General features: G+C 49.2%; 14 protein-coding genes and 3 long non-coding RNA genes across 32 annotated transcripts; 11 read left to right on the forward strand and 6 right to left on the reverse strand.

Moving 5' to 3' along the window:
- The first annotated feature begins 13,553 nt into the window (after positions 1-13,553).
- On the forward strand, positions 13,554-16,567 carry R3HDML (R3H domain containing like). The gene is made up of 5 exons (XM_052684054.1): positions 13,554-13,847; positions 14,876-14,994; positions 15,096-15,228; positions 16,079-16,194; positions 16,272-16,567. The coding sequence occupies exons 1-5, from the start codon at positions 13,587-13,589 to the stop codon at positions 16,402-16,404; spliced, it is 762 nt and encodes a 253-aa protein (XP_052540014.1). The 5' UTR covers positions 13,554-13,586; the 3' UTR covers positions 16,405-16,567.
- A 1,603-nt stretch (positions 16,568-18,170) lies between these two features.
- HNF4A (hepatocyte nuclear factor 4 alpha) lies at positions 18,171-47,602 on the forward strand. Of its 3 annotated transcripts, none has more exons than XM_052684034.1 (10): positions 18,171-18,325; positions 34,738-34,912; positions 36,240-36,334; positions 38,329-38,435; positions 40,024-40,179; positions 43,147-43,234; positions 43,744-43,899; positions 44,184-44,420; positions 44,800-44,922; positions 45,561-47,602. In XM_052684034.1, the coding sequence occupies exons 1-10, from the start codon at positions 18,277-18,279 to the stop codon at positions 45,701-45,703; spliced, it is 1,329 nt and encodes a 442-aa protein (XP_052539994.1). In that variant the 5' UTR covers positions 18,171-18,276; the 3' UTR covers positions 45,704-47,602. The 3 variants fall into 3 exon arrangements, with proteins under 3 accessions (XP_052539994.1, XP_052539992.1, XP_052539993.1); XM_052684032.1 differs by lacking the exon at positions 18,171-18,325 and adding an exon at positions 31,181-31,442 and having other exon boundaries at positions 34,735-34,912; XM_052684033.1 differs by lacking the exon at positions 18,171-18,325 and adding an exon at positions 31,183-31,442.
- Positions 21,828-28,353, reverse strand: LOC128081109 (uncharacterized). Its single transcript, XR_008207000.1, has 3 exons — positions 28,121-28,353; positions 25,049-25,621; positions 21,828-23,337 (listed from the first exon to the last, which is right to left on the reverse strand). It is a non-coding gene; the product is annotated as an uncharacterized LOC128081109 (long non-coding RNA).
- A 5,103-nt stretch (positions 47,603-52,705) lies between the features above and the next one.
- Positions 52,706-60,983, forward strand: TTPAL (alpha tocopherol transfer protein like). Of its 4 annotated transcripts, none has more exons than XM_052684038.1 (5): positions 52,706-52,812; positions 53,798-54,250; positions 54,939-55,132; positions 56,534-56,644; positions 57,284-60,983. In XM_052684038.1, exons 2-5 carry the CDS (start codon positions 53,812-53,814, stop codon positions 57,557-57,559), a joined length of 1,020 nt encoding a protein of 339 aa, XP_052539998.1. In that variant the 5' UTR covers positions 52,706-52,812; positions 53,798-53,811; the 3' UTR covers positions 57,560-60,983. The 4 variants fall into 4 exon arrangements, with proteins under 4 accessions (XP_052539998.1, XP_052539996.1, XP_052539997.1 ...); XM_052684036.1 differs by lacking the exon at positions 52,706-52,812 and adding an exon at positions 53,035-53,114; XM_052684037.1 differs by lacking the exon at positions 52,706-52,812 and adding an exon at positions 53,347-53,464.
- A 394-nt stretch (positions 60,984-61,377) lies between these two features.
- On the reverse strand, positions 61,378-69,016 carry SERINC3 (serine incorporator 3). The gene is made up of 10 exons (XM_052684030.1): positions 68,888-69,016; positions 68,304-68,465; positions 67,691-67,884; positions 66,875-66,954; positions 66,081-66,218; positions 65,099-65,268; positions 64,309-64,399; positions 63,740-63,917; positions 63,084-63,311; positions 61,378-62,300 (listed from the first exon to the last, which is right to left on the reverse strand). Exons 1-10 carry the CDS (start codon positions 68,924-68,926, stop codon positions 62,162-62,164), a joined length of 1,419 nt encoding a protein of 472 aa, XP_052539990.1. The 5' UTR covers positions 68,927-69,016; the 3' UTR covers positions 61,378-62,161.
- A 47-nt stretch (positions 69,017-69,063) lies between these two features.
- Positions 69,064-76,484, forward strand: LOC128081111 (uncharacterized). 2 transcript variants are annotated; one of them, XR_008207003.1, is made up of 4 exons: positions 69,064-69,380; positions 70,027-70,104; positions 70,819-70,893; positions 75,594-76,484. It is a non-coding gene; the product is annotated as an uncharacterized LOC128081111 (long non-coding RNA). The 2 variants fall into 2 exon arrangements; XR_008207002.1 differs by lacking the exon at positions 75,594-76,484 and adding an exon at positions 72,713-73,182 and having other exon boundaries at positions 69,066-69,380.
- Positions 76,485-81,408: 4,924 nt separating this feature from the next.
- Positions 81,409-95,244, forward strand: PKIG (cAMP-dependent protein kinase inhibitor gamma). Of its 4 annotated transcripts, none has more exons than XM_052683720.1 (4): positions 81,467-81,606; positions 86,617-86,684; positions 93,421-93,596; positions 94,358-95,244. In XM_052683720.1, the coding sequence occupies exons 3-4, from the start codon at positions 93,446-93,448 to the stop codon at positions 94,435-94,437; spliced, it is 231 nt and encodes a 76-aa protein (XP_052539680.1). In that variant the 5' UTR covers positions 81,467-81,606; positions 86,617-86,684; positions 93,421-93,445; the 3' UTR covers positions 94,438-95,244. The 4 variants fall into 4 exon arrangements, with proteins under 4 accessions (XP_052539677.1, XP_052539680.1, XP_052539679.1 ...); XM_052683718.1 differs by lacking the exon at positions 81,467-81,606 and adding an exon at positions 81,625-81,831; XM_052683717.1 differs by lacking the exon at positions 86,617-86,684 and having other exon boundaries at positions 81,409-81,606.
- Positions 95,245-95,954: 710 nt separating this feature from the next.
- Positions 95,955-108,450, reverse strand: ADA (adenosine deaminase). The gene is made up of 11 exons (XM_052683715.1): positions 108,321-108,450; positions 104,209-104,270; positions 102,632-102,754; positions 102,409-102,552; positions 101,154-101,269; positions 99,588-99,706; positions 99,118-99,189; positions 98,904-99,005; positions 98,688-98,755; positions 98,447-98,576; positions 95,955-97,444 (listed from the first exon to the last, which is right to left on the reverse strand). Exons 1-11 carry the CDS (start codon positions 108,354-108,356, stop codon positions 97,343-97,345), a joined length of 1,074 nt encoding a protein of 357 aa, XP_052539675.1. The 5' UTR covers positions 108,357-108,450; the 3' UTR covers positions 95,955-97,342.
- Positions 108,451-114,435: 5,985 nt separating this feature from the next.
- LOC128081045 (uncharacterized) lies at positions 114,436-120,396 on the reverse strand. Its single transcript, XR_008206957.1, has 3 exons — positions 120,263-120,396; positions 116,490-116,618; positions 114,436-115,370 (listed from the first exon to the last, which is right to left on the reverse strand). It is a non-coding gene; the product is annotated as an uncharacterized LOC128081045 (long non-coding RNA).
- Positions 117,414-122,038, forward strand: CCN5 (cellular communication network factor 5). 2 transcript variants are annotated; one of them, XM_052683939.1, is made up of 5 exons: positions 117,414-117,547; positions 119,220-119,427; positions 119,878-120,120; positions 120,246-120,424; positions 120,575-122,038. In XM_052683939.1, the coding sequence occupies exons 1-5, from the start codon at positions 117,488-117,490 to the stop codon at positions 120,581-120,583; spliced, it is 699 nt and encodes a 232-aa protein (XP_052539899.1). In that variant the 5' UTR covers positions 117,414-117,487; the 3' UTR covers positions 120,584-122,038. The 2 variants fall into 2 exon arrangements, with proteins under 2 accessions (XP_052539899.1, XP_052539898.1); XM_052683938.1 differs by having other exon boundaries at positions 120,246-122,038.
- Positions 122,039-122,333: 295 nt separating this feature from the next.
- Positions 122,334-126,225, forward strand: LOC128081043 (P2Y purinoceptor 1-like). Its single transcript, XM_052683937.1, has 2 exons — positions 122,334-124,458; positions 125,185-126,225. Exon 1 carries the CDS (start codon positions 123,351-123,353, stop codon positions 124,386-124,388), a length of 1,038 nt encoding a protein of 345 aa, XP_052539897.1. The 5' UTR covers positions 122,334-123,350; the 3' UTR covers positions 124,389-124,458; positions 125,185-126,225.
- A 2,881-nt stretch (positions 126,226-129,106) lies between these two features.
- KCNK15 (potassium two pore domain channel subfamily K member 15) lies at positions 129,107-133,517 on the forward strand. The gene is made up of 2 exons (XM_052683919.1): positions 129,107-129,443; positions 131,783-133,517. Exons 1-2 carry the CDS (start codon positions 129,161-129,163, stop codon positions 132,694-132,696), a joined length of 1,197 nt encoding a protein of 398 aa, XP_052539879.1. The 5' UTR covers positions 129,107-129,160; the 3' UTR covers positions 132,697-133,517.
- A 3,538-nt stretch (positions 133,518-137,055) lies between these two features.
- RIMS4 (regulating synaptic membrane exocytosis 4) lies at positions 137,056-186,905 on the reverse strand. Of its 2 annotated transcripts, XM_052683921.1 has the most exons (7): positions 186,713-186,905; positions 186,176-186,333; positions 156,400-156,541; positions 145,458-145,570; positions 144,716-144,817; positions 144,318-144,457; positions 137,056-141,812 (listed from the first exon to the last, which is right to left on the reverse strand). In XM_052683921.1, the coding sequence occupies exons 3-7, from the start codon at positions 156,474-156,476 to the stop codon at positions 141,594-141,596; spliced, it is 651 nt and encodes a 216-aa protein (XP_052539881.1). In that variant the 5' UTR covers positions 156,477-156,541; positions 186,176-186,333; positions 186,713-186,905; the 3' UTR covers positions 137,056-141,593. The 2 variants fall into 2 exon arrangements, with proteins under 2 accessions (XP_052539881.1, XP_052539880.1); XM_052683920.1 differs by lacking the exons at positions 186,176-186,333; positions 186,713-186,905 and adding an exon at positions 184,838-185,149.
- A 19,712-nt stretch (positions 186,906-206,617) lies between these two features.
- Positions 206,618-219,518, forward strand: YWHAB (tyrosine 3-monooxygenase/tryptophan 5-monooxygenase activation protein beta). The gene is made up of 6 exons (XM_052683757.1): positions 206,618-206,746; positions 213,293-213,593; positions 214,582-214,705; positions 215,625-215,788; positions 217,070-217,165; positions 217,630-219,518. The coding sequence occupies exons 2-6, from the start codon at positions 213,300-213,302 to the stop codon at positions 217,684-217,686; spliced, it is 735 nt and encodes a 244-aa protein (XP_052539717.1). The 5' UTR covers positions 206,618-206,746; positions 213,293-213,299; the 3' UTR covers positions 217,687-219,518.
- A 1,505-nt stretch (positions 219,519-221,023) lies between these two features.
- Positions 221,024-230,131, forward strand: PABPC1L (poly(A) binding protein cytoplasmic 1 like). Of its 3 annotated transcripts, XM_052683985.1 has the most exons (15): positions 221,024-221,108; positions 221,777-221,988; positions 222,560-222,753; positions 223,125-223,240; positions 223,864-224,003; positions 224,711-224,805; positions 225,086-225,223; positions 225,621-225,716; positions 226,316-226,582; positions 227,050-227,140; positions 227,411-227,536; positions 227,650-227,783; positions 228,068-228,161; positions 228,597-228,727; positions 229,462-230,131. In XM_052683985.1, exons 2-15 carry the CDS (start codon positions 221,796-221,798, stop codon positions 229,543-229,545), a joined length of 1,899 nt encoding a protein of 632 aa, XP_052539945.1. In that variant the 5' UTR covers positions 221,024-221,108; positions 221,777-221,795; the 3' UTR covers positions 229,546-230,131. The 3 variants fall into 3 exon arrangements, 2 of the variants coding, with proteins under 2 accessions (XP_052539945.1, XP_052539946.1); XR_008206970.1 differs by lacking the exons at positions 227,050-227,140; positions 228,068-228,161; positions 228,597-228,727; positions 229,462-230,131 and having other exon boundaries at positions 227,650-227,772; XM_052683986.1 differs by lacking the exons at positions 227,050-227,140; positions 227,411-227,536; positions 227,650-227,783; ... (1 more) ...; positions 228,597-228,727; positions 229,462-230,131 and having other exon boundaries at positions 226,374-226,508.
- Positions 230,132-232,900: 2,769 nt separating this feature from the next.
- TOMM34 (translocase of outer mitochondrial membrane 34) lies at positions 232,901-236,921 on the reverse strand. Its single transcript, XM_052684155.1, has 7 exons — positions 236,779-236,921; positions 236,601-236,700; positions 236,119-236,271; positions 235,184-235,344; positions 234,819-234,963; positions 234,112-234,238; positions 232,901-233,907 (listed from the first exon to the last, which is right to left on the reverse strand). Exons 1-7 carry the CDS (start codon positions 236,888-236,890, stop codon positions 233,809-233,811), a joined length of 897 nt encoding a protein of 298 aa, XP_052540115.1. The 5' UTR covers positions 236,891-236,921; the 3' UTR covers positions 232,901-233,808.
- A 2-nt stretch (positions 236,922-236,923) lies between these two features.
- STK4 (serine/threonine kinase 4) lies at positions 236,924-275,717 on the forward strand. Of its 3 annotated transcripts, XM_052684139.1 has the most exons (13): positions 236,924-237,036; positions 238,602-238,682; positions 239,350-239,478; positions 239,588-239,657; positions 241,249-241,363; positions 241,920-242,084; positions 242,467-242,634; positions 243,183-243,320; positions 243,995-244,123; positions 244,551-244,604; positions 246,301-246,487; positions 257,709-257,866; positions 274,331-275,717. In XM_052684139.1, exons 5-13 carry the CDS (start codon positions 241,307-241,309, stop codon positions 274,487-274,489), a joined length of 1,215 nt encoding a protein of 404 aa, XP_052540099.1. In that variant the 5' UTR covers positions 236,924-237,036; positions 238,602-238,682; positions 239,350-239,478; positions 239,588-239,657; positions 241,249-241,306; the 3' UTR covers positions 274,490-275,717. The 3 variants fall into 3 exon arrangements, with proteins under 3 accessions (XP_052540099.1, XP_052540096.1, XP_052540098.1); XM_052684136.1 differs by lacking the exon at positions 239,588-239,657 and having other exon boundaries at positions 236,930-237,036; XM_052684138.1 differs by lacking the exons at positions 239,588-239,657; positions 244,551-244,604 and having other exon boundaries at positions 236,930-237,036.
- The last annotated feature ends 1,009 nt before the right edge of the window (positions 275,718-276,726 follow it).

The following is a 276,726-nucleotide window of genomic DNA, read 5'->3' on the forward strand; positions in this document are numbered from 1 at the left end:
TGCCACCCGTGTTTGCAGCTGAGAGCAGTGGTGCCCAGGCAGTTCTGCTGTCATTACAGTGTTTGAGACTTACTTTGTTGAACTGCTGCTGCTGTCATTTCAACTTAAAATGCGAAAAATAAACAATCAGAAGAGAAATTGCTAAATGAACAAGGCCCCTTTGTTCATCTGAATGATCTCAGTAGTAAAAATGTTCTGGGGGGGGCGGGAAACCAGACCCCATCTGAGACAGGATTGGAAAGTATTTCTTGCCAGAGAGCGTTTGAAAGTTCTGTGTTTTTGCTTTTCTTTTTTTTCTTTATTTTTTTTTTTCAGTCATCATCAGCAAATCTATGACAACATCTGGGCTGAAAGAGCAAAAGGATACATCAGAGTCGACTGATGCACAAGCAACTTTAGTATGTACGGATAGTTTCAGCTAAGGGAGTTATCCAGGGTAAATGGCATTTGGTGATTTATTATATGCTGTTTTTAATAGGACTGCCATGACCATGCCTAACACTTCTAGCCACAGCATTGTACCCTGAATTAGAGATGACAGGCAGCTGCGTTCACTCAAATGAGTGAGTATAACAGGGTGTGAGAGCAGGTTTTACATTGTCCAGCATTGTCTGCCTAAATCCCCTCCTGGGGGAGTCCAGCTGCTTTTGAAACTTTTCCTTCTTTGCTTCCCAGGTTTGAGTCTCTGATCTCCAGATTGTTTTCAATGCCTGTGAGCTGGAGATGGCAAGTTGCTTGGTTGGTTGCTAATGAAGCATACCGTGGTGTCTACCACATTGCAGGAAGATTTTGTAAGCTTGGCACCTGTTCCAGATGAAGGGAATTGATGGCATGGGCTGGAAATTTGTCTGTCTTCGGCTCAGCTTGAAATGTCTGAGGATTATCTCTATAAATCATGTATTCCAGCAAATGCAGTGAGCAAAGCTCAACTGGGTTCCAGGTGTCCTGCAGATTTAGAGTGAATCTGTAGTTTCATGCCATGTATTTGCTGCCACATGCACCAGTCCTTTTGAGGAGCCAATTTGTAGCTCCCTACACAGAGAAGAAGGATTTAGGCATTTTAAAACTGTAGAAAATGCTTTTACACGTAACCAAGGAAGAGGATTTATTCTAGATGGATTGTAGAAGGTTCCCAAAGAGTCCTCACAGACAACATGTCAATCTGTGTCAGGTATAAAAACACTAAATGGAGTTGTTTAGGTACAGCAGATCTGGCTGTACTTCTCTTCCTTCTTTTCCTTAAGCTTACCAAATGCCAGACTCAAGCTGAAGACTTCCAGCCCATTCAATGAAGATTAAATGGTGGTTTTTTTTGTTATTGCTGTTGTTATTTTCTAGTTGAACAGAAGTTTAATTTGAACCAAAGCTCCAAACAATTTTGTTTTCACTGAAAAATTACATTCTGCTCTAGGGTGGTTGATAAGCATGGTGACTGCATGCCCAGTCACCCAAAGCTTAGGGCTTACTGGGACATGCAACATAGACATCACAGCAAGCTGAGCAGAGGTTTGAAGTGAATTTCAAAATGCCTTGGAAGAACATCTTCACTCCTGAGCTGTGGAAACTCTGGGAAGGAATCTTTCCTGGTCATAAAGTTCCATGATTTATCCAGTGTTTCAGTATTAATCAGAGCAAGAACACAAAACTGTTCTCTTACTAGTTTAAACAATTTATTAGTTAAAAAAATTCAATTCCAGCAATTCTGTTAATCATTATTTCGCTTGACTGCAAGCAAATCTTTCTTGCTGATGCAAGAGTACAGCATGGGTACCTTCTGCAGAGTTGAGAACTCTCCTCTGGAAACACACCCTAACCTCAGTAAGCCGTCAGTGGAAAGAGATTGTAACCTATAGCAGCTCTTGCCAGGAGCCTAAGGCACATATATGCCTAATTCAAGCACTTAAAATAAGATTTGGAGAAATTCAGACCTTCCTGCAAGTCAGTGATGTTTTGCTCAGACTCTTGCTATAGCATTGCCATCTGCTGTCAGCTAGATGCTGAGTAAGTGGATCTCAGTATGTCACACGCAGCCTCACAGATACATGCATGAGGCCCCATTCACAAGCATTTCCTTCTCACGTTGGGTTTGCATGTTACAAGAAGGCAAGAAGTTAATTATGCCTTCAAGCCCACCATGGAGCAAATTAATAGGGTTTAGTCTTCCAGCCATTTGATAAAGCCCAGTGGGAGCTTCAGCTGTCACAAATGTCCTAGTGCTTCCAACTGAGCTGTTCAACACCGAGGAATAAACTGTTACAGGTTTGGCAGTTTGATGTGGAGAAATACCAAAAAGACTGAACAAACTTCTCAAAAACAGCTCAATCAGTTTAAGTCTCTTGAATTTGATAAGTAGGACCTCTAGGCACCTTTCTGTGGCAGCAACTCTTTAGCAAAGAGCCCCTCAGAGCACACTGCCAGCGCTCACACACTTGGGGCTGAGTTTCCCCTCTAGCAATCCCTCATTTGGACCCGGGAGACCTCTCTTTCCAGCCTGCCCTGCTATGTCAGAGCAATACCTACAGCACGATGCTTTCTGCCTCCATCCCCACACCACTTTGGGCTCACACAAATGCAAACCATTTGGAAGCCATGTGCTTTCAGTGGCTGTGCCACTCATTCTTTCCAAGCCTTGCTTGCTCTGTTTTCCTTGGTGAACGCTGCTCACATCTCCATGATTGATTGTGTTTGAGTTTGATTGTTAAGTGTGCTGGGATGTTTGCATGAGAGCTGCTACATAAGCATAATTTGTGCTGTATTTTCTTTGCCTAATAGAAGATTAAGCTTGAAGTTGAAGATAGTTTTGGCCCTTCACTGAGACACCATCCTTCAACTCCAGTGCTTTGAACTCTTCAGCCTCCTCTATTCACTGTCAGCTTAAAGTATGCTTTGTTCCCTTGTGTGTCAGTGATGCCTTTGAAAGACAGCCAGCACAGAGCTGCAGCAGCCTTCCCATCATAATGACCTGCATCCTGCCTGCCTCTGGTGGCAAGGGATGCTCTTCATACGAGAGCATCTCATCACTGTTCTGCAGAACCAAGGGCTTCTCACCTGTGAGCAGGTGCTGCTTTATTTACTGCAGAAAAGCTAAATTAAGGAAAAGTTGAATCAAGAAACAGAAGAGAGAAAATGCTAATTCACAACCTGTGCGGCTGCTCAAATAAATGGGAAAGGTCTTCCCCAGTCTTGAAACCCCAGACATTTTGGAAAAAATTATGGAAATCAGCCCCAGGTAATTTCCATACAGACTTCACTACCTCCAGAGCCAGCATTAAAGCTTCCACAGGTCCCTTCAAACTCTGTTCAGATGAATAGAAAGGGAATGATCTTAGCTGAAGGGAATTTTCAGCATAGTTGGTGGTTATATCCAAAGATCAAAATATTTGGGGATACGGGGCAAAGTGTAATAAAGAACCAATTCAGTTTTCAGTGGCACAAACTCGACTAGTGCTACAAATTAATACCTACTGCTAGAAATATTTATATTTCTTTCTCTGCACAGACGGATTTCAACAGAGCAGACTAATGACAGGTTTGAATTTATGGAAGAGAATGGTCTGGTGACCATGGCCCGAGCAAGGATTCAGAGAATCTGGTTTTAATTTGTGGCTCTGACAACCCCCTCCACAGCCACGGCAAGTTCCTTAACCTCTATATTTCCAATTCCTGTGTAGGAAATGGAAGCAGATATGTTTTCCTGCTTCCTGAATTTCTTTCAGAGATGTTATAGAAAGGGACAACAACTGTCTGAAGAGCTCAAAAATAAGCAGAGCTGACAAAGGCGTGAAGTATTCTTTCTGCAGTGAGAATTCAGCAGCCCCTTCATAGACAAATGGAGATGAGATTGCATCTGAACTGTGTGTGTGTGATTAACTACACGTGCATTCGTGCAGAAAGTGCTCCTTGTCATTCTGATCTTACCTGACCTCGTGGTGCAGGGGTGATACTTGACCCAGGCTGCGCTCACGTTTTGCACAGCACACGATGCTCGCCTTTTGCGTTTGCCAAAGCAAATCTTTGCTCCCAGACACCTGCACACACGAGTTAATTTGTTCTGTGTCAGCTTTTGGTGGTAGATGCTGTGCATTTTTATTTTTTTTTAATCCCTGCACATTTGATGGATGGCACCCAAAGAAACAGTTACTGGTAAGCAACTCCTGTCCAGTCAGGTGAATATTTCTGGTTGTCACATGGGAGAAGCATTATTTATCGTTTCCCTGTATTTGCTTTCTGTAATTATCAATCACAGATTAAACATCATGGAAAACTCACATGTTTCATGAAGTCCTTTGAGGGTGGCCCTTTGAGCAAGGCCAGCTGCATTTTATTATTGCTTTTTTAAAGGAAGAAGCTACAGTTTACTGGAACTGGTCAAACACAGGAAGAAAATGGCCTATACTTATTCAAATTCACAAATGTGAACTTCTCAAACTTCACTAGTGCTTTTTTAGCTCGTATATTTACAGTCAGATGTAAAATTTAGAGCTGACTTTGTGTTGATTAACTGCAGGGACCACAGCTCCCAGTTCCACTTTCTGGACTGGATAACTGGCACAACAAACCACATAACATGAGCTGTGGCTATTTTAGTCAGACAGATAATTACAGATATTAAATGCAAAGCTAAAAAATATACATACATAATATTTAATCTGTGCTTTACTGGTTTGGTTAATTATATAAGTGTCAGCTGGAAACGTGCCCTGAAAATTTCAATTCACCCTGAAAATAATCCCTACAGTTGTGTCCTGTAGATAAAGATACTAATTACAAAAAAATAATCAAAGTGTATGTTGACAAGTCAGGGGACTGAGGGTTGTCATAATCTCAGTTGTTTACGTTAATATGTATACATATAGCAAATTATTTGTTTGGTTCCTTACCTATTCCCTATGCTAAGCAAACAGCACCTCCTCATCTCACTCTTGCTCTTCCACAGTGGGCTGTCCCACATCCCAGCCTTCATCAGAAGGGGAATTGAATTTGCCCCAAAGCTGCAGGGTCTGTGTGACAAGCAGGCACAGATGCTGTCCAGAAGACAGGCGAGCAGAAGGACAGTAAGCATTAGCATGAAGCACTGAGTAAGCCTTGGGGTTGGGACAGTGGTAACATCACACAGAATGCACTTGCCTGCTGGAGAAGCCAGAGCCATACCAGCATCCAGAGTCCAAGTTCTGATTTCCCACTGGCTTTCCCAACCACGGCTCTTCCCTTCAGCATCTGCTGGAGCTTTCAAGTGCTTGCCTGTCTGCGGTGTGCAGCTCAGCCTTGCGGTGGTTGGCGTGATCCTCGCAGCTTCCTTAATGCTGCAGTGATGGCATCCTACTATCAGGCACGAGATGTCAGCAGAGCAATCGCTGACTCGCTCAGCCCAGTTTCCTGATACAAGTGACAGAAACTGGCTGCTCTCACTGAAGGCGCCCATCCCAGTCCACCAAACACAGAGCGCCTCCCAGAACACTGGGGCCCAGTCTGCTCCTCACCAGGGTGGGGTGAAGGTGTGGAAGGTGCTCAGTCCCACTGAGAGACGTCTCCTGCATGCAGGGAGGCAGCTGGTGGGTCTCAGAATAAACAGCTTTCCAGCATGTTTTTCCTCCTAGCTTTAATATCTGTAAAGAATAAGATTAGAGCCAAATCCTGGTACTTTAAATCCAAGCATTTACCAGCTTCGCTTAAAGCAGTAGGATTCTTTGCAGAAGTGTTTGTTTGTGCAGTTCAAAGAAGCTACACTTCTTAAACATGAACCCAGCACAGAAGTACAACTCAACCCAATCTCTGTTGACACAATTCAGAACTAGGAATAAACACACAAGAAGTGCATCCTGCTTTAAAAACGTGTCCACTGGCCACTCCTTTAACACAGGTTCCAAAGAACTGGCGTAACCATTCTCACCTTGGTGCTGAGAAGGAAGCAGGACCCAGGCAGAGGAGCTGGCACTGCGCCGGTGCCATGAGCAGCGCGGGTCCTGTCCTGCAGCAGCATTTCCTTATGCCCATCCCCAGGGACACCAACATCACTGCGGCTTTGAGTTCTGCTTCAAAGCTGTGGCTGGAACGAGGTTTCTGTAAACTTAGGAAAACAGGTAAATATTTGTCAGGTTCCTCATCACCTCAACAGTCATCTGTGTGGGATGGCCAGAGCAGCCAGCAGGCACGGAGCCTCAGTGGTTTGCTGAGCCACTTCAGGAGGTGGACAGACACAAAGCACCATGGCCAGGAGGCTTTGCCCTGTGCACACACTAAATCCACACAGACATCTCCTTCAGCTGCTGGATGGGGCAGAGAGAGGTCCTGTCCTTGCTCATACAGCAGAGAAGAAGAGCAGCCCTGCTCCTAGTGCTGATGGTGCTGTTTGTATCCTCTTAGCCTGGTTACTCCCGATTAGCATCAGCTGCTCTTCACAGAGGCTGAGAGCACATCATGTTTCCCACCTGTCACTGCAAGTTTGGGTGGTGGGCTCTGCAAGCCCTCGGTGTCATAAGACAGAAAATCATATAAAACTTGATTGAATTGGTAATGCTCTACTTTCTGATGTCTTGAGGTGTCTGGTTTGGAAACAGGGCTCTGCTGTGAGCACCCCACAGATGCTCCCAAGCTTCCCCTCTCTGATCAGTACAGCATTAAAATGCCAGCTTAAATAAGAACAAAGAGAAAGGGAAAACAAAAATGAGAGGAGTGGCAGATAATAAAGCTGCAGAGGTGTGCAGTGAGGCTCCTTCCTGCAGCCCAAACCCAGCTACTGGTGACTGAGCCCCATGCTCTGCCACAGACCTGGGGCAATGCCACACTTCTGTCCTTTAGTCACGTGAAGACAAACTGGAGACAAGCAGAGGCTCTAGGCAAACAGAAGAAGAAGCTCTGGGACTGTAATGGAGACAAGGTGGGAGCCCCAGGGTGCTTTACCTTGGCTTCATTCCCAGCTGCACTGCCACCCTTGTATTTGTCCCAGGTTGGAGAGAAGCACAAACTCCTGCATGAGGACACGCTTGGCTCTGAGCTCTGTGCCTTATATGACAAGGAGCCAGCTCAGCAGTACCACTTTAGCAGCAGAGCTGGCTGTGCCATGGTCACTTGCATGTGGTTTTGTTCAAGAGGGAGGACAAAGTTGCATAGAGTCCAGGACCCAGCAGCCTCCCTGGCTCCTGTCACAGACAAGGCCACACAGCATGGGTGCATTGGCATAAGCCACAGACCTTTGTTCCACAGCCTGAGTGACACCCAGAGCAGCTGATGAACTGCAGGAATCTGCCCATGTGCAGCCTTTTGTACTTCAAAGCCTGATACTGGGAGTGGGGGGCTCAACGCAGCTGCCAATGCCCAGGGCATCCCATGCAAGGTATTTATCCTCAGTACCGGGGCTTTCTGGGATTTTCATGTCCACACGTCCCCTGATCAGAGCATAGAGACCCCAAGGAGGACAGATCCATGCTTGGAGAGACATGGAATGCATCCTTCCCACTTTGGATGTGTTTAGTTAAAGCTCTTGTCAGTTAGAGCTCCTGTCTCTGCATCTCCCCACAAATGCTTTGGATGAGAGCTCTGATTTCCATTCCTGTATACCTCACGTATGTGCTTGGCTCAGCCTTGGGTTATTAGACAGCAATCCAAAAAGCAGGAGGTTGCTTTTTGGCCAGCCAAGCGCACACGAGCCCCCAGTGTGCACGTTTTGTTAATACACTGAAGACCAAGGGAGAGGAGGAGCAGCTGATGCCTGGGCTGCCCCATCACTGCCATCACAGCCCTGGCTGCCAGGGCAGAAGCTGCCCAAGCTGTATTTGCAGGACAACATGGCAGTGTCAGGCAGTGAGGACTAAGGAAATAAAGCAGAAAGGATCACTTCCTCCTTCATTTTCTGCTTTCTCAACCATTGTCCTGCTTTGAGCAAAATGGTCCTTGTGAACATCTACGCCACTGCAGTTGAACCTGAGAAATCTCTTGTCTAGGCAGGCAGAAATCTGATGGCTCAGCTCCAACCATCTGGACGTGGGAAAGCTTGGAAGCCCCATGAGAAAAGGGAGATTTCTTGGCAAAGATTCACAGTCAATCTTTATGGGAGAGTGGAGGGCTGGCAATAGCAGGTGGCCGTCATGCTGCACCCATCCTGCTGGCACAAGCCAGGGAGCCTCTAGGTGCTCAGGTACAGTAAAAGTGAGCAAAAATAGCTGGGAGGGGGTTCACCTTCAGTGCCAGAAGCAGGCAGGTACCACAGCAATCCCACTGCCCTGGTAGCAGCTTGGTCTCAGTGTATGGGCAGGGGCGGTGGGTGCAGGGGCCACCAGGGCACAGGGACAACACAGCAGAGGAGCAACAGGAACAGATTTCCCTGTGCAGTCCCATGAAATGCGCCTGTGAGTCAGTGCCAGGTGCTCCATTTCTATCTTAATTTTGGTCTTGGAAAGAAAAAATTGCACAAGCTGAGTACACAGGGGCTTCAATCAAGCTGTGGCATACACCTGTCCAAGCAAGAAAATTACACAGTGAGGCTGCCAGGGTGTCCTGAATTCACCGGGTGTGGGCCTTGGGGGCTGTGTCGCTGTAGCCCCCAACAGCAGCATTGCTGGCACTAGGAGCTGCTGCTCAACCCATGCTTCCATGCCCAGCATTGGTGCAGCAGCTGCAGGCAGTGGGCTGGGGATGCACACCGTGCTGTGGCATGGCCACCAGATACTGAGGGGAAAACAGCAGAAAATGGTCATGCTGTGGAGGTCCAATGTTGGCAAGAGATGGGGAGCTCCCACCAGGACTCTTGACCAGCATCATGGGACGGAGGCTGAATATTGTGGCTACACCAAAGGACCGATGTGTTTCCTACCACTGAGCCCAACAGCTGAGCACGCAGACACCAGGCAACAGGCGCAGTGAAACGTTGCACAGAAATACCGCCTGTTGTGTTTGCAAGACTGATGGCATCCACAGCAAATTAACTATCTTTTGAGTGGTGCTGAGAGCAGCGTCCACACGGTCTGGTGAGTGGATTTCTAAACTTAGCCCAGTTACAGTAAACTACACCTTTGCAAGAAACTACCGTCCACAGTGTTCAACTTCAGAGACATTTATTTCTAGAGCCTGCGGAAACATTTCTCACCTTTCAAAGGGCCCAATTATTCCCTGGGGCTGGCAGAGCTCCCCAGCTCCATCCTCGTGGCATAGGGGGACCTTGGCTCCAGGCACACTGGGAGAGGTGGTTTCTGTAACCTCCCTATTTAGGGAAGAGATCACTTCAGATCCTGTTAGCCTAAGGGTGTGCGCTTTGATGGAGGGCACTGGGACACCTCCAGTCATGGTGACTCCACCACCTCCCTGGGCAGCTGTGCCACTGCATCACCACTCTTCCTGAGAAGTTTTTCCCAATTCCCAACCTCAGCCTTCCCTGGCACAACTTAAAGCCATCACCTCTCCTTCTGTTGCTGTTACCTGGGAGCAGAGGCCGACCCCCACCTCACACAACCTCCTTCAGGGAGCTGCAGACAGCAGTAAGGTCTCCCCTGAGCCTCCTTTTCTCCAGACTGAACCATCCCAGTTCCCTCAGCTGCTCCCCATAAGTCCCCACTGTGCTCAGACCCCTCACAGCCCCGTTGCCCCTCTCTGGACGCGCTCCAGGCCCCGATGTCTGTGTGGCAGTGAGGGCCCACAGCTGAGCACAGCACTCGAGGTGCGGCCCCACCAGAGCTGAGCACAGCGATGATCACCTCCCTGTCCTGCTGGCTGCGCTCTGATGCACACCGGGATGCTGTTGGTCTTCTTGGCCACCCTGGCACACTGCTGGCTCACGTTCAGCTGAGCGTCGACCAACACCCCCAGCTCCATTTCTTCCACACAGTTTTCCAGCCACCCTGCCCCAAGGCTGTAGCAACGTGTGGGGTTGTTGTGACCAAAGCGCAGGACGCAACGCTTGGTCTTGTTGAACTTCATCCCATTGCCTCAGCCAGGTGAGCAGCCTGCCCAGGTCCCTCTGTGGGGCCTTCAGGTGGATCAACGCTTCCCCCTCTCAGTGCCATCTGCACCTCTTTACTGAAGGTACACTCAATTCCCTCACCCAGATCATCAATAGAGATATTAAACAGGGCCGGTTCCTTGGGGAACACCACTGGTGACCAGTCACCTGTTGGATTTAACTCCATTCACCACCACTCTCTGCGCTCATTCCTCCGGCCAGTTTTCTACCCAGCAAAGAATGTATCTGTGCCAGGCATGGGCTGCCAGCTTCCCCAGGAGAATGCTGTGGGAGACTATCAAAAATTTGCTGAAGTCCAGGTAGAGTACATGAACAGCCTTTCCCTCACCTGCCAGGGGGAAGCCCATCCCAGTGTGATGTGCCTGTGTTCTGGCCATGAAGGGCAGCTGGGAATTCACTCCACAGGTGGATTGTTGCCTCCTGCATCTCTAATTCAGGGTTCAGCCCGGTTCAAAAGGACCCAACATTCCAAGGGGATGCTCCTAGTTAACCATAAGGACAGTTTTGAAGTCCTAAGGCTTTGGGATCTGTCTCTGTCTTGGGTGGGGGGCACACTGACCAATTCAGTGTGAAATCTTGGCTTCATGAAAGCCTGGAGCTGAGGAGCATGGTCTGGGCATTACCAGAATGCTGACACCTCCCTGCCAGAGGAAATGACAATAGGAATGCTTTGGAGGAGTCATTTTTAAAATGTCAGTCCTGAAGAAAACACTTAGGTGACAGTTTAGCTGTGTGTTCCCTTCTAAAGTTCGCAAATAAAAGTGTGAGAAGTCAGCTTGGGTTTTCTTATCATGTAAAATATGAAGATCAAATCTTCCGACCTCTAAGTCAGAAGGAAAACCCCCTTCCACGATCCAGGAGGAAGAAGCTGGCTACTGATGTGTTTGACCACTGCGTGGCTCTGAAAATGCACAAAGCTGTCAAAATCCTCCTTCCTGTCCTGCCACGGTCAGCACCAGGGCAGCCTTGCTTTGCTGCACCTGGTGAAGAGCAGAACCACTTCCCTGCATTGTCCTTCTCTTAACCCAGGGGTGCCAGGCAGGTCTCAGCCCCAGCCTCACCCCACTCCATCCTGCATGAAGATGGCCCCACTGCTACCTTTACATGTGGCTGCTGGAGGATTCCCAGAGCCACAGCCCTCGGACACACGGACGTGCCTGAGGAGCCCTGCTATGCGCATCAGCCCTAAAATCGCCGCTGCGCATCCTTGCCGAGACAGCAAACCCAGTGATTTATCTCTTTTCTTTCCCTTGATGCACATTAAAACGAGTTCGCCGGCACTGCTGCTGCCTCCAGCTGAATGCGTGTGCTTCTTGGCTCCCCGCACACTGCTCTCCACAGATGCCGTGTGCTTTGGCAGCCAGGCCAGTCTGGGCTGCAGGATATTACGCCTGGCAGGGACACAAACCCCTCCAGTTCCTGGAATTCGGATTGTCTCGCAGAGTGCTGATTAAGCAGCACTTTCTCTCTGCTCTCAGGGCAAACCCCCTGTTGTCCCCAAGCAGGGCTGCTTGCAGTTCAGCTCCTGCACAACAGCAGGAGCACAGCAGGTCCACCTCCCCAGGCCATCGCACCAATGCACATCAAATCAGGGAAACAAGAGCTGTTTCCTCAAATGCACAGCTTTGCAGCCCATGGCACTGGAGGAGCATTCACTATGCAGGGCTCTGTCTTTTGTAAAGTAATAAATCACTGTGAAAGCCGCCCCATAAAGCAGTCCTGATGCCCTTCTTGGGCTGGCTGCTGTCAGATGCAGAGGTTGGCTCCACAGGGTGCAGGTTGGAACATCCCTCCAGCACATATCACCCTACAGGAGAGCAAATTCCACAAAAGCTTGAGCACGGGCAAAATTGTGCGCAGGAAAATATTCCAGCAGAGTCCCAGAGCAAGGAGAAGCTGCACTGGTATGCACACCTCTGCACTGGGGTGCTATTCCCACTCCACATGTGGCTGTGGTGCTCCTCCAGCCCCCGTGTCCCTAGGGTCACAGTGTGGTTGCTGGGGATGCTCAGCCTGTACCAGGCTTCTTGCCTTCCTGCTCTGCCACTGTGGTTATGGGCGGTGTGCATCTGTGTTGGGAAGGCTTAGAGCATCCCCCATTGCAGGGATCCAGTGTTGCTGTGAACAAGCACAGCAGCCACCAAACTATGGTCCCTGCAAGCACCTTTTTCTTACCCATTTCTCCTGCCTGAGCAGCAGCTTCCTCCCAGTACACAGTGGTCTCAGTGCCGCCGGTGGCTGCAGCAGCCTCAGGGTCACTTCCACCCAGCATTGGGGTGAGGAGTCACTTTGGGAACCAGTGATCACTCCGTCAGCCTTTGGGAACAATGCTCAGGATGCTATAGGAAAACACACCTGCTGCTGCAGGATGGTCGGTGCAGGACAGCTGCCAGCAGAGACACACGCACTGCAGTGACAGGGTGAGCAGCATCCCACCCCAGGAAGGCACACTTCTGCCATCAGCTTGCACAACACCAGGGTCCCTCCTGATCCCCTCATTGCTCTGCCGGGGCAGAACCCCTCTGTGCCTGCGGGGTTTCCTGTCCATCGTTCCCCATCCAGACCCAATGGGGGCTGAGAACGAGGGGGCACATCGCAGGAAATCTTTCCTTGTAGATATCTCATAACAAGCAACAACGACAACAAACATCACTGAAACAAGCAGCTTTCCTGCCTGCCGGAGCACCGCGCAGAGCTGTGCTGGCTTCTCCCTCCAGCAGCGCGTGGGGCTCAGCAGCGGCTGCGTGTGCAAGAGGCGTGCACCGAGAGCCGGCTATAAACCGCCCGGCAGAGCTCTCCCCAAACCTCAGCACGTTCCCGGGGGGACGAGTTAGGATGCAGTTTCTGCGTCACGCTGCCGTGGGCTGCCCGCCTCGCCTGGGTTAAATCTCTGGCACACGTGTCCGGTGCAGGTTGTTTGCAAAGGTTGGCCCCGCGCGGTGCCGGGCTCGGCTGCGCTCGGCTCATTGCTTCAGGTATGCGGGGTGAGAGCGGGAGCGCTCGGGGATGCGGTGGCTGAAGGACGAGGAGATTCCAGCGTTTCCCTTTTTATTTTTTATCCTGGTTTTGTGGTGGTTTATTTCTCTTTCCCCAAGAGAGGGACTCAGTAGGATTTCTTTCTGTTTTAAAACTTGCTAAGTGTTTTTGTTGTTGTTGCTGCTGCTGTTTTTTTGTATCTGTGCTGTCCGTTTTGTTCTGGGGGTTTTCTCACCATCCAAATGTTGCGGGGGACGGGACAGGCTCTCACTGTGCCCCTCGGGAGCCCTGTGTGGCAGGTAGGTGGGATAGATGAAAACTGGGACAGATCCTGCACTGATGTCTCTTAAAAGAAACAAGAGAAGGAATTCCGCAGACATCTCCCTGCTGCTCACAGTGTTACTGTGCCAAGCCAACGGGAGCTGCAGGTTATCAGAGCTTCATTTAAAACACTTATTTTGAAAAGGACAAAGGAAGCTATAGGAGTTGGGCTTGATGATCCTTCTGGGTCCTTTCCAACTTGGAATATTCTACAGTTCTATCAGTTCTTATTTGGAGCAATGGGACTTGCATGAGCGATGCAAAGCGAAGCAGTGCAGGTCATGTTTTCTCTTCCAGCGCCACGCTCCAGGAGAAGGGAGGGGAGATCCACGCTGCAATGCCACTGCTGCACTTGCACCTCTGCTTCACCAGCATGCTCTGCTGGCTGGCCCATGAGTCCAGCTCCTTGGTGCTGCCCAATGCCACTGAGCTCCTGTCCCCTCCTAGCAGCACAAGGACGGGTCCAGCTGCAGGTGCAGGGATGCCCCGGAGCCGCCGCCGCCGGTACCTGTCCCCCCGTGACATGAATGCCATCCTGGACTACCACAACCAGGTGCGGGCACAGGTGTCCCCCCCTGCTGCCAATATGGAGTACATGGTGAGTGTGCATCGCCCGTGCCGTTGTGCTGAGGCTCAGTGCCTGTCCTGGAGATATTATGCACTGCAGGTGTGGGGCAGAGCACTGCATGCCCAGAGCTTTCCCCCAGGGGAGAGGTGGCAGTGGACGCTGGGTGTGACCACTGCATGCCATGTTAAAGCTGGGGCAGATGTGGGTCCCTTATCTCCCTGCCCTAGTTTTAGAAGTGGGGTTTTTCCACTGTCCCAGCAGTGCAGGGAGCTACTGGCCTCACTCGTGTCTGCAGGTGTCCTGGGAGGCCCTGCAGCAGAGAGCAGAGCTGCTGACATCATTGCAGTGCCCTCGGGCACGTGGGTGGGTCTGGACCAGCTCCTAGCAGCCTGAAGCACCCCAGCGTGCCCACCCTTCCTCTAGTATGGGCCGTGAGGGGCCAGGAGTTCCTGAGATCTCCTGGAGCTTCCATGCCTCCGGGATGTGCTTCAGGTGCCCCTGACCTACAGAGCTGGCACAGCTGCTGGTCCAGGGACACATACACTCCAGTGACAGGGTCACCAACATCCTATTCCAGAAAGGGACACCTACACCATCAGCTTGTCCTCCTTCATCTCCTCACTGTGCTGCTGTGGCAAAACCCTTCTGTGCCTTAAGGATTTGCTGCCCACAGCTTAACATCCAGACCTTTTGAGAGATATGAGCAGGACACATCCCTGTGAATCTTTCCTCGTAGCATCTCATTAAAAACAAAGCAAAACAAAAATAACAACCAGCAGCCACAGAGAGGCATTCCTGCCTGCAAGCTCTGTGCCAGACACCCAGAGCATCCTAAATGCCTGCCTGCCAAATAACTCTCCCGGGCATGGCTGAGGCTCATTCCCCACGTACTTCAGGATGGGTGAGGAAGCTTTAAATAATGCATGAAGGAAGCAGCTGTCCCAGCAGCAGAACAGGAGCGGCTCCTTGGTGTCCCTCTGAACACAAGGAGCGGATTTCTCCTCTTGCCTCCCCCCAGAAGGCCAAACCTCCCCCGCCCTTCCCCTTTCCCCTGCCAGGTGTGGGATGAGCGGCTGGCCAGGGCAGCAGAGGCATGGGCTGCACGGTGCGTGTGGGAGCACGGCCCCCCCCAGCTGATGAAATATGTGGGGCAGAACCTCTCCATCCACTCGGGCAGGTAAGAGAGGGGAGCCGGGTCCCCTCAAGTTCAGCTTTTAGACTCGGGCACAGTGTTCATGCAATGGGATGCCTGGTGACACCACAGCCTTCCCATGGCAGGTACCGCTCCGTGGTGGACATGGTGAGGTCGTGGCACCACGAGCAGCAGCACTACTCCTTCCCGCATCCCCGCGAGTGCAACCCCCGCTGTCCCTCCAAGTGCAGCGGCTCTGTCTGCAGCCACTACACTCAGGTGAGAGCCCTAGCTCCCCGCTAAGCAGGGGGTCTGAGTCCCTGATTAGAGTGGGTGGGCATCTGCACTGCAGTCCTGTGGAAGAGGATGGGATTCCCCAGGGCAAACGCACCCCGGGGACCTCATGGCACTTGGGGCTGCAGCTCTGCTCCCTGCACACACTCAGGGCTGGGATCTTGCTTCCCTTTGGATTGATCCCGGCACATTGGTCCAAGAGCATTTTTCCCTCTGTTTCTCCTCATTATCCCACTAACACCTCAGAGGCTGTGAAGAGAAAAAAAACAAACAGCCCCTTCCCGCCTTGGCTGGCCATGAATCATCTCCTGCATCACAGAGTGGCTTTTTAGCACTGCCCGGCCCCATGAATGCCCCCCTTCATCCCACAGCACCTCCAGCCAGAGCTGGAAGCCTCCCGCTGCCCCCCTGCCTCGGGCCGACCCCTCTGGTGTTTGCCCGAGTGTCTGGAGCACAGCTGTGCCCGGGGCTGTCTGGGCCACGAATGTGCAAAATGCATGTTTGTAGGGAGAAACTCAGCTTCCAGCGGCTTTAGGAGGGGCCTTTCTCCTTCGGGTCTCCTCGGGAGGGGTTTCACCTCCCTGTGTCCAGGCTGGCAGTGCTTCAGGGACAGCTCTGGGGATGCAACTCGGTGAACTGGAGACATGACCCAGACCCGGCTGCTCCTTTAACTCAGGCAGTGCATCACAGCACGCTGCAGGCACAGAAAAGGGACATCGAAAAGCGGGTGTTTGAGCAGCGCTGGGGTGGGCATGGCACCACACCTGGGCGGTTTGGGCCTGGTTGAATTTGCCACTCATACCCAGCGGGGCTGACGGTGCTGTGTCGCACACAGATGGTGTGGGCCTCCTCCAACAGGCTGGGCTGCGCCCTGCAGGCCTGCAGCAACATGCATGTTTGGGGCAGCACGTGGCGCCGCGCCGTCCTGCTCGTCTGCAACTACGCCATCAAGTAAGTGGGTGCGGGCAGCCGGCCGTGCCTGGTGCTGTGCGAGGGGTGATGCTCATCCTCCTCTCCTCTCTTCCCAGGGGCAACTGGATCGGGGAAGCGCCGTACAAGATAGGGAGGCCGTGCTCTGCCTGCCCACCCACCTACGGGGGGGTCTGCTCTAACAACATGTGCTTCACAGGACTCAAATCCAACCAAGTGAGCTGGTTTTAGGACGGCGGCACTGCTCCACTCCCTGCTGCACCCCATGGGGACAGGGGCAGCAGGATTATTTATGGCACCACAATGCTTTTGTCCTCCCCAGCCCAGCCCTCCCTGTGCTGCTTTAGCCTTTAGGCAGGACACAGAGCCTGCTTTGGCCCCAGTGCTGCCACTCTGGGGGTTCTTTTTGGACACCCCCTGAGACCATTACCATCTGCAGCTGCTTCACACCTGGGGGGCACTGGGGTGCTGAGAACACATGGGGCTGGCAAGGCCCTGCTGTGCAGGGCTGGGTGGGAGCCATGCAGTGACCAAACTGTCCCTTTGGGACAAGCGACTGGAACCCAGTGTGCCACCCCTGCAAGTGCCCCCCCAGATCTGCCCCCCACCTAATAAAGCAGTCTGGAGACCCAAATGCTCATGTCTGTCCTTCCTTGCTAAGCCCTTGTGACATGGAGCCATGTGTTTTGGGGTAACCCCAAAGAGCAGAAACGTGCAGGAGCCCTCAGCAGGGCTGCAAGCGTGTGAGATGTTGAGCATTTTGCTCCATCGTGTGGGAGAAGCCAGCAATGCTGGGACACCGGGCACTGCGGGGACACTGGTGCTAAAATGCCAGAGGGTTATGGCTCAGAACTGTGCCCTATCCACAGTGCTGAGACTGGCAAGAGATGGGCCAGGAAGGGAGACCCAAGGTGCCACCACTTATCCCCATCTGCCAGTGGCTTGGATTTCTTCCAGACTTGTCTTTCCCACACTGCTGTGAAGGGTTTTAGTCTGGTATAGAGGAAACAATGGGGCTCAGACACAGCCTGGGCTGCTAGGAGGCAGGGCACTGTCTCCAGACTGGCAGGGACAGCTCAGGATGGGTGTGCTGGTGAGCTCAGACAGCCCTGCTCCTGCAATGTGCATCTCAGGAGGAAAGACAACAAGCAGCGTGCTCCCCCATGGAAGCCCCTCAAACCTCTCTGCAGGGCTCTGCCCTAAGATGGGGTCTGCATCTACACACCTGGTGAGCAGGAGGTCATCAGGCATCCTCCTGGTTGTGCAGTCCAGCAGGGAACACAGATATCCATGGGTCACCGCAGGCCATTGCAGGTCCCCCCCACAAGCCCCACAAATGCAGCCAGCTTGCGCCGCGGCTCCCTGAGCACAAACAGATCATGCAAAAACACCATCAGAAACAGAGTGCAGGGGGAAGAGTTCAGGGAGTGGAGATGGGGAGGGAGCTGCAAATGTCCCACACCAGGCTTGTGCTCTGAGTACGACCCTGCATCCCACTGCTCCCCATCCCTAAGTGACCCCCTGGTTTTGCACGGAGAGGACAAGCCCTGTACCTTGCCTGGGCTGTACCCCAGCACGCACCAGACCAGCTCAGCTCATCCCCAGCCTGGGGCCACGTGGTTTCACCCTTGCCTGCCTTTCTTCTCCATCGCATTCAGTGACCACAAACCTCTCTGTGTCCAGGCTCGGCAATGCCACAGCTCATCCCGTCCTCCCCGCAGCAAACCTCAGCCTCTGCTGCCCCAGCCTTGGCAGCGGCTGGAAGCAGGAGCCCAGAAAGAGTACAGTAAAAGCCATGTTTGAGTTTCTAGCTTGGCAGCAGTTACTATAGCTACAGCGACAGCACCTTGCAGATTGGTTTCCATAAGAGCTTGGTTACTATTTAACATCTCCACCCACATTAGCCCTGATTAAGCGAATCAATAAGATAACAAGAGAGGCAGGTTTTCTCGCCCTGCCTCTCCGCACTCTCTCCTGCCTTCACCTAGTTCCTTAGAAATACATTTTCATTTATTTATTTTACTTTTTTTTTTTTTTTTTTTTTTTTTTTTTACACTTCCTCTGCTTTTTGCCCCGAGTCCCCATAGCGGTACCCGGCGAGACATGGTCAATGTAAGCACCCAGCTAAGCGCTAAGATGGAGGCTCCATATGGTGAGTACAGCGATCCCACCGCCCGCGCTGCCGCCCGGCTGCTCACGGGGAGCGGGGCTGCCAGGGGACGGCGGCACCCGGCGCCACTGCCCCACCACCCACTGCTCCGCCACGTGCAAAGTCTGAGACGGAGGCAGAAAAAGGGTCCTTTTTTCTTGTTTGTATGTATAGATAGAGGTATATATATGTTTTTTCTTCCACTCTGCTGGGCTTGAAGAAGAAGGAAGGTGCTGGAGGGAGCAGAGCAAGACTGACTTGCTTGCAGAGGGACTGCTTGCCTTGGATAGGGAGAGGGTTCTGGCACAAGTCATGCAATCTGCAAGCAGTTGATGTGCTGCCCCAGGTCACAAAGCCAGCCTGGAAGAAAGGCTGTGTGTTCTGCGGTGTGCTCTGGCTGTGGGAGCAGGGACGGTGCCCACCAGTGCTACTGGCCGGTGCAAGGGGATGGGATGGGGTGATGCTGAGGACGGCTCCCAGAGGGGATTTTAGTGCCTGAGCAAATGGCAGCCTAGAGGCTCTGTGGTGCAAGGCACCAGGCAGCACGCTCTGCCCCAGGTGCCAGGGCAGCCCCAGGCTGCTGCTCTCAATTGCTGGGCTGGATGCCAACTGCCAACAAATGCACGTGGACACCAGGAGAAAGAACCCCCTGCCAAGGTTGTCATCACCCTGCTGTTACCCACTGCATTCAAAAGCACCTGTGCTTTGGCTTCTCTGGGAGCTTAGGGGCCAGGGCTGGTACAGACCTGCGTGACCTGGGGATCCCAAGTCCCAGGGTGCAGAGCAAGGGCCCAGCACATGAGGTCTCATAGTTACAGTCACATCTCCAGTGTTCTCTTATCACATCTCTGTGGCTCTCTTAGCACTTTCTTGTGGCTCTCTACCACATCCCCGCAGCTTTCCATCACATCTCTATACCTCTCCATCACACCACCTTGCCTCTCCTTGGTCTAATTTGGCATTCTGCTCCTCTTCTCCCTTGCCCCATGCCCTTCCCAAGCACACAGCCCCACCAGCCTGTGCTCCAGCTGCCTGATGCACTGCAGCAGAAGCTCAGAAGGCCTTGCAGTTATTCAGGCCACTCCAGTTGCTCATGGCCAAGTTTTGGGTGCTGGTGCCTCTGGTTCCAGGCCTGAGAATGCTTAGTCTCGCTTTCTGCATCTTCAAAGGGAAGACTGGGGGTATCCCTGCTTTGAGGGGGAGGGGAGGAGTGTTTCATTCAGGACATTCCATACTGCTTTGTTTCTTGGCTCAGAATGCTGCCATCTTGACGCACAGCTCCACGGTGGCACGTTGCTCATCAGCAGTTCAGTGGTCCATGACCCGTCTCAATGGAATTGCACAGGATATGCAATAGCATCCCTAGGTTGAACTGGGCTGATCATGGTATGGAGAGCTGCAGAGAACAAGAGAAATGTAACAGCTGTGAAGCCCTTTGCTTTACTCATTTTTGCCATGTTGCTCATTTCTTTGTAAATCCTCAGCACGCAGGAGCTCTGGGGCTGCTGTCATCCTATAGGAGCCAGCAGCAGGCTGGGAGTTCTCACATAGAAGCAGGCTCAGAAAAACACTCAGCTTTCTGTCTGGTTGGTGCAGCTGGTGATGATATGTCCAGCTGGTGCTGCTTTGGCAGTGTGTGAGGAGACATGCAATGAAGGCTGTGAGTGAGAGAAACAAAGACTGGGTGCCCATGGGAGAGGAAGGGGCTCTGCCCCTGGGGTCACAGTGGAATGGGATGCTGATGCTCATTTCAACAGAAAGGGAGGCACAAAGGACACGGATGTCACAGCCGTGGGATGTGACAGCACAGTGTGAGGTGGCAGGTCTGAGTGTCCCCAAACCGGATTGTCACCTGCCCTGCAGAACACAGCCATCACATTTCTGCAGGGAGAGATGGCCCCTTCAGGCTGCTGATCCTCAAAAGCTGAACAAGCTGTTGGATTACAACACTTACAATTAAGTTGTGACATCCGTTTGCTTCTGGCTCTGGGTGAGCAGCTGTTTGCCAGCCCTGGTACGTTGGTGATCTCAAGCATGTGCTGGGGACCGGACTGAGGGATGGCCATGGGGTGAGCCGGGCGCTGCAGGGCAGCTTGGGGAGGATGGCTGCACATCCCACCTGCACCCCTGTCCCCATGTGCACAAACAAAGGCGCGCTCCATGCAGGCTCAGCTCACACGTCTGTCCTGGGGCCGGGCTGCCGAGCTGGGGCCTCGCGAGGGGGAGGTAGAAAAATAGTTATAAAAGAGAAAGACAGGCCTCCCAGGCTGCAGCAAGAGGAGACTCAGACTGTTGGCAGAAGGAGGGGAGTCCTCATAAACTAAACGGGTGAAAAAGTCATCCAAATAGAGGTGGAGGAAGGGCTGGCGGGGCTGGGGCATGTTCAGCATCCTCACTAGCACCCGCCAGGGGCTGCAGGACAGAGAGAGGGGTGTGGGCGTGCTCAGTGTGCAGCTTCTCTTCTCTCTGCTTTTATCCTCCTCCTGATGAGACTGCAGCAACCAGGGCAATTGCCCTGAACCCCAGCACGGCCAGCACCGCTCCAACGTACTTTGGGAGCAGCTGGCAGCACCAGGGATGCCCTGCCCTGGTGGTTTCAGCAGGCAGCAGCGCATAATTGGGGCGAGCTCAGCAAAGCAGCTTTGGAAACCAGCTGAAAAATGCGAGACGTCAGAGCTGCTCAGGCATTTCGGTCAGATGTGGTGAATAATTTCTGCTGAAGAACAGAAAAGCAGGCAGAATTTCTAAATATTTTTGCTTTTCCCTGTGAAGTAACTACTTTTCACTGCAAAATGGATTTCATTTTTCATAAGCTTCCATTAGATACAACTCAAACTTAGCGTTGTTCCCCTTGAACTCACATCAGCTACTTCTTAATACCTCTGTTTATTCCTTGGCCATTGCATGAGGATTGCAGGGTCTGCTGGGTGCTGGGACTGCTTTTGGCTTGTGGTGGCCGTAATGTCAGTGCTGGGGGGGCATTTACAGGGACCAGAAGCAGCTGAGCAGGATCTCGCAGCAAGCACTGGATGGAAGCAAAAGGAATGATCAATTAGCTGCACTGGTTGGATCTGGAGGGCTGTTTGCTGGAGCCTGGTGGAGGTTTCTCTGGGCACAGCAGAGCTGGGGACGCTCCCAGCACACCGAGAAGTGCCACTTCCTCTGCTCCAGGGCAGCAGCACACCTTGTCCTCAGCTTTGCTTGAGAACATGACAGTATTTTCTATGAGGCAAAGAGAACAGAAGCACTACTGTGCAGTGTTATTTGCAGCAGGAGCAGGGCCAGAAGTGCTGGGGTAGTTCATAGGGCAGAGGGGGTTTGTGGAGCACAGTGAGAGTCTGGAAGTGTCAGGGTTAGAACATAGCAAAATGCTGCAAAAAAAACCATCGACAACTGTTTGGGCTCCTTCTCTGTTTGCTTTCCTCAAATATTCAAGCAAACAAGTTTCCTGGCAGAAATATTTGTGGAAATAACAAATGTAGCAGGATTTTCATAGAAGGCAAACTTCAAGGCAGTGGCTGTATTGTGAACCCAAATCTGATGACTCAGCTCACCGGTATCGGGTAGAGGCACCACATTCCCTCCGGGGCTCCTGAGCTCAGCCAGGAGCAATCACTGCCAGGAATGGCTCATGTCCAACTCCAGCCTGAGCATCAACAGAAATCACCCAGGAAATCCCCTCAGGATAAGTAAGCCTGAAAATAATAATGATGTGCTCGAGAAGATGCCCCAGTGCTTCACAAGAAGCAGCTTCCTGCAGAGCTGTGTCTATGGAGAGGCACCAGCTGAGGAGTGGAACCTCCAAAAAGCCGTGACCAGAGTTCCCATCCCAAATGCTGCAGCCACTAGAGGGACTCCAGCTGCAGCCTGTGGGGCCAGGAGCCCCAGTAGCAGGGTGGGTGGGGACCATTGCCATGGACCCTCAGAGCCCCCAGCATGGGCACAGCCAGTGCTAGCAACTCCAGTGGGATGAGGAGCAGAGGTGGGGAATGTGTGAAAGCTCAGGTCACCACGCATAGGACATCTCCAAGACAGTGGTCTGGGAGCTCCAACACTTCCTCCAGACGTCCAAGCCGTTTTTCATATCAGCTGTCATCACAAGCCTGTGAGGTCTCTCCCCTCACCTTGCTCATCCCATCCCAGCTGGCCAGGAAGCAGCTCTCCCAGCACCTTCCTCACAGCTTTGACCACATATATATACCCCAAAACTCACCTGTAGACTGTGTGGCTTGGCGCCCAGCACTGGGCACAGGCACCCAAACCCCCCAGCACAGGACAAGTGGGTACCTTTCACCTGGCTCTGAACAGCAAAGCTGTCCCAGCATGGGTGTGTGCGAGATTTTATAGGTGATAACCCCTGGGAAAGTGGGAAACGCGGGGAGAGCTGTACACTCAGCTTCCTGGCATGGCTCAACGTTCTGCTTAAGAGAGCCAATGTCAACAGATAGCCCTGAAGGAAGGAGCAAAACCAAATACATGGGCACTTCTCAGAACAAGAGCTGTAAAACCTGCGCAAACCTGAACAAGTGGCACGACGCTCTTTTTATGTGGTCAGAATCAATAGTCGAGCCCACTCAACATGTTTGCTGACACACACAGCAGCATTTATGGCCCAGCACCGTAACGGAGCCTGCAGGGCTCAGCTCCATGTGCCACGCTCGGCCATCTCGTTCCCTTTCGCTCTGATGGGATGCTTGGAATTCTGCTGCACGGCACAGCCTCGTGCCCTGCGGCAGAACGTGTGTCCCAGCGGTGCTCAGGGGTGGAGGCTTTGCCACACAAGGGCATCCTGGTGGAAGCTGAGGTGGGTGCTGCCGCAGGTTTGTGTCGGCGTCTGCCACCGGCTGGGAGAAACCACTGTGTACAGGGTGTGTCCCTGTTCCAGGCGTGGAAACCGATGGGTGAAGGGAGGTGTCACGGGGTTACGGGCAGTTCAGCCCCAGCCCTGCCTCCAGGCAGCGTCTGTGGCTGCTCCGGGCCCATGTCTGTCACTGTGGGGCAGGGTATCTGCAGGGCTGGGGTCATAGAATCGTAGAGGTTAGAAAAGATCATGAAGATCCCCAAGTCCAACCCCAACCCAGGCCATCATGCCCTCTAACCCAGGTCCATCAGTGCCACATCTTCATGGTTCCTGAACACCTCCAGGGACGGTGACTCCCGCAACTTCCTGGGCAGCTGTGGCACTGCATCACTGCTCTTTCTGAAAATACATTTACCCAAATCTCCAACCTCACCGCTCCCCTGGAGGGGCTCTGGCCACCCCTCCCGGTCCCACATCTCCTACCAAGTGCCCTCCTGAAACCTCAAAGTCAAACTGAATCTTCCTCCCATCTCCAGACAGTGCCTTCTTTCGAAGCAAAGTGTCACTCCTGATCCACAACTCACCAGGAGCCTTCTGGCAGCTCTTGGCAGCTGTGTGTGCTCCCAATGGACTCAGATGAGCCCCAGGCAACCCTGGATGGGAGCAGAGACTCACAGAGGTGGGACAGGGACAATCCAGTAAGGATTTTTTGCCATCTTGGACTTGTACCTTCAAGATGGCACTGAGAGGGGCTAGAGATTAGGTTTTATGTCTTTTGGCAGTTGGAAAATTCCTTCTTTCCTGGTGGGCTCAGCCATGGCACAAGGCACGAGCAGGGATCTCGCTCGCTGAAAGCTCAGGTTGTCTGGGACACGCAGTCCCTCGTTCCCATCAAGGGGATCCAATCTGCAGAGCTTCTCACCAAACATCAGCCCCCAGAGCTTTCCAGGTCCCAGTTCTTTAGGAGAGGACTGGGGCAGCACAGGGCAGCAGAGCTCCTGCAGTGCTGACACCAGGGGTAGCTTGAACCTTAGGATTCAATGCCCTACAAGCACAGAGCTGAAGGCTGCCCAGAGATGGGGCACCCCACGAGCAGCACCCACCTGCCGGCCCGTGTAACGCCGTGCCCGTGTGGCTGGGAGCTGACACAGAGGTTGTTTCTCAAGGATATCGGGTTATGGGTATTTATATAGAAACATTTTAAAGTGAAAGCTCCCAGCCTCTCCCACAAGGCCAGACCCGCTCCTGTTGTTAAACGCGCTCAGGCACATTTTCCATCCAGCCTCCAAAGCTGCACGCAGGATCAGGCAGCCCTGCACGCAGAGACACTGCAGCAGGCCAGAGCTCAGGCGAGGGCAGCTCTGCAAGGTGGCCCGGGGAGCCCCGAGCACTGCTGTGGGCACCGGGAACGGGGCACAGACCCAGAGCCACCTTATAATTCCCTCCGGGCAGCTTCCAGAACCCTTTAAAACCTGCAGCTCTGCGGCACAAACTCCTGCTCCCCATCAAATCTCATTGTGACCAGCATTAAAGGATTAGCCGATCCCACACCAGCTCCCACTTGGGCATGGCTCTCTCCCCGCAGCCCGCCGGGGGGTCTCCAGCTGCACGGCCCTGCGCAAGGCTGAGACTCTCTAGCTCTGCCCATGGAGCAGAGCGGTGGAAGATGAATGGCAGCAGATGTCACCCACTCCGGGCAACACCAGGTACCCACTCGCACGCTGGCCTTGTGCTTCCCCCCATCCAGGGGGACATCGGTGCTGAGGAGTGGGGGGAGAGGCTGCCTGCAGCTTATTGTGGGGTGCTGTTATTTGGGCAATTCTTGCAAGCAGGGTTTGTGCTCATAAGAGCTGCATGTTCTGAGCCACGAGATGGGCTCCCTGTGCTGGGGGAGGCACGCGGTGGGAGCTGCTCCGGGCACATACCTGTACCCTGCATCAGCTGGTGATTGATTTAGAAAAGCTTATGGCTTTGGCATTCATGATACGTTTACTAGAAATGGTTCGTTTCCTCAAATGATGTCGTTTATGGTCATACTATATTTTAATTTCTTTATGGCTGAAGAGGCCAATGGCACTGAGCCATGCAGCAGTGCTAAGGGACAAATAATAACGTTATTCTCTCTTGGAGACATAGGTCAAAAACTTAAAGCGGAATTAGCAGTTTGTCATGCTGCTTTTTAGCAGTGGGTGCTGCAGTGTCCTGGCAGAGTGGCTTTGGGGACTGTTGAGATGAGTGGTCCCCTCCCCTGGGCTGCCCAGGGAGTGCACAACTTGCACGCTGAGCATTCAGACACGGCCACACCTTGCGTGCTGCTGCAGCCTTTCAGTTCCGTGACAGTAAGCAGGAGTGCTGCAGAGGTGTCTGCCGTGGTGTCCGTGGGCTGCAGGTGCCACCAGTGAGCTCCTGGTGGTGGTTCCTCCTGTTTGCTCCTCTGGCCGTTGTTCTGTCAGAAGATTGAGGACATCAGGGACAGCCCAGGTTATTCAGTCACACTCCTGTAGAGAGAAAAGCCATTTTCAGAAACTAGTCCAGAAACTAGAAGCTCTCAAATTTTAACTCTCCACGACCTATACCTTTTCTAGGATCCAACCAGCTCCCACCTCTGGCAGCCCTTGTCCTTCCAGCACTGCCTCCCTTCACACACATGTGGCCCTTTCCTCACATGTTCCCCTAGAAGGAAGGCAGCTCGAGCACTCAGGTCCACCGGGTTCAGCACGATGCTTCTCACCCTGAGGAACTCTGAGCTGGGATGCCCGTCCTCTGAGGACGCGGCGTCAGAGCTCCCCTGCACTGCCCTGCTGCTGCCTGCAGCTCTCCAGTCAGTCCCAGAGCAGTTCTGCAGCTGCTTGCCCTAATTCCATGAGCTAAAAAGGGCCGATCCTGTGAGCCCCAGCAGTGAATGGAGGTCACCAGCAGGTGCTGATGAAATTCCCTTCGCTAAAAGATAAAAAAATTCCAAAAAATAGAAGAGAAAAAAAAGGTAAAACTTGCTGTGTAACCTTTGTTGATTTTGGCTGTTCTCCTCACTCTATTTCTCCACCAGCTGGAATGACCCCAAGCCGTTGCACGTGTATAAAGAACATCAGGTATCAAGTCAATGAAACAGAGGGCCATGGCTGCCCGTTGCTCCTTGCAGAGCACAGAGCCCTGCAGGAAACCTAGCAGCAAGCTTGCTCTCTAGCACCACTGTTTCTTCTCCACGCCTTCTGTTCCCCTACAGACTGGAGCTGAAACTGCTAGATCTGAGCTGAGCACCTGCTGACACACAGCAAATCCGAAACACCACAGAGCAGCTCCGTTCTGGAGCTTCTCTTGACTTCCTCCCAGATGGGCAGCAGCCTCCTGGGAAAGCTTCTGGGTTTCCGTTCGGTTGTGTTTGGGATTCAGTGCAGTGCTCCCAGCTGACAGGGCTTCAGGTGGGACAGCAGGGATCAGAGGTGAAAGCTGTGACTTGGGCTGAGCTGCAGTCTGCAGTGTGATGGGATGGGATGAATGCAATAGTCCCTCTTACTTGCTTGTTCTCATGGTCTGATTTTGCATAAAAACACAGCAGTCAGATTTTCAGAGCACACACCAGCATGCCAATACTGTTCTTAAGGGCTGCAGTGCAGCCAGAGCGATTGCAAATACAAACCAGCTGGGCAAATGCTCCGATGTTTCTGAGAGCAGCTGCCATCCTGAGAGCAGCTCAAACTTTCTTTGTTTCTACTGTCCTTGCAGAACAACAGCTCCTAGGAGCAACAACTATTACTTCCTCAAGTTCAGACCTTTGTTAGTCAGCACAATAAACCCTTTTCTGCTCCTGGGATGAAAGTAGCACAGTGTTATCGCTGAAGCAGTGTATGCTGAAATGCTCTGTCTGTCCCCGTGTTCATAGCAGCTATTTATTTCAGCTTCATTAATGGCCTCCAGCTCCAACATCCATCCCAGCTTCAGCTGAAGCACGTATTGCTCTGGGAGAGGATTTGAGTGGAGCCATCTACCTCCTTTGAGGTGTTTGTTACACATGTCCAAACGTTGCCTCAATTCACTGTGAGATGACCATAGAATCATAGAATAGCTTGGGTTGGAAGGGACCTCAGGGATCATCAAGTTGCAATTCCCTGCCCCTGGTGATTTTATGGCGTGGGTTATTCTGGTTGGTTTGGGGGCTTCCAATTTCGGCACTGGTGAGGAATGTCCTGAGCTCGTCTCCATCCAACTCCATCAGTGCAGTGCTGATCTTCACCCAGCACCTGTCCCAGCCACAGCCACTGCAGCTTCAGCGATGGGGAAAATAAAGCACCATGAGTCATGTGCTGTAGAGCAGGGAGATAAAGTGCTGCAGCCCCCTGCATGCTCCGTGGAGCTGCTTGTGAACACACCAACACTGCTCCGCGAGTCACAGCGCTCCGAGGCAGAAAGCAAAGGGGTTTGGCAGTGTGGCCTAAGTAGCCCTGTTTACAGAAAGTCTGACAAAACACGAGCCCTTGGCTTTATCTTTCCCATTTGGAAATAGCCACAGAGCAAATATACCTAAGGCATGAAGGGAGGGGGATTCGTATTGACTTTAGAAAAAGCTGTTCTTTAAAAACAGGAACAAACTCTCATCCCCGAGGTGTGTGCATGGGTGCTGGATCCAAAAGTGCTGTGCGGGGTTACAGCCTGCCTGCTAACCTGTGTCACTTCTGTGTGAACAAGTCATGCAGTAAACTGCTCTCTGTTAATTTTTTAATGCAGAATAAACAGGTCAAGAAATGATTAGCATGAGAATAAGTTGAGCTTAATCAGGAGAATCGGAAAAGATGAGAGGGAAGAGGCAAACCGGAGTTATCAGTTAACCATATGGAGAGGTTCTGCCTCCAAGAGTGTCCTCCTTCTGAAGCTGCCTACCTTTCCCTTCTCTAATTTCAATGATGAGCTAAAATTGCTGGTATAAGCACAATGGAAGCCCTTGTTTCACCTTCTTGTTTTCTATGGCTGCCCAAATGGATTGCAGGTGATAAGGCTCCTACCTGGTCGCTACAGATGGCCGTCTCCATTCCGCCTTCAGGAAGGAAGCTGCTGAAGTGAGGGCTGAAAGGCACAAAATCCACGTTCAGCACATTGGAGTGCTCTGCTCTGGTGCAAAAGTGGTGGCGCGATCCTGGCAGAGCAGAGACACGCGTGGGCAAGGGGAAACGCAGCCCTCGGGACTGCTTGGAGTTTGGTCAGTGGCTGCAGATCTATATTCTCAGATAGGCAGGACTTTGTCCACAAACTGGAATTTGAAATTTCAAAGGGGAGTTAAAAAAAAAACAACAGAAGGGACCTTTGCATGTGTGGGGATGACTGCGCCGTGACGTTCTCTGGGACTGTTGTTTCATGTCTGGTTCCTCAGTTCTGTGCTTCCCCACCTGCTTGCTTGGTGGAACAGCAGTGGCCTCAAAGGGCTGCCTGAAAAGCCCTGGCCTTGTTCACAGCTTTCCTGCACTAGGGATGCTCGAGATCCAATGAGACAAAACCCTGAGCAGCCCATGATGCTCTCAGCAGGCCCTGTGTGGTACGTGAGACTCCTGAGGTCCCCTTCAACCTGAATTGTCCTTCGGTCCTACAGCACTCCATTGTGGAGGAGCCCTGTGAGAGGCTCACCCACCTGAAACCAGGAGCTAGCAAGCATGGTATACCGAATGGAATCACCATAAACACTCCATTAAATAATCTATTCCTGATCCTCATCTACTGATAAGCACAGATCTTATTTTCAGGGAATTCCCTTTTGCTTGGGATTAATTTGCCAAATATATAAAGTGGAATTAGTGTCATGAGGTGCTGCAGTGGAAAAAGACAGGAGGATTTATTGCTCAGCTGACAAAAATCAAATATTCACTTAGCACAGAAGGCTGCACGTCCTGGGGCTGTAATGGCTCCTCTACAGCCATCTCCTGGCATAGCTGGAGGGTACAAAAAAACCCATCTCCATCCCAAAGCAACTGCGGCACATCGTGGTCCTATTAACTACTGCAGGGCATGGTGACATTGGCAAGCTGTCCCCAAAAGCTACTGTGTGGGGATGTGGGACAGAGATGAGGGCTCCCAGCATCCCAGTTTGCAGGCAGGGTCTCTATACCATGAGCCCATCCCCAGGGCAAAGGAAGTGCACAATGTCCTTCACCCCAGTGCTGAGACAAGGGTTTTGTGAGGGGGCACCAGTAGCAACAAAATGACAGCCCACACAAATATGCAGATGGAAAGCCCTGCCCCGTGAGCCACCTAATGCTCCCCAAACTTCCCTGCTCCTTATCTGCCTCTCCTGCACACAGTGCCTCTCCGTCTTCTGTTCCTGGCCCTCTTAATCCTTCCTGCCCTAGGAGCAAATGGCCTTATTTTGTCAGCAGGCTATTGAAGCAAAAGGGTTGTTTTGCTGAATGGAGCAAAACGGGCCATGCTTTTATGGTATTTTACTAGACACTGTGGCAAATCCTGCACATATTTGACCAAGTGTCTGTAGCATTTATCTAATCAAAGGGATCACCGTGGCCTGAGCAGGGCTGGGACGGAGGTCCCTGGGATGAGGCCACCGCGGGGCTGTGCTCTGCCTCAGCACCTCCACCCTGGCGCACATCATTACAACAGTTTTGGCTGAGGGCTGTTGATGCCAAAGGGAAGAACCACTGACCACAGAAGTGTAGAGACTATTTTCCCTGAAGAAAAGGATCACCTACTGTCAGCCCTAAATAAGAAATCAGGAGCTTTCCCTTGCTCTCTGCTTTGCTCCTGCAGATCTGTAGCCTTAAGATAAAAGTACCCCTTGGTACATGATGCTTTTGGGAGACAAGGACTGCTTGAACAATCCTCAGTGCTTTTAAATGTGATAAGCAAATCATTGCACCAACAGTACGTATCGCTGCGGGGCCAGGGACCTCAGGGCCACACCATGGCTAGGAGGGCTTGGGAAGCTAGGGCTGTACTGGCGCACTAAGAAGCACAAACACAAGCAAGTTTGGAGCCCAAATTGGCAGCGTGTGGCCTCGGTCACCTGGTACTGATTGTGAAATCAAGGGGAGGTTTTCAATGCAGAGCAAGCTGATGCTGAATCATTAATTGCTTGTTTTCCTGTGCCATCCAGACGACGCCATTGGGTAATCAATTAAATCTTGCATTGTCATGTGGTGCAAATTGCACTGAAACTTGTCAGCCCTGTAGAGGGCAAGCAGGGGGCCCAGAGAGCTCCTGGGTGGGCAGGAGGGAAGCAGGAGCCCTGCTGCTTGCTGCTGCTCAGTGGGGTTCTGACACAAGGCCATGGTGATGCCAGCAGGCTTGATGCAGCAGAGAGCTCTGCTTGGCTGAATTCATAGAAGGAAAAGTCATGCTGCAGAGTCAAGCCCTGCTGTGCCATAAAACACCCAATGAAACTTTTAAGAGGCCAAAGCCAGGCCAGGGTGTGCCCAACAGCGGGCAGCCCATTGCCAGCACAGCGCAGCCCAGCTGTGCCCAGTGCACCCTGCCAGCCCCGCTCGTCCCTGCACTGTCCCCTCCATTGCGTGCCTGGCACTCAGGAAAACGCTCACCCCAAAGGTTGTTTAGGCACAGCTCAGGAGCGGGACCTGTTTATAGGGCATTCAGCCCCTGTAAAACTGGGTTTATAGGGAAGTAAAATGAGTCCTACGTTGTTACTTTGCATAGCAACGTGTAAATCGCAGTGCGGGCGCTGACCTTCCCTGGGAGGGAAAGGGAGAGGAAGGAAAATGCTTTGGGAGGGAGGGAGGGAGCGAAGGCAAAGAGGGGAATGCAGAGGTAGAAGTGGGGCACAAACTTGTTCCCCAGGCAGGGATTTTTCCAGCCTTCCCCCCACTGGCGCAGCCCAGCACCAAGGTCGACAGCCCCGCAAAGGTGTTCCCTGAGCGGTGAGTGCTTCTGCCCATGGGTTCCTGGGAGCTGGGATCAGCACAGCGCCTCGAGATGCAATCATAAACAGTCAACAAGAATCACTGCTGCTCCACCAAAAAAAAAAAAACAACCAACAGCCATGCAGCGTTAGCAGTGGGTGAGATGATTAAAGATTAACCCCTGCCTCCACCCCTCTGAGGAGTATAGGCCTTGAGGCTCAGCAAATCCTTTCAGAGAAATATTTGAAATAAAAGACAACAGATAGGGGACGCAGTGAAGGCAGAGAGAGGCAGTAGGGCCAATAGCCTCGGACAAGGGAATCGGCACGATCTGGCCCGTGTTTGCCGATGATAATGCGCCTTTCCAAAGCCCTGATAGACATGGAGATGGCCGATTATAGCGCGGCGCTGGACCCGGCGTACACCACCCTGGAGTTTGAGAACATGCAGGTGCTGGCCATGGGCAGCGGTAAGTCCCCTCCGGCGGTGATGGGGCGAGTGGGGCTGCAGGGGGACACGTCCCCAGGGCAGTCAGCGAATGGCTTGGGGAGGGCGGGGGGCACGGCGGGGGTCCTGCTGCCCCCAGAGGGAAAGAGAGGTGGCTGAGGGGTGCCCTGGCGCCTAGGGGATGGGATCTGTGGTCCTCAGCAGCCTTCAGCCTGAGCTGAGGGCAGATGGGTCTTGCCACTCCCAGGCTCCCACGGAAAGGAAAAAAAGAACCATTTTGCCAACAGAATGCTACCCGTGGCTCAGCAGAAAGCCAGCTCCGAGGCAGAAAGCCAGCCCTGTCCATGTAGGAGCAGCTGTAGCTGGATCTTCCCAACAGCAGAAAGCTGCTTGCTGCCTGGCCAGGGTGCAAATCATCCCAAAATGCCACCCAAGGGCTGCCCCAGGGCTGCTCTGAGACCACGACCCTGCAGTGCTGCTGTGCAGGGGGAGCATGGGGCCACAGTGCTGCAGTGCTGGAGGTGGCCCAGGCTGGAAGGGGGACAGCAGCCCTGGCTAGGGAGAGATGGGCCCCCTCAGCAAGGTGGCATCACATTGAACTCACTAGGATTTGCAACAGTGGCCCATCCATTTGAGAACCAAGGATTCTGCTTGATCAGATGCCCAGTGATAACAGGAGATTCCTCTCCAAGTCCCCCCTAAAGTCTCTCTAAATACACAGTTAATGACTAAACTAAGCATACTGCAGAAAGTGACCCACAGGCCCTTTTTCCCCTCTCTCCATGCCACCCCTTTCCCACAGGGCAGTACCTGCAGCACAGCTTTCTGCAGGATGGAACTCCACTCCCCTTGGAGCTGCACATTCCCCTGCCCAGGCCTGGCCCTACCCACCCCAAAGCCACCCCTCAGCCCCACCAGCGAGCAGCAGGACCTTTAGGATAAGGCACAGCTCCGCTCCCAGGAGTGAGAAGCCAGGGGAGCTGCCCCGCACAGGGGCTGTGAGCTGGGCTCCGCTAGGTCGGGGATTCTACAGGTCTAGCTCAGGCACAGTGCCACATCCCACAGCCTATGGGCAGATGAGCCAGCTGGGTTATGGGGCACTGGCTCTGCTCTGCATGTGCCCAGCTCCTGGCAGGGGGCAGGTCCCACACAAATTAACTGTAACTCCAAATGAATGGCTATTAAACTCACTTCACCACAGCAGCCGGGAGCCCACGTTTCTGTCATTATAAAAGCAAGCTTAATTGGAAAGTTATCCATTAAGAAATAATTCCATTTTTGGTCAGCTCTTAGACCAAGAGGGTGTGATTTCTTTGGTAACTTCTTTACCCATTTGCAGCATGAAACACAAGCTGCTAGGAGGGATTTATGTGAACTATCACAGACAGATGAGCAGAGTGACTGGATATGGATTGGCTCTGTTTTCCTCCCTGTTGCAAAGTTCTATGTCTAGATGAAACCGAAAATTTAACTTTCTTCCCGGAAGAAGCGTCATCCAGCTGAGCCCTCTGGGTGCAATCAGAGGAGGGATCTGGGAGGAAAGCTGCTTGCTCTGCCCTGCAGAAGCGAGGGACACATGGGCCTGGCGCTGAGGAGCAGAGGAAAGAGCGTCCTGAGCTGGCACAGGAACACAGCACCTCAGCCCTGCGGTACAGCAGGGTGTGCCAGGCCCAGAGGGAACAAACTGTGACTCAGGAGAGCAATAGAAGAGGGATGTGAGGAATTAGAAAGAAAGCAGGCAGGGAAATGAGAGCTGCCACCAGAGCTGGAGGAGATGCCCTGCATAAGCTCACTGCTAGGATCACAGCATGCACTTCAGGTCACTTGTACCCACACATCTGCATCAAGGGACAGCATGAGAAGGCTGCATACCTCCTGCTGCAGAGTCCACTACAACCCCTTTCCTGCTAAGCAGAAACTAAAGTTGAAGTCCTACGACTGATGTACCACCTTAGCCCTCTCCAACACACAGACCCCAGCCAGCAAAGACAATCCCCCCATCCTGAGACTAGCCCTCTCAGGGCATTTATCCTTCTGCAGCCACTCTCTGATGGGAGCCAGGTGGGAGCAGCTGCAGCCCTTTTGGGTAAGCGTTAACTGCATCTCTGCCAAACCCAAGGGGGGTGTGGGGAGGGAGAAGGTGAGAGGGGAGATGAGGAGCACTGAGCTGTTCCCTATAACCCTGGGGAGGTCAGTGCTCACCCCTCAAAGTGGCTGCCAGATCCTCAGAAATGCAAGGTGAACAATCTCTGGGAGCCCCATTGGTTGTGCAATGCCCACCTCTGTGCTATGGGATGCAGGCTGGGTAACGAGCAGTGCCTTAAAGGTCCTCTTTGTGATTCTGTCATGCTCTTAGCCTCTGTTGGCTTGCTGATCTCCACTACTGTCCTTTGAGGGGGCTGTTGGGATCACTGTACTTCAGTATTGAAATCTCAGAAGGTTTCTATGGCTTTGTAGATCCTAGGTATCATTTGCAAATGGGACTTTCTCTGAGTCCCATGCTGATACAAGAAAATGTGCCTGGGAGGGGACAATTAGATCACCTGAATAATGAGCTGATCCCTTCAGCCTTGAGGTTTGTTTGGCTTGCTGGAGGGATTTTAGTGTAGGGTTGTATGGTTTTGCTTTCAGCCTTTCAGGTGTCCTCTCCTACCCGGGCTGCTCCCATTCCCCATCCTCCCAAAAACACAGTATACATGCCAGCCCCCTTACAGCTTGTAAGGACTGCAGGGTGCATCTCATGTCCCATACTCTGGAAGATACCCAGCATACAGCCTTTTCCATGTTATAGTGCTGTCCTTTCTGGGTTGGCTCCATCAGTCCTTCTTTGCACGGTTAGTGTTGTGCCCACAAGTTCTCCAGCTGAAGCCTTATGCAATTATTATGCACTGATAGCCTCTTTCACTTGAAGCCTCTTTCAGGGCCGTAACACCATCACCTCACTATCAAACCAGCAGCTCATCCCAAGCTGTAAAACCTCAGCTCTAACTGCACCAACTCATTCTCTGGCCAAGCTGTAGATGCCAAAAGCATCTGCAAATCCCCCAGGAATTTTGGCTGTGCTTTGTGACAGCTGCAAACAGGTTTCTGCATAGCCTGAAGGCATTGCTGGTGTCGAGCTTTGGGAAGAGCTGCTTGCCCTGGCACACCAGCGGCATTAGCACATTCTAGATGCAATGACTTAGGATACCCAGAGCACCCATCACTGCTTGTGAACTGCTGCAGGTGCCCAGTTCTTCAGAAAATCACTGGAAAAGGAGTTAGGAGATGTTAGCTGTCTGTCTCACTGTGTTCTTGCTGTGTCCTTTCCCAAGCAGACACATCTCCATCAGAAGCAGCCAACCTCAACACCTCCAACAGCATTGGGGTGAGTGCACTGTGTGCCATCTGCGGGGACCGTGCCACAGGGAAGCACTACGGGGCTTCCAGCTGCGATGGCTGCAAAGGCTTCTTCAGGAGGAGTGTGCGGAAGAACCACATGTACTCCTGCAGGTAAGGACAGAGGGGGACAAGGCATCCCCCAGCAGCTGTGCAGCAAAGCTGAGTTCTGCAGCTTTGCAGAAGAGTGCAAAGAATGCCCTTCATTCTCTCCATATTCTCCAGTGTCTTCCTTGACCTCTGGCTGGAAAGAGTCAGGTGCACGGAAGAGCTCTTGCTCTGACACTTCTCTGGCAACATGCTGGTAATGCAGCATGCCCATCTCTGCGTGTCCCGTGACAGGATAGGACAAGCATGTTGCTCGTACCACTCACACACTGTACCTTGTGCTGCTAGTACAAGGCCCTCAGCTCCGCTGTGACATGCTGCTTGCTGCTCTGAGCAGCTGAGACTGAGAGGTTTGCAGTGGAAATCAAGAATCCTCAGCTTAGAGTGTCAGAATCACTCTGATTTTTTGTGTGATCCACTCCTGACAGCCACTTGATGAGTGTGAGCAGCAAGATCACTCTAAAAATTTGAGCAATAAGCTCTGGACTTAGCAGTGTACGTGAAGCACACGGTTGCTTGCAACCCAGGGCTGTTTAGGATGTCTGCCCAGGAAGCCCCCTCTCCACAGCTCCAGTGGGAAAAGCCAAGGCTCCCAGTTCTCTTGACACCAGATCTTTTATGGCAGTGCTTAAAGATCTGCTTTCTGGCATCTATTTGAGCAAATCTTAACTTAGGGTTTTCAAAAGCGTGTTACAAACAAGCCTTTTCAGAGCTACAGAACTCTGCATGGCTGGAAGCCCTTCCAGAGATCTTTATGCCTTTGTCTTTGCAAGCTTGATCAATCAGCAGCAAATTAGAGCATATCTGCAAGTGAAATTCACGCTGGAAATGGCTACCAGGCTTATGCTGCATACAGAAGATCGGTGTAATGCACCGTCATCTGCAATCAATGTGGTGATACAAGTGGGTAGGAAGGAGCTGGGTGCTTGCCATCTCCTCTCTGAAGCACGGGCAGCTCAGAGCTGTTTGTGTGCCAGTGATGCCGTCCAGAGGTCAGCAGGAACCTCCTGGAGCCAACAATGCCTTGGAGAGATGTGGGGACTTCTGCCTCTCCTCTCCTCTCCTCTCCTCTCCTCTCCTCTCCTCTCCTCTCCTCTCCTCTCCTCTCCTCTCCTCTCCTCTCCTCTCCTCTCCTCTCCTCTCCTCTCCTCTCCTCTCCTCTCCTCTCCTCTCCTCTCCTCTCCTCTCCTCTCCTCTCCTCTCCTCTCCTCTCCTCTCCTCTCCTCTCCTCTCCTCTCCTCTCCTCTCCTCTCCTCTCCTCTCCTCTCCTCTCCTCTCCTCTCCTCTCCACAGGCTCAATCCCACTGCTCCTCACACCTCTGTTTCTCCGCAGGTTTAACAGGCAGTGTGTGGTAGACAAAGACAAAAGAAACCAGTGCCGATACTGCAGGCTTAAGAAGTGCTTCCGAGCAGGGATGAAGAAGGAAGGTGGGTGCCTTCCCCTCCCTGCCCTCAGCACAGACCAGCCCTCCCTCATGGCAGGCAGGGAGATATTGGCTGTTGCCATGAGCCCTGTGAAGGCCCAGCTGCCCACTTCAAGCCGCACAGAACCCTTGCACTCGGTTAAGGTTCCCAGCAAAGCATGCAGGCTTTGTGTGCTCTCAAACTCATTCCAGGGGGCCTATTTAGATGCCAGCAAAGACAAAGCCAGGAGAGAGTCACAGGGCCATGCCCCATCTTGTACCTACAAGTCACATCCACAGCTTTCAGCTTGCTCACACTGAGATGCTTGAAGCTCAGAAGAGGTCTGAGTCATTCAGAAGCACTTTGGGAAAATTGCTGTGTCACCTACAAATCTGTGTCAGGACTGCAGAAAAGCATGCAGCAACCCTTTTGCCCCTCAGCTTGCTCACGTGGAGGTAGGTTCTTGTGGGCCCTATGCAGAGAGCTGAGTTGTGTCTGATACATCAGCCACAACAGAAAAGACCCAGGGCAAGGTGGAGCATTTCAGTTATAATTCTACCCGGGCTTGCATGGCCCAGGTGACCCCACTAACCTCCCTGCATCTCTGCCTCTGCAGCCTTCCAGGTCCCCACAAGCCAGATACAGTGGAGATAAATTCAGTCCCTGCTCAGCTCGCAGCAGCGCTCAGCATAGCAGGGACAACTGGGGCTGCCACTGGCCCTGTCAGCTGGTGGCCCCACTGGTGGCTCTGCTGGAGGAGAGACAAAAGCTGTGCCCCAAGGATGCCGGCCTGTGGGAAGGCCTCTGAGCAGGAACCCTTCTCCCTTATTACAGTAGATGAGGTGTTGAGAGGAACTGGGCTTGACTTTCTTGTAGAACACAGGAATCCTCCTCTCCCCGCAAAGCCCGCTCATCCCATGCCCAGAGCTTTGCTGCTGTCTGTTAATATTCAATAGAAGTTACATTAGGTGCATGACCAGCTAATACTGAGCAAACATTTGGAAAACATCATGGCGTGACTGAACTCGGGGGCCTGCTACTGATAACAAGCAGCATAACCTTGAGAGCTCCTATTTACAGCCGCTGACTGCAGGGCTTTGCTTCTGGCCCAGCCTCATTATTGCTTTTTATCAGGCAGATTTATACATTGAGAACGTATCAATCCAGAGAGCCGCCGGCCTAAGGAAGAGACTGTTCTCTTTCCCTTGCCATCGATCAATACCTTGTTTGAGCAGATGGCTTTGGGTGACTGCCTTGGCCGTGGTGAGTTACGGCCAGCCCACAGCCCCGTGGCACAGAGAGGCAAACTCTGCACTTCAGCATTGCTGCTGCTTCAGACTCATGGCCCAGGCCCTTCTCTAGAGCACACCAAGCAGGGAGGCATGCTGGGCTCATATCTGCCTGGGACTCTCTACATTAAGGTATAAAGGCTCTCTGTGGCTCTGCATAGATGCATAGGAGCTATTCTGCATTTCCTCCCTTACTGAAGCTGAGAGAGATGTTTGCAGCTGCACCTACGCAGCACAAGAGCTTCTCAAATGCAGCTCACAGATGTTGCACGGACAGATAAAATAGCCATGCAGATACCTGGCTACTTGACTTCACACATAAGCTTTGGGCTACCTGCGTGAGCATGGCCACACTCTCAAGCATTCCCCTAAGAAACAGATCCTATACCTTGAAATCAAAATACTGAGAAACAGATTCCTTGAGATGTAACTCCCCCATTGAACTTTGAAGGTTTTGAGTCAAGCACTGGGGTTCTGAAACACCCCAGTCCCCACAAAGCCAAGTATAGACAATGTGAAAAAGAATGAGCAAATGTAGTCAGCTCCTGCAGGCATCACGTCACAAACCAGACACAGCTGCACCTCTGCCTTGGCAGGCAGGGAAGCTAGGAAACTGCAGCTCAGGAAGTGGTCCAAAGCCTTGCGAAAGAGAACGCTACAAGAATCTGATAGCTTTTGCTGTGTGTTTCCATGAACAACCTGCATCTGTGCCAAAATCCTCTCTTGCAGCTGTACAAAATGAACGGGACCGAATCAGCACCCGAAGATCAAGTTATGAAGATGGCAGCTTGCCCTCCATCAACGTCTTACTGCAGGCAGAAGTCCTGGCACAACAGGTAGCTCTTCTTTCCTCTTCGGCTGATATAGGCACTAGGGCTGCTGAGTAGTTAACAGCTGAGTCTTCAAATTACCACCTCCTTTCTAAGTAACTTATCTGCCAATTCAACTCTGGTTTTTCAAAAGCATTTGTTACGTGAAACCAGCCCTTCAATGCTCCTTAAATTGTGCTGCAATAATAGCCAATGGTCTGTTCTGCACTGGGGAGTCTGCTGGAAGAGAAGTGGGCAGTGATTGCAATCCAAGGAGCTGTGACCTTGCACAGGCAGCCTCCCTTCTCCAGTGCCTGTCAGGAACTCCTGGTTTTTGGTTACCTGCACAGTTCCACAAGGAATCGGTTTCATGCTTCTTTTTTTTTAATGTAGATATTCTTTCCAGCGTTTTCTTGAAATTCCTGACTTCCACAAACATAGTGCCAAAGCTTACTTCCTAGAGCATTCACTGAATGGAAAACAGCTATTTAAAAATCCATCCCCTTGTCCTCATGGAAACAAAGACGGGTTCAAGCTGGAGCGGCAGTCCATGTTCATGTGGCCCTGCAGACGGCCCCCAGGACAGGAATCCATTCTAGGGATGGCTGGAAGGACACCCCCTTCAAGGGGGGATATGCCAGAAGGGCTGCAGGCCAAGCCTCTACAGCGGTGGCACGTCCAAGCTCATCCCGTGTCTCACTTCATCCTACACAGGTCCTAATGTATTTACATGCCCTCTGAAAATAACATTGGTGCTGCTCCCAGAGAGGTGAGATCATGGGGTCTTGAGACCTACAAGGGACGGGCATTCCTGGGGCCCTGAGTCCTGTAGTGGACACGAGGTGGAGGGTTCAAGTGGGGTCTGCTGATAAAACTACAGCTACTGACAAATGTAGGGGAGCTGTCACTCTCCCATAGAGCACAGACACATTCATTAAACAAGGCAGACTCCTGCATACTACACTACATACTAACTTTTATATGCCTGGCTAATTAGAACAAGATACTGCTGAGGAGCTGTTTTCTCTAAGATCAGGGTTTTATTTGCTAAGCCTTCCGGGGCTCTCTGATTAGGGTAATACATGGTGAGATTGTTACAATCTTATTTATTCAATAATATCTCTAGAGCTGGAGAGCTTCCAGGTAATGCAACCTGAAAAAAACCTCGGGTGGTATTTGGACTCCATTTCCTTAGGGAGGTGGCAGGGTCTGAGCTGGCAGGAACAGGACAGGAAGAGCTGATGTTGTACATGAGCAGAGAGGGCAGGCGGAGGGCAGTGATGGGGTTGAGTTAATTGCTTACAGAAGCATGAGGATAAAGTGGTGACGAAGGGCAAATTGTCAGATGAGCTGAGTGATCAGCTATGCATGGGAACGGGGCAGGAAGCTGATGCTTGGGTTTGAGATGTTCTTCCTTGGAGTGATGGTACTTGCAGAGCTCTTAGGTTTGTCCTTAGTATGTGAAATGTCCCCATCTGCCTCTGCGATCACAAATAATTCTCAGTGCAAAAACATAGTAATCTCACTGCCGGGGCCTGCTAAACACAGCACCCAAACCTTCCCAAGCCTGGGATTTGTCTGTTCTCCTGCTGAGGGATCCTTTCTCTCTTCCCAGATATCATCCCCAGTCCTTGTGATGAACGGAGACATCCGAGGGAAGAAGATCGCCAACATCGCCGATGTGTGCGAGTCCATGAAGCAGCAGCTGCTGGTGCTGGTGGAGTGGGCCAAGTACATCCCTGCGTTCTGCGAGCTGCCCCTGGACGACCAGGTGAGCAGACCTGTCCCCCCGCCTCACTCTGCCCCGGTGATGGCATCGGGAAGCCAAACGAGGGCTGAGACCTTCAAAGAAAATGAGCATTGTTTGCTCCGCTGTCGTGACTGCCGGCCTGATTGGGAGCAGCATCCATACAATGCCACCGCAGGCCGTTTGATGTGCGATAATCAGCCGATGAGCGCAGCGGTGATAACAGCGAGCTCAAGTTAGGTACACAATCAGGTGTGCGTTCTGTGTGTATCTGCCAGTCAATTGTTTATTAATTATGGCTTGTGCAGCGCTTTGAAAACCTAAGGCGCTATACAGAATGATTAGAGTAGTCAGACTTAGCAGGAATTCTCACCTAAGGTCTGCTCAACGCTTAAAATCAAACTATTTGTCTATCATTCTTTCTGTTTCTTGCCAGGGATGTGTTTCTACCCATCCTCCTACTGTGGAAATACTGAAACTAAACACAATTTTGTTCCCAAATAAGAAAATCTCTCTTCTGAGTTAAAAAGCAAGAATATATTTAACACGAATTTCACTGCATTTAACACGAATGATCAATTGACATTTGCTAGTTTCCTAACCAGGGTAAGCACCGTGGGTTTGAATTGCTCTGTAAAGTAACTCTGCAAGACCTGAGGCAGCCTCAAAGAGATACAGGGAGGTTTTTGCTGCTAAACCCAAATGTCAGAGATCTGCAGCAGATTTTACAGGACATGGCTGTGCCCTGGCATTTGAGGGGGATGGGCAGGAACATCACTTCTGGAGGCAGCCAGCATGGTTTGTGTCCCACGTAGGAAGGGATTCAGGGATTCCCATTTAGCCATTGTGCAGTCAAAAAAATCAGCCTGGATCAATCTCCAGTCCTGTTACAGAAAGTGAGAGGATCCAGCTGGTCACAAAATCCCAGGCTGAGATCTTCAGTAATCACCCAGCAGCTCTTTCAATGACTTTTTACAGCACTTGCTTCCCTTTTTTCTTTTTTTTTTTTTTCCTCCATTCTGTGGAAGTGTTCCATTATTCAAAGCAACAGCTAGTCCACTAAACTCCTATGGCAAATGCAACTCAAATTTTATGAAAAACAAAATGGAGCCCAATGGCGAGTGACATTTGCACAGCAAAGAGGCTGCAGCCTCACAGAGACCTGGGGCAGCACTGCATAACCTCCTGCATCCTTCTGCCATTTGGAACAGAGGCAGTAAAGCTGGTTAACAGCTCTGCAAACGACAGCAATTTCCACATGAGCTCATTTTACAATTGCGGGGCTGTCAGACTTTTCAACAGAAGGAAAGTTTGGCAGCCCTGCCATTGCAAAATCAAAACCTAAGGAGGCCGTCGGAGCCCTTCCCACAGGGGAGGAGGCGCTTCAAACTGGAGGAGGTCTTCTGCTGTGGTCATCCTGCGCTGTTCTCCTACAACAGGCAGCTCCCAAAGGGCAAAGACGACCTGCATCAAAAGGAATTAATGACATCCATGCTTTCGAGGGACACAGTGTGAGAACAGGGACAGCAAATACCCAGAGGAATGCGGGGAGGACAGAAATGGCAGAGACAGAAATGGCAGGAGTGAACAAAAATGCACAAGCCCAGTGCCCAAGGGGCATGAGAGCTGGTCAAGACATGTCTGGTGGGAACACTGAATGTTGGAAACGCTGGTACATTGCCACTGCAATACTGCCTGAGAATGAGTCATCTCTGCCAGCGCTTACATACAAAAGGTCACACCCAACTCATTTTTCCTCTGCAGCAAAATGTCAAAGCGCTGGGCTTGGTGGGGCAAAGCCATTTCATTTCAAAGTTAAAGTTCTACTTTGTTGTGTTACAACTTTTATATTTATCGTTAAAGTTCTACTTTGATGTGTTACAACTTCTGTGTTTACCCTGGCTGAGAACAGGCCGATGTACCTCAGGCTGATCACCAAAAGAACAAATATCACTTAAGAGGGTTTTGCCACATTGAAGTAAACTACGTGAACTCTGCTCAAACAAAAAAAGACCACAGATTTTATGCAAACAAAGCGGTGTTTCTGTTTCCTGAGCTTTTCTTGAATTTGTAACAGGCAGAAGAGCTCTCCATGAGGCTCCATTGCCCACTGGGAAGTGAAGTCTTTTCAACCTTCTCAAATTTTTGGCAGATGGGGAAGCTCAGTTTTGTGCAGCTCTGCTAATTACGAGCAGCTCAGCGAACACATCCACCCATGTTTGGACAGCGATAGAGAGAAGCTAGATTTTGGCATACAGATAAAGGCTCCCCAGCATCGTGCATGCATAGTCTTTTTGCAAGGACCTTCACTCTGTTTATTTTGCATAACTCTTTTACACCCTCTGAAAAAAACAAGCCCTCTCTCAGACATCAGCATCTTTTCTAATCAGTGCTTTCTTCCCCAGGTGACACACACTCCGGACATTTCGGGCAGGGTAGGGCTTTGCTTGGCTTTGTCAGATGCTCAGAGATAACATACTGAGAAAGGGAACCATTCCCAACAGGACACACTTTTCAGAATCTCTCCTTTAATGTTTAATGGTTGTTTTCTTCAGCAGAGGATCCTGGCTGGACATTAAGAGGCCTCTGCGTCAGGCTGTCCAATTGTTAACTTCTGTTTCTGCCTAAATCTCTGAAATTTTTAACTGAAGGAGAGCGAAAGATTCAGAACATTCTCAGGAGCCACTGGAGGGTATAAAATGAAACACTTCAATCATTAACACTGGGGCAGAAAAACATCCCCTTGGCTTCCCTGGCCCAAACGCCCGTTGCTGCAGAAGGAGCAAGGTGACCAGAGGGTGACCCCAGCAGCCAGCAGACGTGGATCTCGAGTGGGATTTCAGCAGGATGTGGGCACCGCTCAGAGATAAAGCAAAACATCATCTCCCCTCACACAGGCACTTGGGGAAGAATCATTCCTGGGCCACTGAACACAGCTCAGCCTTGTGTCTGTCTCTGCATCACACAAGTAACGCATCCCTACTCTTACAGGTGGCACTGCTGCGGGCACATGCAGGTGAACATCTGTTACTGGGAGTTGCCAAGAGGTCCATGGTGTTCAAGGATGTCTTGCTGCTAGGTAAAGAGTGCACTTCTGCTCCCTACCAACTGCTTCTGCTAAGCTTTCCTGCCAGGCTAAAGGGGTGGGTGGCTCAGTGTCTGCAGGCATCCCTTCTGCAGAGTGGTGGATTGAGCCCTTCTCTGTTTTAGGGAGCCAAACACAAGCTTTAGGTGTAGCTAGGCCTGGCTCACACTCACATCATTGACACACTCCTGTGGCAAACATGGAGGACAGTGAACATCCACATCACTGCTCTGGCTCAGCATGAGCAGGCAGTGGCATGGCTGAGAAAACAGCTCTTTTTCTTCAGGCATCTTCTTGCTTGAGTAATTCCCAATAGGTTGCTCTGGCAACTCAGATCATCATTTCTGGTGGGCCACAATAGGGATGGGACTGAAACAGAAACTTCTTAAGGCTTCCATTGTAAAATTATCTCAACATTAGTCCCCTGGATTTTGAACTCCTTGCTACCCTTATGAAGGCTTGGGCAATGTCAAGGTGATGGTCTGTGTCCTGCTTGTCCAAAGGGAATGACCACATCATCCCGCGGAACTGCCCTGAGCTGGTAGAGGTGAACCGTGTGGCCATCCGCATCCTAGATGAGCTGGTCCTCCCCTTCCAGGAGCTGCAGATAGACGACAATGAATACGCCTGCTTGAAAGCCATCATCTTCTTCGACCCAGGTATGAGCCAGCTTACAGCAGGCAAGTGTCACCAGCACAGGGAACAAGTCTGTTATGCCCACTGATACTAGTTGGAAGTTGTGGAAATGCTGCCTGATCTCCTCTCAGGCCCAAACTGTTCTTAAAAGGAGGGGTGAGGTCAGCCCAAGAGGAAAAACACCTGCTGCTATTGACAGTAGAGTATCAGACAGCTCACCTCAGCCTGTGCCCAGAGCTCATGCTATCACTAAAGGACAGTTACTAGGGGAGCAGCCTAGATGGCTTTGCTCTGTGTGTTGTTTCAGATGCCAAAGGACTGAGCGATCCCTCCAAGATCAAGCGGATGCGGTACCAGGTGCAGGTCAGCCTGGAGGACTACATCAATGACAGGCAATACGACTCACGGGGCCGCTTTGGGGAGCTGCTGCTGCTGCTGCCCGTGCTGCAGAGCATCACCTGGCAGATGATAGAGCAGATCCAGTTTGTCAAGCTCTTTGGCATGGCTAAGATTGACAACTTGCTGCAGGAGATGCTGCTGGGAGGTGAGTATGTGAGGGTCCTGCAAGAGCACTCTTGGTGCTCCCTAATCACCATTCCATTGGGAACTACATAGCCATTGTTCACCTGAAAAAGGTGGAGACTCGGCCTTCACCTCCAGGTCAGCACCTTGACTTGCATGAAAATATCTCACCTGTCAATTGCTGTGATAACACAGACTACTCCATTTCTATTCCCCTGAAGAGCTGCTTTACTTTGCAACCCCCAAACTCTTGCCAGCCAGCTTTTTCTCTAGTCCTCCCCTGTCAGAAGGGAACCAGCAAAACCAAAGGGTCTGAAAGATCAGCTTGACAGTGTGTCCCTGCCCTCCTGAGCTGTCTCTGTCTGCCACTGTGGCAACAAAAGTGATATGCACATTTTTAGGTTCATCAAGTGAAACGCCACATGCTCACCACCCCTTGCATCCTCATCTGATCCAGGAGAACCTGGGAACAAACGTCATTGTGGCCAACACAATGCCTCCTCAGATGCACAATGGGCAGATGTGTGAGTATCACCAGGGAGATGGGAGCTTTCCAGCGTGGGTGGAGGTAGTTTCTACCTTGCAAGGAAACTTCAATGCAAGATAGAGCCTCTGATCAAGTGTGTGAGAAACTCCTATGCAGAAAGGAGGGAAAGACAAACAGAGAAGTGGGTTAGATTAGATTAGACTAGATTAACTGATTCAACAAGATGTTCCGTGTCAGACTGCCACTTTTACATAGCCCTTAAATTCAGGGATGAATGATCCCATCCAGTGCCTAATGAAATCAAAGGAAAGACTTCCCTTCCCCTGAATGCCTCAAACACACACTACTTCCTCTGCAAAAACGTAGGAGAATTTTGTTCACTCAGGGCCACCACATGGGAATTTGGACTGAGATGAGCTCAGCTGACCAAAAAGTGTGGTCAGCACAGATTAAAAGGCAGCAGCTCTCTTCATCCACTGCTCATTATTATGCCTCTTCCAGGACACTTGGGTCTGCGTGTCAGGACTGCCATGCAGCCAACATGCAAGCCATTGGGAGCTAGGGTTTAGCTACAGAGCCTCTTTCTTGCTTACACCTGAACCTCACACATACAAGACAAATCCCAGCGCCATCAGGTCTATTGACCCTCTTCTAATTTTGCTTTTCTCTCTGTAGCTACTCCAGAAACACCTCAGCCATCTCCGCCTGCGGGTTCAGGGCCAGAGCAGTACAAGCTGCTGCCCGGAGCCATTGCAACTGTGGCAAAACAGCCCACCTCCATCCCACAGCCTGCCATCACAAAGCAGGAGGTCATCTAGCAGCCTGCAGAGCAGCTGGCCACATTTAGAAGACCGTGTGGGAGAAAAGCCTGAGCAGACTCCGTCACTGTGAAAAAAGCCATCCTGAGGACCTCGGGCACGAGCACACGGACTTGCTTATCGGACTAGGCCACCACTACCAAAAGCTGTCTTCCTGCAGCTACAGACAGCACATGCCACGGAGAGCCTCGAGTCACAGAGCTAAGACTGAAGCCTTACTGAAACCCACGTTCGTTGCAAGAAGGGCCAGACTGCTGCCTTTCCCAGTCGGGAGGCTGCAGTCCTGGTTGGGGACACTGCAGCTAGCTGTTCCGCCATTGCTACCTCTCAGCATCCATTCAGTGTACACCAGACCCTGTGAACAAGTGATCCTCCAAACCAGGAGGCTGTGCTGGGTGAAAGGAAAGGCTTCATCCTCACAGCTGTGCCGGTTCCCCAGGCAGCCCCTGGGGCAGCCAAGCTTCACTGAGGTGGGAGCTGCCCCAGGAGCACTGCTGCATCAAAGCGTGCTGGGGTTTGCCTGGCAGCACTGTCAGAACTGCTCCTCAGCCCATCCCAGATCTTTCCTCAGTCACTCTCCAACAAACCAAGCCCTCGGCCAGGTCTAACAAACCTTTCCAGCTGATGCAGGGGCAAAGTCTGTCCCACCAAGATTCTCCACTGTTGAGACCCTTCTGCTTTTGGATGGGTTTTTCTGTTTCCTCACCTGGGGCTGCCCACACCAGGCCTCAGAAGCAGCCACTGCCAAACCTTTCACACTGCTGCCTTCTCACCACCCATACAGAGCAGCTGCAGCCTGTGGGTTCAGGAAATGTCACCCAGCGGGATGGGGCCAGCCCTGCACAGGCTGGCTGTGGGCAGCACTGCTTGAAATACCAGCAGGCCCAGTGCTGCTTCTGAGCAGCCAGAGGACCCCGTGGTGCTGGTTCAGAAGAAGCAGGGGCAGGACATGTGAAAGGGAAAGAGCCTCACACATGGGCTGCCTCATGCCAGGGGATTTGTGACCCAGTAGTTCAGTTCAGAGCCAGCCTAATTCTGAGGTATGTGTCCAGCTCAGTGCCACTCCCTTTGCATTGAGTGAGTGGCTGATAACAGATTTACAGGGCTTCGTAACAGGATAAGAATTGAATTCCTTGTGGCTCCTCCAGATCTCAGAGGGTTTGGGAACAGTCACCTCATAGCAGAACACTTCAAGTCCTGCTGTGAGGATTGACAGAGATCAGGGTCAGATCCCTGCAGCCTGCACCAGCAGCACTGCCCTGGCTGTGCCCTCGTCTCCAGTCTGCCCCGTGCTTTTGTCTAAGGCCTGCCAGGGCTGCAGCCACACCAATACGACCTTTGGTTTACAGCCGAAATCAGCCAGCAGCCTTCCTGGAGCTCACACAGCAACTTCAGGCTTCCCTTCTCACTCATTGCTGGCAGCACCGAGGCAGAGGTGCCAAGAAAACCTGGAATGAACTGAATGAATGAATGGCACTTTTCATCAGAAGAGACTCGGCAGCAGATGCCCCGCATCTGTGCTCTGGAAAATCCAGCATGGAAGAAAACAATCCTGGTTATCGCTGGGGCAGCAGCAGATGTAACCATCCACAGACCGTGTTCCTGACGGTCCATGCCCCGTGGTGGGCGCCCACAGCTGCCAAGGGGCCCGGAGAGGTCCCTGGGATGGACCTGAGCTGGGCCAGAGGAGCTGCAGATCCCTCCCTCGATCGCCAATGCAAAAAGGAACCGCCTCGCCTTGCGCTGGTGGCATCCCGAGTGTTGTATCATCTCTCAGAGCTGGTGGCATTATACCCAGTAATTTATTGCAATGATGAAGCCAATCATTTTCTGTAAATTATTTTGTAAATCACATTGATTATTTATAATTGGGAAATTAAATGCAAAAAAACTTCACAAGCAGGCTGTCTTTTCCAACCTCAGCAACCCCTTTTCCTGTATGCAGAGATACTCTGTGGGGATCCCTTTTGGTCCATTTGCACCAGGCATTCCTCGATGCTGTACATCTATTTGTGCTGCTTACTGCCTTCCAGTGGAAACAGAGGAATATTTCTTCACTAGAGTTGTATTCATTAAAAAAGAAGAAGAAGAAGAAGAAGAAGAAGAAGAAGAAGAAGAAGAAGAAGAAAGAATAAATCACAAAATATTTTCTAACTTTTCCCAGACAGATGGACTTCTTTCTTCTGGGAGGACTTATTTTAAATCATGCTACTCATCTCCCTGCCTATACAAGCACAAAGTGTGTGTGCATTGAGGAAAAAAGCCCAAACAAGTGTTTGATGCTGCTGCCAGCTGCCACTGCTTTATGTTAATCTTAATGTTAGCTGGTGGCTGAGGCCTTGAGGCCATGTGTGCTGGAACCATAAGACTGAATGGCAAACTCAGTTTTCATTAAAAAAAAAAAAAAAAACCAAACACATGAAGAATAAATATTTACCTTCTATGATTCCAGAGAGCTTAAAAAATTAACCACACTCTGAGTGTCAAGTAATGGAAGCCAAACTACGTTATTAGCATTCTGAACCCATGCATTTTGAAGTCCTCATTGTATTTTAAAGGCCATTTTGGAGCAGTCTGGGTGATGCTTCTGCTTTGGCTCACACACAGCCAACTACTGCAGGCAGCAGGTGCAGCCAAAGACAGACTGAGGCTACAGGGCACAATGAGACAATAAAGTGAAAGTCAGCTTGTCTCCAGTCATAAAGGTGAAGAAATACACTGACAATCAGAGAAGGCTCTTAATGACCTGCTCTCCTGATCACAGGAGCCTGTTCTCAGCTGCAGTATGCCCAGGAAGATAACGGGAAGAGGGCAGAGAGGATCACAGTGCTGCACATTAGGTCAGGGGCAGGACCACCATCCGGCTCTGACCCCCAGGAGATGCCCTACACATCCCCCACCTGCTCCCCCAATGCAAAATGAGGGCAGTCCTGCCCTGGGGGGAGCTGCAGCCATGCACTGACCTTCAGTGACAGCTGTGTCCGTGAATGCTGCCAGCAGGTATGAGACGCAAAGCTATGCTTGAGGACTGAGTAGAGACAACACTTCATGTACACCTCCACTCCGAGGCCCCAGAGTAGGGTAGGCCTTGACTAACACTCCCTCAATATGTGCATTCCCTTCCTTGGCTGAGCAGCAGAGCCCCAGTGCCATGGCTGAACAGGTGGCATTGCAGCAAACACAGTGACTGAGTGGCTGCGCCAGGCAGAAGAAGGAAGAGATGTTAGTTCCTCACCATGAATGTGAAATTAAACCCAGGGCTCCCCTGCCTGCCACAGGAACCCTGTGAACCACAGTTGGGTTTATGCCCTAATAACACCATATAAGCAATATCAAATCTTTGAAGCAATAAATTCTCCTGGATCCCTTCTTGTGAATTACTCTATCAAGGTTGCCCTTTACCCGGTTAATCTTAAATCAGTGCAGTCCCTACAGAAGGTTTCTCACTGCTAGTTTCAACTCACTTGAAAATAAACCCACAATATGCCCCAGAGGCAACCTCGTCCTTACGTGGCATCCTCAGCCAGAGCCCTCACCCCACCTGTCCCTCCGGCCCAGAATCACAACATGGCACTGGCCTTGCCACACATTGGCTGTGTTTTATCCTCCGCAAAGGCAATGTCCCATGTCACAGGAGATGTCCTCCATGAGGACAGCTGCACTGGCCTTTTAGACAACTATTTGGCATCGTTGGGGAGGAGAGTTTTCTACTGTCCTCTTCAGTGCTGCTGTGTGAACTAAGGACATTATCCTGGGGATCAGAATCTCCAGCTGCAAGACATTTTCACGATGTCCAAGCAAAGATCTGCAGAAGTGGTATTTTTAGGTACCCTGGCCACTAAGAAATGCATTCTTTTCATATTCCTTATATAACCCTCATCTGAAACAGCCAACAGGCTTTGGAGCCTTTTCCGCAGCTTTCGTATCTCGGTGGAAAGAAACAAACAACAGAATAAATAAATAAATAAATAAATAAGGCAAATGAGTTTTATCTCTGACAAAAGCAACTATTGCTGCTATTAAACTCACAAGCGCACACAGAGACACAGATAGCCCTGAAAAACAAGAGGCGGGAGGGACAGCTCAGCAACGTGGCACTGCTGAGCCAGGCAATTCTGTGTGCCAGGCTGTGCTTCCTTCAAGGCTGAGCGCAACAAACACCAACAGCTTGGGGATGCGGGCCAGGCACCGCACATCCCCCTTCCACACCAAGAGGCCGGAGGAGGAAGGGTAAGCTGTGGGTACGTTTAAAATCCCTCTCCCCATTCCTAATGAAGGTGTGACCCTGACAGCCATAAACACACCTAGCACCTGAAAAATTGCCAGCCAGGCCAATAAACACAGCAATATAGTGTCAGCTTCGTTACGTGCGGAACGAGCAGCACAGCTCAGCACAAACAAGAACGCAGACACTTCCTTCAGCTCACTGTGTAAGGGGCTGTTGGGGTGAATGGTGTGCTCTGCACTGAAGAGGTGAACAGCACTGAATGAGCTTGGGAAGAAGAGCAGTTTGGGAATTTTATTTCTGATGTTAGATATTAGGGAAAATTTCTTCTCCAAAAGAGTGGTGATGCAATGGCACAGCTGCCCAGGGAGTGCTGGGATCACCATCCCTAGAGGTGTTCAGGAACCGTAGGGTTGTGGCACTAGGGGACATCAAGGCTAGGGGGTACAGTGGGGCGGCAGGGGGTTGGACTTGGTGGTCTTGTTTTTCCTAATCCTAATGATTCTATGATGGCAAGGCTTCCTCTGGCTTTGGACCCGGAGCACTGCCAGGCGTGCTGTGACTGCTGTCAGCTCTGAGGACTGAGACCAGCGGTGCTGCAGGACATCAGCTGTGGGAGAAGACACAGGTACACAAACTGCTTCCCACTGACATAAGGGCTTGTGATGACTACGTGGCTGAAACAGCAAAGCACTGCTCCAATCCAGTGAGAAGCAGTGCTTCCTTCATCTGGCTCCACCATTTTCAGCCTGGATTTTGCAGGATGAAACCCACGTGCTTGCTCCTGCTACTCTCACCTGTGCAGCACGGGTCCTTGAGCAGCACTCACAGCCCCACAAGCACCATCCTGCCAGGCACACATCCTCATGTAGAGACAGCTGCTGCCCTTCCAGCGTGCAAAGGCACTGGGAAACACAACAGAAGATCAGGCAAATGCTGTCTCAGTTCAGAATAAATTTAAACTACAGAAATCCCACAATATTTAAAACACTCCGAGGCCCCACCAAGCACATTCCTCACCAAGGCTTTGCAAAACCATTGCTAGTCTCAAAGCTAGAAAAGCCAAAGAGGAAAGCAGCCTTCTCAAACCCCGGGTAAGGCTGCGTGCCTGTGTCACGCTGTGTGTCTGACCACCACGTGTTCCCATGACTTCTGGGCGCAAGGTGTCTGCCTGCACACAGCTGCTCCCATGGCAGGTGTGACAGGTTTGCATACATTTGCATAGTGCAGCCTGTTTCCAGTGCTTTGCATGCACCTCTGGCCTGTCGCTCGCGTGGGCAGAGCATGTGCAGAGCAGGGGCAGAGCTCTGCAGGCGGTGCTGCTGCAATAGCAGGCAGTGCCTGAAGCCCAGGGATCAGAGCCCCTCTTGGCCCGAACTGCTCACAGATTATCTTTATTACCGGACTGTTATGTTTGCTCAGTTTAGAGATTTAATATCAGTTTAAAGCCTTCTCTGCTAGCAATGCTGTTTGAAGTCATGCTCACTTTTGGGTCTCAGCTTGCCAAGACTGTAAAATGTTTATTGCTAATGGTGGAAAAGCTTAAAGAAGCCAAGATAACTTTCCCAGGCTGGGCATTAAGACTGTTTGGATAAGTAAATGAGTGAAGAGTACTACACGGACTTCATTAAATATCAACCAACACCAACAGCCACCCATTTATAACACAACGGCAGGGCAGGAGCACCCAGCAGCAGCAGAGCTGAGAAAGGCACCAACCAGGCAACAGCAGAGGAAGGCCGGGTTCCCCACAGGCCCAGGCATGGCTCCAAGGTCAGGCAGTGCTGAACTGCTGGCTGAAGCTCCTGCAAAGTGTGGCAGAATCAGAGCCAACGAGGCAGGAGCCCCTTGTCAGCTGGGGAGGAGTGCATGCACACAGTGCAGAGCATCCTGCCTCCTGCAGGATAAGGACAGGACTCCCCAAGTAGAGGAGGGCTGCCTGGATGCCTGCTTCCATTTTTTAGCTCTCACTTCCTTATAGACGTGTTTTGCATTTACTGGTTTCTAATCGCAGGACACCACAGCACTCAGAGTAAATTACAGAAACTCTCACCACCACTCCTGTGGTATCACAGCCAGAATCTTCAGAACTCCCCCAAGACCTGGCTCCGGGCTCAGATCCTCCCTTCCTCCCCTTCACCACCTGCTGCTCTGGGAGTTCAATGCTCTCCACCTGAGGAGATCTCAGACAGGAGTTGCTGTGTTTGGGGACTGACCCCAAATTACGTTCCATCTCCAGTCCTTCACTACACTGTTCTCATTTCTGCTTTCCTTCCTTATTCTCTTTGTCTTATGCCAGCCTGTCTCCCATCCCGTCAGCTACCCACACCTACTCCCTGCTACAGCAGCAATTAACCAGCTCCATTTTTACCGACCGATCTCCTTTCTTTAGGATGCAAATTCCACCCCACTCTGCACCCTACAGCACAAACCCCAGCTCGCAACTCCGGCATTCTCCATTTGGTGTTTTAAAGCCCCTCCTCAGCCCAGCCCGACCTGCTTCTGATCACAGCACGAAACCGGGATCCAACACAGCTGGGGACATCCCTCATCCCGCTGCCTACAGGAAGCCGCACAACGCCACCAACACACGGCCCTAAATGACAGTACCTCGCGCTCCCTTCTCTTGGCATTCTTTAAAAAATGAAATGAAATGAAATAAAATAAAAAATAAAACACAGCGCGATCTCAGGCGCTACGGAGGCAGAACGGCTCCGGCTCCGCTCCCAGGCTCCCTCTCCCGGCTGAACGAAAAGCGGGCAGCGCCTGCAGCGACCTTCGTGTTACGGGAGCGATGGATCGGGGAGCGCCCGAAGGAGAGCTGCGGAGCCGGGGAAGGTGCTGAGCGCCCCGGTGTGCTCGGCGCAGAGCAGGGCAGGCGGAGGTGCGGCCTCGTGGCGGCTGCAGCTCCTCGCTGACAGCTCCGCTCTCTGGGCACGGCGGCGCGGAGGGGAACGCTCTGCCCCGGAGGGCGGCGGGGGCGACCCCGAGCTGCCGGAGCCCAGCACGCGGCTCCCACACGCGGGGCTGCGGGCCGGGGTACCGCGCAGCGCCGGTGTGCGCGGTGCGTGCTGTGCGCGCTGCGTGCTGTGCGCGGTGTGCGCGGCGGGGCGGCGCTTCCTGGCGGCAGCTCTGGTTCCGGGGCGCCGCTGCCTGGAGACGGCGCTGCCGCGCGGGGCCGCTCCGGTACGGCCGGGACTGGGGCCGCGGCGATGCCGCTGGGCGGGGGCTGCGGGTCGGAGGGGAGCGAGGCGGGGGAGCGGGGCCGGGCGGGCCGCAGAGCCGCCTGAGTGCGGGCGGGGGCCAGGCCCCGAGCCGGCAGGTGAGCGCTCCGGAGGCCTGTGCCCGCCGCTCGGACGGGTGCCGGCCCTGAGCGAACGGCGCTCGGGGATGGAACCGCCTTGTTCCGCTCCCCGCCCGGGCGGCAGGAGGCGCGCCGCGCTCCGCACTTTCTCATCTCGCCCTCCTCCCCTCGTTGCTGGGTTTAGGAGCATCCCGTTCGTTTGGCTGTGGTTTCCAGTTGGACGCTGTCGGAAGTACGTGTTAAGACAAGCCCTGCGCCGTGCAGCAAAGCCGTGTAAATCTCGTGCAACTTGTATTCTTGTTTAACTCCTGTGTTTGGCTGGGTGGCACCCAGGGGCGCTCCGTACCTGCTGTGCGGGATAAGGAGATCAGAGCCACTGCGCTTCCAAACGCCAGGAACAGAATGGCAGTGCCCGAACTGCTCTGGGCTCTAGAGCCGGTTCCTCGGCAGGGACACGGCACATCCCAAATGCATACGTGACAAAGGTCTCCTCCGACTCAAACAGTTCTTTACGCAGTAGCGGTCTGTCAGATTGCTTGTCACTTGTGAGCTTGCTTTTTCACAGATTGCTGCCACGTGATGTCAGGGGACAGCGACTGCACGAGGACGAGTCCATCCGCAGGGTCTCTGTCAGACACCGAGTTGCTGCCGGATCGGCCGAAGTATGTTTGCTCGCTGTCTCCTGATCTCGTTACCAAAGCCCGGGAGGAGCTCCAAGAGAAACCCGAATGGCGGCTCCGAGACGTGCAGGCGCTCCGAGACATGGTGTGCAAAGACTACCCCTCCCTGGGGACCTGCCTGGAAGATGCCTTTTTGCTCAGGTTCCTCAGAGCCAGGAAATTCGATTACGACCGAGCGCTCCAGCTCCTGGTGAATTACCACAGCTGTCGGAGGAGCTGGCCTGAGGTCTTCAACAACTTGAAGCCTTCTGCAATAAAGCCTGTCCTGGAGTCTGGTTTTGTCACTGTGCTGCCCCACCGGGACCCAGAGGGACGCCACGTTGTCTGCATCCGTCCAGGTACTGACATGCATGAGTAGCTTCTCTAACCCCGAGGCGTTTCTGGGCCCAAAATCCGTGTCCTGCTTTCCTGTGAGCACTGGCTAATTAGGCAGTGTGTAGGTGCTCTCTGAAATTGGAACAGCCAGCTTGTGCAGGAACTTTTGTCATTAGCCAATGTTATACCGGTTCCTTTTCCTGTCTCAGCAAAAACTGCAGTTGAGTAAAAACCAAAACGCAGTGCGGTGGGCTGATGAAACATTAGGTGATGCCAGAAGAATTACTGGCTAGTAACTCAGAATAAGACAGAGCTGCTGGCTTGCAGTGAGAAGCTTGTAATTTGCTGTGATAATAAGTGGAGAGGAGCCTGTGACTTTGACAAGCAGAGGTTTCGATGTGCTTTTGGCACTGCCAGGCTTGCTGTAAGTTTGACTTCGTTCTCCTCTTTTCCATTTACCTACTTTCTTTCTGAGCTGAAGCTGCTTCAGTCAGCTGTGCAGGGTGGAGATCGGGGTTCCTATAACCACTGCTTTGCTCCTTGCAGTGACACGAGTTGCCATTGATCTCTTGCTTAAGAAAAGCGGCTCTGAACTAGCACTGTGCTATTAAAGACTTGTAAAGTCCAGAAAAATAGAAAATCAGTTTTTGGAATGTGTATTGTTAGCTTATATTTACTTTTTGACTTACCATCCATGTCTTGTAACCTCAGACAGATGGACACCCAGTAATTATCCGATTACTGAGAACATTCGTGCCATATACTTAACGTTAGAAAAACTCATTCAGTCCGAAGAGACCCAGGTGAATGGAATTGTAATCCTGGCAGACTACAAAGGAGTCAGCTTATCTAAGGCGTCTCATTTTGGTCCTTTTGTAGCCAAAAAAGTGATTGGAATTCTTCAGGTAAGACTTGAACCGGTGGGAAAGTAAGTTTGCTCATTGTAAATGAAAGCTTCTGTGTCTAAAAGAGTTCTTGACTGTGTTACCAGAAACTTTAGCACCTTGGATTTTACTGGGAGAGTTAAGGCATGGCCCTGCCCCAGCAGTTTCTTAGAGCTTTCCAGCTTCCCTTCATGTTTTGACTTCTGCATCCCTAAAATTAATTTGCATTAGAGTTGGAACAGAAGAGGGCAGTGCTGCATGCTAGCAATGAGGAACAGAGCCACTCAGTTTGGCCTAGCAGAGGAAAGCCTTTTGCCTGAATGCTGAGGAACAGCTGTTGGTGTGCAGGTGATTTGTGCTTAAAGATGGCTCTTCCAGCCACAGTGGAGCACGACACTCAGTGCTGGGTGAGTGCGTGCCCAAAACCTGCTGCAGAGGGGATATTTGACGGAGCGTGATTTGAGGAGGATTTCCATCCAGTCCCTGGCAGAGGAAAGGCTTCTTCAGCACAGAGGGTGGCAGGAGAGACTGCAATAAAAAGATCTCAACTGCACGTTTGGAAGGAAAGCAACAGAGAGCAATTTAGAGCAAGAGTGTGAGCCCAGGGAGAGTTGTACCAAATAGGAAGGTGAAAGCATCAAGGTGGTAGGAAGTTCTGACGAGTTTTGTTCACATTCAGCTCTGTTAGCTGAAGGACTGAGATAAGGAAAACTAGAAAGGGTTTGGGTCCTCATTGCTTTTACTCTGGTCTGAGCTGGTTCTGTTCTTTGCTGCATCTGTAAGGGAATAAGGAAGGACAGGGGGAAATAGGAGTTTATGGAGATGAAACTAGCAAGGCTTTGAATGTCGTTATAAGAAGTCACGTAGTCCTTTAATTAAGATCTAAATTATCATTAAACTGAGCCCACATTTAATTTGCACAGATAGAGCGGTGGGTGTCCCCTTATTTTAGAGGAAGAGCAGAGGCGAAGGCCAGAAGCTATGGCCTGAATAAACACATTGCATCAGCCTTGCTGTGCAGCATCTCCAGAAGGAGCCAATTCACTGCTCCCTCCTGAGGAGTTGGGATCGTTGCTCTGTAACTGCATCCTCAGCAGGGCTGGGAACACCCCAAGGACAGTGACTACCCAGGCTTATTTTCCAGGGGAGATGAACAGCGTAGGGGATGAAGATCCACTGGCAGCTGTAAATTTCCCAGTGCAGGGGCACTGTGCAGTTTTCTCATCCCTTGGCTTCATGCCCACAGCTCTCGTTCTGCTCCCTGTGAGAAGGTGCATTTCTGTTTCCACGTTTATGTTTTTATCTCATGGGAGTTTGGAAACCGGGGGGTTGTGCTGGCAGGCAGCCTCAGGACATTTAAAAAAAGAGGAAAATAACAAATGTTTTTTAAACTGCGCTATAAAAATCTTCTTTACCCTTCAGGATGGATTTCCCATTCGAATAAAAGCTGTTAACATAATTAATGAACCTCGTATATTCAAAGGCATTTTTGCCATCATCAAGCCTTTTCTGAAGGAAAAGATAGCAAACCGGGTAAGGATTTGTGTCATTTTAACATTAATGCTGATGTTTGTAAGTTCCTTGCTCAGCCCCTGCAAGTAAAACCTGTTGAAGAACGTTGGTGCCATTTACTTGATTGAACTGGCTTTGAAGAATTTGATACTGGTCTAAGAATAAGGATGCTTTGTGTATGTTCAGGACATTGACTCCATCCCTGGGGTTGCATTATCCTGGCGAATAATGCTGTGTGTTTATAAGGTGGTGTCACAGGGAGGTGTTGTCCTCCCCTTGCTTTTCTCCCTTACCCAAGTGTCCAGCACAGCCCTGGGTGGGTGCTGTACGACTGGATGTAGCAAAGGATGATGCCCTCTCCGTGAAGGAAAAATACTGTCAGACCCACCAATGAACTTGAGGATTAGTTGAACCTGGAATGTCTGCAGAGACTGACACGTCTCAAGCCTTTCTTGCTGGGCTTTATGCTGCACTGGACTTGGTTTATTCTCACAAGTGTGTCTAACAGCACCTGCCCACTGCTGTATGCTGACACTTGCACATAAAGCCACCCCTTCTAAAATTTGCTCTTTAATTCAAAGCAAGCTCTTTAACTGATAGTAAGATGCCACAAAGTATTTGATATGCATTAATAAAATCATTTTTGGCTTTCTTTTTTAGTTTTTTCTTCATGGCTCTGACCTGAATTCTCTTCATCAAAACATTCCTCCAGTGATTCTCCCTGAAGAATACGGGGGTACTGCAGGGAAGCTGGACATCTCAGCATGGAACGAGCTGCTGCTGGCCTCCGAAGAGGATTTCCTGCATGACTTCTCACAGCTGGTTCTCCCGTGTGACAGCTCCCCCCATGACATGCTAGTGAGCGGGGATGCTGATGAAAAGCAATGTGATGATTCCTTGCGAGGCGTGAAACCCCAGCTCTATTACTGCTACTAAGAGGTGAAGGGAAGCTTTATAGCAGTACAGACCTCTTCTGTTCTCGTAGGTGATGTTGTGAACTCTGCCTTACTCCTAAACCTGCAGTTTAGGAACAGACTGCTGAGGCACTTTACACTGTAGAACCAAAGGAAGCTGAAGAAGGCACAGTGGGGGCAGGGCAGAGTTTGCAGAGGATAATGGGAAAGAGCATACAGTTACCAAGTTATATAGAATTCCTACAGCTAGTCAGCCTCTGGGGAAGGTGCAAACTTGCCAGTGTCTTCTAATTATCAAAACAGAAATGCAGGATGGTAAGTTTTGATAGTTTCTTCTCCCCACCCCAGTTAAAAGTGGCCATTTGCTAGCTTTATGGTTGTCCATTCCCTTCTCCTTCTGAAAGCACCCATAATCCAAGAAAAACAGCTGTCAGTTGCTTCTGAACCCTGTGAAATGTAGTTCTGTCAGTGGAGATTGCTTAAAACCATAAGCGTTTGACTTGGCCTGTCCCCTATCATTGGGTGCAGATTGTGAGCTGGCATTTCTGGAATATCTGAATGAATATTTGGCTCAAATTAACACAGAAAGCTTTCTTATCTATGAATAGCAGTATGGGAATTCTCTGAAACTTTCTCACAGAAAGAAGTTAACTATTAAGACAGCAAATATAACAGGATGAACAGAAGCAATCTTCATTTTCAGAAGACAGTGAATTTCTCAGATCAGGTAATGAGACTTTTGATTAAATACAAGTTCAGATACTGAGGTTTGGGAACCCAATGCGAGAAACTGTCACCCACCTTTCCACGTTGTCAGTTGTTCTTTTCTGCAGCTGGTTGCAATGAGAAAGTTGGTAAGTAACTCGCACAGAATTTGTGAGGCAGCTTTGTAGCAGCTGGCATGATGTAAGGAGCCAACATTCCCATAGGAAAGCAAGGTGCTTCTTAAGCTTGCTGTATTGGACAGGATTTGAATTTAACTCTGTGAAACCAAACGCAGACAGGCTATTTGAAAGCACATTCTTAAATTTTCTGGTATTGTAGCATTTCCTTATTTTATTTTTTTTACTGTGCCTGTCTGCACTTTTGTGAAATGTTACAACTCCGGTTTCTGCTTTGTTGATCTCTTCTGTCTTCAGTTGTCATGTTCTTGTATGAAGATAGACTTGAATCTCATCTCTGTAATGTTTACCCATAACTTGTATGCCTGTGCTTAAAGGTCCTCGTCTAGAAACAGAGCTAAGACTCCAGTGTCACATCAGGGTAAAGTATCCTACATTTTAATCACCTGTTCCCACTCCCTAAGTTCCATCTGTGTAAGTGGTCTAGAATTAGAGCTTAACTGCCAGCACACTCTTTGCACACGTTCTTCTGCACTGCAGAGGTGTAGAGATGGTAACCTCACTACAAGCAAGAAAGCACACCCAATTATTTCAAGGTGAAATATTTCACTGCTTGGTGAAAAAGAACATCCCTTCTACCAGGGGACTTATCTGTAGAGCACTTCCTCTGGCTGAAATCCTTATGCAGTGCCAAGTGTGACCTAAGCACCAACTGCGTTTCTGTGAATGTAAAAAAAACCTGCTATCTTGAGAATTTCAGACATTCGTTTTTCAAAGTGCCAAATTCTGTCCTCTTCCCTCTCAGACCCCCCTGCAGCATGACTGCATTTCCAGAAACCTCCTGTGCCACGCAGTCATGGCTTGCTGACCTGGCAAGAGATGTCATCCAGAATCTTGGGGGTGCCAAATGCCAGACCTCTCATCTAAGCACTATAAAAGCAGATCAGGTTTTGAGAAGGGGTGAGCAATGAGGCTTATTCCTCAGTGGCAGTCCAGAATTTCAGTGTAAGGAACTCATCACTCGACCTGCTTTAGAAGATCTAAAGAAATTCATTTTCCTCATTTATAGCATTTTTTCCCCACCTTTATAGTCTTACTCCTCTTTGAGGGTTGTGACCTTAAGCATAGGTTTAAAAAAAACCAAACGCTTCCTGCTACATAAAGTAAAGAAGTACTGCTAGGAACTTTCTCTTCACTTTTGACCAAAATGAGGTGCGTGTTTTGCAGAGATTTGATTTGATTTAGACCTTAGTATGCAGGCCATGACTTCAAAAACTAAGTGGCTGCCCACACTGTTTACCTGACAGAACACAGAGGCCGGTCTGGTCTTTATAGCCTTTGAATGCCTCTTAATTCCACCACAATATACAGCCAAATAAAAACAAACTGTTTTGACAGCTCTGTTAGAAAAGCTATTTTGATCCACTTATTTAAATACCGGAGAAGGAAGCTGAATATTCAGAATTCAGTGTAATAGCCATCACATGAAAAAAGGGGCAGTCAGCAGAAGGCTGCACCTGAGGAACCTTTAAAGGAACCAATCCCTTTTCAGGCTCATATATTCTCTTGCATGGTCAGTAAAACAAACCCATCTCACCTACTCCTTCTCTCCTGTGCTTACAGAAAAACTAAACCGTTTCTTTTAATCTTTAACCTAATAGAAAATGATAGGTTATCCAAGCTGAAAACAGCTTGTGTTACACCTCCAAAACGTCTTAAAGCTGCACCCTCTATGTCACGATACATCACTTCAACCACACTTACCTGTACCAAGCCTTTCACTATTCCTTCTAGATCTGTTCTTCCTTGGCTTTAGAACTTACTTAAGCTGTCTCTCTACCCCTTTCTAGGTTTGAAGCCAGTGCTCAGGGAGCACAGCTGTTTTATGTGCACCTGACTACAAAGCTGAGAGCATTCTTCAGGCTTTAGCACTTGCCAGCAAACAAAAAGGTTCTGTTCTCAATATTTATCGTGTCAGAGTTGGAAAATAATCACTTGCTTTAACTGTATAGTCTCCTTATCTGCAGGTTAAGAGAACAGGTAGGAAAAGCTGTTCAATTTAGAGGGTTTGATTCCTCTTCCCCCTGCCCACTTCACAGCACTAGAACTGATCTGACATCTTATTCTCCTTGACAGAACCTTGTTTTCAGAGGTTACATGCCTCTGGAAAGCCATCCCTGCCAGCCCAACACGTGACAAATTCAAACTGTACTCAAACTGTATGGGGTAGCCATGGCTTTCAGCATGATGTAGGACAAGAGTTAGCTCCATACTGTACATAAAGATACTTGAATTTATACTCTTGCAATGGGTATTAGAAACCCTGAGGTATTTTCAGGACAGGGGTTGATGTTTTGGTTGTTCTTGTTTTTGTTAAATGTCATTTTGGCATGAATTAATCACGGTGTTATTCCAACTGGTAATTTTGCCTTTTGTTGTATGTGGGCCTAGAGGTGGTGGATGGTTAAGTGTACACATTATTTTGACAAAATCTTATTTTTATATTGCATTTTATAAAAATGGAGTGGTCAAAATATGTAATTTTATGATGCATGACTGGGTGATTAAATACATTACTGTAACAGCTGCTAATTTGGTATTTTCCATACAGTTGCCTTGTGTCATTCTGGGGTATTTTACTGCAAGAGGGAGTTAAGTGTACATTGCCATTCCACACTAAAACATGGCTGCAACCAAGCATAACTGCAGGACTATTATATTGCAAGAGGAGTTGCTTTTTACTGCAGAACTAAATTTTTGCTTGAATGATAACTGAGCAATTTCAAGGAACAGGATGTGACGTTCAGGAAAGTTGCAGGGAAGATGCAGGCTGTTTCAAAAGAAATACATTGTGATTTACTGCTTACATGGAGAAAGTGTCCAGTCACATCCCCATGGTGACTGCAGCAGCCAATTAACATTTTAATCATGTAAATAACACTTTGCCTTAGAGAATAACTGCCTCAATCCTTAACACTTCTCAACAGAGCTGGGCAAGTTCCAGTAGTTAGTCCATTTTATTCAAACGAGTTTACAGTGCAAATACCATAGTGCCAATAATAATCATTTCATAGACACTTTTAAAAGCATATTAGAGAAGTGAAAATTAATTAGAAGCTCTGTTTTTCCACCATATAAGCTGGTCTTACACTTACTGCTTAATATTTGGCAAACATACTACCAAAGAAGTTACCATAGAAATTGCCTCTTAGAAGGGGCAAGCTTGTGCTTAAAGGAATTAGAGTTAACAGCTTTCCAGCCTGAAAGGTTGGTTGTTTTGGTGGGGAATGAGGGGTTTCTGCCACACCATAGGAAGGTAAGTATCATTTGAAAAAGCTGCTTTAGATAAACGTGTGTAGTGGAATGTAGAAATTAAACGGTGTGGCTCACACTTCAAGGAAGAAGCGTTAGCAGCAGTGCACTATTGTGAACATAGTTTGTTCTTTAAAATATATTACTTCATATTTAGATAAATTGTATTTTGTTTAATACTAAGGTTGGGGCTACTGGACATAAGTTTTCTTTTGTGCCTTGACAGCACAGCAGTAGTGAGCTTCATAAATGCAGTAATAAGATAACTATGACTTAAGGTTAACATAGAGGGGTAACTGAGAATTTTGATCCTGCAACAAGCATTGTGCAATACTTAACTGTGCATCCACCCACATGTTAATATTGACATAAGAAGACAGTATTTGCCTTAATAACTAAAGCAATACATGAACATTTTGGCTTTAAGCAAAGAATTCCCCACTCCCGTAGGCCCAGACAGATGCAGCTATTTAACTGAAGTTCCTGTTAGTAAGGACAAGGGGAGCCACCAGGGTCCAAAGGTAGAGAAGGAGGCAAACCCAGCTGGAGGTTATCTTCACCCACACGGCTGGCCACTTACTTGTCATTGTTTTAAAATCCGCATCAGGGCTGAAAAGCAAAGAAATAAGCGATGAGATTTAGAAGATGCTTTCCTCTATTCCTTCTACTTCTCAAATCAAGTTGAAATTCAGAGGACTCCTGGACACTCCAGTACCAGGGCCTTTGTGCCAGACTGGTGGGACAACCAGCAGTTTCCCCATGGCTCCTCGGGCCTTTTGCTCTCTATTCCACTTCCAAACAAGATCAACCTGCACACGTTAATGTGCTGTTCTTAAAAGAAGTCTTCCAGAGAGCTGCGCAATAGACTCCTGCTAGCTGCTGCTCCACAAGCATATTTGTTAATTTACACACTGTTGCAGTTGTGGGAAAAGCTATTGTAAGCTGCAAAAGCTGAGGGGATGTGCAAGCATTCCCAGCAGATCTGGGAAACACCTCTTTAAGCAGCGTGTCCCTGCACAGCTTTCCCAGGCTGGCAGAGCCAGTAGGTTTGGCTTATAGCTGGTCTGAGACAGGCATCCCAGGAGACCCCTTTTCTTATATGCAGATTATTTTATATGGATCCTTCCTGCTGCCTGCACTGCAGCTTGGTAAGCACACTTAACACCTTTGCAGAAGAGGCACCCCTCTAGGAGTGCAGTGATTTTTTGTCTTTACGCAGGTATTTTTACATCCTTAATTCAGCAACTCAAAAATGACAAGCCACAACTAATGCAACTGGCGTAGGGACAGCAGCTTCAACAGCCTGTCAGGAGTAGCCTGAGCAGGAGCTCCCCATCCTCCTAGAAATGCTGGCACTGGCACGCAGCTTATCAATTTCAGTCTTGCTCTTACCTGTACCAGTTTGTGAGCGTCATCATGATGTACAGAGAGGCAAGAAAGAGCATGAAGTGAAAGAAGGCATAGTTGTACTGAACACCATCTTTTTCATTATCCACGACACGGCGCACTTCTCCCTCCTCTGCAGCCCCGCTGCCTGTTCCCCCAGCCTCCTCCAGAATGGCACTGTCACTTGCAGACAGGGTCAGTTTGTTCACTTGGCTGTTACTTGAAGAGCGAATACTGCAGTGTGACCCAAAGAAAAACATGGTCAACAACTCCCTTTTCAAGTAGCTACGTTTGCTCATGAAACAAGAAGAGGATCACAGTGAAAGTCAGAACTAGCAAATGACATTGGTGAAGTCCATCTGAAAACCACAAAGATGCTCCTTACATCTGAGCTTTTGTTAACAAAAAAACAAAAAAAACCCACAACAAAACACAACCATACAGCAGTTCTAGCCCAGGCCTTGCATACATTTTGCTGTGTTACTGGAGTTGGGCTAACAAAGCTTATGGTCAGCCACAAAACAGAATGCAGTTTTACTAGTTGTATTTGGCCTGAGACCACAGCATATGAACAAAAGCAGGTATTTTTGCTGGGCCACTGTCAAATGAGAAAGACAGACAAACCCCAATTGTTTACTATTTGATAGCAGTGCAGATCCTACCTGGAATACAGGAGGCAGAAGACAAATATGACCAATCCAACAATACTCTGGGCATCCCACCACTGCAGGGACTTGGGTGGAGCTGGAGTAGCAGGTATGACAGTGGTGTTTGCTGGAGCAATTGTAGGTGTAGCTATCTGAGTAATGATGTTCAGCAGACTTGGGTTACAGTTCCGTTCTGAAAGGAATTTTGAGGCAAATTAAGACTAGATGAGCTTCAACAGCTTCAGTGAAGGCAGAAGGTTATAAGTCACCACCATCCCCTTTAACTGCTCATCTCTGATTCCCCTTAGGTAACATCAGCACGCGATGTTTTCTCCTTCTTGTGAGTTAAGCAATGCATTGTTATTTAAATAAATCAGCATGTCCAATTTATTTCCTTTCTCTTCACAAAAACACCAGTTTAGTTCCAGAAAGAGATAAGCTGACATTTTCATAGGTAAGGTAGCTTTACTTTTTCATTAGATTTTATCTAGGCAGAAGATCAGCAGTCCTCATGCAGTGACCTGCACTGAGTCACACCAATGATTTCACACCCATATGTTACTCAGAACAAATCCATTGCTTACCAGGCTCGTTGGACATGGCTGACCAAGTGAGATACATGGTGTAAAAGGTAATAATAGAGGACTGGAGGAGGCCAGATCGAGGGTGATATTCCTGTTGAAAGACAAGCCAACGTGAAAAGGGCAGCTGCCACTGTAGGTAAATGAATGCCTATGAATTTCAGTTTTCAGAAATGCATTGGGCTTCATACTGTTTAAAAAACAGGAGTAATAAAACTTACAATAGTATAATTCACACAGCAAGCAACTCAAACACAGCAGGACTAAAGAAACCGAACCCAGATCTTCTGTGCTCAAGACTCAGCTACAGATTTTTCCTGAGTTAACCCCAACTTGCTTAACAGTTTTGTGGATATGAATCTAGTATGCAATTTGGAGCTGCCAGTTCAGAATCAAGTAACATGAAAGCTTCCTACTGATATTAAACTCTCACACGATTATGAAGCTGGAGCATTACAGTAATAAATTCCATTCTTATGTTACTTTTTCCATTATGGGCTCTTTGTTCTGCCAGAACCTTCACCACCAGAGCCATGCCAGCAGTGACACCCACGGAAACCTCAAAACAATGTTAGCAAAAAAAAAAACCAAAAAAAGCCTATCTTCAGGAAATGCATCACTACAGAATGCATCTGTCTCAGAGCTTTTCTTTTTTTTAATCTTTATTCCTTAAATATCCCCAGCTAGCATTGTTATGGCAGCCAAGCATTACAATTCTGCCTGGCTGCCTTGGTATGACACCCTTCTTACTTTCTTGCATTGCATACCAGAATAAAATAAAGAAAAACAGTACCTGAACTTTTGGAAGGATGGAAACAATAGATACAGCAATGCACAGGATCATATTGAAGCTTATGAAGAATTTGTTCTCAGTGCAATCCTCAGGTGTTGTATAGAAAACATAAAAGAGCACAACGAAAACCACTGACAAGCCATAGAACAAGCTTGTACAGGACAGCAGAGCTGAAGGGGGAAAAATAACTATTAGAATAAGGACATAAAGCTTTAACAGAGCAACTAGGGCGATTTAAAGGTTAACAACCAGTGTAAAGGGACCATTCCCCTTCCTCACTTCCAAACCTGATCAAGAAAGCTAGACTAGCAGAAGGCACTTTTATTAAACGTGGCCAGATGCCTGCTTTGGTTCTCTGGGCAGTGTGGCTCAGAGAAAAGCCAATGCTTTCATCAGGGGAACAAGATCTGTTTTCCAGATGCAATTCAGCTGGTCACAAGCCAGAGCACCCAAAAGGACAGCACTTTCTGCACACTTTCCATGGGCTGAAGGCCACTGTTTACATTTTCATTCTTGTGTATTTTTGAGATGAAGCTAGAAAATGCTTTTACAGCATTGACATCTATGAACAAAGAACCACAACTATTAGCATTAATTTCAGTAGAGAAGTTAGCAACATGCCAAGGCACACTGCTGTACTGCAGCCACTATCACTGACATAACTGGCCTTCTGAGTCAACAAGGTGATAAAACAAAGTTAGAACTGAAGAGAACCAGGCTGCTCGCTCTGCACTCACACTGCAGACTGGACAAGTTAAGCACTGTTTATTATGGCTGTCAGAGCTGCTAGTCACAAGCCTAGAATATTTTGCATTTTATTTAATGAGAAAAAGGCCACTCTGGTTATTAGTTCCAAATGTTTACAGTAGTGACTCATGAAGGCTGTACAGTATCATACTGGGATACGTTTGCAAGGTAGTTCGTGATATTCTGCAGACTTCTGGCCAGCCAAAACAAATCCCCGCCAGTTTAAGATTCCTACCTGCATACCAACACTTAGAATTTCCCTCCTCCATCCTCCCAACCCAGCTCTCATTCCAGGAGTGAGCAAAGTCCACAAGAAACACCAACTGGATCAGAATGAAGCAGAAGGCTCCACAAACACCAATAGCAAACCAGGCTAGAAAAAAGGAGTAACAAAACAAGCTTCATTGTCATTATTTACATGCTAAGCCAGGAAAAGTGATAAAAGCTACTTCTACTCCAGACAATTAACAAAAAACCCCAAAACTATATACTAACTGTTATTCACAGTTCAGAAGCACGCAAGGAGATTGCTATTTCATGCATGACTCCAGTAGCTGATGAGCATGGAAACGTTTAGCCCAAGGCGTTGAATGAATTTAAGATCTAACACGAGACCTGTTTGTGTACACTGTAAAGCCACATTTATCTGAGGCTCAGCAACCCTCTTGAGGTTCCCATAACGTGGCCAGACAGTAAAAATATCCTGCAGAGATTATTCAGAGACTCTGGGGCATTATTTTGCATTAATCACAGTCAGCATTCTGAGATGCCTCCTATCAGAACCGCATCAGAAGTCTCTCCCAGAAGCTGACATAACAGAGTATTGAATTAGTGATACATAGCACCTATGCACTTGGAAGAGATTGTTTCTTACCATTAATTCAGTTGATCACCATAACATTATTAAGAAGTAGGATAGAATCTGTGTTTTCTACAAGGTAACTTCCACTATCACAACTAGAGCCCAGGAAGTCTGTGACAAAGTTTGGGTTTACTAAACAGAATTTTATGATTTTGATTTCACTGTACCTCTTGTGAAAGGCCCTTCAGGAATGTAAAATGCTCCGACCATGATGCCCACAATGGCAGCTATTTTGAAGAACCAGAACCTTTAGAAGAAGAAAGTTGAAAGCATGGGTATTACTCTGCATACGACATTCAAGTTTTACAAGATCTGCAAGCAGCCCACTGTGCACAGATGAATGCCTAAGAAATAAAGCAAGAAATTCTGTGTAGTGGGATTAGAAGTTCACTAAATTGGGAAAAAAAAGGGTAAAGGCAGCCGTTGCACCTAGGGCAACAGGAATGGCTGGGAGCCCTCAGGCCAGCCAGAAGTCTGCATAGCAGCTCCTGCTCCAAGCAAATAGACATGAGTCAGCAGCACATCCTCAATGGGAGGAAGGCTAACTCTGTACCATTAAATTTGGAGAAGGGAAAAGCAAGATCTAATTATTGCGTTCAACAGTCTAAAGAATGGTGTTAAGGCTTTGCACTGCATGCAGACTGATTGAGTCAGACTGGCCCAGAGAACGACCCAACAAATGCCAGACAGCACAAGGAAGGGGATACATAATAAACAGCATCCAGCATCTCTGCTGAAGCACAGAGAAGATGATCACCTCCTTTTCGTGTTAGCAGTGATGTTTAGCTTCCCATTACACTGATTAAGTTACACAAACAGGAAGCCTTTTAAAAGACTTAAGTATTACTCTTAATTCAGTTCCAAGGAAACTTCAAACCACTAACATATACTGAAACAATTTCTTTGTTGAGCACAATGGCAAAATTGAGAAGAGAAGTAGAGGAAAGAAGTGGGAAGACCAGATGGCCAGCTTACAGACATACCCATTGTGCACTGCAGCTCTTGGATCATTACTTGTTTTCACAGCTATCATGAGCAGAGAGAAGACAAAGAAAAACACCGCCATGGCAAAGCTGATTCGGTAGACAGCTCTGTATCCAACAAACACATCACAGCTGACAAAGCCATTCAGATGTGGGATCCGAGTGTGAAGCCCCTCATCACAAAATCCAGGTACCTGAGGAAATGAGCAAAGACAAATTTAGCTGTGAACTCACTTCTGTATTTGCAATCACATTCTTTAAGCATTCTAACAACTATGGTTCCCAGTCAGCTCTCCTCTAGAAAATCTGTTAACAAAAAACCTTCTGCTCAGCCAGCCTGCACAGACCTTATGGCCATTTTTCTTTCTCTCCAGGTCACCACTGCAAGCATTCAAAACATTCAGAAAGATTAAGGTGGAAAGCTACAGATGTTGGCAGTAATGTCTGAGAAGCGTCAGGCCTGGTTGAGTTTCAGTTTCATAAATCAAGGGACTCTCCCAGATCATCTGGGTGCTGTGCCTCCTTTGTGCTCCACTCCAAGTAAAACCAATCAACAGCCATTTGCACAAGCTCCAGATACGCAACAGTAAACAAGAGATTTTCTCCTCCATACCTTTTTCAGCTGTTCCTCCATCCCTGGTGCCAGCATAATGCAGGCAACAGCCGTGCTAAGGAGGAGGAGAAGGGCATAGATGAGGCGCGTCACGGTGGAGTTCTTGCTGTTGGGACAGCATCGGCACAGCAGGCAGGAGGCACCGCCGCACAGACAGGGAATCTGAAGAAACACAAAGCTCTCTCTGAAGCTGAAAGCGCTGCCTGTGGGCTGAGGTCAGCTGCGCAACCACAAGCGGACGGGAACAGCCCAGCTGCGGGCTCGGAGCTGCTCTCAGTCAGCGCCACTCGCAATTGGGTCACGCTCGGTCCGCAGTTCTGAGCGACCCCGTGTTTGGCACGGCCCCACACGACACGACCCGGGCTCCCTCTGCCCCACAGCCCTGCGGTTCGCTACCTCCCGGCATCCGCTCCACCCCAGGGAGCAAAATCCTGACCGCGGTCCCTGACAAGGCCGGACCTCCACCCACCAAACCCGCCCCGCAAATCCTCTTCACCTCGAGGCCCCCGCCGCCATAGCGTGTAGGTGAGGGGAGGAAAACCGATCGGAATGAAGCGGGGTTGAGCAGCCCCACCGCCACTCACCCAGCTGGCCAAGGAGCAAACCCCCAGCACCGCCCCCATGGCGCCGCCGCCGCCACCGGGCCCGCCGGCCACTTCCTGCTTCCGCCCTCAACCCCGGGCGTCAGGTGACCGTCCCCTGCTCCCCCGCCTCCGCTCACTGGCTACGCTCTCTATGCCGCCCGCCAATACGAAGGCAGGATGGAACCGCGAACGGAAGGATCGGAACGGAAGCAAGGCGCTGACTGGTTGAAAAGCTTAAGCAGTGAGTGGGTCTGTTAACAAAATAACCAATGAGAGAGACTGATCGCTGTGAGGGCGGTGATTGGCATTTCTCGTAGCCATTCAGTTCCTCTCTCTCCCTGAGGCCCACAGGGGGCGCTCCGGCTCGCCGTGGTTACCATGGCAGCCACCATGGCGGCGGGCCTGCGGCTGTGCCCCCCCTTTGGGCGCTGGGTCTGGGCTGGGTCCTCTGGGAAAAACAGCCTGGCGTGGGAGCAAACCGCATGGCTGAGAGGTGGCTGTGAGGGCGTAACAGCGGGAGGGTGACAAAAGTTGACTCTCAAGCTTAGGAAGGCGCTCAGGAAGTCCTTAATCAGCGTCAGCGTTGCGAAATGGCGGAGGTCGGGGTTGGGAGCAAGCAGCCGGGATGCAGCCGGGCTGCAGGATGTGTGTGATCCCAGCTGCTGCACATCGCTAAGCCTGCTTCCATCTCCGTGACAAAGAGTTAGGATGACAGCTTCATTGCCACCCGAAATGCCAAGGCAGAAAGCAGGCAGTAAAACTGACGCTTGCTTTCCACAGCGGCTCTAAGGCTTGGAGCGTCGTGTTAGCAGAACCATCCTCCTGTCAGCCTCGCTCATGAAAGGGCACAGGCTTCTTTCAGAAAGAGATCACGCCGTAAATCACTGTAATTGTGCTTCCTTCAGATCATACCGAGCCTTTTGGTTAACACATCGTCCCTTCTGGGTGCAGCAGCTGGATGTGTAAGAAGGCTTTTACCACATCCCTGGTATTTCACTGTCTGTGCACATGAATGTATGCATAATAAAGGCCAAAATTCTGTGTTCCCAGCAATCTTGGATAGATCGCTTCATAAGTGCATTACCAGGACAGGGATGAAGCTTGGCTAAATCCTGAGGCTTATACTGTTTTCTTTACAGGAAATACGTGTCCAGCAGAGTTGTTAAGTGCAGTGAGATCTTCCACTGGATTGTGCAAAGAAAAGGCAAAGAGCACAGGTAGAAGGCTTTCTCCTTGGGCTGTCAGCGTAACGTTTCCAAGTGCTCATTTCGCCTCCCCACATAAATACTCCTCTGATTCTGTGTAACATCATCTCAAAGCACACACTTCTAACAGGCGATAAGGATGAAGTCAGCCTGGTTGCTGTCAGCTATGGGAACGAGACGGGACATGGCAGGAGGTTATCCTCATTTTACAAAAATACCCCGCTCTGCTGCATTAATCACTTCTGACAGCAGAATAAACAATAAGAATTAGAATTCCTTACATGTGTTATATCTCATTAATACCTATATATTTGTTGTTTGAAGTACCTAGAATTTTTTTTTTCCTCCAAATTAGGTGGTATTTAAAGCTACTGTGTCAGATAGAATCATTTGAAAATACTTCCCTGCAGTTCTTTGTGCAGCTGAGCTAATAGGAGAATGTCACTCGAGCTTGTGCGTTAGTGCTATTCTTGTTAATCTCAAGGGTCTCCCTTTCATGATAACAAAAATTCCGAACTTTCCCTGGTGCTCCTAGGAGTATTCAAGGGTTCCTGCTCTTCATGGGATGTGTTTTTGCAAGCAACAGATCCAGCTTATAATTAAATGATCCTTTGAATGTTCAGAATCTGTCAGGCAGTGTTTAACTAAGTGAACTGAAATTAGAATGTCTGGGTCAAATCATCTGTATGATTTTAAAAGAGATGTGTGCAATCTGTGTTTTTGCAGTAGTGGTGCTTTGACCTGGATAGAGGCTCAAATGTCTTCCTGCATACTGGACTGCATAAACTTCAGAGTTTTAAGGTATTGGTGTCAGCTTTCTAATAAAACCTACCTAACTTTTGCACTTCTGTGAAGTGTTTAGCTTTAAACAGTGCTTTTAATTGTGCTTTTAACTGTGACTGGATCTTCAGGGCACGAAGGGTTTCAGATTTATTTTTTTTGTGTGGGGAACTGTTTTTGCCGCTCTTTAGTTCAGACTTTGGGTTGAACTATATTCCACAGCACAGACCTTAAACTGCACTTTCGAAGTAGCCATCAAAGTCCCTCATCTCTGAGAAAGTCAGCGTTTAGACAACAGTGCAGCACTGTCATGGCTGAAACCACTTGCAGTTGTCAGTCTTTACTTGGATGGAGTTAATAGTTCTACAAAGTCATTACATTCTAGCAGGGTAGAAAGTCCTCCCAATATTATGAAGTTTATGGAGCTCTGAGACCACTTTCGATGGGGCATGCTCTTATCACACACCACTGATGCAGGTACGCATTCATCACTAACACACAAAGGCCATCAAGTGTTACTTGCTGCAGTTGCCCCTGCAGTGGGAGACCAGCAAATTCAACCCAGTCCACCCTATTGAGCTTTCAAATATGCAGGCTTCTTTTCTCCTCAGTCATTTGCTCACGATTTTATAGTTTTCATCTTCTCTTGACTGAATGCACTGTGACTGCATTAACACCTGCCTCTGCTCTTCTTAGACTATTTTCCTATCATGTCACGGACACATGAGTCATCTTATTTGTGATCCGCCGAGCTGAGTGAGAGCCATAGTAACGCTGTGTGCTTCAAGGCCATTAGTAACGCTGCTAAAACTTGCATAATATCTTCTTCTGTGTCTAAATCCCTAAGAGATTGAGTAACTGTTTTCTTTTTCACCCCAACTGACTATGCGACTGTATGAGTCATTCCCGTTACGATAGAGGAATTGTAATCTCTGTGCCTTTCCAGTTTTCTTTGGCCAGCAATTTATTTTATAGGACACCTCTGTTCAATCTCTCTGTTCCAAACCCCCATATGTCCCCAGAAATATTTTCACTGACTTTGGTTCTTTTCAGATCATGTGCTTTGGTTTGGAAACTGCTGTAAGTTATTGGTAAAACAGATGGAGAAATGTTCATCTTTATCCAGTGATATTACTGAGCTATTTCATTACTTGTGGAAGCATTAGTGAAACTTAAATATATTGAGAAGCATTTAAATGACAGCAACAATAAAAAAAAGAAAGGTTATAGTAATTATTAAACATATATATATGCATGCTGGAGGGAATATTTTGTACAAAAGATCTGCAGCGACAGCTGTGAATGAACCATGAGAAGAACTAGCAACAGATGGCTGGTAAAAAGGAGGACGGAGTGAAAGGTGTCCTTTTGTAATGAATGAACATGATATCCCTGCAAGCAGCACGGGATGTTGCCCTTTGGGGAACAGGATCTTGCACAGAAGGGCCGTTGCAGCTTTGCAAGCCCTCTGGGGCAGCTAGAGCCCTGCTCTGACACTGCTGCTAGCAGCTGTCCCAGGAGGAGCCTTGCAGCAGAGAGCAGCTGCTGGAGCTGGGCTCGTGTCCCATCCCTGCAAGTGACACTGTGTTAGCACAGAGCCAGGTGTCAGCTCCCTGCTCCTAGCAGGGCTGAGCTGGGCTTGGTTTTGCTGGTAGAGCACCTCGAGCTGTGCAGGGCATCAAAGGTCCTGCTTTTAAGTAGCCACTTCAAAAGTGGATGGACACGAAACAAGTTGATCTCCTACTTGAGCACTGTGCACACGGGCTTACCAACATTGCCTGACCTATTGCTTCAAATATTTTTTTTTATTTTTCCTCTCCTGATATATATTTTTCATTAGACCAAGACTTCCCTCTCTCTGTGATCCCATCTCCCACATGAAGCCCACACTGAAGTCCAGCTGGGCAGCCCTATTGGGTCAGCGATCACCGTGGCACAACATCCATTGAAACAGCAGGGGCAGGAAAAGTCAGGAATCACAAAAAACAGCGATGAGCTGTGCAGCTTCAGGAGAGCCACAGGACCATGCGAGGCAGTAAGTGAGAAAGAGGCAAATCCCAGCACCATGCCTGCTCATTTTCCAGGGAGGGAATGCAGAGCCCAAATGAGCGGCTGCTGCTGGGACATTACCTGGGGCACAGCCTCACAGTGTGAGCAGCTGCGCAGCGGGGCTGGGAGGCAGCAGCATGCAGAAGCCTGACCAGGGCTGTCCCAGGTCTGAACTGACTTAACCACCCGAGTGTTGCCTTTAAAGTCGGATGAGTGCCTGACCCAGTCTCTTCTCACAATAAAGAGCAGTGTGGGATCGTGCTGGCCACAGATACTTCTTTTAGCTGGTGTTTGCCTTCCTTCTCCACTGTTTCCCACACCAGTGATTCTGCTTTTCAAGATGAAGTTCTGAAACCGGCGAGATGTTGCTTTATCATCATCTTCCACATCATGTGAATCCTCCCAGAATACCAGCTGACATTTCAGAGGTTGCATTTTTGCATTTGAGCCAGGACGCAGTTAGCACGTAACAGTGGCTTCTTATGTTGGTGTTGTACTTTTAATTTTTTTTTTAAGAAGAGAAAAAAGTTCCTTCCTCTTGAGTCTCCAGCAGAGACCGTTTCTCCTTGGGGAAGGAGTTCACATGATCATATAGATGCGTCAGATAAAATCCCTTCCCACGTTTGATATTTGCTAAGTTGAATGATTGTTATTCCAAGCCAATAGCTGGAATGGCTGTGATTTAACATCCAAAGCTTTTCTTTTTTTTCCTTTGGTTCACAAGCATTAAAGAAATGAAGTGCAAAAATGAAATCCTTCAGCTTGGACTCATTAAGCAAACACCACTCTAGCTACGTAAATATTTCTCCCTGTTTGTTTGTTTAAAGCTGGCCAAGAGTCAGGCTGTGAGTTCCAGAAATACTTTCAAGATAACAGAAACGGGCATCCGAATCTAAAAGGAATCCTGTATTTAGAAATTCTGGAATACTACAAGGGGGTGGCTGTGCTGTTAACGATTTTCTGATTGCTCTGAATCTCCGTGGCTTTGGAAAGTGAGTCATGACATCCTTCTTTATATAAATGTTTTTCCCATCGTAGATGATTTTACAAAATATATACCCTAAGGGGATCTAATAACACAATACCCATCTCTAGTCACGTTGTTGCTTTCAATAGGGCTTTGCTTGAGAGAGGCTAAATCAAGCCATTTCCCACGGGCAGCACTGGGCACGAGCTGTCAAGGCTCAGCACTCATGGAGCCCACGTGCACTCGGTGCAGAAGCAGCACCCAGCCTAATGCATGGCACAGCAGGAACCGAGTGGTGTACGTTGGTTTATCAAGGCAGCCCTGGCCTCCTGCTGCAGAGCATGCTTGGGAACACCAGGCCTTCACTAGAAGTTCACATCAGTTCCAGCTCACAGGGTGAGTTACTGCAGCATTCAGTGGACATAGAAAGCAAGAGCAAGGCACCTTGCAGGTCTTGGTTTCCACTGGCATTTCAGTGTCAGAATGGTGTTCCTCTGATATAAGTAGTAGCTCAGTTCCAAATTTACTGTTCTTGAGAGGTAATGGGAGAAGATTTTTTTTTTTGTCAGACTCCAATGAATTGCTTAAAATGTTTGGTAATACAACTCTATTTATTACCATGCTTTTAGGGACTCGTGGAAAGTCCTGTGCCTTGACAGCCAGCAATGCAGCTCTCCACAGCTGTTTGTCCAAAGATGTACTTGAGATTGGTTTAATTCTTAACTTCATGCAGCAGCCATCAAAGCGAAACAGAAGTGGATGTGCTGCTGTCAGTGTGGATGTGGAGTTCTCTGTGGTTGTGGTGATCTCTGCTCATTATCTGCAGGGACTGAAATTTGGTTTCTTTTTTATGCTTAGGAGCCAGAGAAAGCTAAGATATTGCTTAACTGAAGAGCCATTGTTTACTGTTAATAAAATTGACACATTCCTTATGGCACAGACATGCTATCTTGGCACCAGTAACAGGAGGAATTATTCTGCCTGGCTTACAGTCTTTATCGTAAAAAGACAGTAATTAGCCAGCTTGGAACTAAATGAACCCAACTGAAAAAGCTGATTGATGAGGAATGACTCCTGACTGCTTCCTAAACACATGTGGTTTGGATGCCATCACTGACAGCGCTGATGCCAGCACCAGGTCGTGGCTCCTGCTGGGCAGTACCCAAAGCTAGGAGTGTTCAATGGCTTGATCTCTGGTGGAGTCCCAGCTTGAAGGAGTGATGAACAAACAGTGATAAGCACACTGTAAACCCTGCCAAAGTGACCCATTTACATGACAAAGTTGGTATGTTGCAAATTATGATAAATCTAGAGCATGCAAGCCACTTCACTTTAATTCTTGGGGTAAAGATTGTGCAGTGGCTTACTTCCGATTAGGAATTACTTTGCATGAGGTTCCTCCATACAGCGTGGCTATCAGTCAGTGTGTGATAACTCCCTTTATAGCCCCCATACACCAAATTCTCTACATATGCATGTCTTTGGGCCAGGCTGTCATCGTGCAGCCAAGCTGTCATTCCCAGGGCCAGAAAGATCACATACAGCTTCCTGCAGCTTTTCCATATCAAGTTCATGAAGTCTCTAATCTTGTATTTTAAATTTATCTAGTAAACCGCAAATTGTTGGTTCTGTTGTTTTGTTGTTATTTTGTCCCTTTCTGCAAGTGAAGCATGGGATCTGTTATTCCATTCACCTTTTTTCTCAGCACTGCACAATTTTTCATTAGCCAGTGATGGAACAGTTTGCAAACTTGCTTGTGGCCTTCTGCATCCAGATCAGGAGCAGTGCGTGCAGAGCTGCTGCACAGCTGAGGATGAACTTCCCATGGTGATGAAGAGGCACAAAGGAATGTTTCTGAGTGCCCAGCTGCCTGCATTCTTGTTCAGCTCATTCCTTAAAGACTGCTGAGATGTGGTTGTATTAGTAATGATATGTTACAGTGCCTTGAGACCTGGATAAACAACTAATGAGGCATCTTAGTCAAAATAAAAAAGATTTTCCCTCCTGGTTCCTCTGTTTGAACACTCATTTCTGCAGGAAGGCATGCAGTGCCACTGGAAAGCACACACCTCCTGTCCAAACACCACGATGCCTGCAGGTTGCCATAGCAATGAGAAGAGCTGAGGCCATTTGGGGCTGTAATTCTGCAATGCACACAGCAGTGAGGTGCCACATCCCCGTGCTCAGCAAAGTCAGGCTCCAGCAGCCACATGCAGCCTGGGAAGGGTGTTTCACAGACATTGAGCCTGTTGTGCAGGCTGCATCCCTGAATGTGCCTTCACAGCATGGCCAAATAGTTCCCAGATAACACCATGGCTGTCACACCTGTGGACTGCAACATACCTGGCAGTCACAAATGGAGATATGGCTTGAGAAAGCTGGTGTCTATTTAAACATCGTTGCTAGACTATACTTGCAATGGACAGTCTAAATAAAGATACTGAATGCCTTATCAGGCCAAGTTTTACAAAGCAGAAAACCACTACTTGAGAGTTGGCACAAAAGGAAATGATTTAATCCCCAGAAGCGAGTGACAGCTGGGAACTGCATGAAAACAGCAAATGCTGTGCCCAGAAAGCTGTAGTCCTGCATAAAAGTGAAGACTTCACCCCATTGGAAGAAAAAAAAACCAACCAAACAAACAGCCCAACTCTGGGAGAGGGAAAGGATCTGAAACAGATACAGCAAATATACCCAGAGCTGATGGTAAGGAACCAGAAGATGCATTTTCTCCTAAAAGTGCAGCATCCTTGTAAGACTAGAAGAAATACCTGTGCATCATATTTAGTTACAACATTAAGACAGTAACAATGTTTAGAATTTTTCCTCTCTCTCTTCATACCACATGTTTAAAAGATGACATAGCACAGACAGAATATTTTGTTCCCTGTCCAGAACGTGGAGCCCTCTTGGAGCAAATCGCAGGGACGCTGCGCCTGCTGCTCTCAGCCCTGGCGGCCTCCAAAGGAGCTAATCCCACCCTGCCCGAGGGCAGGGGCTGCTCAGGACACCGGAATGGCTTTGCTGAGCTCACCCTGCCAGCTGCACCAGCTGCTGCTCAACAAGAAAGCATCCAGCCCCTGCACCACTTCTCCATTGGACAGAATGCAGGGACCTGCAGCAGCAGGGCAGGAGGCTGAAAGGGGCGATGTGGGTGCACAGGGCAAAGCCTGAGGTCTGCAGCCCTTTGCCTCACAACCGGACCAGCCAGCACCCTGAGCCCTGCAACAAAACCACGTGAAAGCACAAGTAAGGATCAAAACATTTACAGGCCTTCTGCACATCTGAAGCAGGAATCCTCGTCTGGCTGCCTAACACCACAAAATGATGTGATGGTTGGGCACCTTTAGCAAGTCTTGTTCAGAGCTGGCAGAGATGACTTCTCCCCTATTAGCACCCTCCTTTCTCCAGAAGCTAGAAGTGCAGGTGCCAACCCAGCCTGCTGCCTGTGCTCATCCAGCTGTCCCATGCAGCAGGAACAGAGGGACAAAAGGAAGGGACACCTGCTTCCCATGCAGTAACACCTGGGCCAGATACAACGGTTGTTTTCAGCCCTTTTTGTGTACCCACACAAAATGAGCCCTATTTAATACTTGCATGTTTCCCTCTCCTTTCACTGCTATCCACTCCAATCACAAACAAGAAGGCTTTGGCCAGGGGGATGACTTTCTGGTGAAGCATGTGCTGGATGCATGACCTTTGTGGGTTTATACTGAAGAAGGTTCTGGATACTTTTAGACAAACAAATCCCTTAGCAAGCAGGATTGATGCTTGTTTTGTAGTCTGCTACAGCTGCCATGGTTTCTCCTGCTAGTAACAGGTAAAGTGCTTCTTCTATCGAGCATGTGGGGGAGACTGCAATGGGCTGTGGGAACCTCGTGGGTAAAACATGGTATGGTGCTATTACTGCATGGTCTGACTTTGAGACTTACTTGTATTTGTTGCTGCTGCAAAGAGGTTACCAGCCAGTGACTTATTTTGCAAGAGCCTTTGGTTGGAAGGAATTCTGCAGAAATGAGTGGTTCAAGGCTCCCAGCCAAGATTTGCTTTCTGCAAAGGCTTTTAAACAAACTTTAGAGACTAGGGGGGGAAAAAAAAAAAAAAAAGTTTTTTTTTTCACTTTCCAAACAGAATGCATTCCCTGGGGGGAAAAAAGTAATCTGGGGCTGTGGGTCCAATCTGTCCCATTGGGGTGAGCCCTCAGAGGAGCCTGGCTCAGCGGGCAGAGATAACATTCTGCAGTGGCTGGGAAGGCTGAGAGCAGCTCATGAAGTGAAATTGCCCAGAAGCACTGCACAGCCTCTCACTTTGCACTGCAAAGCTTTATCATCTCTGCACAGATTACTGGAGCCAAAAATAGCTGCAGCTCAAAGAAAACAGTTTTTGAGCACGCTTCGCCCTGCTGGCACGGCAGCCCCCCGTCCAGCCACGCTGCCCAGCACCGGCCTGAGCTCCAGGTCCTGGGGGAGCTGCGCTAATGAGCTTGGCCTCGTTAAGGCTTTTCTGAGTCCCACTTCTTGATGATGAACCTTTCTGGGTTAACAACTTCTATAACAACAAAATTGGTCTGAACGTGGATAACTTACTGAGACACAGCAACACCCAGTCGCCTTAATCTACTGCAAAGTGTCCTTTCTGTGGCAGTGAAAAGAGAGCTTGGCACTGATTCTCATGTCTCTTCTTCTCATGACTCTAAGTGCAAGATGTCACTGGATGGCTTGAAACATCTGCACTTGCCTGAGGGAGCCCAGCAGACCGTTGGAATACGCCTTGCATTTTTCAGTCCAATGTTTATTTACAGCGTTTGTTTTTGGGGGTGGAAGTCTTGAAAAAATCAGTGCACATTTTTTCCATGTCTAACTTGTGCCATTCCGCATTTCCTGGCGATCTCAATGACATCAAGTGACACAGACAGCTCAGCACCTGGGAAACGCCACGGAAAGCTGTGCTTGCACAAGGAGGCTCAGCCATGCAAGAGGAGGGCGGCAGCAACACTGCCTGAGGAGGGACACCAGGCTCAGGCTGCAAAATGGTCAGGTGAGAAGCAGGTCAGAGCCTCCTGCAATGACAGCTTGGTGCATGTGTCTGCAACTCCCTGGGCAGACTTTGTGTTGATGGCTTTCCTCACTGGGACATGCAGAGCGTGACCAGCACCGCATTGCTATTCTAGGATTGTTTTTTTCTATGTAAGAATCCTCAGGTATGCTCTCAGTTCATCCTGGACCTGCCCTATGGGATTTCTCTTTGTCCCATCCTGGCAGCTGTCCCATGGACAATTGCTTGCTCCTCACTGCAGTGCAGTGGACAGGTACCCACATGGCATCACAGTCCCATCCCTTCTTAGTGCCATCTCCATCCCACCCCAGTGCAGAGTCTCAAAGAGCCAAAAATATAAAATTACTGCAATCCTGCACAGGCCAGCAGCACCAGTACAACAGAGCAAAGCCAAACACTCCCCTGTGCAAAGGCAATGCCATTAATGCCAGCCCAGGACCATGCAGAGTGGCACAGCATAAAGCAGCTGGATGCAGCAAGAAGCTCAGCCAAGATGAGCAGGTAAATCAGCTGGAGTAAAAGCCATAGGAAAGTACAGAAAGCCACAAAAGGCTGGTTGAGCCTTCAGGTGGGTCTGCTCAACCCTATAGTGCAGTCTGCCATCCAGAGCGGGCCGTGCCAGGCAGCTCTTACTGCAGTGGGCATCCCAGGGTGTCTGATGCCAAAGTCTCTGGTATCTTGTACGAAGGACAAGAGATGGGAGACCTTCAGCCAGGAGCTGGAGTAGATTTTCAGATAAAAACAACAACTCTCATTTAAAAAGAGCCTGAACAAATACATCAAAAACAATGTATTTTTATCCTAATATGTTAAGATTTCAGGCAAAACTGCAAAATTGTTGGCGTCTCATGGCGTATTTTTCCCCTATGGAAAAAAAAATAAAAAATTCTCTGTAGAAAACGCAGTTTAATCCCCAAATGCATTTTCCTGCTTCCAGTGGAAAACATTCAGAAACATTCAAAACACTGAGTCCTTGTGGGGGTGGTCCTGGAGGAGGAGAGGCCAGGCAGTGGGGGGTGGGGGGTGGGGGGTGGGAGGGGAAGGGGAAGGGGCTCCTGACGGTTGCTCTGAGATTATCCCCAGGGCCAGGCACAGGGCTGGGAGCTTTGAATAGGACAAATAGTAGATAGCTCATCTATAAAGTGCACATACTGCTCTCCTGAATTTCCAAAGTGCTTTGCTGTTAGCTGCACACTGCATGCGTGGCAATGCAATCACCAAGAAAAGGCAGCCTGCACCATTGCTGGCATGGTGGCATTTGTATTTCACAAGATCTGGCCTCCAGAGCCTGTGGTCCAAGAGTCATCCTGGATCACATTCAGGTATGAGCTGGAGGGAGCACAGAACTCGTCAGCTCCTGAGGCAGCTGAGCTGTCCCCCAGGCTGCAGCCACCCCATCTCCTGTGTCCGGAGAGGACCAGCAGCAAGATCCCAGCCATCACCATCGAGTGAGTAATAATGCATGACCCAAAGGGGCTGCAGAGAGATTAGTTTCCGTCAAATGATACTCCTCTGGAAATCAAACTGGCTTCCTGGTGCTGACTGCGAAATAAAATAGAGCAGGATCGAGAGGTGGAGCTATAGGTCAGCGCGGCTGCACGGACTGCGAGGGGATTTTGCCTCTTTGAGGTCCTTTCCCTTTCGTCAGTGCCTCCTTGGAGGCGTCAGGGCGTTTCCTGCACAGCTGACTGCTTTTGTTGGTATTTTTATCTCTTCCTGCACGCGATGGCAGGGTGTGGGTATCTGCCACCAGCGGCAGCTTGCAGGCACACGGCACCGGGCCAAGAGGAGAGGGCTGATGGCAGACAGCAGCAGAAGGGCTCCTGAAGGACCTGCCTGGTGCCCTGCAAGGTGTCAGGCTGTGTGCTCAGCCTACAATCAGACCTCTCCTGGCTCCGGCCAAGTTTATGCATAGTACTTCTTCCATTTACAAGGCTCATAGCATCCTTACAGCAAAAAAAAAGACACATCCTTCATTCTGCTGGCAAAGTAATTAGTCCTAACGAGCCCTGGTTCCAGGTTGGGCCAGCAAAGCAGGAGGAAGCATCTGCCCCATTTGGGTGCTTGCAGCTGTCCATTATCAGGAGGGCTGTGCTGGAAGAGGACAGGGGACACGGCACTGCCATCAGCTGTGCCTAACTCTGTCACCTGCTGCCATCCCCAAGGCAGCTGGGACACAGAGAGGTGACACCACTCAAGGAGACACTCCTGGACAGAAATTCCTCTCCCCCTTGCTGAAAGCCCGGCCAGCAGGGTGGGCACAGAGGCAGTTTCTCGGCATGCCGGGCTGCCTTGCCTCAAACACCTTCCCCTTACATTAAGGTACTGTCATCAGCTCTGAATTTCACCCGGCACCGGGCACGCTTTTCCAGTGCAAAAAGCACACCACAAAGACGCGTACACAGCTCCCTGCGAGACGGTTCGCGTGCAGTGGAGCCCACGGCCCCGACAGAGGCTCAGGGCGGCGGGGCGGTGCGGGGCGGTGCGGGGCGGGCCGGCACTGCCGGACAGCTGGCGCACGGCGTGGAAGCGCCCGGCAGCCGGAGCCGGGCACCGAAGGAAGGATGTTGGGACGTACGCAGCTGCCGGGAGATGAGGTTACAATGCGCAGCTAAACAAAGATCCCCGCGAGGAGGAAACGGATCCCTCCCGCCGCCCGTAAGGTAGGAGCCGAGTGGCGGCCGCTTGACATCATCGGGCCGAGCATTGGATTACAGCAGGCAGGGACTCACCCGGCGGGGAGCAGAACACGCCCCTCGGCCCCACAAGTGCAACTTCATTTAGCGGCTCTCGGCGCGAGGAAGCCGCGAGCGTGGAGCTGCCCGCAGCCGCCTCTGCCGCCCCGCAGCGCCGCTTCCAGCCCCGCTCCTCCGGAGACAGCGGGACCCGTAAGTGCGGCGCCGGGAGCGGGGTGCGAGGGCAGGCGCTCGGCCGGGGGATGCCGGTGGGTGGTTTCTGCGGACGTAACTTGGGCTGCTCGCGGCGGAGCTTTGCTTTGCTCCGTGGAGCCAGGGGCTGAGCGGCGGGGCTGCGTTTCGCTTTGGAAGTCGCCTGCTCCTGGTTTGCTGCGCGGGGAGAGCGGCTTTCGCGATCACAAAGGAATGCTCGGCGGCACGGCGACCCTCACGGGGACTTCCAGCATCCTTTCTGCCCTTCGCCCGTTTATTTTAAGAAACCGGTCAGACCTTACGATCTCTTACGACATAGCGGCTCGCTGTGTCCGTCCGGGAGCCGCTGGGCTCTGTGCCTGTGGCCACTCGGGGCTGCCCCGAGCCCTGGCACGGCCGAGAGCCTCACAAACGCGATGTACGCAGGCTTGGGGACTCGCTGGCATCCAGCTTTCCTAGCAAGTGTTTTAAGAGCGGGATAAAAAAAGAACTGCTGTGTGGTGGTATTCTCAGGAGGCTCTGAAAATTCCTCCGGCTCGGTTCTGCGTGTCGCTCTACTCTCTCCGGTTTCCCGCAGGCAGCTGGGAGGGAGCGCAACGCCTCGCTCCTGGAGGGACGGCTGGGAAACGTTCCCGTTGTGTCAGAGGGGGCAAACGCACACACAGAATGAGAGCCACACATGGCTGAGTTCTTTGGGGGAATGTCCGTGGTGGCTGGGATGAGTGGACAAACAAAGAGGTGATGCACCAGTGTCAGGTGGGGCTCTGGGAGAGACATAGAAGCAGAAAGGACGGCTCTCAGACTCTGGGCTTTGCTCGCCCACGGTCAGCACAGCCCTCGGGGTGGCTCTGAGCGTGCTTTGGCTGTTGAGGCTTTTAGGAGGTCCCCTGCGAGCAAGGTGGGCCCTTCCAGCTGTCTGAGAAGTTGTTATATGCCTGCTGTAATGAGGAACAGTGTTTGGGGAAGAAGGGTGCACCAGGGATCCCCAACGGCTGAATTCATCTGTAGCACAGATACAGACTAAATGGCCACTTACAAACATGGCTCTGCCAGTAAAGCTTAAAGTATCTTGAGCACAGGACAGGGCCCTGGGCTCCAAGTCCTCCGCTGCATGGACACCTTCCAGAGGGTGAGAGCTCCGATCCCTCAAAGAACAGGATCTCATTGCAGTAAAGCACATAGGCTGGCAGCAGCATAGCAGAAACACTAAAACCCAAAGACGTAGATCCACATCTTCCAACAACTTATTTCTGTATGCACAGTGGTTGATTCTGACCAGGTGTAAAGGCTAAGAGGAGCTAGCAAGCACTGTTTTGCTTCCCCTTTGCCTTGCTCTCCTCTACCAAAGAAAAACTAATATACTTTTGAGCCTCCTTGAAGGCATGCATGCACACACACACAACCCTGCCATCCAAAAGACAGCTGTGAAAAACATTTTCCAGGTTGTTACCATCTTCTGGGACTCCCATCTTTCAGGACCAATTATCACAGCACTGATCCCTCCAACCAAATGCTAAGCATTACCCCTATCATACAGGGGCCAGGCACAAATCAGGTAGTTCTCCTGGGTTCATACAGGTCTGTACAGAAACAAGGGATCAATCTGCAAGTTGATAAGAAACAGCAGAAGCTGTACCACAGCTTTTTATTTGCCCTTTCTGTGCCACTCTGTTTTGATCTTCATTTTCACATTCAAAGCCTGAACATGGTTGTTGCTCCACAAGCATAAACTACTCTTCAATCAAAGCCATACACACAGACCAATCCAGACAAGTTTTCCAGCACAGTATCCATTCCTTAAAGAGGATGAGAGAAGGAAATAACGACCAACATGCTTCCAGCCAACTCATAAAGGGAGGTTGCTCCCCCAGGCTTACCAGTGCCAGCCGGTGCAGTGGGGACAGTGAGCTGCTGCACGCACTTTGTCCCCAGCTCCTCCCAACGGCAGTGACAGAGAGGCACAGACATCACTGCAGGGCCCAGCCCAGGACCTGAGCAAGAAGAGCAGTGTTGGACTATGAACCATTTATTCCTCCATTTCAAAACCTGCACTCCCTGTCAAGCCTTTGCAGCGCTCATTCTTGGTTTGCTCTGCATGTTCCTCAATGCCTTCTTTCCCAGCATGGCCCTGAGAGGTGCAGTGCTCTGCTTGGCTCCTCCATGCCTGCACGTTGCTGGCCACAACCCGCTGCCATAGGAGCAGGCCAGCACTGAAATGCCAACAGTTGTTGATGTTTGCAGTGATGTAATAAGCCAAATATCCCCACCGGAGAGTCATCAGCTTTACTGCTATTACTCTTTCCACAAAGTGTAATTAGTCTGCAGTGCTCATTGCCTCTAGATATCACTGGCAGTAGGAGTTCAGAAGGCATTTTATTGGATAACAGATCATTATGTAGCTAGCTAAACTACTCTGCTTGTAATTATGAGGATATTGCATTTTAAGAATTATACAACCTCCTGGTTTAGGGCAATTAGTAACTAATGAAAAATATTTCATCATAATTACAAGTTTTCTTGCACCTCGGAGCCAAGGATACCAGCTGTATTTGGAGACAGGATACCAAATGAGATGGTCTTTCAGTCTGCCCAGGGAGGAGCCCCCAGGCTAATCAGTGATGCATTTGGATTGATGTTTACCGGTGAGTCAAGGTAACAATCTTCTGTCTGCTGCCATCACCTTGGGCAAAATCAAAAAGGACTTCCTCTCTGGATCAAAAGCAGCACCATAACATCTGCTGTAGAGAACACCGAATTCTGCCAAAAAGCACTCTGAGCTTCTTGGAGCATGTATTCATTTTGAAGCAATGTGGTGAGAACTGCATTTGTTTGGTGTGTATATACACGTTCCTTTAGGGTAACAGCTGAAAAAAGGCAGAGGCAATCTGGATCTCAAACTGTGTGCACCATGCTGACGGCAACGCCTTTGCAATTCACTCCTGAAGAGCAGCTATCCATTGGACATTTCCACATAGGTCCCTATAATCCATAGTGCCTAATCTGGTCCTGTAATGCATCAAAGAAACATGAATCATTCTTGACAAGTTACACCCACCCCACTTTAGTCCCACTGCAGCAGCTAGCCTCAGCATCAGCCTTAAGCCCCCACACTCTCTGCTTAAGGGAGTCTGCCCACGCTGGGTCCTTGCAGCTCTGCCCATCACCCAGGGCTGGGTGGATGGAATATGGAGCAGAAGATGAGCAGGGCATTCCACTTCCAAAATCCTCAACTAGGGCTGTGAGGCCCTACATGGAGGTGAGGCTGGGGCTGCAGGGGCGGAGAAGAGTAGCTGCAAAAGGGTTCCTCTCTCCAAAATCAGCTGTTTAGAGAGAATAGGGGGCTTCCCCAACAGCCCATCAGGAACAGGATTGCTTAGTGATGGCTTTTCTAGTTCAGAGCATCCTCATTCCAATTTGCTTTAAGCCATCTCCTGGCACAGGTCTGTGGGTTTTGAGATGTTTTGCAACTCATCTGGAATGCCAGAGCTTTAAGTGTATGGGCTGTGTGACACAGGAGCCAGAGTGAGGCAGGAAGACAAAGGAGGGAAACAAAGGATCAAAGATTTTCAAAGCTGGTTTTCCTCCTTCCTGCTTTTGTTTTTCCTGATCAGTACCCCAAAGGGTAATGCATATTCCCAGAGTTGTGGGAATGCTGTTTCTTTTCCTGTCCAGCATTTTCAACAAGCACTTCCCTGTCAGTGGAATAAACAATAACAAAAGCATGTTGTCAAATCCTTGCGTCTTTGATTGGATACTGTCATGATCATCATTAGGATTTTCCACTTCTGTAAGCCGATTTCAAAGTCTTGCAGATATGTGAAACATCCAGTGAGGAAGGCGAGTATTAATAGTTCCACTTAACAGATGGGCAAAGTGACAAATAAAAGCAGCAAGTGCCCTGTCCTTGAAGCAGGGATGGAGCCAGTGAGCAATGTTTGGCTCCAACTATGAGTAAGTTTTAGAAGTGGGCCAAAGAATAAAGAAGGCGGCTGTAGATTTGACCTGGTTTGGAAAGTGATGAATTATTGCAGCCACAGTGATCCACAGCTCAGAGTAGGCAGAACTGCTGAATGAGCTACTGCTTGCATTCTTAAATGGTTAATTTCTTGCTTTTTGGTCTGCTAATATTTGTCCCTGGAAGCAAGAAATAAAAAACAACCAGCAGTCCGTGATGTTCCAAAATGTCCTAAAGCTGAAACAGCTGCTAAAATAAGAAGTGTCTTGTTGGCTGGGCCCTGCAGGTCAGGAGATTGCAAGTCACCCACAGATGTTAAGGCCACAGAGGAAATGTCTGAGAGGGGCCTGGGGACCAAGGGAGAAGGCACAGCTGTGCGCAGAGCAACACAAGGCAAACCAAAGCAGCTGCCAGCACCAGGCAAGCTTCCCCTTCTGCCTCAAAGCAGTTGACGTGGAAGTTTCACTTCTTTAAATGGCAGGGGGGCTTGCAAATGAACATTTGTTTGTACTCGCACTGCCAGCACTGAACCCCTCAAACCTTCCTGTGGTGCCAGTCAGGTGCTTGTGTGCCGCAGTGCGCACACATCAAGATGTTGAAAGAAGTAAAACCAAAAGGCAACTCCCCGTTAGGCCAGGCCACTGGGCAGGTTTTGCTCTTAGACCCAGCAGAGCAAATCACTTAGTGCAACCCCTAAAAGCCTTTCACTCTTGATACTCACTACCCCCAGATCCCTCCCATTAGTCACCGGTGGTGGGAAGAGCCGCTGAGCTTTATGCATCCTGACACCAGCACAGACACTGTTTCTTATGTTTGTTGTCCTTCCCCAGAAGCCGCTGCCCTGCTGTGTATGGAGCCTGTCTGAAATCATGCCCAAAAGGAAAGTCAACTAAACCAGGTAGGGATTCCACTACAGACTGATAACATTTTCCTTCATAGAAAAAATTTAATATAAGAAGGAAAAGGGGATTTTCTCCTTCCTGTTTTGCAAAAAGTCATTTGACCACCTCTGTATTCTGCACTACCAGTTGCTAGAAAGTTGCTAAGAGGGAACAAGCGCCTGTGGTTTTGCTGTAATGACTTTCCTGCTGTGTCTTCCATACCTCCCAGCCATGCACAAGCTGTGTCACAGCACCAGCTCTAATCCACCCTGGCTGGGGACAGCCCAGCATCCTGCTCTCTCTGCTGCCTGCTCTGCACAGAGGGTCAGCCCATCAAAATGCAGGAGCTCCCAAAGCAGAGCTTCTTTTTACACTGGTGTTGAGAGTGAGCCTGCCAGCTCACACAGTCCTTCTGTGCTCACAGCCTTTCAGTCACCTTGCTGCTTTCTTGTCACTCACAATCTGGCTGGACTGAGCTGGTGTTTGCAGATCTGGCAGTGACAGAACTCTGGACTCACTGCTGCACAGACATTCACCCTGCAGGTCTCAGAGCAGCCCACCTCCTGCATCCAGCATCTTCCCACGCATGCTGGAGACCTCCCATGTCTGTCCATGCCCAGGCAGCATCTCAGTGGACCATAAAACACTTGGTAATCTGTTTAATTACAAGCTTTCCCTTCTGCAAGCATCTTTGTACCTCCTCCACTGTTTCAGAGACATCTTGATAACCACTTCAGCTCATACCTGAGATCCCACATCCCTCATGAGCAGCATGCAGGGGATTTGCCTTGCTCACAGCAGGGCTCAGCAGCTGCTCCCATCTAATGCAGTGCCCCAACATCTTCCCCCCCCACCACAGCAATGTTGTGAGGTATGCGCACAAGGACAGGTGAAGCTCTGTTCAGGTGGGAGCTAAGCAAGGCAGCACAGCACCAGGACTGCTGCTTTGGGTGAGGGGAGATGTGGAACCATGTGGAAGGGCTCAGCTCTCCCTGCAAACTCGTTTGGAACTCCTGCACATCCCACTTGAACTGTCAGCAAGCAGTATGCCAACCCTGTGAGCTACACAAGTGATTTTCCTCCAAGCAGCAGCACAGGTCAAACACACCCCAGGGAGCAGAGCTGAGCCCATTTTTCTAATTAGCCCACCTCATTCCAGTGTAAGACTGTCCTGGTTTATTGCTAGGGAAGCAGACAGGGCCCTTTCCCTAAGGAGGCTGTGGAGCCTGTCATACTGGCTCATGGAGGTGGGCATGAGGCGCAGCGTGAGCATAACATCCTGTGGGCTGCACAGGTAGATCAGGCAGGACCAGGGCAGAGCTGGGCTTGGGCCTCCCTGCCAGCACCATCATACCATAAAAACCACCAGCCCTACATACCTCCATGTTCATAGAAAGGCCCCACCCAGCAGCAATGACCTCCTCCAAAACAGAGTTTTATCTCTCCAGCAGCTGCTTTCTCTCCAGCTCCCTTTATACACAAGGGCAGCCCTGCAGGCTCTAGATGCATCTCATCTCTCCCAGGCTCACCTGTATTTTCTCACCTGGGCAGCCCGCAGGGTGCTGGGCACATCCCAGACACAGCCTGGGAGGTGGTGGCACCTGGTGGAATCCGAAGAGCTGTGGGACTGTTGGGTACTTTCCAGCCTTTGCTAGAAAGGTGAAGTGAAAGCAGGGACTTTTTTTTTTCCCTGGGAGAGGAGACTGGGGGGATCCAAATGGCCCAGCCATGCTGGAGGGGGCAGAGGGGGGTTTCTGTGCCCATTACAGGTGGGAACAATGCACAGGTTTTTCTAGAGGTGGCTACAGCAGCAGCTGTGACACTGCTACAGCTGAAGAGTTTAAAGTGCCTGCTATTACTCTGTTTTGAAATTTCACTCCTTAGCAGATCTTCCGCACAGCGATGGTTTTGCTCGCGTAAAAGCAATTTCACATATAAAGGCAGTTAGACAAGAGGTTGGGAGAAAGTGAGAATAAAAATAGTGGTGGGGTGGAGCTAGCACTTGCAGCACTGAAGAGTGCCAAGGGTAAAAGTGCATGGGTGGGCTCTGGGCTGCTTTATGCAGAGCCATGTCCTCCCACATCAGGATGAGCTTTGGGAGGGGAAAATGGGAATGGAAGGCACCAGCTCACATAGCCTAGGACAGGCTCTGTACCTGCCCCAAATCTGGCTCAGCTCCCTTTGCTGGAAAGGCACTTTTAGGGTACTCCAGCTCTGCCCCAACAGAGATGCTGAAAGTCACTAACCCTGCACATTTGGGGTCTGTCCAGGCTCTGTCTCCCTGCACCCTGTGGCTGCCCACCATGGGGACACCATGAAGCTGTGGGATGTGGAAAATAAGCTCGACCTGGGAACCAAACACAAATACAATTGCTGTCACTGCAACTGTCTCCAGATGCACGGAGAGACCAGTTATTTCCATTAATCAACATGGTGAGAAGCTGCAGAAGAGGCTCATAATGCAGATGAGGTTTGGATGCTGAGGGGAGGGAGGAGCCCTGGAAAAGCTCAGTTGTCAAGGAACACTGTGATGTTTCCCATAGTGGAGGATAACAACTGGCATCCTTGTGCAGCCAACGTGAGGCTGGAGCGTGAGCCAGGCCAGCACTGAGTGACGCTAATGAAGCGGTGTCAGTGTGTGCTGGGGGGAGCTGAGTAGTGTTCCCTGCTCCCCTGGGACTGCTGCAGCATGTCAGCCTGCCCTGGGTCCTAGGGGTTGTCTGACACTGTGAAACCCTGCCAGGGCATCTCCTGTGTCTGCTGGGAGCCAGGTGATGAACAGGGGGGCTGGAGCTGCAGAGGTGCTGTGGGACAGCAGGGACAGGGGTGTGGGTCCCTGTGGCCAGGACGTACTGAAGGGCAGAAAGGAGGGAGAAGCTAAACACAAGGTGTGTCAGGTCCTAATCCCTACAGGAGCCCAAGCCAAACATTAAATCATAGGCTAAGTAGTGAGTTACCAGTGCTCAAATGATCTTCATACTGCAAAATAAGGCCAAAGTAAACTTTGGATCTGCTTTACACACCAAGCCTCCATCTCCCTGCTGTAAATCCTCCCCTGCTATGTGAATGACATTTTTCCACCAAGTTCTGGAGAACCCTAAAAGTTCTGTTCTTGAATTCTTGCAGTGCATGGAGATGCTGTGATGTCAAACAGCATCACCCAGTTTCTGGCACTAACCTAAGCTCAAGTGCATGGGAGGGTCTTGGGCCATGAAGAGGTCTGGTAGGCACTGGCACAGGTCTAAAAATACTCCCTAATCCTGATAACCCAGCCATGGAGCCCTCCTGCTTTGATGTGCAACTTCTCATGCATGTTCCCAGACCAGAGGCCATGGAAAATTCACTGAAATTCCATCTGGAAGCTGTCAGACAGTTGGTGGAAACCCCCTGACCTCAAGTGCTGACTTCTGCTCTGTGGGATTTTTTCCCTCTCAGCTGGATGAGGATCTCACAGCAGGGAACCTCGCAGCAGACCGCAGGGAGCACAGAGATCCTGGTGCTGCTGCCTCTGTGCTCTACCAGGCTCCCTCCACAGCGAACTGTCTTATGCTGTAAATATTTTACAAGCCCAGCAGGGATACTGGGTGTGTTTTGCTGTTGTTATGGATCTGTCCCTAGCAGGACTGTGCTAATAATAGCCCAGGTACCCAGGAATGAAAGGGGGAGAGACCCAGCATGGAGAGCTTGAAGGCACCGAAATGCTCTGTGCCCTTGTCCATGCAGGTCTGCAGTACAGGGAGATGCGGGATGTGATGCTTAAACAGAAGAAAAGGGTCAAACCCCTCTTCCCCTGCTGATCTTTGGTAAAAGGTGGAAATTTCAACCCAGAAACACAGCCAGGTTTAGATTGGCTTTGGGGGCTTTATGCTTCCCAGGGGCAAAAGGCAGCAGTTTGATCCTTGGCTTGGACACCAAGAGAGCAGGAGCTGGCCTTGTGGGTCAGAGATCCTATTCCAGCCAGAACCCGGCCATGGGCACAGAGCTGTTGGCCCCACAACAGGCAGCAGCAGCAGCAGCAGAGATGTAAGTGTGGGGCTCCAGTCCCTCAGGACTTGGGCTTAACATCCCTCTGCCAGCCCTTGCTGGCTGTGGTCATTGGGATGATCCTCAGGTGCCACAGGAATGGAGACATCTTTGTGTGGCTCCAGAATCAGTGGTAGGCACAGGCTGCTCCGTGCTGCCCATCGCCTGGGTGTTTAGGAAGAAAGATACGGCCCCATTCCCCACTCTGTAAAGGGAAACAAGGAGGGCTCAGGTGGTTCTTGGGGCCAAGCGATGCCAAGAAGCCACTGCTGTGTTGAACCTTCCCACCTCCTCCCTTACAGCCCCTGCTGTGCTGTGCTGGCTGCCCTAGGGGTGAGGATATCCAAGCAGAACTTGAAGGCACCCTTTACCATGTCGTGCCACCTGTGCCACAGAGAGCTGAACAGAGTTTCCTCTGACACAAAAGTCTTCTGCAGTTTGTGCAAAGCCAGGTTAGAAGCAGAGCAAAATTCTGAGGAAAGCCTGAGGTAAGAAGAAAAAACTTCCAGTTTAACCTAGGCAAGGGGCGGATACAGCATCATGTGAAGGGCTTCCTTGAAACTGGAGTCCAGGGCTGGGTGTGCCTGCAGAGTCCATCCGAGCCCTCTGACTCAGGTGTGGGCCACATTTACTCCATGGGTGCATGGCTCTGTGTCGAGTTTAACCCTCCCATGGTAATTCCAGGCCATTGTCCACTTGAAAGAGGCACTGAGTCACCTCAAAAGTGTCCTTCTTTCACGAGAAGGTATCCTGGGGATGGACTCACTGCAGCCCAGGGCTGGCAGCAGAATCTCTGTAGTTAACTGAATGGGCTGTGGCATTCTCCAGGGTGCACAGGGGCCCCTTGGCCCCTGGGAAACCATGGCAACCAATGTCTTGAAGATAAGAGAGAAGAACAGGTTAGACCCAATAAGGAGGAAACAAGACATGCCACATGTCCATTGGTCAGAGAGAACGGTAATAGCCCTAAGGCATGGGGAAAGTTTTAGGCAGGATGTGCTCCTTGCAATTAACGCCATTTTGCCGCTCACCATATTGGTGTCGTGAAAAGCATGCGAAACTGACCGGGGCTGTCGGAACACTTTCACAAGGGGACTTCAATCAGGGTCGCCGAAACAAAGGCGACAAATCTCATCCTTGTGCCACACCTGTGCCTGCGGAACTCACACTGCTGCAGGCCCATACTTCCTGCTTCATTCCCGTCCTCACAAGATATTATGGAAAAATAAGCTGAGGCCAATCAGCAGGTTTGGCAGAAAGAGCTTATCTCAGCACGGTGAGTGAGCTTGAAACTGCGGGGTGTGGGGAGCTGCCACACAATGACATCCACAGTGACACTGCTCCAAATGAGCTGCACAGGCAGGGAGCCCCTCTTGTCCATGGCAGATGCTAACAGTTCCCCCATTTAAACCCTACCGATACGTTTTGCATCTTCCTGGAACCGTGAAAACGCTCCTTGAAAAAATCAGGTTTCCCCCCGAAAATGGTGGCGACGATTCCATCACCCCTCCGGGCGGCAGCAAAGCGAGGGGAAGCGAAAGGCAGCGCCCGGAGAGCCGCGCACCGGGAGCCGGCGGGGCCGCCCCGTGAGCACCGGGCACTGCAGCGGAGCTCCGGCGCCATCTCCCGGTGGCTTCTGCGGGAGCACTCGGTCCGTGCGTCGTTCATTGCGTTCAGACGGCTTCCCCGGTAGGGAGATGAGTGTTGAGCAGCTTTTGTGCAGGAGCTGAACAAATGTCTCAGTGGGACAGCAGCGCCGTGACACAAAAGCAAGTGGATGCAAGATGTTATGCTTTTTTCATTAGCCAGCAGTGTTTCTGATCGGCTCCTCCTCCAAGTACTGACAAAACCAGTAGGGCAGTGGGCAGAACAAGTGGGCCGCTGATCTCCAACTTCCACACAGAAAAGCAAGCCGGGAGCCAGGCTGAGTGAACAGGAGAAGGAAGCAGGAGCACTGGATTCCCAGCACGGAGGCAGCACGTGACCTGCTGGCACCCAGGCACTGGGATGCTTGCAGTGTGTTCCCAAAGCTGCCCAGCTCCCCGCACCGCATGCTGCCAAACCAAACCCTCAGCTAAATGAAGCCCTGAACACCCATCAGGCTGTACCAGGAGCTGGCTGGTGGCTTGTGCTCATTGTGAGCCTTTCTTAGCACTCTGTGCTTGGCACAGGGGGGAGCAAAGGGATCCAAAACTCTTGCAGTAAGGTTGATTTTCACAGGGTAAAGTGTTGCTTTTCTCAAAGCTGTCTCACTTGACACATGAATGTGACAAACACAGCAGCACTGATGCAACCCCAGTGCCTGCAAAGCTCACGAGCTCCTGGACTGTTTGGGTGAGTGCATGCTAGAGCCCTATTCCTGATTACAGATTCTGGTCAGTTCACCCCTTCCCACCGCAGAGCCAAATTCAGCCTCCATTCAAAGCTCCCAGGGCAATTTGAGGAGGAAGGAGGGCTTAGGCCAAGCTGACATCAAGCTGAAATGCAGAGCTTTGAACCTAAGGCAGCCCCCTTTCCCCAGAGCAGCAGGCACATGGTGACAAAGCTGATGACAGCAGAGCCAGCAGCAGCTCGTTTCCTGAGAGTTCAAAAGCTGCTCTGACAGGGCGCGGAGTTACAGGGACTATTTTTTCATGCTGTAATTTAACTCCGTGCAGTAACCTAACCCAGATAGAGCCATGGCTCAAGGCTGGCCGAGCACCCTCAGGCTCAAAGCTGTTCTCTCTGCAGGATTTTGAAGGAGCATAGAGATGCGATGGAGGTGGAGTCCAGCACGTACACAGACTTCATTTCCTGCGACAGGGCTGGCCGGAGGAATGCTGTCCATGACATCCAGCGGGATGCAAACACCATCAGCATGCGCAAGCTGACCAAGGACATCGGCGAGCTCGGCGTCGAAGGGGCAGGTGAGGGGCTGCAGGCACTGGGGTGGCTCAGGACACCCTGCTTGGGTGGGCACAGCCTGAAACTACAGCAAAGCAAAGTCCCTGGGAGCCAAGTGTGGTGGGGGACACCTGGAGGGATCTTCTGCAACCAGCGCCATGGTCCCAGTGCATAGCCACCAAATCCAGAGCCTGTCTTTGGTTGCTTTGTAGGGGTACTGGTGTTTTAACAAAGCAAGCACTGAGAAACAGACTTCTCAGGGCCTCGTACACATTAGATGCACCTTTGGCTTCATAAAAATCAAGTGTGTATGTGAGGGGGTGTGGTGTAACCCCAGCTGTAACTCCTAAAACGATGTCTGGGCATATGTTTACAATAAGCACTAACTGGATCTCAGCTGGCAGCAAGCAAGCTGGGTACCTGCCAGGCTGCCCATGTGCAGCTTGCCCTTTACAGGTTAAACACAGAGAACACACTCCTGCTTTGAAAGGGACTCTTGGTTTAGAGCTGTTCTATTGATGCACCCTGAAATAAAGTCCTGACGCTTTCTTTTGAGCACTGAGGTTCCCTCTCAGCATTGCCAGACACTCTGTTTTGAGAAGGGCTTGTGCTCTGAGAGCATGATGAGATAACCCAATACATTTAAGCTGAATATCTGGCTCCATGTGGGCTGCAACAGGGCTTCAGCTGGCAAGCTGAATAAAACCAGCTGTGGTTGATGCCTGATCACTCACGTCCTCAGCAGACTGTAACTGTGCTTTCCTCCCACTCCTCCCTTCTGCAGAGAGCGAAGAAGCCAGCACCTCTTCTGAGAGAGACCCTGCAGCAAGACCAAAGGAGCAAGAGAGCAAATCCTCCCCATGAGAGCGCACAGGGGGTGGGATGGGGCTGCAGGAGGGGCTTGCTTTGAACGTTAAGCAAGAATTTGTTATTGAATCTGTGGACAAAAGCCAACCAGGACCAGCAAGATGTCTGTCACATGCCTCTGCTGCAACCTTTTTGTTTCAAGAACTGCAAGATACTGCACAAGGACTGGCACCTCCAAAAGACTTCTGCTCCCATCCCTGATGACTTAGAGCAACACTGCAGTGTTTGTAGTGATATGAGCCATTCTCAAGATGCCTTAGCTGCAATTTTCCCCTATGGGAAAAAAATATTTCAGTAATAATATACACTTTCCTGTCCGAGGTACCTTCCCCCTTTGCAAATTTAGACTATTATTTATTCTGTTTCTGTAGGTTAGAGGTTTAGATGATTGTTTTCTCCACGTACTGCCCTCATCCTGCATCTCACCCCTGAGCTGGCCTCTGGACCGGGGCGGGCAGCAGCAGGCACCTGCCAGCCCTGCACCTCTGGCCAGACCCATGCAGCCCTGGGAAGGACCAAAGCACAGCCCCACGTGGATGAGCTCCACTGACAGACCCAGCAGCATCAGCATCTTTTCCTTTGGGTTTTAGCGTTTTAAGGTATTGTTAAGGGGGGGAGGAGGGAGGGAGAAACATTTTGCTGTTTTGACTGTTGAAATTCAGGCTTAACTTTGCAAGCTGTTAGCTGAGATTATCTCCGGTAGGATCTCACACCATTCTTTTAGGAGACATGTTTTGTGTTAAAGATGGTTTGATAAAACTATATAAGCTGTTGGAATAAACAACACAGCCTTTAAGTACTGAAGGTGTTCTTCTGCCTGGATGTTTCTTCTTCCTTGGTTTTGCCTTGTGACAGATCAGGCTGCAGAAGGTAACACTAGCCCCTCATGGGCAGATTGGAATCCATATTACAAGCAAGGACATCCACTGCCTGCATTTCCCCACCCAGGGGCCTGGCAAAGCACTGGAACAGCTGCAGCCCCACAGGCATTGCTGGGTCCTGAGCAGGGCAGGGGCTGATGTGAGGAAAGCTCCAGTGGTGACACAAGCATCTCCTCCACAACCTTGGAAAGAACTGAACACACGTTTGGGATCTGTCAGAGCAAACAACCCCATAAATAAGCAGAGAAGTTGCTGCCAGACAGAGGGCGAATTGCCCCCGGGTCTCCAAGAAGCAGTGGCCACAGGGTCAGGACAGAAATGGATGAGACAGCGACCTACACAGGAACAAGGACTTGGCAGCCTGGCGGAGGCTTCATCTGCTTCCTTGGCACCAAGGAAGCTGCCAGGATACTATTACAGCTCTGTTCCCAGGCGGTGCCAAGAGCCTACCCCCTTCTACCCTTGGGGCAAACCAGCAGGTAGCTCCTGTCTTGGCTGACGGTATAATTTGGGCTTTAAGCTCCATTTATAGCTCTCCTTGCTTGGTCCAAAAAAAGCTTGGTTCTAACAGCAACATTCTTAAATATAATGATTTATCATTTTCTTTATAAAAGTAAGAAATCCACTCTCTCCTATTTGTAGATATGCACCATGTATTTCAGAGATGAGTACTTCACTGAGAAGACAAATATGAAAGCCTAGAAAGAATGGAAACATTCCCAGCACTCAGGTGCTGCTGGCTGAGAGCGAGGCAGATGCTATACATGACCACCACAGCCCTCTGCCAAAGGCAACTTTTTGGTGTAGTATCTTTGGAGCACGCATCTTTATAGCCACCTAAATCATGCCACACATCACACTCCCTCCTCAGGTGCATCAAGATGCTGACTGTTGGAAAATTATGGTCTCTCCTCTGGACGCATGGCTCCATTGCATATTAGCCAAGAATACTGTAATGTAATGTAAAATGGCTTAGGAATTTTGGTGCATATTTCCTCATAAATTCTCCACCAAAATGAAGATCTGATTTCTAGCCAGTGCTGTGGTGAAGTGAGAGAAGCAATTCAGATAGAACCTGAGACAGTATTTGATATTGGGCCCAAGCTTATCCATTTACTCATTGAGTTTTAACAGTGCCTAAAGATTACGGCAAGTCAGAAAGAGCACAGAATGGCTAAAGCAGGCAATCAAGCACAATTTTTGTAAGGTTCTAAACAAAGATACAAGAAGAGCAAAATGTAGTTCACAGGAATTCCCCAGGGTGAGTACACAACTGGGGAAAATCCCAGAAGGCAGATTTTGGCCCAAAATGGTAAAAGTGTTCCAACTTCCTATGCAAGTATGAGCACAGCTGGAGCACAGGGTGTGCGCTTCTGTGGCAGACACTGTAAGGCCTGAGACACAGAACTCCTTGGCTGAGGGAGGATGACAAAAAGGCTTTCTTAAACAACAACAACAAAAAAAACCACCAGAAAACCTTCAGACTTGTGCACCAGTTCCCAGCTTGTTCTTGTCCTATTCTTGTTAGCACAAGCCTAACCACAGGTAAACCTCGCTGTAGCCAAACCTCCCTATCTGCATGAGTGGGAAGAAATCCTCTGCTTCCAAAGTGCTCGCATGCTTCCTCTGTGGCACACCTTTTCCCAAGAAAGGTGAAGATTAATCCTGGCCACAGTCACAGGCAGGAGTGGTTATTCCTGTACTGCAGAAAAGGGTTAAGGCATGGCAGGGGACCTCCTTCTGCTCTCATTGACGGGGCAGAAGCAGCAGAGGAAGGGAGGAGTTTGAGTCTGCGTGCTCAACGGCAAGAGGAAGCTGGATGTCCATTTGGGAGACAGTTCATGGAGGTGATAAGTGGTGTGTATGATAGGAGCCTGATTGTGCTTGGCGCGGTAAGGGTTAACACTGGGTGCCAATAGAGGACACTGACCCCTGGCACCTCCTCCTGCTGCTCCCCAGCAGAGCAGAGCCAAGCACACACGAGGAAGGGGCCAGTGCTCCACGCTGGCTCTCAGGAGGCATCACGAGGTGGCAGGCACCATCCCATAGGCTTCATACAGCGTATTAAGAAGCTCCTGCTTTTCTTTCTCAGGTAAGAAGCTGGACTGAGCTGCATTGATGTTCTGGGAAGGCAGATGGAGAACAGAAGGGAGATGTTAAGACACACCAGAGATGTGGTTGTACATATCCTAATATCTCCAACCAGGCTGAGGGAAGGTGAAGCTTCTACTCCAAGATGCATTTCCACAGACTCATTTCCCAGGGCAGCTGCTCTGTCTCTCCCACTAGCAGCAATCCCAAAAGGAATGCAGCAGGCACAAGGAGGGGGTCCTTAAATACTCTGGAGTTTGTAGGAACAGGTCTAAAGAGCATATCCTACACTACGGCTTCTCTTTGTGCCAGCCCAGCTGGTGGTGGCAGCTTGATGCATGCTGTGTGACAGCCTGGCTGCACAATGTCACCTGCTGGCCGGCCTCATGCAGGGATATTTCTTTTGTTTGGCTTCTGCAAGGGCAGGAAAGGACAGCTGGCATCCAGGGATCCCAGCTCCAAGCTGTCCTTCAGTGCACCCTGGATTTCCTGCTTCCAAGCAAATATCCTTGCAGACAGGAGGTGGGAGTCATGAGCATAGCTCCCTTTGATATGCAGATAAGCCAGACTCCCAACACCTACCTGTCTTTCTACCTCGGGGAAGTAATTGGAAAAAAATCAATGAAAAAAAACCAGTTTTCTGGTTATAAGACACAAGTGACCGCACACCAAACCAGGAGTCATTTTGTTTTCTGTTTAGTTTGCAAGTGCAAAAACTGCAAGCACTTTTGTAGATGCTGAATCTTAGTAACTTTTAGGGCAGGCTTTGAAATAACCTCCCTACAATTCCAAACTGATGTAAAAAAGCAAAAGGTCCCTTCCTTCCTACTGCTCAGATCTGCTTGGCAGACCTTCCTGGACTATTGCCACCAAACACAGCCCAAGGCATCATCCATGCGATGCCTCCAGCTTCCATGCTGCATGTAGCCCTGCAGGATTTTCCATTGAAAACTCTTGGTTTATGAAGAAAAAAAAAGCTGATGTCTCTGGGCTTCACCAGGACTCCTGCAGAGCATCAGTCGAGGTCAACTCACCACTCTCTTGAAATCCTCCTCAGTGAAGTCCATGTACTCCTTCATTATGCTGTAATCCTTGTCAATGGTGGAATTGAAGATGAGGGGGTCATCGGTGTTGATAGAATAATTAGCTTGATCCTTCTTAAACCTGTAAGGGAATTGGTTCAGAACAGCAGGAAGAGCCTTGCTGCAGTGCAGCACTCGAAGCAGTCACAGCTGGGTGGGGACTTTAAGATTACGCATTATTTGTAAGCCTTACTGTACTACTGGGTGTTTCCTGAAGTCCGGAAGACATGCTCCAGTCAGATAGCTGGACCAGGGGCAGACCTGGTTGTGGGCGTTCAAGACAATAAAGCAGGATCAGCCATGCAGACCTGAACCGCAACTGCGCGGGCAGATAGCTGCGTGCAGGCAAAGCAGCGCAGGGCCTTGCCCAGGCACTCCCACCTCCCACTCTGCAGCGCCGAGGCCTCACCTCAAAGTGCATTCTGGTTCTCAGCAGCTCCCTGTACAGCTCGGGGTCCTCCAGCACGTGGTAGCCGTGGCCGATGCGCTCAGCCTTCAGGAGGTACACGGCCTGGGGAGCAGGGAGAGCAGCTGCAGCCCGCGAGCACGGCAACGCCGACATGGAAACCACTTGGGCTTCCTATGGGGCCAGCCATGGGGCTTCCACCCCGCACCCCTCCTACCTCCTTGATCATGGCAGCCGGCCCGGCTTCCCCAGCGTGGACGGTGCGATGGATGCCGCATCGCTCTGCTTCCTGCAAGGCGAGGGAGGCAACGCTTGGGTCTGACCCTGAGGGAAGGTCCCATGTGCACAGCCCCGAGGCTGGTAACCACAGGCTCACAGAATGTCAGTGGTAACACCACCAGCAGCAGGATTTTTCATCCCATGGGCACTTAAAGCTTCGGGGCAGGGGCAGGCAGTGATGGCAGCCCAGCTGTTTCACTGAGCTCCAGCCCCCCATCTGCTGAGAACCACTGGGATATAAACATGGGAACAGTGCCACTGTTAAACAAAATATTTTTAACAGCTGCAATTAATTTTTAAGCTCTCCCAGTTGTTTGTGGTCTGAATAAAGTGCTGCATGTCCGTCAGCCAGGAATAACCCTGTGGGTGTTTTCTTATCGTTGTTTTAAAGAAGCTTATTCCACAAACCTCGTAAGCCTTCTTATGATCAGAAGAAGCCTTCAGCATCTCATCCCCAGCCAGGTCTATGGCCACCACGGAGTTGTTTTGATACTTCTTGCACAGCTCTACCACCTCTGGAGACCAACCTGGACAAGGCAGTACCAGTATTCAGGAGAAAGTTTTTGTATGAATCGCACCTTGAGCGTTTTCTAACCATGGGACATGTGGTGTCATGGGATAGTTCAGGTTGGGCTGCACCTCTGCACAGCAGCAATCCTGCCCCGCTGCACAGCTCCTCCAGACATGATGATGGAAAGCAGCTGCAAAGCCTCCTGGCAAACCAACCTTTGGCAGTTTTATCTTTTTGGTATCAGTGGGAAACAGCAACAAATGGCCAACGTGTCCTCGAGAGTTATCTCTGACCAAGACACGGTATACTCTCTTGAAAAGGAAATTCATCTATTAGCTGATACTGCACCTACCCTTAACAAGAGGGCCAAGAAACAAGAGATAAACTCCAGTGTTAATTATTAATAGGCACCTGCTGTGCACCTACAGTCCTGAAGTCACATCAACACATAAGAAAATTGGTGCAAATTCATCATCTTTTATCACTGCTTTCAAACTCATCAGGTTTGAGCCGTTATTTTATTAACAACTTCAGTATGCACTATCTCTAGCTGACATTTCTGCCTCTCCCAGCAATTCCTAAGTCCCAAGGGGCTTCAAAGGGAAAACATTGTGCCCTGACACCACCCTTTCAGGTAGCGCATGCATTAAAATGCAGACTCAGCTGTTTCCAAGAGGAACTCTTGCTGCTATGCATACACATGATGCATGTGCTGCCCTCACCCTGCAGTACTGCAGCTGCAGACACCTTGCACACAGCTTACAGCTTCCCGTTTTAGCAGCCTTTCTTCCTAGAAATCAGAAGCCCAATGGTTTCAGTTTCAAATTTTTGCTTTGGGTTCATTGAGCAAAGAGAAAAAAGCCACCCTCAAATCTTCCCTTTTCCAGGAATTTAATTTTCCATATTTTCAGGCACAAATTAGCCATATTTTTGTTAGCAAAAATGTTCATCCTATTAAACCTGATGAAAAATGTAGTAAGGATCTGAAGACTTTCACAGCAAAGTTTCAGTGTCAGACAGCTATGGCCATGCAACTTGCTCCAGCTGCACTTCTCCCATGGTGAAGATGTTCATGGAACTCAGCAGCCCAACAAAACTCTACTACTGAATAAGGTTACAACTGCCAATTTTGGGAAAAACCCTCAGTGTTTGGAGCTTAAGTCTGTTCTACATGTCGTTCCATTTAAAACCAGCAGCAAGTTAGCGGCCTGCAGGTCCTGTTGTTGGCTTTTGGCCCCCAGAAGACTTCAGCTAGGTCTCCTGATCTGCTCCATTTTCACAATCAGCAGAGCCTTTACAGGAGCAGAGGGCCCTGACAGAGGGAAAACAGCTCATTCTCAGCACGTGTAGTCCCACATCACACCTAGGGCCACATTTCTGCAGGGACCTGAACCCAGGGGATGTGTGCCGCGCCACGCGTCAGGGGAGGGGAGCAGAGCAGCGGGTGAGCTGCAATACATTACTTGGCATATGGCGCATGCAGCATAGAATAGACCTGGCTTTGATGTGGAAATCCCTTTCTCCATCCTGCAGTCCCTGATTTACGAGGTTAACAACTTCCTCCGGAGTGAGGTCTCCCCTGTGGGGAAGAAGAGATGGTGAGAGGCTGGGGAGTGCTGCGGGTGGGCAGGAGCTGCAGAGACCCACAGTGAGCAGAGCAAGGCCTCCCAGATCCTGCTCGTAGCAACATCCAACAGCACAAAACAGATCCCCCAAGCAAACAAGCACATTTACACCCACACCACACCCTCATTTACAAGATGTCAGGCATAAAACCGTAGAGACATCTAATACAATTTAGCAAAGTGACAAGGAACAGGATTGCCAATCCCACTGGGGCACTTTTGCAGCACTAGGTGCCTTAATACCCCTGTACAACAGGCCCGCGGGGTCCCTCCTACCCAGCTGAGCTGCATTTTGGCCAGTGATCTGTACAAGGGTAAAGCCAGACTTCAGTCAGCACCTTTTTTGTCCCAGAAAAAGCCACTGCAACATGTTCCGCAAGGGGCCACCAAGCCCTGATTTCTTTAGACATGTATTAGAGCACATGTGACACTGAGACAAGGGACCAGGAGATCACCAGCCCTGGCAATGCTGCCTCTCCCAGCTCCAATTTACACTTTGCAAGCAGGCAGCCCCTTCATGAGCCCTGCTTCCCCTCACGTGGAGAACAGCTTCAGCCAAAAGCTCAAGCACAACTGCTTCACACATGCAGAACTAAGTGCCTGCAGCAAGGCACACTCAAGCATGACAGCACGCCGAGGTATGAAAAGAGGAAAAACACCATGAATGGTGCTAGGAGGAGTGCCAGAGCCGGTTGCACTGGAGGAACGGGAGGACTCGGGTGACAGATGCACTGCCCAACCTGCATGGATGCTGGCTCCTTGGTGCTGGGAGCTGAGCTGTGCCAGCCAGGGAGCACAGTGGGAGCATTTACAATTAAAAATGCAATTACATTAAAAGTCATGATGAAATCTTACTAATTAACTTGCTGCAGCAGGTTCTGAAAAAAAAATAATCATTAGTCTTCGCATCCCCCTGAGTTGCAACACTCTGCCTAAGGAGAAAGGAGCATGGGGTAGGTAAGGTGAGCTGTCTGCAACCAAACACTCCTGTCTGGGCTCCAGCCCTGTGGGATGGGATGGGATGGGATGGGATGGGATGGGATGGGATGGGATGGGATGGGATGGGATGGGATGGGATGGAGGAGTCACTCACTCGGCCTGTCCCCAGGGGATGGGCTCCACGCGGCAGTTGGCCAGCAGGTGAGGGCTGTACCGCACCTCCACGTAGATGACGCCTTCCTTCGCCTTCGTCTCCACCAGCTCATATGCGATCCTCCGCACTGCCTCGCGGTCCCCCCTGCAAGGACAGCAACGGGATCCATCACCCCTACCACCACGAGGGAGCCCAGAGGGATCCCACCAAAGTGGGTACTCACGCAATGGCGGGCATGTAGTGTTTAAATTTCTCTAGAAATAGTTTAAGCGATAGCGGTGCTTTGTAGCTGACGTGCTTCATGAGGTCATCAACGGTGCTGCCAGGGAGAGGAACCCCTCTTTTCCTGGAAATGAAGCCACATTTTACTGATGGGGAAGGTTATCACATTTTCAATCAGCCTGTTCTGTACAGCAAGCACGTCTCGAGCTGGCAGAGCTAGCCGCTGTTTCTTCCCAGAAGAGATACGGCACACACTGTCCTTCCAAAGCAGATGTGGCCCTAGACCTCTGAAAGGAGCATGGCAACCCAAGGCATGAGAAAACACAGGCACTTGGAGTTACAAGCCCACAGCAATCCTCTGGAAGCAGAGCCAGGGCACAGCGCAGGCTTCCGTGTCAGCTCAACTGAAGGAGCTTGGGATTATTTTTTGGCACCTCCCAGTTCCAGAAGCAGAATTACCAAACTTCCTTAGAAAAGTCATTTCTCACAGAGACTCCAAAGCCTGAGCAATCAGGGAGGATCACAAGGCTTGGGACCACACCAAACACACAGGCTCTGCTGTGAGTGAGCCCATTCCTCAGCCCCATATCACAGCACCCACAGGACACCCCACGCAGGAGCACGAGGTGGCGCCGGCAGCTCTCACCCCCCCAGCTCCCCTAAGCAGACGAGGTGCCCATGCCTGTCCTCCTCCAGCACCACACAGGGACAGGTCCCCAGGTGCCAGCACGCCAAGAGCCGGGGACACCGCACGCCTCCAGGCAGGATTCCCCATCCACGCACTGTCACCTACCCACAAATGCCAGCCTAAGTCAAGAATAATAACCAGACATTTGTATTTAATCCTCTTTCCTTCCCAGCACTGTCAGGATGAATTACAGCAGACTGACGGACGTTTCTCTGCTAATAGAGACAAGGCAGCGGTGACAGCTCTAGCAGCCTGCTGCCAGCAGCCACCCCACAGGAAAGCAGCCCCACCGGCACTGCTGCAGGGCCGAGCACACGCTGCTCACTTCCCCACTGAGGCAGGCAGGAAACCAGCCCCACGCTCAGCCTTCAGATGCAGTCGACGCAGATTAAGCTGCTGGCACTCAGCGGGGACGGGACGCTCATCGCCGCCAAGGCATCGGCTTTCCTCCCCGCAGTGCCCTTTCCACACTGCTGGCAGCTCTGGCTCAGCTCCTCCCTGCCTGCCCTGGGAGTTCTCCCTGCACAGCCCTGAGCAAGGCTGTCCCGCTCCAGCGATGGCACCTGGGGACGCTCCGTAGCACAAGGCTGCTGGCGCCAGCCCTCTGGCTTTGGAACCGATGTTAAGCCAAATTTCTGAAAAACTACTTCCTCCCCAAATTAATGGAGCTGTGCTTAAGAGCTGCTTCCTGAAATCTTTCAGCTTGCCACATCCTTAATCTGTGATTATCTGCTCATGTTTGTTCACGCTGTCAGTGATCATAGCTGGAGGAAGTCTTCAGTTCCTTCTGCCTACAGCTGCAGAGCCAGGTCCTCACCCCAATTATTCAAAGCCCACCAGCTTCCCAAAGCCAAGCCATCACCTGGAGCCTTCCTCCCCCAGATACTCACTTGCCAAAGTGTAAGATTGTTTCTGGCCGAATGGCTCCATCCAGATGGATGTGAAGCTCTACCTGCAGTAACACAAAGAGACATCAGGGAGCTACTCCTGGAGCTGCAGTAAGGCCTTAAGATGGGCATGCAGTGCTAACATGGGTATGAATGCTGCTGATACAGGGACCAAGTCACAAAAACCAAATGCAAAAAAACATTTGAAGAACATCACTGTTAAGAAGTTCAGTTTTGATAGCCAAAGTATTGTCCAAGTATTTTCTTATTCCTGATGCACATCCAGATTTAATAGATTTGGCACTCATCAATGTTAGATTAAGCAACAGCAATTTAGAAACTTGTTGTGTTTTTCAGTAACGTAAAGCATTTTTTCAGGAACTGCCTTATCTGTACTTAGCTTGTGTGGCTTGGAAGGTTGAAAAAACAACCCTCAAACAAGCATCAGTCAACTTGATACAAGAGTCATAACCCAAGAAGTTGGACTCTGCTTCCAAGAAACTGCTCCAGATACGATCTTAATTATTTGGCGTTACCAAAGCATGTAGGCTTTGTAAAGCTACACACGGAGTCCCAAAGCAGAAGGTGCTGCACAAAGAAGTACAAGAGCTGCCGCATAGCGCTCGCAAGCTGACTTCAAAATAAGATGATTCATTTAAACTCAAAAGAAATGGGACAGTAACTCAGGTCCCTGTGAGATCATGTTTTGGAAGAAGACTCACAGAGAAGGGAAAATGAGCTTTTCCAGATAGGCAGCTGGAGCTTTGGAGGAACACAGTGAATGCAATTTGGAAGTTGAGCTGAGAAGGAAAATGTTAGCTGTAAAATTGTTCAGCTAGATCATGGTGTTTCTAGAACTGTTTGTTTTTAAGCAACAGAATAGCCATATAACAAATATTTGTGTACCAAAGGAAGACTCCAAAGCACAAAGCAGCTGTTGGGAAGGAGAGCCTCCAGACCAGCTTTGCTCACTTCAGGTCTTTCCAATGTGGATGATGTGAGACACCACATATACTAAAACACCCAGGGAGAGACTGTCTCACCTATGCCAGCCAGGTGTGGGCCACAAACATCTGGTAAACATCTGCTTAACCAGTGGGGGGTGATCCTGCACTGCAGCCAGCCAGGGGTCACAGCCCCACCAACAGAGATATGGCTGTTACCTCTCCTACCTGACATGAGCCCTACGGAGATGGAGATTTCCAAAGGGCACAATCTGATCTTTCCCCCTGCCCTGAGTTTCGCAATGCTGTTTGCAAGGACTAATCCTGGAAAGCATCAGATAAAGGAATGCATGATGGACATGATCTGCATCACCAGATGTGGACAGCTGGCACGTTTTCCACTCCTGAGCTCTGAATGCAATTTCAACACCACGTGAGCTCCATTCTTTGAGGTTTTCAACAGCCCCCATGACCTCCTGGTAGAGTTGCAGCCTGGGACTTGCTCACCCTGACCCAGCAAGCTGAACCTACCCCACACATCCCTCAGATGCTCCCCGCCATCCCAACACCACATTTCCATTCAACTGAAAGCACCCTCAGCACTGTGCATGCAATCCTCCTGCTGCTGATGCAGGCAGCTCAAACAGCACAGCATGAGGCTTCTCACATCATGCATCTCCGCTGCCTCCTTCACCAACCCTGCAGTTTGCAGGTCTGTAGGAGGCTGCAGAGCTCCACTGCAGCTCCTTTCTTCTGTGTTTGTTTTGGGCAAACAAAGCCTAAGGCTTTCCCAGATAGAAGTGGGTAACGTGACCTTGCTTTAAGTCAAGGAAAGTACCCAGATAAAGATGAAAGAGTTCGCGTGAGGTTGCAAGCAAGCAGCAGCCCTGACACAGATCCACGTGTGTGGATCCCACCTCAGTGAATCCCAGCTTTGTTTGGAAGAACCTGGGCTTACTGACCAACCATGCTCAGCCCAGGACTACAGCAACTTAACAACCCCCAAGTTTGGCAGCAGAGTGACCCAAAGCCCAGATAAGCTCCAGGAACATGAGATGCCCCAATCCACGGGTGCCCCCAGAACAGAGGCTGTTAGAGCACTGTTTGCTGTTTCTATGCAAAAATAAGAAAAAATTAGATCAACAACAGCACATAATGTGCTAGAGCAGAGGGCAGCAAGATGGTTCAGCTTTAAGCTAAACAAAGAGAAGTGTTAAGGGCTCTGGTTTGGCCTCTCCCTTTGAAAACACTGCAGTATTTTCTTTGAAACTTGGTGAGATTTGAAAATAAACTCCAATGCAAACTGCAAACAAATCTGTTCCAAGTCTGATTATTTACACTTTCGTGATGAGAGGAGGAAGAGGCTCACGAGTCACTCAGTGCTTTTGGCTGCAGACACACAACAGTGCCTAGCGGGCCGTGACAGATCTACTGGCTGCTCTGCGGCATAAAGGCAACGTCCACACGAGTGCACTTGAGGGAGCTTACATCTGAGGTGCCCATCCTTTCCTTATGATGACTGTTACTGATCCACCAAGCAGTCAGCAACAGGAGTTCAGTGCTGGAGCTGCACAGCCCTGAGGCTACAGTAGAAGGACCACTAAGCTTACCTTTCCCATTTCTAGCAGACATTTATAGATTATCTAAGCACAAGTTGCAACGTTTTAAAACCTCAACAGTGACTGCCCAGGGTTATTTATCAACACATTAAAAGATGATAATCTGAGGCCCACTTCATTGATTTCAATAACTGCATAAGCACAGCCATAACAGGTCAAAGCATAAGGCAGAAAAATGCTGAGATCACCATTCCTCAGGAGATAAGGTGAATGCCAGCCTCTGCAAAAAGAACAGGCCGTGCTTCCCTGCTTCCCCAGCACTGGATTTATGACAGCGTGCTGCCATGAGCTGAGCCACACGTGTCACTGTGTGCCCACACAGCTCCTGTCAGGAGCACCAGCTGAGGCTGCTCAAGGGATGCAAGGCACCTGGGATGCAGCCTTGCCCTCACACCCCATGAAACCCAGAGGTGCCGTTGGCAGACAGATCTGCCACCACCTTAAGATGTCGGTTTGAGTCTCCAAATGAGAAACGCAGTGGACTTAGACCCAGGTGACAGGCTGCAAGAAATACCCATGCTTCCCATTCCATGCAAGCCTTTACTGCTCTTTATGGCCCACAGTAAGCAGGGGGCAAAGCTCAGCCCCACAGCGGCCAGCAGTCAGCACAGTCCAGAGAAGCACGTGGTCTGGCTCAAAGCTGCTCTGGGTGCCAGAAACGTCCCTAAAGCACAAAAGTGACAGTTCCCAATGGCATAGGGTCCTGAGGGATGAATAGAGGTGAGCAGGGCCCATTGACTGCCTTTAGACCTCACGTGAGCAGGTTGGCGGGGCTGAAAGAGACTGCCTGACTCATGAAATCCCACTGACATCCACACAACAAAGCTGATTCTCTGCACACACGGTGCAGGGCCTCTCTGCTCCCTCTCTTCTGCATCCCACTGCCTGTATGGAGCAAGCAGGGAGAAACACAACTGAAAGGAGAACTTAACTTGCTTCTTTCAGCCAAAACCGTGAAATCACTGGGGTTAGCTAATAGTTTTTGCCTTTAGTGGAGTTGATGAAGTGCCAACACCTCCTAGAACTGGAGCAGCCTTAACGAGGCTTTAGCCACTACCAGCTGTCAGCATTTCCGACAGCCCATGAGCAAATTCCCTGCAGAGAAAGCACTCAGGAGGTGGTTACTGCTGAGCACACCTGCCTTATCCTCTTCCCTCTCACCTCCAACAGGTATGTTACTCAATGAGCCTATCTGCAACGCATTTACACGGCAAACAAGGAGAACAAAACAGCGGAGCAGCCTTCGATCCTAGTCACTAAGACATCATCTCACGTAAAAAGACATATTTCAGAGAGAAAAGAAGGAAATACAAGCAGAGCTCCTGCACAGGCCTCCCACCTCCCGGGCCGTACCTCCCCGGGCTGCCAGCACGTCGCTGCCCAGAGGAGCGGCTCTGCAGGGGAACGGCGGGGCAGCCGCAGGTCGTGCCTTGAGGTGCTCCGGGGCCGCCTGACCCCGCACGGCACAGCGCCCGTCTCCCAGCGCAACGCACGGCGCACAAAGCCGGCGGACACGCGGCACAGCCCGGCTCGCAGCCCGGCACCGCCTCACCTTGGGCTCCCCGAAGACTCGCACTCCCCGCTCCATTCCGCTCCCGCAGCCCCAACCGTTCCTGCAGCCGCCGCTCGCCTCCACGCCGCTCCGCTCCGCTCCGCCCCGTCCCGCCCCGCCCCGCCGGCAGGGAGGGCGCAGCCGGGGGCTGCTTCGTTACTTTTAGCCGCGCTTCGCGCTTTGCCTCCTGCCTTCCCCTCCGCGAGGTGACGCACGCAGCACTCGAGGCACACGGAGGAGAAATCCACGCTCCCCCCGCCTCCAGCACCGTACGGTAGAATGGTTTGGGTCGGGAGGCCGAGCAGGCAGCCACCGCAGCACCCCTTGGCTGCAGCCACTGAGCTAACAGCGCACCTGCGAGGTGGCGCCGCTCCCTGCTGTGATGTGCCCTGGTACCGGTGCAGGCATGGTGATGCAGGGTCTCCTAAATCGAGTGCCACGGATCCACTCTGCACCCCCTCTCCACACCCCAGACCTCAAGGGACCTCAAACAAAACCGTTGTATCAGTGTAAAACATCCCTATTGCCTGTATTGGGGTGTAAGCAGAGAGAGCACCTAGGGCTGCAGGTGTAAGTGCTACCACAAGTGGACGAAAACGGACTTCTCTCGCACTGCCCAACTGTATTTGCACCAGGGTCAGTGCCTGGGGGAAGGCACAGAGCTCAGCGCTGCTCCGACTGTCTGCAACAGCCTGATCCAGCTGGAAGCCTGCAGACACAGCTGGGATGTACAGACTGGCAGCGGGGGGTGAAATGGCACTGTCCTGCTGAGCTCCCATGGGCAACTTCACCTCTGTACTACTGTTGTGGGTTTGGGTTTTTTTGTTTTGTGTTTTTAAATATCTTGTGCGTTTGGAGCATTGCATGCTCAGAGGTCTGATTTCTGTTCCAAAAGCATCTGCAGCACAGATGGTCCCCAAGCAAAGCACAGTGCTCTCTCATGGCCTCCTGAAGGCACAACCTTGCTCACCGTCACCACAGCCTCTGCTGAGCTTAAGAGAAATTACAAGGCAGAAGAGGCCAGGAGAAAAGCTGTTAGCCAAGGTCAAGGAGGCGAACAGAGCTGAAGCACGGAGTGCTGCAGGAGGTGTGGGTTTCACCCCGCTGATTAATGCCTGCCTCTGCTGACTCAGCTCTTTCCAGGAGAGCCACCAGCAGCTGCTGTCAGCAGCACCCGGCTGTGTGAGAGCCCTCCACACGAGGTGTGAGCTGAGTGACTGACCTCACCCTGACCCCCTTTATCCATCCTCACTGCTGCGCAGCCAGGCAAATCTGTATAGTTGATACGAAATAAATGTTTCCCTATTGATGTCCTCACAGCAGTTTCCCACCTGGGAAATGGGAGAGACACAGACAGGGACCTGGGAGATCCCCATCAATGACTACTCGGGGCCTCAGACCTCATTGGCTCTGCCATACTGCAACACACACTGGTGCTGGGCTTAGATTTTCCAAAACAAAACCAAACCCTACATTTTCACACTTGCGTGAATAATACGCATCACACTGCAGCCCATTGCAAGCAGCCAAAGGAGGAAAAGTGTGTAAATTGTGTCAGTGAAGGACTAGCAATGCTGATTCAGGAAAACCCCTGCCCCAGGGTGAGCCCACCCCAGCCCCCCTGCTGGAATCCCTTCTTTGTTTCCCAGTAGTGGCTCTGGGGTGCAGACGATGCTGTCCTCGAGCAGGTTGCAGCTTCCCATAGCAGAAACAGGGGACACCCGATGCATGCCCAGCTGAGTGACAGCAAGGCCAGCGCAGCACAGGGCACACAGTCACGTCCTGGGCTGCAGCCTCCTGCAGAGCTGCGTGGGCTGCTGCAAGCTCATCCCCTAATGGGATTAGGGACAGTAAAACCAAACCAGCTTGTACTGAGCATCAGGCCACCCTGAGGTACTGCAACCTGCTACGGGCATTTGGAGCAGAAAGGCCACCCCAGGATGGCAGTAATGCAAAGAAAAGGTAGAGAAGCAGAGCCAGTGTTTTGTGCTGGGGAGAAGAGCAGCAGTTTGGAACTGGCAGTGCTTCAACCCAAGAAACGCCTACAGAACCCACCCCGTCGGCACTGAGCCCCTGGCAGAGAGCAGAGCCCCTTCCCACCCGCAGCTTTGGGATGATGAGAGGTCACCATGCACCAGGGCCAGAAATCTCGGGTGGGTGCTGGGCTGCCTCCTCCACGTGGAGCAGAACCCAGAACGGTGGTGCCCGCACCAGGAGGAGCCCGATTCAGACACACACCGCTCCCTTCCTGCCCCGACTGTCACAAGAGAAGCGGGACGCGGCCAGGAGCGCTCACACAGCCGGCATCGCCCGCAGCACAGCTCTGCTCGGGCCGGAAGGGACCCGCACGTGTCGCCCCGAGCTGCCCTCCCAGCCCCGGTAAGTGGATTGCAGCGCTCGGCCGGACGCTGCCCCGGGCTGCGAGAGAGCAGAATTAACCCGAGCACAGCTCCTCTCGGCAAGGCTGCAAGGTCAGCGCCGCGCATCTCCTCCCTCGCTGCAACAGCCAAAAAAGTGAAAAAGGAGAAAAAAAAAACTGCTCTTGTTGAATGCAACCTTCCCAGAGCCCCTTTGCCTGGGACTGAGCGGAGCACAGCGGCCGAACATTGCCCTCTTCCGACGCTCCTCAGTACCGCAGCTCAGCGGGACGCAGTCCCAGCACGGAGCCCTGCCGCTGCCCTTCCAACCCCTCCCCAGGTGCCCAGGGAGAGCCTTCTGGGGGCTGACCTCCCCTCACACACACACCTGGGTCAGCTTTTGTACGGGCTGTAACTGACCTCTCAGTCCTACATCGCAGCGTTATTTGGGACAAGGCGCTGCCTCGGGGGTCCTGCAGCACAGAAGAGGTGAGCACCATTGTACCTGAACCACATCGCGGGCAGTGCTGCCTTATCCCCTTAGCACAGGCTCCGACCCAGCCCTCTGCCTTAGGCACTGGTAATGCCAGAACTGAAGGGACTCCCAGTTCCTCCCAGCACACCTATACCTAATCTCAGTTCACACAGCTGCCTCCATGCCCCAACCCAGAGATGGCAGCTGGATTCAAGCAAGATCATAAGGCTGTACTACTGTGATAGGTCCCTCTTTGCACCAGGAGCTCAGCCTGCAGGGCTATAGTGAGGGGCAGGATGGTACCATACCTGGAAGGCAGCAGACAGGGTCTGGCTCAAGGTCCCTCTCAAGGTCCCCCTGGCCAGGTATAGCCTAGCTGGAGTTTTGCACTCCCTAATGCAGCCCAAAAGGTGCCTGAGCTTCTGGGCTGTGCTTAAATAGAGCTCCTGGGCCAGGTGTGTGGGCAGGTAATTAGTTCTTTCTGGAATTAGTAATAATTCCAGCCATTCCCCAGGTGGGGCTGGTAATTAGTGTCCTCTGAGCTCTCACACTTGTAGCACTGTGTCCTTCTGAGCAAACCTGGGGTTGCATGGATTCTTCCACCATCCTGATGCTGTCAGCCCCAGAAGCCAGCTGGGTTGGGTGTCCATGGGGCTGGGGGTCCCCAGTCAATGTGCTCTGCTGTGCCAGGAGCTTCCCCAGAGAATGTTGGAGATGTGGAGATCATCTCTTCTACTCTAAGGACTATTGCACAGTGAAGGAGAAATAGCAGGAATGGAGAGAAAGGCAGAAGGGTGGAGGGGAGAAGCAGTAGTGAAGCAGCCAGGTGTTCCCATTACCCCATAGCCAGGTCAAGATGGGAACAGTGCTGGGGGGCACCGGGGGCTGCCTGGCTGCTGCCCCACACAGACGGGCACGGCCTCCTGCCGCAGCAAGGAATGTCTGAGAGAAACCAATCCTTGCTGTGCGGAGCTGGAAACTGCTGGAGACGCTTTAATCCACCTAATCCAGGGCTCTGGCCCAATTAATATTCTATAGGATCTCCTGGAGCTCTTGTTTTGTTCTGTTCTTGGCTCGAAGGGCTGCCCAAGAAATTGAAAACAGATTATTGGGAAGAAAACAGCTTCAATTTGTAGACAGCTGTCTCTACCAAAGCTGGCTTCGATTCCAGCCATTCCCCGGGCGTGATGCATGCCTGGCTAGAAGAAGTTTCTCCCCAGTGGCAGCAGAAGGGCTTTTCTTAGGAGAAAAGATGAACGCCCGGCAGCGCGCTGGGCGAGCGGGGCAAGCTGCGTCCCCGCGTGTCCCGGCTCCGAACCCGCCGGCACCGCGCCGCGTCCCCGGCCCGGCGCCGCCGCCAGGGGGAGGCAGAGGCCGCGCGGTGCGGGGTCACCGCTGCGATCTGAGGGGTGCCGGGTCGGGCTGCGGCCGTGCGGAGGTTGGGGCTGGGGGCTCCTCCAGAAGGTAGCACCGCGGGGGGTGCAGGTCGGCGGGACGGGATCCTGTGCCTCTGCGAGTTCGGGGCTTGAGCAGACCGCAGAAGTATGGCCAGAGCCCTCTGTGAGACCCCAGGAAAGCATCTGCTGGGGGAAGGGTGCTTGGGGAAACTGCTTGGTGGGGGACAGCTGGCAAAACCACGTTGTGTCAGGTTAAAGTGTGGGTCTGCAGGAGAACTGGCTCTGTGACACAAAAGTGGCCCAGACTGTGACTCATAACAGCCCAGTGGTATTTTAAACACCGTATTGCTGACTCAGAGCTCTGGGAAGAACAACAAGGGCTGTCACTGCATGGCAATGCCAGCCTTTGCAGTATGGCAGTTTCAGGGTCTGCCATATGGTGATGTCTGCTTCTCCTGTATGGTGATGTTGACCTCTGCTTTATGGCAATGCCAACTTCTGCCAGCACAGTGCCAACAATGCTCCCACCCACTGCTCATCTGCCTCACGCCAACCCCAATGGCATTTGGGAACGGAGTGAGGAGGGCAGAGGAATGCACACAGGGCTGACACAGTCCTTCATCCCCCGCTCTCGGCTGCAGTGCATTCCAGGCAGCCCTCCTACAACACCACACTTTCTTCACCACAGTCCATCCCTGCACATGCTCACTTATCCTCTGCCAGGCCTCTCCCAAGGCACCTGGAGCAGCACCTGCCATAAATCAGGCAGAGCTCCCACCAGGACACGCACACCTCGTTCTGCCATGCTGAAAAATGAGCACACAGCTTCTCATCTCAGCACCTGCAGCAGCAGGAGCCTGCTCCCATGGCTGTTCCTTGAGCTCAGGGTGTCCCAGCGCAGCCCAAGCGAGCTCAGACCCATTGGGCTGTGTGCATTTGGTGGTGCTGAACGTGGCCGCCTGCTTTGGCTTTGCATGCTGCTGAGATTGTCTCTGCTGGGTTTATTTTCACACAGCTCCTCAGAACGCAGAAAGTGAGAGCTCAAAGCAAACAGGAAAAAGGCAGGTTCTCTGGGCGGCTATTTTTAACCACTGCAAACAGCATCAGTGTCATTATATTTAGAAAAAAAATGCAGAGCGTTTCCTGCCTCCCCTCTCAATACCTTCAGCTATTTCCTTGCAGATGTTGCCAGGAGCAGCACGCAGACGGGCCGTGCTCCGGGACGGGAGGGCTGTAGCTGGGGAATGCGGCTCAGAGCAGGTGCCCCTGGCTCTTGAGGATGAGCGGGCAGTGAGGGCTTGGCCACGTCCAAGTGCCACCTCAAAGGTGCCCCAAGGGTGAGCACGATGACAACGCAGCATCACTGTCACCTCCTCCTGCCACGGGATGGGGACTGCAGGTGACACCAGGAGGTCTCAGCTCTGCGTGGGCGAGGGCAGGTGGCTCAGGACCTGCTCCTGCCGCTCAGAGAGCTTCCCCTTGGCTTTGGCTGTGCTGGGCTCCTCGCCTTGTGCTCAAGGGCTGCGGTCGGTGAAGCGTTTGTGTTTCATTCCCAGCATTTGTGTTTCGCTCTGGGTGGCAGCAGCGTGGCAGACCGCAGCTCAGCAGGGCCACGTGCAGCATCGCTGGGAAACAGGCTCTCCTAACCCCAACCACACTGTGCTGGTTGTGCTTTCCAGCAAAACCCCAGCACGGGGAGAACGGGATTTCTCCATGTGGATAGGGAAGCTCTGTGCCCAAGGGAGGTGACAGAGAAACTGTTGGAAATGTGGTACAGATGGCACAAACTGCAGCCAAAATCAGCTTAAACAGCCTGCAGCCAGGTGGTGGGTGATGGCAAGAGTACACAACACTGCTCTCAGTGGTATCCGTGGGAGATGTCCCTCTCTGGGCTCAGCAAAAGCAGCTGTGTGCCCCTGCTGTGTTGGACTGTGCTCCTTTTTGGGCTCTGGCTCCCAAGAACTGCCTTCTGAGATGCTTCTCTGGGGCTCTGGTTGCTTGAAACAGAAGCAGAAGCCCTGGCCAGAAGCAGGCTGCACAAAGCTGTGGGTCTGGCTGCTGTCACCAACCCTGCATGACGCATGCAGACCCAGCGGCCAAACACTCCCTTTCTGCACACCCCTCCCCAAAGACCCTCTCACCCAGTGCACCGTGCCCAGCTGTGCTGGGTGCCCACCCAAACCCCATCCTACAGGAGCTGTCGTGGCTCTCCTGCTGTGATCAGAGCATGCGTTCCATCCAGCCCAGCTGCTGCATGTTCTTAATGAACACTGAGACCCGTGTGGGATGACCTCCTCTCCTACCTTGCAGGAGATGCTCGCTGGGGGCTGTGGGTTTGCAGCCTCCCCATCGGGTCCCTGCCCCACAGGCAGCCTGACAGCAGCAGCCCAGAGCCAAACATCTTTTACAAATCACGGCGCATAGCTCGCATTCTCGGCTGGTTTATGAGTGTTTCATCTCCTCGTATTGATCAGGGCTGGAGCCGAAGTAATTACGTTCATCAGAAATAATTTCCCCTGATTTTGAGTCATATTTGAGCGGGTGCCCACCTCCCCCGCTCACCCCTTTCGGCACTGCAGCTCTCTGCTCCCTGGTACATACTTTCCGGGCGACATCGCTGCTTTCATAACCATGGTGAGACCTGGAGGCTTGTTTTTCTCAGCTGGATCCCACACATACACTAAAGGTATCAGCTGTGCCGTTATGGACTTGGCTGGGGATGTGGTCAGGAGGAGCTGGTTGATGGGAAGTGCATGCCTGGGAAGTCCAGCACTGGGAAGGGAGCTGGGACCCTCTGCAGCACACCCCACCTAGACAAGGACTGGAGAACAAAGCTTATTTCAGCCTTAAACCACAAGAAAAACAGGGATAGACAAAAAGAATGAGCAACGTGATCAGGAAACACGAGTTAGCCCCATGGAAAATACCGAGGGTCTGGACCCATGAGGTCAGGGTCTGGGTTTATGTCTTGTCTGGGAGACAAAACTTCCACTGAGATTGTAAAAGAAGCTCATGTTTGGAGATGCTTTATACCAAAAATAATCTCTCCGAGGCTCACAACACTCGATACGTGATGATTCCTGACACTATTTTCCAAATAATAATGGGAAGATTCATCTGCCCGAGGCTTCCAGGCTTCATCTTACAAAATTCTTACTCTTTGGGTTATCTGAATGTTTAACTTATGGGGACAGATGGCTCTCATCTGGGCTTCAGCAGGGAGTCACTCTGAATTGCTGCCCAGGTTTTGCGATACCCATTAAGCAGCAGCGCTGGCCCTTCACAACGCAGCTGGATGTTGCAGTGATAAGCCCCTCAAGTCTGAATTATGACATTCTCCACGATTTTGGCTAACAGAGCCCTTTCTCAGTCGCCACAGCCCATCGACTCCCCAGTGCAACCTCAGCTCCTTCTTCTCTGCAGGCACAGGGGCTGTGAGTGGGACGGCCACCACCACAGAGCCCCACTCGCGGGGTCCCCTGCGCTCAGCCCCGGCCCCCCATGGCAGCCCACAGGGGTCAGCGGTCCCAGCTGGAGCCGAGGGTTTCTGGTGCCGCTGCCTGACTGTCAGGAGCTGGACGGCAGCCCGGAATTCTTTTCTCACAAGTCACTTGGATGGCCACCAGATGGTAAATACTTTTCGTCTCTCCTCGCCTGGGCTTGGGGTGGATGTGGTGATCTCAAGGTAGAGGACTGCATGGCTGCCCCTCACCGTGGCTGGTGGTCCCCCAGTTGATGGAAGTGGCCACAGAGGGATGGAAGCAGCCATAAGCAGCCCTTTTAACTTCAGGGCTCCTGGCTGTCCTGAGCTGTCAGTAAGGAAAGGAAGAGGCTTAAGCAAAGGGAAGGGATGGAGGGAGAGCAAGGTGTGCAGCCATTGCAGAGGGATGTGAGTACAGATGACTGGAGCAAAAAATTAGAGATTGGCGGTGCTGCTCACCATGGTGTGTTCAATGGCACAGCATGGAGAAACACGGCTGTCTAAAGAAGTCAATTTGCTGAGTGGGTGCCTTCATTTCTATAGAAACAGTAGAGCTTCCCAGGAGATGTATTTAGATCCATGCATCAACTGACCACAAAAAAAGAAACAAAAAACCTGACAGTAATGCCATAGGAACCGCAGAGCACAACTTGGGGGATGAATCCCCAGCCATGAAATGACACGTGTGGTGCAAAACACAGATGGGGTATGTGCTCCAGAGGAGAAGGGTTGTAACAGTGTCTACACGATGAGCTGCTCAAGTACTGCTCCGTGCTCCTGCAGAAGGCAGAACCTGCGTGATGTGGTGAGTCCAAATCCACACCATGTGCATCCAACCCCATGTGCTGTCCCACTGGGGGCTGCACCTCACTTTCCTGCTCTTGCTGTGCCATAGGAGCCAAGGAAAGAAGAGCCCTTTCAGCACCTGTAGAGCTCACCTGGCCATTCCTGCACACTGTGAATCCCACACAGCAGAGGGGCAGCACTCTGCCCTCAGCTTTGGGATTCCATGCAGTGTGGGTGACATATCCCTGTCCCAAAGCCATGCCCTGGGGCAGAGTTACTTATGGGGCTGGGTTCCCAGCCCTGCTCAGGCTTGGCAATGTCCCAGGCTGGATGTCAGGGGAACATGTCAGGCCATCCCTGCCCGTTCACAGCCCAGCAGAGAGGTGCTGGCACTGTCTGACAGCCCAGGCTCGGCAGCCCCCTCTGCCATGTCCTTGCCATTGGGGACGTGTCCCTTGTCCCTTCCCCTCTCTTGCTCTCCCAGCAGACAGCATGCTCTCACCTTGAGGGGAGTGGAAATGTCAGCTGGAATGTGGGCTGGAAAAAAAAGAAAGCAAATCTTGAGGCTCGTCCAAACCTACTCCTGTTTATATTGGAGCCTGGGAGTGACATCAGAGCGAGGAGAGTATAAACACCAGCAGGACCCACTCAGGGCTTTAAAGCCTGCAAACATGAGGCTCCGGCTGGAGAAGCAGCTCCTCATCCTCTCCCTGCTCTGCATCCTCTCCAAGGTAAGGAGTCGGGCGTGGGATGTCCTCAGGATCACTCAGGGCAGCACCAGGATTCCCAGTATGGGACTGTAGGGAGAATGCAGTGCTGCTGTAGCCCTGAAAGCTGGCAGGCAGCTGTATGTCTGCAGAGCTCTGCCTGGGAGAGAATTCCAATGAAGCAGCATAGTCTTAACTCTCATGGACCAAATGCCTCTGTGCTGCAGCAATGTGCTCTGTTTGCTCACCTGCCCCTGCAGCCATCCTGCAGCTCCTGCAGGCTCTGTGCAGTGAGCACCAGCCCCAGGGCTGCTCAGCTCTCCCCCATTCCAGGACGCTCATGCAAACCATCCAATAGATTGGGATTGTTCCAGGGGTTTGATTTTTTTTCTCTCTTGGATTCTGCATGACACAGCTCCCTGTGCAGAGTTCTGAAAAATGTTGGGGTATGTCAGTTCCAAATTCTTGTAATTGGTGCTCGAATCCCAAGCCAGACTGCAAGCAGGGACATCAGAACAGCCTCGTGCCTGTTTGACTGCTTTCCTGGGCACTTAAGATCTCCAACAGGAGACACATTGCCATCTAATGACAAGTTAATTGCAGGGAGCATGGGGAAACGGATTAATAGCCATCTAATAGATTGCTGGATGGGCAAATCCTTCTAAAACATCAGTCTGTAATAGAAACCTGAAAGATGAAAAATGCACTTGGCTCCTGGGTGAGTTATGACTGATGAGCAGCTCCTGGCCAGGAGACCTCAGTGAGCTCTGGAGAGCCACCAGCTGTCCTCTGCCCCCAGTCCAAACATGGCAAACACCACCAGTGCCCTGGTCTCTAATGGTCCCCCTGCCTTCTGCAACAGCAGCAGTGCTGCTCATTGAGAGGACCAGAACAAGGCAGAGACTGCCCAGCCCATTTTGGATAGATTTCACCTCTCACATCCTGGCAGGGTTGCACGCATACCCGCATTGTGCAGGGCAGCACAGGCAAACTGCAGATCCAAAACGTTTGGCTTCCGATCCAACATGCAGCAGCCCCAGCAGCCGCCCTTGTCAGATGTGCCAGGGTAATGGTGTGTGCAGAACAGCCACAGACACACTGCTGCCCACCAGGGGGAACTCCTGCAGGCACAGCACACTGCCTTGGGGTACGGGTTGGCAGGGGCTGCTGCAGGCAGGGTAGGGGAGGAGGCAGCCGCAGCACAGAGAACAGCAGTGAGCCTCATCAGGCTTCAGTTCTCCCCTGCAAATGTGTTGTCCCATTTCTTGGCACAAATGAGATGTGCTCACAGCGAGGGGCTGGGGAGGAGCAATGCCCTCACTATGTGTACGTAGGTCCTGGGAAGCTGCATCCCCAACTGTGCACCAACTGCCATGGGGGCTGCAAACAGCACCTGATGAGCCTCAGTGTGTGGATGCTCACTTCCCAGCCCTACCTCCTCCTGCACTCGCAGCAGTGGTGCATGTCAGCCCCCATCTTGCAGGGTATTCCTGGTTCTCCTGGTTTCCATGGGAGCCCATCGTGCTGTGCAGTCACTCCCTAAGAAGACGGCAGCTTTCCCAGCAGCACTGCCGTGTCCCCATGGATGGGCAGAGCCAACATCTATCTCCACCCAACCAAGGATGACTTCCAGAGGCCATCCCAGTGCAACCAAAGCCATCAGCTGTGTCAAACCCGCGATGCTTTGTACCCCCAGGTGTGCTGCCAGCTGTGCCGACGGCCGTGCTACTGCTCCCACGTGCTGCCCCGCTGCCCACGCGGGTCCCCCCTGGTCCTGGATGGCTGTGGCTGCTGCAGGATCTGCGCTCGGCGCCTGGGAGAGCCCTGCGACTTCCTGCATGTCTGCGACCGCAGCCAGGGGCTCATCTGTGACTACAGCTCGGGGACAGGAGGCACCTGCAACTGTGAGCACCACAGCTGGACGTGGCTCTGAGAGCTGCTCTGCCGAGGAAGATGCACACAGATGGCTGCAGGGCTGAGTTGCTGCTCCTGCCAATTCTAATGCCAGTCGCTGGCCAGGTTTTTGGGGGTGGTTTGAGTGGGATGGGCATAGGGGATAGAGGGGATAGAGAGGATAGAGAGCTGCAGGGAAATAACAGAGGGATATTTTCAAGTCTGAAAGCCTTGAGAGCTATGGACAGGGTTGGAGAGAGAGCAGTGGGTTTGTCACCTCCTCATGATGTAGGAGGCAGGGAGGGGGAGGTTGGGCGACACATCACCTCATGCCTCCCTATGCCCTTGCGACCATCCAGTTCCCCCTCCTCCTGGCAGCCCCCAGTCACCACCAGCTATCCCCTCTGCCACCCCCACTCTGTCCCTCCCCTTGCCCCGGTGGCTCCCCACTGTCGTTGCAGTCGAAGACGACGAGGAGGGCTGTGAGGTGAATGGGCGGCTGTACCGTGACGGGGAGGTGTTCCAGCCCAGCTGCAAGCTGCAGTGCCGCTGCCTGGACGGGGGCTTCACCTGCGTCCCGCTCTGCCAGGAGGACGTCCGCCTGCCCACCCCAGACTGCCCCTACCCACGGCGTGTGGACATCCCAGGGAAGTGCTGCCCTGAGTGGGTCTGCGAGGCCGGAGAGCGGCAGAGCACTGGGGCAGGTAGGAGGTGGGACGAGGTGGTGAGCCCCAACAGGGGCCCCCTCACTGCCCCTCTCTCCGTGGCACAGGGCAGGTAAGGCGGCACTGGGCTCCAATCCCACTTCCCCTCCTCTGTTTCCATCCAGCCCCCGCAGTGCCGTACCTCTGCCAGCCGTGGGGCACCGAGTGGAGCGTCTGCTCGGCCACCTGCGGCGTGGGCTTCTCCACCCGCATCTCCAACCAGAACCGCTACTGCCGCCTGGAGACACAGCGGCGGCTCTGCGTGCTCAGGCCCTGCCCGGCTCTGCCGGCGGCATCCCCTGTGGTAAGCGATGGTGATGCCGACACCTCCAGGCAGCAGCTTGGAGAGGGAATGGGACATCCCAGCCAACAGCCCGTGCACGCCCCGTCAGCCCCCCAGCCGTGAGTCCTCCAGCATCCACTGTCCCCACATCGCTCCGCTTTGCTTTTCCAGAGGGGATGAGGAGGGCGTTTGCAGCTGCGCCCACCCTGGTTGTGTCCCGCAGCCAATGTTCCGGGACTGAGGCTGGCACACATCCGTGACACGGTGGTTTTGGAGGAGATGGAAGACACGTCCCTCGGGAATCTGGTTGAGAACCGATGGACTTCAGCTGCAGAAGAGGGTGGAAATAGAGAACAAGATCCCTACAACACGCCTGTGTACTCTGCTGCCCCGGGTTGGGTTGCTGTGCAGCAGCACCCTGTTGTATGAGATGGGGAAATCCTGCCAAGCACAAACCCACCTGAGAAAAAGGGAGGTGGTCCTTTCCCGGATCGGAGAGGCTTTTGGAAAGGGCTGAGTGACGCTGCTGTGCCCAGCACCGCATACACAGCTCTGCTCTGCAGAATTAGACCACTATTGGGATGCCCCTTGCCCCCCCACGCTGGGGATGGGGCTCGCTGCCCCACCACACCCGGACACCGGCAGAGGTGTTTTCCTGGCGGCAGCTCCCATTTACCTTCCTCACATCCCTCCAGGACAAACAGCTCCCTGCTCCGCCTGGCCGCCTGCTCTTCAAAGCCCGGCGGTTTGGCAGGGCTCTGGCAGGCGAGCAGCTCAGACGGAGGAGGCACCAGACATACCGCCCCGCATCCAAGCGCATACCCCAAAAACTAAGGCCAGCAGAAAGGCAGGAGACGGGAAAACAAACAGCAGCGATGAGCCCAACGGGCTGGGGCTGCTCCAGCGTGCGGAGCTGCACAGGAGAGCCGAGCGGCAGTGAACCCTTAAGGGCTGCTCAGAAACGAAACCCAAATGCCCTCTAACGGCCTCGCAGCGATGTGCAGAGCAGGGCGAGAAGGGCGGCGAGCAGAGCAGGCGAGACCGCGCATCTTGGCTTTGCACCCCTGCAATCAAAGCATTGTGAACGTGATTGCAGCACCGCCAGCAGCAGAGCCCAGCAGCTCCAGCAAGCGCCGGAAATAAATCAGTGTTGAAGGGTGTTGTCACCTCTTCGGGGGAAAAAATAAAGGAGAAAAAAGAAAAAAAGTAAAAAAGAAAAAAAGAAAAAAGAGCCTTGCTGCTCATGCACGCTGTTTACAAAGAGAATTATTTACTGACATCAACCATTCATTTAGTGGGATGGAGGGGATGCAGGAGCCCCCAGCAGGCAGCACGCAGCACGAGGGACTCGACACCATCGGTTTTCTGCCTCTGCAGTGGCTGTGCCAAAAACAGCAGTGGTGTGAAGCTCAGAGACTTTAAAACTCACAGTGTTCCTCTGCTGACATGGCTAAGGCACAACCACATTACCAAATACCCTGGGTTAAAGGCAATTCGGTTTTCTGTGTGCTGAGATGTGGCCCCCTGTGCTGGCTCAGCCCATCCCAGCCACCCCACGCTGCTGGTGAAATCCTAAAGGTCACTTTTCCAGCAGCAACCTGCAATCTGTATCTCAAACACAAATGACTCAATGCACCTCTTGGGCGTTTTTTGTTTTTTTTTGGGGGGGGGGGAGGGAAAGGGGGAAAGCTGTGATTCACTCAGCAGAAAACACCTAAATAATGAGTTAATGACTCCAAACAAATCAGAATTACTTTTCCCTAAAGAACAGAGGGAAACTGACCCTCACGATTCAGGTGCTCCCTTAAGCTGTGCTACCTGGGCAATAAGTGCTTCCTGCAGCCCCAGCACCGGGCTCTGCGGGTGCTGGGAGGTGTCAGATAAGCGCTGCACACCCACAGACGGTTACAGGAAGCCCTGTAGCTCAGAGCCACATCCGTATCCACAGCGGCACAAGAGTGGCAGAGCACAGTTTGTTTCTCAGCAAGCACGTGTAACAGTCGACATCTGTAACAAAACACACTTATTTTGCTGCTGTTGAACAGAATCTCTATTGCTTTTGGAGCCAACTCGTCCGCAATAAGAGCCACTCCTGTGGCTCGGGCTCCTCTACGGCAGCACAGGAGGGCAGGGCCGTACCCCTGCCATGGAAAACCGCATTCCTTCTGCCCGTTGGTCTGTTTGCTCTGGTGCCCGGAGATAACGCTATTTCTGGCGTTGTTGCTGCTGCAGCAGTTGCTCAGCAGTGAAGGTGGGTGATGGCACTCTTCGGGTTTGGTTTTAACTCTCGCATAAGCTCCGCCAACTCCGCGCGCCCGCCGCGTCACACCCCAGCGCCTGCGGGCAGGAGGGGAAAGGCACAGCGCCTCTTGCGTTCCCTCCTCTTAAAAGCGCTCAAGGGAGAGGAGAAGAGATTTTTCTCTATTTGTGGAAGGGATATCGAGCGGGCAGCAGCGGGATGTTGTTGGCCCCTGGAGATGCACCGGGGCCAGGCAGCGTCGCACGTCCGCGGTGCTGGCACCGCCCCTGGTACTCGATGTGCTGGACCGGGGCCACCCGCACTTTGCAGGCGGATCTCTGCTCTGCCCTCGCTCCTAACGCCGGCCGTCTGTGGGCCGTGCGGTCCGAGCACGGAGCTGCAGTTCGGAGTTGGATGCGGGGTGCAAGAGTGGCGTTCCCTGGGGACGGGACGCAGCGAGCAGAGCGGCAGCGATCTGTGAGCTCTCCCGCCCCCTCCACGCGGCGCAGAGCCGTCCCAGGCATGCCTTCCTCCCGCCCCTCCCAGCACCACCAGAAATAGCTCGAGCCTTGGTGCCCGGCTCGCAGTACCTCCAGCGGGCTGGCAGCTCCTCTAGGAGCCCCACGCTCCGTATCCCTGGCGCTGGGTCCTGACCCCACGAGCACCTCCCCGAGCGCCGCGCCGCCTGCTCATCTCCTCCAGCGCCCGATGGCCAACAGCACTCCGCTCTGGGACAACAGCAGCTGGGCTCTGTGCCCCGTGGATGCCGCCTTCGCGCAGCGCTTCCTGCCCGGCGTGTACCTGGTGGTGACCCCGCTGGGGCTGCTGGGGAACGTGCTGGGGCTGTGCTATCTGCACTCCGGCCCCCGCAGCCCGCTCAGCCGGCTGGTGGGCCACCTGGGCCTGGCCGACCTGCTGTACGTCTGCACGCTGCCCTTCCTCATCAGCTACTACCTGCGCGGCCGCACCTGGGCCTTCGGGAGGGGCTGGTGCCGCCTCACCCGCGGGCTCTTCCACCTCAACCTCTACACCAGCATCGGTTTCCTCACCTGCATCAGCGTGCACCGCTACCTGGGCATCGTGCACCCGCTGCGGGCGCGGGGCCGCTGCCAGGCTGCCGTGTCTCCAGGCCGGCTCAGCGCGGCCGTGTGGCTGTGGGTCATGGTGCAGGTGGGCCCTGACTTCGCCTTCAGCAAGATGGACCCCATGGGGATGCGGTGCCACGACACGACGGGGGATGAAAGCCTGGGTGCCTACGTGCCCTACACCGCCGCCATCACCGTGACGGGGTTCGTCATCCCCTTCCTCATCATCGTCGGGTGCTACTGCCACGTGGTGGTGGTGCTCTGCAGGAGCGACACGGTGGAGCCCGGCCTCAGGAGGAGCAGCATCAGGCTGGTGGTGCTCGTCATGGTCCTCTTCTCCGTCTGCTTCCTGCCCTACCACATCTTCAGGAACCTCAACTTGCTGTCCCGAGCCTGGCAGCGGCAGGGGTCCTGCACACAGGCCATGAAGAACATCTACATCTCCTACCAGGTGACCAGGGGCCTGGCCAGCTTCAATAGCGCACTCAACCCTTTGCTCTACATCATGACCAGCAAAGACTGCATGTCACGCGTGAGGAATATCCACCAAAGGGCCAAGGAGACCCTGGGATCCATCTTCACATGGGAATCCTCTAAGCGAGCCCACAAGATGAGGAGCAGCATCGTCTTTGAGTTGCAGGAGGCTTCTGAGCAGCTCTGATCAGTGCAGCACCTCCCCGACACCTGTGCACATCAGCTTCAGCTTTCCCCCACCCGAAGCACGCTTTGTGGTGAGATGAGACTGCAGTCCTTGGCTCCAGCATGGTGTCTGGGACAGAGGGGATCGAGGGCAGCAGGGAGTAGGCTGGGCTCTGGCTTAAGAACAGAGTAACCAGCCCAAAGTGAGGCAGAGAGCTGCTGCATTGCAGGATGGTGGAGAGGGGGAGTTCTGCAGGGGGAAGTACTGTAGAAATGGAAACATTCACCAACATATCTTGATTGAAACATGACTAAACTGTGCCAGCAGCGGTGGTGGTTGTTTCTGGAAGCAGATCTGCTTTGGGATCTGGCTTATCTTCTGCAACCCGCCTCCTTCACAGCAGAAAAATGTACTTTAGAATCATTCACTCTCTTGCGGAAGAGTGTATAACACGCAAACAGGCATATTAAAGTTTCTCAGGGCTTTTTTTTTTATTACTTTGCAATGCAAAAGACCGCAGTGGCCTGAACCATTTGCTCAGCAGGCAATGCTCCACAGAGCTCTGAGTCACTTGGGTGGGGGCTGCAGCTCTCCGGCATTCGGCCTCACAACGGTATTAACATGAGCTATTGTCTCTTGTAAATCTGATGTGCAAATGTCACCTGCAGAGAGGCAGCACTGGCTGAAGTTGTGCAGAGGTACAGTGAGCTGCCAGGGCAGGACGTGCATCAACTTCCTTGGACGTGGGGGCGTTTTTGTTGCAGGGGAACAGCAGCTCCTGAGCAGCACTCTGCTTTTTGCTTTCGGTTCTCCCCAGCACGAGCAGCTGCAACGCGTGACTGCAGCAGTGAAACTTGAAGCAGCAGATTTCAGAAGGGGCACATGAGTTAGAACTGCCCCCTACCTGGAGAGCACAGCCCCACGCAGGACTGAAGTCAGAGCAAAGCCTGAACCAGTGCCAGCCAGCTGCTGCTTACATGGCCCCACCTCACTGCTCCACAGAGGACACAGTGGTGATCACATGGGGCTAATGCATCTGAGGTGCAAATAAACACTTGACATGTTCACTTGTGCCCCTCTGGCTTCTTCTAAAGCTTAGTGGCGGCACAGAGCCAGCTGGCCTGGGGGATGGAGCTGGGGCACACACCAGCTCTGCTCCTCCCCATGCGCCCAGCTCTCATCCGCTGCCCTCCCATCATTAAGGGTGAATTAAAGAGTATCCCACAAACCAGCCCTGAGCCCAGGATCTGTAGCATCTCGTGGTTCCATATCCCACATCAGTCAATCCAGCAGAAACCATTGGGATCTGTACTCTGTAACAATGGCTCCAGGGCTTGGTGGCATCTTATGCTTCACAGCCCTCCTGATCCTCAGGCAGCACCGCTCTCCATCCAAGCTGAAAAGAAGAAAGAAGAAGAAAAAACTCCCCAACCCAGCCAAGTTCCCTTCCTTAATTAGCTGTGTGTGTAATTAAGGACAACCACTGGCACATGAGCCTGCCTGGCTCTCACAGCTGTGTAATGGAGCAGCAAAGCAGCCCCCTCCTGCTGCTTTTGCTCCAGGCTCCTCCCTGTGCAAAAAGCAGCTGCTGCCCCACAGGTGACAAATGTGACAGACAGAGATGTACAGATGTACGACCATTTCACTTCCTTCTAGAATGCAAAACTGTTCTGCTTGGCATCCAGAATGCTACACAAGAACATACTGCTGTCAACAACAGCTAAACCAGAGGCCCTCAGCAGAGCAAGGACTGCAGGGCAAGGGGCTTTGGGAGCATCTCCTGTGGTGTGGTGGGAGCTGCAAGAAGGGCTGAGTCCTGCAGGTCACTAATGAAAGGTCACAGCATCCCCGAATGCAGCATTTATTTCTGCAGCAGAGCAGTTTCACTGTCCCAGTACATCTGGGTATTGGGAGAGCAGACCTGACAGCTCATCTGATTTACCAAGGACATCGGCTGAGCTGGGGAAGCAAAGGTAATGCAGTTAACTCTGGGCGATCCGGACAAAAATGGTCAATATGTGTGGGATGGGGTGCTGCCAGTGAATGTTTCTTTAAAATGAAATTCAGAGTCTTTGTGCAGAGTGCTTTGGCATCTGGGAGACCAACAGTTTATTAAGGAGAGTACCCGTATAAATAGAACAACATTCAGCGTGGCTGCATGAGGCTGTTGGTCTCATATTATTCCTCTGTGTGTGTGGTTATAAATAGGGACCTCCATGGGGCAGGAGGTGCCCTGGGGTAACCCAGAGCTTCACCTGCACAGCTCTGTACCTCAGCCCCTGCCCAGAGACACTCAAACGGAGCATATTGAAGTGAGCCTCCTTGTCCCACTGCAGCCCCAGGCTGACCTTCCTGCTCCAAGCAGGCGCTTTGCCCAGCTCCCCAAAGCCCAGCGTTCATTTCATCCCCATCACTGACTCAGAAATCCGCAGAGCAGCTGTGGCCACGGTGCTGCTGTGTGCTCTGCCCTGGGGACGTGGCTCAGCCACTGCACGTCGGCCGAGAGCCACGGGGGCATCTCTGTGTGCCCCTATGGGAGCAGCCTTCTCTGTGTGCCCCTATGGGAGCAGCCATCCCATCGTCCCCATTCATCCACCCTGAGAGAAGCAGCTGGGGAACTTCAGTGCACAAACGATTTGGTAAAAAGTCACGACTTCGAGGTGGAGAACAAAACGTGTCTGCAGTGCAGTGCTCTCACTGCACCACAAAGCAAATAGTTTCGGTTTGGTTTATTTGCTCCCCACTGAGAAATCACTCCTGGTCCTGCAGCCCCCGGCTCCACAACCCAACCGCAGCACTGGGTGGGAGCAATGAGAGCAGCAGGACGCAGCATTCCCCTTCCCAGCCCCACCGCAGGATGAGGGCAAAGCTGTCATCCAGGCATCCTCAGGAAAATCCTTGCATATTTGCAGTGCATTCCCAGAACATCTGCCCCTCCCCTGTCTGCAGCAGAGAACTCATTTATAGCACTGCCCACCGTGGGAGCGGAGCAGGTCCTGCTCTGCACTGAGCGAAGCACTGCTTTGTGTGCTGATCCCAGTGCCACCACCCTCAGCCCTGGCTGTGCTGGAATGCCCACATCCCAACTGGTTGTCTGCTCTGCTTCTCAGCAAACAATCCCAGCAGTGATTAAGTAGGGACATTATTGTTTTAGCTTGTTTTTGTGATTAAAGCCAAGGTGCTCCAGACAAATAAACGCACCGATGAAAGCGGCTGAGATCAAAGCAGCACCTCTCTCAGCTGGGCGCGGGCCAGGCGCTTTATGGCAGGTGCTGTGTGCCTGGCTGGCACTCAACTGACAGCTTTCCAAGCACATAAAAACTTAATAGGCTGAAAATAGAGTTTGTGGTCACAGACTGACAGCAGCAGCGCTGGCAGCTTGGGGCCGCTCCACGCATGAGCTCCAGGGGAGCAGGGCTGGGGAATTCAGGCTGGGCATCAGGCAGGACCCACAGTGGAATGCAGGTGCCTGGGCTCCCAGATTGCAGGGGTAGGAGGGAGGCAGCAGAATGCCCCAGAGCCCAGGGAAAGCCATGCAGCCAGCTCTGTTTGCAGCCCCCAGGATGCGAACACTCCAAGCACCAGAGCTCCTGCTTAATGCACAGAGCTCTGCTGTCCCTCCGCCTCCCCGTGCAATAAAAAGAAGACATGTCATCTCATAATGCAATTTCTTGCTGGAAATCAATGCTGAAGTGCGTTATGTTGACTTCTCCCATCCTGCAGCTCCCATGTGCCCTTGTTCAAGTGCAGTGAGAGCAGCAAGAAGACAAAGGCCAAGTTGCGCAGTGTGGGGCTTCTCTCTGGGCAGGAGGGATGTGTGTGCGGTGTGACACAGCTCTGGTGCACTTGCTGTGTGGGGGTAAGGAAATGTATGAGCATGGGGCCGCTGCGCAGCATTGCCTTCATTCTAATGCCTGTGACAGCACGCAAACACACTGCTGTGTGCACTGCCTGTGCAGCCCTGCGTTGGTTAGCACTGTGTCACCGGGCGGGTTTGGTACAGAACTGCTCCTGCCCCTGCTGTGTATGGGTGGATCTTGTCCCACAGGGCCTGAGATCAGAGTAAAGCCCCAGAGCTGCCACTGCTGTCCTGCAGCTGCACACGATGGGAGCTGTGCAGTTTGCACCTGTCTGCAGAGCAAACGCGTCGGTGCGTCTGGACCTGCGCGGGATAATGGGCTGCAGCACCTACCGGCTGTCCCGGGGAGGAGCTGGGAGCTCACACCGGACCCGCAGGGCCCCAGCAGCTCTCCCGGCAGCGTCGTTGCTCCCAGCCGAGATTGGCAGAGTTTATTTTTGAAGGAGATGTTATCGCCCGCAACGCGCAACTCGGGAGAAGCATCTTTCTATTTTTAAAAAGCGAAACATAAGGCTTACATAAACTACTGGGGAAGCCGAGCCGAGCAGCCAGGCCCGCGCTTCGAGGGCTCCATCTCCTAACGGCCGATTCTGCTCTCCCCGAGGCGCCGCGGGGCACCCGTCGCATCCATCCGTTCCCCGCAGCGCTGCCGCCGTCGGGCGGCGGAGCGAGAGGAACGAACAGGAACGGCCCGGCTGGGAAGCGAGGGAAGGAGCGGGGCAGGGCGGAGCGGAGCGGGCACAGCCGTGACCCCGCAGCGCGGTGCGGGCGGAGGAAGGCGGGGAGCGGGCGGGGAGCGGGCGGCCGCGGGGCGCGCGGGGAGCGCTGCGCGTGTGCGCAGGGGGGGCGCGAGGGGCGGCGCGCGGGAGCTGCGCGGGGCCCGTGGGGGGCGGCGGGGCCATGCGGAGCCCGGGCTGAGGGGCCGCGCCTCGCCATGAAGCGGCAGAACCTGCGCACGGCAGCGCTCATCCTCTGCATCTTCTCCTACCTGCTGGTGGGCGCCGCCGTCTTCGATGCTCTGGAGTCGGAGGCGGAGAGCGGCCGCAAGCGGCTGCTGGAGCAGAAGCGCGGGGAGCTGCGCAGGAAGTACCGTTTCTCCGCCGACGATTACCGGGAGCTGGAGCGGCTGGTGCTGCAGGCCGAGCCGCACCGCGCCGGGCGCCAGTGGAAGTTCGCCGGCTCCTTCTACTTCGCCATCACCGTCATCACCACCATCGGTGAGTGCTGGAGCCCGGCGCTCCTCCGTCCCCGCCCCGCAGCGCGGCTCCCTCGGCCGAGCCGGGACGGCTCCTCGGCCCCGAGCTGCCCCGCCGAGCGCGGTGCCGGGACCCCGCGGTGGGAGAGGTGAGCCGCGGGCACGGCCGCCACGCTCTTGGCGTCCCGGCGACGCGGGGCCGGAGCTGCAGAAGTCGGCGGGGTGCGGGGCGGGGAGCGGCGCTCCTCATTGCTGCTGCTGTAGCCGCACGCCGGGCGGCAGAGCTGCGCGGGAGGCTCCGGCCCCTTCGCGGGCTCCAAACTCTGCGTTCGGCCGTCCCGGCCGCCGAATCTCGCTCTGCGCGCATGGGTGCCCGCAGGGAAAGTGGGGCGAGTCAGGTCGGGGGGTGGTGGCACCGCGTCCAGCCCCCAGGTGTACGCGCGCACCGGAGCCCAGCCTTGGTCTGCCTGCTGTTTCACAATAGAGTAACGCTAAATTGAACGGGGAATGCTTTAATTCTGAGATTAGCCACACAGGTGATCAGCATCATTTATTTAATCCGCTTTCGTGAATCCATGCACCCCGAGCATCCCAGGAGGGCGGGCGGCCGTGGGGTCCCGTGCTCGCATCGCTCCTCGCGCTGGGATCCCGACCAGCGGCAGCGCTTCGGCGGCGGAGCCCTGAGGCCAATTCCTGCCCTTCCGCGGCCGAGGCTGCTCAGCCTCTCGGGGCAGCTCGGCACGGGCAGCACACGCCTGGTGGCTGCATTCATTGTGTCTGGCACGGGCACACGAGGAGATGTGCGACCAGGAGATGAGGCGGCTGAGCATCGGCCCCGGCAGGATGAATGGCTGCAATGAAAACCCCCATCATCCCGTGACAGCTTATAGCTTCATTTACATTATTTCTCTGTCGGCTGTGACAAACAATTGCCATGCTTATCACACACCCCCTGCCATAAATAATCCCAGCCCAGGTGCTGTGCTTCTCAAACGCCAGCCCTCCTTATGTCACACTGTGCTATGAATCTCAGCTTTAACGTTAATGTAGCTGTGTAGCTTTCTAATGCAGCTTTGTCATTTTGAAAGCATCAGTCAAATGCTCTTTCAGGAACCTCTCAGGCTATAACAGCTCTTCTGGATCATTTTATTTATGTCCTCATTGCTCTCATTGTGCTTAGGACCTGATAATTGCACTCAGTTATTGGGCTTGGATCTGATTCTTTAATTTTTTTTATTTTATTTCCTTTTTTTTTTTTCCATTGCAGTCTATTTTCTGCTCTGTATTCCATGAGATGTGCCACGCAGGAATTAAGTTTACTGGGTTTGCTTGCACGGGTTTATAAAGAGACGCAGCAATTAGGGATGGGCTGTTCCCCCTTGCCTTGGCAGCTCAGAGCACAGCAGGGCTGGGATAAGGCCCTCACATGGGCACCTCCAGCCTCTCCCCAGCCTCTCCCCTGCCCCAGCAGGTTGACACAGAAACCCAAAGGAAAGGTTGGGCGCCTCCTCTGCCCCCACGCAGCAGTGCTGCATGACTCCTCGCAGCCTGACACTTACTCACCCCGTTAGGTCAGAGGCCGCTGGTTTCAGTTCAGTTTATGTAACTGAGGTGGGTGCAGGATCAGCCAGGTCCAAAGGACGGTGATGAGTACCTCATTATGCCTCATGGTATAATTGTGTGTGTTCTTGAGTCATAGTGCTGAGACTTGGAGAGAGGTGGGGAAATTAAATCTCTAAGAGGCATTTGAGGAGAGTGGGAGGTTCTGCTCCACAGCTTCCATATGTGGCTGCACATGGGACCCCCTGTGCTCAGCTCTGGTGGGGCTGCACCTCGAGTGCTGTGCTCAGCTGTGGGCCCTCACTGCCACACAGACATCGGGGCCTGGAGCGCGTCCAGAGAGGGGCAACGGGGCTGTGAGGGGTCTGAGCACAGTGGGGACTTATGGGGAGCAGCTGAGGAACTGGGATGGTTCAGTCTGGAGAAAAGGAGGCTCAGGGGAGACCTTACTGCTGTCTGCAGCTCCCTGAAGGAGGTTGTGTGAGGTGGAGATCAGTCTCTGCTCCCAGGTAACAGCGATAGAAGGAAAGGGGGTGGCTTTAAGTTGTGCCAGGGGAGGTTGACGTTGGAAATTAGGAAGAACTTATTCTCAGAAGGAGTGTTGATGCAGTGGCACAGCTGCCCAGGGAGGTGGTGGAGTCACCATCCCTGGAGGTGTTCAAGAAATGTGGAGATGTGGCACTGATGGACACTGATGTGGTCAGTGGGCAGTATTGGTGGTAGGAGGATGACTGGACTTGATGGTCTTAGAGCTCTTATCCAACCTTAACGATTCTGTGATTCTCCCCCTCCCCCACGCAGGCTATGGGCACGCTGCCCCAGGCACAGATGCTGGCAAGGTGTTCTGCATGTTCTACGCCATCCTGGGCATCCCCCTGACGCTGGTCATGTTCCAGAGCCTGGGTGAGCGCATGAACACCGTCGTGCGGCTCCTGCTCAAGAAGATCAAGAAGTGTCTGGGCATGAGAACAACCAACGTCTCCATGGAGAACATGGTCTTGGTGGGCTTTCTGTCCTGCATGGGGACCCTGTGCATCGGGGCTGCGGCCTTCTCTTATTTTGAGGGCTGGACTTTCTTCCATGCCTACTACTACTGCTTCATCACCTTGACCACCATCGGCTTCGGAGACTTTGTGGCCCTGCAGAAGAACGAGGCGCTACAGAAGAAGCCACCCTACGTGGCGTTCAGCTTCATGTACATCCTGGTGGGGCTGACGGTCATCGGCGCCTTCCTCAACCTGGTGGTGCTGCGCTTCCTCACCATGAACTCGGAAGACGAGCGGCGCGACGCCGAGGAGAGGGCTTCACTCAGGAGGGCCCGCAACGCCATCCACCTCACAGCCAAGGAGGACGGGCACAGCAACAAGGCCATCTTTCTGCCGGCAGAGGACAGGACCAGCCAGATGAACCTGATCCCGCTGGTGCAGGAGGACGCGGAGCGGCAGCGGCGGCAGTCGGCCAACGGGGAGGGCAAAGTGCCGGCCTTCTGCACCTGCCTGTGCTACCGGGCCCCGCTGTGCGGCAGCCCCGCGCCCTCCCACCCCGAGACCTTGAGCTGCCACACCAACCCCGTCTACTACAACTCCATTTCCTACAAAATCGACGAGGTGTCGCTGAGCACACGAGGACAGACTGGCTCGTCCCCGGCCAGCACGTTGTCATCGGGCAGCGCTCGGTGCCCGCGGCACCCACAGCCACGCAGGAAATCCATCTAGGAGCCTCGCTGTGCTGATGAACAATTAACAAAGGAATCGGGCCCCTCTGACCTCTCATTTCTTCTGTTCCTCTCTCCCAGCTGGCAACCAGCCCTACACGGGGGACCTTGGGCCTGGAGATGGCATCGCTCCTCCAGCAGGGTGCCAGCCTCAATTACGCACTGTTTGGTTTTCCTTCCTCCCAAGCAGGCTCAAGCATTTGAGTCTGGAAGAGGCCCCATCAGCAGGATGTAGGTTTGCTTTCCCACCTGCCTGCTCTCAAAATGAAGGCATTGCTGCCTTGGTCATTGAGATGCGGTCACTGCCTCTTGCCACACAGGCTGTCACATATGCCAAGAGCACCACAATGGCCAAACACACGTTAGCAAGTCCCGCAGGGCTGAAGACATCCCACAGGCTCTTCCCTGGGCACAGATGAGGCAGTGCCATGCAAGGACAGGACCCGAGGTGGGCTGCAGTTCTCTGGCTGATGGCAGTATGGCTGGGGAAGGGATTTAGAAGCCCTGGAGCTGAGCTCCATGCAGGCACCTGCCAAGAGGTCCCCACACAGACTGCTTGGTGGGAAGGACTGCAGCCAAACCTGTGAGCCCAGGCTGTGCTGAGGGCTCAGCCCCAGAGAGCTCCTCCTTGAACCATGCAGCCACCTGCACAGGGTCAGGTTCACATCAGGACATTAGCAAAGAGCCCCACAGAGGAGGCTGCTTCCAGCTGGTGCTCCATGCCCTGTCCCACCCTGCAGGAGAGCAGGGCTGGGCTCTGGCAGTGGGAGCAGCTTTGCTTCACTTTTTTGTTTTCCCCCAATAAACAGACGTTTTCACTCAGCTCTATCTAAAAACCCCTTTGTGTGATTTTCCTCTCCATTTTGCCTCTGGTGGGAAGGCATGCAGAGTACCCACATCGGGATGGCTTCAGAACAGGCTTTGCTTTCTCCTTTTTGTTCTGGGAGGTTTAATAAAAGGTGAACCCAGCTGCTGCTGGACAAGTGTTTGTCACAGGAAAGGAGCAGATGTGCCTGAGCCCAAAGCCCAGCACCCTGCCAGACTCCCCGTGCCCTGCCATGGCTGGGCTGTGGATGTCCATGGGCAGGGATGTCCCTGGGGGAGGTCACTGGTTGCTTAGTGACTGTCTGAGCCCATCCTGTTTCTGGGAGCTGGTGATGGTCTGAGGGTGGGAGGTGCCATTCATCACTCCATGTGTCACATAGGACCAGGGATCCATTGGGGCTGGAGCTGCAGCAGGAGGGTGGTGGGGAGCTGCCCTGCCAGTCCACACAGAGGTTGGGATGAGAAAACCTTTAAGAAACTCTGAGGTGAGTGGCACTCCACAAACCCTCCTGCACCAGGACTGCAGTCCCAGTGATTCCCCCATGGACGCTCCTTCCCAGAGGTGCCCACACTCCCCTGAACACACATCCCATCCCTCTTTGAATTCCCACCATCATGGGGCACAGTACTGTTCTTCTGCCAGCAACACTTTATGTTCCAGGGTTTCCAAATCAATCTACCGTGGCCAGCGTGACCATGAAGGGTCCCCACAGAATACAACAGCAAGAGCAGAAGGCTTCTGCCTGGAGTAAAAACAGAAGAGAGCTCAGCTGTGTGCCTGCAGATGCCCACAGACAAATGATGTCTGGAAATGGCAGAGAGGAATGCAGGATTGAAATTAGGGTGGGTTCAGAGAGAACCCATCTGCTGAGAGCATCAGGAAGGAGTCCGGGCACCGCTGCGATGCGGCAGGCTGAGCTCACAGCATTTCCTTCAGGCACAGAGAGAATGGATGATCCCGCTGAATTTTAGATTAAAGTAATCCAACACACCATAGGAAAAAAAAAGGTTTTTATTGTCACCATTATCAACGTTTTCATTAGCTTAACACTGAATTGTAAATCACTCGATCATCACATATCGTCTGAATAAAACCTACAGACAGGAAAAAAGTACAGCAGAACCCTCCTTTGCCCACGGCCGCAGCGCACCGCTGTCGGTGTCCCACGCTTCCACCCAAGGCAGCCCTGCACCTTAAAGCCCCCAGGCAGGAGCAAGGCCAACACTGCCCGTCCTGGTGTTCCCTCCAGCTCTGTGGGATCAGAGCTCGGCGGGCAGCATTAAAAACCTCCAAATGCTTTGGAGAGGCCCCCACTCCTACAGGAAGGTGAGAGGAGACGTAGCAACTGCATGGTGCCCCTGCCCAGCTATTGTTTGTTGTTTTCTGGAGCAACTGATGATGTAAAAAGTTTGGACCCAATGGAAGCAGCTTTCCCTGGGGGCACACGGAGGCAGCAGCCTGCTGCAGGGTGACAGCTGGGAGGACAGCCCTGTCCCCACACAGAGACCAGCTCTGCGGGCTGCCCAGCAGCGTGGGATGGACGCTGCAGTGCAAAGAGGGGCTGCAGGCAGCCTCGGGCCTGTGGGCTGGAGTAAGGCCTCGTGTCAAGAGGGAAGGGAGAATGTACACAGGGAGCAGCAGAAAGAAAAAGCCAGGAGAGAGCTCCTCCTGTCCCTGCTTTCTCCTGGCTGGCTGTACCATATGGCATGGGCTGCAAGTAGCCTACAAAGACCCCCAGCTCCAACCAGACTTGGCATGGAGCTACCCTGCGCTCTGAGCTCAGCGCTGCCACAATACGTGGCTGGGACGCTTGCTCCTGTGTGGGTGGTAGGGCCACAGTCATGCTATGCTGGGACCTTGGGGTCCCACTGCCACCTGAACCAGAGAACAGCCTGCAGCTCCCACTACCATGTGACTGAGGGCACACACCACAGGTCTGCTCCAAATAAGGCTCAAAGCAGCTGTAGGTCCAGGAGACAGAATCACCAAAACAGAGACCAAGGAGCAGCACTGGGTAAGGAACAACAGCCCCAAGGAAAGAATGCTGCAAGATGTAAAGACTGTGTTCAGTGGGATCTGGAGCCCTGTGGGCAGCTATCTGAATCCACGGTGCCCAGACAACTAAAAACCAAGCCCTGGATTAGCATACAACAGGCTCCAGCAGCAGACGTGCCCTGAGTCCTACCTTGGAGTGTTCCTGCCAACATCCCTCCCACATGCCTTGTGTCCACGCATCCTTCCTGCAGGACAAAGCCTTCTCCTTTTTGAGCTGGGGGCCGCACGATTCCCGACGTGCTGCATCAACACAAAGCTGCCCACTGGCCCAGCTCAGCAGGGCACACACGGCACTAGCTGCCATCTCAGCTCCTGGGAAGGCATGAAGGGAAAAGCATTAGGTCTCAGCCTCTGTTTGCTGGTGCTCCATAAAGGGCTGGTGCTGGCTCCTCCTCATGTTTGGTTGCTAAAGTGCAAAGAACCAAATGCTACAAGAAATTCTCCCATTCCTCTCTTCCTCTGGGACAAGAGCAGCTACCAAAGGGAAGGGAGGGCAGAAGGTATCCGCGCTGTGGGGAATGCCTGAGACTCCTGAGGACAGAGCCCGATGTTGCTGCTGTGGGCGAGTGGCTGGGCTGCAGGAAGGTCCTGCCACGGCAGGCGCCCCAGGTGACCTGCAGGCAGGGGCACTTGGCTGCACACACGCACGTGGACACCAATTACAACACGTGTGTTTCCCTGGACTGCTCTGCTGATGGCACTTTGCATTCACATGGCTCTTTATCCTCCAAGCATTTCACAATCAGCTGTGAATTAGTTCTCTCATTACCCATCTGGGCTTCCAGCATCTGAGCGCGTGGCCCGCCGGCTGCACGGCTGGCAGGTGGCAACCTTGAGAACAGTGCAAAGACGGGCCGCAGCCAACTGAGTGGGATGCTGTTCCGAAGCTGTTTGATTTCAGGTACCACAACAGTGATAAAGCTGACTTAAAATCCAGAATCTTGATCCTACCACCACAGAAAAATCTGCTGAGCTCAGCACCACTCAGCTTTCTGAAGACAGCCAGAACAGCCTGCTCCCATTCACACGTCAGTCCCCGTGATCCTCTGTGGAGGTGCAATCTCGCTGCCTTGGGTGGAATTTTCTAACAAAATGGACAAATGCCATCCATGAAATCGACAAAACAACCCACGAAGCCTTTAAATGAGAGCAGTTCAATCTGCTGCTCTGAAATAAACTCCCTTTAGCTTGCCCCTGCTGCCTCGAGGCAAACAGGCAGCTATGGGCAGAACTCACGCAGCCCAGAGTGCAAAGGCTTTTTTGCTTTATCAGGGCTACAGTGGCAGTGGGAACCGTTCTCACTGAGTTACAAATACTAAATAGCCTAAGAAAAACAGGGTGCTTGAAACAGTCATCAAGTTTATATTGAAACTATTTTTAAACTCTGTAGTATGAAGTCACCTACAGCTGTTTCATTCTTCACCTACGAGATTTCATGTTAATGGGCACATATACTCACAGAGAAGTCTACACGATGAATATTTCTTACAAGGCAACAGCCCAATCTTCAGTTTCACAAAGTTAATACAGACCTTTTTCAAAAGTGATGTCGTTAAGATTGAAGACAATTATAAACTGTATCAACAATATGTACTACAGCCTGCAAGTCACAATCTGTGCACACCAAATGGAATATATTATTGCTTGTTAGCCTATTAGACTTTCTTTATAAAAAGATTTTTATACAGAGTACAGGATTATGACAAAACTAGCTAAGTCGTTTTCATCTTGAAAATACAACATCAATTATTTCTTTCAACAAAGGCTCGAATAGAAGCTGAGAGTTAATGAACAATGACAAATATTTACTAATAATTTTATGGTCAGTTTGAACAGAATTTCCTGTAGGACTCTTTTCTGGTGGTTATTTACATACGTCTCTTCTCTTTTGGAAAAGGGGTGATAAAAGATAACGAGGGACACAGAAATCAAAAGAATGAGCAAACTCCATACCGAGGACATTGGACGTTTCTGAAAATGCTAAATTATGCTATCTGTTAAAAAACATACATCATCTTGTCTTTAAAGAAAAATATTTTTCCTGTTTTAAAATATTACTAACAGCATGTAATAAACTAACTTAAAATGAGTCTCATAAAAAAGTTGTCTTGCTGTCTAAACATTACTAAACATGCTTAGGTTGAGATTCTGTTAACTGCCTCAACGTCTTAAAAACAGCCCCTGTACAGGAGCCCTGATATTCTGACTCCAGAAGACCTGCCAATTTAGAACAGTACAGAGATAAAGGATCCAGTAGCTAGAAACATTAAATGCACATCATCATCCAGAGCAAATCATTCTGCAGTGATCTGTGCAGCAACCCGCACCAAGAAGCGGGGATGTGCTTGGCTGACTGTCAGCGGGCCCCTGCTCTGCTGCCCACGTGGATGTGGGCCCACAGTGAGGACCCGTGCGTTGAACTGCAGAATGAGGATCTCGTGTTGTCTTCTATGGCATCCCAGCTGTGCTGGGGCAAAGGGAAAGCAACACCAGGAGACCGGGAGAATTCGCATTGCTGCCTGAAGAAACGTGGCCATGTTCTGCTCAGCCCGAGGGAGCGAGAGCTGCGTGCGGGGCTGCGGTGTGCTGGGCTACGTGGGGAGAGATGGCTCTGCCTCAGCACCACGAGCCCCTTTGTTTCCTGCATAACAGTAACGGAGGTAACAGGGATCAGCCTCCAGTTCTTTCCTGCAAGCAACCTTCCTGTTACTACTAGAATGGAGCATCTCACGCACAAGGAAGGAGTGGGGAACCAGCCCTGTGTGGGGCAGATACTCACCTCTCCTCAGACTCATCTCTCATCAGCACTTGCAGACCACAAACACTATGATGGCTTTTTTTTGCTTTTGTTAAAAGTCTCCTGCTCTTTCCCTCTCTGATTATAACTAACCACTCAGCTCAGACACAGGAAAAAAGCTCCATCAGGACTAAAGGGGACCAAAGTTTAGCTTTCAGCCACTCACCACCCTGGCAAACTTCAGCACACCAGTAATCACAACCAGCACATCACACCACCTTAGACAGAAACTGACAGGTCAAATTCAAAGGGAAATAAGGGGTTAGGTTTTATAAAAAGAAGCCATTCCAAGCCCAAGATTTGCCATGGATGCTACACCGGGAGTCTTAACATCGATGGAAAACTAGACTTCATTTTAACTGCAATATGCCATAGTGCAGGAATCATGGGCATGAATGGAGCAAGAACTGAGAGCGTCAGTACTGCACAGGGACAGCCTGAGCTGACACTCCGTGCCCTGAGGGCACTCCTGAAAGGGCTCCTGTGAGTGCACCTGCTTTACAAAGGAGCACCACCAGGACTGCATCACCCTGCCATGCCTGGCAGCCAGACCTTGCAACCTTCACTCACTGCAGAGAAACAGGACTTGGAAGTGACTCCAAACACAAAGGAGAATCGGGCTACCACCACCCAGGGAACAAAGCAGAAGAAGACAGCCCAAAGCAGACTGTTAGAATGACCTCAAAATCCAGAATTGGGGACGCTAATAAAAACAACACGAGCAAAGTGCCTTTTTTTGGTGAGGGGTTTTTTTTGTGTGTTTTTTTTTTCTAACCCCGAAAACAAACTTTTAGAATGACTACAAATAAATGGAAGACATTCCTCAGCATTGAGGAGTCCTGTTTTAACTATGCCAGTTGTCTATGAGCTTGCTGCACTTTTAGGGATTTAGAGACACGTTGCATTCGCCAGGCATAGCAGAACTGAGCTTTCCAATGGACAGGCATTAAATAATATTTCAGAGGGAATTTTGGGGGGATAAAAGACTGCAACGCTGCATTCATCTTACTGACAGAGGACAAAGATGACCAACCGGCTGTTACCAGGGGATAATGTCAAACAATCTCCAATAGGAAGTGCTCAGCACTACTTAGAACAGAAGCCCTGTTTCTCAGTGACCAGGCTTGGAACGAACCCGGAGCTCCCCACAGTCCTCTTAAAGACATAGTTATTAAAAGATCCGGTGCTACAAACCACTAAATCTACCTAATCTATTCTAGTTCATACACGTATTGTACAATATTGCCTAGTACTCACTACATACCAAGAGGAAAGGATGCTGACTTGAATTACAGTAAATGTGCTTCTTTAAAAAAATGAGCGTCACAACATAGTTTGACCAGCATGCAACAAACTTTCTTCAGCTAATATATAGAAATTGTCTAATACGATTAGAAAAAATAATTAGTGAGAGGCCAGAGACATATCTCATCAAGGAAATTAAGAGATTTATCTGAAATGCTGAGGCTTTTGCCACTAAAAAACCTATTCATTCATTCTATGTCCCTTCTGCGCCTTCCCTCTCCTTTATATCATATCATTTTTACAGACACTATTGTAAGGCCTATTTGTTTGGTACCTATTCTGAAATTTATCTCAAAATGATTTAAAACGCCACAGACAAGCTTGGATCAAAAAGCAACTGCTCTCACCACCCACTCTACAGTCATGCTTTACTCTAACAAAGCTGAGGTCCGCATGCAGAAATAAATGCTCTGAGTGCCTCGGTGAGAGGCTGAGGATCTGCTCACTCCTAAACATGATATGGGACCTTCACTTCTAAATCACAAAGCAAAACATCTCCAAAGCTTATTTGGAAAGTGCAATCACCAAATCCTCATTAAGAATTACAAAAAAAATCTAGCCATTAGCAGGAAATCTTTGGAGATTCTCTGTTATTTTTCATAGTAAGTGTTTTCAAAGAAGAGATTTTAATTGAGTGAAGGATCTAGCTTGCCTTTCTCTAGCACATGACTCTGCTGACAGAGAACGTGCTTCACAGGTTCACCTACGATGTTCCTTTCCAGTTAACGTTGCACTTAAATGAAATAAACATGCTGTGACCACTGTGCCTTCAGCTTCCTCACCCATTACTGCTCCATACTCTGGGGACAGCATCTCTTCTTTCAGCACATTTGACAATGCTTGTGTATTACTGAGAGTGCCTAAAGCAACCTTCTTTCCACGAGGAAGGTTATGTGCTCTCAGCACCTTCCTGTCAGATGACAGACTCAAATTTCTTTCTTCTGCACCCCTACAAATCTCACTCTCCTGCAGCAGAATAAAACAGCCCCGTTTCAGGTCAGTCAATAGCACGACAGGAAGGGCAGCATCTCCAGCAGATATGTACCGGTACAAAGGAGATGAAAGAAGAGCAGGAGACAGAAGAAGTGACTGAAGGACGCAGAGTAACAAGTGAGGGTATAAAGGCATAAAGCATATCTCAAGCTGCAAGTCTGATGCTCAGCTCCCACCTCTAGTGGTCTGGGGGGTTTTTTCTGAGCAAAATTGCAGATAATTAGACTGCTAAACTCAAACTCTGTTCAAACTGCCTGGTCTAAGCAGGCGCTTACTCTCCCACCAAGTATGCTTCATCAGCAGTGTTACACAAGTAATGCAGGAAAGACACTTGCTGGTAATTTGGCACAGTTTGAAAACACAGCGATGGCAGTGCTACAGGGAACGTGATTCAGTGATGTGGAATTGATACTAAAGAATTACAGGTTTCTTTCTTCTTTCTTTTTTCCATAAGATCTTATGAAAAACTCATGCTTCCTCTGAAACTTTCTGCTCTTGCTCTTTCTAGGTCAGATATTGGCCTCTGCATTTTTTAGGTACTTTGAGAAAGAATCTGCCTAAGAAATTTTGAAGATGCACAGTTAAGAAAAATACCTTCCTTACTCCCCCCAGAATTTTCAAATGCTGCAACTTTCCAGAGTTAATGCTGATCTGAAACAAGGGTCCAAGAATGACAGTGAGAAGCGAAACAAGAGGTGTATGTCTAATTTGACAACTAGGACTCATGCCCCACGGCACCTCCTCCGACAGAGAGGGTACAGCACCCTCCCCCTTGTCTTCTGTCTAAGGTCACTGGTTTATCCTCCTCTTCCAGCTCCACAAGAACTGATTGAACATGCATTGCGCTTGAGGTCAGAGTTCCAGCAAACAAAACCTTGACAGCATGTTTAAAAAACAAAAGCAGTTCCCCCTTCCTTACTCACTAAGACCTGTCACAGCAGGGTCCCACTGTGCTCTCCAGGGAAAGCTGCGAGGACTGGCGCAGGAGCGGGCCTGTAGTGGGATCCACCATTGAGGAGGTTGGGAAGAGCTTGTACCAGCCAATTGCTAAAGTTGACAAATCCAGTTCTTCCAGGAGGACCCTTGCGACTCCCATGAAGTGCTTGCGCTCCATGCGGCCGTAGTTTCCCCAGACTATCACCTTAGAAACAAGGGGGGGAGCACAGTTAATCCACAAGCTTGCACGCTTGCTTGGGAAGCAGCAGTCTGACCAATTCTGTATTCCTCCTATGTATCCAGTTTCCCTGGGCTTTACTAGAATCCAAGAAGGGTGTAAATGTTTACACCATGCAGGCATACACAGGGACACGCTGGGCTGCTGCTGAAGTTCTGGATGATCATTTTACCTGCATTTTTAGCTCAGTTTTACTAATCTGAATATTAACAGACTTTCTTTTTTTTCCTATACAAAAGAAGTGAGTGTATGTGTAGATGAAACACTCTTCTTCAATAGGACAACTTCTGTAGGCCAAGCACATGCACAACATACCCATGGAGCTGCAGCTCCAACACCCACAATACAAACCAGTCCTGGCACAACAACTGGCCTCAACACAGCAAAAGTATACAACTTAACTCCTGCACTCAGCCTTGTAATGCACAGCAGATGGCAAGGAGACACGGTTACTCACCTGCAGAAAGGGCAGGAGCTGAGCACTGCCAAGCGGGACTGGTGATGTAAGGGGCACACTTGAAGTGGCATGCAGGGGAAACAACAGACTGCCAAGAAAAGCTTGGAGACGCAGAGGAAGGTGTAATGAAAGAGCTGGCAGTTGAGCAGGGAAAGCTGAATCACACTTACGACACGATGGAGACCGGTGGGTGGAACAACAGATGCAGTGAGGGTCATGGGCTTAGACATGCTGGAGATCTGCACGTGACCAAATGGCCCTATGTGGCTCAAGACAAAGGTGACGCCTGAGTCCATAGCAAGTCCAAGTTCTGAAGAGGAGAGGATGAGTATGATGGGTTATGATGGTGACTGGTGATCTCTGGCTAATCATTCTTTCCCCTAGGCTCTGAATAACCAGAACATTACATTTTTAAGCAAAACGAGGCAGGAGAGACAATGAATATCAATGAAAAGCCAAAAATTATCACTCTAGGTCAGCATGGGATGGAGCAAGATATTGCAGAAAGTTGGTCTGGTGGCACAGCAGCTGAACCAAGCTCCTAATTTTATTCTGTTTGAGTAAGTTGCAGTGAGACACTGCAAGCTGCAATCAGATACTGAAACTGGTCCTGAAGACAAACTGAATGACACAAATGGAGCAGGGCATGGAACAGAAGAACTGCAACGAGGCAGACACAGCTCCAACCCCCTTGTAGCAGGCCTGCCTTCTGCACCAGGAATGCCGCCAAGGCAAAGACACAGCTAGGGGAGCAGGTGAGAGGTTCACAGAGGACCACATACTGACATTTAGCACAGCTGCTTGTTACTCGGTTTCTGCTGTACCACAGCCCATGGGAAGGCAGCACTATTTCTCATTAAGTGGCAAAGCAGCATGGTAGCATTTCTCATTGTTCTATGACCAAGGCCTGTTTGTAAAGGTAAGGTCAAGGCAAAGACTCATGAGAACCCTCAGGCATGGCCGAGTGCTGGAAGATGAAGTGGTGCCCCAGGACAGGCAGTACTGGAACCCATGAGACCTTTTCCAGAGACAGCTGTGCTCTGCCAACTCACCTTGGGCATTCTATGGGAGACCCTACCTGAAAAATGCTGCTCATGTCTCTGAAATGGAGACAAATATTACGTTTCATACTGAGCTTTCCAATCCTGCTGGGGATAAAATCCATAGTTCTTAACACCTTCAAGATCTTTCATGAGCTAATTTTTAGGTACCTCAGCCTTGCTTCCATCTTCTTTGTGGCAGCACGGCACAAAGACCATGCTGTGGTCCACAGAGAAGTCAAGGTGAAGATCCACTCAACAGCACGGCTGCAGGTAAGGAAATCCAGACCAAGCCAGAACCCATATGTCAGTCAGAAAAGTTCACTATAGCTTCAATAGGGAAAACTGCTTCCAACCAAGATAAATGGAGAAGAGTTCACTAAAAAGGATCCTGTAAATCAGTGGCAATTCATATGTGAGTGGAGGTAAGCAAAAGAAACTCACAGATTAATTACATCAGTAATTCCAGTGAATTTTAGCTAGGATTTATGGCACAGAAATGACTTAAGTATGGATTAACAGTAGAATTCACTCTCTGCCCTGGAAACACAGGTACAGAACTGGAAATGAGCATATGGCAGGAGATGTATGGCAGTATAAGAAAAAGGTAGAAACAGGCAGGGTATGTGACTGGGTGAAGGCCAAAGCAGAGTGCTCTGAATAAACACAGAAAAAAACCTCTGTTGCAAGGCTGTTTACTATCTATAGACATTACTCGTTTCCTGACTGGAAACAAAACTAAAACCTTCTCCTGGTAAGCGTCCACATTACCTGCCATGGTATCAAATAATAAAGTTTGAGTATAAAACAATGCTTTTCCTTTTCATTTGTTATGTTCAGATCGAGTGCATCCAGTTCAATGAAAGCATCGGCTTCTCCTCCTCTATGTTACTTATCTAGATTCTTTGCCATACACAGTATGTTCCAGAACAGATGAAACAGGGAGATGGGCAGACCTGAGACTCAGTCTCTTACCTGCAATACTTTGCCCTGGGGGCTCTCAGGAAACAGTAACACCTGATTGTACAAAGGGTCTAATGATTTGCGAGCCACTTTTGTCTTCTTTTTCGCAATGCACACGCCATTCTCTAACAGGTAAGCTTTGATGTAAGCAGCTGGAAAAAAACAAATACAGTTACAAATATGAACAAACCTCAATGCTCAATTTTGAAAAGGCAGAGTGCTGTGTCTCCTATTTCTGAAGAAGGCATTTGCAGCAGTGCACACAATTTACTCAACCACCCTTATTTTCAATATGACAAACAGATTGCTCATTCTCACAGAAGCCAAGCAGAATCAACAGTACCCCTTTCTGCAAGCACTGCAGGAAGCTGGGGCTCAGTGAAGTATTTGAGGAGGTCAAAGCACACTACCTGGCAGTGTTTTGGAGCCGGGTTTTGGTGTGAGTCCTCGAGCCTGAATGATATCCACTTCTAGCTGCCCATTTCGCTCTTGCAAGCCAATTTCCACGTCCCCTAAACCAAAATGTCAAAACAGACAGAACACTTTCAAAGCAATCTATCTGCAGGCTGATAAACTGTTAAAAAAACAACCCCTGCTATGAGCTGTGTCAAATTGCAGGCCCTAAGTGCCTGATCTCCTCCTGTGTTACTCTGGAGTAGCTCTGCAGTGACTCAAACCCACATTTTCAAGAACAGTCTCTAATTCCCTCCCAACAGCCTCCTAGCACAGCTTTGGTGACTCAGTCTCACACTCTTTGGCGGCAAATAACCTCCAATTTCTGCCAGACCGCAATATTAGAGCTGCAGGCTGCTTCAGAAAATGCAGTTGTAGTGTGCCATAAGAACATCTCTACAGAGCTGGGCTCTGTATCTGGGCTAGAAAAATGCATAGGATGTGTTTTCAGATTTTTCACTGCATTTGACTTAGTCTGTGACTGTGATCTGACAGAGCAAAGTATGAAGCCGGCTCTCCCCTGCTGATGCCATATTAGCAGCCATCAGCAAAACCTTGCAGCCAAGCTTACTTGATTTCACACAAAAATGGAGCGGAGGAGTGGTGGAACAGCAGATGCTGGACACATTATTAGGTGGCTCGTAGGGGTGGTCTGTCCAATACTAAATTTAAGCCATCTAAGATCTTGCTGCTCCTTACCCATCGAGGTGGTGGCCAAGGTCTGACGCCCAACAAACTGTGCGGGACCCATGCTGCCCAGGAAGTCACTGAACTGCCCAGCAGATGCCAGATGGACTCCACTGAAATTTAAGCTGCAAAAGAAAGTGGTTTTGGCAAGTGGTTAATTTGTGTTTTAAAGCAACTTGGTGTAACTAAAGAGCCTGATTTAAGACATCTTTTGCATGAATAACATTTACAAAAGCCTTTTCTCTTGCAAAGCTCAGTGATTTCAAAGGCAGTTTAGTTAGGGGGGATGCATTTAAAATCTCTTTCCTTGTATTAAAAAAAACACAAACAGTACTGGATGCAGTCAGCAGTTGTTGAATACGTTTGTCTACAAGGGAAAATCGCTGCCATCTCAGACTCACGTGCAGCTTGTCACCTCTTCCAGGTAGCACTGTTATCTAAGCAGCTTCTTGGTGTAGATCAGAGGAACTCTCTTGGTAGCTATCCTTTCCCAATCTTCATTTTTGGGAATTAATTAACACATCTAGAGCTGTGTTCAGATGTGAGCTCAAGGCTGCTGACATCAATCCCTTGGGAGTGAATTCCCTGTTGAGTTCTCACAGGCAGAACAGTGCACCATCCTCGACAAGAGGACCTCACTCCTGACCACTCAGCACCAGAATCACCCATCACACTCACTGCATGGTTTTCCCGCCTGCTTCCTTGATCATCTTTGAAGCAGTCATGAGGACCCAAATCCTGGTTCAAGGCTAAAAGCACAGCAACCTCAAATGCCAGCAGTACCTCTACTTCAGCAACAGCAGCAAAGCAGAAGCTGTTAGAGGACACAGCCCTCAGCTCTATTCGTCAGGCATAATTCTGAGGCATGACTTCAGGACACAGATGAGGCAATGCAAAAGGGTCAGACCCTGCGGCACGCTGATTTACGCAGCTGTATTGTGGGCTGTTGGAAAACCTGCCTGCCCCACTTGGTGCTAATGGCAAGGAGAAGGCCAGAAGCCCTCATTAAACACCCACACCTGTCCTGCTGGCATCTGCCAAGCCATGACACAGCTGCTATCAGTCTGTGCCGGGGATACCCACACCACCGTGCCGCACTCACACGCTGCATCCCAGGAAGCTGCTGTATGTGGAAGTGATGCAAACTGCAGCCCTGCACTCTGCCAAATGGCCTCAGAGGGGGCAACTGCCCACATGCTGATCCAGCTCACCGCTTCCTGGAATTCATTTCTCAGAAGGGAAAAGAGAGGAGAGCCATGTGTTCCTTCCAACCTACCCCAGCAATGGAATTCAGGCGCAGCCCCGCCTTTGGGGCAGGCTGGGCACTGCAGGCTGCACACAGCCACAAAGATCCATTCATTCCCCCGCTGCGAGCCACTTCCATTTAAAAGACATTCAAAGCATTATTTTAAACCCCATTCATCCAGAAGAGTGGTAATTTCAGGTTGAGATTTCAGTTCTCATTAGCTATGCGCAGATCCAGGCTCAACCCTGCTGGGAATATTTATTTATTCATGTGATGAAGGAGGAAGTCACGCACAGACCTCAGCATCATGCTGCACGTGTGACAGGAGGGACACCGCAGCAGTGGGACACGCTGACAGCTTCACGGGGTGGCTCATGGCCTCGTGCTAACAGCCAGAATTTTCCTAGGCACAGGGCACAGCCCAAAGCTGCTGGGCCTGGTGAGCACTGCACAGACACCCACCCCCAGCACTGCTGCATCTGCACGCACAGGGAAATGCGATGGGGAGCACAGAGCAGCCTGCAGCCAGGAGGCTACAAGCCTATGATTTGCCCATACAGGATGGAGCCCAGTGAGGCTCCACAAGCTGCTGGCCCAGGCATTTTGAACTGTACATAGAGGGTCAAGAAAGGGTGAAAAGTTGTGCTTAGAGAGAACCCGGAATAATTCAGGAAAAAGGAGGTCTGACAGGGAAAGACATAAGACTCAGACAGAGATGAGTGGACTATCAGCCAGAAGGTAAATGTTTTCTTTATCCTCTGCAATTCACGGAAGATAAATGGACAAGCCTTAGGTCTTACTCCTACCCCAGGGAATACATGACCTGAGCAAGCATGTAAATAACAAGCTGGCAAGAGAATGCACTGCACTCAGGAAAACGCTCACTGTCAAGCTCCTAACAGATGCTCATCTCATTAACAAGATGCCTGGGATGAGGAGAATGGAGAACAAGTACAGGACTGAGAGAAGCCCAGATCTGCAGAAGCACAAGGTACAGGTCTCCCTCTGTAAGTTCCCTGACCTCAAGGCAGGGCTGTGGAGTGAAGCCTGGCCAGTGACTGCTGTGGGGACTCAGAGGGAGAAGTACACTCATCGAAACACCATTTTCTATTTGCAGCTCAAGCAAAAGAGCACCAGGATGGGTGAGGATGCTGCTGTGTCCCAGCACGGGGACTAACCTTAGAGGGATGGAAAAGGCCCATTTAAAAACAAAGACCAAGGTAAAGACTCCGGTGTTTCAGCTATCAGCCCCAGTTAATGGCTTTAACAGCACTGCATTAAACTCAATTAGACATCAGACAGTTAATGTTCCCTTATGTTGTTATATCTGGATGGAAAAGGAAGATGCAGGGAATTGGTGGGACTGCCTCGTATGCTGCACTGAGCTTTTGCAGTGCTGCTTTATTAGACATCTGAAGCAGCAGCTTTCAATCAGGTTCCTTGGCTCTAAGCAATTCCAGGACATATATTTAGTTATTGTCAATAACCCTGGAATGGAAACAATTTCTGTTTGGAAAAATCATAAGCCACCTCCAAGAAAGCTATTGCTGCTCCCTGGAGTGGAGAGAGGAAAAACAAGACTGCAGAAACGTAGCATGCATGTGAAGAAAAACCAGCAGGGACCATTAAGCTGCATCAGCTAAATTTAGGATGCTCAAAAGAGCCCGGTGAGTTCTGTCTGTCAATGTCCAGTGAAAAGCTGGGACGGTGGGTGGGGGGACCAGGCCTCATGCAGTCAGAGGTCTGTGCAACACCTTCCCCATTCACTCACCTGCTTTTTTGGAGGGAGGAAAAGAGCTCTAGGCATCTTCAGGACTTCTTTGAGGTGTTTGAGCCCTGGTGCTCCCCCGAGCCCTGCCTGCCGCTACATCTCATGTTCTTCTGTTCCACTGTCCAGAAGTCAGACCATGGGATTCTTCTGGTCCCATCACTAAAAGCACTCCCCCTCCCCACCACCTCACTCTTCCTTCCCCCAAAAAACACTCCACCTGAAGGGGTGGAAAATGCTGCAACCTGATTATCACCAGGATCACTTTATCTTGACATAAAAAGAGCTGCTAAAAACAGCTGCAGGAACAAAAAGGCAGCATTCTGCAGCTGACCTACAGGTAGCAACTGTCATATTCAGCACGGCCCTGGGGACAGGGCTGCTGCTCCAGACCCATCAGCAGCACACCAAGAAGATTAACAGGTGACACCATCAGCCTTTTGTCTAAAGGGCACAAAGCCTCCGCCCAGCGAGCACAGCACAGCCTTTTGAACAGGCAAGAAATTAATTAATTTCCTCCAGCCCTCTGCTTTCACTAATCATGATTCATGGGCTCTGCTTTGTCACAGCTGACTGGGAATTATTTTAATGAAGTTAAAGATAACGGGTTTGGCCGTGGAATTGGTTTTAAGTAAATGTGACTCTGGTTATTGACCTGGAGGTGTGGGCAGGACAGGGCGACCTGCTGGGTGTCAAGGACAAGCAGAGGGCAGTGTGCTGGAGGACTTGCACAAGTCCTTGGCTGCAGGCAAAGGGGCCAAGCAAGGAGTGCAGCACCACAGCAGCACTCAGAATGTGACGGAAGCTGGGGTCTCAAGCCCATCAGTGCTGAGCAGCACAGGCAGAACATGCAATAACATTAATTCTGCTCGCAGCTCGAGGCTGATTTTGCCCAGGCTGCAAAATCTGCTCCAGATGCATGGACGGCCAATTCTAAGAGCACGCCACGAATCGTGCCGCAAACACCGCAGCACCGGCAGACCGAGCCGGGACAGAGCGACAGGAGCTGCTCTGCAGCCGCTCGGACAGCCACGAGAGGGAGCCAGGAGCCAAGGCCGGCACGGGCTGCGCCTCAGCGTGCGAGCCCCGAGCCCAGCGCATCGCTCACCGCCCTGCCCGCCTGAGGAACGTCCCTGCAAGCACCACCGGTTCTGCTGGGAGACACTTATGAGACTGGGGCTGAGGTTGGCCAGATGTCGGTTTTTCCTTTCTGTTCGTTTAGTTGTTAAGCGCAACATCGTAATCCTGATTATTTAGGAAATCCGTGCAGCCGTTTCTGAAGACCGTGCTCCTGTGTTAGGTCAGGGCATGTGAAATCTGTCCTCTTCAGAGTAATGTAAGAGTGGCTGAAAGGCCCTCTGCCAGCTGCTGCTCTTTTAAGGTAGCAGCCATTCCTGGGCTGCCCGTCCCTGGCACACACAAACCATCAGGCAGTCGGATCCTCCACAGCACGCTGCTCTTCTTCACATGTACTCAGATGGAAAATGAGTTACACGAAATTCAGGATCTGAACACCTTCACGGACAACGCTGACCTCAAAAGAAAGAGCAGAAGGAAAATTCAGAGTACCTGTGCTCATTCCTTCCTACTGCAACTGTGGCTCCACTGCAGCTCACCCCACCACTGTTGGTTGCACATCAGCATGCAGAGCACACGGCGTACAGACATGTCTAAGGAAAATGTATCATTAATTTCTCTCTTTGTCCACGTGCAGTTTGTCTGACCTCTTTTCTACATCTATTTTTAAATAGCTTCTGGGATTCTGTATGCCAGGTACTACCACTGTGCTGCTGCAGATGGCTGCAGAATCTGCTTGTCAAAACCATGAAAAACTTGTATGGAATAGGATAGGGAAGCACCTCCACAGGTCAGCAGGTCCTCACCCAGCCCTAAGGCCAGAGCAGTTTATGTACATCCTAATGACAGCCACTCACCCACCCTGCTCTGAAAACCTCTCTCCCTAGACAGCTTGCCCCTTTGCTTTGCTTCACTTTTTCCTTCCCAACCACCTTCCTATCAGTCCTGAACATCATTTCTGAGTTATCAATGTGAAGCACAAGACGGCCTATTTCCTTTCCTTAGCTCTTGATAGAATTATTATATTTTTTTTGGGTAAACTCTCACTTCCAAGCCATCAGGACTGGTCTCACATGCACCAACCTGTGCTGGCTGCATAGCAGCTGCTACAGCTGTGCAAAGAAATGCAGAGCAAGGAACTGACCTCTCAGATGGGTGCAAGGCCCTGCTGCCAGGGAGCTCTGGCGAGAGAATAAGAGTATTCTGAGACAATGCTGTGCCTTCTCCTTTGGACCAAATCCTCATAACTTTCCATCTCACTTGTACACTGACTCCTTGGCACTGCACTGCTCCAGTTCAGCCATGTAGGGACTTGTGAAGCCAGAAGCTCCTTTCAGAAGACAACGCTCTGTCTTGTGCTTTTCACCATTTATTCACACTGTCCACACAACCGCCTATATTTGCTGTCAGCCCAGACCTATAGAAGTTACTTTTAAAGTAGAGCTCCATCCTCTGTGCTGAGTACTGACATGGAGTTTGGTTGGGCCCTGGGCACTGCTGGGCTTCAGAAAGCATAATTCTCCTATGTATTTTCTAAAACAATTTTTCCTCTTTTTAGCACACAAAGTGGTGATCAATAAACACGTTGCCTGAACACAGCCACACAACTGAATATGCAGCTGTGGCTTAACCTGCACGGCTGGATGAACAGATTCACTACATCCAATATCCCCTGCATGAGGATGGCCCTCAGCTGTGTCTTTAAACAACTGGGACAGCAAGACACGCTTCATCCAGAAGAAACTGAGATACAGACTCTTCTGAGAATGATAATATATTCAACAGTTATTTCATCTGAACAGAAAGAAAAAGGCATCAGAATTCCAATTTTAGGAAGCAGGAACGTTCTGTCTAACAATCACAATCATCCACACTGCACATTAAGCTCTCCTAAACTGCATCTATCACACACAAAAGCCACATTGCTGTTTGCCAGACAAGGAAGAAGGCAGAACTGGTTAATTCAGCATCCCCTACCCCTGCCTTTACAACACGTCCAGTACACATCAGGAATTATTAATGCAACGCACACCTGAGTGCCACAAGCCCGGGCACACAGCCCCGTATGCTGTCAAAATTGATGTGAGCGCTGCAGGAGCCTTTGCTTTGGCTGTGAAAGGCTTGTGAGAGCACCTCTCCCCGCAGCACCTGACGTGGAGCTCGCAGCACCAACCACACAGCTCTGCTCAGCCTCACAGCTCCGTCTCTGCCTCCCAACAAGCTCTGCTCTCTCCCAGCCACTCCACTCGCTGTAACATTTTTAGCACTGTGACGTACTGTCTTATGTGCAGTAACACGCTGTACTCCGTTTGTGTGCGCTTCCGTCTGCTGCATGAATTCTGCCACTTAAACTGTGCTAGAAAAATGAGGCAGGGAACAGTGTACCAAGGCCTCCCCCACTCCTTCCCCACCTTGCCAGGCAAGCTCCAGTTCCACAGCTTGTCTCAGCCGTGCTCAAAAAAAGACACCCACTGCCGCCTGTCCTCTGGTCACTGCAGGTGGGATTCCATGCATTCAGCCCTGTGACAATAGGGGCACAGCCACTCTGAGCCATGCTGGTCAAGCTGAACAGCACAAGGGTCTGCTGCTGTTGAACAGGCTCACTCACTTATTGGGATGCTACAGAAACAACTCTCCTTGCCTTCACTGATTTCCAGCTTAAGACCTCGGAGTCTCGGTATTCTACAGCCTGAAACATATTAACAATACATTTCTTTTAAAAGACTCAGATAAAAGAAGAGCCCTAAAGGTAATTTGTCATAAAAGAGACTAGAAGTCCCTTGGCTATGAACACCAAGAAAGAGGATGTCAGTGAATAGCTACAGCATGAATAATTCAGATGGTGCTTTTAGGGATCAAGCATTCCTCTGCTTTTGGAGTAACAATGGTACCAGTGCTGATCTCTGGGTGAAGGACAGCAAATCTGAAGGGGATAGGTAAGGCACAAGGCACATCAGTGCCGTCTCCAGCTTCCTTCTGGTTCCTGCTTCATAGTAAAGCAGACAAAGGCAGGCAGCTCAGAAACTAGTTGTCATTGGGACTGCTCCCTCATAGGCACTCATGGGAAAACCAGAACAAGCTGTGGCTTACAGGCACAGCAAGAGCCAGAACACAAGCGAGAGGCACAGGATGCCCACACCCAGCACAGGCTGCCTTGAGCCCAACACCACAGCGGCTGCAGGAGAAGCAGGTAAGGTAATCTTGTGATGGGAAAAAGGGCAATGATGCGGCTATCAAGAAGCTTCCTTGCTGGACAGGAAAGCTCATCTCAACAATTACAAGAACAGACCTCAACGTTTTTGCTCTCTTCACCTGCTGGGCCTTTCTAAGGTAAATGTCACCTCAGCTCTCTGTAAGTTAATCATCTCTGCAGCAGCCAGCAAGAACAGAAAAACCTGACAAGTAGCATGTATTAGGGACCACAGCAGCTAGCAGCCTTTTGTTCCAGGCCCATTTTTGTCTTTCTGCTGCATTTTCAGAAAGAAAAGTGGTTGGCAGGAATAAGTTATACACAAGTCCAGAATCTGAATGTCTTGTGCAGCTTGTTGCTTTCTGGATGTCTTGTGCAGCTGCAACAAAACTCAGCCAAAACAAGATGTAGGTTGTGCAAGAGCTAGGAGAGAGCTGCTGAATCCCAAAGGTATGTTTGAGAGTTACTCTCCTCTGCTGAATTCTTTTCCTGTGGTGATATCGGTGCTGCCATGGGACTGCCTGGTAGGCACATGTTACATGGGGAGCTGCCCTCTCATGCAATTTGCTAAATATGTACTTTGAAAACACTGCTGCAGAAATCTGTACCCAGTACAAGGGATGGTTTGGATGAATTGTGAATGGAGATACCTATGTGAGATCTGTGGAGGATGAAGAAAGTAAGACTCCGAGCTGAAAGATCACGCCACAATAAGATGCAAGTCCTAGAAAGTGTAAGAAAGCCATCCAAGAAACAGTCTGTTGGAAAGAACAACTCAGAAGCCACAGTAAGGACGAGACAGATGGTGTTCCTGGTCCCTGCAGCACGCAACCCAGGCTGGCAGAGCACACCAATACATGAGGCTTGGCGCCTGCACATTGAGCCAGGGGGAGAAATCTAGAAGCCTTAATGACTGAAAATTGGTTTCTCTGAAATAAATATCACTTTCCCCTTCTATAAGGTCTCAGACTGAGTTTTATTATATTAATTTCCTATACTAGTGCACAACTACTGTGCAGGATAAAAGCTGAGTAATGTACTTGGGGAAATTTTTTTCTTAACTGCAAAAAAAACCAATCAATGGAGCAGTGCACTGACATCATCAGCTCTCTCTTGAGTGCTGTATGAGCTCACATTCCAGCTCCATCCTGCAGATCAGCTAACCTTCCACATACTTCAGCCTTCGGATCACACCCTGAGATGAGCATTTTCCTGAAGGAGGGCCTACCATACCTGAGAAGTATATCCCTATACAAGGTCTTTCCATACAATGATCCAGATTTCACGCATTATGAAATTATGACAACCACACTGCAAGCAGTGCTGCTCAAAATCATGCAGTATATGAAGTTCTTTGACTGCGATTCTCTGCTCTGCAACAGAGCAGCTGGAGCTAGCTGCAGCCAGTCCAAGTGAACATGACAGAACTCAGTCTTGTCTTGGTTGACAGAGAGCAGGTAGCAAAGTTTTACTGAAATGTTCATCACTTCAGTGGATCACCTTCGGGAGTTGTCATTTAGTCCTTAAAATGAAGAGGATCAGGAAAACAATGAACTCTGGAAAAAAGCTCTTCCAGAAAACAGTGTTTTGAATCCATCTTCTTCCCTCTGTGTGCATACCAAAGAGGTAAACGGGTAGGAAGAACCAGGGTAACCTCGTGCTGCTGAAGATCAGGTTTCTAACAGTCACCAGCAAAAGCTCCCTGGCCTAGGACTATCTGCATGAGTCAAAAACCAGCAGTGAAAAAAAATAAACTTGCCACTGCTAACAGTCATATGAATCTTCATTGCACTTCCCTGGGAAGGCATCTACAGCAAACAGGAGAAGCCAAGAGAAGTCTGATTCAGCAGGATACATTTTTGCCCCTTGAAGCTATTCCCCAAACACTTCCTTTCGTTGCCACAGGAAAAAAAAAAAAGCAAAGAAAATCCCCTCCCACCACGTTCCAAGAGAATAGGGTGCTCTCAGCTCTTTGTACTCACAGCCCTTTGTTATCAGCGTGGCTCAGACTGATAGCCACAGTTCCCATGGGCTCTCCAAGATCAATTATCCCACCTGAACAAAGCATCCAGGAATCCCTTATCACGCACTTCAGAGAAGCGAGAGCAGGAAGCAGCCCACCCCAGCACAGGGGCTGGTGAGGATGCTCCAGCAGAATTTGAGGCTTGAATACCGAATGTCAGACGTGTTCTAATAAAGACATTTGGATTGCAATGCAGGATTTCTCTGCCACACTGATAGCTACGTGCTGCTTGCCTTCAGGGTGTTTGTATGGGTGCAGCACTGTCTTGGCAGAAACATCTTCTCTCCAGGAACGACCAGCCAAAAAAGCCAGCAAATGCAAGGACAGGATACAGCAAAGAATACCCTTCCCTGAAGGACAAGCAATGTAAATATAAAGGGAAAAATATTTCACTCTGCACGAAAGCAGATTCTTGCCTCACAGTGCCAAGGGACCGAACTTAATCACTAATCCTCTGAATCTCAGAGCAGAAGCAGAACTCCAAGCCACAGGACTGTGGTGGTGTAGATGGAATATATCCCCCGAGACAACAGCTCACTGAAGAGATAAAGTACATCATGGCTTCAGAGCGACAAGATTGCTATCGCAGCCTGTGCCTCATTACTATTTCCAACCTTCAGCACAGACCTGTGATGCCTTTCCAGGATTAGCCTACTTCCAAAGCTAAAGAAAGTATCTCTTAATTTACAGCCTGTTACTTATTTAACACCAGAACTGCATTAATTATTTGAGGGAGCCTTTGGACTATCCTGGTATTCCAGCAGTACAGTACATGGAATATCACACAGGACTGAAGAGCGTGTACAGAGTGAAGCCATGTATGGCACCAGACTTAACCAGAACACATTTTAGGTGTATAAACATTTTGGTCTCATAACCAGAAACATGGAACCATACGATATATATTGCCTACCCTTTTTTAATACTGGTTTGTTTTATGGTATTTTTTTCCCCACTTCCAAGATTCCCATGAATGGCCATCATAATCAAATGATGGTAATTTCCATATATGGCTTCAAATAATGGAAATACAGAAAATGGAAGTAAAGACAAAGCAGTTCCTGAAGTTCTGGACCCTGATGCTTTGCATTCAGTTACAAATGCAACAAAGTGAGTCATAACTTCTTGTGGTTAAAACCTGGTTCTAAAACACACTTTTTAGGACACTACTCAAATCCAAAAGAAAAGTTCTTTAACAAGAACTTGTAAATACGGTTCTTAAACTTTAATATCAGAGTCACTGTTTTGTCACTTGCATCATTTTCATCACCTCAGCACAATTTTGCTTCCCAAACCAAAAATATATTCTGCAATAGGGGAGACAGAGAGCTACCAAGCAATGTTGAAGACTACTGGCTTATAATCTATTTACCAGTAATGAGCCTCAGCTATTCACCCTGAATTATTCTTCTAAAGGCAGAGCTGTTAAAAGTAATGGGTATCAGCTTCAGCTCAGAATAATGAGAACACTTTAAAAAGTATATAAACAGCTGTAGTATGTGCCAGCTATGCAGGAAGAGGGAGCAATGTGCTCTGCTCTCATTGGATGGGCAGTGCAACTGCAGCATAAACAAGTCAGACACACACATCTAAAAAAACCTAACAGGTACAAGAGCAGAGCAATCACCCAGCCCACTTTCAGTGACTCACTTTCCCTCCGATCCATAGCTGTTCATGCTGTCCTCAATGGACTCGTGGCTGGCCTGGCGCACGGTCCGGCTGGGCATTTCCACAGCCAGCCCTGTTTCTGTGCTCCTTTGGATGGCTCCTTTGAGTCTCCGACCATCCCCATCTGGAAACAAAAGAAGAGAAGGGGCAGTTAGCCATTGTGCTCAGAGCCCTTTGCTGTAACAGCGAAGGAGAAGCAGAGGAGGCCTTGCAGAAGATCAGCCTGGCAGCACTTTGCTCTCACGCTGTGCTCTGTTACTCAGCCTCGTCAACTGCTCCCAGCCACCTCTGGAACAAAGCCTGACATCCAGCAAGCCCAGCAGATACTCAAAATATACATAACACCCTACCTACCTCAAGTATTTGTACCAATCAATTATGCATTGAGTCCAGGTGCACACAGGCACGCAAGGTGGCTCTATGCACAGATCTACTCAACTCATGAGGACAAGCAATAACACCCACAGGCAGACCGAGGTGTGCTGTGTGACCAAGCTCCAAACACCTCCTAAACCCCACAGCAACTACCTGTGAGGAGCAGCAGAGAGCCACTGCTCCATGTCAGCAGGAAAGGAGAAGGCCAGGCAGCAGCAAGGGTACTGAAGGCAGGAGCCATCCCAGATGGACAACAGGGGAATAGAGGGGCGCAGCCAAAACACTCCCCAGTGTCAGCACTTGGGATGGCATCAGCAGGGAAACCCCCGAGAGCACCATTCCCACTGCACATTGCCTGGGTCAGAGCACAGGGAATTAAGGAGCTTCTCTTCCCTCCTGGGTGCAGCCTTCAGAGGCTCAGCCCTCTGAAATTAAAAGCTGCTATTTTCATCCTCCTTCTCTAGCAGTCTGTTTCACAGAACAAACCACGTTATATAATGAACATGTAATGAATATCATTACTATTAATTGCTTTTGCTGGCACTAGAAAGCTCCAACCCTCATCCCACACACAGGACTCATCCTGCACCACATCAGCTCCAAGTCTTCCGAACAAAGCAGAATATCCAAGTCCATTCAAAAGTGTCCATCTGCTAACCAGGATTCACGCAACAAACCTCCAACCCACCCACAGTTTCTCTTATCTTACTTCTTGCTATCAGGCTGACAGCACTGAGGAGGGAATGCAACACTGCTAAGTCACAGTGCTCTCAGAAACCCACCAGCTTCCCGGCACCCCTTGCTAAAGAAATGATGAAGCTACTCAGACCGAAGAACTCAAGATCCCCAAATATTTAAAAGAATAAGTCATTCCTTGCTACTTTAGAGAGACACAAGGATATCTGTAAGAACTTCTCTAAAAGATGCAGAACACTTGCTTGTGCAGCAAGCTGCTTAACCTAATAGCATCTTTCTTTGGGTCTCAGCCTAACAGGCATTTTCATAAAAATAAGTAAGATATCAAAATACTTCTAATCCTACTTCTCCAATTTTACCTGCAATGAAATGCAAAGAGATTTTTTTTCTTTTTACATAAACTCAGCCATAAAGTCCCTTTTCTTCCAGTACCCCGAGGTTTCCAGCTGGGTGAGCACATTGGCCCCAGGGCTCTGTACCAGCTGCCATCCCCACATATGGTGCTGCATGGGTATGCATGTCCCTGTGGGCTGACAGAACAGAATATATATGTTTTCTGTTAACATTAACTACAGTTTGTATTGTTTGTCTGCCTACAGCAATGCATGAAGCGTATTGTATAAATCAGGAAGTCACACAAACGTAAAAATATTTTTTAAAGAGCTTTCAAACTCCAAACCTTCAGGCAAGAACATTAATACAGGCATCAGCAAAAGCAAAGCCTAAGCAGCCTCGCATACCTCCCCAGCTGCTGCAGAAATGCTCCCTTTGATGCTTCTTCTACAAGCCTGTACAGTTTGCTTTGGTCCCCCAGTGGGGTTTCTGGGGTCCCTTCAGAGAGCACCGCACAGCCTGACCTGACGCTCCCTGTCATCCCTCACACTGACCTCCTCAAACAGCCTTTCTGTCACCCATGTCTGTCACTTCCCAGCCCACCCCTACACAGGTGCTCTCTGCACACATCTTTCTGCACCTGCTAGGTTAGCAGATGTGAGAGCTTTGCTAGGCAAGCAGATCCAAAACAACTGATACATATGTTGAAGTTAAACAATGGAAAAACATTCACTTGCCCAGCTATAGAACACTGCTTAAAAAAAAATCTGCTTAAAAAAGATCTCTAGATTATTTCTCCAAACTAATCAGGCACAATGCTTAGAAGACCATGCATCCACATCTGACACCAAGACAGTGGCCTGGGACAGAGCATGGCATGATGGCAAGTCAAGGTATGCTTGCTGCCTTTCATCACCCGTGCTGACTCAAAGCTGGGGGCTGGGGCACTGCCATCAGCCACCCTGCTCAGCATAGGGCAGGGGAATAAGAGGAGGGAAAAAGGTAATTCTGAGCTGCTCTCACTTGCCCTTTGTGTCTCCCTACAGGTGGGCACTTATCAGTATTCCCAATCACATTCACAGCTATGCCACATAGATATTTAAAAAAATAAAAAAATAAAATAATGATAATGGAGAAACTCTGGAAAAGAAGCCAGGAATGAGTCAATGCAAAGGATGAGCTGCTATCACAGAGACAAGAGCCTTCCACCATCCATCAACTGCTGCAGCTAACTAACTACCTCCAGTCACTCTGCACAAAGTTTCCCCAGCCTTGTTCTCCTTCAGTCTTCTTGGCAGCAACGTCTCTCAAACAGAAGGGGCTGAACTTTTTGGCTGATGTGCCAAAAAACGAAGCTCCAAACCACCTCAGCCAAACCAATACTGAAACAGGCTAAGGGTGTGCAATGAGCACCAGAAATAGGGCACAGGCTCCTAACCTGCTTAAATCCTTCAGTCAAACTCTGCCTACGGTCAGAACACAACAGCAATATGTTATTTTACTTCCCTCAGTCAGGAGAGCAGGATCAGAAATAACATAATGTGAAAAAGAGTCATTGCAGAATTAAAACTGTTACGTGCACTGCTTGTCTGCAGGCTGAAAACATTTCAGAGGCAATGGTCACCTGCCCTGGCCAACGCAGAGAGGCAGAGCTGAGCCTCCTCTCTCAGCTGAAGCCCTGTGCTTTGCAGATCACACAGGTAGACGACAAAACCCCGGAGTGCTGCCTGGCAAAACCATTTGCCTTAATTGTTACAAGAGTGGCACTGTGATTTTCTGCAGCGCCTCTAGATTTATTCCCTGCACCTTTTCCAATTAAGCAGTGAACACTGAGCGCTCTGCAGCAGGGCAAGTGCACAGGGCAGCATGCAGCATGAAGCAGATCCAGGTACAGAATGACCTTGGGAAGGAGAAATGCTCTGCCCGAGTCACCAGGCTGACGGCACCCAGCACGGCGGGGATGCTAAGAGCCAGAAGGGACCAGCAGACCCTTTGCCAAGCTGGCTGTGCTGGCAGGTGCTTCCATTTCACTATTTCATGTTCTGCTCAGCCAAACAATTTATGTTTATCTAAAGAATATCTTCTATAAAGGCATCCACTCCAGACTGGAAGATAGAGAGACGCAGTATCTGCTGCTTGCCTGCACAGCTTATTTTACTGCTTGATATTTAAAGATGTGACTGAAGTTTGCCTGGCTCCAGCTCTCAGCCATCAGCTTTTTAATGCCCTTCCCCACCACAAGGGCTGCTTTGTGTTCTCACTAGAAAGGCTCTTCTGCAGCATAATCAAGTCATCTCTCAATCTTTTTTGACAAGTTAAACAGACCGAGCTCTTTATATTTCTCATGCGCTGGCATTTTTTTCCTCCTGCCCTTGAATCATTTTAATGACCTTCCCAGCTTTTAAACACCCTTCAGAGAACAAGCGCACAGAACTGGAGCCTGCATTTGATCACACACCAAAAAAAAAAGAAAAGAGGTAAAATTCAGCTGGTGCTCTCATTTTGACTGCTGCTGTTTGCATCGCTCCAGACCACAGTAAGCTCTTGGCAGGGCAGCACTCCTCACCGCGATGCTGTGCACTCTGTGCCTGTCCTGCTGCTACAACTCTGGAGAACATAACATCAAGAAATACATAACAAACAAAAAAACGCATTTCTTTTGGAGGAGACAACTCAGTAAACTGTCTATATGGCTCTATACAGCTCTCCTACTCTCAGTACTACTTACCTTGGTAACATGCACATCACCTGTGAATTTAGTAAGGTTTACATATGTTTGCTCCATACCAAATGAAAGTGCTGAACAGCAGCAGACCTTTAACATGCCTCCAATCTTAGAGGATTTTCCTTGCCAAGTGCTTTCTGAGCACCAAAGAACATCTGTGGTCTATTTATCACTTTCACATTTTTAGGGTCATGTTGTTCTAGCACATAACCCTTACATATGCATCACATTTACCCAGATACCTGCTTCTACTATAACAAGGGAAAAAAGACCCATTTTTCTTCAATCTTATTTGATTTACATTAATTATATTTCCACATTGTGTTCTTTATTAATTACATCTTATTATCACGATTCTCCTAGTTCTGTCTGGGAGTAACATCAGACCACCAAAACATGAGTTTCTTCTATATGGATTAATGATGGATGGAGGGGTGACCATGGAGCATAGCATCCTTTGAAGCATCTTCTTCCTTAAATACATCATCGCTTACAACTGCACTGAGGCATCTCAAGGAAGATGGAGCTCCTGCAATACAGCTGACCACCACCTCAAACTGTGCCTTCACCCTGGAGGTGGGAAATACAGTAAAACAGTCCCTGTCCGTCTGTCCCCCAAGGAAACAGTGACTATCACTCATCCTCTCTCCCCTATCACCTAACACAACTCATTAAAGCCCTTCCTCTCTGCAGCAGACTGATCTCAGTGCTCAGAGAACATCAAATCTTGAAAATCTACGCAAGTTGTGCAATAGCTCATTGCAAGGTCACGATTACATAATTAGTGCTATCACCCAGGATTGCAGCGCAGTAGCTGCTTACTGAGCTGACATTTGCGGGACAGTGTGCCCCTTCAACTACTCTTATGTCACCTCTCATCACCTCCCCGCTGCTTCCTTCCTCCCCACTCAGGTGCTTGGTATCTTCCTTCTCTTTCCAGTTTGTTTTTCCTTTTTTCCTCTGTTTGCTGAATGCTACCAACGCAAAAAGCATGATGTATGTGCTAACGGCCCTCCCACACTTTAGAATTAATTGCTATTGATTTAACCCTTAAATTAGGAATTGACTGGATTTCAACTCCATCAGCTTTGCTCCTAAATTAACCAGCTGCCTCCATGCACGGAACACACTGCAGCCAAAGCACATGACCCGCAGCACCAGTGAGGCCACCCAATACACCTTACACATCCATCAGGACAGCCTGGTCAGCTTTTTGCCTTCCCAAACTTGGAGTGTAAGGGGGAAAAAAAATGGGAAGGAAAATCAGCTGGTTGCTGACTTGCAGGTTGCATTTGCTCCTATTGCAAAGCTCTGGACAAAATAAGCCCATCCTTTTCCAGCAGGATCAGTCTGAGCCTGAGCAAAGAGGATGCATTTCTACTCATGTTCCTACCCACACCAAGCAGCATGCATTGATCTGCATCCCTGTGTGCTGCAGGATGCTGACCTGAGAGCACTCAGCTCTCTGCCTTCACACCTGGGTCCCCCAGCAAAAGAATTATCTGCTCTGCTCCAGAGTAAGGTCTGGGTTCAAAGCAACACTTACACAGCATTGAGAACTGACAGCCCCAGCAGGGGCACGGAGAAAAACCCATGTGATAGAGGTGATGCACCCTTGGGGGCCAGCTATGGACTGTGTGTACAAGAAGAGATGAGCAGAGTTCTGCAGAAATGAGAGGAAAAATGAGACAGCAGTGTACCTGCTGCATCCATGGCTCAAACACAGCCCTGCCAGCTGTGCCATCTTCCACTGCTTCACTCTTACGGTCAAAAGCTAAGAGAAAGTTCTTTCTTCTTCATGGAGGTTTGCCCCAGAAATAATGTAAGTCAGTGTGGGGCTGAAAAAGGAAAGCCACCATGCACTTATCACCTGCTGAGATCAGGAAGAAGGGTCCCAAGTCCAGGTGCTGCCCTTTGGCACATCTCTGGGCATAAGGCAAAAAGACTCAGGGATGGGGGATCTTCCTACATCATGAGGTTCTGCTGCACCACTGACCACAATCAGCTGTGAGATTAATAAAAACTGCACTGTTCAGAACAAAAGCAAAAAATCCTCTCCCAGCCGAGCACAAACATCCAACATCTGTGCAGCCCAGCACGCACTGAGCAGAGTGGCTGCAGCTGTTGGGTGTGCATTGCAGGCCCTGAACATGGGTGTGTGTTCAGAGCGAGCCAGGCTGCTCTCCTACTGCTGAGGAAGAAAGATGTAAGTGCTGGATTGTCGGCAGCTTAACAAGATGAACTCAATCTCATCATGCCTGGCAAGCTCTAACATCCTGCCAAGTATTCCCAACGTCGACATCCTAATGGAGTGTGAATTATGAGCACCTAAAGAGAGGCAGTTTGTACTGTGCTCCAGAACATGCCAGACTATCATCACAGCCTGAGTAATCCACCAGAAATGACAGAAAATGGCTGGGGATAAACAGGGGCACTAATCAGGCTGCTAGCTTCATTCCCCTTGCCCTACTTTCAGCTGCTATCAGAGTTACACCCTTCTTTCCAAATGAAACGGGCAGAAAAGATAGTTTAACACATTAATTCTTAATCTGTGCAGATTAAGTACATCCATGCGGCTGGGAAAGGACAATCACTCTTCCTTCTCCCACCCCACTATTTGCCCCTGTCTTTTCTCCCCCAACCCAACAGGCACTGATTGCACCCTGCCAAGATTACTACCAGTAAAACCAACTCTCCCCACAATCCATACTCCTTCCGCTTTCTCCTGATCAGCAAGACAACCAAAAATCAGGGAATTTTTATCAAGTAGTAGAAGGTAGCAGGCACCTGGCTACAGCCTTAAGGCTCCATCCATTCCTCACCCACTGAGCGTAGGGTGCACACAGGAAAGCTTCCCCTGCCGACACTGTGTGGCTGAGCAAGGCACAGGAGGCCTGCAGGTCTTTATGAGGTCTTTATGTGCAGGCCTCCCCCCACAGCAAGATGCTATCCCCAGCTGCAGATCGAGTGGAGCATCACTAAACCACTGGTTTACATCTTGTCTTCCTGAGCTCCATCTGCAAATTTTAGACTAGAAAAATGAGATACACTCATTCTGCTCCATTTGAGTTTGAAAACTAATAAACAGTTTCCACGGTGCTATTTTTAATGATTTGACCTTTTTGGAAAATTCATCTGCGTAAGAAAGAATTAAATGGCCAAAATTCTTATTTAGAGATTTCTAATGAAAGAATTCTGTAAAATTCAACAAATTGCACGTAGGCAGGAAAATGTGAGATTTTCTCCTTCGCTGACAGAAGAGACAAAGCTAAGAAACCAAAAGGGAAACATATCCATCCCATTTGCCAATGGCTTTTAAGGAGATTTTTGACTATGGTAAAGTCTTATGTTTTTCACCACTAAAAAAGAGTATCATAAGACTATGAAAACTGATTATTTCTTCCAGAGTATTTCATGGAGTTGCTTGCAGCAAGATCTGACTCCTCAGAAGTCTTTCCATGGGTCTCTCTTTCGTTTGCAACTGGAGATCCAATAGCTTTGTCTGATGGCTGGTTCTTCACTTTCGTAAGAAAATAGAACACGCTGCCTCTTCTTCCCCCAGCCTGCCATGCTTTGCAGGAAAGAGTCTGATTAAATGAAAAGTCCGTACGCATACAGAACATTCCCTGCTGTAACAATTCCTCAACAGCCTACCAATGAGACACCAGCAATTCCCTGCCTGCAGGCCCGGCTCTCCAGGGACAGAGAAGCACAGGGCTGCTGATGCTGCAGCTCCCAGACATGTCCCCAGCCCTTCCACACCTTCTCCTTCTTAAGTGTTCAAGCGAAGACTGATTAGTTAAAAAAATCCTTGCTATGGTATTTATAATGCAATAAACCACATGTACAATCATTGCACAGCAGTGAGGCGATCCCTTCTTTCCACTTCTTGCATTTTTGTGGTCTGAGTCACCCAGAGTTTATTCACCCCTCTTTGACACTCACACAGCCCCTGGGGTCAGTATCCAAGTGCATTCTGAGACCAGGAATGTTGAGCTGCTGGGCTTGGAGAACAGGTATGAGTGGCACGGCCACAGGTAACAATAAATAATACAAATTATTTAACCACTGCAGGGCAATACTTATTCCCTATTAAATTGGTATACTGCATCTGACATTTTCCTCCAAGTGTTTTAAGGTGATGTCTTTTAAGTTCAAAACCTAAAACTTTGCAAGCTATGGGATTTGGGCATGGAAAAAATAGGAAAGGCCAAGGGGTGAGTGGCTATAGCTTGTCTGCCAGGGTCATGCCAGAGCTTTCCTGCTGTTATCTCAGGAGGGCCAGAGGCACAGATCTGTGTCCCTGTCCTTGGAAGTCCTCCAGCAGCCCAACCAAGTTATAAAGGCCAGGTTGGGATTTCTCCTTAATTACAAGAGTGTTGAACCAGAGCACTGTCCCAATTCTGCCATCCATCTTAACTATTAATAACTCCTTATGAGGACATTGCTTAAGACCAGGGTCTGAAATATGAATGAGCCTGAGCTGCAGAAAACCTCTCAATTTAGAAGAGGATCACAAAAATGAGGTGACTTCACACACACACACATAAAAAAAGCAGCTAGAAAGCGTCACTATAAGAGAAGGATGGCATGAGATGAAAGAGCTGCCCTGCCCACGCTTCGCTACACCAGGGAGCTCTGCAAGACACTGCGCTGCCCTTCCCGAGTCCTCAGGGCACATAAAGTTTAGTTTTGGTACAGACTAAATTCAGAGGAAAGAGAACTGACAAGCCCAGATGCCTTAACAACATTTTTTCCTTCTCTTCTGTCCCACTGAAGCTCTTCTAAGAGCAAGCCACTTTATCAAACCTGGATGTGAACGAACACAGTCAAAATGGTCTTGACACAATGAGTCACACAATCTTTTGTTTGTTACAAACAATTAAGAGCATAGACATTTCTTCAGTGGGTGTGAAGCCACAGAACCTTAAAGTCATTCAGAAACTGGAATCATGGCGCAGAATCGCACTTCTAATAGCATTTGTGTTCAGCTTGGGCTGTGATTACTTCATATTTTCCTTATGGAAATGAATGATCAAATTCACAAGAGTTGACTTTAATTATACACACTGTGTAACTTGTGTCCATTTGGAAGCAATTATTTGATCCACCGTGGAAGCAGAGAGAGGGAGAAGATGATCTGGTTTCCAGAAGGGACAAACAACCCCAGGCATTCAGCTTCTCATTTCAGTTCCATCAGCTGACACTGCCACGTGCATCAGACTTCAGCAAAGGTGCTTTCACGTAATATCTGCAGCGAATGCTGAGAAGTGAGAAGGCCAACACATTTTTCCTTTCTAATTCTACACACTGCTTTGACTCCAGGAAGATGAACCTCGGCAGGTCCACAGCCATCAGTGCCTGCTGTGCCAGGCAGCTGCCACACACCCCACTAGGGATTACCTCAGCACAGCACGAGGTCCAGGCTCTGCCCACCATGGCCATGACTACCGGCTGCAGGCATCTCTGGGCAGCTGGGACAGAGGGCTCAGGCTTCCTAGGCCTGGGAGCAGGATAGGACCAGCCATCACAGTGGAAACTCCTGCTGCAACATAAGCAACTCATGGTTACTTCAATCAAAGCAGACAAAGCCCCAAGTGACAGCACCAGGTCAGCAGCCCTGTCAATCATATTGCTTTGACAAGCATCTCCAAATGGTGACCAGTCAGCCATCTGTCACAGAGAAACACTACTCAGTAGCAAGAACTGGGACACTGACATCTCATTAGCAGGCTCCGAACAAACATCATATGAATAAAAAAACAATAAGTCAGGCAGAATCTTTCTCACCCTGAACTTAGAGAGATGCACACTGAGTTGCATCCCACTGAAACTCTCCCACAAACATGGCAGACACATAGCTGCCTCCCACATCTGTCTTCTGCACGCAAAATAAAAATCCCTGCTGATTTGAATTACCCAATGACACATAACACAGCAGCAGGTTCACCAGAGGCCCACGATTTGTGCCAAGTCCATTTTGTAAAAGGAGCAGAGATGAACAAAGTGCTGCAGAGGACCTTGCTGATTCCTCTCTCTCGACCTCGGGAGCAGAAATGAGGACGGCCGATGGAGAAATACAAAAGAGGTAAGGCTGGTGATAAAGCCAGTGACAGTTTTGCAGACAACACTCACAGGAAGATCAAGCACATGTTACAGAGCAATATGCATCTCTATTTAGAGGGAAGGAAGGTTGTAACATGGGAACTTATTAAGGCATGCAAGCAACACCTTCTCAGAAGAGAACACTGCGTATTAACCTTGCTTACAAAGCACCTGTGTCTGCACAACTTGCTTCACAGATCTGCATTTAACTTTTCCATTTATATTCTCACACTTAAAGACTGGGCTGATGTAAAAGGCCTTGGGATTTCTTGTATGGGCACTGGCTGGGCTAGGGGAGGACATAGGAGCACCTCACACTTCAGAGACCCCAGGTCCCAACATGTTTACAGTCCCCAGTCATGATTAAACAGCACAAAGCAAACCCAGGAGCAAAATGTGTCCTCCCTCATCCTCTTGCAGAGCCACACATTCAGGGCTCCATTTCCTTGCTGACAAAAAGGAGCATCACACAGCCTTCTCTCCACCAAGCAGCGCGTAGAAATGTGCCACTTTTCTTCCTCCAGTGCCTTTTGTCGCTAGGGAAGAAGGCTGAACTCAGAACTTACCACTCAGCAAAGATGGAAATAGATATCCATTACTTTTATTTAAAAATTGAAATATCTTTGGAGCCTTTAAGCTTGTCCAGAGATAGCTAGCAAGTAAGGGATTCTAATTCATTAAGTTAAAAAAAGCCTTGCTGAAGTTCACCTTTAAAGATAAATTATACAATTTGAAGAGTTTGGGGAAAAACGCAGCTCATAAATTTAAAATCTGTATTGTAGATTCTGTTAATAATCTCTTTTGAAAAGCATTAGAAATGAAGATTACAAATTTAATAATGTAACACAGGGGAGGAATTATCCTCCTCCCCACATAAAAAGGCAATTTGTTCTTGCCTATAAATTGACTTTCTATTAGTGCCATTAAAACCAGCAACGTGCTAAAATTGGGGTCTGCCCCACCATGGCTCTGTGGCAGCCCACAGCCAAGAACTTCTCACCCCAACAATTCAGAAGAAGGCTAACAAGGCGAGGTGGGCCTCCTCCCATTCAGCCACACCACCGAGCTGCCAGGTCACGGCGCTCAGGCTGCAACGGACTCAACATGACTTACGCTGCTTCCACACTGCCCTTCCCTGCAGCTCACACAATGGTTCCGTGCATGCGGCCTCCCTGCTCCATCCATGCTCAATACAACACGACCTCCCCATCCCACGGAGCGCCCAACTTCTCCCTCAGATGCTTCTGCCCAATTCCTGCATGCAGCTGCCAATGTCCACACGGAACTCACTCAGAACCCTATGTTCAAGGAGCTCCTCCAACAGGAAACTGCATACAAACAGCTCTGCTGACAAATGTTAAAACTGCACCGTTGGGTCCCCACTGTCCCATATCCCACAGCTCCACTTCTAAGTTACCAATGGGTTACAACATTTCAGTAACAAAAGAAACCACTTTGCCACTTCTCAGTATCAGTACCAATCCATCTTACCAGTCACACAATCAGAGCTCGGAGGAATGCATTTGTAACACCTGCTGGTGGTTCTTGCCATCACGTTCATGAATTGTCCCAACTCTTCAAAGCAAAGCAGCCAGCATTTGTTTGAGTCCCGAGGAGCAGCAATGCTGCCCAGCATGCCCAGGAGGCGCCCCGTTAGCAGCAGGCTGGCATGCTGAATCAGCTTGGGCCCTCTGAGTGCTAATGGATGGCTGTGACAAGACATGCCTTCGCTCTGTGACAGGCCGCTTCTTAGGCTGCTGGATGACTCATTGCATGCAGTCATTAATAACTGCTTAAAAACTCCCCATTTACCTAAATGCTCAAAGAAGTTCAGTGGTTGGAATAATAGCAGAAAATGAACGCCAAGGAGATTTGTGATAAGCAAAGAACCCATTTGCAAGTCTGATACATGCACAGAAAACACTTTGCAATCTCCACCACCCCTGGATTTGCCTTGCAGCCGAAGCAATCACTGGGTCACAACATGCGTGGATGTTTGGTGCACGCCTTGTCCTTGGCCTACTTACAGAGCAGCACTGTATTTTGCTCTTGCTCTGCTACCCACTGCAACCAGAGTCAGCTATAAGACCACACTTGATTTGGAAGTCTGCTAAATGTAGTCCCATGGATCCATAAATGATTGTCACATCTTTCTGATACCCTGCAAGCCACATTCCTTCCCCAAGCGTCCTTCCGTTGTATCCCTTCTCCTTAGAAATTTTCTTTTACCAAACACAACTACCCTTTGAACATTACACAATATTGGTCTTGTATTTTCTACTGTAGATATGTGACTTTCTCCCTTGCATTTTACTGTTGTCTAAAACAACTTTCCACTCCAGAAGCTCCCCCACTTTGCACAGCTGCCTAATGAACCTGAAGTGTGACATTTTGTTCTTCACAGGGAGGCATAAGGGAAGCTGTAAGCCACTGCTGTGAGATGAACTAGAAAACACCAAAGGCAGCAAGCCCTTCCCACCAGCCAGCACCAACACCCTCAATATCACCCACCATACGCTGCAAGTACACTGCTTGTACTAGGCTATCAATAACTCCATAACCAAATCTAAATGTCAGCTTTATGAAGCACAGACAAGCTTCTGTGAGCATGAGAGTTCCCCAAACTCCACAATCATCCTATCCTCACTGTTGATACTCAGTTTCCTACTCCTACCTGGCTACTTGGATGCGTCGGTCATAAAACTGATCCACGATCCAAGAGGATGTAAATCCTAGAAAGACTTTCCAGAGCACTGCAAAACCTCCTCTGATGTCGCCCAAACAGAAGGCTGCCAATCAGCACCAGCACTGGTCAACATTTTGCTCAGAACTTCAGGCAAACAAATCCATTTGCTCAAGTGCAGGAAGCAAAGATTAAAAAAAAAGCAGGGAGGAATGAAGACCAAAGAAGTTTGAAGGGTTTATTTTTACCAGTAATCAATACCTTCTGGCAGCCTTCCTCCTGCTCTAACAATGCCAGTGAGTACAGTAACCCATGGCAGTTTTGGTGCACTGCTCTACAAACACTATTTAAGAAGCAAAATTTATTTCAGGAGAGAAAAAGAAAAAAGAACAATTAGAACTTCGACAGCAAGACTGTGACAGAGGATGGGTGTTGGGACGACATTCTAAGTGACAGAGGCACAGTTCAGGAGCTCTGGTTTCTCTATCTCCCAGCCATGCTGTCCCTCCAGGAGTAGCCCCATGGAAATGGTGTGCAGTTCACACAAGATGTGCTCACACCTGCAGTCTGTGCTCAACATACCCCGAGCATTCACTCTGCACTGACACAGCTGTCCAAGCCAATCCATTACTAAATCAAAATGACAATAAAGCAGTTGGAAGGAGATAAATTATTGAACTCACAGCAATTTAATGCTCAAAGCTAAAACCAAACTGCAAAAGCTGGGAGCTGCTGACCACAGACTCTGGTGCTCCTTGGGACGGCTCTACTGATGTGCTTAGGCTGACAGCCCAGTGAAAACTGGAAAGAGAAAATGCTGCACCTCATCTCTTCCTTAAAACATGTACAGTAATGACATTGGTTTTATCCCTCTGTACTCACTTTGGATACTCTCATATAACTGTTCCCCATCTTCACTCCACTGAAGCAAAGAGGCGGACGATGGGTAGATGACAGCAACCTATTTACTGCATCTGAACTCAATGTGTACCCAGCCCTGCACAAGAGCCTGCTGAGATTTCTCACAAGTGTAGTCCTTGGGATCTATTCTTTCATGGCTGGCTATTCCCATCAACTCCCATTGCAATGCATCACAGGCGTATGCCTCCAGGAGAGAACTGAACGCTTTAAATCCTTCCTGCCACAAGCAAAAGCATCCTGCATGGATGGCTGTCTTAAATGGAAAGGTTTTCTTATGGAAAGCATTATAAATAAACCACCCTTAGATAATTTCCCCCCCACATTGGCGTGTAACAAACAGAACTATATTCAAAGATCCCAATTATAAAGCAGGTGCGTGACAAACATTTCTCAGGCAGTCACCCATCCCAAAGGGACAGAACACATTCCATACTGATAAATGCTATATACATGGTTATCTGTGAAGATTTACAGATTCCTCATATACACTCTGATGACACAAAGGACAAGACAAAGTCACTGCAGGCATCATTTTGAGCACTAATTACTTACAGTGGCTGCAGACCACTTTCACCTCACAGCCCAGCCTCTGACACACCACAAATGAAAGGTTAAGGAATATTAACAGTGATTTTTTCCTAATAGCCAAGGCTGTGCGCTCAGCTCCCTCAGCTGCACCCAAAGTTTCCCTAACTTCAGTGCTTCCAATGAAAAAATTAGGTCAGCTGCAAATCTTTGGTCAAGCATCTCAGCATGACAGGATGGCATTTTGAGTTGCCATTGGCTTGCGCTGATTTGATACCAATCTTGACCTTTAAAGCACAAAACAATACAACAGTCATTCTCAGATCTGTTCTTCTGTGTCTTAAAGGATGCAGCAGAGACAGGAGAAAGACAGGCACTACAGAAAAGAGAACATCCACATTCTACTCCATGTCCTCAGCAGCGTATTTGCTAAATGCAAGACAGAGCTCTGCTCCTCCTTGAAAATCAGAATTAAGAAACAATGACAAGAAACCAGCGACAAATTCCAGCCCCAGATCAGGCAGTGTATCACAGACTTTGTCACATCTGCCATAAGACACTCACAGCTACCCCCGACTCCCAAGAGTTACCCCCCAATACTTGCTATTGCACCACTATGGAAGATGCATCTTTCTGGGCTGTTTCTGCATACACAAAGCAGTTTTTCAGCACTAAGAAAACAATTCCAGCACAGAGGTACTTCCCTTAAGCCCCTAAAGCACCAGTTAACAAATGTGATTCCAGGCAGTTTGGAAGCCCCCATCTCTAAGACATGAACTGGGCCTAACCCCAGAGCCAGCACGGCGATACAGATCCACTTGTGGAGTCTCCTGAACACAATATTGCCTATTACTTCGGGGCAGCCATTACAGAGTCACAATATTTAGTCAACCTTTTTACTTCTACAGTCATTAATCATGCACCATTTAACTACTGGTTTGTCATTTACTCTCCTAATCCTTTTCAAATCTTTCTGCTTATTTTCACATCTTTTTTTAATCCCATTCTACGTGTCTTGCTAATTACACTCCTTCGCTGTCATAGGCTGCTACAACACAGACACACTGAGCCAGAGGTGGTTTCATCACTTGCTGGCTTACACATCCAATGAAGAGCTGCTGCTGCAATATTTTAAATAAAGCAGTGTTACTGAAGATCACAAAGTGTACTTGATTGACTGGACAGCTACATCACACCCTACAGAAGGGAGGGTGAATAACTGGTTAGTGCTGTTCTTGAAGACAGTGTTTCTAACCTTGCAAAGAACAGTAAGAAAGGGGAAAATTGGCTATGATTTCTGTACTCTTAAAATAAATGATGTTGCTCGTTTGCTTTCAAAGGGCCGTTATCTGCAGTTCCTGTTGGTCTCGGGGGACTCCCAGCCTCTAGAAGAGGGAACACAAGGCCAGCCTAAAAGTTGGAGGTCAGCAAAAGCTGAGATGTATCCAAGCGATAGATGCCAAAACCGAGTGATGGATGAACGAGACGGAAGCAGACATCACCTGAAAATTTAAATCCAATTGAATTACTCATGGCAAAAAGGAACAGAAGAGGCAGTGTGACATATATAATAAAGAAGGAGCTAAGGGAAACAGATGACTGCTGGGAGGAGCAGCAGAGTGGCTTCCAGAGGCACCCAGAGCATTACACAGACCAAAGTGTGCAGGTCCACCAATTTATTCCCTGCTCCCTCCTAGGAGAGGAGGCTGCAGGTCCCCTCTCAGCACCCAGCCCTATGAACACGTGCCCTCCTGACCCCCAGTTTTCATTTCATTTCACCTCTATAGTGAATCTTGATGTTTCATGCCAGTGATGCAAAGCTTAACACAGTGCATACAGAGTGCAGAGAGGCTACAAGACAAACTGCTTCACTCTTCTTGGGACAGTTAGCAAGTGCTGGTGAGGAACTAGCTGCTAATTTAGCACCTACAAAAGATGGCAGAAGTACTCAACATCTCCACCTCCCACCCAGCACCTGGGAGGTGAGCTCACAACATCCAGAACAGGCAAAGCTCAAAGGGAGCCGAACCCAGAGCTCTGCTCAGCCCAGAGCCCATTACACACAATTTGTCAGAACCGTGCTTTCTAATTGAATCCAGTGTTCAACAACAAACCAGGAAAGACCAGAAGCCTCCCAGAACAACATTGTGTCCTATTTGGGCAGTTGCTGGACAGCTTCCACTTGTGGCCACAGCATCTTTCTTGAGAACAGCCAAGCATGCTTATGTGTAACCCCATTAGATTAGCTCCTAATTAATTTAGGACTGTAGATCAGACCTCAAGCATTTCCTTCCACCAGTAAGACCTACTGAAAGTGATAAAGAGGAATTATTATGCATAACACCTGCAAGAACTTGCTGTAAACACATTTGGCAGCACAGGGGGGTTCCTTTATGGCACAAGCCATTTTTATCCATACCTAATATTTTCAGGTTTTCAAACGGTTGTCAGTGTGTTTGTAGAGACTGTTAATGAAGCTCACTGCTAAATGCAGTTACAATTCTGTAGCTATTAATACAACGTGACATCAGTTAATGTCAGCTTCCCAGTGAATCACAGTTGCAAACTTGTAGGTGTTCGATAGCTGGTTGTCAAGTTGAAATAGAACACTGTTAAATATAATCCAAGTCTGTCCTAGTTCTTCAGCTCTTTTCCCCTTCTCTCACTGCCGCCTTAGTGGACTGAATACCTGCATGTCTGCAGAGATAAGCACAGGAAAATTAAGGGAGTAAATAGGCTGACTATTAGACCACTTAGATCAGCAAGTTTTAAAGTGTTTGCTTCTGACTGCAATTTCCTCTCAAATCTGACGACTGTAAGAGCTTAAGCTCAATGAACCTTTTACAACGTCTGAACCTTGCAAGGTTTACTCATATCAAGATGTTACGCTTTTCTTTTTTTCCTTCCTTACAAAGTGAAATAAAAGACTGAGAATGTTTCTGAACATCAGCGTTTAACAGGAGAACCAGCAAAATCCAGCCTTCAAACCATTTAGTGAATGTCAGTGACACAAGCAGAACATTTCTGCATTGATGAACCCACACTCAGCAAAACAACCTTAAGGAAACAGACAGAAGCCTTGGCAGTTATTAACAAACACTTTGATCAACTGAACATTTTCAGTCCACCATGGGGTCCAATCACCCCTCCAAGATTCACCTTTTTCCTCAAAAATGCACTTAGCACCCTCCACAGCTGATCTCTGCAAAGCCAGTCTTTAGGCTCTAGGGAAAGGTGTTGAGGGAAATAAATGGTTTTATGAACGCCAGGAGATTAAGCAGAATGATGGCCTGAAATAAGACTTCCTGACTTTCACAGGAAGCCTGTCCTAGAAGCTCGCTGTCTCTCTGCAGCAGATGGCTGCAATGAACAGACTGTGAAAACAGAGTCAAATTCACCAACTAAAATGAGCTGTGGATAATTTGCTTGGTATTATTCCTAGAGCAGAGAGCCAAATTTTGCCTTAACCAACCATCCAACATTTCATGGGGCTCCAGTAGGTAAGCCAGGAAGCACAGAGTGAAAAACAGAACACAGGGAAACACACCCAACACAATGCCATGGTAGAGGCACTTGGCTAGGGCTGGAGTGGAGGACTTACAGAGAATTAAGAGCATTTCTGCAGGCACAGAGCAGACGGGTCACAGGAACAGACCTCTGATTTGGTAGAGAAACTAGGAATTTAGTTAAAACAGATGAAAAAAGTGTATAGAAAGATAACTCAGGTCTCTGGCGTGGCTCAAGCAGAACACTGTGCCAAACAGGAGAGCTGAGAATTACTGCTGTGAAACTCCAGAAGAGATGTTCGCAAGTCAATTTCTTCCCTTACGTTCAACCTCTACTTTCTCAGATCTTTCATTTATCCTCTCATTCCCTTCAAGTGGTTCCACCAGCTGGTAGAATCACAAGCCAGCACTTTATCGTACGTGCCCCCCTTATGCCATGGCAGCAGGGTGAGCACAGCCTTGCTGCACACACACACCAAGGAGAATGGCTCGCATCCCCAGCTCTGATCACCCACAGCTCATGCCTTTGAGGTAGGTGAATCATTAGCTAAGTGGCTGCCTCTATCTGTGCAATCTTCAGAAGTTGCTCATGCACAATAGCTAAACCAAGCCTGCTATACTTCCAAGTGTCAAATAGAAGTGGAAAATATCAGTGGTGGAATGACTGCTGGCTGCCATATAGAAATATCCTTACCTTTATTGTTCCTTGCCAAGCCTCTAGCTTATCAATAAAACATTGAGAACAGCGCTCTCTGTGTCGAGGGAAAGGAGCCAATAAACATGTGTTGTCTGCTCAGTGAAAAAATCCATGATGCTAATTTTGGAAAACATCACCTGGCAGAAACATATAAATACAGAACGAAAAAGGGAAAAAACAGACTGGCAACACTGTGAATCCTAGTGGGACACTGTTACTGCAGAGGAAGCAGCAAGAACTGAAGTATTTATAGGCAGCCCAAAACCACTGCCAGAGACAGGAATGGAAGCAGGAGACAGAGTATGGGACCCTACAGAGCCCTGCTGCCCAGGAACAGCCCCAGGTTGACAGCATCTGCAGCACAGGATGAATTACAAGAGTCGCTGTATTACGCAAAGGAACACTTGCCTTATTTAAGAGACCCTAAAGACTAGAGAGCGTCGTGGCAACCATCAGCCCCATAGCTACAGCAGTCCTGCAGAAACACGTTCCGTTAGCAGCATGGCATTCCTAAAGGCCCCAGATGGAGAAAGCAAGAACAACGATGACAGTGAGCACCGACACCACCGCATGAGAGCGAGTGTCATGGGATGCTAACGTTGCCATGGCAATGTCCTCATACCGTGTAACATTTTGACACTGTCTGTTTTCTGGGAAGCAGCAAGGATGTGGCAGCCTGCAGAACCTGCGTGGAACGGCTGTTAGAGCTTCGCCACGGCTCCTGCTGCAGCCAGCAGCCAGTTCCGGCTGCCCGGGGATTGGACGTTGACCAATCTGGCAGCTCCACTTTCTAAAATGCAGGAGGAAGCTTTTAAACAGAAACAGCTCCATACATCACTCCGATTTAATATGCAGACTGCCAGGCTGAGCACTAGCCTGCACACCTACTTTCGGCATTTCTTGCCCCGGTTTCCAGACCAGCATTCTCAATGATCCTCCATCAACTTCTTTGAATCACAGAACTCAGATGAGCTCAGTACTCCGCTCAGCCTGGCTGTGTGCAGTGATTTAATACCTTGGCCTTTCTATTCACATAGAAACAAAAACCCAAGTCCTAAGGGATGCAGCTGTGGGTTATGCGATTCCCACTGGCAGATGTACGTGGATCACTCAGATAAGGTACAAAAAAGTGGTGTGTTTCCTGAGAAGCATGTTCTAAAATCATCACTGACCAAATGGGAAACATAACACCGGGGCAGCAACTCATTTTGTTGGTTTTGTTTTGTTAAGGGGGGGAACAGTGGACTGCAGTCAAACCTTAAAGTCAGTCTGGACCACCACCTACCTTTACTGTAAGCTTAACAAACCCATCACAAAGGTAAAAGGTCTGTACACAAGTGCTGCAGAGCAACTGCTCTGATCTCTTGGGCCACCAGTGGGACTTCACAGAAGTAAACAGAAGCAGAGAAAGCTGTTGGGTCTTGTTTGCCATGACAGAGCTATCCAGGAATGAGCTGATTCCAACAGCTGGAGGTCTAATGAGCACAAAAAAGAGGAAGAACCTTCTCATTTGTGTTCCTGACAGAGTGATCAAAAAACAAAACATGGATGTAAAGCAGCAACACTTAAATCTTGAATCAAGTTTTCCCAACTTTTTGCTAACACTGTGATGACATGTATTGAAACAAGAAAGGAAAGGTAAATAGTAGAAATAATAGTAAAAAAAAACCCAAACATCCATCCACCCACCCAACTCTTCCAAGATGCTGAGAAGCGCTACACGAGGAGTTGGTTTTCCAACAACAACAATCTTGATCTTCTTAGACATCTTGACTGCAGCACAATTAATGTGTTGGTCACCCAGGGGGCAGGGTAAGTCCCCTGCTCACTGTAAATACAAGAGGCACTGGTGGGCAGCTGGCAGGAGCCCCACACCCACAGAGCAGGTCTGGCCCACGAGCAGCTGGGATGTTACATATAAAGGATGGCAAGCTGCAGACAGGGACAAAACCATGAGTGGGAGACCACAACCTCCTCAGCCAGACCTGCCACCAAAGCAATAGTAGTGATTCAGTAACTACGGTTACCTTTAATCTAACTACTAACTGCGAATCACACCTCACAGTCCCCCGAACTGAGTGCTGCACTAGGGAAGTAGGGGGCAAAGAGAGAGAGGAAAAGAGAAGACAACTCCTGATGCACTGGAGGCAATAGGTTTCCAAAGATGCTGCAGTTCACCCGTGACCCTGTTACAGAGCTGTACTTCAACTGCCAAAGCCATCCTCAAAACATTTCAGTATCTCCTGAGGACAAAGCGCTTATTACAGCCATTTATTCCAACCTTCAAGTCCTACATGCCAGTACCACAGCTCTTGCTCAATGACAGAAACAGAATCCAGAGTGATGCCGATGGAATAAAGTAGTTCACCTTCCCAAATCAATAAGAGGAAATCCAGTAGAGGAACACATAGCTGTAACTTCTCAGTGTGGAAACCATTAAATGCACCAATGTCAAAAAAGCAGCTGAGCAGCCAGGCAGCCATCGTGCAATCAGAAAGTGGCAGGGAGCACATCTGAAATGGGAGCCATGAGCAACGACAGGCCTGCAAACACCACACACACGCCTGGGGTGCTGCACCCGAGTGTGGGGTGACAATCCCCCTCTGCCAGCAGCCCCCAGCCACAGCCCTGCACCGTGCTGTTCTGTGCAAAAATCAAACCAAACCTGGCTAGGCCAGAACGCCAAGGGCTGAAAAACGAGGGAGAGGGATGAGACAGCAGTTGTCATCATCACAGTTGTTTCCTGATTGTTAGCACAGGGCAGAACAGTTGTATGATGTGAAGTGTTGCTCCAAAGCCAGAAGTGACCAACTGTTTCCCATGTCATTGGGAGCAACACAATAGTACCTCTTAATTTCCAGGATGATTTAGTCTACATTGCAGGCAAAAGTGTCCTTCTAATTAGGAATCTTCAATAGGAAGAGCTGTTCATGGGAAAGTGCAGGACACCCTGCACCCCTAAGAGTAAGGAGGCGCTGCCATCAGTGTGAATTCCCCTTACTCAAAGTAGTTTTTAACAAAAACGTGACATTCAGCTCCATATGTGCTGTGCTCTCCAAACTGTTGGGCACTTGAATGCTTAGCTGGTTAGCAGTTCTTTGCGTGATGGAAGGTGACACAACGCTAACGGCACGAAGCCGAAATATGAATTATCTGCCACAGTGACTTCCCTGTGGCTGGATTTGGTTAAAAAATTGGGCCGCTGAGCTTTGCTTTATTCCTACATGAAATCAGACTGCATCAGGGCTTCCCAGGCTTCATATGCATGCAGTTTTGCAACAGCAAAACAAAAGATAACAAAAGCAGATTCAAGAAAGCACAGCTTGGTAACTAAAGCGGAGCCTAATTTGTGCACACCATAATTAAAGCAATGGCCCCCCACAGAGGCATCATTTGTGCTGCACGATCCCTGTTTTGACACACATTCCCATACATGTAGCATAGTTCTACCCTCTTCCAGAACACAAAACCAAGTCTCCAAGGACCATCATTGCACAGATGGGTATTGCATTCAAAGCGTGTTGAGGCAGCACTGGACTAGAAATTCTTATTCAAACATGCAAACAGAGCTTCGTGGCAGATGTCTGAGGGGGAAGGAAGCAGAGGGGATGGCAGGGCTGTGACACCCATGTAAACCACATCTCACTGCCCTACTGAAATGTGTAGGCAACTTACAGACCACTTCCTCAATTAAAACATTCACATTTCTAATCTAACCAAGGCACTGAAACACGAGCAGATAGTGCTTCAGAATCTAATTGCACAGATAAATTATTTCTTAAAACAATTGCTCCAATCAAATCTAATTGCTCCCCTACACAAAGCAGAAACATACGTTCTGTCAAACAGAAATGCTGAAGCAAAGTAGTTACAGCATTTCACGACTTGTCCCGATGTAGAAATCTGACAGAGTAAAGCTTTCCTTTTAGCCTGGAGAACAGAGTGCTTTTGAATTAATAAATGTTGCATTAGAATTAATTTCACATGAAATAGAAGCAGTAAGGAAACAGTTTCTCCCAGGCAGAAAGCTTTTCAGGGACACACTCTTCTACTCAGAGTAAATTGACAGCAAAATAAAGGAAAAAGATATCCTTCCCTCTGTGGCTGGAGGGATGGCATCCAGGCAGCCCTGCGCAGCACTGCTCACAAGGCTGGTGTGTACAGCATCCTCAGAGCACCTGCAGCACGTGTCAGATAGTCCCATTCGAGGGAAAGAGGTGCCATCATCGTTTCCCACTACTCAATAATCTAAATTGTGTGAAGCAACAACCAGTGCTATGGGGACAGCAGACTCCCTCAGAAACCCCATCAACTCACTGACATGCCTCCCCTCTGCAAACCCACAGCCAGATGACCACCGAGGAGAAGCTGGGAGCAGTGACAGGCTGTCCCCAGCCCCAGGTTGCGTTTTTGGGCAGAGCAAACCAGCCTGGCCCTCAGGGAGCGCTCTGCCTGCGGTATGGCACAGCAGGACCCAACATGCGCTAACAGAATTCTGCAAGGAGCTGTTCTGGGTGTAGAGGAAACTGCCACAGAGCTCAGTCTGTAACTGCAGCCCACCCCTCAGCAGCCACAAACACGAGCACCTCCCCGCATACCTGTTCGTTCCAAGGCCAATTCGGATCTGTCCTGCAGCATACAGCGCTGGGTAAGTCCTGGAGTTTAAACCCCTGCAGAGTTCCAGGGATGAACTGTAATTTCATTTGCGAAAGGTTAACAGGGAAAATGCTTAACATTACAGCCACGCAAATAATTTCCTTGTCCTGTGAATGTTCTCTGCATGGATGCAGTTGCCTACCTCACCAAGAACCAACAAATCTGATTTTGGAGCATCCTATAAACCTGTAACATCTTTTGGATAAAAGCTAGAAGGACTAAACTTCAATACAAATGCAGATCACGTGAACCCCAATCCAAAACAGCGTTACAACTGAAAAAAATCCATGGCAACTAAAACTTAAAAAGCTACATAGGAGATCTGCTTAATAACTTTATGACTCTTTTATGTTTAAAATTATATAGAACTTAAATGGTTAAAATTAGAGAAGTCCAACAGATAAGGCAAAAGCATTTTCTACACTAACCTAACAGTGCACAACCAGCCCGTTATCCCAGCCCAACATTCAATGTTACATTAATATTTCACATGGCTTCTCTTCAAAGCAATTGATCACAGCGCGGTGCATCTGTCAGTACTTGATAGTGTGTGTGAGCAGCTTCCATCTCGAGCTCAACTCTTCAGAACAAGCAGCTGCCACGAGGAAGGCCTGCTGTCAGAATCCAGGAGACATTTTGACTTTGGAAACCATTTTCTCCCTGCCACACACTCAGTTCCAGCTGGCTGAGGAACCATTGCACCCTGTGCCTCATAGCATGGCGGGGTCACCACGCACACAGCCACTGTGCTGGGACCCCAAGCCATCAGACTCCACCGCCACGCGGCTACGGCCTCGGTACGTCACAGAGCCTCTCAGCTCCTCATGCTCCCATAGGTGTACAATCCTGAAGTCACTCAAGCTCATCCCTATGCTCATGGTGTGCCTGGTCTTCAGGGCCGCTGTATGGGCAGCATGAGCCACGGCTCATCTCCCAGACAGCTGCATCTGTCTCTTGTCAGAGCATACCTCAGGTGCCTTCTATCAGTGCAACCAGATTTCTTTCCCTACGAAACTGGGGCACAGAGTGGAAGAGAAAGGAGCTGGTGCATATCTGCCCATCAGCCACAGCACAGCTGGAACAGACACCGGCATGAGCGGTGCTCCTGGATCCTGAAGTTCAGGCACTATCTTCGGGCAACCCAACCTCCAGTTCTGGCCCTGAGAGCACCCAAGGCTGGCAATGCCATTCTTAGGAGACACCATCGAACCTGCAGACATCGAACCTGCGGACTTCAAAACAGGCATTGCCCCACCTGTGCCTGCAAGTACAGCCTGTGTCCCTGGTCACACAGGCTCCTGAATGTGAGCCCATCCCTCCTCAGAGCTCCTGGACACCAACTCCCTTACACTGACTGTCCCTGGCAGCTCCCACCTAGAGCTTGCTGGGTTTTGCAAGCATAGCTCCAAGTCTGCTACTGCTACTCTCCACCAAATCCTCACTTCAGCAAGCAAAAGTTCAGCAGAACAGCCCCACTAACCTTGCAGACCATCCCCAGTCCTGGGAGAGGCTGTTCAAGACCTCTCTTGGCAAAAGGGTTTTCAAGCACTCTTCTGCAGCACTCAGGCCTCAGTTGCAACCTGCATCCATCCAGACCTCACAAGCTGTCTACAAGGCAGGTTCCCACAGTCATCATAAATCCCCAGCACACTATTTTTAACCTATGTGCACTTGCCACTTGGCAGTTCAGGTCTTTCTGACACGCTGCCACCAGCAGAGCTGATTCTAGCCAAGGGCAAGACAAAGCATCATGGCAGATCCTCAGAACCACCAAGATTTATGTTCACACTTACAAATAAGGAGGGTTTCAGGCTCGCATCTCCAGAAACGTGCACACGCAGGGGGCAGCCACAATAGAGTTAGTGTGCTTGTGATGAACAGCAGCCAGTACGACAGGAGAGCAGAGGGCCCTGGGTGGCAGGCAGGCTGCAGGCAGCCTATCACACCTCAGCAGGGCAGGGGAGCAACACAGAACCACCTGTACAACCCTAGTAAGTAAACCTACTTCGTAGCCCTAGGTACGTCTCCATTTGGACGTCTGCACTTAGTTTTCTGTAACCTCTTTATAGCCTACTACTCGATAACTGAAAAATTATCAGAGCGTTGGCGTTTGCATAAGCTAAAACAACAATTAGGCAGATAATAACTGCAGTTTCAAAATCGTTAACTTCCACTGACATTGATGGGGACCCTGGTGGAGCGAAGAGAGCAGCACTGAGCCAGCAGGAAGCACGGCAACATTACCATTCGCAGACCAAAGAGCGATTAACCTAGCGTCCTTACGCTACTGAGTGCAGACAGTAATTTCTGTTCTTTCAAAGCCCCACTGCAGTTTACTGGTGAACAGAGCTCGGTGTTTGCTCAGAGTATCCTCTTTGTGTAAGCAGCTGAGGAACGAGCAGGGTATTACAACAGAGGAGTGCAAATTTCACTGCCACTCCACATTGGTCTCTTAGCAGAGAGGCACACAGTCCTGTTTGCCACAGCACACACCAGGGGCTCAAGCACACACTCACTCACTGGCTCTGGAAGCATTCCAAAGATTACCACTTCCTCACTTCAGGTTCTTCCCATCACTGTCCCATGCACACTGGCCTGCTTCTCCTGCATGCTATGTCACAAGCAGGCATCACCTGCATCTACTTTGCAGCTGAGAAATCAGTTCAAACTCAATGGTTTCATGGCAGGCAGAATAGCTGTAAAAGATTACAAGAGTCTTCTCCTATACTGTCCAGAAGATGGACAGTGTAGAACAAAAGGGAAACAAATGTGCAGAAAAGGCCCATTATGAAAAAAAGCAGATCCATCTTCCAAGACTAAATGTGGGAAATACCAGAACCCACACGTACCACCAAACCCAGCTGGCAGCTCCTGCACCACCGCCCCTCTCAGCACGGGCACTCTGACCAGTTTCCTCCCACTCCCCTTCCATCAGACCCACCCTTTAAAGTAACTTTAGTGATAAGCTCAAAGTTTTCCTTGTTTGTAGCTCTCATTTGGCTGCTTTCCCTTTCCACTGGGATGCCACAGTCATCCACCAACTCCTCGTTTTTTTTCCATAGGATGACTGTTCTCTTAAAGATGCAGCTCTCAGCTTCAGACAAGATGGATGATGTGTCAGTCTGAAATACGATTGTTATTTTGTCAGTGCCCATAGGATCAACTTTTTTTTTTTTTCTTCTTTTTTGCTGTTGTCTCTTATGGAGAGCACCTTGCCAAATGCAGCATTCATCTCCTTGATGGGGTGATTAAGATACATATATATTTTTACTGGCTGGGGAGAGAGGGGGCAAGAAATCACTTTGCAACTTTAAGTGGTCAGAATCTCACTATTTCAGGGCTGTGCATAGCAATGAACATCACAGAATATCGCCTGGCACAATCTCATCATTTCTGTTATAAATCTCCCTTTCATGACATTTACTGTCTCAAAAAAAAATATTACAGGCTTTTTAGCATGAAAAAACATTACAAAGCAGCACACACTCATTCTTGCTGTTGGCTCATACATGTCTGGATGCACATTAAGAAGCAGAAAATACAGGAACAATACTGCAACATCCCCAATGTACTGAACATCACCCCAACAGCTTTGCTAACATGACTAACTCGGGCAGGCAAGAGCCACTAATAAGCTGATGGAGAATGAGGTCTTAATTGTAGATTCATTTAATTCAGAAACAAGCACTTGTGTTGCATTAAGAACAGCCTATTAGCATTCATGCATGAGCATTCAGTAAGTGTGAATAAATAAATACAGTTCTGAGCAAAAACATTTTTCTAGGCACTGGAACATAAGGTATTTGCTTCACCTTCACTCTGCACAGAGCAAAGAGGTCAGGCACCAGGGAATGGAATGCTGTCCAGGGCACTGTGTCAGGTTCTGGTACTCAAACATGTCTCACCATTAATCATTTCTGAAGCAACAGTGCCAGGAGTTCCCAAAGCTCCTGCTATTGCCACGCATTCAAACCGAACCTGAACTGAAAATAAATAATGAGCAGAATTTTGAGAACAAAATTAAATATCTATCCATCGGGGGATGCAATCCTGTGCCCGCTCCCTGGCATCCTTGCAAGATGCTGATGACAATCACAAGTTAATCACACAGATGATGAATTTATTCTTACGTCAATTCCTCCAGAAACAACAACGTTAAAGGTGCAGCACTGCTGATTCGCCCATGTATTCCTGCTGGCATTTGCACATCCTGGGATGAGCTAACAAAGGCGCATGCCGGCATTTTGAGGGATGCAACCATCATGGTCCATGCTAAAACATGTCTTAGTTACCAACTTTCATCATTTGCTGCTCAGAGGATTCACGTTCAGTCTCTGGCACAGTTTGTACTGTGAAAAGCATCACTCATTTAGGATTGAGCCACTGGGGATAGATGAAGTGCTCATACACTGCTCTCCATTCACTCCCTGGTGCGCCCTCACTCCCCATCTAGTTGCTGTGCTGCTCTCCACTCCCAGTGCCCTTCCTTTGCTACTGCTATCCCACTTTGCTCACTGATGACCCTCTCCTTAAAGCCTGGCTTTATTTTATGGGCACAGGCAGAAATCATTGCAACCATTCTGAAAGGATTTTGTACTCGTCTCATGATCCACTTAACCCTTATTAAATGGAACGATTTCCCCACTCCCCCATCCTGAAAGCAGCACGGCACGCTGTGCTAATGACAGCCCTAACCAATCATCCCGAGAGCTGACTGCACATAAATCAGCAGTCGGCTGGTCGCAACGTCCAGCAGCAAAACCACCTCCTCCCTCAGCGCCGTCCTTTAATGCCTCACACAGGAGAGAGCTCAGCACAAGGAGAGGGCTGAAGCTTCGGCTGCTCATCTTGCACATCGCGATTTTGCTCTCAGAAGGGCGAGCGCGTGAAAAAACATCCCTCCTTTATTCTCGCATGGGCTCCCTTGCAGCACCCAGCCCAACGCACACGGTGGGTCCGACGCACCTGGTGGGGCAGGAGGGCTCCGCAGGCACCGCACAGCCCAGCACGGCCGCGTCTGCTGCCCCGCACGCCGTGCAACCCCGGAGAGACGGACACAGACGGACACAGACGGACACAGACGGACAGACGGACACAGACGGACAGACGGACAGACGGACACGCGCAGTCCCGCACAGCCCTCCCGCAGGGCGCTGCCCGCGGCCTCGCCTCCCCGCACCCGTCACCCCTCCCCGTACCCGCGTCCTCCTCGTCGAAGCTGTTCATGCAGGGGAAGTAGATGGCCAAGGCCTCGAAGGAGGCGGAGAGGCTGAGGCGGCTCTGCGACCGCTCCATGAAGAGCCCGGAGCCGGGTGCGCCTCCGGGGGCTTCGCCCGCCGCAGCCGCCGGCGGCTTGGCCAGCTTGGCCGCCCCATTCTTCACTCGTAGCACGGCCCGCGGCGTCTTGGCTGCTGCGGGGGCCTCGGCGAGGCGGCGGGGCGAGGCGGAGCGGAGCGGAGCGTGGAGCCCGGTGCGGAGCGCGGCCACCTGCTGCCGCCCGGCGCTCTGAGCGGCGCCCCGCCCCGCAGCCCAGCCCAGCCCAGCGGCGCCAATGGCGGCGCGAAGGGAGGGGAGGGCCGGGCCGCGCCTCGCCGCTGCTGCTCCTCTCGGCTGTGCGGGTGCGGTGCCCAGCCGCAGGCCCTGCCCGGCGGGGTTCCCAGCGCCCCGCAGAAGCCCGTTCTCGGCCGAATTGTGGCAGCATTTACACACACAGAGTGCACGTCCTTGCCTTTCACCCTCTCCCATCCCGTATTCCCAGTTCCCTCAGCTGCTCCCCATAAGTCCCCACTGTGCTCAGACCCCTCACAGCCCCGTTGCCCCTCTCTGGACGCGCTCCAGGCCCCGATGTCTGTGTGGCAGTGAGGGCCCACAGCTGAGCACAGCACTCGAGGTGCGGCCCCACCAGAGCTGAGCACAGCGATGATCACCTCCCTGTCCTGCTGGCTGCGCTCTGATGCACACCGGGATGCTGTTGGTCTTCTTGGCCACCCTGGCACACTGCTGGCTCACGTTCAGCCCAGCGTCGACCAACACCCCCAGCTCCATTTCTTCCACACAGTTTTCCAGCCACCCTGCCCCAAGGCTGTAGCAACGTGTGGGGTTGTTGTGACCAAAGCGCAGGACCCAGCGCTTGGTCCTGTTGAACTTCATCCCATTGCCTCAGCCAGGTGAGCAGCCTGCCCAGGTCCCTCTGTGGGGCCTTCCTGTCCTCAGGCAGATCAAGGCTTGCTCCCATCTTGGTGCCCAAGGCCCAGCACACATAGTGAGGACAGGTCTCCACAACCTGTTCCAACTAAGATTTTAGGCTGGTTTTGCAACACCATTTAATAGATCCTGGTAGGAATTCGGGGTGCTGCAGAAGCAGAGTGAGTTTTAGCTCATTCCCAAAGGCTAGTTGCCTGGATTTCTCTCTTGGCACAGAGAATTGCTGGCACTGGCTCAGAAGCACCAGCTGTCCAGAGGAGCTGAACACTGTTTGCTCTGAAATGGCATAGACATCATGACATCACCCCACCCATTTTGGGAACCAAGTCTACCTTATTCACTGCAGCTGAGCTTTAGATAGGGATGAGATGGAGCACATCTTCTGTCCGTGGCTTGCTCTCCCCATCAGAGATGCTATCATCTAGGGTACGAAGGAAGATGTTCCTCACACACTTGTTCTTTTCACCCATCATCATCACCAAGAGCCACCCTATGGAATACAGCAGAAAGGCCTTTTAGTGCTCTTACAAAATGCAGATCAGAGTCCAAAGTCTTCTTTATGGATGAAGCATAGCTGAAGCCGCTGTAAGCTGGGTGCTACAGAACAGCAGCCTGAAAGCAAAACATATTTGCAAGTGCTGTAGCTCCACTACAGAGAATAGAAGGGAGGACACTCGGGGGTTGGTCACGTTTAGCACTTGCCTCAAGCCCACTAGAGCTCTAAGGCTGTAATAGAGCTAGAAACCTCATACTTGCAAACATTGCTTTTCTTTTTATTTCCATACACAGTAAAACACATAAGAATTATAGTCTGTAATAACAACTGTGTTTTTCTCTCAAACAGTTAATAAATAAATCCACAAAGTCACCTAAAAGCCCTTCCAGGGCTGCAGCATGTTTGTGCTGCCAAAGCCAGGCAAGCAGGGCTGTTCCCTGGGCAGAGGAGCCAGGAGGTGATGGCACAGGAGCCCCCCCAAGGACATTGTGGGCAGGAGGTCCTAACAGCACTCTTGCTCCAAGGTCAGCCAAGGCACAAGCCCAGGAACACACCTGAGGCCGGCTCACCTCCAGCATAGCACAGACAAGAACTGAAGGTTGCAGGATGGAGTTTAAATGGAGTGCCTATTGAGGGACCCAGGTGAAGCTTTTCAGGGTAATTAAGGCTCATTAGTACATTCTCTAACCCTGGCAAACACAGTTGTTATTACTGGTGGTCCATTTGGAATAACAAAGGTCATTTGATTTTCAGATGCTAAACAGAGTTTGCAAGGCTTATCAATAGCAAGTGCATTTCTTAATCCAAAAACTAATCAGAATTTGCTGTGGAACAGCATTAATTCCTTCATCAAAGGATGGGCAGGCTGTAAAGCAGAAGGAACAGAGTGAACTTATTACAGACAATGATGACTCCAGGTCTGAGTTTTGAAAGGCAAGAACATCAGTGAGGAATGTATTACCATATGCTTAAGAAGAGATTTCAATAGCACCAATCAAGGCATTAGCAGAAGCTATAGGGACAAATCCAAGTGCATTAAAGCTGTTAGACAGCTCTTTCTACCGGTCCTGGCAGCGCGTGCAATCTGAGGAGCAAAGGACATCTGTGAATCAAAATCTGCTTCCAGGTTCCCAGGAGCTACCTAGAAGTGCTGAGAGCTGCTTTCTATGTGTTCTAAGAGGAAGTTTTTAAATAAGGAAAACCAATTTAGTCTTGCCTTTATGCTGCAGTCACCTGAATGTCTCTTGTTCCACTGCATTTTGAAAGCACAGTGATGGCAGATGGACTAATATGTAACGGACAAACAAGCCTAGCCTGTGGTTTCGGTGGCTGATCTCTGCTCCCACAGATGCCAAGTGATTTTCAGTGCTCTTCTCTGTCCTTTGCTTTCTTCACCCATGCATGATCTGAGTGCCCCCAGCGTCATCCCTTAGCTTTGGTGTCACCTCCCTCCCATTTGCCTGCTTTAAGATTATGTTTCTTAAGGCAGAGACTTGCCAAACTCAGCTACTTGATTACAGAACATCCTAAACCAAAAACCTGCGCCTTAAAGTAAGACGAAATACGTCAACAGCTGGAATTCAGAGAGGTTAAAGTCCAGATACCTGGAGGAAACAGTTTAAGGGCAATAAGGATTCAAAGTGAAGCTGGCAGCTGTTGGCCTAGAAGTCACTGGTCAGCATGAACAGAATGATCCTTGGGAGAAACTCAGAGGAGTGAGGATAAGCAAGGAGGAAAATTCCTGCGAGGCTGTAAATAAGCTGAGCGAAACTGAGAACAAACAAATGCAAGGATTTACTGCCTCCAGAACAGCCTGTCTGCGGCTGCTCCACTAGAAGGGGTTCATTGATTGTTTCCCCAGTGAAGTAGGCTCCGATGGATTGAGCCATGGAAAGCTCTGATAGATTTTTCCTACTTTCTCTTTCTCTTCCCACTAGTCACGTTGCTTATATTTTGTCTTGAGTCTCAGGTGTCTGGGTCAGCTTGGGAAGTTATTTTTTGTGTGCTGGAGTGAGATGATTATTTATTATTGCTATTATTATTGTTATTGTTATTGTTATTAATTTCTTGTTATATCTGTTGAAAGGATAGTGAAGGCTGATGCCCTGAAGAGCCAGACACTGTACAAACACATGGTGGAAAACTTTCTCTTCCCCAAGAGCTCACTGTCTACATAGTCTAGACAAGGAACAGAAGGCAGAATAATTTTTCTTATACAAGTGCAGGTATGAAGCATGGGAGTTTTACTTGGTCTGCCCAAGACCACATAAGGAAAAGTTCTTTTGGAGTTGGGAATTGAATGCAGATTTCCTGCTTTGATCTCAAGACTACCTTCAGCTTTTTGCTAATATAGGCATTCTTTTTTTCTAGCCTCAGCAAATTTACATCATCCATGGGAAATAGTGCACATTGCCAAAGCGGCCAGACAGGTTTTTACAGCATCCTTTGCTGGCTGGAATCCAGGCAAGCTGAGAGGGCTCTGGTTTCTTAACAGTCCAGCCCCATTCGTGCCCTGCCATGGCATAGCAAGCGCTGCTGTAAGGGACTGGCCGGTGTAGCACACTGTGCACAGTGCAGTTCAGAACAGACTGCCCTTCTTTAAACCCCACACCCCACTGGAAGCAGATTTGTTTTCAGTCTTGCTGTTTTTCCACCCTTCTCTTCTAATATCCTTTGTAGTCATCTCTCTCTCTGCCTTTAGTTATCAGAAACAAGCCTGCAAAGGTTGTTTCAAACCACTGTGGAGACAGAGCTGGGGAGGTGAGTAATGAGATGCTAAGCCGTCATCTTTCAGTCCTACATTCCCTCTTCTTGCTATTCCCAGTTCTCACATTTGTCTAGCCAGTCTTTTCCCAAGGTTAAGATTTGGGGCTCCACACCAGATCATGCACTCTGTTCTTATGGTTGGCATCTACTAACTTCAGTTTCAGCCCATTCAGTGACTTCCACTCACTGGGAGCAGACTGCATGAATGGGTTGAGTACTGCTATGGGGTATCATTCAGATGACAATCTCTGCTTCACTCTGCCTTCTCAAATGTTGATTTATTGACTTTTTTCCCCCTTTGGTTCAGACAGCAAAGGGGAGTTAAATCAGACTGTCTCTTTTCTGAAGATCCAATTGACTGAAACATGGGCCCTGACTGATAAAGTACAGGTAGTAGTAATTTGCAGACAAATGTAATCTGTTGCAATACTCAGCCACAAGCAAAAGGGAAGAGGAAACATTTACATGGGAAAAATATCTTAGGATCAGGTATTTGCTTATTATCCCCTGCCCTGATTTCTAAGCACAACATCTTTCTGGAGGCTGTGCTACTCCTTGGCTCTCTGGGCTTGGAAATGCTGGGCACAGAAAGCTTGACAGAAAAAGAAAATGAGAAATCAAAAGCAGGAAGAAAGCCAAAAACGCTGAACTGGAGGAGGCACTGGGGGAGAAGGAAAGGACTGTGGAGCTTAACCAGTCAGAGGTTGTGCAGTCATGGGAAAATTCAACAGAGCTGGAGAGAAATGGGCCTGAGGCGCATCCTACGGCCAAGGAGAAAACCCAGGAGGTTAAGCAGGACTTGCACAGTCCATCTAGCTCCTCTCAAAGGCTTCATAAGAGAAAACCCACCTGGAAACCAGATCAGTAATCCTAAGTGCCTGCGTATTGAAGTAGCAGGTTGATCGGCCACAAATGAGAGAGGTCTGCAGCTCAGGCAGATGGGCATCAGTCCTGCATGGGTATGGAAACAAAGGAGCAGCCCCTGCAAATCCGAGCCACAGTGTCTTCATTGTACAAACCTTCCTGCAGAGCAGACATTTTGTGCAAGATATCCTGAGGGTTTAGGAGAGAGGATTGAAATTGAACAGACTGTGGCTGAATGAAAGCATGGAAATGTGCAAACTGGTTCCTTCCCTCCTTTCATTCATAGCCACTCACGGCATTGGCATTGTCACAAGAGGAGGCAATGCTGGGAATGACAGGTGGAATTTAGTGCATTTGAATTTTAATCAGCAATTATTGTAAAACACAGTAATGCTTCAACTGGTGGGTAATTTAGCTCCAATTCCAAAAATACAGACTGATCCACTCCAGCTGTAAATTTTCAACCTCTTTCTTCCAAGCAAACTAGCATATAGAAATGTATGAATGATAACCAAGCAAAGTAATGATGGCTGGAGAATTCGGATGGCTCAGAGCTGCAGAGCCAAATTACATAGCAGTAGTATGGCACACATCCCAGGTCATGCTTGGAAAGATTCGGGCTTACTTCTCCAACTGACTAAAAGGGCAGTGGCTGCACCCCTTTTCCCTGAGCACACACACAAACACATTTAATATCAGGGCTTGGGTCTCTTAGCTGCCAGAACGTGTGGGTGCAATGTTCCACGCCGCAACGAGCCCCATCTCTGCTCCCTCCATTGGGCATCGTTGGTACGGCTGAAGCCTTTGGCTTTGGGACTACATTGCACATATTCCCAGCCTGGTTTGGGAAATATCTTTTTAAATGAGACTGCTGAGTCTGTAATGAGAAGAGGACAGAAATAATCCTGTGTGTGACTTCCACAGATGGGCTTTAGTACTTGTAAGAGTTGTAGCAAATGGATTTGCTCCGGGCTTGAATAGACATTGACAGATTTATAGAATGAGCGGTGATGCAACAACAGAGCTACAGCAAAGCTGTGTCTAGGAAAGAGAAATTGCTGCTCACTGGAGGACACCCATCTGCAAGGGTGGTGCTGGCTGGCTCTGGTGCTCACATGGAAGCTGCTCTCATGTCCTGCAATATGGAGCGGCTGGATGACATGGAGAAGCAAAAGTGCTTTTTCTTCCCCTCAAGAGCCAGCAATAGCTTGGCAAAATGTGGTGGTAATTTTCTGGTGCTGCCTGCAAGGCTGCTTTTACCTTTTTTTCTTTTTCCTTCTTGCTTTTTCCCTTCCTCCTTCCCCCAGGCTGTTAGAAACGTGTTCCAGAAGCGACAAAAAGGACCCACACGTCTGTAGGTACCAACAGGGCTAAATCTGTTGTACATTATGCACATTTTTCACACTGCAGCGTTTTTGCTGAAGTCGATAGGAATAGTGTTACATAAGAAGCCCCCAGCAGATCGCTTGGAGAAGACTGTATGAGATAAATAATAGGAAGCTGCAACTCCAACTGTGTAACTACAAACCGAAGGCCGACCCAGCCAAGCTACAACAAGTGTTTTGCCATCATACCTTCCAACACTGCATCACCTTGCAAATGAACGCAGACCTCAGGAGCATGCTGGAGTCTTCACTGGTAAGCCAACAGTTGGTTTCTCAGCAACCTTTTCTCTTCTGACATAACCTGCCCTAAAGCCAACAAACCATGTGCTGTGGCTCACATGTCAGCTATGTCATCACTGGATTGGCTTTCTCCGTGGTGCGACTCCTCTCTTAGTCCTTAGGAACACATAGGTGGGGATTTAAGGGACTGGGAAGGACGTCTGCCTCCTGAAAGTTTCATTTTAAAGGCATAATGTAAATGCACTGCAAGCATACCCTGGGAATTAATCTGTACATTGCTTTAGTAGTTTCAGAGCTATTGTAATTTTTATCACCTGTATACAAAAATACATTGACTCCTGGTAGCACCAGTGAAAAAACAGATAATATTTTCATGTTTTTACTCAGACTACATTCTGCACACAGCACTTGAATTTATCACTTTGCTTCTTATCTTACCAGTCTTGTTTTTATTCCCTTCTTCACATTTAATTTCAGTACTTTTTTAACGTTTGAAAGCTCGTTCAATCATTCACCTTTGTCAATCTTTTGGAGGGCATCACTGTCAACAGTACTAATGCAATTCCTTCTGGGTTTCGTGCTTTTGGTACAGAGAAATCTTCAAGTTCATCCAAATTGCTTTCAGTCTTCAAAACACGAGGCCCGCTCATTCGGATGTTCACTGAAAGTACTGTACCAACAGTTTCCCATATTTGTTAATTTTTCTGCCAAAAAGACTCCCTCACTTTCAAGTTCAATTATTAAGAAGTTTATCATTACTGTCTGAAAACCTGCCTTTTTTTTTTTTGCTGCCATTCTTAACGCCACAGGATTGATGCTCTCCAGTTCAGGAGACAGAGCAGTGCTGTGTTCAATTCCCTTGTCTCTGGTGGAAAATGTCTTCAGTTTGCTTTTGACAAAATGGAGTTGCAGCAGTGATTCAGAATTGCTGAAAAACTGTTTTAATAAAATAGCGCGCTTGTCAGATGAAAGAAAATATGGTTTCAGTGCATCTTAGAGGTCAATAAATCTGCTGCTGGCTGTCTGTAGAGATAACTACCTTGTCGTACAAGGCCCCAGAATTGCTGGCAGTTTGTTTCAGTAAAATGGTGAAGAAGGGAGAAATAAGGAAAGGAGGAATTTGACAGTCATTCAGTATCAGCATGTAAGATGCCAGCTCTTCTTCAGATCCATTGGGAACTGGATAGACCATGCAATACTGTAAGGCCAGCATGAGCTCCCATGGCTCGCATCCATTTCCATTCTTTCCTGAAGGAAGTGTCTAATTAACCACGTGTGGGCTAATGTTCATCAGTGTCAGCTCCGCTCTCCAGCAGGGAGCTGTGCTGCAGGACCTGCACACCCGAGCACATGGAGATGCTCAGAGCAGCGCTGCCTTTCCCAGCAGCCAACCGCAGCAAAACACAACTGGACCCATCCCCAGCAGACTTTCATTTTTTAATTTACTTTCTGCTTGGTTTAGCTGTTTTCTGAAACAGTTTCAGCAGTGAAAAGCCTTTTAGAATGGAGCAGGACGATTTTCCTTCTCCTGAAAGTGCTGAAAGATGGTGTTTTCATGCTGCCAGGCTTTCTTGTTGAGTTGCTTTCAAAACAAAATTCCAATGAAATACAGTCAGTTTTGTGAAGTACTTTGATTGTGATGGGTCTGCATGTTCTGGCTTAGATGTCCTCCTGCCTTTCTCTAATTCTCCATGTGGGAGAAGCAGGGGAAAGGCAGAGCAGGTGTCACATGGTGTATCAGAGGACCAGAACCTGACATCCACCTTCAGAAGTGAGATGTGGGACAAATGCATCCTCAGTGCAGGGAAGAGCATGGCAGTGATGGGGAGAGCCACGAGAGCTGCCTCCACAGCCTGCTCCATCCCCTGCACTCCACCTCTGGCATCTGCCTCTGCCTTTCCAATGACCTCCAGCCAATGCCCACGGCCCAGTGACCCACCTGTGAGAGCAGATGTGCCTCCTCACACTGTGTCTGCTCATATGTGGGGCTTTTGGGGGTCATAATAGCCTTCTGCATGATTATTTTGAACGGTGTCCTGAACAGTGTCGTCCCCTCTGCCTGGCTGCAGGCTCAGTGCTCTGCATAAAGCAGGAACGGAGTTGTCAAGGCCCTCATGTTTGTGCTAAGAGAGGCAGAGGCAGGAGAATTTTAATGCAGATTTCAGCATCCTGCAGACACAAAAAGAAATCCAGGCTTTGCAAAGTCAAACAGAAGCAGATTCATCCTCCTGGGAGCTACAAAATAGGTTAAGATGCCAAAAATAACCTGCTGCTAGTTATAGATGCTCCAGCTCTGTTACCAAGACACGAAAACTTGAGCAGGGTTTGACACAACACACTTGTTCCTCTCCTGTGTCATTGTGACCTTCTGCAGCTTCCCCACCCCAGATGCAGCCGAGTTACAGAAGGCTCTGTCACTTTTAGTTCCTCGTTCTGGTGCTTGTGCTCTGAGCAGGTCTCCTGCTGTAGAGCAGTGCCAGAAGTCCCCATTCTGCTTGTAGCTGGGGTCCCGCTCTCCTGCCCGTGCCTGCTGCCCTCCATGAGCATGCAGAAGTGAATTGGGAACAGGTCCCCATGAATGGTCGCCCACCCCCAGCAAATTCACTTGCATGGAAGCGTGTGCTCATTTTGTCAGGAAATGCAGATGAATCCTGGCTTCCAGCTTTCAGGAGCAGGTACAAGCAAAGGAGGAGCTGCCACAGGGTCTTAGCACTCAGCGTTCCTGTTCCTATCAATGAGGGCGCATGCAGCCCCCGCTGCCCTGGCATTCAGGCAGAGCAGCAAAGCCACCCAGCGTGGGGTCAGCATCCCCAGGAGAGCTGTGACCCAGGGATTTTTCTGAGGGCAATTATCCAAATCACAAATAATGCTGATACATTCCTGCTGTAGGGACCATTGTGATAGAGGAAGGGAAAACAGAGGAGCCATGACAGAAGTGGGCTCACCCTGTGTGCTCTGGGGTCGGGATGCTGGAGTGAGGCGGGGAGCACTACAGGTGCCCTCACCCTGTGCCCATCCCCTGCATCACCACCCGTGCCCAAAGCATACATTTGTGCTAACTGGCCATGTCTGTGCCCTGGTACAGCCCCTGCCCTGAGCACGGCTCTAGGAGTCACTGGGAAGACAGCCTCTGTTCCCAGCTCCTGCCCAGGACAGGCAGCAAAGAGGGCCACTGGAACAAAGGGAGATAAACAAAGGATAATCTGTCAGGCAACGATTCATCATTTAAAGCCAAAGCAAAGAAATAATTTCCCAGCTAGCACAGCACCAACCAGATGGGCTGAACCACTCCATCGGCAGGCGGGTGTCCCAGGGCCCAGAAACCATCCAGGCATGGCTGCAGGGCAGTTGTCCCGGGTAGCTCTGGTATTTCCCAGCACAGACAACCAAACCCTTTGCTGCTCCCACTGCTTTTATTGATTTATTTATTTCATGTAACATTTGCACAAAGGACCAGCGGCGTCTCCTGCAGGATGCCTGCAGTGGTACAGCCGCTGCCTGAGGAGCAGATGCTTTGCTGGGAAATCATTTCCATTTGCAAGATCGCACATCAAGAAAGCAAACCTGGGCCGTTCAGAAGGGTCTGAAGGGGGAAGAAGGCAGAGAAGGACCGGAGGGATGTCAGAGCTATGGGAGGAGGAGATGTCTCTGGGCAGGTGGCCCCATCCATGCCAGGATGTCACAGGGCATGGCCCCTGCACGGCTGCTCAGAGCAGCTGCTGTCACCCTGCAGCCCCCCAGCCCGGTTTGGCAGCATGACAAGCTGCTGTCAGTCAAAAGCCTCTCAGCAAACAGAGGCGGTGACAGTTCGCAATGCAGCGCTTTTCTCCTCCATCCTGAGATGCGCTGGATCCCAGGATGTGTAAAATCTGCTGGAACATGGCAGTAAATCCCCACGCTACAGGAGGTCACCTTCCCTAATCTATGATGTCCAGTTGCATAACTGAGATCCTGAGCAAATAGCTTACATTTAATCTGTGCTTCCTTCCCTCTCAAGCGTGGCGAATCAATTCCTGGGTAAGCACAGCTCCAGCGCGGGGCTGGGAACACACAGTGATCACAGTAACCTCCAAAAGAGCCAAAAAACCAAGAGAAATGGACAAGGGGAGATTTTACTGCCCCTCATCCCACACCTCACCCTGTTGATTCTCTCAGTCATGGGGATTTTGGTACCTTCAGCACGACGCTCCCTGCCCATCAGTGGTTCTCACTGATGTTTCTTTGGTCTGCTGATGACCTTTTGTACAAGCAGGGGTATTAATAGGATGTTCCATCTTCAAACATCCCCATCTCTGTGCTCCCCCACTCCACCACATCTCTGACCTCTTCAAATAATGAGCCCTACATCCCATCAGGGTAATCCCAAACCCAAACACACTGCCACCAACTGTCCACATCCCTGGGACAGGAGGCAGCTCCCTTCTCCCTGTCCCTGTTCAGATAAGAAAGTGCTCTGCACGTCCATCCTCAGCTAGACACCATTGGGCAGGAGATGCTGTGCTGATCATGCAGGGCAGGGAAATAACCCCACAGCCTTTAGTGCGATGTCCTAGGGGAAACAGGAGTGGAAAGAGGACAAAGCGCTGGAGCTGCGCATCCTCCTTGGTGCAAGGCTGTGAGGGGGCAGCCATGGGGCCGGGGCTGCTCCCACCCCACAGAGCATCTTCTGCCCAGGAATTAGAAGCGTAAGTCCCAAATCTCCTAATTTACCCTGACTTTTTCTCTTTAATAGTATTCATGGTGGGAGCCATCTGGACTGGGTAATTTATTAGCTTAGAATAATTCAACCGCTTTGCTAATCTCATCCCATTTCCCAGGGTTCCCTCCAGGTGCTCTGTGGTACGGCGGGATGGGAGTGATGTGCTGAGGCTGCCCTGCATCCACAGTCCTCCGAGGGCCAGCAGCAGCCCCACTCCATCTGCTAGATGAGGGGGAAACAACTGAAATGGAGCTGTATATGAAAATGTATATTTGTAGATCTGCATCTGTATACATCCATGTGCACTCAACACTTCAGCAAAGGCTGAATGGTTAGGACCACGTTTGTGTTCCTTTAGCACTGCCAGCTCTCTTGGTGAGAAGCTAGAGGGTGCCACACACAGTGGGTTTTCCATGTGGCGTGTCCCTGCCACTCGGTAAAGGCCACCATGGCAGTGGTGCAGGGGCACAACCTTCCCATGGTGTCCCTATCAGGACAGAGCTTGGCAGTCCCAGGTGGTTTGGCCACCCCACAGCAGGGCTCCTCCCAGCCCCAGGGACTGAGCAGCTCTCCAGCCACAGCAGCCGCCTGCTGCCCCAAACACTGGCCTTGTTGCAAAGTCATAATTGAGTCCATATTAGCCTAAATGATTAAACTGCCCTCTGTTGAGAGAAATCAATTTGCCAGCAAATTTCCTTCTGCTCAGCTCGCAGCACCAAGGGCTCTCAAGCTGTGCTCTGCTATCAGGAATACGTGGGGATGGCTCCAATGGACATTGTCTTTGGCCCTGGGGACCCCCAGTCTGGGGGGGCGCACCGCACCGCCCCTGCTGCCACCACTGCCCCCTCCTCTCCTTTCCTCTGCAGGAGAAACAGCAGGAACCACAGGAATGAGATCATCTGCTCCAAAATTACTCATGCTGAATTAATCATCCAGCAGTGCAGTGGGAGCAGCCTGGGGACACTGGGGATGAGCAGGGAACTTGGGGAGTCCGGCACCGCGATGGGCAGGGGCTCGCTTTGCCTCATCTGTGCCTGAGCTGGGGCTCCCACCAGGCTTCATGATGGCTCTCCCTCCTGGGAAGGCACAGGGAAGGCGGCCCAGCTCTGAGTCCCTTCAGCACTGGCATGGCAGCACTGAGCCGCTGTGCCCTGGAACAAAGCTGGCTGCAGCCTCGCCAGCAGCAGGTCTGGCCACTGCCTCCATGCCAAGCCAGCTCAGCGCACAGCTGCGATTAAGTTATGGCTCATATCGGAGCAGGGCTGCCAGAAGACATCAAATTACTTCCCTCTGCCATCACAAATCAGAAGTCCTCACATCTGCAAGAAGCAACTTGCCCTGGTCCTGCTGGCCGTGTCCCTGCCCACTGCCCTGTGCTGACTGCTTCTCTGCCCTGCAGCTCCCAGCCAGGGGACCATCTGGGTGCAGGTGCTGCAGGGCCACAGTGCCAGCAGGGCTGCAGCTGGATGCAGGAGAGAGGAGCTGGGGAGGCACCTGCCAGCACGGGGCAGGAGGTGAGTGTGCTTTCTCAATCTAAAGATGGGGGTCTTTGTGCTAAAGGCAGAGCCATGTGATCCCATGATGCAGGTCAGATGAGGAGGAAATTATTTACCCAGAGGGGGTCAGAGCCCTGCATTGCTGCCCAGAGATGTAGGTGACCCATCTCTGAGGGTGCTTGAGGCCCTGGATGGGCCGTGGGCAGCCTGAGCTGGGGGGGCAGCCAGCTAACAGCAAGGGAGAGCTGGGTAGGCTCTGAGATCTCCTCCTACCCTATCATCCTGGCTGTAATCCCCCAGGGCTTCTTTTGGTTTCTAGGGATGCTGGGAAAATTAGATATTTTTGCCTCCTTTTGGTGCCTCCCTGAAAATTGCGTGCTTTAATGAAATGTTTGTGAGTAAGCTTTAAGTAATCAGCAGCTCAGATAGGATACAGATTCTTTTCCTTTTTTTTCTTTTTTTCTTTCTTTCTTTTTTTCTGCTCATATTTTGCCCATTTCAGAGAATCTGCAATATTTTTCTGGATTTATGTCCATAGTAAAACCAAGATCCTGTCCCATAGCAGCCATACCAAGGTATGGCTGAAAATATAAAGACTTAATAAAAACTTATGCAGTAATTTGGCTCTTAATCCCAAATACAATCTCTCCCTGCAAATAACGGCAGCCTCTGCAAGATTAAATTCTCCCTACATATTGTTTGTAGGCTTGATACCTTCTATCAAGCTTAGAAGGGTTTTAGGTTCTTAAGTCATGGCTCTGTAATTGCACATCTGATTCAGCTTGTGATGCAGAAAGCTCCCAAGGAAGCTTTTGTAAAGATTTCTCCATGTCTGACAATCGTGCGTGATGCTGAGATGCATTTTGTATATCATGCAGTGCAGGGAAAGTGCAAGGCCAATGATTACTTAAAGCAAAATGCCTGCTGCCCTGTGGCTTGCTGCAGAAATGTCCTGCAAACTGTGCTGGTTGTCCATGCCTTGCTCACTCAGCAAAACGTCCTGGACAGGTTATATTTAACCTCAGCTTGAGCATCACTGTCAAAACCTCCCATGCAACCTGCCTGGGCAGTGTCATAATTAATACTGCCCTTGCTCAGGCTACAAGAGGAACATGCGACGGCTCAGCTAGCTATAAACCACAGCAGAGATTCCATCTGGTCCAACATCTATTTATACCTCCCCAGCCCCAGTTAACTTTGGAAGTTGGGGCTGGTGGTTAAGTAGAAAAACAGTTCTTGAAAAGCGAGATGGGTGTGCAGTGAGAGATCCTGGGGGCACGGAGAAGCTCAGGGCTGAGGTCGGTTCCTGTGTCCTCCGCACTGCAGGAAGCTGCTGTGGCCGTGTTAGCTGACCGCTGCAGGGAGTGCAGAGCTCATCCTTGAGCAGGAAGGAGTTAATTTTGTCAGGAGGCTCAAGCTGACACTGCCGCCTCTGGGTAAGAAGAGTCCTGGGACTCTGTGCTTTCTGCTCTGTGGCATGCAGGAAGCAGTGTTTCCAGTGTTTCCAGCCTCACCAGCTGAACTCGAACCTCACCAACTGTGCCCCAAGAGCAGGGTCAGGCTGGGCCTGCTAGTTCTCCTTTGTTCCTAGGGGCTCCCCTCTGCCTGGTGTCTGCAGGCTGCATTGGCTTGCACATCCTTGTGTGGGGTTGAACAGAGACATGTCAGCCTGATCTGGGCACAGTGGGTGTTTGCAGCAGCACAGAGCCTGGGAGAGGGCCTGCCTGGGCCATCGCCATGGCTGTGCCGTGCCCAGCCAGCACTGCCTGTTCTCTGTGCCCAGGAATATCTTATTGCCATGGTTATGGAAGAAAGACAGCATGAGCAATGCACAGCGAGCAGCAGGTCTGACCAATTACGATGATGGTGGGGATGGTGGCATTATTTTTTCGTTATTTAGATACATGGGCGTAGAAGACCGCAGAGAAATGAGCACCAAGGGAACATGCTGTGAGGGATAATAACTGCCCTTTGAAGATGGGAGCACAGGCTCAGAACTGTCAGAGATGCAAACGGCGGGATTTGACTGAGTCCATCTCCCAAGGACGTGGTGCTGTGGCAGTAGTGTGAATTTGCCTCTGTTCCTACTCAGAGGTCACCATGTTATGATTTCATAAGACCCTGTACTGTGACAAGCTGCACTGAGCTTCTTTTCCTCACTGGGCAGCGATTTATCTCACAGAATCTATAAAACCACTAAGGAAAAAATGTCACCTCGTGTCACTGGCTTATAAGCAGGGTGGGAGGAAGGGGAGAAGGACGTGGTGATTTCCATACCAAGGAAAGCACTATTACAATGTCTGGTTTCTTCCAGACATTCTCATTCATCCGCAGGACCTACAGATACCCACATGCACCTCCTGCCTGCACGCCCCACTTCTGTCCCACCCTGCTCAGGAGCCACTGCCTTCCAGGGGAGGGATGCAAGAGAGCAGAGCACTGCCAGAGCCACGAGCACCACATGCAGCCCTGCATCCCAGAATCTCACTCCTTCAGCCAGGAGCGGCCAGAGGAGGCGAGCGGTGGGACACACATCCCTCCTCATGCAGCAGTGCAGTGGGCAGCTGGCAAAAGTCATGTCTTAGATTAATGTGCCTTCCTTCCCTTCTGTGAGCCGGTTGCAGACTCCTCTACTTCATTCTTTCTTTGAATCTCATCAAGAATTTGTCCTGAATCCTTACTCCCAGGAATGAGTGCCAGAAAATTCACTTTGTTGCTTGGTTGTGACTGATCACGAATCACATTAAATTTGCCTGTGCCCTTACCAGATATGTTGGCTGGTTCCTGGTCTGTGTTATGCTGTTACTGCTCTGAGAGCAGGAATGGGAGTGCAGCCACTGCATGCAGGGGTGCAGGCTGAGGGGGCTGCAGTCTGGGGCTCCACACAGTGCCAATATCTAAGACTCTGATGTAGAAAGGACCATGAATGCTTGAGCCATTCTGTTTCTTTGCTCTGAGTAGCCAATTCACAACTTTCTCCTGCACTGCACCCATACCCACACAACCTTCTGAACAATCTGGGAAAGCAATTAAATGTAGTGAAAAACAGTGTGCACAAAGCAGTGGATGTGTGCATAGGGACTTGCATGGGTGAAGCTTGCTGAGCAAAGCCACAGAGCCAAAAATAAGGAACAGAAAATGAAAGAGAACTGGCATTGCACCTTGCTGTGGCCCCCATGTGCAGGTCACTATCTTGGCAAGAAATACGTATCTCCTCTTTCTTATGCTCTTCTGTATTATTATTCGAGGGAGCTTATAAATGCCCAAATAGTGGATTTCCTGCCATGGCAGCAGTGTGGCTGTATCCTGGTTTGTCACAACTAACCTATGGATATGGAAGCCCTTGTCTAGATCCACCTGTAAAGACTCCTTGCTGATCTCTCACCACCATCACTGCAATCTTTAGGACTACAGGACCCAGAGAAAGATGTCTGTGTGTTCAGGAGCTCATTTCACTTTCCCAGCTCTATCAGTCTGCTAAAACATTTCTCTCTGCTGTGCCAGTTTGCAGCAGCTGCTGGGCAGCAGGTGAGGGAGCAGGGCTGGCACTCAGTGGCTGCTGTCACCCACGATCCCAGGGCTCTTGGATTTGCTGTGCTTCCCGCAAGGGGTCTGGCAGAAAATTGGTTTAAAATAAAATAACACACCCTGTCTCATTCTCTGGGGCTACGGTCGCAGATCCTCCCATACATTTATGTTTGTGAAATGTTTGTTTGCATGCGGGGTGGCTTTCTTATCCCTCCACATCTCAAACTCATCCATCTTTGGGAACTAACTCCTGCTATCTTCGTTCCACTATTTCTTTGTCCCAGTTGCTTCTTTATTAAGAGCATTTTGTCTTCCGAGGCAGCTGGCATTAAAATGGATAATTAGATTATGTTCTGACACTCCAAAGGTAAATGCATTAACACTTTCCCATATAATCTCCTGGCCTCTGGCTGATCTGTGAGCATTCAATAAATGAATCCAGCCTGAAATAAAGATGTTTTGCAGAACCAGGCAGATCTTTAGTATGAACAGGGAAGCCTCAGCTGGGATTTTCAAGACAGCCTCACGTGGTTATGAGCTTCGTGCCTAACAGCGCGTTGAGCCCTGGCTGTCCTGCATCTCTGCTCTTGATTTGCAGACATGAAGCAGACAGTCCATTTTCTGTGATTCTTGGGAGCATGTTCCTGCTGAGGGAACTCGGGTGGCCCACAAGCAGCATTGCTTTCCTCCTGGGAAGTGGGACTGACCCACAGTGCTGGGAGAGCAATGCTTGGGATGCTGAGCTTCAATACAAGGTGCTGAAATGAAGAGTAGTTTCAGATTCTCTCTTTGCCAGACCTGACTGCTTTCCAGTCTGGCAGAGGGATGTCATTTTGCTTTGGAAATACCCAAAGATAGAAGCTGAGATTTCCCTGCAAGGCTTTACTTGCTTTGTGGAAAAAGCAGCTCCATTCTAGCAACATACCAAATGTGGTTACTGAAATTTCCTGCAGATCAGTGTGCTGAAACGTCCTTAGTTTGCCCTTGGGAGCAGTGGTACCTTCATGATATCGGAACAGCTTTTTCCTGTGAGAATAGCAGGTGGCAGGAAGAAAATCACTTTTCTTTCCAGAGAAAAAGACATAAAAATTCCAAGAAAAGTGGAGTTGTGGAGTGAGGCCGGGATAGTTTGCAGCTTAAGTCTGCAGAGCTGCTCTATCTTTGTCGTGAAGGAAGTGAGAGAAGGCATTGCTCCATGTCCTCTGCCTCCATCAGTTTAAGCAGCACACCTCAAATACCGGAGCCTGCTGGAAGAACTGGCATATAAACATGAATTAGAAGGCAATCTTACCCTGGTTGCTGGGGAAAGCTCCAGAAAGCCCATCCCAGAGCTGCACACTGAATTTCTGGGGAGGAAAGCAATTATGAGCACTGAGTACATGAAATAATCCTCAGCGCTGGTGTCAGACAAACATGCCCTTGTAGCTTCCCATGCTGTTACTGATTAATCCTTTTATCAGCCCTGTGCCATCCTCAGAGTTATCCCCCAGCTCTGATCATCAGCAGCCACTTCCTTGGAAGCTCCCATGGACTGTTAAGCTGCTGATGGCCCACTGGCTGGTGCCTATTAAGGGGGACACCTTGAACTACAAACCAGAGGCTGGAAATGTGCTGCTTCAGAGCTCTCACTCTGACTTTCCTGAGAAAAACAAAGTTTTTGGGAGTCATTTACTTGGGGAGGCGGGAGAGCAGACACCTTTTCTTTGCATCTGATTCACTGCATGCCCCAACCTGAGATTTTGGGCAGAAATGGAAGGAGGGAAATTGTGGTCCTATTTAAGAGTAGATAAAGCTCTGCTCGTTGCTGTAAACTATTTTGGCAGTCAGGTTTTGCACTGGATGAAAGCTAAATATTCCACGCACTTGTTCTCATCATGAAGAACTTGTTCAGAGCTCTGGGCAGCTTGTGTAGTTCTTCAGGATTCAGGTTTTTTAGGCCTTCAACATAACAACACCAAAAGCTCAGATGCTGGCGTTTCTTTCCAGCCCTCTCCTACCTTTTGAAACCGGATTTCCTTGCTGGCATCTTGGAAAGGCTTGTTTTTGTTCCTTGAATTCTTTTAGGCATTACCTGACATTGGAAATGCACAGCAACTCCACAGGTCTCAATAGCTACAAAATTCATAGCTATGTATTTTGTTCCATTTATGCTGGTTTTCTGCACTGCCACTACTTGCAGGCTGTAATAAATTACCTGAGTTTAATTCACGACATAGAGTTCATTGCACTTGCCCAGAAATAGCATTCTCTGTTTGGGACTCTACTGCCAAGACTGCATTCCTGGATCTGAATTTCTACCCTGTCCAAGACGTTTATTCTACCCATATTTCCCATCATACCATTTTCTGCTATTTAGGTCATTTATATTTTCTTGCTCTCGCAGTTCCTTGCCATATGTTGCTCTGTTGCTTTGCAGTTTTGCTCTTACCTTTGTTGTAAAGTAACCTTCAGACTTTCGAACTAAAATAGGTCCAAGCTGCATTTAATGGAAATCTATACCAAACCACGCACATTCCTTGGATAGAAGGAAGAGCTGCAAGATGCCCAAACCACTGCTTAGCCCAGTGTTTAGCTGACAGGGGGCCATGCAGAAAAACTGCTGCTTTTTGCTTTAAATGCCACTTTAAATTAATAATAATATTGAATTCTATCTTATGTGAGGTTTTTATATCTGGTTTGAGTTTGGGTGATCTCGTCTCTTCACCAGACTTTTATCAGCCCTCCCTTACCAGAGAGAAATACCCCTTACTTCACAGTCCCACCTTACTCATGTCAAGGCTTTTTGGCAGTAAGTGCCCCTGTGAACAACTGCTTTCAAGGACAAAGCACAGGAAGAGCAAAGTTTCATCAAAAAATCTCTGACAAACACCTTGAGAGCTCATTACGAATCGCAGTTCTTGCGTTTCAACCAGAATGAGGCATTAGCTTCACAAAAACGAGGTGACATATCCCACCAGTTTTATGGCTTTGCTGCCCTTTTTTATATGTTTTAATTAAAAAAAAAAAAAAGGAGTTTTGTCACTTATATACATTAACTTTATTTTTATGCTGTTGGCCCATGCTGTCAGAAGTGGACGTGGGTGGCACGGCATTTTGTTGCCATGTGACAGATGGCAGCAGAGGGGCAGTCTGACCCAACGGCGCCTGAGATGGAAGTGCGTGTGAAGCGAAGATGTGTCACTGAATTCTTCCACGTGCAAAAAATGCCCCGCGCTGACATTTGGTGACACCTGCTGAATGTTTATGGACAGCAAACAGTGGGGGTGAGCACAGCGAGGCGCTGGGTGGTGCGTTTCAGCAGCAGTGACAGCAGGTCATCCTTGCTGGTGCTGATTGTTACAAGCACAGCATGCAGGCCTCTGTCCATCACTGCTGAAAATGCATAGCTATAGTGGTGACTGTTAAAAAAAGCATGTTCTGTAGCTGAGAATGTTCTCTGTTAAATAGTGTGATCGTGCTCTTTGTATTGGTTGCAGTTTACATGGAAATATTTAGGAGGTATTACTTTCAGAGCAACCTTCATGATGCAGCCTTAGACAATTCCTATTCATGCAGCCCGGGCAAGCCAAAAGGTAGGATGCCCATGTCATAGCAGATGCCTTAATCCAGCATCCTAATTCCAGTCAGCATCATCCCCTCCCACATCAGTGATCTGTGCAATTCAGCTGTGGAACAACTGGAAGGCCCAGACTACGGATGCAGAACACAGAGGGGGAAAAAAAAAAAGAGTAAGAATAAAAAAATAAAGCGCACTTAGTAGATTGCAATTGTATTTCGAATGCTTTCTTTCAGTATGGTAGTGTAGCACCTTCCCTTTTTCTTTGGGTGACGCTGCTGGGCAGCCAGCATCTCATAGGCAGTGATCGTGCACTGCCATCACCTGTTTGCTTCTGGTATCTACCTCAGCCGAGATCTGCTTCCAAAACAGAATGACAGAAAAAAAATCACAAAATCTGAGCAACCCAAGAATTTATTCCTTAAGGAAAACTCTCAGTCCATGCAACAACTTGATCCCTCCACTGCAGGGCCTCGCTTCGGCTGTTCCTTTGGCTGGAGCAGGATCCTGGAGCACATCTGTATGAGCAGTGCCAGGACCAGGAGCAGTGGCCTGGTCCTGAGCTGAGCAAGAGGGGCATTTCTGCTGGAGGGCAGCCTGGTCTCTGTGCCAAACCCGTCCACGGGCTGAGATAACAGCCCCTGCGATAACAGCTGCCGTTTCACGACTTTCGTAGCTCTCTTCCCAGCTCCATGGATCCTGCAGTACCTCCTCAGGGAGGTGGTGCTCTGAAGACCTCCCAGCTGAGGCTGAGCAGAAGCTCCAGCCCCCACCTCCCGTTCCTCACCTCTTTCCCTGAGCCTTGCAGCAGCCAGGAAAGCTCAAGGAGGAAGGAGCTGGAGCACTGGCAGCTCTCTGTGCCTATGTCACCCAGCTGCCGCACGCCGGTGAGATGCTCTGCCTGGGCGAGGTGATGGGGAACACAGCAGAACTTCCAAAAACAGAGCAGAATTGTGCTGAACGCACAGCGTGATGCGGCCGTGCCAGGATGCAGCACCCCAGCAGCACTGGGAGCAGCCGGGGCACTGAGCAGGGAAGTGGCGGGTGAGAGAGGGAGCAGAACGGTTCTTCTGGGGAGGAGAAACCCGGGGGGACGGCAGTGGCCGGGCCGGGCTCGCTGCTGCAGCCAGCACGGGGCTAAGAGCGACCTTCCTCCCGGCTTCACAGCCATCGAGCTTCGGACGGAGGTGAAGCGGGAAGCTGCTTCAGCCCTGCCACGGCCAGGCGGGATCCCGATGCGGCTCTGCGAGGAGCGGGGCCGCGTGTGAAGGGCAGGCGGGGCGCCGCCATCCCGCCATCGGACAGACTTCGGCTTTCGGGCCCACGGCACGGCGGGAGGGCGGCGCTGCTGTGGTTCCCAAACGCGCGCTTAATACCGAACTCCTCAGAGTTCTTCACATCGGCCCCCGGCACGCTCCCTCCCCGCTGCCCCGTTATGCCCGTGGTCGCACCCACACAAAACCCAGCACTCAGATAAGGATCTCGGGGGGATTTATTGGTTTTTTTCAACGGCGGCAGCGCGCGGCTCAACCCGCAGGAAGCGCGGCCGCCGCACCGACACCCATCAGCCGTTCGGCACCCCGCCCCGCGGCCGCCATTTTCCGCCGCCGCCTCCTCGGGACCGACGCACGGCTACGCGCCCGCCTCCCTCCGCGTTGCTATAGCGACCGCAGGCCGGCCGGCGCCCGCCGCCGTTCGCCCAATCGGGAGGCGGCGCCCACCCTCCCCCCGACGCCGGAAGGGGCGTGTCCTCGGCGCCGGAAGCGGGGCCGCAGCTCCGCAGGGTGTGTGTGCGTGCGCCGAGCGGCCGCCGCGCTCCAGTCGCCTCGCCCGTCGGGATCCAGGCTGCGGTGCGCGCCGCCCCCCCCGCCAGGTGAGGGTCTCCGGCCGCCCGCGCCTCGCCCCCCGGCCGGGCCGCAACGCCGCGGTCCCGCCGGAGCCCAGGGAGCGGGCGGGGGAGGCCTGCCGCTCCCGCCCCGCCGCCTGGGGGGCGGAGGAGGCCGCGCCGCTTCGTCCCTCCGTTCTCCCGGCGCCGACGGAGCGAAGCCGCCCTGAGTAACGGTGCGACCCCGTCGCGGAGGCCGCTGCGGAGCCCGCGCGGGGGGCGCCGCCTCCCGGCCGGCTCCCGGCCCGGCCCCACCCGCCTGAGTCACTGCGCTCCCGCTGGGCGAGGCCGCGCACACCTGGCCGAGCCGCGGGCCCGCGCCCTCTGTCGCCGCCCGTGAAGGGCTCGGCCGGGGCGAGGGGAGGAGGCGATCCGCCCCCGGGGCAGGGCCGAGCCCGGCTCGCGGCCCCCTCCTCCCGAGGGCTCCTCCCTTCGCGACCCTCTCCGGGCTCTGGGCCTTCTCGCGGCGCTCGCGAAGCCGGGAGCTGCTCGAGGCAGCCCTGGGGCGGCGCTCGTCCGTGTGAGCCCGCTCGGGTTTAGCAGAGGTGATCGGAGAGACGTCCCCGGTGCTACGGGGGAGGACGTAATATCGATGGTGTTATTTTTAATTCTTAATTATTCGCATTTGGGAGTAGAGATGAGTTTAGGGAGGACTGCAGAGAGACAGAAGGTGACTTCACGCTGTCCCCAACATATAAGAAGGTTGGGTAGTAACCCAGAGCCGACAACTTTAGGCTTTATTTGAGGTATGTATGATCAGATATTAATTGGAATGATAGGAAGTCAGTGAGACACAGTGACTATTAGGGTGTAGGGCAGAAATGTATCTTGTGCAGCCATTGCAGTATAAATCAGTTAGTTAGTTAAATTCCTCGCTAACAGTTAAAATAACTTTTCTTGTGGTAGGAAGAAAAACTGTCTATCATGCAGCATTATAAAAGCTACATTCCTACAAAAGAGTTCATAAGGTTGTGGAGCATTGGTGGCTGTAGGAATACTTGTGTCTTCACATATGCACTGCTGCACGACCTCAGCCAGACACTGTAATGCTTGTATTTAAAAGAGAAGCTTGCTTTTGTTTGACATGCAAACTGGTCTAGAAAACAAAAAGAATGTGAATGCTTTCCTTCACCCTTGATATTAAAAACCTACAAAAATACAGTTTATGTAACACTTGGTTTATTAAATTGGTACCAATGAAGTAGTAGACTCCTTGCACAGATGGGCCTGGTGCAGTTTTCTCAACCTCATTATGTCAGTACTGCATGTTCTGATCTCCGCTATTTTGATGTTGAGTCCTTTTTTTTTTTTTTTTGTAAGCAGGCCTTTGCTGGTATGCAGCTTTTTGTGCTGTATGTGAATAAACCCCGATGAGGAGGAGCTAAGGAAATAACAATTTGAACGATGGGATGAAAAGCCAGTACTGCAGTCTGTCTGGTGTCCTCATAAATCCCAGCAGGGCTAGGCCTTATTTTAGTGTCTTTTATATGGCCCAGCTTTTTGCTCCATGCTGTAGTAGAAATGTTTTTCAGACTGTTATTAACAAAAGTGGTTTCCCTGTGGTGCAAATACATTAGTTTGTCATTAATTTTATGCCTGGGGGGAGATTTTTTGGGATAACTCGCTATTTCCACTTGGGCTCGGGCCAAAAGCTCACTCATTGGAACCACAAGGTGTTACCAGGTAAGTATGTTGTACTTTGGAACCGCGTGCTTGTCTCCACCTGCAGCTGTCCTGTGTGAAGTGCCGTAGGTATGTAGCAGTGCAATGCTTCTCAGCCTCAAGTTCCTCATCAAAAGTCATTAGGGACAGCAAGCTGCAGTCACTAAATTTAAGTTGTCCACACAATATCAGTTTCCATCCGTGGTCTTGTTACTTCTGATAGAAAAAATCCCATGGTTATTTGCAGAGATTGAAAGCCTTGTGTAGCATTTGTCCGAAATGGTGTTGATCAGTTTTAGGGAGAAACAATTACTGGTGGCAGGAAGCGGCCTGAGCAAATTGGGGCACGGCTTTCTGGAATGTTAATGTTATCTTAACGTTTGCAGGATGATTAGCACTGAAGGCCGGGATGTATTTCTAACCAGCAGGTACAGAGGAGGTTGGTGTTATGTGCTACACAAGGTCAGCGAGAATATCGCAGCTGTGAAACCAGTTTCTTTTTCCTTCCTTAAGCAGGCGGTATATTTTACTGAAGTTTTGTAGCCCAGCTGAGGGTACTGTAGAAGAATTCAGTGTTCTGATCGTAGCAGACGTCCATTTTCTGATCAGTTGTTTAACAATAGATGGTTGCCTTGGAGGGAACTGAAATAGAGAGACAAAAATAATGAAGTGAAATGCCTGAGATAAAGCAAAGAAGGTTCCTCACACTCCATTTAAAGGGAGCCAATTCCTTTCCTGCAGAAAATACTGACTGAGTGATGCCTGCTTGCGGGTGACTGCCATCAGTGTCACACAGGTTCTGCCAGCATTGTAGCTCCAGTGTCAGCATGTGTGCCCTGAATTATGGCTTTGCCATTTGTTTTAGAAATAACTCAAAAGCTGTTAGTCTCAATAATTGCAGAAATGGAATGTCAAATGTGGGTATAGAATGGAACGTACCTCACAGGCGTGTTTAATGTTGTAATTAATTGCCTGTCCACAAACCTGTAAGGTATGTTCACATGTTGGTAGCTGAACCACAAGAGCTATACCACATTTCTGCTTTTCCTGTTATAATTTGAATGGATCTCCACAGTTTGTGACCAAGAAATGATTGTGTCACATTTCACTGAATCTGATTTTACACTCATTTCTCACAGTGAAACGTCTGTTAAATTGCATCTCTACTTCACTCATTAGTGATGGGTTTGTCAAACCAGTAGTTACACTAGTTTTATAATGAGGTGGAAGTGTTTATTTGACAGCCTCTGATAGTTGCTATGAGGAGAAAAACAATACACAGCAATCGATGACTTAATTAGCATCAGAAGAACAGGCAGAGTTCAGGCCAGGATCAGCTTATTACTGTTGTCTTGTCAGTTCAATATGTTACATAAGCCAGATTTTTTTTTTCAGTGTCATTTTTCATCTAGTTCCTCGACTTTAATCTCAGTTACTTCTGATCTGTTTTGGCTTTGTCCTAAAACAGTTCCTTGAGCCTGGAAGCAGCGAAGGCCACAAGCAGATGCTGTAACTGCTGAGCAGCAAGATGCAGTCCTCGAGCACTTGCAGTCTTCTGAAGAACGCTGCCTACATGGTTTGCTCTTCAGCTGTTAGTGACATGTAAACCTCCAGTGTTGTGCATCACTCTTCTCCTAAAAGCTCTGGGTGTACTGACTTCAGGTGCTGTGTGGGCACGCCTTCCCCTCCTTACTGCCTCTTGCACTGAAAGCAGCCCAGCATTATAAACCTCCTGACCTCTACCTGAGGTATTTTGTAATTGTAGCAGCTCTCACCTACGCAGATGTCAAACTTGTTTTGTGGGAGGGAAGTAAGCAGTTGTAATTTCTCCAGTCAGTACGTGCCATCCCGTGCAGGTTGGAAGAGCTTAGGCTGTGTGAGGGAGAGATGGTTTTTGTCTTACTTCGAGTGCGGGGAATCAGAGTGCTTTGAGTTGCTGGCTGCTTGTACTGATGGCTGCAGCTGCTGGCTAGTAGTGGCATTCCTTACTGTAAGTGGTGTCCAGCCACTTCTTCCTGAGGGCTGCTAAGTTGTCGTTAACAGATTCTTAAGAAGGCAATCTTAAGAATTTTCATTGTATTTACAAATCTGAGAATCTTCCGCTTAGAACAGGCAACTTTTGCAACTCCTCCATGGCTGTGATCTGCACGTCTTCCCTCCTTTTTCCATCTTCCCTCTTTCCCTTTTGCCGACATGGCATGGCTTCATTAGCACCAGAGTAGATCATTCCTGTTGGCCTCCTGTTTGTCACCTCTGTGTGTCTGGCTCCTAGCTGCAGGTAACCTTTGTTAGCTGGCTTCTGTTTGTGGCCTAGGACTACTTTTTAGCTCTAGGCTTTGCTTGTTTCCGACTGTGGCACACTGATCCGTTGTTAGTGTGGCTTCCATCTCCTTTATGGGAGAGACTAGTTATAAGTGATACTTGCCTCTTTGCCTTTTCAAACATCACTCCTTTCCTTGTATCTTTTTTTCCTTCTGGCAAACACCTCCCTCTTTTGGAGCTCAAGCCAGCATAGCTCTACAAAGCTCTTCAGGCTTCTAGCAAGGTAAGCAATGGAGAATAAACTGGTGTTCTTTACACAGCACCTTGTGACTGAAGTAATGGTAGGCTTATTGGTGGGTTACAGACATCTTGGTGTGGGCAACGATTTTCTTGCTGCATTTAAGCTCTGTTAACTCCATTTTATGGAATAGTACTTTGTAGTTTCATAGCAAACACGCTAAGAGTACAGATATTAAGATAAATTGGCACTTCAAACCCCTGTATAATGAATTCTTAATTTAAGCCAGAGAAGTTCTGAGGAGCTCCATCTTCAGTAATGAGTTTGAGTTGCATTTAAGATGTGCATGAATTTATGCTACTGAAGAAGGTTATTTGAGAAGCAGCGTTGTAATGCTCTGTGCTGGTGCTTTGGCTGTATAGCTGATGTGTTACAGTGGTTTCTGGAGCTCTCTTATCCACTAGCACTTTGTCCTTGCAGTTCCCTCTGGTTTCCTTAGCATGTCCTTACACGAACCCATTGGCTGCCACAAACTGACTTGCATCCAAAGATAAATATGTCAGCTAGCTTGATAAAACAAACTCTTCAGCATTTCCAAACTAAACTGTATTGTGTTTGTAAACAGAATTCTGGACCAATGACTTGTGTGCATGTCAGACCACTATTGGCAGAATGCAGGTCAGAGATCATACTGGCCTTTCAGTGGCAAAATGTGAACTGCTGGTGTTGCTTGCCTCAGGGCTTCGGCATGCAGGCTTTTTCTAATGCATAATTGTGTTCCCTGAAAGGAAGGGAAGATGATGGCAGTAAAACTCCTCCTAGGAGCTGTGCAGACTGAGGAAGCTGGAAGTGTTTTGTTTAGATGTCCTGTTATTCAAAGTTGGCTCTTGTGACATAAAAAGCATTCTGCAAGTGTGCTGTGTTCATGGGTTAAGAAATGGCATTACTTGCCACGTGAAGCAATAATCAAACACAGTGCTGAGTTAAGGGAATGGTTTTGGGAGTTACAGCAGTTGTAAATGCAATAGATCCTCTCCGTGGTAAACACTGCTGATTTCCTCACTATATATGTGTATATATGCACCAGTGCATCGTCAGTCCTGTAAGTAGGGCTGCAGTCTCTTGCCTAATTAATAGAAGCCTGTGAAAGCCAATTAGGAATTTATTGTTCTCATTCATTTTTTCCTGTTCCTTTAGAGTTGTTTGTAAGCTGTTTCGGTCTCAGACTGAAAATTTCTGGTTGCAGACATCTTGGCCTAGACATTGAGAGCCCTGATTGACTTGAAGGAGCAAGAAAGGAATCTTACTGCTCAGTGCTAACAAAAATGACCATTCTGGGCCTGTCAGGAAGTGCAGATTTAAGAGTGTGGGTAAATGTTACTGATAGATCTGAACACCTGGGAGTTTGTGAGGCATTGAAGTCCTCCGCATGGAGACTCATCTTGTTTTCCTTCAAACTGGGGCCCAGCTGGTGGAATACAACATTAGTGTAATGGCCAAGTGTATGGTGCTGCTGCCTGGTAGGAACAAGCAGCACTCAGTCTGCTTACTGACAAGTTCTTCTCTAGCGTCATTTTGTCTTTGCTGAAGCTCTTCAGGACACAGAGGTTGAGTGATGTGTTTTTCTTGGTGCAGTTTAGCTGCAGCCACCAGAGATGACAAACAAGTTGTTTCCATACGAGCAATTGGTTTTGCAGCAGTGACTGTCATGCAGCCACATCCCATTCATTTCTGTGAATGTCAGTTTACTTAAGGATCTCAGAAGCCTGAATCCTCAGCCACCCTCGGCGTGTGGAATTGCCCATTTTAGAGGTGTATCTGTCTGTCTAGAAAGAATACATTTCTGGAAGAGCAGTATATTTTCTGTGGTTGCTGTCAGCTGTCTGTAGTGGTGTGGTACATTCCCACAGAAACATCTGCAGTGAGCAGAAGATACAGGTGCCAGGAGAAGCTGTCCTGGTGCTCTGTGCTCCGAAACAGCTGCTGATGAAGACCAATGCACAACCAATACAAAGGAAGGCTCTGCATTGGAGCATGAGGTGTGCCCCAGGCTGAGCTGTGGCCAGTATGGGAAAGAGGAGAGACTTGTGCAGAGAACATACTGATGTGCCGACCTTTGTGCTCATTTCATTCCTCACTGAAGGTTGGGGAATAATGGTTACGTGCTTTCGGGGTTGTAATTACACATAATTCCTTCATGTAAATTGTTATTTCTCATTTTTTTTAACAAAAAAAACAAAAACATGTCAACTGGAGTGGGTAATCTTGCCAGCTTTTAGTGACTGTGAGTTGTCCTTCACCCATCAGCATTAACTTTTGCTATATAGATGACCTAAAAGTATTTTTCTGTTTTTATTCCCCGTGGATTGCAGGATAGCCATGGATAAGAGTGAGTTGGTACAGAAAGCCAAACTGGCTGAGCAGGCCGAGCGTTACGATGACATGGCTGCTGCTATGAAGGCTGTCACTGAGCAAGGACATGAACTGTCCAATGAAGAAAGGAATCTCCTCTCAGTTGCCTACAAGAATGTGGTCGGTGCCCGCCGCTCATCTTGGCGTGTGATTTCCAGCATTGAACAGAAAACAGAGAGGAATGAGAAAAAACAGCAGATGGGAAGAGAATATCGTGAGAAAATTGAGGCTGAATTGCAAGATATCTGCAATGATGTTCTGGTAATAATCCAACAGCAAAAATAACAGTAGCTAGTACTGCAGTATTCTTCAGAGAGCCTTAAGGAATCTTATTAGGGTGTAGATACTGCATCGCCATAGCAGGGAAACGGTTCTGCTTAACCACAGGTTTAAGTCCAGTTGTAGCTCCTGAATAATCTAGTTTGTTTCTTAAGGAATTTTTTGGATTCTTACACGTTTTAAAAATAGCATTTTGTTTAAATAGAAATGAACAAGGCAGTGTTGAAGACTGCCTGACTGCTGGCCAGTGCTCAGCACGAACATGAGTTTAGCAATAGTGTAAATCCTGCTAAAAAGCTTGCTGTTTGCTGAAATTGTTTTGGTAATGAATGCTGACTTCCTGAGGATTATTCAGTACCTTTTAGGGGATGGAGAGGGTTTGCACTTCCTCAAAGTTAGTTCTGGTGTTTCTTTCTCTTAAATGAGAGGGGTCCTTTATATTGCTGTTCGTTTTGCTACAGATCTGCCCTCAGGAGCAGATGATGTCAGTACTCCCAGTCTTTCCACCTCTTTCTGAAGTGGATGTGCTGTCTGTGTCACTGTTCAGGCTTTCAGCTGGAGCTGCAGATAGAATCAGTTTGTTGCAGATTCACTGATGTGAACAGAGTTGAAGCTTGTGGTGGGAAAAGTGACTGCATTTGTGCTAATGGCAAACTGCTGCTCTTCCTTAGCTTGCTTGTGGGTGTAGGTTTGCTCCAGTGTATTTCTAGGAAAATACTTGCAGTACTAAGCTCTGATAGCCATTAGGTTCTGCAGGAGTGATTCGCAGTAGCTTCAACAGAGCAGATTTGCGGAGGCTGAGGATCCAAGGGGTTTCTTTTCTCCTTTCTGAGTTTAGGGAACATCGCAGTGACTGACACACGAATGCCCATGTTGATGTTCTAGCAGTTTGTGCGTACCCTTGTGATGGAGGCTCTGTTTCAGACATTATTTTTATGACTTGGGAAAAAAACCAAGTTTCCTTTCTCAGGAACTCCTGGATAAATACCTGATTGTCAATGCCACGCAGCCGGAGAGCAAGGTCTTCTATTTGAAAATGAAAGGCGATTACTACAGATACCTGTCAGAGGTGGCGTCTGGGGACAATAAGCAAAGTAGGTAGAGATGAAAGCTCTCATCCTCCTGGGCTCTGGGCAGAATAAAGTGTAGGGAACGCTTCTCATTTTCTCCTCTTTCTTTCTTTTCTGCTGGTGCTTTGTGGTTTTGAAGATGAGTGCAGTGCAGGTTGCTTCTAGAGAAGCAAGTTTCTGTGAAATTAATAGAAGTGATTAACCAGCATTCATCACATCAGTCAGATTCTGCTTGCAACCCCCAAACTCTACGATTTTTAAGTTTATTTGGTAGTATGAAATTGTTTGTCTGGTGCTTGGAGAAGGAGAGTTTTTTGTTTTTTTTTTTTCCCCATGAAAAATGCTTTGTTGCTATCATTTTTTGTTCCAACTATGCTTTTATCTCACAATTCTTCTATGTTTTCAAGCTTTCTGCTTGCAGAGGTGTGGGATGTTGGTTTACTGAGTCTTAAGCCAGATAATCTTGCAAAGTGTTGAAGCAACACTGAATTATGCCCGAATTCTTGGTGGGTGTTTGGTCTGATCCACAACTGTAAGCTTAGTTTGCCATCATTCTTGAATGTATCATTACCCATTAGGCAGGGAAGGACTGTTTGCCTTCTTCTGAAAGGCCTTACTGAGGTTCTGAGTACATGACCTGCCTGTGGAAAGTTTCCCTCTCAGGAGAGTTTAAGTGTGTGGTTTAGATAAACTCCTTTCCCCGTACTGTATTGTCTGGATTTATTGGAATTTAAATGCTATAGCCCAAACCTTTATCTGAACAAATATTTCGGCCTTAGTAGTTGAGCCAGAGGCTGTTCCCTCTGAAATCACTGAAAGAACCTTGAGTGCCTTTGTGGTTTTATAAATCCCTAGTGGCATAAATAGTCTGGACTAAGAATGCAAGTACCACAAAGTTCAGTGATGTACTGTGCCTTAATATGCTTGTAATTGCTTCTTGCAGCAACGGTAGCAAACTCTCAGCAAGCTTACCAGGAGGCATTTGAAATTAGCAAGAAAGAGATGCAGCCAACGCACCCCATTCGACTTGGGTTGGCTCTCAATTTCTCTGTCTTCTATTATGAGATACTCAATTCTCCTGAAAAAGCCTGTAATCTGGCCAAGACGGTAAGCAGACTCTGTTCCCAATTTGTGTGTGGGCTAAGGAGATAATTACATGGTTACAGTAGCACCTTGTAGGGGATTATGCTTTCTCAGATGAAATTCCTTAATTATATTGTCATCTTTAAGCTATAGTCATCTTGATATGTTTTCAGGTAAGTTAACTTAGCTGGGCTAGCTCAGCCTTCAGTACAGCTGATTTGCTGGTGCAGTTGATCCAGTGATAGGGAGACCAAGTGATTCTTATGTTCACTTAATTACCTGAAAATGTCCTTGTGTCAAGTTAGAAAACAGCTTAAAGTGAAATTGATTTAAATTTGAACACATAGCTGATATGTGGAGCGTTGTCTTCTATAGGCGTAGCTCTAAGTGTTGCTTTGTTTGCATGCTCACCTCTCTCCAGAGACCAAAAGGAGCTCCTGTGATGGTTTGTGCCAAACAAATAAGTTGTTGCTGTCCAGTTTAGGCTTTAATCCTATTTTAGAGAGAAGACTGAAGTGGAACATTTTTTACATCTGTGAATGATAACTGGTAGTGACTTGAGTAATATGACATCAGCTGAATCTTTGTGTTCTTGATACACATTTGAACAATATTTTGTAACAGATACCAAAGTTTTTCTGTGCAAAATGCTGCTGCTATTCCTGATTATTTTTTTTTTGTTAATATTCTTACGTCTGTTTGAAACCTGATTGAGGAGAAAGGGCACTCTAATTGTGGCTCTCAGCTCTGACCTGCAGTGTGCATTTTCGTGTGTAACAGGTGGATGGGCAGCATGGCTTTCAATCTTAAACATTCTTGGTGTGCTGTACTGCTTTGAAAAGAAATCTGGCACAAAGAATCCTACTCTACCCTCAAAAAAAACCACCCAACCTTGACTTTCATTTTATTTCCTACTTATTTGTGTGTATTATGTATCAACTGAGCAGTACCTTTCTCTCCTACTGTCACTTTAAACCACAGAGGCCTTTGCCTTTCCTTTAATTAAAGTATTGCTATTAAAAGTATTGCTATTTTCTCTTAGACCTCACTTTCAGCTATGTGAGTCATTGTTCAATATAGCAGTGTGTGCTTGCCTCTTCAGTACTTGGTGTTGGCCTTAATCTGGCCCCTCGTGGAGACTTCTCTTTTCCCACTGGTTGTTTAGCAATCTGGTGCTTACTCTGCTTTCCTTTTCTTGGTAGAAAAGAAAAATATGGAAGCTTTGTTACAATGTGTGTGATTTGTGTAGGCAGAAATGAGTTCAGAGAGCAGAGTGAAAGTGCTTTTTTTTCTTGCCTGTTTCAGGCATTTGATGAAGCAATAGCAGAGCTGGACACGCTGAATGAAGAGTCGTACAAAGACAGCACTCTCATCATGCAGCTGCTTAGAGACAACCTCACTGTAAGTAGCACAGGGCAAACGCTGCGCTCTGCGCTGCTGCTGCTCACGGCAGCTGGACTCTAAGTGGGACACAGCAGAAGACTCGTGTAGTTCTGTGCCTCTGAAAACACTTGTTGTGAAGCATTAAGTCAGTGTCCTAACTGCACTGCTGCTTGTAACAGACCAGTCAGAGTCCACTTGTTACCCACTGCAACAAAGGGCCTTTCTGTAATACAGCGCAGTGTGCCTGCTCACAACAGCCAGACTGCCCTTGTTTGGCTTGAAAACAGTTTGCTTTTGACTTGTAACCCTCTACTCATTTTCTAGTTTGTCCTTTATCTTTACTATTCAATTCAGCTCTCAGTGACTCTTAGCTGAGAGAAGTGCACAGCTGCTAATTATGCTGTCTTCCCTTTACTTGGTTGTAATTAACTGTAATTAACCGTCTGCTTTCAGCATGAACATGTATTTCTGTTTGCTTACAGCTATGGACGTCGGAAAACCAGGGAGATGAAGGTGATGCTGGGGAGGGAGAGAACTAATGGCTGTCACGCTTCACTATATGTTCAATGTCACCCTGTATCCTACACATATATCCCTTTGTGCGACAAGCAAAAAGAATAGTACATCGACTTTCACAACCTCAACGTAGCAAAAACTGTCTGTGGGGTAAAAAACGGGGGGTTGGTGTTCTGTGTACTGAAAATGGAGGTCGGTTATTGTAATGGCATCCCGAATTTTCCTACTATGAACATTTACAGTCACGATTACCGTGTTTATACTTTTAACTGAACACTGTGATTATGGGTTTTGTGATTGCAATTGACTTTGCAAAACTCTCATTGGTAGAAAAATAGGCATCAGTTGTGTAACAGCGGAAAGTCAAATTTGGCAGCGAAATAGTCGAAGTACAATTCTGTTGTAAAGTTGTACAGAAAGTTATAGAGATTCTATTGTGACACTGGGGCATGGAAGGAAAACAATCCGATGTATGGCATTCCAGTTAGTAACACACTGCTATGAGTTCGTTCAAGGCACACTCTGTAGACATTTTTAACCGAGTCTGAGGCACCGCTTTCAGTCAAAAGCTCACTTTGTCAATCCTATCTTTCTGAGGACCAGGTTTGTGTTGAGGAGGAGAGTAATGGGGGAGCTAGCAGCTTGATTTCCAAACTCTTTACACTGACAAATAACTGGGATTTGACTTCTAAAAGTGGTTTTGTGCTCATACAACATGCATGACTAAGCCCCTTCCCACAGCAATAACTTAATTATATCTTCGATATTCTTCAGTAGTGAGAATTCTTGGTTCACTATCATGGACTTGCAATAGCAGAAGATTCAATTTTTTGAATGGCCTTATTAGTTTGGATGATACCATGAAGTGATCTGCCACTTTTGCATTACTATACTCTTGGGTGAATCAAAAACTCCATGGTATTCCCGTTCTGAATTTATCTCAAAAGCCTTTTAATTACTCCACGGAGCCTTCTTTAAGTTTGCTTTATGGAACACTTTCACTCATCCCACTCTGTTCATCCTTGACCCTTTCACCTGTTGAAACTCCATCGAAGCAATTTTAGACTCCACACACACACACATCATCCTTTGTTTGATTGTGGCTGGTGTCGATATGGCAGGTGAGACCTGAGGACAGGTTTCTGCCTCGGATGCTTGAGAGCTGCCAGTGCTGTTGGAGTCTTCAGCTCATCTGCCTTTTTTCCTTTATTTTCTTTTTTTGTAATTCCAAGATCTGGCTCAAATATTCAGGATTTCCCATCTATTGTACTGGAATGCAGACCTTACCCATCTGTAAGCTTGTAATATTTGAGCTCCCCATGTCCTCACCCATTATGTTTCAAACATGTCCCATTGAATAAAACCTAGTAAGAGTTGTGTGAATAATGCAGTGGAAAAGATGAGGATCGGTCACCTCTCAGCCTCGCGGCATCATCCCCTGCCTTCACATTCCACTTAGGGATAGGCTCCATCTGTTCGTCTGTCCATCTGTCTGCTCAAGAGAACTTCATGCACTGATTTTAAAACTCCCCTCTACTAGCTGAACAAATTGTGCAGTTAATACTTGGCGCTTGATAAATGCAGTAGTGAATGTGGAACCGAGCCTGTCTGTATATCTGGTAGCTCTTCTCGCTTTGTTTTTACTGACCAGTATTCTGCCTAAAGTTTGCTTCTGTGACGGTTATATTGCCTAGCACACATGTGGTTGTGAGAATAGTATAGCAAAAAGAAAAACCTGGTTATTGATGTACTAGATTTGTGTATGTCTTTTAAACAGTTCTAGTTTCACCTTACACGAAATAATCAGGAAAGTGTAAAAGAATTCAAAAGTGAATAATAAAAAATTTTATCAGTTGTTTGTGCCTGTTGTGTCTGCCATCCTCTTGTGGCAGCTGAATCACCACTTTCCATTACCTGCTCAGATCTTGGGTTGTGTGAGTCAACTGGTGCTTTCCCAAAGGCCCTAATGCTTCACCCAACTGCATTCAACTCTTTGAAAGGGCAGATAATAGCAGGACAAGGGGAAATGGTTTTAAGTTGAAGGAGGGAAGCTTTAGGTTGGGTGTCAGAGGGTGGTGAGGTGCTGGAACAGCTGCCCAGAAGGGCTGTGTACACCCCATCTCTGGAGGTGTTCAAGGGCAGACTGAACAGGGCCCTGGGCAGCCTGGGCTGGTATTAAAGGGGAGGTTGGTGGCCCTGCCTGTGGCAGGGGGGTTGGAGCTTCATGATCCTCGAGGTCCTTCCAACCCGGGCCATTCTGTGATTCATTGCCAGCTCCTTTGCAGGGAGTTTTGTCCCTCACCCTTCCAGCTCTGAAGAGGTTCTCTGCTTGAGGTCACACTTGTGCTGTGTTGCCACTGCAGGACTTAACAGAACTGCGACTATAAATCTCTATTTGATTTACCACGAGTCACTGCATGTTGCATGGATGAACAATGTATGCACTGAAGTCAGCCAGCACTCGCTGCTGTTGGCCGGCTACACTTAAAGCTTTTTCCTGGGGGAAACTTGAAATTCATTCTTCTGAATTAGGGGTTGGCTTTCCAGCCGTGCCTGCCCCAGTCATTGCGTGCACTCCCCATTGCACGTCGCAGCCCGCACACGCTCCAGTTGACTCCTCAGCTGGTGGGCTGTGAGAGCAACAACGATGCGGTGCACGGCTGAGGCGTCTTCCTGCAAGGGGCGCTGGAAGGCACGGATAGCAGCATCTCAGTTTGGGGAGAGCTGGGGAGGCTGTTTGGAGCCCGAGCCCTGCCCGCTCGGAGAGCATCTTCGGCTCCTGCACCGCCGTGATCCCGGAGCGCAGCCGCGGGGCTTCATCTGCCTGCTGCCGAGGTGCTGTGCTGGATCGGGTGTGCTGCCGGCCCCGCGGCGCGGCTTAGCGAAGCATCTTCGTTGCCTTTAGAGCTGCGTGAGCTCCTAAATAATTCTATAGTGAACACTAACTCTCAGTCTATTACTCGCGCTAACGACGTCGTCAGCTCCAGAAAAGGACTGGCCGCTTATCCCCGCCCGTAGAGCGGTGCTGAGGAGCTACGTGAACACATGTCGAGCCGTTCTATCTTTTGGGGAAGGTACAATTGTTCCGCAAAGAAGAACGAAGCCGTGCCGCCCCGCGGCGCTCCGTGCGCGCCCCGACGGGAGCGGCGCCGCTCCGCCCCGGCACTGCCGCCCGCCCGCGGCTCCGCCACGACGGCTCTGCGCTGCGAAGGAGAACAGCGCCGGCTCACTTCGACTTCAACTGCGGGCATCCGGCAGAGAGCAACCCTGCGGCCCGCAGCGCCACGGCGCCCGGGGCGGGGCGGGGCGGGGCGGGGCGGCAGCTGGCGGAGGGCGGGGAGGAACCCCGGGGAGGCGCGGCTCCGTTCCGCCCCCGGCGCCGCCGCGGGAAGAGGCGGGCGGTGGCCGCAGCGGTGCTGCGCGTGGAGCCGCCGGAGCGGTCGGTGTGAGTGTGGGAGCGGGGCGGGTTCCCTCGGCTCTCCCCGCCGGGCCGCGCTCAGCTCTCGGCCGGCTCCTCCCGCTCCCCTACCCGCTGTCGTTCCGGAGCTGGGCGCTGCCCTGGGGCGGCCAGGCTGCGTCCGAGGGCTCGGGCTGCTGGCGAGGCTGGGGCCGCTGCTCTGCTCTGCTGTGCCCGTGGCGGAGGTGTTGCTCTGCGCACCTCCCCGTTGTCCGCAGAACGCTTTCGTGCACCGCTGGGGTTCCCGAGCTGCGAGCGCGAAGTGTCAGGGCGGGAGCTGCGCCGTTCCTGCGCTGATGGCTTCGGGTGCTGATTTGGGGCCGCCCGCAGCGCTGCTCCCCGCCTCAGCGCTGGTTGGCGCTGAGCCGCGCTGTCAAAGGGCTGCTTACTGAACTGGGATGAAGCTCCGCTTCTTTCCTCTTGGCCTTTGAGCGCTGGAAGGCCCGGGTCTGCGCCCGCAGTGTGCTGTGCTGGGGGCTGCTCTGGAGTGGTTTTCCCCTGCCAAAATATCCCCGCAAACCCCGAGCTCCCCTTGGTGCTGCCAACCCCGGAGGTTCTGGCACATCTCCTGGCCCTGCGGCAGCCCGGCTCCAACGCAAGGCTGTTGCTGCTCCTGCGGTCCCCAACCCACGCTGTCTGTCTGTCTCCCTCTCCAGCTGAGCTTTGTGCTTGACCATGAACGCCAGTGGCCCCGGCTACCCGTTGGCGTCTCTCTACGTGGGGGACCTCCACCCGGACGTGACCGAAGCCATGCTCTATGAGAAGTTCTCACCTGCGGGGCCCATCCTGTCCATCCGGGTGTGCCGGGACGTGGCCTCGCGCCGATCGCTGGGCTATGCCTACATAAACTTCCAGCAGCCGGCAGATGGTGAGCTCTGGAACACGGCCCTGCAGAGCTGCCCCACACCTGGGGCTCAGGAGGGTGTGGGAGGAGCTGAGGGGGCAGCTGTTAAGGATACTGATACCCTCACATGCTGGGTTCGGGCCGTCGTTAATCCCGGTCTGCACTCTCTTGTGGGATGGTGACCTGTGTCTGCTCAGGGGCTGGGAGGTGGTGCACTAGTTGGGATTTGGGAGGATTGTTCTCCTCCCTCTGAGCTCAAGAAGGGCGTCCAAGCCCCTTCTGCCCTTTGCTGGGCAGCTGGTTGCCCGTTGGCTTATACCAAGCAGAAGTAAGGTTCCTCTCCCAGTTTCCCTCTGCTGACATCCCATCTCATCCTGCTGACCGCAGCAGTACTGCACAGAATGGTAGAATTGCCTAAAAGGTGAAAGCTTTTCTGCCAGGTGCTTCTGGCAAGAGCTGAAGCTGTCTGCCTTGTTTAGCTTAAGGAAATGCTCAGCAGTGTCCCTGATTCCTGCACCTGTCTCAGGGGCTCTGGGACATGGAAAGGGTCTGTCCCTGTGATGATCCTCCCTCCTCTATATTCACTCTTTGCCAGCTGAGCGAGCCCTGGACACCATGAACTTCGAAGTGATCAAGGGCCGACCTGTCCGAATCATGTGGTCGCAGCGAGACCCTGGGCTCAGGAAGTCAGGGGTTGGAAACGTCTTTATCAAGAACTTGGATGACTCCATTGACAATAAAGCCCTGTATGACACATTCTCAGCCTTTGGGAACATCCTGTCCTGCAAGGTACATCCCTGTCTGTGCTACTGTGGAGGGGACCTGCTGTATCCCCACATCCTTGGCAGTGTGTTACAACCAGCTAAAATTCACTTTCTAGTTTCACTTCTTAAGTTTCCTTTGGATTTCCACCCTTTGCCTGGATAGAAGCATTCTGGGGACAGGGGAGGCTTTTTTTCCCCCACGTTTCCTTTATTTCTTCCTTCTGATCCCTGACCTGCTGCCTACAAACATCTGAACACAGCTCTGCTGCATTGGGAGCGGGCTGTAAGGAAGGTGAACACTGGAAACAAGGGTGGTTTTCCCTGAGACTTACTTACTTGCAGGGATGAAGAAAGCCAGGTCTGTGGATTTTCTTTTCCTTTGCTCTGCTTTTGTAGGTGGTTTGTGATGAAAATGGATCCCGTGGCCACGGCTTTGTTCATTTTGAGACTCAAGAGGCAGCAACTCGGGCCATTGAGACCATGAATGGGATGCTCCTCAATGACCGCAAGGTGTAAGTCTGCCCTGGGGCTGCCTTGGCACTGCTCCTCCATTGGCTTGGTGCTTGCTTGTGAGCTAATGTGTGCCCTGCTCTGGCTGCTTCCTCTTGCCTTCAGTATCTCCTCTTTCCCCTTCACAGCTGAGCAATGCATTTCTGCTTTCCAGAGCTGGAGCCACTTGCAGTCTTTGCTGATGGCAGCATGATAGTGGTTTGGAGCCCTTCCTAATGATGGGGGAGGAACCTGACCTGGGGCTGTGTTTTATTGTTAAGTCAATGTAATGTTTATTGTTAAGTCAATGTAATGACTACCCACAAAGCAGGGCTGGTCCTCAGTCTTCATCATCTGGGTGATACAGTCTGGGGCAGGAAGCAGTTTTGTCCTGCAGCAGCACCCTGCTGGTGTGATGTCACCTCAGATCTTGTGGGCTACTCTCCTCTCTGTGGCAAGGGGCTGCCAAAGAGCCTGGAGCTGCCTTGGAGGAAGAGAGCTGCAATGTGGTGGCATCTGTCAGTTTCTCTTTTGGGGTGAGACCGCCAGCTGTGCTCTTGGCCTGTACCAACGCAGGTGAGCCTGTGCTTGCTTTCCCCCTTCAGATGACATAGAGGGTTTTATGGTCCTCTGCTTGCTTCTGCAGGTTTGTTGGCCACTTTAAATCCCGCAAAGAGCGTGAGGCAGAATTTGGGGCTAGGGCAATGGAGTTCACCAACGTCTACATCAAAAACTTTGGGGATGACATGGATGATAACAGACTGCGGGAAATATTCTCCAGGTTTGGTGAGTGTTGTTGCTGAGGCCAAATAACCAAATGTCTGGGAAGTGAGCTGGGGACCCCAAAGAGAGGTGAGGAACATTTGGCTGAAACAGAGCTCTTCTCTTGTGACCTGGCTTACTTAAAACACCACGTGGCTGAAGGGCTGCAGAGATTTGCATTGTCAGGGTGCTGTGTGTGCTTTCCTGCAATGATGGGATACTATTAGGTGACCCCAGAAAAGTGTTGGTTTCCTTAGATTTCTGAGTAACAAATCATTTGTTTTTGAAATTGTCTTGAATGCTGTCTGGTTCTAAGAACCACGGAATAAGACATGTTGAGTTTGAATTTAAAGCAAAGGTGGCTTTCCCTGTTCAGTCTGTTACTGGAGGGTGCCTCTCACAGCAGAGCTTGGTGCTGTGCCAGCTCATAGGCCATGCTTGCCCAGTGCAAGCTCAGCTCATCTGAGAATGTCATTTATATGAACCTGACATTTGTGAGATGAGAACTCGTGGCCAAAGAGCCCGAAAAGCCAACAGCAATGAGAGCAGCGTACTGGATGGGAGGGATCATCCTGGCCTCCCACAGAGCAGCAGGGATCCGGCAGTTCTTCGTGCTGTTTGCCTCTTCCTCACTGCCTCCCAGTCTTCTCTTTGGGCCAGTGTCTCGTGGTGGCTTTGTTTGGTCCCGTGGCCAGCTTTCTTTACAGCGATGTTCTGCTTCCCTCTTACAGGAAAGACGCTGAGCGTCAAAGTCATGATGGACAACACCGGGCGCTCCAGGGGCTTTGGGTTTGTGAACTTCGAGAAGCACGAAGAAGCCCAGAAGGCAAGCAGCTCCTTGCTGTGGAGCTGGTGGGCAGCTTGGCTGTCTGCTGCCGGCTCTGCTCACCGCTTGAGATCTCCCCTGTCCTGGAGTGGGAGCTCCATGTCCCCGCTGGCCACGGTGTCAGCATAGCTGCGGGAGCTTGGACGAGCAGCAGCTGTACAGCCAGCCTCTTGGCCAGGGAGGGGTGGGCTTTGTGAAGGCACAGCTCCTGCCTGTTTGCGGTGGGACTGGGGCAGCGGGGAAGAGTTCTGCCGGTCTCAGAGCTGCGTTCTGCTGACAGGCCGTGGCTGACATGAATGGGAAGGAGATCAATGGGCGGATGGTGTACGTGGGCCGGGCACAGAAACGGCTGGAGCGGCAGAGTGAGCTGAAAAGGAAATTTGAGCAGATGAAGCAGGAGCGAGTGAGCAGGTACCAGGTAAGGGGAATGGAGTGCTCTCTGGCACGTGCTTGCACTGCAGGTGTGCCCTCTGCAATACAGGTAAGCTAGGGAAGCAATGTCAGCACAGAGCTCTAAGTCCAGGTTAACAAACTGCTCTGTTTTTTTTTTTCCCAAAATAAAATTTTATTCTCAAAATTGGGAATTTTTTTTGAATTCTTGGAAGCCACTTCTTAGCATTGTCTGGGTGTGTATCCCCAGGTGAGCAAAGCACATGTTCCTCTTGAAGTTGCTGATTTCATTGGGGTGCTTTTTGAGCTGTCCCACCTGCTGGCTGAGCTGCTGATGAAACAACAGCTTTAAAACCTGCTGTAAATCTTGGGATCCTAATCTACTCTTGGGAGGAGGCCAAGCTGATTTTTCTGCCCCTTTGCAGGGGGTCAACCTGTATGTGAAGAACCTGGATGATGGGATAGATGATGAACGGCTGAGGAAGGAATTCTCTCCTTATGGCACCATCACCAGTGCCAAGGTAAGGGGTTGAGGGTCCTTAGGCTTTGCTGGCTGGCTGCTCAGCCCTCTGGGGGTTTGGGGCGATTGTCCTCTTGAACTACAGTTCCCTACTGATGGCTTGTATCTCAAGCCAAGCATGAAAGATTTGTCACTTGTATCCAGTTCTGATTCAGCAAGTCTTGTTAACTTTGCTGAGTTATCCGAGCCTCAGTGAAATGTAGGAGGTGGCCCCTTAAAGCCAAATTACTCTGAATATTGCACAGCTGCTAGCATAGCTCAGGGCCAGTGTGACGCTGCAACTCTGCTTGCTTCTGAGCAAGCATCAGATGCTGCAGCATCACAGAGTTCTGCAGGGCTGAGGGAGATCACAGATCTTGAGCTGGCCTGGGCTCTGACCTCTGCACTTAGCAAACCTGTGTTTTTCACACAGATGCATCCTCTCCTTCCTTGGGAAAGGCTGGGACAGGTGGGAGCATCCTATAATCTAACCCTGGGTGTGGGTGCCATGGGGTCCCCCTGTCCCGCTGTCTACATGCAGGGGAGGCCCTGACCGTGTGTGCTTTGTGCGTGGCTGTGCTGATCTGTGGACTTAGTTGTGTTGTTCTAATCCAATTTTAGGTGATGACAGAGGGTGGCCACAGCAAAGGGTTTGGCTTTGTATGTTTTTCCTCTCCAGAAGAGGCTACCAAGGCTGTGACTGAAATGAACGGACGGATTGTTAGCACTAAGCCTCTCTACGTTGCACTCGCACAAAGGAAAGAGGAGAGAAAAGCAATTCTCACCAACCAGTACATGCAGCGATTGGCCACCATGAGGGCACTGCCTGGCCCTTTTCTTGGCTCTTTCCAGCCTCCCCCAGGGTACTTTCTCCCCCCCATCCCTCAGGTGAGTCCTTTAGGGACAGCCTTGCATGGGGACCTGAATTTGTTGTATGTGGGGAGGAGCTGGGGTTGGTTGGTAGGATTTGGGAGTGTATCTGTGTTCTGCACAGACCCTGGTGCTGTTTAGTGTCAGTACCTGGCTTCAAAGTCAGTGCAGGAAAGCTGGCCTGAGGTGCTCCTACTGGGAGCTGGTGTTTGGTAGCCCTGGGGTGCTCCTTGGGTCACTAAGAAGTTTAGTGCAAGGGTTTGAGTGTGGAGATGGAATCTCCTAATGGAATGAGGGGAGCCAGGAGGGTTGGAGAAATGGAGACTCACATGGGGAGGAGTTAAATGGACTTGCTGGAGGAAACGCAGGCAGTAAGATTAGAAGCAGGTCTTTGGCTTGCCTGGCTGCTGAGATGCTCTTTGCCATGCTGATCTGATATAGATCAGCTCCCCAATCACCTCAGATAACTTGTTCTCCTCCCATAGCCACAAACCAGAGCTGCTTTCTACAGCCCCAGCCCAGTTGTCCCTGTCCGTCCTGCCACTCGTTGGAGTGCGCAGCCCTCCCGGCCTCCCTGTGAGTGCATCCATCTGTCCCTTGCTGTCAGCTGGGCTGGTTCAGGGATCAGAACGCTCTCTTAAAGACACCACAAAGCATGTGGCCGTGGGAAGCTGTCACCTCGAGAAGCACGCGGTGTCCTGATGTAGGGCTCACTGGTGGCAGGCACTGGGGCTCAGGCTAACCACAGAAACATTCCCTGACCGCGGCCACCTCCCAGCACATCTCCTCCCATGCTTTTTTTTTTCTATCAGAAACTTCACTAACTGTGCTCCATCTCTCCAACAGCGTATCCTGCAGCCACCCCCATCCTGAGGGCTGCTGTGCAGCCCCGGCGCCTGGTGTCCAACATCAGCACCATGAGACAGGCGTCCACCCAAGTGCCTCGTGTGCCCCCCCAGGCGCAGAGAGTGGGTGAGTGCCGCGGGGACCTGACTCTGGCCCTGCAGTAGTGGGTGTGCGTGGGGGCTGGCTGCCCCGGGGCTGAGTGGGATAGTGCTTAACAATCTCTTCCTTCCTTGTTGCAGCCAACATAGGAACGCAGACAGTCAGTGCCCGGGTGCCTTCCTCGCCCACCCTGCGGGGTGCCCCGCAGTACAAGTACTCCCTGGCTGTGAGGAACATCCAGCCCATGGGCAGTGTGCCACCTGGGGCTCAGCAGGTAGTGCCAGGCTTTGGTTTTGGTCCTAACTGGTGTGATGGAATCCCTTCCTGAGCTCCAGGTGCTCATCCTGCAGCACTGTAGATGTGATGCCTGGCTCTGGGTTTCCCCAAAAGTTTGCACTGGGATCCAAGCAGGCAGTGCCAGATTTTGCAGTGGTGGCTCTGGAGGACAAAATGCCCCACTGCGCATCCTTGCATCCAAGGATCAGCACTGTTCCTGTAGGCCTACTCGTGTTTTGCTTCCAGCCTGACTGCTGCTCTTCTCTGTATTTCTTCGAGCAGGTAGGAGAACCTGCTGTGCACGTCCAAGGGCAGGAGCCACTGACGGCATCCATGCTCGCAGCAGCGCCTCCACAGGAGCAGAAGCAAATGATAGGTGGGTGTCCAGGCTGCCAGAGAACCTCCTGTCTGTGTGTGCATGGGCAGATGGACTTGCATGTGCTAGGGAATGCATAGATAATAGGAGAAGCTCTAAGCCTGTGTTGGATTTCTCTGATATTATGTTGCTTTAAAAAGGAGGAGGAAAAAAAATTATCTAGGCTGTGTTGGAAGGATATGGAACGAGCAACCTCCTCTCTGTCTGCATTCACTGCCTGGCATGGGGTGGACTCTGCAGGAGAGGCACTGCTCCATCCTGCCTGTGCTGCTCCATGCAGCTGTCTGACTTCATCTGACAGCTTCCCTTCATGTGAGAAACTCCTCTGGGCTCAGCAGAAGGCTGGGAGCAGAGCAGTTTGAGGAAGTAAGAGGGAAGCATAGAGTTGGGAGTGCGGGGGACTTCCACTGACATCCTCCCTGGTGTTTTGGGCAGGTGAGCGGCTCTACCCCCTGATCCATGCAATGCATGCCTCACTGGCTGGCAAGATCACAGGCATGCTGCTGGAGATTGACAATTCAGAGCTGCTGCTTCTGCTGGAGTCCCCTGAATCCCTGCACTCCAAGGTAGGGGGCATGTGGTGTCCAAACAGATAATGGTGTAGTATTACTGCTGCAAATGCTAGACAAGAAATCTGGCCTTGGCTGTGGCCGAGGACTTTGATACCACAGAAAGATAAAACAGCTCCTTTTCATAGTGAAAGGAAAACAGAAGGAGCCCTAGGCTGATAGCATGCCTGCCTGTCTCCAGCAAGAGAGGTCAGCAGCTCTGAAAGCACAGCCAAGCTCTGAGTTTGGAGGTGGATAGGAAGCAAAAGGGGGGAAAAGTGGAGTGAGAATTGCTGCCAGCAATTAAATGGCAAATTGCCATTTAGTTTAGGCATAGTCCTAGTGAATGTTTCCCTTCTGTTTCCCATCAAAACAATGAAAGTGAGTTACTGCATATCCTTGCTACTGCTTGGAGGCAGAATTCACTTTCACTATTCTGTTGCCATCTTTTTGGAGGAGCCTTGGCTCTGCTGGGCGCTGCCAGCCAGCTTCATGTTGGAGAGGTGCGAGTTCTCTCTCCGGCCACTTGTGACTTATATGGAAAAGGAGAAATGCTCCAGCCCTTCCTTAGGGAGGAGACAGCAGAGGTTTGAGGGCTGATCCATCTTCTGGCACGGGCAGCAGACTTGGATTAGTATTTATGTAATCTCTTTACTCGCTTGAAATGTGGAACCTGGGCTACTGCAGTTCTTGTGCACTATGTTCCCATGGTGGTGCAACTCAGCATTTCCCCAAATGTGCTCTCTCATCAGATTGAGGAAGCAGTTGCTGTTCTCCAGGCTCACCAGGCCACAGAGGCGTCACACAAGGGCAGCACGGCCCCGTTCCTGCAGTGAGCCCTGGTGGGTGCAGCGCTGCTGCGTGAGCTGCCGCCTGCTCAGGGTCCGTGGCTTGTGCCTCTGAAGCTTGGGAGCTGGGTTTCTTGTCCAGACCAAGTGAAGCTTGATGAGCAATTAGGGATGTGTGCAGTATTTCACTTTTTATCAGGTGATTCATCCTCCGTTTTCCAGGCTTAACTGTACTGCAAAGACACAATTCTGCATGTGGTGTTTTTTCGTGTGTGTGGCACTTGTTACTTTTATTTCCTCACGTGTTTATGATAGTAACAACTGTGCTATCAGAAAGGAAGACAGGGAAGGATCTTGCTTTCCTGTGTGTCCAGTGAAGAACTGGTGCAGCCTCCCTAGGATTTCTCCACTGTCGTTGCAGAACCTTGTGAGCAGATAAGCTTTTAAAATGTTGGAGCTGAGTGTGGGATGGGTTCATTAGTAAGCAATTAGGACTCTCACGTACCTCTTTGAAGATGATGGTTTCTTGACTTGTAATCACCAGGAATCTGTGTGTTAATCCAAGCTCAGAGCTGACCTGTGAATTGTTGTCTGGATTAAACTGTTCTCTAGCGGTTGAAAATTGTGTGTGTGGGTTCTTTGTGTTCCTTGTAGACTTCATGACTGAGAGTGAACCTTGAGAACAGCAGCAGCCGCCTCACCTCACCTTGCTTTTGGAACTGTGCCCTCACACTGACCCTGGTTTGCCTTCAATGCCCCATCCTGCTTTTTGTGTGTACTGTGCATCTTGCAGAACCACTTCCTCCTTGCACTGCTGTAGAAGTTAATTCTCTTCTCTTCTGAAAGCATCTTGTGAAATGTAACGTGGAACTCAGTCTGACTCAGTTGCCCAGGAAATGATGAGTGCAGATGAGTCGTTGCTTCAGTCAATTTACTGGGTTCTGTAGTTTTATTTGTTCCTGTAGCTGATGCTGATAAAGAACTGATGCTTCCACTTCCGAAGCATGAGTTAGCTTCCTTTGCAGAAAGGCAGCAAATACTCTGCCTTCGTTTGTGCTGGAGGAGAGACACGTGTCAGCTCGGCTGCTGCAATTAGTGCTTGAAGCTCGTGGTGTTGGCAGGGTGACAGTCCTCAGGGACAGGAAAAGCACCATGTAGGACTACACAGACTGCTGACCAGCAGCTCTCCTGATCCTTCCACTCTCTGAGAGGGTGTCCTTAAGCAAATTTGGCACTATTCACGTGGATTTTATCCTTTCTAGGTAACCCTTCTAAATTTCCCTGTTTTAAGACACTGCTTCTTCCTGCAGCTCTTCTTTTATAATAGAGCTTGTGTGCCTGCAGGAGTGCTGGGGCTGAGAACCTTCTGCCAGTCACTGTTCTGCATGTGGCTCTGTGGTGCACGAGACCCAGCTGAAGTTACTGTGGATCAAAAGCTGCTTCTCCTGTGCATTTTCAGGCTGACGGGCTGAAAACACCAATAATTGCATGGAGGATGTTAAGACCTATCATTAATGATGTCTGCTCTTAGTATCTCCTGAGCATACTGCACTTGCTGTAGTCATCCTGGCCTTAATGCTCCACTCTGCATCCAGGAGTGGAATTTCTGTCTCCAGTGCTTCCTTAGAATTACACCTGGGATTATCAATCAATACACTGACCTTATTTGACTGCTTCCTTTAGCTCACAGGAGTACACCTCCATCAGCACAGCCCACCTTCCTTCCATCCATCTTGTGTTGGCACTGCTGTCTCATTCTTCCTTCTGTGCTGTATCACACCCTCCCCTCAACTCACTACTGATTCATCCCTCCTACCTCTTGTTTTCTTTCCAGCATTTTAATACAAGCACTTACACATTTGCTCTTCCATGGCCACTGTTCTGCTCAGCTGGGACTCTTTCCTGGGGCTTTTCTTCTTTCCTGCTCTGAGCTCTTTAAATACTTTGTCTCTTCATAGAGGATGCCACAGCCTGAGCTGTGCACTGCTTAGACAATTCCTTATCAGTGAGATGCTTACTTCCTCTTGGTTATTTTTCCCCAGTGTGTAACTGGCTGGAAGCTCTTATACTTTTTCTCTACAGAGGAAAGTGCATATTGCATATGAGAAATGTATATTAGGAGCTGGGATGGAATTGTACTGGTGAAATTCATTCTGTTGCCTAGAGTCTGAAGCAGTTCTTCAGGCACAGCATACTGGTTTGGAGTGCCTGTTGCATCACTGACAGCACTAGAAGTCATTTCAAGAAAACAGCTAGCAGTAGTTCAGGATGAGCAGAATATGGAACAGACAAAGAAAGGATATTAACAAAGTCCTTGAAACCTTGACATGGAAATGTAAACTTGCCACTTGAACACTCATGAGTGCAAGAAGATGCTGTAGAGTTCTCAGAGTAGCTCCCTGGTTGAACTCCTCAGGGAGGTCTCAGGCTTCAGCAGGTTGAGGCAGGAGCAGCAGTGCACATGCAAGTCTGGAGTCTAGTTTGGAATAGTCACTGGTGGTACATGAGTGAGGTAGATGGAGCCTCTGTGAAAAGCACCTTCCAACTGCCCGTGTGGGTTGCAACATCTTTGCCTGCCTGGAAAATACTTTGTGCAGTCAGCAGCACGGTTGCTGGAACAAAAGAGGAGGAGAGGAGCAGAAGAGACCTGGGCTTGAAGCATGGCATCATTTTGCTGTGTTTGGTCTGTGTCTGCTTGGTGGTATTGCACTGTATTGGGGAAGGTCTTAGAGATAAGACAGCAAAAAGGCATTGCTGTGTTCAGACAGGGGGGAAGAGGTAACGACTGCTGCTGCTTAGAAGCACTGTAACGAACTGTAGTGGGAACAGTGCAGGTGTCTGCCAGCCCTGATAACACAGGGATGTTAAAAGGAGAGCTCTTATTTGAGAGCAGGCTCTTAAATAAGATTCCTTCTGTGTTCAGAGACATTCCTCTGCTTATCTGTGTATGGCTGGCCTGTGCTTCACACCCTGAAGTCCATCATGCTTACCTTGTAACAGCCTGGGGAAAGGTGGGTGCAGGGTCAATGGAGTTATAGTAGTTAGAGGATGGGGATTTAAGGAAGCAAAATTTGCCCTGGGGGGAGGTGTTTCAAACCCTGGTGGTATTGCAGCTGAGGAAGTATAACTCTGGGACTTACAAAGAGCTCCTTAATGTCAGGCCAAGATAACTCTTTGTCTTACAGGAGTGTAACAGCATTAGTAATGTCTGCCTTCTGAATTCAGTTCAGTGGAGCATCTGCCTGGAGTACTAACAGCTGGGATCATTACTGTAAGCTGTTAGACCACATCTAGTGTTGTCCAGCATCATGACTAAAAAAGCAGCAACAGAATGAAATAAAGCAGCATGAAAGTGTCCCAGTTCCCCCATGCCTTCCATCCCATACAAAAAATACTCCAAGAGTGAAAATAAACATCATTTTAATGTGAACACTTCCAACAGATCACAGAATAACTCCAACTGTTTCTTAATCTACCATTTTAACTCAGTGCCATCAATACCACAGGAAAAAATAGATCAAGAAGTATAAACATCCATGGAAGTAGTAGGCCAGCCCTCCATTGGGATGTCCCTGTAACACCCTGTAGCAACTGTTCCAGAAGGCACAGAAAAGCTCAACTTTTAACAGAAAACTGACCAAAAAACAAGCTGCAAAGAGCCCAAGCACCTGTACTGTGACATAGTGCAGAGTGGACTGAAGTTGCTGTTGGTTTTCTTATACGTGCTGAATAATTAAAGATAAAAGTTGCTGCTGTAAACACCTTCCCAGTCACACCATGCAGCAGAAACTCAACTGAAGGCCAGCAGGTGTCAGGGAGGAGAGGGAATGTGCTCAGCCCTGTGCAAGTAACAATGACTTGGTTTTAAGAGTGGTATGCAGTGCTCCTTTAGCAACCCTACTTAATAGCAGCACAAATGAAGCACAACTGTCACCTGAATAAGGACTAAGAAAACTCTCAGTTTGTAACTTCTCAGAAAGAGCAGCCACTTTGTGTGCATCTTGGCCAAGTGGATAAAGTCCCTGAGGCCAGCAGGTATAGGCACATTGACTTCAACCAGGGAAGTTCACCCATATGCCTCCTTCTCAGGCAAGTGCATGAAAACTTTGCATAATCTTAGAACCAGATACACAAACTGTATATCAAACAACTACTTTAACATTCACTGAGGTGGCACAGAATGCACCACATCTCAGCAGCAATTAAAGATAGATCTCAGTACCAATCCTGCATTCAGATTGGTCCCTGCAGCATCAGAAGGGAGAAACTTCCTTCTGCAGCAGAAAAAGCTTTCCTTGTTGCTTGGTTACCCTAGGCTCTGTTCAATTCTTGCAGTAGTTTCCGTGCAGCTGTGTTCTTTGGTTCAATTTTTAACAAGCTGTTGATGTCAGCAATACTTGATTTGTAATCCTAGAAAAAGAATTTGTAAGTGTTAGTGCACTGAAAATGCAGTCTAAGTCTCTTGCTGGAGAACTACACCCAGTGACAGAGGCAAGGCAACACAACAGCCTGGGACTGTTTTTTGAGCACCAGAATCAGTGTAGCTGTTCTAAAACGTGCTGACAAGCATTAACAGGCTCCTACCTGAAAACTGGTCGAAAACTCCTGACTTACCTTCAGTTCTTTAAGTGCCTGAGCACGTCTGTAGAATGCCTTAACGTTTTTAGGATCTAATTGCAGAGCTTCTGTGCAGTCCTGCACTGCTTCCTTGTGTTGCTTCAGAGTCAAGTAACAGAGAGCTCTGCAATACAGACACCTGGTTAGAATCCTTTGGTTAAAAGCAGTATTTATGGCTGCAATGCAGAGAACTAGCCACAGCACAAAGCTGGACTCCCAAACCAGGGAGTATGCTAAGGAATCATTGATCAGAGCTCAATGCTTACGTTAAAAAGAGCACAAAATAGCAAACAGTTTATCAGTCTGCAAAAAAAAAACAACCCAGCATTTTTAGAGCAACGTGCTCCTTGCTCTGCCACTCTGGAACATGCTCTGCTCATCTCAGAAGTGCACTCTGAGTACAGCAGAGTGCAATTTGTGGTTCGTGGGGCAGTAGACAAATAACAAAATGATACAGTCCTGGCAGACAAGCATTAAAGGGATGAAGCCTTTAGCAGTCCTAGGCTGAGTGGCCCTAGGGCTTGTTGCAGAATCTGATCAAAGAACATTATACAAAGTACAGGGCAGATTGTACCTGGGGGAAATGTGTGGGTGTTTTGTTGTTTGTTTTTTTAAAATTCAGTTGTCTGGAAAAAACACCAGACAGCTGTGTCAGAAGTTCCAAAGTGGCTTTTATAAAATGCCAAAAAGCACTTGGGCAATACCTGTTGGTGTAAGTTGCACATTCCTGGTTGAGCTTTAAACTCTCACTGTACTTCTCAATTGCCTTTTTATGGTTTCCTTTCTTTACGAGTTCATTTCCTTCTTCCTTAAGAGTTCGAGCTCTCTCTGTGCCAGCAGCAGTCTGGGCTGGAAGCAGTGCAAAAAAAAAATACATATAGAAGCAATAAGATCAGACCAGCCTCTCAGAAGGCAAACAGCCCCATCCCAGAGGCAAGATGCAGATCAAAGGATCCAGAACGAGTGGCCAGCCCATGTTCCTGCAGCTCTCAGCCCCAGCTACAGACACCATGCAGGCACGGCAGCCTGCCTCGCTGTCTGCAGCCCTGCTGAGCTGAAGGGCTCTCACCTGGGTCACCCTGTGGTATGTTTCCAGAGGGAGCATCTCCTGTGGGGGCTCCTGCAGAAGGAACACCCCATCTTCTCTGGGCATCAATGGGGACTCTGGGGATGGGTGGGAGCTTCTCGCGCCAGTTCGCCCCGTGCTTCTCCAGCAGAGCTTTGGTCATCCTGGAAGAGATGGCTGGTGGTTGCACTCCTGCTGGTTGATAGCATAGGAGCTGGGGGGACTACTTTTTAACCTGACTCATGCTGAGGACCTCCTCACTGAAAACTTTACACGCATCTCAACTACAGAAAGGGTGTTAAGGAAAAGTGTGTCTTCACGTTAGCAGGGCCAAAAATACCACTAGACAACAGCTGGGACTGTTAATGCTCAGCTGGGCAGGGGATGTTTGTCACTCCTCAGTGAGCAGTGAAGTGAATTGGACGCCTCCAAGAAGAGAAAATGACTCCAGCAGTCTGCAATCCCATCTGCATGGGGGGCACAATGCACAGGACACCAGAACTTGTAAATTATTTTTCTTTTAAAATAAGTACTGGGCAAAGCAAGAAATCATTCCCAGGCCTCTATCATGTGTCAGCAGCCTGAAAGGAGCTGAGGGCATTAGCACACGCAGGGAGCATGACCCAGCCTGCCCTCTGCACAGAGCATCAGATCCTCAGCCATCTTGTTAACGTGCTCAGGACGCAGCACGCTCCTGACACTGCTGCAGAAACAAAACAGGGCTCTGATCCATAGGCTGGGGTTGGAAGAGACCTTAAAGCTGATCCACTTCCAACCCCTGCTGTGGGCTGGCTGCCCCCTACCACACGCCCAGGGCCGAATCCAACCTGGCTTTGGGCACCTCCAGAGATGGAGCACCCACAGCTCTCCAGGCAGCCTGGAGCAGCAAACCAGACCGCAGCACTCAGAGGCAGAAAGCAGGGCGCAGTGGGGGTTACCTGTTGACCCCATAGTGGGCCGCCTGTATGGAGCAGTCCACCTGCAGGGCGGTCTTGTAGTCCACATAAGCCAGCACGAAGTTCTCCAGCGCCTCATAGGCAGCCGCTCGCCTGAGCAGGGGCTTGATGGCAAACGGGGTCAGGCTGAGAGCGCTGTGACGGGGAGAGAGAAGGTGACAGCGGGCACAGAGGCCTCAGGGAGCTCCCTGCTGCCTGCAACTGGACGTGTCCTGTGAGCGCTGAGCGGTGCAGGTGTGTGCTCACACACGGCGGTGCTAAACGGTGGGAAACGGGCTGGGAGCCGCTGTCTCATTTCCTACCGTAACGAACTAAAGGGGGAAAGAAGGGAATTCTTTCCTCGGGGATGGAAACCATAAGGGAAGGGCTGCAGCTCCGGAGCCGCTCCCGAGATCTCAATGCCCATCAACCCCAGGGGAGCGGTCTATTTTCCACTGCAGAGGGGACCAGAAGGACTCGCTCACCCGCAGCAGTCGGCGACGCAGTCCCGGCAGGCGCCGTACCGCAGCTGGCAGGCGGCGCGGTTGGCCAGCAGCACGCTGCGCTCCTCGGCGGCGGCTTCGCCTGCGCGGCACACAGAGGTGAGGTGTGGCGAGCCCGGCCCCGCCCCGCCCCGCCCCGCCCCGCCCGGCCCCGCGGTACCTGCATCCTCCAGCATCGCCAGCGCGCGGCTGTACAGCTCCGCGGCCGCCCCGTACTGCCCGCGGCGGAACTCATCGTTGCCGGCGCGGCGCAGCTTGCCCGCGCTCTCCATCCTGGGCCGCGCGACTCCGCGTGAGGGCGGCGACTTCCGGCGGCGGGCGGAAGCGGCGCCGGGCCGCGATGGAGGAGTGAGAGCGGCGGGCTGGGAATGGCCGTCCACGGCGCTATGGAGACGGTGCAGCTGAGGAACCCGCGGCGGTGAGGACGGGGCGGGGGAGCTGGGACGGGGCTGAGGTTGAGGGCGGCGGTCGGGGCTCCGGGCGGACGGGAGGCAGCGGGGGCCGGCGATCTCGTCCGGCGCTGTGCTCGGGCTGGGGGCGGCGGAAGCGGGACGGCACGGCATAGCACAGCATAGCGTGACACGGCACGGCGCGGCACAGCATAGCATGACACGGCACGGCACAGCGTAGCACGGCACGGTACGGGTGACGGTAGCGCTGCGGGAAGCGGCTGCCTCCTTCACTCGGCGTTTCGCCACTTCCTGACTCGCCGGCACGTTTCCTCCGCTGCAGGAAGCCATTGTGCGCCCAGCCTCTGCACGGCGATAAAAAGGGGAGAAAAGTGCATGTTTAGTGAGGAGCGCAGCGAGTCTGTGCGGAGCGGCGGTGTTTACTGGCAGTACAGTGGTCTGTTTTAGTGTATGTGTACCGTCTGTCCTTGTAACATTTTCCTTAGCGCCATAGAACGGCTTGGGTCGGATGGGACATCAGCGATCATCGCGTTCCAACCCCCCGCTGTGCTGCCCAGGGCCCGACCGGCCCGGCCTTGAACGGCCCCAGGGCTGGGGCATTGCCTCCCTCCCCCCAGTCTGGGCAGCTCGTTCCGGCGCCTGACATCTGAGCTAAACCTTCCCTCCTTTCATTTTAAACCATCCCCCCTTATCCTGTCGCTATTCACCCATGTAAAAGAGTTGTTTTCCCTTCTGTTTATGATCTCCTTTTGGCTGCATTGAGGTCTCCCTGCAGCTTTCTGTTCTCTGGGCAGAACCAGAGGCTCCTCCAACATGTCTTTATAGGATATGTAGTGCCTTTTATTTATAAAGATACAGCGCTCAGCTGCCGTAGGAAGTTTCTTGGTGAACAGCTGTCAGCATGGCAGTGTGAACTGAAACAAGTGTAGTTGGTTTCCGTGTTGTTTTGTGTGTGGGATCTCCATAAAGTTGTACTGGGGATTAGGTTGATAAGCGAGGGGTCGCAGTACAACTCCAGCTGGCTCTTCCTCTTTTGTGCAGTATCTGTCTAGGCACAGAACCAGTGGTTAAACTAATACCATTAAAGCTGTACAAGTGAGATTAGTGCAGTACTGCCTCCTTCCTCAAAGCAAGCATCTTACAGTATGTATGGAACGCATCAGACAAGGCTGCCTTCCCCTCTGCGTGTTCCCTTCTGCGTGCCCTTAGTGTAATGTACTTTCCAGACAGAACTGTGAACATTAGCAGTATGGTCAGTAGCTGCAAGAGGCTGCTGTGCTGTGTTAGGGTTTGGCCACCAGCATGCAGATCCCTTAGTGTGTTCTGCAAAGAAGGACTGTAGATGTGTGTCTGTGATCAAACCCTGTGCTCTGTAACTCTCGCTCCTCTTCTGATGTTAGATAACGCTAATGATGAAACGTCTTCTGATGATGGGAAATAAACTTATTTGATAAGCAACCTACTTTATACTGAGCCTTTTGTAATTTTAAATGGCATTTTTAAATCTTTCTGTTTCAACAGAGCCCAAACTGCCATAAAATTAAGTGAAATTTCTCTATTCTTATATACACAGGCAGCTGAAGAAGTTGGATGAAGACAGCTTAACCAAACAGCCTGAAGAAGTATTTGATGTATTGGAGAAGCTTGGAGAAGGGTATGTGCTATGTGACAATGTGCCTTAAGTACATTTATCAAAGAACAGATGTGTGTAACTAATATGCGCTCGATGGGCTTTGATTTTTCACTTTTGATGATCCTGTTACTGTAGAAGTATGTGGTAATGTAGCAGCTGCAGTGACTCGAGGCATTGCTGTTCATCCCAGTACCTCTGCAGGAGGTCTGTGTGATGGCAGGCAGCTTCTGTTTCCTAGGGCTACTTGTGTTGAGAGCACTAAATAGTATGTTTACCACTTTAAGCACTTCGTTTATAAAACAGAGTGGGAATTCTTCCTAGCTGCTGTAAGAAGATGGAAATAAAGTAAACAGTGTCTGATGAGTGAGCAAAGCTTTCTGACCTGAGCTGTGGTTTTTACCGTTGCTCAGTGGTACCGTGTGCCAGAGAAGGAGAGAACTGGCTTTATTGGATTCTTCCAAAGCTGTGGGCATGTAATGGTGGTTGGCTCCTTTCTGACCATCTCAGCATGCTGCTGGTTGTTACAGCATATTCAAGCTGTGGGTTGATTACGTAAATAAATTGAAAAATTCTCTTAGCAGGAGGGTGATTTGTTTTTTCCTCTCAAGTCTGCAATTGCAATTATCATGCTTTTTGTGTTTTAAAAATATTACTGTATTCACTATTTGTTTAATATTTTGTTCCGCAGTTCGTATGGCAGTGTGTTCAAAGCTATTCATAAAGAGACGGGTCAGGTGGTTGCAATCAAACAGGTTCCTGTGGAGTCTGACCTGCAAGAGATTATAAAGGAGATATCCATAATGCAGCAGTGTGACAGGTAAATGTGTACTGCAGAACCCATCGTCAGTATGCAAAGAAAGTATTGACTGTGATCTGGCATGTAGTCACATAAAAGCGATGATGTTGCCTTCAATGTTTTTTGAAAGGCTGGACTTGTACAGTCAAGTTACCCCGTATCAGCTGAGTCATGTTTGGGTAGTGTTAACCCAAGTGAAGGTAAGACAACAACAATTTAGCTTGCAATGTGAGAGCATTAAGCTGACTAAGTGAAATAACCTTGCACCTGCTGCCAGCACAGAGCAAAGCGTGTGAGCAGCTCCTGCAGTGCTCCTGATGCACCTTAACTTCTGGGCAGCAGTGATGAGGTTGTGTGTTAGACCAGTTCCCCTGTCCAATGGGGCAGTGAATTGCACACGAGCTTTGGGATATGAAAACGCTAGGAGAGAGATTGTTTTGGTTTATTGGGTTTTCAAGGGGCATGTGGATGAGAGCTGCTAATGCATGACTGCTCTTGCATGTGCGCAGTGTACGTGCTGTCATCTGCTTTAGGTGGCAGAATTGTACTTACAGTGCAGGTTGCAGTGCGTGACAAGCTGTCTGCTGATGTTAGCATGCTGAGAATAACTTATGGGCTGATGTTTGGCTCTTTGGTTGTCTGCACGTTTCTTATGGAAAAAGTCATTTTATGAGCTTAGCTGGGCAAGAGCAAGGGCTGCAGAAGGCCTCCTGTCAGTGACTGAAGAGTAAAACATACAAAAAATACAAAAATACACAAATACTGTGATTTGAGTCCAGCCTCAAGAAATGCTATTTTGAGGAAGTTTAGGCATAGGAAACCATTTAAAACAAATGACATTAGCAATATAAAACTATGTTCCTAGTCATTCACTCTATTGCTCTTCACTCTCACTATCATTAAGTGAAGATAATTGGTGGCAGCTAAGAGAATGAAACTTCTAACAGATTTAGTCTTGTGAAGTCGTACTGTGTGAATCAACAGAGCATAAGATTTTCTTCTCAAACATTAAAGAATACACTGGGGTGGGATTGGCTTCTCAGTGTTGCTCGTCTTGAACTTCTTCATTAGAAAGTATTTGGCAGACCTTAGGTTAAGTGCACTTCTGTTCTTTGGCTTTGTCCTCATTAAATCAGAAGGGTTCTCTCTCTTAGCCTTTTTGCTTTACCTTTCCCAAAGGATAAATGGTCGTTCTGACTGTGCTGTACTTTGTTGTTCACCCTCTGGGCAGTCCAGTAGTTGACTACAAGGGAAAGATTTAGGTTGTACTTAATTCCTAAAATAACTTGCATTTCTGGACTGAATAATAGAAATAAGAAGGTGAACATTCCTCATAATCACCACAGCGGTTATTTTCCAGCTTTTGACCTTATTTAATCTTTCTGTTTGGTTTCAGACACTCTGCAGCAGCTTTACCAGGATCTTGCCAAGGTCCGTTTTTCATTCCATTGATGCCCTGCCTACTTGATGGCCACAGTTCAGGGAGCAAAAGCAGACTGAAAGCTGATCTCTCCTTGTTTCTGCAGGATTTACTTTCAGACGTTTTAGCTCCCTGAACTGCTGTTGTGACAGGTCATGTGCACACCACTGCCAGGACAGGCTTGCAGGACTGTGGTTGCTCTCTGCAGACTCAGGCTGGTGCAAAACTCTTGGTCAGGGCTTCAGTGGCACTTCCATGTCTGAATTTTTAGAACCTGCTTAGGGAGGCTGCAGTATTGTTTGCCTTTGCTTATTCAGGTGTGCTGTTCTCCAGTATTTGACCCTTTGTTCTCATTTTGTCACGTTTCATAGCCCTCATGTGGTGAAATATTACGGCAGCTACTTTAAGAACACAGACCTGTGGATCGTCATGGAATACTGCGGCGCTGGATCCGTGTCTGATATTATTCGGTTACGAAATAAAACTGTACGTACTCTTTCTTCTGAATGCTATAAATGGGAAGCAGGAGTGGTGGCTCAGGAAGCTGAGCAGCACATTCAGTGCTTTTGGTGTAATTCTCATGAGGTGTTCAGTGTCTGAAACAACCACGGGCTGCCACTGCAATGTGGGTCCTTTGTTCCCCTGAAGATAAGAAGGCTGGTTATGTTGATCAAGTTTGGGTTGTTTGGCTGATGTAATGATCTTGCAAGGTTTTGGTGAGGTGTTTGGTTGGCATTCCTGAAAACCCAGGCAGGTTCTGAATGGCAGACTGCTTGGCCTTGCTTCTGGCTTTGCAGGGTAAGAGTTACTAGGTGTGGAAGGCTGTGGTGCAGATGTGCAGGTATGCTGGTCGAAAGCTAATTCTCATATGTAATGCTGAAGGTTGCTACCTAGAAGTATACGTATTCCTCTATTAGTCAGTATGGCAACCTTTGATAAAGGCAATTAAATAACAGTCTGTAAATCTCAGGGAGGTATAAACTGAAACACCACTGTGTTCCATCTCAGAAACCGAGAGGTTGACAGTAACACTTCTTTTTAGCTTACAGAGGAGGAAATTGCTACGATAGTACAATCAACACTGAAAGGGCTGGAGTACCTGCATTTTATGAGGAAAATACATAGAGATATCAAAGCTGGAAATATATTGCTAAATACAGAGGGACATGCTAAGCTTGCAGATTTTGGAGTGGCAGGACAACTCACAGTAAGTAAAACCAAGATGGTTGTGTACCCCTCTGGTCTTCTTTCTAATGTCACGTGCTTGTGGAGACTTTGAGACATTCAGAAGTGTTTTCAGCACTTTACATCAACATAATGAGACACTATGGCAGCAGCAGAGCTTCCTCTTTGGGAGCTGTTAGACCTAAGTAATGGTTTGTAATAACATTTGCTGTTTGCTTCAGTTGTGTCTAATGTCTGCAGCATATTTCAGTTTTTCTCTGCTGCTTTCCATATCTTTGTCTTGCTTAACCTGGTAATATATACATGTGCAGATGGAAGATAATTAAGATTGTAAATCGTTAATGAATATTTGTGGCTAATAACAGTTGCCATGGTCTGGATTTTTATCCTGCTCTTCTTCTCAGGATACCATGGCAAAACGGAACACAGTTATAGGGACCCCGTTTTGGATGGCTCCAGAAGTGATTCAAGAGATTGGATACAATTGCGTTGCAGACATCTGGTCACTGGGAATCACTGCAATAGAAATGGCTGAAGGCAAACCACCATATGCAGATATTCATCCTATGAGGGTGAGGACTGTGACTTTTTAAAATGTATTGCGATGCAAAATCTGTGATCTGCTATGACAGCTGGATGAGTGATGTATCAAGGTGCCCTCTTGTTTATAATTTAGAGAAAATGGTTTGCTTTCTGTCACTTTGTTGTACTGTTGATTAAATGTAAAATGGAGAAGGAAAATTGTGATCCTCATCTATCAAGGCACGGCTGAGTCTTCCAGTGTTGAGTGTGAAGAAATATATTTTATGCTGTGCATTATACAAAATGTTTTTTTTGTTTTCAAACCAGCACATATTTTTAAGACTTTAAAATGGCAGATTCACACCTCTTGGTGCAGCTAATGGCTCAGACAGACGTGTAAGCTCCTAGTCAGAAAAGTCTGATTTGTTGCTCTATCCTCCCTCTGCGCAGTTTAATATATAAAATATTGGTGGAGACTCTTCTGAAGCAGCAAACTTGAAACATGTATCATTCTTTAATGCCTGTGTATGTTTTTATGTATTTATGTGAGGAGATTTTAAACTTGGTTTGGAAACCTGGCATATTCTTCTGTTTTTAGGCAATTTTCATGATTCCTACCAATCCGCCTCCAACGTTTCGGAAACCAGAGCTCTGGTCAGATGCTTTCACAGACTTCGTGAAGCAGTGTCTTGTCAAGAGCCCTGAGCAGCGTGCTACTGCAACACAGCTTCTGCAGGTCTGCCTCGTCTTGGGAGAGTGTGAACTCTAGAGCAGGCTTGCTGTAGTGCAGGCAGTGCTGCGCCCCTTGGGCTGTTGTCATTTCTTGGGTTATCCTTCTCATTACAAATTTCACTCTCTAATAGCTGATCTAAAAACCTTGTACCCAACTTCAGCCTTTCAGTTCTTCCCTAAGATCTGATCTGATTTCATCTTCCTGTCTTTGTGGATGGTTTTTGTTTTTGTTTTGTTTTTGTTTCTTTTTTTTTTTTAATCCTTCAGCTTCTCACCAGCAATGCCAAGTACCTGTCTCTTAATTCACTAGAAAGCAACTAGGTGAACTTTAAGGTCTCCTCCAACCTAAGCCATTCTATGATTCTAAGTGAAAGTAACTGCTCAGAATGATGTATGCATTTGTAGTTGGTTGTTGACAGTTCAGTTGGTGAGGAGTAAGTGGGGCTTGTGGGCGGGGAATGAGCCCGGGTGTCACAGCAGTGGTGCCTTCAGAGTGTGATCTTGTCCGTGCAGACAGGTCTCCCTCCTGCGCCGTGCAGAAGGTTTTTTGTTTTGTTCTGTTTTTAGCAAAGGATTGAATTAAACATCAGTTTTGATTGGAAACGGGCCACATAACAGTGTTTTACTGTCAGGTGCTGGTTCAGGTGCAGTGCTTACTAACTTTAACATACTACACAGCACCCATTTGTTAAAAGTGCCAAAGGAGCATCAATTCTGCGCGATTTGATTAACGAAGCGATGGACATCAAACTGAAACGCCAGGAGGCACAACAGCGTGAGCTGGATCAAGAAGATGAAGAAAATTCAGTGAGTATTTCATAGCTGCAGCATACAGAGTTCAGACTCCTGGACCTTGCATAATGCCAAGCTGCTTTGGTCCTTATTTTTGTAATATTTTGTTTAACTGCTCAAAGGTTTTACGTAGCTCTAGAGTTTTGTACTTATGGCTGCTTAACTTGATATTTGAGCTCTGCTCTGCCTTTGTGTTTGAATGGAGCAGTCAGCAATTATGACTTTGTATTTAGCTCAAAGTGTAGCTAAGACCTGCCATTGGCTGTGAGTGTGTAGTAGCACATGCTAAAGACTCAGTACGGGTTTCTAATTGGATAATATTATTTATGCAGCAATGAGAATGTTTCACAGTAGAGTCAGATCTTCTATTGCTCTCAATACAAACGAATATCTGTGATGCACTATAAGTGTGTTATGTTGTTTCACTGTTGTTGTGCTTTAGAACACCCCTTATAGAAACTTTGTACTACACAAGAGCAACCGCCAGAAGTATGAGGTGAGGGCATGACAAGTGTGCAGGGGATTGCTGTGAATTTCTGTCCTGGGTGCCTTGTTCCAGTGATTACAGCATGTGAATATGGAAAGCATGTTGAAAGCTGTCTCGTGAGCCTCTGTTTGCTTCAACCTGAATAAATGACACAGGCAGCAAAAGGCACTGTGTGCCACAGACCTTTCCAGAGGTTGGACACGAGGAGTGTGTTGCACAATAAAAAAGATGTATGCTGTTAATTTGGTTTTCCAGCTTAGGACTGCATATTTATTCAGCGTGGAAGTAATTTTATTGGTTCTGTTGCCATGATGTTGACCTGAAGAGTATTGTCCCAACTGTCTCTCGTTTGTTTCTGGGGTGCAGAGAGATGGCGTCTCTGTGGAGGAGCTGAGTGGTCTCTCTCTGGGCCTGTTTGTTTTCCTGAAGCTTCTGTACTCTGTGTCTGCTAGCAGAAAAGTGTTCTCAAGTGCTTTCAAAGTGCTGTGGAAATTTCTGCAGTAGTTCTTTGTTAAATGATGTGTAGTGAAGGAATTTGCTACTTCCTCTCACCCACTCATCTCCACATAAAACGTACTTCTATTAGCTTCTTATGGAGTCTTTCCCTCCTCGTGCTGTTGGCTTTGAGGTTGGGAGATGCATTTATATCGACATGCTTAGCAGAGCAAAGAAAATGCATAGAACACCAGAATGTGAAAAGGTGTTCTTCCTTCTGCCAGTGACATGGAGATAGGTCTGCAAGCTGTAACGCTGTTTTCCCTCTATCAGTAATTCAGATCAGTAAGGCCATGTTTGCACATAGCTTAAAGAATTGTGAATTTAATTCTCAAACCAAAATATGAGCTTTATTTTTTTAAATATTTTCTAGATGAGATGTCCAGAAATTTGCTGGATTTAATAAGTACCACTGCTGTAAGCCTAGGAATTGATTTCTGTTGTTCAGCTGCACATTGCTGGTAAATTAAGTAGATCGTAGTCATTCTGACCTCACTCTTCACTACTACTAGAACTTGTTTCAGAAGTTTCTTTTCCTGCAGGTTCTGCCACTTGAATTTTGGCAGCAATAATTCAATTTCTGCAATACTGATACACCTTAATAAATGGTAGGGTAAGAAATAGTTTTCATCTGAAACAAAAAATGAGTAGGCTTTGATAGTTAGTTCCTTCTTGGTTCAGTTTTCTTCAATGCTTCTGAATTTTATAGAAATAAAACAATCTAAATGTTGAAAGCAGACTTCTAAAATGGAGGGTAATGGCTTTTCTTTGGTATGCCACACAAAATACAGACTGAGGACTATTGCAGTTCTGTAATTAATACCTCCTGGGTGAGCTGTATCACTTAAGACAGGGTTTTAGATCAGCTGTTACCACTGGCAGAGCAAATAGGAATATTGATGTCTGAATGAGTATTGCAGTCTGTCTAGGGCTGGCTCACCAGGTCAGCAAGGAGATGCTGGTTCAGTTGAGAAACTTCCAGTGATTGTTTCTGTTTTTATTTCACACTTTGGCAGTATGAAGAGCTTTCCTTACTCATTTGGAGATATCAGGGAGAGATCTAAGTGCATAAAACAAACTGCTGCTGGTTTCTGTCTGTGTCTGTCGAGATCTCTGAGTTAATAGGATTTTCCAGTGTCCTTGAATGCAGCCACTTTTCATTGGACCTCACCACCATCAGTAAAAATGTGCTGCTGGTATCTCTGTACAGGAGGAAGATGAAACTGATTCAGGTACCATGGTGAGGGCAAGTGGAGATGAAACTGGTACCATCAGAGTGGTCAACACAATGAGCGATGGAGCCAACACCATGATAGAACACGATGGCACCTTGGAATCCCAGTTGGGTACAATGGTCATAAACACCGAAGATGAAGAGGAGGAGGGCACCATGAAAAGTAAGAACGCATCTTTAACTTGAGCAGAATTACTGGTGAACTGACACAGTGAATGAAGGGCCGCACTTATAGCAACAGATAGCTTACACGTTTCAAAGGCAGCAGGACGTGCAGTGTGACGAGCCAGCATCTCTAGCATTTGCTCATTTTCTTAAAGTTACTTTTGTTAGCAGGGACACTTGAACAAACCGAGGCGAAATTTGTTCCACCTCAATAGAGAAAAGCTTGATGAGACTTATCACAAGGTGTAAGATTTAAAATGATGCCATGTTGATAGCTGATAGTCTGTGCAAGACCTCAGAGCATGATCTGGGGAAGAGTTGGAAGTGTTTATTTAAATGAAAAGCTGTTAAGGAGAATGAATCTCCTTGGCAAACTAGGAGTAGAAGGGAAAAAATCTTGTCAATTATGAATTCTCATAGAAATCTGTGCCCACATAGTTGGCAATCACCTCTGCCTTAGACTCTTGAGGTCACAGATGGGTCGGTTGGCCGGCATGGATGTTTGTTCAGGGACTGAGTGCTGACTGGGGGCTTGGTGGCTGTGGGACATGGCTATCATAGACAGGGCTTGTTCTTTAGACTCTTGCAGTGTTTCCAGAAGCTGCTTTGGCTGGCTGATTTTTAAACTTCAGCTATGATGGGAAGGGAAAAAAAATTCTCAGCAGAAGTTCAGAAAAATAATTTTCTTATGAAATTTTGCATTGAATCCTTTTTCTATGTGGGTGCACTCTAGGGTTTGTGAGGGGACACTGCTTTCTCCTAACAGATGAAGCTTCAGCACAACCTGCTTCAGGGTTTTTGCAGACTTTAGCAAACACCGTTTCAGTGCTTTAGAAATGGATTAGAAATGGATAAGAAATGGAGGTGTCAGCCCATGCAGCAGAGCCAGGGGAGTAATGCTGTTGGGTGTTTGTAGAGTGAGGTGACCAGCGGGAGGCAGGTGGATGCTGAGAGGACTTTAAAACTCAGTGAAAGAGAGCGGGACGCGTTAGCACCTCTATATCAAATGAAGTTACTATTTCTGCACAAATAGAAGCAGTCTGTGCTGTTCTGTTTCATGATTTACAATAGCAGAGGCATTATCTCCTGCGGTGATATCAAAGCTGTGTCAGCAAAGCAACGATGCTTCAGTTGATCTGTGTGCTTAATAGGTGCTTATTTTCTCATCTTCTTTTTAAGAATGCTCATAACTCAAAAGCTCTGGTGCTTTCTACAAGCTCGTGTGCAGAGCTTTGAGGAGACACTTTTGATAACCTTTCCTTTGCAAGGATTTAGAGTAGAATCAGGAGTATATTGCATATTAATATTGTTCAGCATCGAGCCTCGAGAGGGAGCTCCAGAACAAGCTCTAAGAGCGTAGCTCTGCAGCTAGGATTCGCAGCCAAGTGTGGAGCAGAAGTGCTTGAGCAGCTCAGCATCCCACAGGAGGCACTTGGGGGCCCAGGTCTGAGTGCTGTGTGACACTGGTACCACTGGTGCCACGGTGAGACGTTCTGCACAGCGACATCGTGACACCTGGCTTGCTCAGCATGCTGCTGCGGGTTGTGCTGCATTGCTGTAACTGACAGATGTGATGCTAATGAATATGATTGTACCAAACTGAAACTTAACTTTTCCTTAGCATGTTACTCTCTTTCTCCCTCGGTACCATACGCTGACATTCTTGCTTCTGCACACAGAGGTTCTGCAATGGTTTCTTAGGCACACTGCAGAGCAGTGTCTTTTAGCAGCTTGCAGATGTCTTTCACGTGAATTGCCTACAGCTCTGTGTTTCAGCCATCTCCATATTCATGTTTGCTTAACGTGCAGTTAAATTGATTTAACTGTAAAGCTCATCGGCCTGCTGCAGAACTCTCTGGAGCAAATTCTTTTTGTAATCCCAAACATAAAAGTAATAATGGTATTTGGAAGCAGCTGAATGTGAAGAAGCCTCATTGATTCATGTTTTTAAAGAAGTCAGTGTTTTACTTGGCAGCTTGTGTTATGACTCACAATGAAACCTGCTTTAAATCAATAAAGAAGTACAGACGTTTCTTGCGTGGCATTAGCAGGAGAGCTGAGCTTTCCTGGGCGGCTGCGAGCCACCTTCCTGACTGCGAGCTTCTGAGCTATGCATTTTGCTCTTCTGAGAACAAAAATCTATCTTTAGCAGCTTTGGCTTTTTTTTTTTTGATGTGAAAATATTTGAGATGTTGCAATACAATGCTTTAGACAGTGTTGTCTTAGAAATCTCTAGCAAACAAGTTCTGATGGCCTCCCAAGTGATTCTTGCTTGAATCAGCTCATGACACTTCAGGCTCAGAGGAAAAGCATCCTTATGTTGTAGCATTGTACATAATGCTGAGAAGTTCTTCTTGCTTTGAGTCGACTGAGCTGTGCTTCCATTTGCTTAAACTCTTTTCTTTGCTTGGCTTTTTTTTTCTGGACGCTCGACATAAACATTCAGGCAGCATTAAAAATGTCACCATGACATTCTCTTATGCATTTTCAAAGCACTCAAGTGATTGCATGAAACTGCAGATACTAAATTGTGCTGTGACACATTTTACTTACAAATCAATAGCTACCGGATTACTTATGGATTGCAGTTCAACTGTTCTGTGAAGACTTGAGCAGCAGCTGAAGGACTGCAGGCAAACAATGATTTGCAGTGAGCCATTTCCATTGTGTTTGGCAGTGCAATAAGTTTGAGCTATGGATATGCCTGCAATCATCTTTTTAATTATTCTGTGTGAGAATATATGGTGCTGGTAAACTCTGCAGCATGTTCTTTTACTCCACTGTTCCTTCATTATTTGCTGTAGGTCTTGAGTAGGTCTGTAGGCGTGAGTTTGTCTGTTCCATTGAAAGAGTGGAACATAATTTTATAATAAAGCAGATGAGCACACTGCCTTTTTGGACTGTAATGTGATTTGATCCGAGAGGAATAGGGTCTGGTTTGCCTAGTTCTTGAATCTGTCCTATTTTCATTGTTAAAGTACCTCTTGTTTAAGCACGAGGTAGCACTGCAGAATGAAGAACTGTCAGCAGAGATGTGAGTTGAACTGTTTGGTTTTGGGGTCGAGAGGAGTGAGGGACTGGGAGAGGATGGAGCTGTGGGTGTGGGGTTTGTTGTTAACGTGGCGCACGTGGTGATCATCTGGTGTGGAGATGGACCTGAAGCCCTAACAGCACTGGTAATACTACCCTGCTAATGACATGTGCAGGTGAATGTTCTGAATAGCAAGTGTTTAAAGTAAAATTGCTGGGCTCAGCCCTTAAAGTTAGGGGTGGTCTTGGTTTTGTTATGCTTTTACCATATTCACACTGCTAAGCTTGGTTGTGTCCTCTAAAAAATGTCTTCTTTTTGAGGGGAGATTGGATTTCATTAGCAAATTAAATGAGCTGAGATGCAAACTTGGCAATTTCCTATTAGAAAAATGATCCAGAAGAAGCTTGCTAGCCTTGGTGGATTTGCAGGGCGTGCAGTGGATGATGCTTAAACTGGAGAAGTGTTGCTGCCAAGGTTCTGGAAGCTTTCCAACCCTCAAATTAACCTGTAATTTGTCATATAAAGCGGTGACTGCTTTAGCAGTAACTTGAAATGAACGGGAAAATGAATACAGATAGCAAAGTGTTTGTGATTGTGTTAATATAATATTCAAATAAATATGAATGGAAAGCAGCTGAGATAGCAATAGGTGGATCCATGCCAGTAGTTGACTGAGGTGGTTTGGGTGCACGTTACCCAGACGGATAATGCAGGTATTGGAGAGAATAGCTTCGTGTTTTATTAGAGACACTGGATATGTTTTGCATCCATTTCCCCCTGCAGACATACTGGCTTCGTACTACTTAGCATTAGTAATGTCCAGTGGTTTTGTAGCTAAAATAAATGGGTCCGTTTAGGCCAAATTGGACCATAAAGCATTCTCCATGTTCTGCATTTAAATAGCACACTGTTTATAGAAACACCTCCACTGATTGAGTTCTCTCACTGTAAGAAGCATTACGCTGTCACTCTTGGGTTGTGGAGAATATAAATCTCTCCAGATAAGTCTTCCATACGTGCCTCTTTTTTTTTTTACTTTCATCTTAATAGCAGGCTTGCTGGCAGGCTTTACATTAAACAGCAGGCAGCCTCATTTGTTCAAGAACATTAAGTTGAGTGGACAAGAGGACAGTATTTCTGATCAATGGGAGGAGTTGTATATACTCTCATTTTTGAGGAATTTTATTTTTCCTTCACTTGTACTGGTAGACTGTTGGACTTGTGTATGGCCTTCGCTAGTAAAACAGTGGTTGTGTTCAGACTGAAGCATCAAGAAGTTACCTCTGGGATCAGAGCTGGATGCTCATCCATCTTCAATTGCTGTGTGTGACAGAGCTCTAAGATGAATCTGATGATCTGTTCGTATTTTCAGACACACTGAAGCTGGAGAGAGAGATGCATGTGTGCAGCACAGCTGTTCTTGCTGTTCGTAGCTTATTAAGCACTCCTGCATTGATGATGGCAGGGGTCTGAAAGCAGAAGAGATGTTTTGTTTGATGAAGATGGAAATAATGACTAAGTATTGAATGGCATATAGAAGGTAATACATTTCAGGAGACTCAACCACAAGGCAGGGTGGTAGTGCACCACTCAAGTACATCTGTCTCTTATGCCCAGGTACATTTGCACATACATACAGGCAAAAGGTGACCTACCTTTCTCTTCCAACAATAAATTTGCTTCCTGCTGGGTCAGAATAAAGCATGGGGAAAGCTTTCCTCCCGAGCAGGAAGCAATCCCTCTGTAAATTACTGTGTTTCTTAATTGCAGGAGTTGAAGAACAAATGCTTTTTACCTGCAGCCTTTGAAGCTTTGGGGAAAAAGTGTTCATTGCTATGTTGTTCTGTGCTCTCTCTAGATAAGCACGAGTTCCTAGGTTATGAACCAAAGTGGTGGTAGCAAATGCTTCCTGGTTATGTGCCATGTGGGGAGCCTGAGCTGCTGCTCGTGGCCCTGGCACTAACACTGTTTCTTACTAAAGTTCATCAGAACTTGACCCAGGTGGCGTGGGATATGAAACGTGCACCTTTTGCACCTTCACAGCTCACTGCTGGTGTGATGTAACGTAGCTGGTGGACTAAATTAGCAATTCAAGCATATGAGATTTAAAGATACAGGTGTTCACTGGAAATCTGTGGAGGAGGAGAAAGGAAGCTATAAATTTGTAGTATTTTTGGATTTTTTTATGTAACAGAAATTTTAGGTATCCAAGAGGAGGCAGTCTGGTCTTGAAACCCTCACGGTAATGAAAACCTTTTCTCCTCTTTCAGCAAGAGTCCTCAATTCTGTACACCACAGATCAGAATGAGTGTGGGGTGCTCTTTTCCTTAGATGTCTCCGCCTTACATTCATTAAAAGGGATGATTTAGGATAGCCAGCATTGATACTGATGGTCATTCAGGAGCTTCCCCGTAATCACAGGGCCTGTCAGACACGTTCTGCTTTGATTTAGTTTGAGAGGGGCCATAATTATGGGAGGACTCATCCTCATAAGCTTTGACATGTATCAAGTGTTACGCGGTCTGCTTTTAATGTGAGGAGATTTCAGCTCGTATTGCCACGGGTTGAATTCATTAATGATGGAGCACTTTTTGCTCTGGTTGAATAAATTGGCATCTCTCTGCTGTGCTGTATGAAATGACTCAGTCCTATTCATACTGTACAAATTATGCTGTCCAGCTGCTAAAGTTCATCTGTGATCTTGAAGAAGTAGCCTGAAGCAAATAAAACTACAGTTCCATTGGAAATGTTAATATTAATGAAGTGTTGCTTGCACATAATGATCAGGCACTGTCTTGTGCATCTTAGATATGTGAGCAATTTGTGTCAAAGTTACATAATTCAAAACAAAGCAGGCAGAGAGTGCTAAGACTACAGGGAACTAAGGCTATGAAATGAGAGGTCAGTGAAGATCTGTGCTTATTTTAACCACATAAATGGAGGTTGAAAACGGACGTGAGAACTATTTAAATTAAAGGAAAAAAAGAGGACAGTGGTAAGGAGAGAAGGTGAGCACTATAGAGAATAATATTTTGACTGCCTGAGAGTTGAGACTTGCTCTGGAACACGTGCATGTGCACAAGTGACCAGTAAAATTTAGACTGAAGGTGAGAGGGCTTACAGCTCTAGCAGAACTGCAGGTTTGTTGACAGCAAGGACAAACCAAAGCAATTGCCTTACAGTACGTCTCGATCCCTCAGTGAAGGGGTCTGTGTAGTTGTGTACATGACAGCAGTTTCTCCCAGGGGACTCTGTGGCCTTAAGTATGACAAAAGACAGCTGTAGTTTTGTTTTCTTTAGCGTTAACAAGAGCTGTGCTCTCTGTGGCTGTGCAGAGCTCGGTTCTGAGCTCGTGCTCCCAGGACTCATAGAATCATAGAATATCCTCAGCTCCAAAGAACCCGTAAGGGTCATTGAGTCCAACTCCGAGATGACTTGTCAGCCTGTGGGAGCTTGCTAACATCATGTAAAGAAAGAAGAAACCCATGTTCTCTCAAATTCAAGAGTATAATTTGTTATACGAAAGAATGTAATTCGTTCTTTGCAGTTGAAGAATTACAAATTGTTTTATTGTAAAAGCATCTTCCTGAGCTTTTTTCAAGGAGTTGGTTGTACTTTCCTTAGTGTCAGTGAGTTGGTTTAAAACGTTTGATCTCATTGCTCCTGACATCCTGTTAAAACAGAGGTATCTTCCAAAGCTGACAACAGTTGTCTTGTTTCAGTTGTCTAAAGATTGCAGCTTCCTGGAATCTTGACAAATACATGTTCATGTACCAAGTATCTGATTTTAGTTTGATATTGCTAATGTAGTAATTCATCACTTCATGGTTGTTGATTTAAATTACCTTCCTTATAGATGAATGTTCCCCTTATGAAACTGTTAGGAGTGTTGGTTCTTAAAATCTAGCTCGATCCAACAGTAGTTCAAACCATATTTGTGGTGGGATCTCCTGGCTGCTCCCAGTCACTGGGCTGCTTCCATTTCTATGAGAGAAGGGATAAATCTCTCACTGTGGCTTCAAGAATAGGTATTTTAATTAATGCATATTAACCTAAGTGCCTTGAGTAAAGAGTGAATATGTTCCTGAGGTTATGGTTCTGTCTCGTGATAGGCTGTTTGATTCTGGAATTTACTCCAGCTGGTGATAGGTATCTCTGTAAAGAGTAACAAAACGAGGATTCTTCTACTGTCAAATTGAGTAGAGAAGAAATCTTACAGAAAAGCAGAAATTATAGTTTCACTGCAAGTTTCATTCACAGCAAGCTCCTTCAGTCAGATAGAAAGACTTATAAATCTACTTTCCTTTTGAAGGTTTCCTTTGAAGCTCATGAGTTTCTGATATTTTTCAATTGTGAGAGCTAATTTGACAAAATCAATGAAATGAGTACTTTCATTTCTGGGGCTGGATGATACCGAACGATCTGGTTGCACTGGCACTCCTTGCTCCCGGAGGACACGCTAGATCTTGTGCTGGTTTAATTGGCTGTGCTATTTCTTCTTTATCATTTCACATTCCCTGCAGCACCGTATGGAAGCACCAGTGCCTCCTTTGTCCGCTCTTGCTCAGTGTGAGAGGTCTGTGTGCTGCACTCAACCTTTGTCATCTTTTGGCTTATCTGGGCTGATGTTTTTCTGGTATTATCTAAATACGAGTTGATACCAGGTAACACTGGTGCAAGGAAGGCTTTATGGTATGTGTAAGGCTTGTGTCCTTTACTGTAGGGCCGATCTCAGCGTGGCTGTATGAGTGCCGGGTGCTCTGTGTGCCCAGCCCAAACCTGCAGTTCTGCAGTCGGCTGGACTGTTTCCAGCAGAGCTGTGGTGTTCCATTTGTGTAATTAATACAGCTCCTAAAAGATGACTGCACATCTTGATGGCAGGCTGCTAATGGCTCCAGAGAGCTCTCGCAGCACAACCTTATACGCTACTCCTCAGCTTTCGAAATAAATGCCCAGAGAAGCCTTTCTTGTCACTGCAGGATGACCTTCTAATAAAAGGTGCTTTTCTGCCACAGCTGTGATCTCACTTTCTGTCAATTATTTGTATTTTAGTCTAACCTTACAAACATGGAAACTGAAATGCTTTTTGGCACAGACGTGCTTAGTGCAATGTCATCTTGGCAGCAGCTGATCCTGCAAATAGCGGCAATGGAGTTTTGTCTTCAGCTCATCTTTGAAAAGATGGCACTGCTTGGATGGCAGGAAGGCATCTCCGGCTCCTGCAGGGCTTTAGGAGGCCTCACTGGGCTTCTCCTGCCTGGTCTGGGCTGAGCAAACTCACAGCTGTTCCCCTCCATCCCAACTTCCAGCCCGTTGTTGCTGCACCCTTCTGCTGTGTCCCCTTGGTTGCTTGCACTGATGAGGCCAAAAACCTGTGGTCTTCTCAGGATTATAAACTGCCACTGCTGCTTTGTTTTCTTCCTTCTTTGCCTGTTTCATATCAGTGCGAAAGCAGAAGTTTTAGTAAATAAAACTTATTTTCAGATGCGCCTTGCAATAATTCATGGAATCATTAGGGATGGAAAAGACCTCTAAGATCACCAAGTGCAACCCCAACCCGTGCCACATCTCCGTGGCTCTGAGCACCTCCAGGGATGCTGACCCTCCCACTCCATGGGCAGCCTGACCCATCACCTCTCTTTCTGAGAAGAAATCTTTCCTGATATCCATGCTGAACCTCCCCTGATGCAACTTGAGTCCATCACCTCTTGTCCCATCCTGACACAAATATTGCAGCTATGGGTAAAACATGAACATGGGGAACCGAGAGTGATTAAGTCACACAGTTATTCTCTGGTATGAAACAACAGTTGTAAAGAAACTGTCTAATCCAAAGTCACTTGTGTGGGGCATTTGCTTTCAGATTCTCCTGTGTGCTAACAGTTGTTTTGTAAGTGTGCAGTGCAGGCTTAATGTAGATGGCTTTTTCATCTAGGAAACCCAAATTAAATTTGAGACCTAAGCTGGCACTTGGTAAGCTGTGTATGGATTAGCCTGGGTCATTAGGAATTCATTTATTTTGATAAGCTTTGTCAGTGCTAAACACTGCCACGATTGGCTGTAGCATTGACTAACCTCTGCTTTATGCTGGCTGGGCTGCCGGGATGCAAGTGGTGTATGTACTTAGCTCTAAATAAATGTTTTATCACTTAGCTGTAATTGGATTGCTATTGTATTTCAGTAATTATTCCCAATAGCAAATCTGTTCTCTCCTTCGCAGACATTTCGTGACTGACCTTCACGCAGTCTCTGTCTTAAGACGTCTTTCTTGATCTAGTCCTGCACAAGTTATTTTTTGTTGGGGGTGGATTTTCTGTTTTTGTTTTTAAAGGGGAATTAATGCTAGGATAGGTGAGATGTGTTCCCTTTAGCATGTCTGCAGACAAATAACTTGCTATGTATTCAATGGCTGAACAAAGAATTGGTACGCTTGTCTGAGGCTCAGACGTCTTGCCAGGGGAGTTCTGGATCACTGAATGGCAATTTTATGCTCAGGAGTGATATTCTGTGATTAAATCTTAATGGATTTCCGGAGGAGGTAATTTTTTTTTTTTGAGAGGAAAGCAGTGCTGAGTTGCTTGCAGCCTGGCACCTCTTTTGTGACAGTCCTGTCTGCACACCCTGGTGTGCTGTGTGCAGACCCAGCGAGCCGTTCCAAGGACGGCTCTGTTTTCTCTGTGTACTTCTGGGACTCTGAAGAGCTGGTTGGGTGCCTGCCAGGCAGATGGGTTTACTTCAACTGAATGGCATCTGGCAGTGAACCTGTTCTCACAGTCTGGAGTTGTGCACGTGCTCGGCAGTTCTGCTGCCTGCTTCTGTTAACTCTGGTCCTCAGACCCCCAGTCCTGCTTTCTGAAAGTCACGGTTTCTGCATTGGCTAAAAATAAGTTTTAAATAGGTGGACCTATTCTCCTAAGAACAACATTTTACTGCAACAAAAACACTTGCTATTGTCACACCTCACACGCTCACGGGTTTTTATGAGGCGTTTTATTGTGAAGAGGAGCATAATGGCATTAAGTTCTGAGTAGTTTTAACTGCATGTTTGGTGCTGGAGGCATGTTGCTTGATGGCTTGCTAGGCTCATTTGATGTAATGGTGTACTGAGGCGATAGGAATAGGGGTTCAGATTGTATGAAGGCTGGAGGAAGTGGGAGAAGTGCTCGTATCCATGATCTGATCAACTGTATGACATCCCTGGTTACCCAGTGGGACTACAATTGTGCAGGTTCATTGCTCTTAATGGTCAGCAGTCTTCTTCCTTTTGTTGCTTCTGCTTGTTCTAAAGGATGATTTAGAAAGGCTAGAGCAAAGTGAACCTCGTTCTGGGACGTTGTGCTCATGGCTGTCTGCTGTGCTGCCCTGTGGGTGAATGCATTTCCCTGTTACGGTGCTTGGGAGGCTGCTCTTCCAAAAAAATGTATTCAGGCATTTACTGAGACTGTTCTGTTTCCCTTTGTTTCCTTACCTATTTGTTACTGACCCAAGTTTCTTGAATGTGGTCTGAACTTGGACAGTTAATTTATATGCATGGCTTGTTCAAATAATCCAGTAAGTGCAGGGGAATTAACTTTAAAAAAACAAAAGCAAAACCAACGAAGCAGGACAGTTAACTTGATACTGACTGTATCTAAAAAGAAACCTACTTATCAAATTAACGAATACTTTCTACCCAAGAAATCTAGAACTTAACTTCTCCTACCCAAGACATACTGGGACCTGTTTGTGAGGCAGATGTGGCAAGGCTTGCTTTTGTACTGCTCCATTCATAGATATAAATGTGGGTTGGTTCTTGGAAAATAATGCTGTTCAGTTTTGGCATGTGAGTATTTGCAGCCTGCAGCCTGGCTGGGATGTTGAACTGCAGCAGTAGGTGGCAGCTTCCTTGCAGCATTCAGTGTGCAGAGCTTGGTTACCTGGTGGCATGGTTTGAGGGACAGATTGCAGCTGTAGGGCCCAAAGTTCCAGCGCTGTCATCACGTGTGTGGTGGACCTTGAGCTTCCCTTCTGCATTTCTGGATGGTTCAGAATAGCTTTCTATCTGAACAGCTGCTGAAAAATAGTACTTCAGCAGCACTGTGTGATTTAGTGTGTGCTAAAAAAATGAACTCGCTTTTGGGTGCCATACAAGGCAGCATAACTGAAAGTATATTTTTAAAACTACTGTGCTTTTTTTTGCTATTTCCAGGGAGGGATGAAACAATGCAGCCAGCCAGACCATCATTCCTGGAATATTTTGAGCAGAAAGCAAAGGAGAATCAAGTCAATAGCTTTGGGAAGAATGTATCTGGCCAGACAAAAAACTCATCTGATTGGAAAGTACCACAGGATGGAGACTACGAGTTTGTAAGTCTATACTATGAAATTCAATCAATGTGACAATCTTTAAGAATTTTAGTGAGAGCTTCTGTGATGTTACTTCTTGTTTTGACAGACTAATGGGAAACCTGAGCAGTTTGTAATTGCCAGTGCATTTGGGTGGGTCATTTTGAAAAATTCATTTTCTATAGGTATTTCTCAGTTATCGTAATCAGCCATTATCTGTTTACTTTTCTTGCTAAAGAACAAACAGGAAAAAGAAAAGCCTGAAGACATTAAGGTAGAAACTTTGATGCCTTCATTCCTCTTCATTTAAAATAAAGTAGAAAAATAGGATTCAGGATGGTAGTTGGAAAATGTAAATCCTGAATGCAGAGTGTTTGACAAACAAACAAACAAATGCAGCCACAGTGTTACAACCATTGAATTTCCTTGCTTTTCTCAAGCTTCAGTGGTAGATTTTGGGTTACGATGTGAACATCAAGCTAATCTTCTTTTTTCTTACAAATCTGCAGTTTCATTCTGATCACTCGTACCATAGGTTTTCAGGAAGTTTTCAGAAGTCAGAAGAAAGTTCTGCGTTGCATTATTTATAAGCTTTATGAGGGAAGCATTCTGATGTGAGCTAAAAGGCCAGAAGAAACGTGCTGTGCTGAGCACCACTCCCCACACCGTGTTTCCTTTCAGCACTTCAGTGCAAGCCCTCCTTGCTCTGTGTGCATTGCACACCCTCACAGCCGTGCTGCTACCTCCTGTGATTCAGGTTGTCACGCTGCACTCAGCCCTTGGTGAGCTTCACTCCACCTTCACAAAGCTGTGCAGGAGGCAAACTCCTCTGCTCGTCACGACGCAAGGCAGCAGAGGAGATGCTTCACTTTGTGCCTTGAGCAGCAGCAGGAGCCCTTCGTTCTGGTTGTACAGATGGGCAGGCTGTTGTTGTTATGTATGTTCTGTAGTTCTTGCTGCTGCATCTCTGCTTTTGTTATTAGACTGGGAAGAGCAGCTGGCAGAGGGGACCTGCTGCACTCTTTCTCTGTAGTCCTTTGCTCTACGTCACGCATAGCCTGAAGGCTCAAACTGACTGCGTGGACATGCTTTGCAAAAATAACCTGCAAGCTGCCTTGTCAGCCTGTGTATGGCAGGGGCCGAGCGCGCGACTCCGGTCTCGCGAGGTGCCCGGTATGTCTCATTAACTTCACTTTCTGTAACTTAATTTCATGATAAACAATAATTTTTTGATGTGTGGCATTTCCCAGGAAAGACAGCGTCTTACAATTTTTTTGTGGTCTGCAGAAGATATGGCCCAAGGGAAAATGTGCTGTGACTGTTTTGTCTTTCTAATTTGGGTGATATTCAGCAGTTGCCCTTGTTTCCAGCAAGAAGGATATGCTCTACCCAGCACCCAGTGAGCTGTAGGTGCAGGCTATAGGATGTGCAAAGCAGCTGTTTGACACAAATATGACCTTGTTTACTCATTTCCATTAGTGCTGAAGTATTGCCACGTGCATAGATTACCAGTGTGCTGTGAGCAATAAAAGCAGACCATAAACTGTAGGAATAAATCAGGCCTTGGGTCACCTTCATGTCATAATTTGTAGGCAGCTGTGTGTATTTCTCTGGTTTGACTATGAACGTGCCGGCCTGTCCTGCATGCAGATCTTGTAATGGAGCTGCCTTCACACCTCATTGCTTCCTTTTTTTGTAGAAGGAAAAACACTTAAAAGCAACCTTATTTAATACACACAGGGTTTAAATGGTCCTTCTCTGGGCTGTGGAAGTGATGACCCCATGGTGGAACCTCATTCAAGACTTAAAACTGAGCAATTTCTCCTGTTTGGCTAAAAGGGATCCGTGTGATGGCTAGCAGTGGGTAAAAATCATGTTTATTAACACTTAGTAATTGAAAGCATCAATGCAATAAGCTTTGCAGAATAAGAAGGAATACAGTCATTAGGTGCTTCAGGTCTGTCCTGGACTTGACTGCAGCTGTAACTTATTTCTGCACTGCCAAGGAAAATAGGTTTGTGCATTGTGTAGAGAGTTTGCAGGATTCCAAGCAGACGAGATCAGTGAGGTGCTCAGTGTGTGTGAGTGCCTCCAGAGCCTCAGGAAACAATTGAAATATTACTGCTTTGTGCTGCTGCAGCCTAGACAAATACGCCTTGTCTTTTGTTCTGAGTTCCCCTCCTTCCTCTATGAGTGACACCTGGGGTCTCCGGTCTTTAAAAAAAAGAAAAAAGAAAAAAGGAAAAAATGGACAATATCAAATTACTGAAGATTTTTCTGTTTTCCATTGTGATAAAACCATTTGACCTTTTGACTAAAATTGTTGCTCTGAAGCAGGCAAATAAGAAGCTATTTATATCACAAGGCAACGTCATGTTAGATAAGAGTTGGATCAAGCCCTGTGTGCTGTACAGCAGAAAACCCAAAGGTCCTGTTCTGAAAGGTGATGAACTGTGTTACCCCAAAATACGGTGCTCTAACCATGCCCTGCTTTTCTTCTAAGTTGGCATCAGCTGGGTGTATTGCAGCCTCAGATTTCTGAGGTTGAAACTGGGGATGAGCTGATGCCCGGTGTTGTTATTGCTTCTCCCCACTCAGGGATCAACAAGGATCTCTAAAGATTTTAGCCCTGCTTGATTGCAAGAAATGTTTTTGAAAACATGGTGATTTTTACCATGGACAAAAGTTCTGATGATGGGCAGGACTTCCTGCTGTGAGAAGGAACACAGGAATAAGCTCCAGTCTGAAGGTGCTGCAGGGTGGGCTGCTGATGGGCAGGCTGCGTTGTGCGTGCAATTCCAAACTGCCATAGTCACACCTCAGCATTTTTGATGTTGAATTTCATTTTGCCAGGGCACATTAGTCACATGTATTATAAATTAATAATGCTCCAAGATTTGTTTAGACAGTGTCACACAGGTTTTTTTCCATTCTAATCTTTCAGTGGTACCACAGTGCAGCAGAATTAATTGTGTGCTGTTTCCTACTCCTAACCACTCCTGAAGGGTTATTTATTCCTAGTTTTAACTGCTCTGAGCAGACCAGTATTGCAGTGTCACTTGTGACTAAAGGGGGATCATTTACTATTATTATTACCATTCATTCTAATATTGACCTGCTCAAAAGACCCTCCTTCTGTTCAACCCTGCTATAGCAGGTTCTTATGGATCATTCAGGCACTATAGCACCAATCACTTTGTTGGAAGTCTGTTTCATTAGGAAGTTATGGTTACAGCCATTCATGTTTTATGGGTCCTGTGACAATCCTGAAACCTTTTTGGTTCCATTTAATGATCCCAATTTCACTGGGGAGAATAAGCAGTGAGTGCCCCATCAGTCCTCAATGCTGTCATCCAGATGTGACTTCTTGAAGGGAGCATATAAAGAGGAGGGGAAATGGGTGTTCATGAGGGTGGATAGTGATAGGACAAGGGGAAATGGTTTTAAACTGAGACAGGGGAGGTTCAGGTTAAATATTAGGAGGAATTTTTTCACACAGAGGGTGGTGATGCACTGGAACAGGTTGCCCAAGGAAGTTGTGGATGCCCCATCCCTGGAGGCATTCAAGATGTGGCTCTGGGCAGCCTGGTCTGGTGGTTGGTGACCCTGCACACAGCAGGGGGTTGGAACTGGATGATCGTTGTGGTCCTTTTCAACCCAGGCCATTCTGGGTTATTGTTTATGTGTAATGCACTAGAGTGAGAGCACAGCATGCATCACATCATTCCGCAGGCTTTACAGCAGATGTTTGCTCCAAGGCTTTAGATTCCATCACCTGTGTTATGGGTGCAGCCTGTAAGGCAGTCTGTCAAGAGCTGCCCTGGTGCAGGTGCCCCTGCCAGGGGCTGCCTGGAGCAGGAGGCTGAGCTGGGAATGCGGAGCTGTGGACACCAGAGGGTGAACAACAAACACCTTTCACATTTGGGGTTGTGCTTTGCTCAGACACAAAGCATTACTCTTTTGGGGTAACTGTCTGGGAAGCTGTCAAGGAAGTGTAACTCTTTTTTTTTTTTTTTTAATAAAGTACATTTTCTGGAGATGTATTCACATCTCTTGGAGCTCTCGTATTATCTGCACTGCAAGAGCTGGTGTCCCAACTACAGCCTCTTCTATGTAATTTTGTAGGCTTCAGATTCGGAAGGCGTTACATCTATTTCTATTTACCTGATAGAAGACTATGATTTTTGTGTCTCTGTTTAAGCTGGTTCTAGGCAGAGCTATTGCTTACATCTTCTTACAAGTATAACAAATGAAAGCATCCTCTTCCTAAATGAGGAAATAATTCTATTTGCTAAAGTAATAAAGAAAACTTAAATTTTTCTGTGTATTGAGGTAGTGTGCCATTACACTGCTCTTATATGGTATACGCTGTTTTTTAACAACATCCTCTTTTCTGCCCTTCTGGTTAACATGAAACGTTACATTGGAAACACTGATAAAAAGACAGAAACTGGTCTTTACCAGCAGAAAAGCATACTAGTGTCTCATAAGTGTTCTTCAGCTTGTTCCATTGCACATCGGGCTGTTGGTTGGTGATACAGTCATAGAATCAATCATAGGGTCATAGGATGGTTTGGGTTGGAAGGGGCCTTTAAGATCATCTATTTCCAACTCCTCTGCTACAGACAGGAGCACCTCTCTGTGGATCACGTTGCTCACAGCCCCACTAAGGAAAAACCTTTCCTTCCAGTTTAAAGGAATGACTTAATGCTGAGTCGGCAAGAGCATGTGATTCTTACAGAAAAGTGTATAGGAAGTGTAATTCTTTCAAAAGCAAATCAAATCACAGAAGGATCATGACGTATTGATCAGACTGATACCAGCCTAGAGATGCCTGCAGATCAGGATCTCCATCTGCACATCAGGGATGGTGCAGCAGGAAGGGTGCTGGCCACGATGGCTCAGTGTGGGCTGCAGTCATAAGCCAGAGAGGTGCAGCAGCTGCTGTGAACCAAGCTCTGTACTCCGCTCAGCCCTGCTATGAATTGCTGCTGAGAACTCAGAGCTGGGGCTCATGCATCGCCCTGCTGCTTCTGCTGTGCAGCTGCAGGAGGCCAGTTTGACATGCAGCTGCTGGGTGCTGTGCTTCCTCTCCCAGCTCTGTGCTGAGTGGCTGCATGCTGCAGCCATCTGTTTCTTCCTTTGGAAGTGATTTATAGGGAGGAACTGCTAGGGGGCAGGTGATTTATTGTTTATCAATAACAGTAAACACGTTCTGCTTTACAATGACCAAAGGCTCTAATTTATTGTATTCTGTCTGTGAAGATGTCATTTGTCTTGTGAACAGCTTGTTGTCTACCAATACCTGGAACATTCAATGCCTGTGGTTTCTCTGAACGTTCATTTGGATAGCATTTATTAGCCATCTTATGTTGGTGCTTTATGGCCACGCTGCCTGCTGTCTGTCCTTTCTCAACTGATTAAAAACTTGGGACTATTTTCTGTACAGTTGCAGGCTTTGAAAACAACAGCAGACTCAGTAATTGGTCCTTGTTTCATTGAAGCTGGTCCTTGGGTCTCTTCTAGCAATAGGAGAAAGGGATGCTGAGGATATGTGGGTGAGGCAAATGCTGGAAGGAAAGAACTTTTGTTGTATGAGTGAACTGCTGGTGGGTGACTTTATCAGTTTGTAATGTTTCCTGCCCCTAAGACGATCCAGCAGGCTTTATCTCCTTCTTACTTACCACTGTCTTTTAAGCAGCTTGGTTTAGGTGTCTGTGCACTAATCTTTTTGTTTTCCCCCACCCAAATTACTCAAGTGAATAATCTGAGCTGGTTGCTGAGGCTCCAGAAAGTCTGTCCACTAACAAAAAATCCTTCAGAGCATGCAGATCTGCAGGTCATTCAGAAGTTCATTGAGAAGCAACTAATCTCAACTGCTATTGATCTGTGAATCTTGTGATACACTCCTTATTTTCTAAGGAAGCAAGTTTCTCTAACCCGTGCGTGACGAATGAGGGTTGGTTGTACCAAAAATTAGCTTAAATATATATGGTTTTGTGTAGAATGAAAGGGAAGTATGGTTAAAGCCAAAAGAATTGTTAAAAAGAGTTAAAGAATTGTTTTTTATTGTATCATTTTCTAAGGCTGTTGACCAAACACTCAGCGAACCTTCAGAATTTTCTGTTCAAGGGTTTCTCCCCTTTGTGTGCTGTGAGCTCCCCTTTTCCCAGTTACTTCTCAAGCACCCGTTGATTCAAAATGTCTTACTTCAATCCTAAAGTGAGTTTATTTACTAGAATTTGGATCAGTTTGAGAGGGAAAGCCAGATCTGGGATGGCTGATAGGTATTCCTGTCCGTATTTGCCAGACCTACGGCAGATTGCTGGCTGGGATGCAAACAAACTGAAAGGTACTTATTTGTTCTCTGCTGACTCTAAAGTAAGGCTTGGAGAGCATTCAGATCATCACTTCGAAAGACTCCAGAGAAAAGTTTTTTTCTGACAAAAGAAGGCAATCCAGAATAGAAAACTCACTTCCAAAAGTGTACCCCAACCGTACATCCTGCTAATTGAGAAAGATCTGGAAGTACATTGCCTGGATGTAATTTCTGCTGTGAAGTATGATTTATACAAAGAGACAGCTTTTTGTGATGTTTTATTCAACAGTTTTAAATGTCACCTGCCTTGATTTATAGCATTGATGTCCCTTAAATGGATTTCCTCTTTTTTCCTTCAGCCATCTGCCAAAATTTTTTAAAGCTCAGCTAATTGTTTGTTCTTCACTCAAGTGTTACCTTGCTGGCATGTTCTTCCCAACAAATACTTTAACCAGTGACATCTTTATTAAGGAAAAATGGTTTATTTTGTTACCTCCTAATCAAACATACAGTTATTTTAAAAATAAGCCTTGGAACAGCTTGCTTATCTTCTCTTTTCATCTTTAAGTGGTCTTGAATCTTTCGTAGTGTTTGCATGGAGGAGGCACTCTCAGCCTTGCTACAAACCTCCTGAATTTATGGCTGCTTCCAAGCACTGCTGTGATTTACAGCAAGCTCTGTACCACGTAGGTTTCATAAACCTTTCTCAGTTCCCTTTGTATTAAGATCAGAAGGCACATGTTTGGCTTTATAATTCGTTAGCAGTACTTGAAATGGGAAGAATAGTGCAGTGACTTGTATTTTCTATCTGCTGTAGAAGAGAATAGCTTTCTGTCCTCTTCCATTTTGTAACAGGGTCATTGTGCACCACCTGCTTTCACTTTGGTGCGTACTGACATTGATTGCAAAGCACTTACAGCTACGACTCGCTGTCAGAATTTCATTTTCCTGTGTTTTTGTCTGTAGCATGCCTTCTGTGACATAAGGCTTTTAAACAAAACTTGCAGTGAGTGGGAAGTAAAGTGAGTCGCTGCTGTTTGCGTTGCATTGCTGAGGCCGCAGCCCTTAATGGAGACAGAAGTAATGCAGCCTGAAATCAACTTCTTACAAAAGTATTTAGGGTTGTAAATGCAGCATCCTGGCTGTCCTTTCCTGACTGAGACGCTGACTGAAAGTTGTGTGGATGACTGAAGTGCCCAGCTGTGTTCCAGGCAGGCAGTGTGAGTGCTGGTTTGTCTCAGTGCTGTGTGCTGGCAGTCAGGCTGCAGCGTGCATTGCTGCACTGGGAGGAAGAGTAGAGGAATTAATAATTAAAGGTGTGACGCTGGAAAAATCTCACAACAGAGTTCTGTAGAAAACCTGTTCCAGCCTTGTTATGCCTCGAGACCTGTTTTCAAGCCTGGGTGTGTTCTTGGCACAGTGTCTCCTTTGAAGAGCATTGCAGCTCGGATGAGATCGATTGGAAGTGCTTCTAAAATCTTCTTTCAGCTCATCTGTCAGCATGAATGTTCATGAAGGTTAACACCACTGAAAAAGGCAGGTTTGCTCTGGTTGTCTTCAGCAAGGAGGGCTCCTGTTGGTGGCTCATCATCAGGAGCCCAGTAGAGCTGCTTGGGATCACCTTGGAAGATGGAATCTGTGGACAGAAGGATGAGGACAGCCTGCCTCCAGCCATGTGTGCTTCCCAGATCCTCACCCAGAGCACCACCTGCAGCTGTGTTCTGTGCAGCAGCAAGTCAGCTCTGACTTCTGGACCTACTTTCTGCCTTTGTGCGTATAGGAGCAAATCCTGTGGAAGAATCAGATGATGCTCACTGCTGGCGTGTGGTGCCTGGAACTGCTGGGTGTCTCCGGTTTACCTCAGCAGAGGACTTTGCAGTGGGAGTTTTGTCACCTTGGAGGCATCTGTAGCAAACAGAGTGATGGAGTTTGCAGTGAGCTGTGGGCATGCTGGGAGCTTTGCCCCGCTCGTCTGTGCTGCACTGAAGGTGATCCCAAGTTTTGCTCTTCAAGAAAGAGGGAGGAAGAGTCACTTAGCGTGCACACAGTCTGAAAGGAATATTACTGAGAAATAGAGCGCTTAATTCCTTGTTCTGCAGCTCGCCTTCACACGGTGTCATTATAAATAGATGCCTAAGTCATAGCAAACACTTGAGAAAAGCTCGCATGGCACAGCATGCGGGTTTGTGTGACAAGGATTTTAAGGAGATGGCTCATTCACCAGAGGGCCGTTCTGCAAAAATATTTGTCTCTGAAATACCAAACATATGCCCTTGTTTTCAAAGCCTGCAGCCTCTCCTGGGGTCGTGCAGCTATTCATTTTCAAAACGCCCTTGAAATCCCCAGTCTTTCTGCACAAAATGCTGAATTCTCCTGCCGCCTTCCTCACGTTCACATTGCCAGATCACATTTCCTTCCCCGTGGCGGAGGAGAGGCAGAGAGTAGCAGTGCTGCTCTGTCACTTGCTGTAGGGCACATGGCATTGGGAAGCTCTGTGGCCCTGCTGCAGGCCAGCCCTGCTGAGAAGCAATCCTGGGGCAGGGAATAGATGAGGAAGGACTAAGGGTGAAATTAAAAACATTAATTGAGTAGAGATTTTTACAGGGATGAGTTAGTCTCAGTCTCAGAAGATGAAGCTGCTAGTCCTAAGCTGTTGCTGTGCCTTAGGGACTGCAGTGTTGATGCATTCAGATAAGTTGCTAATGCCAATGCAGTGTCTTAACATGCTGTATCTCACTAAGCCAGCTTCAGTCTTCCTGGAAAAGCAGAGAATTTCAGGTTGGGGATACACTTGCCTTCTTCTTGTGCCTTACCTTTATTTTCCCCAGTAACTCACTGAGTGGTTCTGAATGTCTTTCAGCATCTTTGTCTTCCAGTAGCAAAACGCTCCGTCTGCGGTGTAACGCAGGCAGCATTCACCTTCTGAGCAACGCCAGGTGGTGGTTACTGCTTGTGGCTGCTGGTGGTGTGCTCTGGGATGGAGCCGTGTGGTATGAAGGAATCCTTTGGACTTGTGGTGTTACTGCTGCTCCTGCAGGCCTTCTGCTGCACTCAGGATAAGTGATCTTGAAGAAATACATTGATTTTTAATAAGTGAGTGAGTCAAGAGCCCATAGGAGTTCCTAAACAAAGAGTGAATTTGACTGAGAGAGAGATCTGTTGCAGACACACGTACCCTTCCAGGCAGAGCTTGCCTCACGTTTCTGGAGATGTGTATTCATTTTAAAGGAATCAGCATTTTCTGACAGATTGCCTTTCTTAAAAAGAAAGGGGAGAGGGAGGCAACTTGGCCAGCTGCGCACTTTGCAGTTGATTTGTACAGCTAGCAGAATCTTCAGTGAAATGATTTATTTTATCATGTCCAGAGGTATTTGCGTACTCTTACTTAAGGAAATTAAAGCATAATCACTTAGAGGGGGGTTGGACCTGCTGTGTTTTTTCTTACTCCAATCTCTGGTCAGCAAGTGTATTTTATAAGCAAGCGATGCTCCTTTTTTGCTGTTTGTTTTTTTCCCTCCTTGTCCAGACAGGCTGACCTTTTAGCTTGGTTTGTAATTCAGTTACTGAAATAAAACCGGTGAGAAAACCTGTCTTTGTGGTTATAGGATTACTCAGCCACTTTCTAAGTCTCTGAAGGTTCTTAAGGTTTGGACCTCCTGAAGTTTCCTGCTGCAGAGCAACAGCAAAACAATTTGTTATTCCCTTTGTTTAGGTTAAGTATTTATAGTAGTTGGGATGGTTTTGGAAGTGAATGATTATTTAATAATTTATTGATAATAAAACTAGAATACGAGGGAATTTAATCTTGGAGCTCAGAAGATTAAAATGCAAAAAAAAACCCAAAACAAAACAAAACCTTTTTTTTCTGGCCAGTCATATCAATGAGGATTCCTTTGGATGTTGTTTTGTTTTTTTTTTCCCCTGAATACAATTTCTGTATATTACTGAGGCTAATAACACTACGTAGATGCTGTATGGATGTGCTGGCAGTGACACTTCCTAGAGCCTTTTAGGGATTGCAGTAAGGAAGGATAAGGTGCAGCTCTTGGCTGTGAGCAGCTCTGGGATGCCAGCACTGCTGATGTGCAGCGTGATGCTCTCACAGCTGGACCATCTCTGCCCTGGGGATGCCGCTCTGTGCCTGCACGTCTGCAGAGCCTGAGCTGCCAGCGAGGTCTGTGTGTGCTGTAGTCCTCTGAAAATTGTATTAGGAGTTTTCTGACACCCTGCCAACAGCAAAGCTCCCCCTGGCTCTGCAGGCTTCAAGGAAACAGGGCAGAGCTGCAGACTGGAGAAGGGCAGCCAGCAGAGGAAAGATGCCTCATGGGTGATGAAGGAGCAGATGTGTATCCGAAGTGTATCTATTTATCTCTTCAGTAGCAGTGACAGAGTTGGCAAACGTGCTGGAGCAAGGTCCTTGCTGAACCAGCGGGATCAAACCATGTGGATATAAATAAAGCCTGAAGGAAGAGAGAGCTTGCTGCAGAAGAGACAGATCCTGAGCTGGAGGCAGCTTCTGCTTCAGAGCCAGAGTGAAGGAGCTGCTGCTGTGAGGTAGTGCTGGAGCTCAGACAGTTGCCCAGAAGCCCATCACTGTCCTGTGATTGCTTTAGCAGCCTTGTTAAGCGAGCTGCTGGGCTGGAAGGAGGTCCTGCAGAAGTTCCCAGCTCAGAGCTAGCCCTGCCTGGCAGGGGGTGGGCCAGAGGGGCAGTGGCTTCCAGTAACTCCATGTGCATAGGGATCAGGCACCTTTATTGCAATCATATCAGCAGAGCTGCATGTCAGATAGCTGGGATCCTTACCGGTGTTGTACCAGGAATATGTTTCACTTCAGGAGCCTTAAAACTCCACCACTGCAGAATTGAGATACAGCTGTCCTGAGCACACCAGCTGAGAAGGGCTGGGTCTTCTCCAGTACATTTCTCCTAAAATACTTCTTTTCACTTCAGCTAGGATTGAATGCTGAGTGCATTAGTGTCTGCCTGTCCTCCCCAAAAAGGCACGTTGCCATGTTACTGCTGTAGCTGCTTGCCTTGCACTGACTTAGGTTGACTTGGCGTCTGAAGCGTGTGTTGATCTGCTTGAAAGTTGGGGTCATCTGTCTTGTGTGGAGTCATCTCTTCTCCCCATAAGAGTGTGGGTGATCTGAAAGGACTGTCTCCAGATGTGCACTCACTGCATCTCACTGCAGTCCCTTTCTTTTAGAAGTTCTGGCTGCAGTCTGTTTAACTCGCGCTGGATGCTTGCAGCCCATGATGTGTTTTGCTAAATAATTAAGATGCATTAAAAGCAGAAGCTTGTGCTGCTGAGACTTATTTTTCAAATCCTTTGAAAGATTAATATCTGTGTTTTTAATCTTGCATGAAATCCCACAATGAGTGCATTTCATCCTTTGCTTTCATAACGGTATGAAACTTCTCATGCCAAAAAGGGGGGAGAATCAAGGTAATTAATATTTGTGTTGGTGCTGGGGTTTTGATTTACTGAAGCCCCTCCGTGGCACAGCTACAGACTGACAGATGTGTGAGGCTGTGGGGACCTGGCAGTCAGGAGGAGAAGTGGGCAGGGAGTGCCTGCAGGTTCTTAGATCCCTGTGTCCCTTGCGTTGGGCACACGGTTATGGTGAATAAGTGGTTAACGCCTGCTCCTACGTTCCATCGAGGCCTTCTAACGCTGGGAACATAAATGAGAACAAGGCACTTAATTTTTAGATCAGTGATTGAAAGGACGCCAAATGGGACTGAGCCAGCATTTCAGGAAAAACGCTGAGGGAAAATGGCATGCTATTCCAACACCAATTCATATCACCATTTTCAGGACCTAGACTCCAGAGCACTGCTTAGCATGAGAAATCACCCTCTTCATTTAATTTTGGCCTGAGAAATTGAATGCTTTTTTTTCTGGCTTTAAAAAAAAACGTGCATGGCACTATTCTGTGATCTGCTTCCTCTGGGTGTATTTGGTGTGAGCACTTAATTGATAGAGCACTTGAACAGCCTTTCAGGTTGCAGAAGGCTAATTCCAGAATAACCTGAGTTCTTACAGCCATGAGAGCTCGTGTCCATGGGCTGTGACCTGTGACAGCTTCTCCCCAGCTCCTGGGCTGCTCTCACACGCAGCACTGCGCTCCGAGGTGCTGCCACAAATAGTTGCACGTAGCACCCAATGAGTGTCTGCAGCCCTAAAATAAAACTCTGCTCGAGGAGGTGATAAAAGAAGAGTTGGAAAGTTGGGGTGGATGTGCGTCAGTTGGAGTCGCCTGGTCTGACAGCGAAACGTAAGCATTGCCCTAGGATTTATTGGAAGGATTTATTGGAAGGGAAACATCCTGATAGCATTGCTGCTGTTGTTCCTTTAACCTGTCTGTTGCTGTGCCTTTTTCCTTCCTGCTCCTTGTCCATAATGATTTCATTACGTAGTTGGAGCAGCTCTCAGGTGATTTAGTGTTATCTGGGTGACTGCTGTTCTTGGAGGTATCTTGTCTGATTTTGGAGTGTCTGGCCCTTTATATGTAGCCTTTACTTCCACATTCCTCTGAAAATCAACCCTGCTGACACCTGATTCCTGTGGCACCCAGGAGCTGGCAAACATCCTTAGGTACTCCATGGTCTCAGCAGGTTCCACGTGTCTGCATGTCCATGTGCCGTTTCCATAAAACCCATTTTAATCTGAAAGTTTACTTTAATTCTGAGGTTTGTTATGACAGTAGTGGCGATTTTCATCATCTCTAGCAGCAAACCCCTTTTTGGCATTGACTATTTAGCATGGCTTGGATAACTTCTTTTGGATGGACACCCTTCTGAAGCCATGCTCAGCGTTGCCTGCCTGAATGCAGAGCGTTGTGCTCCCTGCTAACACGAGTCAAGATGCTTTGAGTCTGTTTAGGGGCTTTGATCTCTGGGTGTGCAGTCAAGAATTGTTAAACAGCAGTGTAAAACCAGGCAGAAAGGGGAGGGAGAACAACAAAAGCTATGCTCGAGCAAGAATTATTTTTTTTCTTTAGTTCCCATCTAGCTGATGTCTTTTCCCTGTGTGGCGTGGGAAGCTGCAGTTTCATTATTTCTGTATTTCAGTCTTCAAACTCCCACTGGCCCTTATGAAGTGAGAATCGCTCAAGCCACTTTTTTAAAGGGCTATTTAAAAACTTCTAAGATGACATCAAGCTCCAGTGGATGCCAACTGGAATGTTGGGGTTGAAGGCAGGCTGGTAGCTGGTGTTCGCTTCCTAAACAACCCACAGCTGGTGGTGGTAATTCTGCAGGGCTGAGGAAATAACCCCATCTCACCACTGGCATTTATATTCTGGTTGTGCTCCAGGAGGCAGCATCCGCCTGCAGATCTGCGAGGTGATAGGATAAGTGCAGCCCCTCTCTGTGATGGATGGGTTCAGGTTGGGCACCAGCTTCAGGAATTTTAAGAGAGTGTTTGGAAAACAAGCCGACATGTTGTGCACAGTGGGGGAGATGCAAAGAAAAGGCTTTGCACTAAATCTTGGGATCTGATGCAGCGTCGCCAAAGGAAAGGGAAAAGCTGCAGGAGGGCAGTGCTCAGGGTTCCTGTGAGCCCAGTGGAGAGGTGGCAGGAGTTTGTTCTCCATTGGAATGTTATAGTGGGAGAGAAGAGTGTCACAGCTGCTGGGAAATGGCTTTTCTGTCAGATGGTTATAATTCATGCAGCAGATGGATGTTCTTGGCAGTCTTTTTTGCAAGAGGAGCACTAGGAAAGGGAGCTGAGGTGGGACTGCTGGGCAGCACTGTATTTATGGCAGTCGTTTGGGCTGTCCCAAGGCAACAGTGCCCACATATGGGGACCATACTGCTATGCTGGGCCCCAAGCTGGCCGTGCTGCTGCCCTGCTGCAGGAAAAGGGTCTGACATCCCTGCAGAGAGCCTTCACGTGTTCCCCTTTTGCTCAGGTTCAGTTGCATTCAGCAGAATATCGTGTTGCAGCCACACTTGCCTGGATTGTAACAAATGCTGGGGATGGGTTGTTTTATGATTTTTTTCTTTTTTTTTAAATGCTGATTTGAAAGGATGGTGACTCGGGGAGGCAGTTTGCTGAGGTGAGCACTGTGCAGTGATTTGTTATCAGTGATTATCTGAACTGCTTGCGAGGGATGTCAGTGGTAGCTTGTGGATCTGTTACTTGAAAGAAAAAATTGTGCCTCACAACCTTGCATAGAAAGAAAGCTGTTAATCAAATAGTTAACAATTAGCAATGGGACCTTGCTCGAGCACTGTCCCTGCTCTACCCCCTCTCCCTGTTGTGAGATACACTTCATTGTAAGACACTAACCTTAGAACAAGTGTTTGATATCAGCCTTTACGTTTGAAATGCAGTTCCTTCCTTTAAAAGGTTGTCATGGCTGTTTGATCACGGCGGATGAAAATAGATAGCTCTGACAAAGGCATTTGGGCTCTTTACCACAGAGGAATCGCTGAGGAGTGAGGAGGGGATGGAGCTGAGCCCTGGGGCTGAGCCCAGCTCTAATTGCAGCTTGTCAGCACTGAGACTTCACCCTGGGCATCGCAGAATGCTCTGTCCTTGTCCTCTTCTTATTTTGCTCCTGGCACTTCGTTTGGAGAATAATGTTGCTATCCCTGAAGCCTAGTCCTACAGAGACAGATATGCCAGCCTTTAAAAACTTCCTTTCCAGGAGAAAGTGTGTCTACGGGGCTGGTTTATGAGTCAAGGCCACGCAGCAAAGTGAATTGGAGACAGTCAGGTTCTAAGCACTCCTGGTTTTCCTTTAGAAGATGCGTTTGCAAGTGAGAAGATGACGTGTGGGTGCGGGGCCAGGCATCCCTGCTCCCCTTCCCCTGCCCTGTGTGAGCACTGCTTCTCAGCCATGAGTAATTGCACGCCGTCGCTGTCATGGTGAGCATTCACACTCTGCACCTTTCAGCTGGGGCTGCCCTCTGGCTTCTCTGCTTCTGTTAGCAGCAGCGTGGCATTCACAGCCACATTGATGCTATTCCAGATGAACTGTCTACATGTGGTTCACCATCACCCAGCACTACACACAGGACATGTTTCTCTGAGCGTTGACTTCCCTCTCCTCCCTCCCCAGCACCTCCCTTCTGTTTAACCCATGATCAGCAGCCTGGTTCTGCATCCCCTGTCTGCACAGTTAACGTACTTCAGATTTGTTGCTATTAATCATAGAGTCATTAAGGCTAGAGAGGACCACTAAGCTTGTCTAGTCCAACCGTCTGCCCATCACCACCGTGCCCACTGACCCTGTCACTGTGTCTTCCTATTGCCTTTGTCCACTTCAGACTTTGACATCTCTGCTGTAAATTCCTTGGACTGTGAGGGAAGGGAATGTTGAATGATCACCTGCTCTGTAATAAATTATTGTGAAAAGGTAACTGGTGCCATACATCAGCTTAAGCGGCTGCCTGCTAACATTGCATGACTGTGTATAAATAATGTATATTTTCTCAGTGGAAGTGCTTTGTCTTTCTAATGAACAGCTTGCTGATTGGAGAAGCAGACTGTACAGCCATACTGAAAGAGTTTTGTTTTGCCTGGACTACTAGATCAGATTTGTGATCCTGTGGCAGCAAGCAGGCATACAGGCAATCATCCCCACTGTGCTGCAGTGCCTGTCAGGCAGCACCTCTCATGTTATTCTGGATGTTTTCTTTTTGTCTTGGTTGAGAGAAGAACTGGCACCTGGGGGAAGCACACTCAGCATCCCTATTTTTTTAGTGTTATGCTAAAATCCTCTTGTTTTCCAGGTTACAGTTTCACATAAAGGACATAGCTGTGGACAATTCAGGCTGTCCTGGGCAAACTTTGGCACCTTGAATCACAAGATAAAACTTTTCTGTGCCAGTTCTCAGCAAATAGGCACTCACAAGAGAACCAATTAAGCCGAGGGCAGGCACATAGTGAAGTCAGTGCGGGAGGCTTGTCCTGACCAGCCTGACATCTGCACAGTGAAAGACAGCTGTTCTGTAAAACACCAGTTGTGCTTGCATGTTGTATCAGTGCGGGGCTGACCTGAGCCACCCGACGTGTGTGCTCTGGGATTTCTTACTCAGCAGAGGAGTCTGAACTCCTCACCACGACTGATGTTCAACCTGAGTGTACGGAAGCACCTGTGGCTGTGCGTGCATTCAGTTCTGGTGCCAATATCTGTTGTTTCCTCTCCCTGCCAGCTGAAGACGTGGAGTGTGGATGAGCTGCAGAGGAGGCTGTCGGCGCTGGACCCCATGATGGAGCAGGAGATCGAGGAGATCCGCCAGAAGTACCAGTCCAAGCGGCAGCCCATCCTCGATGCCATCGAAGCCAAGAAGCGGCGGCAGCAGAACTTCTGAGCCACGGGTAGAATGTCCTTCCAGCCTCCAGCAATCAGCTCCTTGCTTCTATGACTACTAAACAGGTTGATTTCTATTGAAATACGCTAGCAAAATAGAGGGCAATACTTCTGCTCATTTATTTTTCCATAGCACCTTTGTGAACTCAGGAATGCCATTAAGTGGAGAATCCTTGTGGTGTGTTTTAATTTAGGCACATATTTAAAGCAGTATCCGAAGGAGTTCTGTTACTGTTTTTAGATGGATTATTTTTAAGTCAGATGAGTGGATAGAAATAGACCAATGGAAGATGGCTCACTCTCTTTTCAACTGAACCTTTCCATACTCCGTTTTCTTTAAGTTAATATGAATTGTGTATTTAATGGCTGCATCTGTTGTGGGTTTTTTTTATTGTTTTTGTTGTTCTTTGTGAATGCACAGACTCTGTTTCAAGCTGATGACTGTATGGTTCTGCTGTTAAGGTACTGATAAGTTTTAGGTCGTTGAAGAGAGTAGATGAGAACACCTACAGACTGTCCCAGCTGTTTGGAAGACACTTAAATCTCATTTTTAAAAAGCTGTAATAAGCCCCATGCCTTACACTTTGTGCTTTGATCGAGTGGGATTTCTTCAAGAACTTGGTTTTGTCCTTTGCTTGTGTACGTTAGGAATTAATATGAGTAGATGAAGTGTGTTGTGCCTCCAAGAGAAGTTACATTCTGTAATTTAAAACCCACTTTGACTTAAAGCCGAAAGCCAATCGATGATCTGACCTAAAACAAAGCAGATTCCCCTCCGTCTGTCCTTCTGCTGACAGCAGAGTGCTGGGGGGGCACGGTGTGTGAATGGGTGGAAGTCACTGAACCTCTCTCAGAATTTGGTACTTCTGCTGTGTCTGAGAGCACTGCAAGCACTCTGCAATGTGTGAAATATTTCATACGCTTCATCACTTCACATTCACCTCTTTAGGTGCTGGAATAAAAACTTCACAATATTTTGCATTTCTGCCAGGCTTAGCACGTCAGAAAGTTAAACAGAAAGCAGACATTCGTTGGGTTATCAGAGATGTGCATTGTTGGATGGAGAGGGGGCAGAGCTGATCCAGAGAGGCCAATGGCTGATGTCCCAGAAGCCAATGTCTGGGAAGAGATTCATTCTCTTCAGTCCCTCTGAGTGCTCCTTTCTCATTAAATTTCCCGACACGGGTCTATGGCTGAAGATGCCCTGCTTGTACAATCAGTGAGGATGGTGGAGCTGAGGAGGAAACTGAAGCAGCGTGAGGTGAGCCCAGATCTGGGCACAGAGCGAGCGATGCCTCTGCACAGCTTTAGGTGCACCTAGCTTATGGTGAAATATTGGGACAGAACCACGTATTCCTACCGATTTGTTTTTGTTATGCTCTGACGGAGAGAAGAGTTTCCATGCAATCCTCTGAAACAGGCCTTGGTGCTTCCTGCAGGTCATTAAACAGCACTGTCTCCTGAATCAAATGCTGCTCATTCCATGCCTCGAGAGGCTCTCATTCCCTGCTTGCAGCAGACTGCTGACTACTGTTAACAGGCATACTCCGTTGCTGTGAAAGGAACCAAGCCATTTGTACCCCCTGCAGATCTGGCTGCATCGGTTCGTCCCAGGGTGAGCAGCACTGCTCTGCAAGCCTGCTTTGTACCTCTGCTGGGCATAGAGATGTGGCACGCGGCAAACTGTGCGCTGCTGGGTGTAATTCCGGTCAGGCAGATCCTGCTGGGAGTAGTTTTACCTCTGCACTGTGTAGGTAACTTTCTGGTCTTCATAGGGCATTAGAAAACCTGAGTTTTAGGTGAAGCACCACATTGTGGTGTGTGCTTTTGGATTATGCAACCTGTGTCTGCTGTAAGTGAATGTAAGCACTGTTGAGATGCTCTGCTTTGCTGGTGCGATTGTCTTAAAATACAGCAAATGAACCAAAAGAAGTAAAACTGGCCCAACTGCCTTTGAACCTTTCTTACAAGCTTGCGGTGGCTGAGGCTTGGTGATATTTCTTGCACTTAGAGTTTGAATTATTTTCTCCTTCACTGATTATCAGGTAGAGAGAAATTAATTCCCTTTCTGATGCCCTTGTAGAGCACTGTACCCTCTTAGTTCTCAGAGCCCTACCGACTAAGACCAAGGCTCCCATCCTCCAGGAGAGCTGTTCTGACAAGGTTTTTAAGCAAAGCAGTTGCTTAGTTGTGAAGCTGCATTCAGGTGCTCCTTGGGCCCATCTGCATTGCTGAAAG

The sequence above is a fragment of the Tympanuchus pallidicinctus genome, unplaced genomic scaffold (genome assembly GCF_026119805.1).
Source record: "Tympanuchus pallidicinctus isolate F22 unplaced genomic scaffold, pur_lepc_1.0 scaffold20, whole genome shotgun sequence".
Classification (NCBI taxonomy): Eukaryota; Metazoa; Chordata; class Aves; order Galliformes; family Phasianidae; genus Tympanuchus; species Tympanuchus pallidicinctus.

What these genes read in the sequence shown, in the direction of transcription:
- R3HDML (XM_052684054.1), top strand. Translation starts at nt 13,587, where the DNA reads ATGCCACTGCTGCACTTGCACCTCTGCTTCACCAGCATGCTCTGCTGG. An exon ending in CTGCCAATATGGAGTACATG is followed by an intron (nt 13,848 to 14,875) that starts GTGAGTGTGCAT and finishes TTCCCCTGCCAG; the next exon opens with GTGTGGGATGAGCGGCTGGC. An exon ending in GTCTGCAACTACGCCATCAA is followed by an intron (nt 16,195 to 16,271) that starts GTAAGTGGGTGC and finishes CTCTCTTCCCAG; the next exon opens with GGGCAACTGGATCGGGGAAG.
- HNF4A (XM_052684032.1), top strand. Translation starts at nt 31,322, where the DNA reads ATGATAATGCGCCTTTCCAAAGCCCTGATAGACATGGAGATGGCCGAT. An exon ending in GGTGCTGGCCATGGGCAGCG is followed by an intron (nt 31,443 to 34,734) that starts GTAAGTCCCCTC and finishes TCCTTTCCCAAG; the next exon opens with CAGACACATCTCCATCAGAA. An exon ending in CAAGGATGTCTTGCTGCTAG is followed by an intron (nt 43,235 to 43,743) that starts GTAAAGAGTGCA and finishes GCTTGTCCAAAG; the next exon opens with GGAATGACCACATCATCCCG.
- TTPAL (XM_052684038.1), top strand. Translation starts at nt 53,812, where the DNA reads ATGTCAGGGGACAGCGACTGCACGAGGACGAGTCCATCCGCAGGGTCT. An exon ending in AAGTGATTGGAATTCTTCAG is followed by an intron (nt 55,133 to 56,533) that starts GTAAGACTTGAA and finishes TTTACCCTTCAG; the next exon opens with GATGGATTTCCCATTCGAAT. An exon ending in AGGAAAAGATAGCAAACCGG is followed by an intron (nt 56,645 to 57,283) that starts GTAAGGATTTGT and finishes TTTCTTTTTTAG; the next exon opens with TTTTTTCTTCATGGCTCTGA.
- SERINC3 (XM_052684030.1), bottom strand. Translation starts at nt 68,926, where the DNA reads ATGGGGGCGGTGCTGGGGGTTTGCTCCTTGGCCAGCTGG. An exon ending in TGGAGGAACAGCTGAAAAAG is followed by an intron (nt 67,885 to 68,303) that starts GTATGGAGGAGA and finishes TCATTTCCTCAG; the next exon opens with GTACCTGGATTTTGTGATGA. An exon ending in CCATCCTTCCAAAAGTTCAG is followed by an intron (nt 64,400 to 65,098) that starts GTACTGTTTTTC and finishes GTCTTTCAACAG; the next exon opens with GAATATCACCCTCGATCTGG.
- PKIG (XM_052683717.1), top strand. Translation starts at nt 81,536, where the DNA reads ATGAGGTTACAATGCGCAGCTAAACAAAGATCCCCGCGAGGAGGAAAC. An exon ending in TCCCTCCCGCCGCCCGTAAG is followed by an intron (nt 81,607 to 93,420) that starts GTAGGAGCCGAG and finishes TTCTCTCTGCAG; the next exon opens with GATTTTGAAGGAGCATAGAG. An exon ending in GCTCGGCGTCGAAGGGGCAG is followed by an intron (nt 93,597 to 94,357) that starts GTGAGGGGCTGC and finishes TCCCTTCTGCAG; the next exon opens with AGAGCGAAGAAGCCAGCACC.
- ADA (XM_052683715.1), bottom strand. Translation starts at nt 108,356, where the DNA reads ATGGAGCGGGGAGTGCGAGTCTTCGGGGAGCCCAAG. An exon ending in GAGTCTTCGGGGAGCCCAAG is followed by an intron (nt 104,271 to 108,320) that starts GTGAGGCGGTGC and finishes GTGTTACTGCAG; the next exon opens with GTAGAGCTTCACATCCATCT. An exon ending in CTGCATGCGCCATATGCCAA is followed by an intron (nt 99,707 to 101,153) that starts GTAATGTATTGC and finishes TGCCTTGTCCAG; the next exon opens with GTTGGTCTCCAGAGGTGGTA.
- CCN5 (XM_052683938.1), top strand. Translation starts at nt 117,488, where the DNA reads ATGAGGCTCCGGCTGGAGAAGCAGCTCCTCATCCTCTCCCTGCTCTGC. An exon ending in TGCTCTGCATCCTCTCCAAG is followed by an intron (nt 117,548 to 119,219) that starts GTAAGGAGTCGG and finishes TTGTACCCCCAG; the next exon opens with GTGTGCTGCCAGCTGTGCCG. An exon ending in GACAGGAGGCACCTGCAACT is followed by an intron (nt 119,428 to 119,877) that starts GTGAGCACCACA and finishes CTGTCGTTGCAG; the next exon opens with TCGAAGACGACGAGGAGGGC.
- LOC128081043 (XM_052683937.1), top strand. Translation starts at nt 123,351, where the DNA reads ATGGCCAACAGCACTCCGCTCTGGGACAACAGCAGCTGGGCTCTGTGC.
- KCNK15 (XM_052683919.1), top strand. Translation starts at nt 129,161, where the DNA reads ATGAAGCGGCAGAACCTGCGCACGGCAGCGCTCATCCTCTGCATCTTC. An exon ending in CACCGTCATCACCACCATCG is followed by an intron (nt 129,444 to 131,782) that starts GTGAGTGCTGGA and finishes TCCCCCACGCAG; the next exon opens with GCTATGGGCACGCTGCCCCA.
- RIMS4 (XM_052683920.1), bottom strand. Translation starts at nt 184,934, where the DNA reads ATGGAGCGGTCGCAGAGCCGCCTCAGCCTCTCCGCCTCCTTCGAGGCC. An exon ending in CTTCGACGAGGAGGACGCGG is followed by an intron (nt 156,542 to 184,837) that starts GTACGGGGAGGG and finishes TTTTGTTTCCAG; the next exon opens with ATGGGGATGGTCGGAGACTC. An exon ending in AGCTATGGATCGGAGGGAAA is followed by an intron (nt 145,571 to 156,399) that starts GTGAGTCACTGA and finishes TTTCTTTTGCAG; the next exon opens with CTTAAATTTCAGTGGAGTCC.
- YWHAB (XM_052683757.1), top strand. Translation starts at nt 213,300, where the DNA reads ATGGATAAGAGTGAGTTGGTACAGAAAGCCAAACTGGCTGAGCAGGCC. An exon ending in ATATCTGCAATGATGTTCTG is followed by an intron (nt 213,594 to 214,581) that starts GTAATAATCCAA and finishes TTCCTTTCTCAG; the next exon opens with GAACTCCTGGATAAATACCT. An exon ending in TGCTTAGAGACAACCTCACT is followed by an intron (nt 217,166 to 217,629) that starts GTAAGTAGCACA and finishes GTTTGCTTACAG; the next exon opens with CTATGGACGTCGGAAAACCA.
- PABPC1L (XM_052683985.1), top strand. Translation starts at nt 221,796, where the DNA reads ATGAACGCCAGTGGCCCCGGCTACCCGTTGGCGTCTCTCTACGTGGGG. An exon ending in CTCCTCAATGACCGCAAGGT is followed by an intron (nt 223,241 to 223,863) that starts GTAAGTCTGCCC and finishes TTGCTTCTGCAG; the next exon opens with GTTTGTTGGCCACTTTAAAT. An exon ending in CCCCCAGGCGCAGAGAGTGG is followed by an intron (nt 227,537 to 227,649) that starts GTGAGTGCCGCG and finishes TCCTTGTTGCAG; the next exon opens with CCAACATAGGAACGCAGACA.
- TOMM34 (XM_052684155.1), bottom strand. Translation starts at nt 236,890, where the DNA reads ATGGAGAGCGCGGGCAAGCTGCGCCGCGCCGGCAACGATGAGTTCCGC. An exon ending in TGCGTCGCCGACTGCTGCGG is followed by an intron (nt 236,272 to 236,600) that starts GTGAGCGAGTCC and finishes TCCCCGTCACAG; the next exon opens with CGCTCTCAGCCTGACCCCGT. An exon ending in GCCCACTATGGGGTCAACAG is followed by an intron (nt 235,345 to 236,118) that starts GTAACCCCCACT and finishes CATCTCTTCCAG; the next exon opens with GATGACCAAAGCTCTGCTGG.
- STK4 (XM_052684136.1), top strand. Translation starts at nt 236,987, where the DNA reads ATGGCCGTCCACGGCGCTATGGAGACGGTGCAGCTGAGGAACCCGCGG. An exon ending in GAGTGGCAGGACAACTCACA is followed by an intron (nt 242,085 to 242,466) that starts GTAAGTAAAACC and finishes TCTTCTTCTCAG; the next exon opens with GATACCATGGCAAAACGGAA. An exon ending in GGAGGAGGGCACCATGAAAA is followed by an intron (nt 246,488 to 257,708) that starts GTAAGAACGCAT and finishes TGCTATTTCCAG; the next exon opens with GGAGGGATGAAACAATGCAG.